General features: G+C 35.6%; 4 protein-coding genes, 1 long non-coding RNA gene and 1 pseudogene across 14 annotated transcripts; 3 read left to right on the top strand and 3 right to left on the bottom strand.

Annotated features, from left to right (window-relative positions):
- The first annotated feature begins 2070 nt into the window (after positions 1-2070).
- Positions 2071-2221, top strand: LOC131839935 (U4 spliceosomal RNA; annotated as a pseudogene).
- An 18347-nt stretch (positions 2222-20568) lies between these two features.
- Positions 20569-22105, bottom strand: LOC131837994 (uncharacterized). The gene is made up of 2 exons (XR_009356400.1): positions 21445-22105; positions 20569-21350 (listed from the first exon to the last, which is right to left on the bottom strand). It is a non-coding gene; the product is annotated as an uncharacterized LOC131837994 (long non-coding RNA).
- A 39954-nt stretch (positions 22106-62059) lies between these two features.
- Positions 62060-123367, bottom strand: TMTC3 (transmembrane O-mannosyltransferase targeting cadherins 3). 2 transcript variants are annotated; one of them, XR_009356873.1, is made up of 15 exons: positions 123173-123367; positions 111179-111395; positions 106920-107138; positions 104844-104943; positions 101357-101472; positions 100749-100921; positions 94830-95082; positions 89697-89845; positions 87776-87896; positions 85332-85443; positions 72006-72109; positions 70249-70418; positions 68181-68407; positions 66028-67012; positions 62060-64333 (listed from the first exon to the last, which is right to left on the bottom strand). XR_009356873.1 is itself a non-coding variant. In XM_059186479.1 (14 exons), the coding sequence occupies exons 2-14, from the start codon at positions 111365-111367 to the stop codon at positions 66195-66197; spliced, it is 2751 nt and encodes a 916-aa protein (XP_059042462.1). In that variant the 5' UTR covers positions 111368-111395; positions 123173-123367; the 3' UTR covers positions 62060-66194. The 2 variants fall into 2 exon arrangements, 1 of the variants encoding a protein (XP_059042462.1); XM_059186479.1 differs by having other exon boundaries at positions 62060-67012.
- A 201-nt stretch (positions 123368-123568) lies between these two features.
- On the top strand, positions 123569-227466 carry CEP290 (centrosomal protein 290). Of its 5 annotated transcripts, none has more exons than XM_059186473.1 (54): positions 123570-123714; positions 124331-124460; positions 124605-124682; positions 125692-125761; positions 126020-126066; positions 129025-129168; positions 133054-133107; positions 133849-134001; positions 134389-134571; positions 135197-135286; positions 137693-137815; positions 138652-138775; positions 143048-143220; positions 145705-145867; positions 148091-148191; positions 148262-148349; positions 149794-149906; positions 151440-151524; positions 152049-152191; positions 155011-155175; positions 155550-155699; positions 157240-157355; positions 158594-158696; positions 158787-159017; positions 162958-163131; positions 173928-174039; positions 175686-175891; positions 176811-176962; positions 180463-180574; positions 181206-181661; positions 182166-182330; positions 183486-183593; positions 183816-183950; positions 184947-185213; positions 186051-186158; positions 186805-187004; positions 190014-190227; positions 195473-195610; positions 197364-197585; positions 197925-198047; positions 204797-204942; positions 205513-205668; positions 207853-207976; positions 208441-209064; positions 212327-212461; positions 213614-213700; positions 215330-215494; positions 216215-216337; positions 217319-217491; positions 221006-221147; positions 222268-222341; positions 222776-222870; positions 225912-225991; positions 227085-227466. In XM_059186473.1, the coding sequence occupies exons 2-54, from the start codon at positions 124359-124361 to the stop codon at positions 227313-227315; spliced, it is 8046 nt and encodes a 2681-aa protein (XP_059042456.1). In that variant the 5' UTR covers positions 123570-123714; positions 124331-124358; the 3' UTR covers positions 227316-227466. The 5 variants fall into 5 exon arrangements, with proteins under 5 accessions (XP_059042461.1, XP_059042456.1, XP_059042459.1 ...); XM_059186476.1 differs by having other exon boundaries at positions 123570-123762; XM_059186474.1 differs by having other exon boundaries at positions 123570-123776.
- Positions 227467-227983: 517 nt separating this feature from the next.
- On the bottom strand, positions 227984-239664 carry RLIG1 (RNA 5'-phosphate and 3'-OH ligase 1). Of its 2 annotated transcripts, XR_009356874.1 has the most exons (8): positions 239401-239664; positions 235817-235934; positions 233165-233260; positions 232112-232228; positions 230618-230815; positions 229445-229614; positions 228310-228442; positions 227984-228193 (listed from the first exon to the last, which is right to left on the bottom strand). XR_009356874.1 is itself a non-coding variant. In XM_059186480.1 (7 exons), the coding sequence occupies exons 1-7, from the start codon at positions 239488-239490 to the stop codon at positions 228002-228004; spliced, it is 981 nt and encodes a 326-aa protein (XP_059042463.1). In that variant the 5' UTR covers positions 239491-239662; the 3' UTR covers positions 227984-228001. The 2 variants fall into 2 exon arrangements, 1 of the variants encoding a protein (XP_059042463.1); XM_059186480.1 differs by lacking the exon at positions 228310-228442 and having other exon boundaries at positions 239401-239662.
- A 3303-nt stretch (positions 239665-242967) lies between these two features.
- Positions 242968-277767, top strand: C8H12orf50 (chromosome 8 C12orf50 homolog). Of its 4 annotated transcripts, none has more exons than XM_059183643.1 (13): positions 242968-243033; positions 245873-245992; positions 246398-246518; positions 264812-264970; positions 265408-265485; positions 265568-265681; positions 267583-267693; positions 268852-268959; positions 270317-270433; positions 271865-271969; positions 272236-272439; positions 274259-274351; positions 277485-277767. In XM_059183643.1, the coding sequence occupies exons 2-13, from the start codon at positions 245981-245983 to the stop codon at positions 277508-277510; spliced, it is 1248 nt and encodes a 415-aa protein (XP_059039626.1). In that variant the 5' UTR covers positions 242968-243033; positions 245873-245980; the 3' UTR covers positions 277511-277767. The 4 variants fall into 4 exon arrangements, with proteins under 4 accessions (XP_059039626.1, XP_059039624.1, XP_059039625.1 ...); XM_059183641.1 differs by lacking the exon at positions 242968-243033 and adding an exon at positions 243046-243291 and having other exon boundaries at positions 272239-272439; XM_059183640.1 differs by lacking the exon at positions 242968-243033 and adding an exon at positions 243047-243291.
- The last annotated feature ends 10591 nt before the right edge of the window (positions 277768-288358 follow it).

The following is a 288358-nucleotide window of genomic DNA, read 5'->3' as shown; positions in this document are numbered from 1 at the left end:
AAAAAAAAAAAAGAAAGAAATAACATGAGCCAAAGTTTTAAATGTGACTGCACAGTTTGCCTTGTACACTTACATTTCTGCCATTTCTATGAAAAGGGGAGTGCCCTAAGGAAACTCATGGCCCTGGAGCGCCTGGGTGGCTCAGTGGGTTAAGCCTTTGCCTTCGGCTCAGGTCATGATCCCAGGGTCCTGGGATCAAGCCCCGCATCAGGCTCTCTGCTCAGCAGGGAGCCTGCCTCCACATCTCTCTCTGCCTGCCTCTCTGCCTACCTGTGATCTCTGTCTGTCAAATAAATAAATAAAATCTTAAAAAAAAAAAAAAAAAAAAAAGAAAGAAACTCATGGCCCAAGAATAAGACATAGGGAGTATATCTGAAATCAAACTGCAGCCTGCAGCCAAGCCCAGCCATCCCAGAGACCCATATCTATATAGATAAATAGATAGATAGATGATAGATAGATAGATAGATAGATAGATAGAAATAGATATATATACACACTGAGATTTGGGGGTTATTTGTTATGTAACACTATTGCAACAATTGCTGATCAGTAAAGCTCCTATTTAGTACCTTCGTATTTTATTAGAGAATAATTGGAGAAAAGTGGAAATAGCATAAATTGGCTTCTGCTTAGTGGTAACTTCACTACAAACTAAAATTTTCCCAGGACCACAGCTATCTATTATTTATTTATTCCTAATTTTTATTTATAGAATGCTAATTAATTTTTTAAATATTTTATTTATTTATTTGAGAGAGAGAGAGCATGAGCAGGGGGGAGAGGGAGTAGCAGGTTCCCCACTGAGCCAGGAGCCTGACATGGGGCTTGATCCCAGGACCCTGGGACCATGACCTGCACTGAAGGCAGGTGCTTAACCAACTGAGCCACCCAGGTGTCCCTAAATAATGTTAATTAATTATCTCATTTTAAAATACCACATTATATAAATATTTCTTTAAATAGTTATTTGATTTTCAAACATTTTAAATTTTTAATGCAATTTTTTTACTACTCCAATGAGCACATTGTTCACATAAGTTTTTAGTTATTCTTAATGCTGTACTCCAACAATTCCTCTCTTATTTTGCTTCTCAACCTGAAAAATGGAAATCATGATTTGCTTGCTACTCTTGAATGGTACTGTCTGACAATCATTTAAAATATATTTATTGTAGGAACTATTTTTTTATAGTACATGTTTCTCACAAATTAGACAATACGAGTAATAATTGACTATAGACTTTACAATTACTTAACCATACCTCTCCCCAAAGGGAGTGGCTTACTAAACTGTATTTATTCTTCTTAATGTAAAGCAGTGTGATAAAAATCTTAACTGGAGATAGTGTCAGAAACACTATGAATTGAAGTTTATAAGTTAAATATATTAAATGAATGTTTGGAAGCCTAGCACACAAGTTAGGAAAAAGACCTATCAATACAGGTTAGGTAATATGAATATAAAACTAGTAAACAAAATTCTCCTCTTCAATAAAACAATAGCAAAACCAGATAACAAAGTAGGAGATGAAAGGCTAGTTGGGACTTGAGACTGGGATGAGATTAACTCTTAAGAACTAAAATTGAGAAATGATGGAGCTTCTCAGTGGCTAAAAGTAAAATCCTCTCCAAGGGAAGAGTGTCATGAGTGTTCAAGGAGAAATTGAAGGAGTGGCCCCAACATGAAATCCCAGCTCCAAAGGCAGAGAAAGCTTGCTTCGGGAAGAGTGCAAGTGACACTCTGGTCTCCCTGGCCCCACCCAGTGGCCTGGCCCCTAGAATCTGGACAAGGTGTGGCAGTGATAATGATGACATTTACATCAATGGGATAAAATGGCAGCTAAAGAGGGTCCATAACAGTCTGCAATGGAATTGGCCGTTACAAGACCACCAGCTAAGAGTTTTGAAGATCAAGATCATCAGGGTCTAGAAGAACGTCTCCACAATCAGCGCTGACGACATAATTGAAGCTCATCGTAAAGTTAGAACAGTGTCTGTGGGGACTAACAATAACCTCTTTTATGTTGTCTGATTATAATGATTAATCTTAATCTAAGTTTGGTAGATAGCTTTGCGCAGTGGCAGTATCGTAGCCAATGAGGTTTATCCGAGGCGCGATTATTGCTAATTGAAAACTAAGTTTGGTAGATAAATCCTGTCAGAAATTTAAATGCCTGGGCTGCCAAGCATTTATTTCATTTAGTTAGCTTAATAAAGCTATAGATAGAGATAGAGGAATCTCTATAATCTCTATAATCTCTACCTCTATAGATAGAGACACAGGAAATTGGTTGGGAAGGCAGGTTGTAAAATAAGACTGACCGGGGTTGAAACCCCATTCTGTCATTCACTGGCTGCTTGATTTTTGTTGCTAAATTTCTCTGTACCATTTCTTTATCTATAAACTTCAAATAATAATGATAACTTCTTCATGGGACCGGTATAATAATTAGCACATATAAAAGACTTAGACCAATTCCTGGTACTCAATAAATACTAAATAAACGCTAGCTATTATTATTAGCTGCTTTACCTCGAAGGAGTTCATGAGGTCTCCTTTGTTTTCTTCTCCTGTCCCTCTAAACCAGGAATACCATAATCAAATACCAAGGAGTGGGAGGCAAGAGCCAGATGTGACTCGGTGGCAAATTCACAATACTTCTGCCTTCGTTTGTGCTTGCTTGAATGTGTTTGGGGGTAAGGAAGATACCTCTCTTCTTTCCTTCTCCTGGCTGCAGCCAAGGAAACCAGTAGACAAGAATGCAAAATCTCACACTGTGGATGAGACAGATGATAGAATTATCTTGGTAATGCCCCAGCTCCTGGATGGATGGTATGTTTGTCTTTCTCTTTATTCTTACTTTGGAGGTTGGCTGCTTTCACGAAACAGTTCAGATTTAATACATTCATTCTGGAATAAACATTACTAAATTTGGAAGGAGAACAGTTTGAAACTAATGGAAAGTGGCCAGAGAAAAATGCTAAACCCAAATTACCAATGTTTGTTGCATAAAGTATGGAATCAATGTTACTTCATAATACAATAGTGTGTGCAATTATTTCTAATTTTAAGAATTATAGTGGGTGAAATGAGTCTTTGTGAAGTATTAAATGGATACAAATAAATAAAAAGTTTATAACAAGGAACTAGACATTACCTGAATGAAATTTCCTAAAAACAAACAAAAAAGAAAAAAACTAAATATGAAGGTTGAGTAAACAAATTATGGCATGAAATGGACTAAATGCAACCATTAAAAGATGCTATAGACCTATACTTTTTGAAATCTAAATATGTCCATGATATATTTTCTGGGATAAAAGCTAATTACAAAGTAGACTTATAGCATTAAATAATTTTACTTATTTAAATTAAAAGGAGTAGGCAAAATCATGGGTGTGCCTTCAGTGTGTGTATGACTATGAGACATTTTGGAAAGATGTATGTAAGAATGTTAAGGGGTGCCTGAGTGGTTTAGTCAGTTAAATATCTGACTCATGATTTCAGCTCAGGTCATGATCTCACAGATCATGAGTCAGTTTCCATGCTCAGTAGGGAGTCTGCTTGAGATTCTCTCCCTCTCCTTCTGCCCCGCCCCTCCCCCAGTCATGTGCTTTCTCTTTCTCTTTCTCTAAAATAAATAAATAAAATGGTTTTAAACAAAATAAAATAAAGTTTGATTGCAAAAAAGTTAAGTTTATTCATAAAATTTTAAATCTGAGTCTGCATTCATGAATCATTTTTGAAAAGCAGTTGAAATAGTGACCTAGATGGCAAAGATTAGAGGAATGTTTATCAGTCATTTTTTCAATGTGCAACCTTGAATCAAATTAGACTTCCAGAGAAGATAATGGTGTATGACTCCACGTCTGCATATTACATTGGCCAAAATAATAAGCACAACAAGAAACAATAAAGGAATCTCTATTTATAAAGATATTAGTAAAGTACCAAGATCTCTTACTGCAGAATCTAAAATATATTTGTCATTTTTAATAATATTTTATTTAAATAAGAGGGAGATGCTCATCTTTGACACATATGTACCATAATTAAGAGTGGGATGCTGTTTGGGGGAAGAAAGTAAGCAATATCCCCAAAAATCCCTTACTTGGAGATTGGACCCTTGCAGTTTGGATGTGTTGCAGAAGTATGGATTTTGGATACCATTTTGGATACCCTAGAGGACAAGCTCTGTGAAGTCAGAAACCGTAATGTTTTTTGTTGTTATTGTTAACAATCTTCAGTTTCTGGCATCTAATAAGGCCTGAATAAATATTTGTTGAATAAATGCCTGAAGTTGTTTCCCTTCCCACATGCCGGCAGCAGTGGAAGGAGAAACAAAATGGCAATGTCATTTTAATTTAACCCAACCAAGTTTCATAGCCAGGAGGACACAGCTGCTCAGCCACAGAAGAGGGTTAACCAAACAGGCATAAATATTCATCCATCAAGTAAAAATTCCTTAGAGTACAACACTGATAGGGAAATCTGCCAGGAAGATCTGACCAAGACTCTTTAAAATGGAGGAACAGCTAAAATCCAGGAGACTTAAGATTTTCAATAATTTGAAATCTCACACTTTTAATCATTGTACTGTACTGGGTCTTTTTCTAAGGAGAATGAGAGTAATCTTTCCAATTACTAAATTGTAATAATAGACTTGTAAGATAACATTAGACTAAAATACTATCTTGCTCTTCCAGATGGCTCTAAATTAATTAGAGTAATAAGAGAACTTCTCCAATGCCGTTTTAATCAGACTTAGTGATTCAGAATACTTCCTGAGAGACTGCATAAAAGCTACATGAAAGTAGCAGTCTTACCAAGATATGGTCTCAAGCTGTGTCTTACATACAAGAGGTCACAAGGTTCCACTGGATTTTAGAATGGACCTGAGATTTTATGGTCTTGCCTTCTAAGGATATTTTCCACATCTTAAATTCAGTATTTGTTTTTAAGATACAAGTTGATCAAAAATCATAACTGCATCTTATTTTGGCTAGACATTTGTTCGTATCACTTTGAAAGTAGCTTTTTAAAAACCTGTGGTAAAAAATATATAACACAAGATCTACTGTCTTAATGTTTAAATGTATAATACAGTATTATCAGCTTTAGACACTGTGGTACACAGCAGATCTCTAGAAATTTTTCCTTTTGCATGACTGAAACTTTATATCCATCAAACAGCAACTTTCCCTTGCCACAGCCTCTTGAAACCTGCAACCACCGTTCTATTTTCTGCTCCTGTGGGTCTGACTATTTAAGATACTTCATAGAAGTAAAATCATGAGATGGATATATATCACTCCATATCTATGATTATGTGTATGCAAAAATGTATTAGAAGTCAAATCAAAATAAATAAGAAAAATAAGTAGGAAGAAAGTAATTGGGACTATAGAAAAACTAACAAAAAGACACCAAGCAGAAATGCCCTAATGATTTATCTGCATATGCCACATATTCTTGTTTTCATTAATCTATAAGAAATTCAAAATTATTTAATTAAAAAAATCGTAACCAACTGAGTTATAAAAACAGTTTATTTGTTTTTTTTTTTTTTAACTCACCTGTGTGGAAAGACTAAATTACAAACTTGTAATGGACCAACGTCTTTAAGCATAAGTTTATTTAGTAGGTATGTAGAATATAAATAAGGTAAGTTAAGGCATAACTATTAAATAACTGAAAATTACTCTGGCTAACTCAAGCAAAAAAGTTAAATTTACTAGATTACTAAGATAGCCCACAGAAGTGAAAAACATATTGAACCACCATCTTGCCTTGACACAGTCTCAAGACAAAGACTGCTCTGGGTCTTCAACATCAGAAATTATTGAATCTTCTCTTGAGTGTTGTTATTAGTTATCTCTGCGCTAGTAACCCTTATTCTTTATGGGGCTCTGTTCAATATTCATGTTTCCAAGAAAAAGAATTGGATTTGTACAACTTAGATTAGGTGTCTCTGTCCTTGATGCATTAGCCAGGCAAGTATTTTAGGGGCAGAGGGTGTTGACGTCAGCACAGTCACAGGGTAAAGACTGAAAACAAAGATGCTGCTCCAATTTGTATCACTGTAATGGGTTATCCTTTAGTCAGAGCAAAGTTCTCTTGAGGTAGAAGTGGATGCTGATGCCTCTCTCAGAAATGTGGCTTGACCACAGCTGAGTTTGCTCTGAGACTAAACCAAGAAGTAGAGTTACAGATCTTAAATTGATTTAAATAGGCAGAATGTAGCATGCCAAATCCTACAGCCCTGGCCTATGATGAGAGTTCAATATCAGAGTTCCTCTCTCTTTCCTTTTCCTCCAGCTTCTGTTAATAAGAGTGGTAGCCCCATTTATTTTGCTTTATCTTTCTCAAGCTTGTGTCCTAAGAAGTGAGAACTGATATCTCACAGACTTAAGCAATTCTGTGTTTAGCTCTTTTGACATGGAGGTCTGCATCTTCTCTGATCATTGCTTGCACTAAGGAATAGACAATATTGCAGTAATATGCTAGAAAACGTAAGATCATATCTATCTCTTTTAACCAAGATTGTATATTCTGAACTTAAACATAGTCCAACATCTTGCAAGTCTTGAATTCCCACCCTTCTTAAGGTAAAATAATTATAAAATTATACTTATAAAACTCCCTTTATGTAAGAATATCAGAAAAGGTATATGGCTGGGTGTTTTAGTTATCTATTTCTTTATAACATATTCTTCCAAAATTTTGCACCTTAAAAAATGAACAGTAATCTCACTATCTCTGTGGGTTAGGAATTTAAGTGTGGCTTACCTTGGTGTCTCTGGCTCAAGGTTTTTTCATGGGTTGTATTTTGGGTGCTGGCTAAGACTGTAATCTCACTTGAAGACCCAACTGGGAGATGATCCACTTTCAACTTCCCTCAACATTGTTATTGTTAGGATTTAGTTCTTCATGGGCTGTTGAACTGATGGCCTCAGTTCTTTGCTGGATGACGTCTAGAGAGAGACTGCCAAGACAGAAGCCATAGTCTTTCTGAAATCTAGTCTTATAACATCTCATCTTCTCTGCTACATTCTACTCACTAGAAAGGAGTTACTAAATCTAATCCACATTTAAGTGGAAAGAATTACTCAGGGCACAACACCCAGAAAGCAAAAATCATTGGGAGCTCTCTTAGAGTCTGCATTTGACATCAAGGAAACCCAGATCTGTGATACCTTTAGTATTGGAAATACAGGTATATTTTGACATTCAGGAAATAGAAGACAGTCATAAAGAATAATAAAGAAACACTAAAACTGAAAAGAGACTTTGGGTAAAAATGAAAAGCATTTATGATTATGGTTCTATAAACCAAGAGAAAAAGTGGTTCAATTGCTAAGGCAGATTTTTATTGGCTAACATTAAGAATTTATACCAAACATTTGTATCAAACATTCAGTAGGCCACAGATTTCTGTACAAATTCAAAAGGTATGCCTAGTTACCCTCTGCAATAAGTAGCTTCCCATTGTTCTTTGTGGTTATCAGTACAAAGAGCTAAGTAAAGATACTGGCAACATAGAGAGACTTATAAAAGAAACTCCTGTCAATACAAGAAAAATGTTTAAAATATGACATAATTTTAACAAAGCATGCTTAAAAGAAAGTTACATAGAAAGAAAAAATTCAATAACTTACATTAATACAAAAACAAAATATTTTGAGACAAAAGGTCTCAACAGCTGTGTGTCTCTTTTAGTTCTACAGGAAATTATACCTCTTCATATGAAAAACAAGGAGAAGAACCAAATTCCTCAATAAAAATATAGAATTACTATATTTAGACAATTTAATGTTCTTAATGAACTATGAATATAGATACAGATACCCAGAAAGAATGCCATATGGGGTGGGTAGAGTAGCTGAGACATAAACATAGAAAAGGAAAATTAACAGACATTGGAAGACCAACTTAAATATCCAATTTGGATATGTTAAAATCAACATAGCATGTTTTACTTAGGAATTGGCAGATGGGTCTACCCTTACTAATCACCCTGAAGATTCATTTCTCAGATAATAGGAAGTTCTCTTGCATGTGTGTGTTCGTTTGTTTTCCCAAGAGAAAGAATGGATAGGTGAAGCTAATAATGATACGTTGGTGCCTTATTTGAGAAGATGGAGAAATAATTTTAAATACACATTTTCAGATTAACTTACCAGAGCATTTATAGGAACATAATGATTGAAAGCTTTAAAAAAGATGTCAACAAACCAGTTTTCCCCAATATTCCTAGAAATTCAGCAAGATTTATTGCACGTCAATACTGTGACGAAAACTGTGCACCAGAGGTAGAAAACCAGTGAACCATAGTTCACAGAATTATGTTTTACGTTATTTTTTCTAATATTTATTATTTGGAAAAAGTCAAAAAGCATAAAGAAAATATAAAATCATATATAAAAGCATAAAGAAAATATTAAAAACATGGTTAATATTTTGATATGTTTCCTATTAGAAATTATGTTTTTACATATAAATATATGTAGGTAAATTTTAAATACTGATATATAATTTTTATAAACTACTGTGCAACTTATTTAACTACCTATGATGCCAGGTTTTTAAAATTTATTATTACTCAATATACTTTTAAAAACATGACTTTCAGAATATGTGCAATATTCCATTGTGGTTATACACAATTCATCAAATCTGCTCATATAATGGATATTAGGTTACTTCCAACCTAAATATTTGTTTTGTGTATTTTTGATATTTGTGTAGTGATAAACATCCTGAAGCAAAAATGTACTGGTCATTTATCTTGCAGCATACATCTGTACTTTCAGAGTTCCTACTCTCATGGAGGGGAAAAGTTATAAATAATTACATTTAAAAAAAAGAGGTATAAACAGTTATTGGCATACGGCAAATTCTAGAAGACAAACAGTGCAAGTCATTGGTCTACATTTCATGTCATTATTTACTCTCTCTGAGGATTTCATTCTTTTCTCCTCTCTCTACCAGAATGGTGGGAACAGAAAGCTTAAGTTCATTTTCAACACTAAATTTACCCACAGAACTTTCTAAAGACACAAATGGGAGGTATGAGAGAATCCAGGGCTACCATGACATGGCAATCTAGGCATTAACTCTCCTAAGGCTGACTTCAAGCAGTTAGCCCAATTAACACAATATTATCATCACTCCTGACACCGTTTTTCAATTGGCTCTGCACTAGGCAAAGAATAAGGGGGACTATGGATGTATCATCTAAAATCCTAATAATTTGTATCTGATACAAATTATGTGGTCTGAGAAGAACTGGTATTTGGTTGGATGTGGGAGATAAGGGACAGAGAACCAGAATAACCCCAGATACTAGAAGAAGATCCCTACAAAAGAAGGGATAGAGTGGGTAAACAGTAGGATTTGGGGTTTTGAGCTTCAGGCACCTGTGGGGGTTCCTAATGGAAAAGTCAAGTAAGAAGTTATAAGAAGAGTTACAGCTTCATTATGTGAGATACCAAAAGTTCATTTCAGAGTATATCATAAATTGATCATAAATCAATACGAAAAGAAAGTCAATTTGTAGATCAGAGGCAATACAACATAATCATAAATAGCAATAGTTCATTACATAAAAAGACTATCACATCCCAGAAGAAAAATTTCAGGAATCGAAAATATTGAAGTAATCTCATTAATTTGAAAATCTGTAAAATATGAGAAATAGCAGCAATATAATAATGCACTGGTATCTTTATTTCTTTAAAATGAAAGAATGACAATCTGTCACATTTCCTTTTTTTCCTCTTCTGTCTTAATCTCAACAGCATTAATGAAACATGATTAACTAGAAAATGTTGGTGGCTTGGAGGCCTAACTTAAATCTTACCAAGATATGCAAAGGAAATGTTCTAGATTAAAATTTAATGTGTAAACTCTCACAGTGGGAACTATACCAGCTTTTAAAGAAAAATTTATGACTCAAAAGCAAGCAGGAAAGTACCTAGCAGATAAGTGAAAGTATTAGCTACTGAGATAAAACACAGCTTCCAAGAGGAGTGTACTTGTCCTGGGTGACAATCTTCCTTATTGTTTTTCTCTTAATAGATATGTGTACATTTATAGCACTTTGTCATTTTGCTAGTTCACTAAAAGTTACACACAATATGCCACATAAACGGACATAATATATGCCACCCCAGGCTTCTGTAAATTTTCAAACCTTAAAGACCAGTTTGCAATTTCACTGTGCTGACAAACTTGTATTCTCTACAAACAGGATAAATAAAACCTGCATGATTTTAAAGGAAAGAGAAATCACATCCGATGGGAGCACGGAAGATTTCAAACAGAAAGTTGAACTTGAGCTAGACCATCATGAATTTTGACAGATGAGGGTGTGGCAGAAAGAAAAGGGTTAGAAACGTAGATGTTTCTCAAAGCATATTAAATATTCTAAAATTTTGTAATAGGATGTTTTAAATATTTTTTTTCTCTCATTGCTACTTTAAGTCAGCCTGACCTCCTGAGAGCCTGAAACCCAAATGAAAATAAACCCTGTTCCATTAACTTGCTCATATTCTCACCTTTTTTTCCTGTCTGGCTCTGACTCAGCCCTGGCTCTAAATTGAAATCATATATTTTACTTTTTGGATTTGGATGTCTATACTCAGTCTCCCTACCTTTGGTTATTAATTCTCCTTAATAATTTTTTGACATATACCCAACCCTATGACACTTTCCACTCTAAACTGTTTCTCACATGATGATTCTTCTTTGTTTTGGCCTTTTGGGACCCACTCCCAGTGCCAGGATTGGTTGGCACCCAGGGCAGCCTAATGTGAATCCACATGAGCAAAGCTTTGGATGTCAATCATGGAAGTTACTTTTGTTTTATTGGCGTAGAGTTGCTCATAGTATGTTCTTATAATAGTTTGTATTTCTTTGGTGTTAGTTGTGATCTCTCCTCTTTCATTCATGATTTTATTTATTTGGGTCCTTTCTCTTTTCTTTTTGATAAGTCGGGCCAGGGGTTTATCAATTTTATTAATTCTTTCAAAGAACCAGCTCCTAGTTTTGTTGATTTGTTCTATTGCTTTTTTGGTTTCTATTTCATTGATTTCTGCTCTGATCTTTATGATTTCTCTTCTCCTGCTGGGCTTAGGGTTTCTTTCTTGTTCTTTCTCCAGCTCCTTTAGGTGTAGGGTTAGGTTGTGTACCTGAGACCTTTCTTGTTTCTTGACAAAGGCTTGTACTGCTATATATTTTCCTCTCAGGACTGCCTTTGTTGTGTCCCACAGATTTTGAACCATTGTATTTTCATTATCATTTGTTTCCATGATTTTTTTCAATTCTTCTTTAATTTCCCGGTTGACCCATTCATTCTTTAGAAGGATGCTGTTTAGTCTCCATGTATTTGGGTTCTTTCCAAACTTCCTCTTGTGGTTGAGTTCTAGCTTTAGAGCATTGTGGTCTGAAAATATGCAGGGAATGATCCCAATCTTTTGATACCGGTTGAGTCCTGATTTAGGACCGAGGATGTGATCTATTCTGGAGAATGTTCCATGTGCACTAGAGAAGAATGTGTATTCTGTTGCTTTCAGATGAAATGTTCTGAATATATCTGTGATGTCCATCTGGTCCAGTGTGTCGTTTAAGGCCTTTTTTTCCTTGCTGATCTTTTGCTTGGATGATCTGTCCATTTCAGTGAGGGGAGTGTTAAAGTCCCCTACTATTATTGTATTATTGTTGATGTGTTTCTTTGATTTTGTTATTAATTGGTTTATATAGTTGGCTGCTCCCACGTTGGAGGCATAGATATTTAAAATTGTTAGATCTTCTTGTTGGACAGACCCTTTGAGTATGATATAGTGTCCCTCCTCATCTCTTATTATACTCTTTGGCTTAAAATCTAATTGATCTGATATAAGGATTGCCACTCCTGCTTTCTTCTGATGTCCATTAGCATGGTAAATTCTTTTCCACCCCCTCACGTTAAATCTGGAGGTGTCTTCAGGCTTAAAATGAGTTTCTTGGAGGCAACATATAGATGGGTTTTGTTTTTTTTTCCATTCTGATACCCTGTGTCTTTTGATTGGGGCATTTAGCCCATTAACATTCAGGGTAACTATTGAGAGATATGAATTTAGTGCCTTTGTATTGCCTGTAAGGTGTATATGGTCTCTGTTCCTTTCTGATCTACTACTTGTAGGCTCTCTCTTGCTTAGAGGACCCCTTTCAATATTTCCTGTAGAGCTGGTTTGGTGTTTGCAAATTCTTTCAGTTTTTGTTTGTCCTGGAAGCTTTTAATCTCTCCTTCTATTTTCAATGATAGCCTAGCTGGATATAGTATTCTTGGCTGCATGTTTTTCTCGTTTAGTGCTCTGAAAATATCATGCCAGCTCTTTCTGGCCTGCCAGGTTTCTGTGGATAAGTCAGCTGCCAATCTAAAATTTTACCATTGTATGTTACATACTTCTTTTCCCAGGCTGCTTTCAGAATTTTCTCTTTGTCACTAAGACTTGTAAATTTTACTATTAGGTGACAGGGTGTGGGCCTATTCTTATTGATTTTGAGAGGCGTTCTCTGAACCTCCTGAATTTTGATGCTCGTTGCCTTTGCCATATTGGGGAAATTCTCCCCAATAATTCTCTCCAGTATACCTTCTGCTCCCCTCTCTTTCTTCTTCTTCTGGAATCCCAATTATTCTAATGTTGTTTCCTCTTATGGTGTCACTTATCTCTCGAATTCTCCCCTCGTGGTCCAGTAGCTGTTTGTCCCTCTTTTGCTCAGCTTCTTTATTCTCTGTCATTTGGTCTTCTATATCGCTAATTCTTTCTTCTGCCTCATTTATCCTAGCAGTGAGAGCCTCCATTTTTGATTGCACCTCATTAATAGCTTTTTTGATTTCAACTTGGTTAGATTTTACTTCTTTTATTTCTCCAGAAAGGGCTTTTACATCTCTCGAAAGGGTTTCTCTCATATCTTCCATGCCTTTTTCGAGCCCGGCTAGGTCCTTGAGAATTGTCATTCTGAACTCTAGATCTGACATATTACCAATGTCTGTACTGATTAGGTCCCTAGCCTTCTGTACTGCCTCTTGTTCTTTTTTTTTGTGGTGAATTTTTCCGCCTTGTCATTTTGTCCAGATAAGAGTATATGAAGGAGCAAGTAAAATACTAAAAGGATGGCAACAACCCCAGGAAAATATGCTTTAACCAAATCAGAAGAGAAGAAAGGAAGAAAGAAAAAAAAAGTAAAAAAAAAGAAAGGAAAAAAATTTTTAAAAAAAGAAAACCAATGAAGAAAAATATAAAAAAGAAAGAATATATATATTAGATAAACTAGTTTAATAACGTTAAAAAAGAAAAGGGTAAAAGTTAAAAAAAAATTTTACCAGAAGGCATGAAAAAAAACAAAAAATGAAAAAGAAAAAAAATTAAATTAACTGCAAGACTAAAAAAAATCACAGGGAGAAAGCCATGAGTTCGTGCTTTGCTTTCTCCTCCTCTGGAATTCTGCTGTACTCCTTGGTATTGAAACCACACTCCTTGGTAGGTGAACTTGGTCTTGGCTGGATTTCTTGTGGATCTTCTGGGGGAGGGGCCTGGTGTAGTGATTCTCAAGTGTCTTTGTTCCAGGCAGAACTTACCGCCCTTACCAGGGACCGGGCTGAGTAATCCGCTCAGGTTTGCTTCAGGAGCTTTTGTTCCCTGAGCGCTTTCCGTAGAGTTCCAGAGGACGGGAATACAAATGGCGGCATCCTGGTCTCCGGCCCAGAGGAGCTGAGAGCCCAGGGCCCCACTCCTCAGTGCGCCCTCAGAGAACAGCACCCAGTTACTCCCGTCTGCCTGACCTCCGGCCGCGCTCTGAGCTCACCAAGCCTGCGACCGTTCAAGGTAACACCGAGCTGTGAGATTACTGTCGGCTCTGTCTCTGTAGCCGGCTTTCCCGTTCCAATACCCGCAAGCTCTGCGACACTCAGAAACCCCCGATCCTTCTGTGACCCTGCGGGACCTGAGGCCACGCTGACCCCGCATGGGTTTGCCCCGGTTTAGCCTCTGGAGCGATGTCCCTCAGCGGAACAGACTTTTAAAAGTCCTGATTTTGTGCTCCATTGCTCCGCCGCTTGCCGGGAGCCGGCCCCTCCCCCCGGAGTCTATCTTCCCGTTGCTTTGGATTCACGTCTCCGCCAGCCCTACCTTTCAGAAAGTGGTTGTTTTTCTGTTTCCAGAATTGCTGTTCTTCTTCTCTTCGATCTGCCGATGGATTTTCAGGTGTTTGCAATCTTTAGATAAGCTATCTAGCTGCTCTCCTGCTAGCTGAAGTAGTCTCAGCCTGCTACTTCTCCGCCATCTTGACTCCTCCCCCCCGTAAATACCTTTTTTGATGGTGAAAAAACATATCCACTTCAGCAGTATGGTGTTCTATAACCTTAAAAGTCCCACTGTGTGGCTCCTATATAGCCACTTCCTCCTTTTTTCCTAATCCCCAGAAACTAATGATCTGTTTTCTATTCCTATAGCTGTCTTTTTCCAGAATGCCATATAAGGGAATCATACAGGTGTAGCCTTTTGGGGGTCTAGTTTCTCTCAGAAAAATGAAGGAAGTATTTTAAATGCACTTTTTCTAAGGCTCAGAGGATATAGAGGTATCACAGAAGTCCCAACAGGAGGTAAAGACAGATACAAAATGAATAGCACTTCGAGTCTTCCACTTTGGCTTGATTAGAATAAATATGCTTTTATCTGCTATCTATAGACTCCCAAATGCCATTTTGTTTTCAAAATTTCTCTACTGGTTTGAGAGAGTGTTTTATAAACCCTGATAATTCTGAATTAAGGTAATATTAAGGCAATATTAGTAATAATAGACAGTTTGGAACAATTGGGAAGAAATTAAAGAAGATGAATAGAAAAAACATGGACTATTGTTTGTGTTGAATAAGTACACTAAGAAAAATCCCAGGTTTTTGGGTTAAAGATTAGATATATGTAGAAATCTCAAAAAAACATATTCAGGAGAAACATCTTCTCTTCTTCAGGAGAAGAAAAGATCTGGAAGAAAAGCTAAATTCTGTTTGAGAATTTTCTAAGTGAAAGGTCTAGACTAATCCTTTGAAGCTCAGCAATTAAATCTGGAATTTATTGATTTGGAAGCTACCAGCTCATAAACATTAATAAAGTGTATAGATATGGATGAGTTATCAGAAAAAGAGTATAAAAAAAGAGAAAATAATAAAAGCACAGGATGTTATGTAAAACACTCATATTTATTAAGTAAAATAGGAAAAGACCTCAAGTAGACAAGAGGTCTATATAGAAGAAAATCCAGGAAAGAATGATATCATAGACTTTGAGAAAATGGGGCCTTTTAAAGATTTGGGTGCTCCACAATGTCGAAGATCAAAAAAGAAGTAGTAAAAGACACCAACAGAAAAAGATAAATGTGCCCTCTACCGTTGGCTCTTAACTGCTGGTGATGACAAAAATTTCAGTGTGTCAAAGCTGAAGTAGATAGCGGTTGGTTAGTAACAAAAGAAAATAAAAGCATATTAGAAAGAGTGGGTATAGTCTATTCTCTCTAAAAGTTTGAGAGAGAAGAGAAAAAGAAAGGAGAGAAAAAATGTGATTTGGGGTATTTATAGGGTTGGTAGGCTGCATTAAAGTTCCACTTTAAAACATTTAGAACAACTTGGGTTTTTTTTTTTTTTTTTTTTTCTGAGTGTTTTAAAAATAATTGCTATCATTTATTTCTCAAAACTTCTCTGTTTGGTAAGTGTTCCTAAATGTGTTTTAGTTAAATTTTAGTTCAGCATTACATAAGAGATAAATAAGAGATAAATAGAATTCCATTACAATTAGTAGCAGATCTCTAGAATTTCTGGAGTCAGATAAGTTAAAAGAAAAAGCATTTAAGAAATGTCAAAAGTTAAGACGAACCATGAGAGATTGTGGACTCTGAGGAACTAACTGAGGGTTTTGGAGGGGGGTGGCAGGGTGGGTGAGCCTGGTGGTAGGTATTGTGGAGGGCATGTATTGCATAGAGCACTGGGTGTGGTGCATAAACAATGTATTCTGGAACACTGAAAATAAATTGAAAAAAAAAGTATATTTTGTAAAATGTCAAAAGTTAGAACTGTTTCACTAGTCCTCCTCAACATCCTGAGTATTAAAGATAAAAAATTATAAGTGTGTTGGATAAGAGTTTCTTGGATGAGCCAGTTGTCATCTCAAAATAAAAATCAACTAAAACCAAAAATAAAGTTCTGAGCTCTGAAACTTTTGGAGTCAGAAAAAAAATAAAACAAGACAAACCAATGATAAAACTAAGTATGATTGACATGATAAATTTAACCATGTTGGATTTAAGGAGAAAAAATATTTATAATTTATTGACAACAAACTAAACAATGGGATAGGAGGGAGAAAAAAATTTGGTTATAAATTATTCTAATTAGAGCTCTGACACCAAATACATGTAGACAATAGAGACATTTAGCTCTACCACTTAGGAACTGGAAATTTAATCTACTGGAGCCTTCACAAGATTGTAATAATGACTGCAACATACCATATGGAATTCTTGTGGGATTAAATGACAGAATAAGATGATGCCATGACATCAAGTTCTGGAACAAAGTAAATCCTCAACAAAATGTTGTTGATGATGATTATATTTCCTCAGTCCAGTTTCCTAATATAAGACAATGGGGAAAAAGCAAACCTAGGAATTCTAGAGCTCCTTTCCAATTTTATATCATTTTCTACCTGGAAGAGTTGTATCAGTGAAATCACTTGCATTGAATTTTCTTACATTTTTAGTATATCTTTAGATCTCAAATGCCACTATTCAAGCATACCACACCTGTTTTATAAAATATAAAATTAATGGTCAGTTATCTCTAGAAAGAAAAAAAAAAATGCTGTGGCAAGAATCTCATTTTCTTCCATAAGTAAGAGAACAAGTATGATTGGAAAACATCTGTAAACTATTTTAAAAAAAAGAAAGAAAGAAAATCAGAAATTACCACTTTTCAAGGGTTTTAACTTTATTTGGCACACTTATTTGGATTCACAAATTTGAGTAATTTACCCATATGGTCAAAGTTAAAATTTGTTTTGACTCTTTTTGACCTATTCTCTGGGGTTTTTAGAGTAATTTTTCCAAAAAATCTGATAGGAAACGATTGTTTTGGAGAATGGCCTTTTGAAATCTTGACTTTAAAAAAAAAAAAAAATCCTGATGAAAACATTATAAATCCCTGAGTTTCAAAACATTACTTCAATGGTATACTTGCTTTCAAAAACACCTGAAAATACTAATTTTAATTATGTATTAAGAAAAAAAAATCAACTGGAAAAATGACCCAGGAAAACCAACAAAATGTGGAAAGTTGTCTCAAACAAACCGAGAACAAAAAAAATTTTAATATAAACCAAACACAGATTCAAAGATGGTAAACAATAAACAGATGATACACCACAGCTTTTGTCTTGAGGATTTTAAACATACCCTTCCTTAACTGGGATATAGCATAAGGTGTATTGACAAAGATTATTTAATTTCTTAGAAAATATTCAAAGAAACATGCAAATTTTTGTGTTTCCTCTTCTAATTTGAAGAACTCTCCAGAGGAAAGCAGTCTGAGAAAGTTACTTTTATTTGGAAAATTTTTAATTATTCTAGTACTATTATTCTTATTTTGAAAGTCAAAAATTAAAAAAAACACAAAAAAGTAAAAAGTCATAATTTTTACCATGAAACAGTTTCCTTTTGTATGATTTATAAAATTATGCTTTATCTTTTTTAAAGAGTTGGGTGAATGTTTCTCCATGGTAGCATTTCTAATTTTCTAATTTTTATGTCAGGGAGAACATATTAATTTATAATTAAAGTTTATTTGTAAGTAACTAAAGTTTATTTGTAAGTAACTGAATAACATAAATATCTCATTAAGCAAGGTATACAAGCATTAGCAAATGTAAAAAAAAATTCACCTTACATGAAAACATTTGTTTAAGTTACACAGAAGATTTTCTCTAATTGAGAAAAGACTGCCACTAGAGTAACTTACTGACATTGGCTAGATTATATAAATCTTTGGAAATATTTATATGTCAAATAAATGGTGATGTGATTTGTATATTCTTCACTTTGTTTATACCCCAACACTTTCAAATAAATATTTATTTATGTAGTTTCTTCTGTTTCTCACTTCATTTAAGTTTTTGCTCAAATATAATCTTCTCAGAAATGTTTTCCCAAATCATTATATTTAAAATAGCCCCATTATCTTACCTTATTTTTGTCTATAGCACTTATTACTAATACTTTAATTATACATATCTTTGTGTGCTTATATTTTTTCCTCTCTTAAATATAAGTTCCATGAGAGTAGGTACTTTATTTTATTTATTAGTGTATCCCAGACTATATTAAAGTGAATGGAATACAAATGTGCCCAATAAAAAAATATGTGACTAAACGAATGAATTATTGTTTGTCTTCCCTAGTAGAGATTGTTGTTGAGGGACAGAATATCTCCCTCTAGCAGAATACTGTGTTTGCATATGGTTGGCTTATAGTAGAGAACTAATGAATTTTATTTTAATTCTATAAAAATCCTTGGAGTGTTCAAGTAGATAATGTGCCATTTGTGGAAAAATTTAGAGTTCTCACTTTCTAAAACATATCACCCACTTAATTTTGGCATGCTGCATAACATAATGTAACACCCAAAATTTTTCCAAGGTTATATACACTGGTTTTCCAAATGATGACTTACTATAAGCAAAACTATACATATTGCTACTTCTTAGAACCTAATTTTCCTCTAAATCCTCCTTGGTGGGATTATCTATATCTCATCCCTACTCACCCCAACACCCCCACCTCAGGAAGGTTGTATAATGTCTCATGACCCAATGTGATTACCAAATTTACTCTCCCCCTTACAGTTTCTGTCTTGCATTATAAATCTGATCGGTTCCTTAGCTTACATTTATCTCTCTCAAAATTGAAAGGTTAACTAGTTAGAGGTTAATAAAGTTCCCTTTCATGTCTTACTCTCTATGATGTATATATTGCTTAGAGATTCTAATTAGCATATCAGAGGGATAATACACTTCTAAATACTTTTACAAAAAACTGTTTCTAAAAATAATTTTAACTTTAAAACAGAAGTAATTCAATCATAAATTAGAACTGTAAATATACCTTGCTAGTAAGAGGCAATGTTTATTGACCTTCTGACACTCTAAACAATTATTTAGTCATCAGAGCAAAGCTAAATTAGAACTGGTGTTTCTTATAACTGGATTCACTCTCCTAATAATTTTTATTTGTCTAAATTATAACATTATACACACACACACACACACACACACATATAGAGAGAGAGTAGTATATAAAATTATATATACTACTCTTAATATCTCTTCCAAACTGAGATCTAATTATTATTATGTGTACTTTATTCCCCATACTATCATATTTATTCTGTCCATTGTTAATTGATAGAGAAAATACTGAAAGTGTTTTCTCTTACATCTAGTATTGCCTGTTAATTGTAAAAAGTATAGAGATTTAGGAAATTAGCTATTCAACTACTGGTAACATTACATTTCCTTCTAGTCATAAAATTATAAAAGGCCAAGATAAATATAAATAAATATATAATATAAATTTATATATACATATAAACATATAACATAATATATTAGTACATTTAATTATATACTATATTATATTAATATATTTTTATGTTTATGTATAGTAAATATATATGTATACATGTATTTCCTTCTAGTTATACAATTATAAAAAACAAAGATGATTATATCATACACATATAACTGAAGTACTAACTATATCATCTGTATTATAAGCTTTTAAACAATATCTATCATACTTTGTTTCTTTTTGCATTTAACATTAAAATCAATATTTTCTCACATCATCAAAGTTTATTTTCTAATAGTTTTTATTTCCTAAGTTTTATTTCTATTTTTATTTCTGACAGTTTTTATTAGTTTTTTTTCAGGCATCTGCTACTGCCTAACAAGAAACTCAAAGCTTATGGCTTAAAATAACTATTTTATTATATCTCATTATTCTGTGGTTGACCAGGCTCATCTAGGCAGTTCTGATTTACTACATCGTGTTGTCTGGGGATGCAGTGATCTGGGGGATCATTTGAGTTGGAATTTGTCCAAATGAGCTCACTCACATGACTGACAGTTGATGTGTAAGTCAGGCACTGTAGCTTCTCCATGGGGCTTGGGTTTCTCTCAGCATGGTGGCTTTGTTCTGACAGAATTTCCCTATAATGATCATTCCAAGAAAGAGGAAACAGAAACTGATATTCCTTTTAACAGCTAGACCTGGAATTAGCACAAGATTGCCTCCATTGCATTCCATGTGATAAACTGTCACAGGACTTTAATTAAGGGGAGGTAAAATAAACTCCACCCCTCAATGGAGAGAATGAGAAATTTGGGTCCATATTTGATTTACGAGAATAGCTGCATAATTTCTATTTGTAGAGACACCATAATTTAGTCAAAGTTAAAAATAATCTGCTAAAAGCAACCAACAAAAGGAGAACTTTTAATATAATTAAGGCTAAGCCACATCTGTAAAACTTTTCTTTGGGTCTAGCCTGTTTGGAATTCACTTGGCTTGTTGAATTTGAAGGTTATGGTTTTTGTTGTTTTGTTTTGTTTTGTTTTGTTTTCCAAATTTGAGACATTTTCAGCCACTACTTCAGATACTTTCCAGCCCCATACTATTTCTGCTCTCCTTCTGGACTCCAATTTTAGATTTTTTATTATAGTCCTTCAGGTTCCTGGGTCTTGTTCTTTTTCAGTCTATTTTTTCACTTTTGTTTGGATTGGATAATTTGTATTGTAGTGTCTTCAAGTTTATGTATTCTTTCCTCTGTCTACTTCTTTCTGATATTGGGCCAATCCATCAAGTTTTTCATTTCAGTTGTTATATTTTCAGTTTTAAAATTTCTACTTGGTATCTTCTATTTTTTTCTTGAGATTTTACAATTTTTCATGTTTCAAGCCTGTTCATAATGCTCACTGAAGTATTTTTATAATGCTGCTTTGAAATCTTTATCAGTTAATCTCCACATAGGTATCTTCTCGGGGTTATCATCTATTATCTTTCCCAATACAAGTTGAGATTTCCTGGTTTTTGCATTGGGAGATGCTTTTCCCTCTTCTAGGCAGAGCAGTGCCCTCAGTGGAGAATGTGAAATACCATTTCTGCTTAGGTGTAACAAGGTTTCCTCCCTTAGGATATCAAATAGGTTGAGCAAGCAGCTGAGCAACCAAGACTCTCATAGCCACATGTCAGAAGAGGTCTGCTAAAACAGAGATTTCAGTAAGGTTTAGAGTTTCCTAACACAATACACAATACACGCAGGATAAAAAAAAAAAAAATCACAAGCTTCTTACATGACTTCCACTGATACTGCAGATAGAGGGCTCCTTATACTAGATCATGGTGAATGTTCTGGCTTCCTGCTTTGTCTCCTCTGACACTGGTGGGGAAAAAGGAAAGTACATACTATGGTTAGATGGCAATAGAAATCCAGGATCCTCATGTTGCTTCCACTGAAACCATGGGGCGTAATGCCTGCTACCAGACAGAAGTGAAAGTCCCAGCTCCCTACTCAACCTTCTCTGCTACCACCCTCGTGAAGAAGTTGAGAGTCTTCATTACACTCAGGTAAGCATAGAGATCTATACCCCACTTCTGGATTTTGCTGACTGGGGTGAAAACAGAGCAGTGTTGTGTTTTATTTTAAAGATTTTATTTATTTATTTGACAGAGAGAGAGAACATAAGCAGGGGGAGTGGGAGAGGGAGAAGCAGGCTTCCCATGGAGCAGGGAGCCCAGTGAGGGGCTCTTTCCCAGGATCCTGAGATCATGACCTCAGCCACAGGCAGATGCTTAATGACTGAGCCACACAGGTGTCCCTGGAGCAGTGTTTTGTTTCATTTTCTGTGGTGTTTGTGTGAAGTAGGGTGGTTAGTGTCTAAAGGTTTTCTGTTTTGCTAGGTTTCCCCTTTCCTGTTCCTTTGGCTAGAGAGAGTAGGAGATTGTTGTACTTAATTGTATTTAGCAAGAGAAATGGAGGCAAGTATGCCTACTTGATCCAGAACTGGGTTTTTAAAATATGATTATTTTCACTTCATATGTCATGAACGTTTTCAAATGTTGTTAAACTCATCTAGAAGTTGTTACACAAACCTCTCAAACATCCCTTCTAACAGCAAAGATCTATACTAACCTATAAGAGAAATATCTCTAGATGGTGAAATTGCATGTGATTTTTATTTTATCTCTTTTTTTTTCTTGTTTTTAATGTCTAGATGCCCTTGTGAACGTATATGGCTTTTGTGGCAGGATATTACTAGGTAATTATTCATAGTAAAGAAGTATTTTTCTAAATAAGGTCACCATTGCATGTACCAGTAAGAATAAAAAGCATACTATTTATAGAAGCAAATCGTAGGAATTCATAGTCCAGAAGACTTGACAGAGAAAAAAAAAAAATAGCAGTGCCATGTTCTTTAAGTAGCACTAGATTTTGTAAAAGTTAAATGCTTAATTCCTATCTTATAATTCAGTAGTACTTAAAGCATATCCCTGTGTGTTCTTTCTCTTCCTCTACCCCCTTCCGCCCACCTAGGTATTGCACAGAAAAACATTTCAGTGTTTTTATTTTTTTCCTTCTTCTCTGTTTTTACATCGAAAGATCAGTTAAGAATATCCTTAATAATCTAGCTGAGAAACAGATGGCTATACAAAAATAACAAAGTTTGCCAAAATGATGGCAAAAGTGCCATATTTCTCTGAACATAGTCACTAAGCAATAGGAATAAAAGTCAAGGTTTTTATGCCCCTTTCATCAGAACTGAAGAGGAAGATAAAATAACACCATCAGAATTAATTGAAAGAATACTTTCCTTGTTTATTTAACTTTGGTTAATTAAACTAAAGCCTTAACTATGAATACTTCAATCTCTAGCTCTATGATAGTCATTGAAAATCTGCAAGGCTGTTTTCTTTTCCTCTGTGCTAGACAAAATAGGACTTCTTAAACTGCTTTATCTTTTGGCTTTCTCATTTGGAAAATAAGGAATTACATCCTTATGTTTTCCAAACTTGAAATTATTTCATCTCCAGAGATGAGAAGTGGCAATGACTGTGCCTTCCTGGGAGGTTTGAGCCTTTGCCCTTCCCTCTGCACATACCCCTCACAATATGCCCCACACAGCGTAACTGGGCATCCTTTGTTGGTTGTTAGTAAGCTGAAGTTTTCTTCCCCCTAAGTAATAAACTAGTTCAGTAAGCATTTGATTGAAGAGAAGGTTTTCAATTTACTAAAATATTATTTTAATACCAGTATTAAGTTTAATAAATCTCCAAAGGAAAACTGGACCCCATTCTTCTGTTTTGCTCAGAATACTTCCAAATATGCAGGTAAGACAGCTAGAGGCATCAAAAAGAGAGATTTTTCAATTTCTAAATCAGATTCGAACTGGCAGGAACTTCTGGAGTCAGGAGAACTGTCTTTTAGTAAATGATTAGGAATTATAAACTTAAATGTTATGTTTTTTAAAAGCACTGTTGTGCCTTTTTGTCCATGTTAATGACTTCCAAATCTCTAAGCTCTCTTCATTCATCCATTCCTACAGTCAGCAGACAATGTATTAAATACTAACATTATATTAACTACTAAAATATGAAAGTAAGACATCCTCATTATGTTCATGAATCTTAAAATTTCTTCATTTATATTGGACTATGTCTTCAGAGAAGATCAATTAGTAACTTAGTTTGTCTATTCCTTAATGAAGACAGCCCTGAAATATGCTAATTGATTTACAAAGCCTTTTTAAACAAGTACTAGTAAAATATAGAGATGAGAGTCATTTAGCTTGTCCTAAGAAGGTATTTCCTACATTTAGAGTATTGTCAATGAATACAAACAATGTATTCATTGTCTATAAAAATGATCTGGGGAGGGTGGAGGTGGAAGAAGAGAGAATCTATGTAGACATGCTGACAAAAGATCATTTCTTTGAGATCCTGTATTACATTTCAGTTCCTCTATTGAACTAATTGCCTTTGTTAATGAAGTTTCTAAGATATTAAAGCTCCATTCCAGCAATGCATCTGTACTCTATTGGATGGCTTGCCACTAAGATGGTTGAGCTATATGACACTAGTTACACTTCATGTATGTACATTATTCCTTGCTAGGGTTCCATTCCCAAATCTCTGCTATAATGAATTTGGCTGGAAAAGTAATAAACATAAAAAATGTTTCTCACTTTTAAATCTATTTCTTAAAGTTAGTACACAGCTAGTCTATCTCCCATTGGTCCCTTTTCCCTTGGTTCTATGTGCGCTCCAAAAGACCATCCAGTGCTGAGGTCCTCTCAGGCTATTTTATACTCCTATAAGAAGTATAGTTCTCAATCACAGAGGCTTCCTCCAAGAAAAAATTGCCAATCCAATCATAACATTCTACTAGGGAAGATAAATCCAGAGGAAAGGAAATTCTGGTTCCCTTTTCTTCCCATAAAAATCTCCATCCCAGTATGGTGCCTTTGTTATGTATCCATGAAGCATACACTTCATATCTTTAGGCACTGTCCAAAGCAAGAGTAATTAGAGTGTGGGAAATAATTTTTACTAAAAAGAATAAGATTACGAGAAATGCAGTGTTTGAGAAAATCTTAGTCATGGCAATGTTGAACCATGCAGAGGAAAAAGAGAGGAAAGACAGAACCTAATTGAAAAATATTGAGAGGCAATAAAAAGTAGCTCTCACTACAGGAAATTTGGGAAGAGTCAAGATGGTGGAGGAGTAGCAGGCTGAGACGACATCAGGTCGCAGGAGTTCAGTTAGATATTTATCAAACCATTCAGAACACCTACAAACCCAACAGGAGATTGAAGAGAAGAAGAGCAGCAATTCTAAAAACAGAAAATTGATCACTTTCTGAAAGGTAAGACCTGTGGAGAAGTGACTCCAAAGCGATGGGAAGATAGACTATGGGGGAAGGGGCCGGCTCTCAGCAAGTGGCAGAGCAATGGAGCACAAAATCAGAACTTTTAAAAGTCTGCTCCACTGAAGGACATCACTCCAGAGGCTAAGCAGGGGTGGAGCCCTGGCTGGGACAGCATGGTCTAATGTCTTGTTGGGTCACAGAAGGATTGGGGGTATCTGAGTGTAGCAGAGCTCACAGGTATTAGAGCGGGGAAGCCGGCTAAAGAGACAGGACCAAGGAGTGAACTCTCAGCTTGGGGGTTACCTTAAACTCTGATCTGTGGCACAATCAGACCACTGCTTTTTGAGCAGGGACCCCACAAGTGGCAGATCCGGGGAGAGCCACCAGAAGACCAGAGTGAAAAGAATCTGCTGGGTTTGGAGACTCCAAACAGGGCTGTGTGCCAGAGACAGGCCAGGTGAACTAGGAGCATAGCAAGAAACCAGGGAGATGGGAGGATTGAGTGCACACTGAGGAGTGGGGCTCTGAGCTCTCAGCTACCCTGGGCTGGAGATTGGGAGGCCACCATTTTCCTTCCCATCCTCCAGAGCTCTATGGAAGGCATTCTGGGAAAAAAAGCTCCCGAGTGAACCTGAGGAGATTACTTAGCACAGTCCCTGGCAAGGGTGGTGCAATTCTGCCAAAGGCAAAGACACTTGAGAATCACTATAACAAGCCCCTCCCCCAGAAGATCAGCAAGAACATCCAGCCAAGACAAGCTCACTGATCAAGGAGAACAGTGGAATTCCAAAGGAGGGGAAAGCAAAGCATGGGATTCATGGCTTTCTCCCCATGATTCATTAGTCTTGCAAAGGTAATTAAGTTTTTTAATTTTATTTTTTTTATTCTAATTTCTTATTCTAATTTTTTTAACTTTTACTCTTTCCTCCTTTAACATTTTTTAACTAGTTTACCTTAACTAGTTTATCTTTTTAACTAGTTTATCTTAACAATACCTTTCTTAAAAAAAATCTTTTTGAAACTTCATTATTATAGTCATATTTTACCCTTCATTGTATCTAATTTTATTTAATATATATATATAGGGTTTTTTGTCATATTTTACCCTTCATTGTATCTAATTTTATTATATATATATATATATATATATATATATATATATATATATAGTTTTTTGTCTAAAAAATTTTGGGATACAACTTCTTCTAATACATTGTAATATAACCTAAATCTAGCACAGGGATTTGTTCTAGTCTCCAGCCTGAGAAAATTCTTTCCACTTTCTTTTTCATTCTTTTCCCAACCAACATATCAACTCCTTTTTCAGAAATTTTTTAAAATTTTCATCTTTACAGTCATATTCCATCCCTTCATCATGTTTACCCTTATTTGTGTGTGTGTGTGTGTGTGTGTGTGTGTGTGTATAATTTTTCTTTAAAATTTTGGGAGGTAGTTTCTTCTAAGAGGACAAAATACACCCAAAGTCAAGTGGGTGGCTCTGTTCTATTACCAGTTTGATATAAATATAAATATAAATATATAATATAAAAAATTTTTTTAAACTTTTTTTATAACCCCCTTTTTCTCCCCACTATTTGGGGTCTCTTCTGATTTGGTTAACGCACATTTTCCTGGGGCATTTGCCACCCTTTTAGTATTTTATTCTCTCATTCATATATTCTTATCTGGATAAAATGACAAGGCAGAAAAACTCACCACAAAAAAAAAGGAACAAGAGGCAGTACCGAAGGCTAGAGACCTAATCAATATGGGCATTGGTAATAAGTCAGATTTAGAGTTCAGAATGATGATTCTCAAGGTGTTATCTGCACTCAAAAAAGGCATGGAAGTTATTAGAGCAACTCTGGAGAAAAAGAAGTTCTTTCTGGATATATTCAGAGCACTAAATGAGAGAAACATGCAGCCAAGAATATTATATCCATCTAGGCTATCACTGAAAATAGAAAGAGAGATAAAAAGCTTCCAGGTCAAACAAAAACTAAAAGAATTTGTAAATACCAAACCAGCTTTACGGGAAATATTGAAAGGGGTCCTCTAAGCAAAGAGAGAGTCTAAAAGTAGTAGACCAGAAAGGAACAGAGAAAATATATAATAACAGTCACCTTACAGGCAATACAATGGCACTAAATTCATATCTCTCAATAGTTACTCTGAATGTAAATGGGATAAATGGCCCAATCAAAAGACACAGGGTATCAGAATGGATAAAAAGCAAAATCCATCAATATGCTGTCTATAAGAAACTCATTTTGACCTAAATCACCTCCAGATTTAAAGTGAGGGGGTGGAAAACAATTTACCCAAAAGAAAGCTGAGGTGGCAATTCTTATATCATATCAATAAGATTTTAAGCCAAAGTCTATAATAAGAGATGATGAGGAGATGATGAAGGACTTATGTTTAAAAAGAGAGAGAGAGAGAGAGATGAGGAAGGACACTATATCATACTCAAAGGTCTGTCCAACAAGAAGATCTAACAATTTTAAATACCTATGCCCCTAACTTGGGAGCAGACAAGTATATAAACCAATTAATAACAAAATCAAAGAAACACATTGACAATAATACAATAATAGTAGGGGACGTTAACACCCCACTCACTGAAATGGACAGATCATCCAAGCAAGAGATTAACAAGGAAATAAAGGCCTTAAATTACACACTGGACCAGAAGGAAATCACAGATATATTCAGAACATTCCATCCCAAAGCAACAGTACACATTTTTCTTTAGTGCACATGGAACATTCTCCAGAATAGATCACATCCTGAGTCACAAATCAGGTCTCAACCACTACCAAAAGATTGGAATAATTCCCTGTGTATTTTCACACCACAATGCTCTGAAGCTAGAACTCAATCACAAGAGGAAATTTGGAGAGAATCCAAATACATGGAGACTAAAGAGCATCCTACTAAAGAATGAATGAGTCAACCAGAAAATTAAAGAAGAACTAAAAAAATTCATGGAAGCAAATGCTAATGAAAACACAATTGTTCAAAATATGTGGGACACAGCAAAGGCAGTCCTGAGAGGAAAATTTATAGCAGTACAAGCCTTTCTCAAGAAAGAAGAAAGGGCTCAAATACACAACCTAACCCTACACCAAAAGGAGCTGGAGAAAGAACAGCAAAGAAAGAATAAATCCAGTGGGAGAAGAGAAATAATAAAGATCAGAGCAAAAATCAATAAAATAGAAACAAAAAAACCCCAATAGAATAAATCAACAAAACTAAGAGCTGTTTCTTTGAAAGAATTAATAATATTGGGGCACCTGGGTGTCTCAGTGGGTTAAAGCCTCTGTGTTTAGCTCAGGTCATGATCCCAGGGCCCTGGAACTGAGCCCCACATCAGGCTCTCTGCTGAGCAGGGAGCCTGCTTCCTCTTCTCTCTGACTGCTTCTCAGCCTACTTGTGAACTCTGTCAAATAAATAAATAAAATCTTTAAAAAAAAAGAATTAATAAGATTGATAAACCCTTGGCCAGACTTATCAAAATGAAAAGAGAAAGGGCCCAAATAAATAAAATCGTGAATAAAAGAGGAGAGATCACAACCAACTCCAAAGAAATACAAACAATTATAAGAACATATTATGAGCAACTATATGCCAGCAAATTTGACAATCTTGAAGAAATGGAAACATTCCTAGAGACATATAAACTACCAACACTGAACGAGGAAGAAACAGAAAACCTGAACAGACCCATAAACAGTAAGGAGATTGAATCACTCATCAAAAATCTCCAATCAAACAAGAGCCCAGGGCCAGACAGGTCCCAGAGGAATTCTACCAAACATTTAAAGAAGAATTAATTCCTATTCTCCTAAAACTATTCCAAAAAATAGAAATAGAAGGAAAACTTCCAAACTCATTTTAGGAGACTGGCATTACCTTGATCCCCAAACCAAAGACCCCATCAAAAAAGAGAATTACAGACCAATATCCTTGATGAACACAGATGTGAAAATTCTCACCAAAATACTAGCCAATAGGATCCAACAGTACATTAAAAGGATTATTCATCACGTCCAAGTGGGATTTATTCCAGGGCTGCAAGGTTGGTTCAACATCCTCAAATCAATGAATGTGATACAATACATAAATAAAAGAAAGAATAAGAACCATATGATACTCTCAATAGATGCTGAAAAAGCATTTGACAAAGTACAGCATCCTTTCTTGATCAAAACTCTGCAAAGTGTAGGGATAGAGGGTACATACTTCAGTATCATCAAAGCCATCTATGAAAAACCCACAGCAAATATCATTCTCAATGGAGGAAAACTGAGAGCTTTTCCACTAAGGTCAGGAACACGGCAAGGATGTGCATTATCACCACTGCTATTCAACATAGTACTAGAAGTCCTAGCCTCAGCAATCAGACAACAAAAAGAAATTAAAGGCATCCAAATCATCAAAGAAGAAGTTAAACTCTCACTCTTTGCAGATTATATGATCCTTTATGTGGAAAGCCCAAAAGATTCCACTCCAAATCTGCTAGAACTTTTATAGGAATTCAGTAGTGTCAGAATATAAAATCAATGCACAGAAATCAGTTGCATATCTATACACTAACAAGACAGAAGAAAGAGAAATTAAGGAGTCAATCTCGTTTACAATTGCACCCAAAACCATAAGATACCTAGGAATAAATCTAACCAAAGAAGCAAAGAATCTATACTCAGAACACTATTAAGTGAGTATTAAGTACTCATGAGTATTAAGTACTCATGAACGAAATTGAGGAAAACACAAAGAAATGGAAAAATGTTCCATGCTCATGGATGGGAAGAACTAATATTGTGAAAATGTCTATGCTACCTAAAGCTATCTACATGTTTAAAGCAATCCCTACCAAAATACCATCCTTTTTTTTTTTCAAAGAAATGGAACAAATAATCCCAAAATTTATATGTAACCAGAAAAGACCTCGAATAGCCAGAGGAATATTGAAAAAGAAAGCCAAAGTTGGTGGCACCACAATTCCAGACTTCAAGCTCTATTACAAAGCTGTAATCATCAAGACAGTATGGTGCTGGCACAGAAACAGACACATAGATCAATGGAACAGGATAGAGAGCCCAGAAATTGACCCTCAACTCTATGGTCAACTAATCTTCAACAAAGCAGGAAAGAATGTCCAATGGAAAAAAGAGTCTCTTCAACAAATGGTGTTGGGAAAATTGGACAGCCACATGCAGAAAAATGAAACTGGACCATTTCTTTACACCACACACAAAAATAGACTCCAGGGGTGCCTGGGTTGCTCAGTGGGTTAAAGCCTCTGCCTTTGGCTCAGGTCATGATCCCAGGGTCCTGGGATCAAGCTCCGCATCGGGCTCTCTGCTCAGCAGGGAGCCTGCTTCCTTTCCTCTGTGTGTTTGTGTGCCTCTCTGCCTACTTATGATCTCTGTCTGTCAAATAAATAAATAAAATCTTTTAAAAAAAAGACTCCAAATGGAAGAAGGACCTCAATGTGAGAAAGGAATCCATCAAAATCCTTGAGGAGAACACAGGCAGCAACCTCTTTGACCTCAGCTGCAGCAACTTCTTCCTAGAAACATCGCCAAAGGTAAGAGAAGCAAGAGCAAAAATGAACTACTGGGACTTTATCAAGATCAAAAGATTTTACACAGCAAAGGAAACAGTCAACAAAACCAAAAGACAACTGACAGAATGGGAGAAGATATTTGCAAATGACATATCAGATAAAGGGCTAGTATCCAAAGTCTATAGAGAACATATTAAACTCAACACCCAAAGAACAAATAATCCAATCAAGAAATGGGAAAGGGACTTGAACAGACATTTCTGCAAAGAAGACATCCAGATGGCCAACAGACACATGAAAAAGTGCTCCACATCATTCGACATCAGGGAAATACAAGTCAAAGCCACAATAAGACACCACCTCACACCAGTCAGAATAGCTAAAATTAATAAGTCAGAGAATGACAGATGTTGGTGAAGAAGCAGGAAAGGGGAACCCTCCTACACTGTTGGAGGGAATGCAAGCTGGTGCAGCCACTCTGTAAAACAGTATGGAGGTTCCTCAAAAATTTGAAAATAGAGCTACCCTATGACCCAGCAATTGCACTACTGGGTATTTTCCCTAAAGATACAGATGTAGTGATCCAAAGGGGCACGTGCACCCGAATGATTATAGCAGCAATGTCCACAATAGTCAAACTATGGAAGGAACCTAGATGTCCATCAACAGATGAATGGATAAAGAAGATGTGGTATATATACACAATGGAATACTGAGCAGCCGTCAAAAGAAATGAAAGCTTGCCTTTTGCAACGATGTGGGTGGAAATAGAATTGAAATAATTCAATCAGAGAAAGACAATTATCATATGATCTCCCTGATATGAAGAATTTGAGAGGCAATGGGGGAGATTGGGCGGTAGGGAAGGAAAAAATGAAACAAGATGGAATCAGGAGGGAAACAAACCATAAGAGACTCTTAATCTCACAAAATAAACTGAGGGCTGCTAGGAGGAGGGGGTAGGGAGACGTGGTTGGGTTATGGACATTGGGGAGTGTATGTGCTATGGTGAGTGCTGTGAAGTGTGTAAACCTGAAGATTCACAGACATGTACCTCTGGGGCTAATAATACATTATATGTTAATAAAAATTAAAAAAAATTAAAGTTGCTCTCAAGATTTTACAGAAGGAAGACAATCTTAAATCCTATTTTCACTTGTATCTCTTGAGATAAATATTACTGAGCAACAAATGATGCTGACTGCCTATTTTCACTAATTGCTGAACAATGCTGGATAGAGATATTCAGATGATTTTAAAGTCTTGGCAATTGATTTTAAAGCCTTGACACACCTCCCAGATACAAGGAAGTGGCTTTTCCAGTTCAGACAAGAATAGACACAGACTCAAGGAGAAATGAATTTAATGATTAAATAAGAAGAGAAATCAAGAGGCAGGAATCTATCAAAATCCTAGAGGAGAACATAGGAAGTAACCTCTTCAACATCAGCCACAGCAACTTCTTTCAAGACATGTGTCCAAAGGCCAAGGAAACAACTGAAAATGAACTTTTGGGACTTCATCAAGATCAAAAGCTTCTGCACAGCAAAGGAAACAGTCAACAAAACAAAGAGGCAACCCTCAGAATGGGAGAAGATATTCACAAATGACACTACAGACAAATGGCTGATACCCAAGATCTATCAAGAACTCCTCAGACTCAACACACACAAAACAGATAATCATGTCAAAAGATGGGCAGAAGACATGAACAGACACTTCTCTAAAGAAGACATATAAATGGCTAACAGACACATGAAAACATGTACATCATCATTAGCCATCAGGGAAATTCAAATCAAAACCTCATTGAGATACCACCTTACACCAGTTAGAGTGGCCAAAATTAACAGAACAGGAAACAACAAGTGTTGGAGAGGATGTGAAGAAAGGGGAACCCCTCTTACACTGTTGGTGGGAATGCAAGTTGGTCCACCCACTTCACAAAACAGTGTGGAGATTCCTTAAGAAATTAAATATAGAGCTACCCTATGACCCTGAAATTGCACTACTAGGTATTTACCCCAAGGATACAGATGTAGTGAAAAGAAGGGGCATCTGTACCCCAATGTTCATAGCAACAATGGCCACAATCCCCAAACTGTAGAAAGAGCCAAGAAGCCCTTCAACAGATGAATGAATAAAGAAGATACGGTCCATATATAAAAAATGGAATATTAAGCCTCCTTCAGAAAAGATGAGTACCCAACTTTCATATCAACGTGGATGCAAATGGAGGAGATTATGCTGAGTGAAATAAGTCAAGCAGAGAACATCAATTATCATAGGGTTTCACTTAATTGTGGAGCATAAGAAATAACATGGAGGACATCAGGAGAAGGTAAAGAAAAGTGAATTGGGGGAAATCAGAGTGGGGGATGACACATGAGAGACTGTGGACCCTTGTGAAACAAACTGAGGGTTTTGGAAGGAGGTGGGTGGGGGGTGGGTGATCCTGGTGGTGGGTATTAAGGAGGGCACGTATTGCCTAGAGTACTGGGTGTTGTACATAAACAATGAATCTTGGAACACTGAAAAAATAAAATTAAATAAAAAAAAAAAAAAAGAAATCAAATAGAGCTGAGCTAGTATCTTTAGAGATATTCCTTAAGCCACATATGCCAAGGGTTTTACCAGAGAATCCAGGTTCCTAAGGACTGCATTCTTTTTTTTTTTTTTTTTAAGATTTTTATTTATTTGACAGAGAGATAGAGAGTACAAATAGAGCAGCAGGCAGAGGGAGAGGGAGAAGCAGGCTCTCCACTAAGCAGGGAGCCTGACACGGAGCTTGATTCCAGGACCCTGGGATCATGATCTGAGCCAAAGGCAGTGACTTAACCAACTGAGCTACCCAGGAACCCCCAAAGGAATGCACTTTTAAAAAAAAAAAAATTCTTTTATTTTTTTTATTAACATATAAGGTATTATTAGCTGCAGGGGTACAGGTCTGTGAATTGCCAGGTTTATACACTTCACATACTCACCATAGCTCATATAAGGACTGCATTATCAAGAGCAGGCTGTATTTATAGTTAGTGTTAAGGTGATTGCATAGTAACACATTATTTTCTTAAATTTTAATATATATTCAGGTATTTTCAAGATAGCCTTACATTATTTTTATAAAGTCCCAAGTAAAGTAACCCTTTAAGCTTTTATTAAAGGCAATTATACAATCCAATAACTACAAAGGAATTGCTAATATTCAGATATCCTGAATGGCTAGGTTAGCACAGCTCTCAGAGAATAGTTCTTCAGTGTAACTGATTCCCACCAAGGTGTGCAAAGAGTTCCTACAACAACCATTTTATAGACCCTGCTACCGGTTGATAGATAGGAGAAAATGCTTTCCAACACTTTGGATTGCCAATGAGCTAAAATGTTTGTGTTCCTCCATTGTCAATGACAGCATTCCTGGTTCCCTAATAAATAACAATAAAAATGGCCAATACTTAGTATAATCCTAAAAGATACAGATTCAGAATACATATTTTAAAAAGCACTTTAATAAAATATTAACAGTGTTGGAACTGAAAATTTAACACATTCTAAAATTTATTCAAGACTTAAGACACACTTTGTTTTCATCCAATTGCAGATTTACTAGGCATGCCTACTCAATTATTTAAGTCCTATTTCAAATACCGTCTCCTTGGTGAAGCTGTCTTTGACCTCTGTCTGCAAATACAGACACTTTCTCCAGCAGTACTCACTGTCCTCCATATGGGCTTTTAGAACACTCTTTACATAACTCTGTGATAATTTATTATTAGAGTGAGTTGCTACATATTCCTTTCCTACTAGCTGTGAAATTATCTGAGGCATGGATGGCATCTTATTAGTATGTTTATCTCCAGTGCTTAATACAGTGGCTAAAACTGAGTGGTCACTTATTAAGTATGGGTTTGATGGAATGGTGCATATGCAGCCAGTGAAAAGTAACCATGAGAGGTGCCTAGGTGGCTCGGTCAGTCATGCGTCTGCCTTCAGCTCTGGGCATGATCTTGGGAGTCCCAGAAGTGAGCCCCACATCGGACTTCCCGCTCAGCAAGGAGTCTGCTTCTCCCTTTGCTCCTCATCCCATCATGTTCTTTCACTCTCTCTCTCTCTCTCAAATAAATAAATAAATAAAATCTTAAGAAAGAGAGAGAGAGAGAGGAAGGAAGGAAGGAAGAAAGAAAAGTAACCATGAGTCATACTAGCAGCTGCCGCAAACATTTTTAGCCAAAATTTTTCTACATTCAGTTTATTTCTCTTTGGTTTCTTAGATCATGCTTCATCTACATTTTCATTTTAAAAAACTCTCTGTGGATTATGTTTAGCCAAAAGGCAAAGTATCTACTGACTTAAAGGCTTCCCTTCTGTTAAAAGCTCTTTAAGCAAATTGCAGAATTTGGTGCCTTTGTACAGCTATGAAAATAAATCGTGAAATGTATTATCTGATAGATCACATGCCTAGATCAAGTTTTTAAACTATATTTTCTTTAAAGCCTATATGATCCATCTGGATACAAGTTAACTATTAAGAAATAAAGAGACTGTGAGCAGCAACTGAAGAACGTTGAGTTTTTCTGGATGCCTGATAAAGGGTTTCAAAAGGCTTCTGATTGAATTGTTAAAGGAGTTCATTTATAACTCTTGAAAGAATAAAATAGTACATTGTGATTAAATAGTATCTGACAACAAGGACTCCTGAATTCTGCTAAAGTGGTTTGACTCTGAAATATCCCAAATGAAGTTGTTTTCAAAAACCCATCTCACTATGGGACAGGACCAATTGTTAGGAACAGATGGTAATCATTAAACAGAAACATGGTTTTCCTTTTTTGTGTTTATGGCCATTTGTTTCTAGCACATTTATTATCATTTCCTTCTTGTAGTGCTTTTACTGGTGTTTGTTTCGATGGAAACAATGAAATTTTGGCTAGGTACAGAAGATAAAGAATTACTTTAAGATTACATTGATCTTTTTGGTCCAGGCCACACACAGAAGACAACACTATCAGTGCCAGCATCATGTCCTCAGCACCAGAAAGGATGACTAAATCAACATAGAAGTCTAATTTAACAAAATCCTGTAATGTTCACTATTTAAATAATAATCCTATTAGGAAAAGTGAAACACTTCTCATCTACCAGCAGGACAACAAAGATAGCATCAGTCCCAATCTCGGTCCCAGCAGGCTTTTTTATGGAAATTGATGAGCTATTTTTTAAAATGTATATGGACATGCAAGAACCCAGAGTAACCCAAATATATGAGAAAGGAGACTAAAGCTGGAAAGTCAAGACTGGATATAAAACTATAATAATCAGTGTGGGTCTGGCATACAAATAAATACACAGATCAATGGAACAGACTAGAGGGCTCAAAATTGACTTACACTTATTTAGTTATTTGGTTTTTGATAAAGAATTCAAAATAATCCTATGAGAAATGAAAGCCATTTCAGCAAATCGTGCTGAAATAAATATATATTCACATGAAAACAAACTCTGACCCCTAATGCATACCATACACAAAATTTAATTTGAGGTGGATCATAGACCTAATCCAAAAGTTAACATTATACAATTTTTAGAATGAATAATCGGAAAATCTTTGTGACCCAGAGGTAGCCAGATTTCTCAGGTAAGAGAAGACAAGAGCTATAAAACAAAAAATAACAGAATTCATTAATAAAAAAAATTTACTTGTTAAAAGACATCATTAATACAACAGGCAAATCACAGAGCATGAACAAATATAAAACTTATATGTACTGCAGGACTGACATCCTTTATTATAGATAAAGATATGGCCATAATCAAGAGTATGGTGATTCTGTTTGCTGTTGATAGGCAGGAATTACTAAGAAACTACTAAGAAACAGTAGCCAGATCAGCCCTGATAAGAGGACATTCAGATTGTTAAGCCCATGTATATAACCTCTATTCCTGTCACCATGGCCACTCTGCCTATGAGCTCATGGAACAAGTACTAGATGGAGAAAGAGGCATCTGACATTTAGAGCATGTGTCCTTTAGTATACCTAACTGTTGAAAACCTTCTCTACAGTAGATGCCATACGGTGAACAATTGCAAGACACAATTATTTTCATACTATATGTCAAGCTTCAGAGATCCATCCACATGCATTTTTTTCCAGACCTTGACACTACACTTTGAGCCCTATTCTTCCTAAGATCATTAAACCAAATGAAAAGCAATTTCCCATCAGTCAGTGTAGATCCATTCTTCTGGTCATGCCTTTGTGTAGACAAGGTAGACAATAGAATGTCCCACTCACTGTTCTGCCTACTAGGATGATTTCCACTCCCCCTTTCCCTCCAGCTCACCCCTGAGACTATAATGTTACAGCAATGCACATACTGTTGGTGCTAGCAAATTGTTGGTAACCATCCAGAAACCTGGCCTTTTTTCCCCCTCCTCAGCTGACTGGTCATAAGGAGCTCTCTATAATCACAGGTATGTGCTGAAAGAGAAGAGACAGTGCAATAAAAGTCCTTATCAAAGGAGCCTGAGCCTATACCACTTGCACTTAATAACAAAATACTGCTGTATATGCCCAAATTCATGGCCTGGTGAATCAGAAACACCCAACTCATGATGGAAAGCTTAGGCCACATGGCTGTTTAATGTCCCATGACTAGGCATTCAGTCTGTACCAGGACCCAGTAGGAAGCTAGGATGTATTTCTCAAAAGAGAAATAATTGTTTACCCCCCAATACTGGAGGTTTGATATTCTCCTCTTGGTGCTTGCAAGTGACTTGACCGTACATCAGTATTTGCCATAGACACTCTGAGTATCACTGGATCGGCTAGGTCATAAGGCCCAATTAGCAGAGCAGCTTATATGAAGACTTAATTTGTTGCACAGTCTTTTCTTTGCTCTGGGTCCCCACTCAACATCAGGACCTTCATGAATTATTCCGTAAATGGTTTCAATTAATACATTCAAATAAGGTATATGTTGTCTCCAAAATCCATAAAGGCCACCAAGCACCAAAGCCCCGTTTAGTGCTAGGTGGTACAAGGTAAAACATGCCTTCCACTTTTGAGGGAATATATTCATAGGTTCCAAACCACTGGGCTCCAGAAACATCACGGAGGTGGCTGACCCCTGAATATTTGTGTGATTTCTCTCCCTTCCTCTGCTTTGCATATATCAGGCCAACTAATGCAATCTATGAGTTGCAGCTTCTCTTTTTTCCACAACACTGAGATACTCTGTGAACTATCCTGAACTATCTCAGTAGGTGCACCTTTACATAATCTCATGACTTTACATAGCAAATACAGTATCTTCTGTATTTGTTTACCACTGCTGCTGTAATGACGGCCACAAATTAGAGGCTTGAAAAAATACACATTTATTGTTTTCCAATTCTGGTGGTAAGAAGTTCAAAATGTATTGATAGGGCTGCCTTCCTTCTGGAGACTCTAGCGGAGAACTGATTACCTTACCTTTTCCGGCTTCTAAAGACTACCAGCATTCCTTGTATCATGTCCTGTATCACTCTGATTCCATCCGTGATCTCTTCACCTTCTCTGACTCTCTTGTCTCCTCCTTATAAGGAATTTTGTGACTACATTAGACCCTCTCAGATAATACAGGATAATCTCTTTATCTCAAAATCCTTGCCTTAACCATATCTGCAAAGTCCCTTTTAACCTGTAAGGTAGCATATTCACAGTTTCTGTGGAGTGGGATGTGGACATATTTGGGTACCATTATTCTGCCTACCACATCCTAAACTGAGGGCTGCCTTGAAAACATTTCATTAAGTATTCCAATCTATTTTTTTTCTTGTGGTTATTGCTCAGAACTTCTAGGAAAATCAAAGGAAATAACTTTCCTTTGGCCAGCTTCTGACCGATCTGAGTGTTGTCTGTTTAATCTTTGCTTTGGGGTCTTAGAGCAGAGTGGAGAATGATGGTGTTTCAGAGAGGGACAGTGTGGGGTCTGAGTCTTGGCACTGATACTCACTATGGTGGGTTTGAGTAAGTCTTCTTACATAGAGAATAAAACGATTTTTAATGTAGAAATCAAATTGCATGATGTAGGTCAAACATATAGCCTGATATTTGACACAGAGAGGGGCACTCCATAGGTGGGGATGGTTATTATTATCACAGCTACAATTACTTATTTAGATGAGATATTCCCAATTCTGAATGTCCATGGGAATCATTAAGAAAACAATAAACCCCGGGAACCGCCCTCAGAGATTATGATTTAATTGCTCTAAAATGGGTTCTGGACATCAGTATTTTTCAAAAAGTTCTCCAAGTAATTCTAGGTGAAAATCAAGGCTGAGAAAACACTGACTTACATGAATTTGGCTAGGATATTAACCAAATGTTTTCTTGTATTTACCACAAAGATCATTGTGGCACATTTTTAAAACTCTCTGTTTTATTTATTTTAAAAGATTTAATGGATAAGGAAGATGTGGTCCATATACACTATGGAGTATTATCCCTCCATCAGAAAGGATGAATACCCAACTTTTGTAGCAACATGGACGGGACTCGAAGAGATTATGCTGAGTGAAATAAGTCAAGCAGAGAGAGTCAATTATCATACGGTTTCTCTTATTTGTGTAGCATAACAAATAGCATGAAGGACATGGGGAGTTAGAGAGGAGAAGGGAGTTGAGGGAAATTGGAAGGGGAGGTGAACCATGAGAGACTATGGACTCTGAAAAACAATCTGAGGGGTTTGAAGTGGTGTGGGGGTGGGAGGTTGGGGGAGCCAGGTGGTGGGTATTATAGAGGGCACGGATTGCATGGAGCACTGGGTGTGGTGAAAAAATAATGAATACTGTTATGCTGAAAATAAATAAATTTAATTTAAAAATAAATAAATAAATAAATCTTTAAAAAAAAATTTTATATTTTCATTTGAGAGAGAGAGAGACAGCAGGAGGAAAGAAGAGACACAGAGGGAGAAGCATACTCCCCACTGAGCAGGGAACCCAATGTGGGGCTCAATCACAGGACCCTGAGATCATGACCTGAACCAAGGGCAAATGCTTAACCATCTAAGCCACCCAGATGCCCCAAAACTCTTTGTTTTAAAGTCATTATTTAAAAATATACTTTAGAGATATAATTTGACTAAAACATACATGTGGTAAAAAGATGTACACTGACTACAAGAGACTTTTTTTTTTCTTTAATGTGTTTGGGCTTGGGAAAACATTCTGATTTTATCTTTTTGGTAAGTAATGATTTTACTTTTTAAAAAGCTGGATATTTCTCTATTGAGAGTCTACAAGAGGTTTTTTATGTAGTTTTTGAAGACAGTGGGAAGTAGTGACTTGTTTTAAAAATTATCATTTGATATTTAATGCCAGTATTTTAACAGAGATCAGAAATTATTGTCCTCAGTATGTTGAGGGTGTGCTCTTGCTAAAAAAATACTCTCGATGATTTTTGTCCTGCGGCTTCAGAATAAGAATTTATCTCATATTGTTGGTTGAAGTAAAGATTCTGATTGTGTCTCTAGAAAATTAACAAGATGACTTAATTAACTTAGAACAAACAACTGGTGAGGGCAAGATAATTTCTGAAGGAAACTACTGAATGAATTGACAGGTCATTTGAATTCATTTACCTTTCTAAGTGTTATCTATAAATTCAAAAATTAAATTATTGGTAATGTGTACAAAGGGGATATATATCATATTCCAAATTGCAGGGGCTTGTGTTACTGTTAGTTTTCCTTTGCAAGCAGTATCTTAAAGATCAGAATTTTTAGAGAATCAAGCCTTTATTTGGATTTTAAGAGACTCTGACTCAGACTCATGTTTAGGTATCTTTGTGGAGAACAAAATGAAATTGTGGATCCATAAAAAATATTTTTGAGGATAAATTAAAAATAATTACCTTTCGTAGCCAACTATTTTTATGTCATAGGGCAAATAACGAGAAACAGAACTATCTTTTAAAACATGTATTTGCGTATCAAGATAACCAAACCAAGCAAAAACTAATGTCTTCCCATTAATGAAAAAAAGATATCTCCCCTCCAAAAGATAACATAGTGTGTTGATTCTCTGGATATTTTTAAGAGAATAAATCTTCTTGCTAAGAGTATCATTCCTGTATCAAAGAAAAATATCTTTTCTTATATTCTTTTCTACCAATTATTTACCATTTGCCTCAAGTATTACATTTCTAGATAAAGGAAGGTATTCCTTTTGTGAAAGGGCTTTTTGTGTTTTTGTTAAAGGAAAGATAACCCTAGGTCCTTCCTGGTCCTTTCTGTTGACAAAATTATGGTAAATCAGTAGTCTGCGAAATGAGATGGTCACATTCCAGCAGTCGTGCAAAGCAATCCACTGGGGAATGGGAAGAAAAAATTCATTTACCTCTACTTATCATGTAGCTTTCATACAGAAAGAAGTAAAATACATTTGTATTTAAAATATGAATTGACAGTAGTGTGTGTATATAATTTATAAATGAATTGCTCTATGTATGAAAAATCACTTTGCTCTTAGTGACTATGACCGAAAGGAGTGTAGAGTCTCACTAGCATTGGTGCCCTTTTCCAACTGCATCTCTGTGGGTTCTGGATACAGCTGTGGAATGCTGGATTCAGGAAAGTCTGAAGAAAACTTCATTGCTCTACAGGACAGAATGAGAAGAAACTGGAATATGATGGAGTGAATGGCACATTCCTACTGGGAGAGATGAGGAGAAAAGGTGAGGAGGAAGAGGAGCCAGGGAAATATTGAAAGTCCAGGTTATCACATGTAGGGAGGAAACATTGAGAAGCTTTATGGGGCGGCAGAGCTGCAAAATTTTTTAAAAACAGGGGCTTCTTTTGCTTAATGTTACATGAGTGTTCATTGATGGCCCTTCTCCCTTGACTCCCAAATCTCCCGTGAAAGTTCTTCCATCTGCCACAGCCCTGAATATATAGCCCCTGGGAAGAAGAGATAAAGGGGGAAGAGGCTATATTCATGTCATTGCCATGGCAACAATAAAGACACCAATTACTTCATCCGCTTCCTCACTCTGAAATCTTGAACATCATATGACATTCAGACTTATCAATCTGACTCTAAAATTCCTCTTTCAGCCTCCATGAACCTTTCCCTGGAACCCTGACCCAACACTACGCTGCCTAATCTGAACTTCACCTTTGTGGGTAATCGTGTTTATGTTTTCTCAGTAACAATCCTTGATACTTAGCTCCTGTCAATATCAGTAAACTATAGTTAGTATACCTGATTAGGTTACCTTCAGAATTTTGAAGTATTTTCAGATAAATGAGCATACTAATAATGGTGAATCTGTGAGTGTTAGCAGAGGAAGAAAAGGCAGTGTTCCCAGTTCACAGGGGGCTTTCTAGTATATAAAAGGAACAGCACTGTGGTGCCGGGGTGGCTTGGTCTGTTAAGCGTCTGCCTTCATCTTAGGTCATGATCCCAGGGTCCTGGGATTGAGGCCTGTGACGACTCCCTACTCATGAGGAAGACAGCTTCTCCCTTTCCCTGTGCCCCTCCATCTGCTTATGCTCTCCCTCTCTCCCTCAAATAAATAAATACCTTAAAAAAAAAAAAAAAAAAAAAGGAATAGCACAGTCTCTGGAGTTTATCCAAGAAAAGAAGACTTAAATTCCATGCCAGAACCTGCACTAACAGTGGAAATCTGAGCTATGATATAACCTCTTCAAGTTATATCAAATGAGTAATTTCCTCATTCAAAAAATGGAGGTAATACCTACTTACCTAGAAATGTTAAAGTAAGGGGCACCTGGGTGGCTCAGTGGTTTAAGCCTCTGCCTTTGGCTTGGGTCACGATTCAGGGTCCTCAGATCTCAGTGTCTGCTCGGCAGGGAGCCTGTTTCCCCTCTTCTTCTGCCTCCCCCTCTGCCTGCCTCTCTGTCTACTTGTGATCTCTCTCGCTCTGTCAAATAAATAAAATCTTAAAAAAAAATTTTAGAGTAAGAAATTAATTATATATGCATATAAAATGTCTAGCACAGAATAGATTCTGAACTAATGGCAACTGTTGTTATTATTATGACATATAATTAAGTCTGGTGGTCTTAACATTTATCAACCTGATACTATAATACAGAATAGCTTGGGCAACGAAACTAACTATGCAACTGAGGTTCCAAAGTGCCTCATTCCTGTCTGACTAAGTCAGAGAATCACCCCCTCACATATACACTGAATTTGTGTTACTTGAGCTGGTATAGATTTCTCCTTATAGGTTACATAAACAAACTAGAAAATAAATATTATTTTTAAAATCCCTCCATATTTCTATTCTTTTTTCACACAACCTTATCTTATCCTTACTTTCTTCCTTAAAATGTTCATGTTGCTGGGAAAAAGAACTTAAACATTTGAAAAATTCAAATTATGCATTTTGTGTGTGTGCTATAATGGAATCTTCAAGAAAAGAATTTATATGAATCAATGACATCAGGTAATAATTTTTAAGTTATTAATATATTTTTTTCTTTTCCTTTCTTTTTCCAAGTTGTTTTGAAATATCTATTTAACAGGAAAGAAATTAGAACTTGTTACTAGAGAAATACAAGAAGTGAAGAGGTCACATTCAGCCACTAACATGCAAAATAGAGCTCCGCAATAACCAAGAAGTAAGGCTACAGACAGAGAGAAAACTGTTCAGACTATTTCATTTCCTCCATTCAAATATCAAGGGTTCGAAGGAAGCATCTCACAGCTGAGATGCTTTTTAACCTATGACAGAAAATTGCCCAAGCTTGCTTCTGCTCAATGGCAGAAGGGAGATATGATGCATGGAAAGAAAAACAAACAAAAAACCCATTTTCTGGTTCCAGGGGAGACTAGGAAGTGACAGAAAGGGGAAAAATAAAAAGCATGAGGTGAGTGTCTGACCACCTTCTCTCCCCCTTCTCACTTTATTTTAAGAGAGAGGAAAAGGTAATTTAGAAAAGTGAAGGTAACGTGGGTAGATAGTGTGACTGTTCTCCAATATCTTATTTAAGATGTAGGAAGAGTTCACCTTCTATGATGCTCTTGTGCTAGACTGGGGCTTGGCCATACTTCCTTGATGTTCTATGAGACAAAAAAGAGGGGCTTTAGTGCTTAACTTTGTCAAGCTGCTTTCAAGACTTCAATGATATGAATGAGTGTTGAGAATAAGAGGGCTTATCGGAAGAAGCACAGTGATCTCTGGCAGAGACTAGGGTTTGAGAATCAGAAAACACGGAAGAGCCTCATGGGTCTATACCCAGCCAGAAATCAAGTTATCTAGGGACTGCTGTCGAAATCTGGCTAGGACAATAGGTATCATTTTCTAAATAACATTACTTACACTATTAAACCAGCACTGGAGGTTGCTTTTAATTGGGACCAGATGGTAGCCTGGCCTCCCCCACAGTGATCTAGAACTCTCTTCCCCACATCATCTGGGAATTCCTTTCACGATTCCTGGGTTGCAACACTATTTTTTGAATCCCATACGCATTATTTTCTGGAGCATAACAATCTCCTGAAAAGGGTTTTGTTGTTGTTTCAGAGGAAAGATCTTGGGTACTTGAAAATGTCTTTATTATACACTCATCCCTCAAGTAACAGTTTTAGTTTATTTCTGAGAACCCTGCTCCTAATTAAAAAGTTGTTTTAAAAAGTTCCATTAATTTTAAAGGGAAAACATTTTGACGCTTTTCTTTATAAATGTAAAATGGCCAAATGATTTTCACAGAAAACGTATAAATTGAGCAAAACTTAGTTTTTATATAACTAAACTATAACAATCTGAAAATAAGTATATATGGTTTGAAATTTAAGGTAATAAACATTCATGATACTCAGCAAGGGGAGAAGAGTCAACTTAACAGTGGGTGGTGATTAGTGGAGGAAGGTACAGGAAGCAATTCTTTGAAGGATAGCAGAGAATGAGACCAATAATCAACTTTCAGGCAGGCATTCAGTCTGAAGCAGGTATGCTTTGAGACTTTGGTAAAATAAATGCTATGCATGACCTCATTTTGAAATACAGGAACATGATATGTATACACTAAAGGGTCATGGAAAACCATGCGTCTTCCTTTTTGGCTCTTCACTCATATTGAAGAATGGGGCACTGAGATGCTGACTGGACACTGCATGTTCAGAGGTGAGATGTTGGATTGGGGGATGAAAATTATCTGGTGAGCGGTTGGGGACACAGATGCTTAATTTAGGACCTCCAAATTATAGAATTTGTAGAATTTTCCTTTTAGACTGTTTTGTTTCTACAGGAAGCACTGCTCCAATGATTTACTAAGGAATGCACTTGATGGACAGCAAAGACTTAGCTCTCGGTACTCTCCCAGCTGAATATGGAAAGAGGATCAGGGTCTCTTGAATACTTTCAATTAATCAAGTCTTCAGTATTTGTCTCTCAGTCTAGTGCCAGTCTGACTCAATTTCTCCAGAGAACAAATTTCTTTTTTACTACCAGGATTTAGGAAGATAGATACAAGCAAAAGGCAAGATAGAATTAAGATGGCTAACGGCCTTTTTCTTTCTTTTTTGAGGGGGTTTGTGGGAGAAGAGGGAGAGGGAGAGAAAGAATCTTAAGTGGGCTCCATGTTCAGCCTGAAGCCCAATGCAGGGCTTGGTCTTAAGACCCTAAGATCATGGTCTGAGCTGAAATCAAGAGTCAGATGCCTAACTGACTGTGCCACCCAGGTGGCCCTGTCTAACTGCTTCTTAAACAGATTTTCAAACAGTCTTTCTGCCTCCCTGGGTACCTATTGCCTCAGAGTCTCGAGATTTTATAGTTCTATGACACTTACCCTCTTGTGTCATTGACATTTCTCTCTACAAAACTTAGATATCTACTTTTTCTTCTTTGCTTAAATCAGTTACCTATTCATCCATCAGTTTTTCCTCTTCAGAAATGTGTTGCCATCTTTTATATACTATCATCTCCCATCCATTTTCCCCCTTATATTTTATACACTGCTATTCATTTACATAGTTTTTTTAAAGGGGGAAGCACGGATTCATCTATACTATTTAACTAAGTTTTCCTCTCTTACTCAGAAAAAAAAAAAAAAAAACCAGAAACCTAGAAGTTTTGCCCACATCAAATGATTTTGAAGTAAAATTTCAGTGTAGACTAAGGAGTAAACTGGAAAGACTACAGTGACAAAGGAAAGTAGAATTAGGAAGTGTTCCAGATGACCTGGAAATGAAACTTGGAAAAATACGGTTATGGAGAGTTTAATTATTAAGTGATACCACACTGATTAATGTGTAAAAGAAAAGATTTGAGTTAAGTAAACATGGATTCAATTTGGGCTCTGCCACCTATTAGCTGTGTGACCTAGAAAAAGTTGTCTTGGCTTCCTCCTTTGTAAAGCAAGGACAACTAGTGCCCAAGAGAGGTTTTTGTGAAGACTGAAGTGGGTAATATTAAGTGCTTAATCTAATACCTCACACAAACATGGTGCTCTTTGGTAGTTTCTAATGTTGGCTACCCATCACAATATTTTGTATTTCCGAAGAGTTCTACGTTTTACAACACCATTGTTTTTATCATTTTTATACAGGATGTGTATAGTATACATAGTAAATATATCCTACAGCATATGAGTGTATTGTATGGTATATAATATGAGTGAGCAATTTGAAGAGGCTCTGGCAGAGGAGGGATGAAGCCAGAAACAGAAAGAAGGACCAGAATCTAAAGTTTCATCTTTGAAGTCACCTACTCCTATTCTACTCTACCTACCTTCCACATTGTAGAGATATTTTCTGCTAGTGGTGGTTGCTCAGAGTTATCCACTGAGCTCCCCTGTGGATATTGAATGGGTTATATCTATGCCAGGAGAAACAAGAGTAAAATTTACAGTTGAGCTAAACATCTGAGCGTCACAAAGTGTTGATGTTATGAACTGACACTTCACCTGGTTTCTTCCAGACTCTATTCTCTCTTTCCTTTTGGTCTTCCTTGGGCTTAGCGTAAGTCTATCTTCAGAACCACAGACAAACTTCTACTAGAGACAATGACCAGGGATCAAATGTATGGTATCATGGATTTGGCATTTGCTTGAGATGCTCAAGGATCTCAAATCCAGCAGAGAAAACCTGGGAACAATGCATGTGCTGGTCTTTCATTAAAATCAAATATGTTTAAGTTCTAAATCTGAAACTTGAACAGTAAAAGGAAAATTATAAATGTTAAAATCTGTTTCAATAATTTTTAAAGCCAAATAGCCTTTAAATCAGCCTCTAATATATATTAACAATCAATGCTATTAATTAATTATTAATTAATTTTATATTATATTTGTCATATTATATGTAATATAATTACATACTATATAATTAAGATATTATTGATTATTAATTATTAGTATATAATAATATATTTATTTCCTTCTCTCTCTCCATCTCTGTCTCTCTGTTTGTCTCTCCATTGATACCATCATGGAGTTACTGAAGTAATTCTCTTGCTTAAAGTTTTTCTTCCCCATCCTAAGTTGAGCATGGTAACAGAAGAGAGGAGCTCTGCATATGCATAAAATTCTTCCTAAATAAATAATACTGCATGCACATACAAATACATTTTATTTTATCCATTTTCCATGTGGTTAAAATAAATAAGAATTCATACATTTTTATTCTTTTAATACCTTCAATTAATAGCCACATTTACACCCTGAAAATTTCCTCTGGGTATAGAGAAACAATCTTGTTTATTCTAAATTTTCCACCTCATTATCTTTAATAATGTACTTTGTCTTCTGTTATTTACAAGGAGAAAATACAAACAAACAAACAAACAAAAAATAAAAAAAAAAAAAAAAAAAAAAAAAGGTAGTTACAGATAAGAGAGCCTTTAAACATTTAAGAAAAGAGATCTGGTTTGAGACTGAATTTACTATCTTCTTGATGTCTGATACAGACTGAAGGCAGAGACATTTTAGTACACTAAGTTATAATCTCAAATTTTTCATATGTGGAAATCATGCTGGTGTCTTTTAGAGTTTGGGGTCTAATCTAATCACACTAGTCCTTCACAGTGGAAAACCTTTCCTGGCTATCATCAGAGAAAGAAATGTAACAGAGAAATGATCAGTGAGATGTACCATAAGAAGGACTTTGCCTATTGCTGGCTTTGGAGAGGAGGGCTAGGAGCATGAGACAAAGAATGTAGGTGACCTCTAAAATATGGAAAAGGCAAAGAAACAAATTCTTCTCTTAATTTCAGAAAGGAACAGAGTCCACACTAATATCTTGATTTTAGCCCAGTGAGATTATGTGTCTGACTTCTGATTCAGAGAACTTTAAGATAATAAATTTCTGTTGTTTTTTGATACTAAGTTGGTGGTGATTTGTTATGGCAGCCATAGAAAACTAATACAAACTTCAATAAATTTTGTAATCTAAGTACTTCTTTAGCATTTCAACTGTGTTAAAATAAAAACTACCTTGATGAAAATGTTTTCTATCATAGAGAGGATAAGTAATTAAATTTTTTCAATATTTCATATGACAACTCTAAGATTCAATAACTACACACCAAGTTTTTACTTACAAGAAGGCAAACAGCTATCTTCATGACAAATAAATTCTAACATTAAAAAAGAAACTTCCAGTTATAAGACAGGCAAATTCTGGGAATGTAATCTACAGCATGTTGACTATAGTTAAAAATACTGTACTGTTTATCTGAAATTGCTAAAATAGTAGATCTTAAAAATTCTCATCACAGGAAAAAAAACTTTGTAACAATATCAAATGATGGATGTTAACTAAACTTACTGTGGTAATCTTTCACAATATATACTTATATCAAATTATCATGTTATATACCCTAAACTAATACAATGCTACATCTCAATGAAATCTCAGTAAAACTGGAAAATATTAAAAATGTTTTATAATACCAAAAAATTAATCTTATGTAAATTTTTTTTTTTTTTTAGATTTTTATTTATTTATTTGTCAGAGAGAGAGAGCGAGCGAGAGCGAGCACAGGCAGACAGAGTGGAAGGCAGAGTCAGAGGGAGAAGCAGGCTCCCTGCGGAGCAAGGAGCCCGATGTGGGACTCGATCCCAGGACGCTGGGATCATGACCTGAGCCGAAGGCAGCTGCTTAACCAACTGAGCCACCCAGGCGTCCCTTATGTAAATTTTAAAAATAATACACAATATCTCTTCCACAAAGGAGCTGCCAAATAATGTTTTCTAGGTTTCAGAATCTATACTAGTTATAGCTAAATCCCAGATGATCAAACATTCTTATCAAGGCTTTAAGAAGTGACTTATAAAGCTGTTTGGGGATGTGTACTAAATATATTTCAATTTTAGGACTTTTGTATATGAATACAACCAAATATAAAGATTCACAAGCAGAAATAGAAAAAAATACTTCGACAACTGGAAATTTACATCGTGAGAGAAATGGGATCATGGAAACAAAGGAATAAATGATTCATTTTCTGGAAATGTTGGTTTCCTGGAAAATAAAGGTAATTTTCCTCTAACATGAGAAATGTTATGATTTAGATATGAAAACAGAATAGATAAAAAACAAAACAACTCACCATGCTCAAAATGTAATCCCTTTAACATAGAATACTCTGGTATTTTCTGAACTAACATGGTATTTGTTAACATATTTAATTAGTACTCCAGAATAAGGCACCACGCATGTTTAGATCTCTACTGCGCAGAGTGCTCCGTTAGCTACTGTGAGGTATTTCAGAAGATCTGGTCTCTGACATTAAGGAGTCTAAATACTCCTTAGTACTCGAGGTAAACGTAAGTGAAACCATGTAGAATTACTACATGACAATTATCAAGGAGCACACAATATTAAAATGACAGAGAAGACTTATGGGATTAAAATGTGATTAGTCAGGGAAGATAAGAGATAGGCAGCCATATCCAGAAATAATTCTGGTTTCCAGGTGGACAATGTAAATGGAGATGGGCTGAGAAAACCACTTTCAGTGGAAAAAATATGTCCCCTACCAGCCCTTCAAGATAACTTAAATTTTCACCATTAATCAGACCTGTCAGCCATTAATCTAACCAGAAAGTATGTATTGAATACCACACACCAAGTTGCCTGCATTCCTGTGTTAAGTATTTTCCTTTTTTCCTCTTTCCTTTTCTTCAGTTTTGGGCCATTTTAAATATGATTGTTCTCTGGAAAAGATAACATAGAAAGCCATTATCACATCCTAACGTGTAATTATGACCTGCATTTTCCGCTCCTCCTTCTTTCCTAACTTCACTGAAGAATTACACTCACCTTTTAGGTTATGTTCCAACCCAATGTCTGCACTATAGCTAGAGCTATCTTCTAAAATCATAATTCTCATTATCTTCTCATATGACTGATGGCTACTCACAATTTACCTGCCAAGTGGCCCAATTCTTCAGGGTCCTAATAGAATAGCTGAAGTGAAAAGAAGAAAAGGTAAGGCAGGCCTGGTGAGTAGTTGAAGAAGTGACCTGAGCTTGATCACTTTTATGAATTCTGGAGGTCCTGGTAAAACACCCACATGAGAGATATGTAGGTAATGATACAATGGAGCACGAGTGCCTGTATATATTTTTGAAAGGTATCATTTTCTGGAAAGAAAGACAGCAGTGTAGCGTTTGCTAGGAGCACAACTGATCTACATACAATCACCAACAGTTTGGGACTTCAGTATTTCTCAATCAATCCATGCAAAATTGGAAATTCATAACATAAGAATGGGCTATGTTCTGAAAGAGATACATGTTAAGGGAAAGGAGCAAAGTACAAAGGATTAATTCCTGGAAATCTCTAAAGGGTGGTAGGAAAAAAAAAGAAATCAGAGAAGGAGCACTAAGGAGAGAAATAATAGGAAAAAAAAATGAACCTTATAAAAATTTGCATTAGGGCTTTTAAAAAAATTCTATTTTATTTGCAGTCAGAGTTTGTGTTCTGTGAAATTCCTCCTGATTCTTCTCTGGGTCAGATAGGTTTTGATACTAAGCAGGCGAAATGGTTCCAATTCTTCTTTTCTTAGAATTAAATAAACCAGAGCTGCTTTTTTGACTGTTTATAAAAGAAGAAAATGAGCTGCCAAGACACAGTTGATAATATTGTGTATTTTTTAATTTGTCATGGAGGAACTTTTAACAAGCCCTAATACGACATCTTAGGGGTTTAGAAACCCCAGCCGAATAACTTCCCAAATTTCTTATTCTTAAAATTGCTCATCAGTATCAGCTAGTAGCCTAACTACAGCAATAGTCAAGAAACATTGCTTATTCAGCCATTAGAACAAACTTGGATCTTAAGTGATTTTATCTACCGGCTCATTAAAATGAACCATAATCCAATCTTATTATTTATGTTGAAACAGCTAACTACTAAAAGGTGTTTTAATTTATCAACATGAGTTTACATAGAACTTGCCGATGAAGAAAAACATCATTTTAGGATGTTATCCAAGAAAATAGACCCTGCAGCAAGACACAGGAATCAAGAAAAGAGAAGGCAAAAAAAGAAAGTTTATATAGTCCCGCAACAATTAAATTCAGAGTGTTTCAGAGGTTGATCTGCCCAGAGATGGCTCACAGTTCCTTTCCCCAATCCACAGCACATCACAAACTCTGCTTCCATTGGTAATGTCCTTTCTATTTCTGACATTCCTGTCTCCCTCTTGTAAGCGCCCTTCTGATTACATTGAATCCACCCAGATAATCTAGGATAAACTTTCAGTTGAAGATCCTTAATTTAATCCATTTGTAAGAGCCCTTTGCCATATAAATGAACATATTTAAAGATTTCCAAGAACATATTTAACGATTTCCACAGGATATGGACATCTTTTGAAGGCCATCATTCAGCCTATCACCATCACTGCACCAGGGGACTCATAACTAGAGAAGTCACTTAGCTGATTCATAAACTACTTATTTCTAACTTGCTATCCACTGTATGGATGCACATTTGGGCAAATGCCAGTTCTCTGCACCCTGTGTCCCTCACCCATAAAATGGAACAAATGCCTACTTCCATAATAGGGATGTCCTGAGGATTAAGTGACATAGTGTATAAAGAGCGGTTCCCACTCCATCATACAAGAGTGCTGTGGGCACCGTGTTAAAAAGTGAGTCTTCATTGCAGAGGGATACATTTAGCACTTACTGTTGCATGTTTGTAGTACACTGGAATTCTATTCTAGTCACACTGAAACTACTTGAATTAAATTGCATGCTTGAGGAAAAAAAGAGAAATAGTGTAAAAATATATGCCTTGCTACCTGTCATTCCATCCAATGGACACGTGAAAGAGTAAAAATGTAATGAATTACTTGAATCTGCTCTTCCTTGGTAAGCCTCAATTTCCTCATGCGACTCAAAGCATGAGCCTGCCGGGATTAACTGTGTAACTATATGTACTCTTTCAGATATTATTACAATTATCATTGACAAATCTGTTTTTACACTATTAAGTAAAGCTGACAAGAACATTATCTTCCCACAATACCAAGCATGTAGTTGGTGCTCAGTATGTGATAGCTATTATTATTAGGCAAATAAATACTTGTTTAAGAAAATGAATGCTCATGAATAAACTGGCAACACTCAATGAAGAACATCCCAGTGTTCCAAGTCAGATTCAAAGAACAGATTCCAAAATCAGATACATCTGAGTTCAAATCCCAAATTTATCATTAAGTGTTTCCTTGGTTATTTTATCTAACTTCTCTAAAAATCAATTTTATCATTTTTAAAATGGAAATTACAATTTTATCCCTTTAGATGTGAGGATCAAATGAGAAGATGTACTTAGGCTCCAAGAATAATTTCTGGCAATAAATGGTAATTATTAGTATGTAAATAAATATTTTCTTAATTTAAATACATTTAGAATATAACTTCCTGAATAAAAAATATGGGATTATAGGTAGAAACAAATGAATTATTTAAATTCCATCTGATCACCCAGGTTTCTGAAGCATATAAACTTAAAGGATCACTAGCCCATTACTAATTGCTTGTTACTGAATACATTCTTTTAAAAGATTTTGTTTATTTATTTGAGAGAAAGAGAGTGAGAGCACGAGCAGGGAGGAAAGGGAGAAGCAGGATCTCCAGAATAGGGAGCCCAACTCAGGGACCTGGGATCATGACCTGAGCCAAAGGTAGATACTTAACTGATTGAGCAACCCAGGTGCCCCTGAATACATTTTCAATACTAGTAATCATCAGGCTCTTTAGGGGCTCACATATGCTTACATGCACAAATGCTCATGTGCCTCCAATGATGGTGTTTACAAAGATACTAGGAAATACTAGTAGTATAGGTTTTTTTTTTTAAGATTTTATTTATTTGAGACAGAAAGAGACAGCACAAGTTGGGGGTTGAAGGTAGAGCAGAGAAGGGAGAAGCAGACTCCCCACTAAGCAGGGAAGCCTAACACAGGACTCGAGCTCAGGACCCTGGGACCAGGACCTGAGCCGAAGGCAGATGCTTAACCAGCTGAACCACCCAGGTGCCCACTAGTAGCACAGTTCTTAATGTTAGCACCAGCACAGTCATTGTGTATTCTACGGCTTCTGTGACCGGAAAATAGACCAGGCTCTGCAGATGAACAACTAAATATTCTTGCACTCAACAAGTGTGGCTTGATTGACTCAACTTCTCTATGCTCACCAAACCTTGAGTTTGGCAAACTTGTCAAGTCCCCCTCAAATTTACCTGAGTTCCTTCTTGTTGAGTTAATTTAAATTTCTCTCGTACTCCTGTACATCTTTGATCCAATTCATACCAGGAGCAGTGGTGATTACAAAAGAAAAAAAAAAATCTATCCTTGTAATGTGTCTGCATGTGAGGGATTACCTCTGTTGCCCATCCCATGTCCTAGCCCTGTACTACGTATGAATTGCCTTTTTCTGCTTGGAGATCGGAACAGAGACTGCCTGCTCCTTTCCTGCCTGCCCCTGCATGGAAATTCAGGCTACATTTCAATGCTTCATTATTCCAACTACACATGAAGGTAACAGGTAAAATGTTGTCTACCTCACAGACTCCGTCCTCTGAGTTACATCTTGGCTACAATCTACTATTCGAGATTTTCAAAGGCCTTCAGAGTTGTGCTTAGATGTGATTCCATATACAAACCATCTACAAAGGAAGGTAACGAAGGGGAAAGAAATAATTATCAAAAGAAAACACATCAAAAGGAAGAGAGCACCACACACAGGAAATAACAAAAGAGCACAATTTTATGGACTTATATCCTTAGGCCACTCCCTGAGATCTCCACAACCTGCCTCAACTACCCTTGTATGTTGCTGACCCTAGGTATATCCATTCTAGGATGGCAGTGCCCTAAACAATGGACTTGAAGACATGGTCTCCATAGTAGTTAATTTAGTTCCTTTTTAAATTTTCAATAATTCTCTCTTAATTATTGATTTACCATTTATTATAAATGTTCTGACCTATAACCAATCACTACTTCCTTCCCAGCTCTTTACCCTTATTTGGGGTTCAATTTTGAGAAGTAATCTAAATGAGTTTACGAACCCATAGGGCTACCTGGAAGAAGCGTGTTCTAGGAAGAGAATGGGATGCATGAAGGCCCTTACGTGGGAGCTCAGCAAGGAGGCTGATTCAAATGGAGTGAAATGGTTGAGGACCAGAGAGGTAGGAGCTAAGCCAGACGCATCATGTTTTTAAAAGCACATTAATTGGGGCGCCTGGGTGGCTCAGTGGGTTAAGCCGCTGCCTTCGGCTCAGGTCATGATCTCAGGGTCCTGGGATCGAGTCCCGCATCGGGCTCTCTGCTCAGCAGGGAGCCTGCTTCCCTCTCTCTCTCTCTGCCTGCCTTTCTGTCTGCTTGTGATCTCTGTCTGTCAAATCAACAAATAAAATCTTAAAAAAAAAAAAGCACATTAATTAGGCTTATTTTATTTCTTGAATATTTTTTTGAAAGAGGATACAAAACCCAGAAAATGTGAAAAAAAAAAATCCCAATATTCCCTCCTGTTGTGCAATTTTATCAGTCCCAATCTGTCTTTCATTAATGTCAGACTGACTTCAGGAAAACAGTATGTTGCTTTAAAAAAGTTTTTCTTGGATTACAAAGCATTGAAAGTTTAAATGCTTAAAAATTACGCGTCATGTTATACGCAAGTAATAAATCATTGAACACTACATCAAAAGCAAATGATGCACTATATGCCGGCTAATTGAACATAGACAAACTATGTGTCAGTGGGTTTTATTTAATTTCATGCGACAGGAAACTAAATCCAAAAAGGTTTAAGAATAAAAGGAAAGTAAGTGCTTCATGTATCTAAAAAAATCAATTATTTGATGGGTAAAGGAGAGTGGGAGGTACTGGTTTCCAGTTAATGGAATGAGTAAGTCACAGGGTTAAAAGGTACAGATGTAGTCAACTGTACTGTAATAGTATTGTGTAGTGATACATGGTGCCTATACTGGTGATGAGCACAGTATAAAGTATAGACTTGTTGAATCACTATGTTGTACACTTGATATTAATGCTGCATTGTGTGTCAACTATACTTCAATAAAAACTTTTAAAAATCCATTCTTTGGCTTCTACTACAATGTCAGTTGGACCTAGATTCTGTTTGATTCTGTTTATCATGCTCCTCTACTGTCAGATTTCATGCCTTCTCTTTGAGGTGGCTGTTCTATCTCCAGACATGAATTATTCCACAAATCCAAAGCGCGGGGGGGGGGGGGGAGATAGATAGATAGATTTGGGGAAGTTCCAGCACTTTACTAATTCTGATTATGTCACATACAAATTCCTGAACTTGGCTACAAATGATGCTGTAAGTCCAAAATATCTGCTCAGTGCACAGTCTTCTCAGTCAGACCTACCGCTAGTTAACTCCTTTTGGCCCAGAGAACTAATGCTAAATAAGTAGTAAGTTTAATAAATACCAAAACACCCAATACACATTTCCTTGCTAACCTGCCATTGTGGAAGAAATACAACATATAGTAGTTGCTAGTATGTAACTCATATCTTGTGTGACAGAGAAGGCAAAGACCTCAATCTAGAAGTGAAATGTTGTTCCTTGGTCAACAAGTCTGGTTGTTCTAACTCCACTCTCCACAAAGATCTTTCTTTCATTGTTGAGAAGAAAATGATTAATGACAAGTTAATAAACCACTCTTTTCCTGGTGGGGATAATGGGGAAAGAATGACTTCTTTCTTCTTGCACATAGGATTCCCTATCTACAAAACAGGGTATTTCTGATCCATCTATTCTTATTATAGGAAAATCTGAGATTTATGGATTTTGCTTATATCTCGTATTTGTTCATATACTTTGAATTATTAGTAAAGTTTGATGTAGGGTAAGGTGCATGGTTTTAGTAGGCCTGCTTTGATAATTCAGCTGACTAAGTAAACATGAGTGTTTTCCATGACCATAACTGAGATGAATAATATAATTCTTTATCAGTATACTTTGTTTAACCTCAAGTTCTGGAGCCTGATGATTATTCTCAGCTTTGAGCCTCTTGTCTGTATAGAATGAGATTTCACAAATAGTAAAATTTATTTAAACTTTTTTTTTTTTAAATTTTATTTATTTATTTGACAGACAGAGATCACAAGTAGGCAGAGAGGCAGGCAGAGAGAGAGAGAGGAGGAAGCAGGCTCCCTGCTGAGTAGAGAGCCCAATGCGGGGCTTGATCCCATGACTCTTGAGATCATGACCTGAGCTGAAGGCAGAGGCTTAAACCACTGAGCCACCCAGGTGCCCCTATTTAAACTTTTGGTATACTTTTAATCTATTTTCATTTGCTCTGCATCATCAGGTAGTAAACAAAGAGAGATATGAAGAATTTGTGTTTAAATCTGAAAATAACCCTTGAATTTCCTGTCTTCTAGAAATTGACTATGGCTACTATTTGGCTTTAATTATGTCCTCATAAAAAATATGTTGAAGTCCTAACTCCCAGTATCTCAGAATGTGACCTTATTTGCAATTAGGCCACTGCAGATATAATTAGTTAAGATGAGGTCATGAGAGAGTAGAGTGGGTCTTAAACCCAGTATTACTGGTCTCCTTATAAGAGGTGAGAAGAGACACACACAGAGAATGCTGTATGAATAAAGGCAGATTAAAATGATACATTTACAAGACAAAGAACATAAAAAGAATTGTTGACAACTGCCAGAAGCTGTAAAGTCATGGAACACATTCTCTTTTGAGTGCTCCCAGAAGGAACCAACACTGTTAATAGCCTGATTTTAGACTTCGAGCCTCCAGAATTATGAGACAATTAATTTGTTTTAAGCCATCCAGGTTTGTGGTACTTTCTTATTACAGTCCTAGGACATAAATACAGATACAGTGCACTGTCAATCACTTTAGTCTCGAGCTGGAATGGTTTTGTCTTTGTTTTTTAGGGTTTGTTTGTTTTTTGTATCTGTGCCCCTGGACTGCATATTCTCAATGGTAGTAATTCATCCCCTTCTCGGACAATGACTACTTAAATGGAAGTATGTGGGAGAGGCCTGAGATACTAGAATCTTTTATCAACATTCTTGCTAAATCTCACACCTCCGATTTTGCTTGAGTCAATGGTGGCCTGGGGTAAAAAACTTGGCTTTTCCAACCCTGTTATTATATTTGTAGCTATCTCAGATTTCAGACTGCAGGTGAAGAACCCTTATACAAAACAATATTCTCTGATTTGTTTTCAGATGGAACATATCCAACTTAAAACCTTTTTGTTCTTATTTGACCTTACTGAAGGCTCTACGAAGCTGAATTTTTCACCACAAATTCCCTTATCTCGTTGCCTTCTTCAGTACAAGACACACAATTTAACCAGTTATTTTGCTTACATTTAATCAAAACTGTTTTCAAGTCAGGGATTGAAAAGACCGACACTGCCCTTGATGAGCTTGGCCAGATTACATAAAAAGTACAGTTCCTTTCAGAAATTGGCACAACCATTCAAATTTGGCTCAAACTGATTCCCCTTTACTTTATTGTCTTTCCAGATGTAGCTTGACCAGGACTTTAATTAGAATAATACCTACTTGCCCTAATTTTTGGCCTCTCTGACCTGCCACTCTGTCCTGGCTCTTTTTTAAACAGGCTCTCTCCTTCTGGTGAGAAAATGGTTGCCACAATGTTAAACTTACATTCTTTCTCATTTAAGTCAATAAAGTGTTAGCAAAATCACAGGTCATTTCATTGGCTTTGATTTGGTTATTCTCATTCCCAAATGAATCACATTAGATGGATTAATACCAAGTGATTAATGGCTGGTCTGAGTCCTATGCTCTGTTCTCCACAATTCCAAAAACAAATGAGCTAATTATGAGGAAAGACTAAATGACCATTAGTAAAAGTGGAGTAAACTGAATATATAGACAGTCAGAAAATGTGCATTACAAATAGAATTAAAACATTTTTATTGATTTGTATTTGAAAAATACACAATGCCTACAGGAGAAAAAAAATCACTGGACCAGATAAAAAATTGCATTTGTATGTCCATCAACCAAACAATGGATAAAGACCATAGTATATACATATAATGTAATACTACTTGGTAACAAACTCTTGATGAATGAAACTAATTATTCTGAGTGTGTCTCAGTTTGGGGTGCTATAACTAAACGCCATAAATGGGTGGCTTAAACAATAGACATTTCTGATAGTTCTGGAGGCTGAGAAATCCAAGAAATGAAATACTGTCTCAGTGAGAACTAACTCTGGCATGCAGATGGCCATTTAATATGGAAGAGAGAGAAATCTCATCTCTCTTCTTCTTCTTACAAAACACTAATCCTGGGAGCCCCACTGTTACAACCTTATCTAAACCTAACCACCTCCAAGGGCTCCATCTCTGAATATCCTATTAAGGGTTAGGACTTCAGCATATGAATGGGGGGTGGGCACAAACATTTAGTCTATTGCAGATTGAAAAGCCAGACAAATAATGTATGATGCCATTATATAAAACTGTAGAAAAGGTAAATGATCTATAGAAGCAGAAAGCACATCGATGGTTTTAGGGACAGGGCTGGAAAGGAGTTGTGGGACTGGAAGGATTACAAAGGGCATGAGGAAACTTTGATAAGTGTATACGTACATTATCATGATTATAGTGATGGTTTCACAGGTATATGTATATATATATATGTCAAAATTTAACAAACTATACACTTTAAATATGAGCAGTTCCTTATGTCAATTATATCTCAATAAAGCTGTTTTAAAAATGTGCTATTGAACATTCTTCAGTTATTCTTTGTATTTGATAGTTGTCACCAAATTGTGATTGTAGAATTCTTTCACCTAATGGCCCAGACTGCATAAATTTTTAGTCTATTTTTTCCATTTCCTTAAATACATCTTCTAATATTATATTTTTGAAGTTTATTATATACATCTGGAAAAAGGCATATATCCTAAATTGTCCAATATTGAAACTATCTGTGCAAATATAACCCAGATAAAGAAAGGGAACAATACCAGAACAAAGATGCCCTCTCTCACATTCCTTTCCAATAAAGGTTGTATTTCCTTTCCTAGGGTAACAACTGTCCTGACTTATAATAGCCCAAATTCAGCCTGCCAGTTTTTGAGCTTCATATTAATAGAATTTTAACAGTTACATCTTTTGCGTTTGGCTTTAGACATTATATTTGTGAGATCCATCCATGTTTCTTCATGTAGTAGGGGCTCATGCATATTCATTATATATTCATAACATTTCATTGTATGACTATAACTATATCAAATATCTGTTTTTCATGAGTATTTTGAAGTTTTTTAAAAAAGATTTTATTTATTTGAAAGAAAGAGAGCATAAGCCAGGGGGGACGGGCAGAGGGAGAAGCAGACTCTCCACTGAGCAGGGAGCCCGATGAGGGGTCAATCCCAGGTCCCTGGGATCATGACCTAAGCCAAAAGCAGAGGCTTAACACCTGGAGTCCCAATTTCATGATTATTTTGATTACTTCAAGGTTTGGACTTAAACAATTAACCCTAAGAACATTCTTCTATCTTTTAGTGCACCTGTAGATGTACTTCTTTTACCAACACACCTCAGAGTGGAATTATTGGGCCATGAATATTTCTATCATCCTAAAAAGTTCCGTTGGTTTCCTTTGTTCCTGCAAAGATATCCATGATAGATTAGTCTGTTCTGGGAGTTCATATAAATGAAATCATATATACTCTTTTGTGTATGGATTCTTTTTGCTCAAAGGTACAATTTTAATTGCTGAACAGTATTTGCTTATTTTTAGGTTTTATCTTTGACATGTGTTTATGGTGGACATCTCCTCTGGGGCACCTGGATGGCTCAGTTGGTAAAGCATCTGCCTTCAGCTTAGGTCATGATCCCAGGATCTTAGGATGGAGCCCCACATTGGGTTCCCTGCTCATGGGGAACCTGTTTCTCTCTCTCCCTCTGCTGCTCCCCTTGCTTACACTGTCAAATAAATAAAATCTTTTAAAAAATGAGGGGCATCTTATTCTATTATTCCTTTTACTAGTATTCATCATTTATTTTCCCTTTGCTTTTGGCATGAATTGTTTTTTCATGTATTAAAATTGCTACCCCAGATTGCTTAAGACTTTTTGAACTTCTTTGACTTTTCTATTATATAAGTGTTTCATAGACTATTTTTTGGACCTTGTATTTATAAATCAAGGTAAATATTTTATAAAACCTAATGTAACTAAAACATAAAAGTAGAACTCTAAGAGCTTTTTTGTTAGGTTTTACTTATTTTACCTTCATTTTAACTACTGCTATATATTAGTCCTTTAATTTTTTAAAGGTTTTATTTACTTGACAGAGAGAGAGATTGAGAGGACAAGTGGGAGGAGGGACAAAAGAGAAGCAGACTCCCCACTGAGGGAGCCCGACGTGGCACTTGTCCCAGGATCAGTACGTTAGATATATTAAATGCGTTTTCAACTTACAGTATTTTCAACTTAAAATAGGTTATTGGTATGTAACCCCATTGTAAATCAACCAACATCTGGATATTCATGGCCCAGGAATTAATTTTACAGATATCACTATTGGGCATAAGTCTAATTCCGCTGACAAGTTTGATTACTCTGATTCCACTCTTCAAAGGCAGTTACCTGGCCTGCCAGTGCCTATCAAAAAACAGGACTCTGGTCAAAAGTGGCCTTGCAGTTACAAAGCCTTTCTCAATTCTTTGCTTAGATAGGCAGAATGATGGAAACTCTACATCTCTCAAATAACTCCCACTATACTGCCTGCAACTTACAAAGAAAGAGGTGCACTTGAATTAACTGTTGGAATGACTAATAAGATCCACTACCTATCATTTCTAGTTTAGTATTAATCAGTTGACTTTCCTAATATCAGAAACTAAAGCAATGGGGAAAGGAAGGAGTAAAGAAGACCGAGTTTTAACCATGAAAATCAGTAAGAAAAGGCAAACTAGAATGGTTTGGTGAGGAGTATTTTGCTTAAGGTAAAAATTGAAGTTATCAGGTTCTTTTTTTTTTTTTTTTTTAAGATTTTATTTATTTATTTGACAGAGAGAAATCACAAGTAGATGGAGAGGCAGGCAGAGAGAGAGGGAAGCAGGCTCCCCGCTGAGCAGAGAGCCCGATGTGGGACTCGATCCCAGGACTCTGGGATCATGACCTGAGCCGAAGGCAGCGGCTTAACCCACTGAGCCACCCAGGCGCCCAGAAGTTATCAGGTTCTTATAGAATAAAAATACTACTCGATGGGAAATATGCTGTCCATCCATATAGTCACAGAAATGTTAATCATGAAGAAAGTAGATTCCAAAGGACATGAATTTACCTGAGATCAAGTCTTCAGAGACTTTTAGGCATTAATATTTTATCTTATGCTATCGCTCTGATGGCAATGAACAGCAAAAGAACAAAGTACTATAATTTTAAGGTTTCTGAATTCTCATTTCTGCATTTAAAAATTTTATTTTATTTAATTTATAAATTTAGTATTTAACAAATAGATTTTATTTATATTATTTTATCTGTATACCAACTGGTTTAGATGGCTAAGGAACAAGCATTAATATTAAATATAATTTGTCTGCTATAAGACCATCACTGACATTATCTCTGCTAACACATATATAAAACCAATCAAATGCAACCCTAAGCCTTATGATTACATTAACGATTAACATCTATTATTTACTACATATCAAAGCCCTATGATTACATTAATAGTTAACAACTATCATTTATAGCAAGAACTATTTTAAGCAATTTAAGCATATTAATATATTTAATATAAATATATGTATTTTCCATTTGGATTTATTTAAACAAATCAATTTAGAAATGTAATAGAGTTAAACAAAACCTCTGACATGTAAACATACTACCATGGTTCTGAAACAGATGTTAACACCTGATAAAAGTTAATAATCACTTGTTAGGAAAGCTGCCCATTAATAAGGTCAGTCTTCAGAAAGATGAAAATAATTTTTTTTTAATGTTTTCCAATCTGACAATGAAATATCACCAAACCACAATCAAATAAAATAAAGACAACACTGAATAGATAGATCAGTACTATGGCTTGGTTATAGCGGCAAATTGTTTCGTTCTTGGTGCCACATGGAAAACAATAAGGCCAATTACATCAAATAAATCATGGCTTTTTGTTTATCACAATTTACTAAGTGATGTTAACTAAGGTTCTTGTCAAACATGTTTGGTAAAGGCTATTTACAATGCACGTGGTTGAGCATGCACTATTTATAGTTACAAAGATACCTGCCAGTTTATACAATAGGACACACACACACACACACATATGTATATATGTATACATATATATATAGAGAGAGTGTGTATGTGTGTGTATATATACAATACACATTATATATACAATATATATAATTTGTGTGTGTGTGTGTATACACAAGGAATTATAGGTTGAACAATTCCCCTAAGTTACACTAGTAAGGGTGGAACCAGGATTTGAATACAGGCAGATCCATAACTTGGACTCCTAATTATTTCACAATACTGACTTCTACTTATGTATGTAAAATTCCACGTTTGAATTTAATCATCTCGTTTTTTTTTTAGTTTCTGTCACTAAGGATTGAAAATGTATCACTGTTGGAACTAATTTAACACATGCCTTTCTCAGATGATTGCTAATAAAACTACACACCAGCTCTTCTGTCTTTAAGGAAGCAGTAATTTCTTGACACATTATTTTACTTTTGATTTGAACACTAAAAGGCAATTCAGGTGAAGGTTTTAAAAAGTATCAATTTTATACCGATTATTTAGAAATATTGTACACACAGAAATGACAATAATAAAAATGCATAAAATTTAAAACTATTTTCTTATAAACTCTTAACATGGATGGCTGACAGCTCCCAACAGACAAAATTTCGAACAAAGATACCAGGTATTTGGGGGGGGGGGGTTATTTTTAAATACCATTTAGTCATGCAAACAATTAGGCTTTTAAAAAAATAAATATGACAAATATATGGATTTCTGAAGTAGAAACTGACATACAAATCTATATATTTTCGTAGAAGTTTTCATTAAAGATCTTCAAATTAGTATTCGGTAACATGAAGTTGAGAGCTCAAAATAGATGTAATGAAAAGGCATGAGGTTTTATTAGAATTGTGTAATTCACATACTAAATATTTACATAAAAGTAAACATAAAATTGCAAACATAATTGTTTTATCCTCTGAGTCATTAGCTTCATGAAATTACTTACTGGGATAATTACAAGATAAAATTCCCAAGTATGAATGTTAATAAGGAAATACATATAGGAGCAACAGGAGAAAAACTTAATTCTTCCTTCTGAGAAGTAGTGAAAAAGTAACATAATTGCCCCTTGGGGATTGTCAAAGCTTTCCCAGAACTCCTAGGGAATAGATTCTTTTGTAAACAGTGAGACCTAAAACTACATCCCTTTACCAGCACACAAACCTGTGATATGCTTTCTTTCCAAACATTCAAATGCTCACAACTCTGAACTGTAGGTAGCAAGCTGGGTTAAAATATCCCTACCATCCATTTCCCCAAAAAGGCAATTCCAAAGATGGGGGAAAATCTATTACCTTTTTTCACTTGAACAGCTTGAATAAAATTCTACTATGAGTTTAAAGAAAATAATCAATCTCACATAAACAAGGTTGATGGTACTTAAGATGAAATAAATACTAGTTATCAGAAGAGCATATTCATTAGAATATCAAAACTTAACTGGGTTATGACACTAATTTAAAAAGTTAGTGCAGGAGAGATAAGAGGATTTCCTTGAACTAATTTAGAGCAGTGATTATTAACCCTGACTATAAATTAGGATCACTCTGAAAACTTCAAGAAAATGGAGGCATAGCTCCCTTCCTAAGAAATTCAGATTAAATTGTTGTTGGTGGGGTCCATATTAAAGAGTCCTCCAGATGATTCTAATATGAAGTGAGGGTTGGAAAAATTACTAATTACTAAATTACTAATCAGGGTGGATTTGATTTAAATAAATTATTTAAAATTCAAATATGAGCACTTCCTACATGATAGGCATTGTTCTAAGCGCAAATAAAGAGGAATTCTTTTTCCTATAAAAATCATTGGGTAACAATATATTTTTAAACTTTTGAATAGTTACATAATTTTATTAAAATATTACTCAAAGCTCTTATTACCATCTTCTGCCACAAAAGATTCCCTTCTGCTTTTCTGACTTATCTTCACTTGATACTGTAACAGAAGAGATCAAACTCAGAAATTTTTTCTCAAGATACATGGACAGAACACAAAATTAACATAGATTTTGTTTTTCAAGTCATAGTAAATATGAGGTATTCTCCATCTTATATCTGGAGTTGCAAAGCCATAATTTAAAAACTGAAACTGGATATTGCTTTAATGCTGAACAGAATCTCTAAATCAAAAATGAACTACGATTGGTGTCAGTGCTTGATATAAACTGCCTAAAAAATAAATTTATGACACAACCTCAGGGAACCTAGTAAGAGTGGGTCTTTAATGTAGACCAAGTTTGCTTGTGACCTATTTATAAAATATTTCTTTATAAAAACTTACAGTAATAGGATTTTTGAAATATATATATTTAGAAATTAGTTTTCTCAGTTTTTGAAATTCTACATAATTAGAAATTAGTTACTACCTCAGGATGATAGCTTGAGCTTTAACAGTTTAAATTAAAGCCAACTTATTAGGTATTATAAAATTCATCTGAAATGTACTTTAACTCAAGAAAAAATCAGATATAAATTAATAAATTTGATTTATGTCTTCAACTTAACAGTTTTCAGATTTAAATTTGCTAAAACCAACTGACTATTAAACCCATACAAGGCTAAGTACTTTTCATAGCTAGATAGCAGGCCAAAATGATGAAATTTTGGTTAAATTGTAATAGATGCATATATAAGAAAATGCAATAGCAATTTGTTTTCCATAGCTGATGGAATTTAAACAGTTTTAAAATTTTTATGAAAGCTCAGTAGTCAAAATAAATATTTAATAAAAATATACACCATAGGAAGATAACAAGAACTTAGTGTTTAAAAATAAACTTTGTCATATTGTTTTTCCTTCAGTTAAATAGAACACAATTTAGTTGCTTAAGGTATCTAAGAATGATTAAGGTGTGTTTTTGGAACAATTAAAATTCAAATAACACTAGAGGGATAAGACCAAGATGAATGAGAAAATATGTTTCAACTCAAAGGTTTAAAGTTACAGTTACTGGGACATTTTCAGTATGACTAAGATCCTAATAAACATGAACAATTTGGGGAGTAAAAACTCAAGGATAGTCATGATTATGTGGTTCATGCTGTGAAACTCTTAGTATGTAAAAAAATACAGAGTATATATGAGCACCATTAGAAATGTGCGGGTATGTATATGTATAAAATTTTACCTGATTAAAAACTGCATTTCAGAGTAAAATTAAGGACAAAGCACACAACTATGAAAATACATTCTTAAGCTAATATGTCACTGGACTTATTTTAAATAAGTTTCATCTGGCATTCCTTCTAAAAATCAACATAAGAATACAACATAAAGGAAGCCAGTATTCTTTTATGGTGTGAAGTCCCTCAGTTAAACAGAAATTACCAAAGAAAAAAGAATGTGTTCAATAAGAGTTTTCAATCCATAATCAGATTCCAACAGAAGGTAATGAAGTCAACTAATAAATGTCAATTCATAGAATAAACCAGCATATGTTAAATTTGCCCACAAGGGACTATCATTCACACTTCAGATTATTTTTAATTGCGAGTAGTCAAGATTACTCTACAGAAGAAATCTTCCTTCCTTCCTTCCATATAAAAGATACAAATCTGCAAACTGTAATTTAGTATTTCTGCCATAGTCACCAAAACTCAGAAAACTGTCACATCTTATACAATACATACCCTGGGGTAAGATAGGTGTTTAATGAAAATCGCATTTTGATTGTATGTAGAGGCAGCTCATGACAGACTGTTACGTGTATACTTGCTATTTTTCAATGCTCCCAGAATAAGCAATCACGTAAGATAGACTGAAGTTCTTTGAGGACATTGTGACACAATAAATAATACTATTCACCATTTAAAATACGTTCAATCTCTTCTAGTCTTTTTAAAGCAGCAACTCTTTTCTTCTCAATTTCTTTGATTTCCTTTGTTGTTTTGTGGGGGGTCTCTTTGTCTGTATTTTTTCCTAATAGTTTGTTGGATTTAGATTGACTTTTATTATCACTCGGTTTTATGATCTGTGTAGATCTAGGTTCACTTTTTACATCTTCTTGTACATTTTCAGTTGGAATTTTGTCTCCTTCTACACCTGAAGTCTTACCAGCTGGGGATATTGGCTGTTCTGCAAAACTAGATGAGGAAATTTTATCCCTGACTATATTCAAATGGCGCTGAATATATTCTTCATGTGGTGCTAATGCCAATGTTTCAACCAGGCATCTTTCAGCTTTTAATAAGTCCTTCTCTTCAAAATAAACAACACAAAGATTGTGTTTTCCTTGCACATTGCTTGGATCCATTTCCAAAATCTTTTCAAAACATTTTTTTGCTCCAAGTATATCTTTCTTTTGATTCATCAGAATGTCTCCCTTTAAAATAAGACCCTTGATATGATCAGGATAGTGTCTGAGTAACTCTTCCAGAATTGGCAAAGCCATTAATTCCTTTGCTGTCTGAGAATACAGGAGAGCCAGATTAAACAAAGCACTTCTGAAATCGGCTTGTAATTTTATGGCTTTCTTCATCCACATTTCGGCTTCACTGTCCTTTTTGTCATCCATGGCAAGCATTCCCAGATTGAAATAACCATTAGCATCTTGTGGCTCTTCATTTATATAGCTTAGAAGTCGTTTTCTAGCTTCTGGTCTGAGTTTAACCTCACCTAAGAATAATTTTTTTAAAAAGAAAAAAACACATATCGTTAACAAATGAATTAAGTCTGAAGAACAAAAAGCCACTTTCAGTATTCATCTAATTAGATTAGAAAAAGACAGCATCAAAACAATTAATTTCTGTACCTAAATCAAAAAGTAGAAAGCAAAAACCCAGTTTTCACAGGAAAGATTGTGTGCTTCAAACACTGAAATGACAGCTCATTTCCTTTCTATAAGACTGGAAGAATGCCTCAAAAACCTGAAGGGGCAAAATATCTCTTTATAGTTTAGAATCAAACTGAGAGTAGCAGAGGAAGATTATGCAATTAAGAGGAAGAGGCATTGGATTTACCAGCAATGACATGCCTTCAATCTGGATTCTGTTAACACTATGACTTTAGGCACAGATCATTTAAGTTCTCTGGGTTAGCCTGCTGAATTTTCTTTTTCTTTTCTTTTCTTTACTTTTTTTTTTTTTCAAAAGATTTTCTTTATTTATTTGCTGAGAGAGACAGAAAAAGAGAGCGCATGTGTGCACACACACAAGCAAGGAGAGCAGCCTGTTAGCAGGGAGCCCAATGCAGGGCTTGATCTCAGGACCCAGGCGCTCCAGCCTGCTGAATTTTCTAAGAATTACATGAAACCTATGCAAAAAAGTTCAGAAAATAGTAATTATTATTGGATAAACAAAATGCTTCAGTCTTACAAAATTAGATTTTTTAATGTATCTCAGACAATAAAACTAGATGATACCAAAAGCACTTGGTCACATGAATCAAGAGAAAATACATTTTTTCCTAAAATATATAATGCTCTTGTCTCCCTAGAAGTAATTATATAAAAAATCTTGCAAGTTCTGATTATTTGGAAATGGTATAATATGTATATGTAAGAGATTATTTCTGTACATAAAATTACAAAATAGATTAAAGGCACTGCTTAATAGACTGCCTGAAAAATAAGTCTTAACATATACCCAAAGAACTAACAATCTTGTTAGAGCATATTACTTGAAAATAGTACTTCAAGTATTTTAAATATTCTTAAAATCATTTATGTACAGTTTTGATATAAACTATCCATTTACAAAACACTTGCCTCAAGTAATATAAGTTCAGATTTTATTATACTTCAAACAGTATATTTTAAATATAGAAACATTTTGAGAAAACATACCTGATTCTTGCATTAATATAGCAGAATTGAATAATGCTAGTTTATGCTTCGGATTTAGTTCTAAAGCACGATTAAAATTTTTTAGGGCCTCGTTTGGTTCTTTAAGTTCAATATGAACAATTGCCAAGTTGTACCAAAGATCTGCATTATTTCTGTCCAGCTCTAGTGCTTTAAGATATGCTTCTTTTGCTTTGAGAGGTTTATTCATTTTTAAAAGCAATTCTCCTCTGTGGAAAAACCAAACGCAAGCTTTATTCACATTATCGTGTTACTTTGTAGACATTATTTTTCACAAGTTTTAAGCTTTTCCACAAAAAGCTTTCTTTTTTCCTTTTAATTAAAGCTTTTAAAGTTTTCTATCAAAAGGAACTATTTGAATATGTCCTCAAACCTGAACTCATTAGTTTAGCAAATTTGATTGTTTTCAACTATTACTAGAAAAGAAACCTTAAAGGGTAAGATATGAGGAGGTATCCAATAAAGGGGAGGCAGAGAAAAAATATTCTTTATGTACATCTTGAAAGAAGGCAGACTAGACTAGACTACATAAAAAAAATGACAGTAAAAAGAATGGGAGATCAATTTTTCAGGAGACCAAGTAATAGCATTTGAAGAATGAATACCAATATGGTGGTGATGGGGAAATTCCAGTATTTAAGTCTATGCTATAAGTCTCATTTATAAAGTGCAGAACATTTAAAAGTTTTGCCTTTTCTTATATAAATTCAGTCTTCTACAATGTATTCTTATAAAATGGCCATTCATTATAACAACACAAAAAACTCCCCAAAAATAACAAAAAGAGAATTTAAAAAGCTGACTGGGTAAGGATTGGAGGGTACATGTGTGACCAGCAGACACCTATGAGGTATATATCTGGAACTAAGGATCATAGTTTGAAAATCATTTTACAAATTTTTCTAATATGGTTCTATTTTCTGTTAGAAAGTTTAAAAAAGTAATATGTGCAAATCGATTCGAGTAGTGACAGGAGAGCTATTTTTATTATGATCCTATTATTTCCTTAACATTAGCATAGGAATGATATCAAATGAACCACTAATATCCTCAATTAAAGCAACTTCTGGAATGAGTATTTGTACAAATTGCTTTTATAAAATGCAGACTACTGAATAATTCTTTATAGATTAACACATGACAGGTTTTATTTACAAATGCAACCCCACTAAACTTAGCTAATTTCAACAACTACTGGATAAGGTTGAGCAAAGACAGCCTCCAAATTATGAACAGATTTTATCTCAAAAACTTATGAAATTCTGAATACATTTTCCCCATAGGAGCAATGTCATAAATTATGATTAGGTTTCTGGGCCAGGCCATAAAATCAAGTTTAACATACAATTTTCCTCAAGTATAATACAGATGATGATCCTTACATGGGAAAATGTATTAAGTTCTAGCATGTGATGCCAAATTTCTTTTTAATGACAACTGAAAAGTTTCTTTTTGGTAAAAGCATCAATAACCAGTCAATTGTCAGAAAGCTCTTTAGAGTTGGATATTAGAAATACTTATAAAATGTAAGTTTCAGGTGTCTGTTTGTTTGTTTTTTTGAAGATTTTATTTACTTATTTGACACAGAGAGAGAGAGATCACAAGTAGGTAGGGAGGCAGGCAGAGAGAGAGGGGGAAGCAGACTCCCCACTGAGAAATGAGCCCGATGCGGGGCTCAACCCCAGGACTTTGAGATCATCACCTGAGCTGAAGGCAGAGGCTTAACCCACTGAGCCACCCAGACACCCCAAGTTTCAGGTGTTTTAAGTAAACATGAATGTGACCATAAGAAGCAAATGAAACTAAAAAGGAGCTTTTCTTTCTTTCGTATAAAACTTGGGTTTGTCACTATATGTTAATAGACTTGTCAATTTCAAATCAAATCAATTAAATTTCATAAGTCTAAACTAGGCTATGTTTTTATATTCTTGGTTGCTAAGTAAGATTACTGAAAAAAAAAAAAAAAAAGCCAATTTAGTTCCGATGGTGAAATGTACGTGCAGATGCAGTTTCAATTTTCTATAATGATAGCGTAAGAGAACTACAATACCTGCTAATGTAAGCCTGCTTGAAGTCGGGTCTCATGCTTATTGCTTGTCGGTATAGCTGATCTGCTTCTTCCAGCCGGGACTCATTTGCTCGGATAAGATTGGCCAGATTAATATAAACATTTAGGTGGTTAGGGGCAATTCTGGCTGCATACTTTTTACCAGGAATAATCTGTCCAAAAGAACATAATCTGATTATTTCAGTACCAAATAAAAATAAAAATAAGTATTCCTAGTGGCTTATTTAAAATATACATGACATATAAAGGTTATGGTACTAGTTTTATTGCCAAATTAAAATAAGTCATAAAAATGTGAAAGCACCTACAGTATTTACAAAATGTAAATGAAATAATTAATATTTTGTGGCTTTAAAAGATATATTTTTCATTCATACTAGCTCAACACAATATTGTTAGCTTTTTATTTATATGCATCATTTTATAAAGTCCTATAAATTTAAACTCTTGAGGCTAAGGTCTGTTAATATATTTGCATCAGACCCATAACAGAAAGAACTCAGGTCTCCTTCCCTTCACTCTAGTGTATTTGTTACACCATGTCAACTTTCATGTTGTCAGCAAAATATTTCTGGTTGTGACAACAGGGTGGTTAATTTTATTCAGAGTTATACTAAAGCCTCATTTGTCTGATAGAGTTAGGAAGTAAAATTCTTATTAACTGATTATTCAGGTTAGGCAAAAGTTATAAAATATACATAGACCCAAATTTTCAGTGAAAATAATAAATTGTGTCTGATAAGAATCTATACTGAACACAATTTAACTTTAGTATCTTAGGACTGAAATAATGCTTAAGACATCATGTGGTCCAGCTCTGTTTCTGAAACATTTTATCAAACTACAACCAATCATTTTAACATTATATTATTAACATAATATTAATATATACTACTATGGAGAAAACTGTAGTATAGGGTAAGCTATCTTTTCTGATGAAACATAGCTGGTCAAGGCCAGAATCTGGCTTTCCAGTTTCCAGGCTATACTGTAATAACCAATGAATCTTGCGCATGTGTCACTGCAACAACTGAACACCAAATAGCAACAGAGATGTTATCCATTCATTTTATTACTTTGTTTACTCATTTTTTTTTGAGAAGAATAATGCTGAATTTAGTGTTTAATGTATATATATAAAATTCTCTTTATTTAAAGTCATTTAATTCAATGTTAACTTCTAATCAAGGATATCTAAAATTTATAACCTTATCAAACCTTTTAAACATACTATATGGAAAAAGTTTTCAATTGAGCTATAAAAGTAAATGTAGCCCTTTATAAAACTTGTAGTATTTTGCTAAGTGAAGTAACTCAGAGAAAGATGAATACCGTATGATCTCACTCATGTGGAATTTAAGAAACAAAACAAACTAGTAAAGGGAAAAAAAGGGAAGGAAAGACAAACCAAGAAACAGACTCAAATATAGAGAACAAACTGATGGCTACCAGAGTGGAGGCTGGGGGGAGAGATGGGTGAAACAGGTATGGGGATTAATAAGTGCACTTGTACTTAAGCGCTAAGTCACTATATTGTATACCTGAAACTAAATATTACAATGTTAACTGGAATTTAAATAAAAACTTTAAAAAAACCTGTAGTAAAAAATGGCTTATTGGATACTTTACTTTAATGTGAACAAATTAAAGAAAAGATACAGATTTTCCACCCAGGTAATTCTATTCAGTGTGGACATATAGTGGATATAACACAACAGAAATGTATCACGACAACTTACTTGGGGCATTAGTGACTTAGCCATCATGTAAGATTCTTCAGCTTCTTTGGTTCTATTTAAATTTTTGTAAGTTCTTCCTACATTCATGTGGGCACCAATATCATCTAAAATTAAAAAAAAATCATTTGATGAATACGAAACAGTCTTCAATGTAAACTACAAGTTTTTAGCAAAAAAACACTAGGCAAAAAATGCAAAAGCAGTCAACAGATCCTGCATTCTCCTTAAAGTTCTTTTAACACAATTTGTTATAATTTATGATCAATGCTACAACAGAAAATTAATAAAGTACTGTAAGGACAGAAAATACACAGATGACATGAAAAAAACTATCTGAATGAATCCTTGAAAGGCTAAGAGATGATAAGAGATACAGAGGTAATAAAGAAATATGTATCATTTCTCTTCACTAGATTTTATTACACTACACTATACTATATTATACTATACTAAGGCTTGCTTCTATTTCCTTGATTGCATAGCTCTGGAATTCACTCAAAAAGTATGGCTCAATTCTAAAAGTGAAAATATCCAGAAGTGAAAAAGATAATCATGATTCTTAGAGCTATTTCCAGTGCTGAAACCAACAAATATGCACCATGGTGGGACACCTGCAAAGAGACTGCAAGAAAAAAACAAAAAACAAAAAACAAAAAACCCCTGTGATTTTGTGATTTTGTTTAAAACTTTTGTGAATGTGGATGGAATGCAAGTATAATACCCGGAATCTCCAGTATTACTTAAGATGCAGCAGCCCATCTCTCTTAAATGATAAACTCCTACATATTTTAACGTTTACATTTTTTTAACTTGTGTTACTATCAGTATGCCAGGAACTTTTGTGTAATTTTTTGATAGGGAGAATCAAATTCTCAGCGAATTTTTTCAGGGACAGAAAAATACGCTATTTAAATAAGAAAGATTTCATATTAGGGTTCACTGCACACTACTTTTAAGACACATTTCCTAGAAACTATTTCAAAGGCTTGGAATAAAAACAGAAAGATGGGAGAAGATCTTAAATCAGTTAAATTGTATTAATGTGAATCTCTAACAGATAAGACAAGATTACTACCAGCCTGTGACACCAGAGATTTTACAATTATGGAATAATTCTCTGTGTGCAAATCCTAGGACACACAAGAGCCAAGAATATATATATTAGGCACTGCCCTATGAGGACAGTAACAGTCCTAACATCCTGCTACAATACATTATGTTACAGGCTGGTAATTGTGTGCACTGAACAGAAAGTGCCACATGCAGTACAGGTTTGGTTAGAGAACTCAGACAAGCTCAGGAAAAAAGGGTTGATTTTTTGTTGCTGTTGATTGTTTGATTTTTTATTTGTTGATTTTTGGTTGACATACTGCTGAGTCTCATGGGGTTTCAGGAGAGGGCAAGGAAAAAAAAAAAGAAAGGAAAAAGATTGCTTAGGCAAAACATTCTTAATTTTAGCTGCAAATCTGGATACTTATGAATTTTAAAAATTCAGGTAACCTTAGCGCCACCTAGCTCTATGAAAATAGAATTTATAGAAATAGGACCTGTAAAAGTTTTTAAAAAGTTTCAAAGGCAGTTCTGATGTAGACCCAAGGCTGAAGTTCACTGTATTACCAAATGTGTAGAAAAAGAGTGGGTAGTCTTTGCTCTTACATAGCTCATTTTTTTTCAACATCAGATAAATCTTACTATTTATTATAAAGATCAGAAAGCTACTTAGGTAAAACTAAGAACCTGAAAAAATTAATTATATGGTAAGAATTTAACCTAAGGGAAGAACAAAGAAATTAGAAGTTTAGATAAATAAAATTACTGGCAAAGTACTTAAAATGTCACTCATATCAGTACCAACAAATCTTAGAAAAAAAAGAAGTTATCTACTTGGATGAAAGACAAGGCAAATTAATATTCACTGGAATCAGGGTCTTAAAATTATGGCAAGGAGATATCATCAATGAAGACTTCAGATACTAGAGTAAGGCAACTCTACTTTTCAAAGAACTAAGATAGCAATTAGATAATCTTATGCATAAAAAGGACTATACAATACAGCTAATAAAGTGAAAGACGTAATTTCTAAGCAATTTCTTCTAAGTTACAAAGTTTTAAGATTCTAGAGAAGGAAGTAACCATTACTAGGATAAGGTAATTTAAATTTAGGGGGGAAAAGAAGGGTAAGAAAACTAGGCAAGATATAAAAACCAGTGACATTTAGAAGTCTAAAAATCTACAAAATTTCAACGATTATTCTTATGAGTGTATTATCCAAGCCAACAGCAGCATGAATCCAGCAGTCTGTCTTTTATTCAATGTAAATGAAGACTGGCAAGTACTAGGCAACCTTGTGCCCAATAACTCTTTATCCAGCACCAATGAAGCATTTTCAGTGTGATGAGCCAGGCACCTACCTATGTTGCTTTCCAGTATTTCCTCTCTACAAAATTATCTGTAAACTCCTAAAAACTCTTTAAAAATCATTTCCATATCGATAGCATCGAAGTTCAACTAGAGGTCCATGAGAAAAATTTTAAAATTTGGACTTAGATAAAAAATGAAATCACTGATTTTAAGGCAAACAAACCTTGCAGAATTCTGGTGTTCCTTAACAAAAATTCACTCTTGTTTTATCATGATGTTTATGGAAACTGGAATTCCATTTGCAAAAATTTTATCTTTGTGAATTGGGATTTTTTTCTCAAACACTTGTAAATCATTAAAAAAAAAATCACTATCCTTTTAGTGTAACATGCATGTCACCTGGTCAGACCACCACATAGTTTATATTCTTATTCTAGCTAAGCAAGAAAAACCTTCAGAATTACTTTTTTTTTTTTTAAAGATTTTATTTATTTATTTGACAGAGAGAGAGATGACAAGCAGGCAGAGAGGCAGGCAGAGAGAGAAGAGGAAGCAGGCTCCCTGCTGAGCAGAGAGCCCGATGCGGGGCTCGATCCCAGGACCCTGAGATCATGACCTGAGCCGAAGGCAGCGGCTTAACCCACTGAGCCACCCAGGCACCCACTTTTTTTTAATTAACTTTAAAATGCTATAAATCCCTACTCAATGTGCTCCTAAACTGTCCTAAGTTTTTAAATACCTAAAATTTGCTACCTCAAATTTTTACTTTTGGTCCTGACCAGTTCCCTTATCTCCAGTCTTATAAATCTGTGTATGCCTAACAGTGACAAAAAAAGGGATTCTTGATGTCCCTCCATACATGTCATTTCATATATCAAATCTAAGAAGAACATGACTAAAAAAACAGAATAAGCCAAGATGCCTCTGAATACCAAATTCAGTGTTTCTAACTTTACAATACTTTTTCCACAATAAATTATAATAAATGGGTTTACTTCTTTTTCTAGTCACTGGCTTATGAGAAAAAGCAATTTTGCGAGAAGTATAGTAGGAAAGTCATACTATATTTCAGGATGTATCTCAAAAACAGCAAAAAGTGATAACTGACAATGAGGGGGAAAAATATTTTAAAACTGAGCGCTCATCATGGCAATAAGCTAGTGATATGCACACTATTTATTAGACAAAACTAAACATGAACATAGATACTCACCTACATCATTTACTCTTTAAAACAATGCAATGAGATAGAAACTACTATTCTCATTTAGAAATGAGAAAAACAAGGAAGAGGCCTACATCTTTTAAGTTTCAAAGTCCCTGTACGGCTGATATCAAAGATGACTCTGCTTCTCTAAAGAATCCTAGATTTTGATGTAGTATTCAATGATTCATTCGATGTATATATGCTGGCTAACTAAACATCATCATAATAAAAAAGACTCCTAGAAATAACTTAAAAGGCTTTAGAAAGTAATAAATTAATATTAGTGAATGTTGGGGTGCCTGTGTGGCTTGCTTGGTTAAGCATCTGACTCTAGATTTTGGCTCAGGTCATGATCTCAGGGTAATAAGGAACCTGCTTAAGATTCTCTCATTTTCTCTCATTCTTCCCCACCCCATCCCACTCATGTCCTTTCTCTCTCTAAAATAAAATAAAATAAAATAAATGAATGTTGACTGTGTATAAAACCATGGTAGATGATTCAGAGGGTATAAAGATAAATCAGATGTTCATGATGTCTCTAGGGAGTTCCTTAGCTTAAATACATATTTTTAATAAATATTCAAACAAATATAGTATTAAACAGTTATAAATACTATAGGAAAGATACAGAAGTTGCAAGAGGTTTTAAAGATTAATAATATTTGCTTCTAATTGGATTGATAGCAAGGTTTATTAAAGAGAAGCCATATAATAGGAGGGGCAAGACGGCAGAGGAGGAGGAGCCCCTATTTCAACTGGTCCCCTCAATTGACCTAAATATGTACCAGAGCACTCTGAACACCCACGAAATCAGCCTGAGATGTAAAATTATACACTTCTGGATCTCTATATGGAGGCAGAGGTCACCAGTGGAAGGTACAGGGGAGTTGGGAGTGCATGGACTGATATCAGAAGATAAACAGAAGGGGGAAGGGAGCCACCAGAAGCGACCCATTAGAAATACCCCAGTGCGAAAGTGCCCTGTGCTTGGCAACCAGCATTAGCTTGGAGACTGATTAACAACAAAGGGACTTAAGGGACAACTGTAGGGATTAGGTGGCCACAGTCCCAGGACAGCCACAGCCGGTGCCTGCCTGTGCTTGAGAAAGCCTCCAGGCGACTGGGGGCTCCAGTCGATGGTCCCTGGGTCCATGGCCACTGCAGCTGCCTTCGTTGCCTCTACACCACCTGACTGAGCGCTCCCAGCATGGGCATGGGCTCCAGACAGCAGTCCTGGGAATGGCAGCCGCAGAGACTGGGCTCACTTGGACCACTATTGTTCACGGTTTGGTAGCATGGTTTTGGTGGCACATGGGCACAGAGACAAGCAGGAACCTCTGGCAACCACTGAGACAGTGGCTGGGGGTGCGCACCACCTGTGGGAGTTTGCAGTGTTCAACGGAGTTTGCAGAGGGGTGAGTCTGTGTGTTCTGGACCATTCAGAGGGGAGCCGACTGTGGCCTCTCTCTGAGGCAGAGGTCTGGGTGCAGAGTTTACTTTGCTCTGACCCTCTTAAAAAGTGCAAAAAGCTGCCAAAGAACAAAAACCTCCAGAGAACAAAGGCCTGAAAAACAGGTTTCCACAGAGCCCAGCCTCTCGACAGGGGGCAGGGCAACTCAGCCCAAAGACTGACTGAAAAATAACCCAGCAGGCCTCTCCCCCAGAAGATAAGCCAAAAGAACAAGAGGACAACCACCACAGGGTCCCCCCAAAACTATAAAACCCCAGTATCAGGAGAAAATAATATATTAAGCTCATGGTACTGGCTCAAAACCTGTATTTTGTAGGTACAACTTTTTTCTCTTACATTTTTTTAATTCATTCTCATGATTCTTGGATTTTTTTTTTTTTTAATCTACTTACAATTTCAATTAGATTTTTTAAAAAAGATTTTATTGATTTGAGAGAGAGAGAATGAGAGAGAGAGAGAGAGAGAGCGCATGAGAATAGAGAGGTCAGTGGAGAGAAGCAGACTCCCTGCTTAATAGGGAGCCTGGTGTGGGACTTGATCCTGGGAGTCCAGGATCATGACCTGAGCCGAAGGCAGTCGCTTAACCAACTGAGCCACCCAGGTGCCTTTCAATTAGATGTTTAATACAACACATTCCATAGTAACTTTTTAACTTGAACTTTTTTTCATAAATATACCTTTTATATATATTAAATATATATATTATCTATATCTGTATCTCTCTCCCTATATATAGAAACATATATATATGTGTGTATGTGTGTGTGTGTGTGTGTGTGTAGTTATATAGTGGTGAGAGGTAGTTGAGGGGATGTATAGCTGAATATATCAACCATTATCCAGGCAAGGTGCACCCTGGAAAGTTTCAGAGCATTTGGAAGTCACCACCAAAAAGAAAGAGAAAAGAAAAAAGAGGGAGAAAAAGGGGGAATAAAAAAATAAAAATAAATAAAATAAATAAAAAAAAGAAAAAACCCAGCCAAAATAACTATAAATATATAGATATATCTATAGAGAGAGAGGTTCAAGGTAGTCCTTTTTCTCTATTCAATACTACCCTATTTATATATACCAGCTTTAATTTCCCTGTATCTCTTCAAAGTTGAGTCCTTTAACAAAGATAAGATACACCCAGGAAGAACTCAAATAACGTTCCTTGCCCACATGGAGGGTTTATAACCACCATCCCATATTATTCTTTTGTCAGTGTTTCTGTGTGTTTGCTTTGTTTTTGTACATTATAAATCTTATTCTTGGGGTTCATTTTGGCTGGGTTTTTCTTTTTTTCTTTTTCTTTTGTCAGTCTATTTGTTCACTTCTGTTTTTGTACTTTATAAATCTTATTCTTGGGGTTCATTTTGGCTGGTTTTTTTCTTTTATTCCCCCCTTTGCTCTCTCCTTTTTCTTTTCTCTTTCTTTTCGGTGGTGACTTCCAAATGCTCTGAAACTTTCCACCTTGCCTGGATAATGGTTGATATATTCAGCTATACATCCTCTCAACTACCTCTCACCAGAATGATGGAGAAGGAACACCCAAAAGAGGAAAAATTCAGATTGTGACCTCTGCCACAGAACTACTGGATATGAACATAATAATATGTCAGAATTCAGGGATATGGTTCTCCAGACAACGGCTAGGTTGGAGAAGACCATTAGTGGCAACATAGAATCTCTAAGAAGTGAGAGCTTATCTGGCAGAACTTAAAAATGCTATCGATGAGATCCAATCTAACCTAAATACTCTTAACACCTAGGGAAAATGAGGCAGAGATCGAATTAGTGATCTGGAAGACAAACTGACAGAAAAGATGGATCAGGTGGAGGCCTGGAACAAACAGCTTTGAAGCCATGAAAACAGAATCAGGAAAATAAATGATGCCATGAAATGTTCCAATGTCAGAATTATGGGGATTCCTGAGGGGGTGGAGAAAGAGAGAGGACTAGAAGATACAGTTGAACAAATCCTGGCTAAGACTAGAAGATATATGTTGAACAAATCCTGGATGAGAATTTCCCTAATCTGGGGAACGGAATAAGTGTTCATGTAGTAGAAGTAGAAAGGACATCCCCCAAGATCAACAGGGGCAGAAAGACATCCAGACATGTAATCGTGAAATTCACAAAACATAAGCTCAGAGAAGGTGTCTTAAGGGCAGCTAGGGGAAGAGATTCCTTCTGTACAGACGGAAAAACATCAGAATAATGTCAGACCTGTCCACAGAAAACTGGGAAATCAGAAAGGGCTGGCAAGACATATTCCAAGCACTAACTGAATAGAACATGCAACCAAGAATACTTTATCCAGCAAGGATATGCAGAATGATTGGAGAGATTAAGAGCTTCTAAGACCAGCAAAGACTAAAAGATTATGTGACCACCAAGCCGGCACTACAAGAAATATTAAGGGGACTCTAAAAGAAGAAAGACCCCAAGAGTGATACAGAACAAAAATTTACAGGGATAATCTATAGAAACAAGGACTTTACAGGCAACATGACAATAAAAACCTATCTTTCAATAACCACTCTCAATCTGAATGGCCTAAATGCTCCCATAAAATGGCACAGGGTTGTGGACTGGAAAAAGAGACAGGACCCGTCCATATGCTGTCTACAAGAGACACATTTTGAACCTAAATATATATCCAGACTGAAAGTGAAGGGATGGAGAACCATCTTTCTGAGCGCACATGGAACTTTCTCCAGAACAGACCACATACTGGGCCAAAATCAGGTCTCAACCAATACCAAAAGACTGAGATTATTCCCTTCATATTCTCAGACCACAATGCTTTGAAACTGGAACTCAACCACAAGAAAAGGTTTGGAAGGAATTCAAACACTTGGAAGCTAAAGACCATCCTGCCAAAAAATGTTCTGATCAACCAGGAAATTAAAAAGAACTTAAACAATTCATGGAAACCAATGAGAATGAAGACACATCAGTCCAAAACCTATGGGATACGGCAAAGGCAATCCTAAGGGGGAAATACGTATCAATTTAAGCCTTACTAAAAAGAAACTGAAAAATCCAAAATACACCAGCTCTCTTTACACCTTAAAGAACTGGAAAATCAACAACAAATTAAGCCAACCCCAAGCACAAGAAGGGATATAATCAAGATTAAAGCAGAGATCAATGAGATAGAAACTAGAGATATGGTAGAACACATCAATGAAACTAGAAGCTGGTTCTTTGAAAGAATCAATAAGACTGATAAACCATTGGCCAAACTAACCTAAAAGAAAACAGAGAAGACCCAAATTAATAAAATTATGGTGAAAGTGGAGAGATCATAACTAACACCAAGGAAATAGAAACGATTATCAGAAATTATTATCAACAGCTACATGCCAATAAGTTAAACAACCTAGAAGAAATGGATGCATTCCTGGAAACCTATAAACTTCCAAAACTGAATCAGGAGGAAACTGATAACCTGAATAGACCAATACCTAGTAATGAGACTGAAGCAGTGATTAAAAACTTCCCCCAAAAAACAAGAGCCCAGGACCTGACAGATTCCCTGAATTCTATCAAACATTCGAAAAAGAAATAATCTTTATTCTCCTGAAGCTGTTTAAAAAAAGAAAAAGAAAAAGAAAAAGAAACAGAAGGAAAAATTCCAGACTCTTTCTATGAAGCCAGCTTTACACCTTGATCCCCAAACCAGGCAAAGACCCCATCAGAAAGGAGACTTTCAGACCAATATCCCTGATGAATATGGGTTCCAAGATTCTCAACAAGATCTTAGCTAATAGGATCCAACAGTACATGAAAAAGATTATCCACCATGACCAGGTGGGATTTATCCATGGGATGCAAAGGTGATTGAACATTCGCAAATCAATTGATGTGATAAATCAGTAAGAGAAGAGAGAAGAACCACATGGTCATCTCAGTTGATAAAGAAAAAGCATTTGACAAAATACAGCATCCTTTCCTGATTAAAACGCTTTGAAGTATAGGGATAGAGGGAACATGCCTCAACTTCATAAAATCCATCTATGAAAAACCCACAGCGAATATCATTCTCAATGGAGAAAAGCTGAGAGCCTTCCCACTGAGATCAGGAACATGACAAGGATGCCCACTCTTCCCACTGTTGTTCAACATAGTAGTACTAGAAGTCCTAGCAACAGCAATCAGACAACAAAAAGAAATAAAATGTATTCAAAATGGCAAAGAAGAAGTCAAACTCTCTCTCTTCGCAGATGATAGGATACTTTATATGGAAAATCCAAAAGACTCTACCCCCAAACTACTAGAACTCATACAGCAATTCAATAATGTGGCAGGATACAAAATTAATGCACAGAAATCCTTGCTTACTCATACACTAACAATGAAACTGTAGAAAGGGCAATTAGAGAATCGATTCCATTTACAATAGCACCAAAAACTGTAAGATACGTTGGAATAAACCAAACCAAAGAAGTAAAGATCTGTACTTAAGGAACTACAGAACACTCATGAAAGAAACTGAAGACGACACAGAAAGACTGAAAAGCATTCCATGCTCATGGATCGGAAGAATAAACATTGTTAAAACGTCTATGCTGCCCAGATCAATCTATACTTTCAATGCCATCCTGATTAAAATACCAGCGACATTTTATGAAGTGCTAAAACAATTTGAAAATTTGTATGGAACCAGAAAAGACCCCGAATTGCTAAGGAAATGTTAAAAAAGAAAAACAAAGCTGGGGACATCACATTGCCTGGTTTCAAGCTTTACTGCAAAGCTGTGATCACTAAGACATCATGGTACTGGCATCAAAACAGACACACAGACCAATGGAACACAGTAGAGAGCCCAGATATGGGCCCTTAACTCTATAGTCAAATAATCTTTGACAAAGCAGGAAAAAATATCCAGTGGAAAAAAGACAGTCTCTTCAATAAACAGTGCTGGGAAAATTGGACAACTATGTATAGAAGAATGAAACTTGACCATTCTCTTACACCACACACAAAGATAAACTCAAAATGGATGAAAGACCTCAACGTGATGCAGGAATCCATCAAAATCCTAGGGGAGAACAGAGGCAGTAACCTCTTCGACATTGACCACAGCAACTTCTTTCAAGACATGTCTCCAAAGGCAAAGGAACCAAAAGTGAAGATGAACTTTTGGGACTTCATCAAGATCAAAAGCTTCTGCACAGCAAAGGAAACAGTCAACCAAACAAAGAGGTAACCCAAGGAATAGGAGAAGAGATTTGCAAATGACACTACAAAGGGCTAATATCCAAGATCTATAAAGAACTCCTCAAACGTAACACCCAAGAAACAGATAATCATGTCAAAGAATGGGCAAAAGACATGAACAGACACTTCTCCAGTGAAGACATACAAATGGCTGACACATGAAAAATGTTCATCATCATTAGCCATCAGGGAAATTCAAATCAAAACTAGTTGAGATACCACCTTCCACCAGTTAGAATGGCAAAGATGAACAAGGCAGGAAACAAGTGTTGAAGAGGATGTGAAGAAAGAGGAACCCTCTTAAACTGTTGGAGGGAATGCAAGTTGGTGCACCCACTTTGGAAAACAGTGTGGAGGTTCCTTAAGAAATCAAAAATAGAGCTTCCTTATGATCCTGCAATTGCATTACTGGGTATTTAACCCAGAGATGCAGATGTAATGAAAAGAAGGGCCATCTGTACCCCATTGTTCATAGCAACAATGTTCACAATAGCCAAACTGTACAAAGAGCTGAGATGCCCTTCAACAGACGAATGGATAAAGAAGATGTGGTCCATAAACACAATGGGATATTACTCAGCCATCAGAAAGGATGAATACCCAACTTTTGTATCAACATGGATGGGACTGGAGAAGATTATGCTGAGTGAAATAAGTCAGGCAGAGAAGGTCAATTATTATATGGTTTCATTTACTTGTGGAACATAAGGAATAATATGGAGGACATCAGAAGAAAGGAAAAGTGAATTGGGGAAATCGGAGGGGAAGATGAACCATGAGAGACTGTGGACTCCAAGAAACAAACTGAGGATTTTAGAGGGCAGAGGGGTTGGGGGAATGGGTGAACCTGGTGGTTGGTATTAAAGAGGGCACATATTGCATGGAGAACTGGGTGTTGTACATAAACAATGAATCTTGAAACACTGCATCAAAAACTAATGATGTATTTTACGGTGACTAATATAACACAATAAAAAAAAAAGAGAGAGAAGAGAAGCCATGCAAGATGGGTTGTAAAAGATGGATAGGATATGATAGAAGGTAAATGGCAAGGGAGAAGGGAGGAATTCTAGGCTCAAGGAATAATATAAACAAAGGCAAAGAGGTGAGGAAACCAGGAATATATACTCAAGAAAAACTATAGAAAGAGTTAGGGAAAATAAAATTGAAAAGCTAGACCATCTGTTTTATTTCTACAGCTTTCTCTTCATCTTTCTCTAAATGAAATTTGGCTTTGCCTCAGGGATGTGGTTTTTTACATGTAGCTTGTCCAAGTAGCGACTGTGTTCTTTTTCTTATTCTTTGCAGCACTGGGTCTGGAGGAAGAGTAGGTGTCTTTGGTGATCTTTAACACTTCCAGACAACTCTTGCTCCTTCTTAAAATCACTTGTCTCTGAATTTCAGGTCATTAAACTCTATTATAATTGACCATCCTTCTTTGTTGCAGTCACTATTCTCTGAGTCAAATCTCCTGGTTGCTTATGGTTCTCATAATTCTTAAGTGATTTCAGAATCTACAAATACAAATTTTCTAATACTTGGGCTTTGATATCCTTTCTTCCAAGATTTTCACCTCCATCTTCCTTTAACTAGTTAGTGCAATGACCACAGTCATATCTAACAAAGAGTGGGTATTGCTTGCCACTCCCCGATTCTCTGAGGATATTTACAAATGTGACCGGGGTGTTGGGGTGTATATGTGTTGAGGGAAGTACCTTTTGGTTATCATTATAAATTGACAGTAATGATGGCATTTGGCAGATGAGGGCCATGTTGGTTTATATCCTGAAATACAGTTTTGTACACTCAAAATACCAATAGTATTCCTCTTGAAAAATACTGATGCTGTAAGCTAGATCCTACTCAGACACCAACAATTCTTCACACCTATAAATCATTGATCCTATCACCCTGCCTCACCTCCCTGCTTAACTTAGATTCTTCATCTATTATAATCATTATCTGTTTCTTGTTTAGTAATAGCACATTTTAAAATGCCCTAATTCTATTTAACAGAGTTCTCCACGCCTGTGCCATTTCAGCTGTAAAGTAGCAAGTGAAAAGCATACACCTACATCAACTAGTATAATTTTAAATAAAGTATTCTAACCTCAAGCAGTTAGAACTGCTTGGCAATTACACATTTTCCTATATCTTGTCTCTAAAAGTGTGATCCATGGGCTAAACATTACCTGGGAACTTAATAGAAGTGCAGAACTTCAGATTCTATTCTAAACCTCTATCCATCAGAACATCCACTATAACATCTCCATGTGATTCAAGGGCACATTTCAGTTTGTGAAGCACTGTCCTAGACAGCTACTTCACACCCACTCTTATTCTTAGATCTCTAGAGATTCAACCCTTCCTGACTCTGATGACTCTGCTTTCTATTTCAATGAGAAAATAGAAGCAAACAAAAGACAATTTCCAGAAACTTCCTCCAGATGATCTATTCGACTGCCTATATCCATTATTTATGTTCTTTGCCTTCCTTATAGTATATTAGCAATTCTATGACTAAATGAAGTCCTTATCCTGTGCACAAAATTCTATTTATTTCTTCTCATTTATTTAAGGACAACTGATCCATAATTTGTTCCCTCCTTTTTGAATTATTACTTTTCCCAGCCTCAGTGGATTAGCTGTACATATGCTTTGTTTCTCCCACCTTAAAACTGAAAACAAAAACTCCTATCATCCTACTTACCTTTTCTTGACTCCATTCCCAGCAATACCACCATTTCCTATTGATACTCTTTAAGAGTTTTCAATACCAGCTGTCTCCAATTATTCTTCCCCCTCTCTCCTAAACACATTCCTATCAGGCTTTTGCATCTAACATTCCACCAAAATTGCTCATCAGTACCACCAACTCTTATAGTAAAGAAAAAAATCCTAAATGTCTAAGTAGATCTAATATATAATCTAATTCAAAATAAGCCAGCATCAAACACTATAGTATTTATATCACCTGGAATGAAGACTGAAAACAAAACTCTACCTTATTATCCCCAAATATAATCAAGTTTTGAATCAATCTATTCAAATTGTTTTATTAATTAATAACGCTTACCTGGCTGAACATGGGTAGCCTGTAAGAAATATTTCAAAGCTCGTTCAAAGTTCTTTTCGTTTTCCAGAGCATGACCCACATTATTCCATAATTTGGCATTATTTTTATTTACCTTCAATACATAAGCATAGATAGAAATAAATTACAATTAAAAAATACAACTCCAAATCACCCCCTTCTCCCAAACCCCCTCCCCCCGGCAACCCTCAAGTGTGTAAACCTGGTGATTCATAGACCTGTACCCCTGGGGATAAAAATATATGTTTTTTAAAAAATAAAAAATTAAAAAAAAAAATTAAAAAATACAACTCCAATTAACACAGATATTTATTACCATTAGGAATACCATTAGGTATGGAGTGTTACCATTAGGAATACCATTAGGAATGGAGTGTTCCACAGAGGTATCCATGAATGGGTGAGGTGCTCAAAGACACCAACTTTCAGTTATAAGACAAATAAGTTCTGTGAATACAATGTTGAGCATGGTTACGATAGTTAACAATACTGTAATGTATATTTGAAAGTTGCTAAGATAGTAGATCTTGGAAATTCTCATCAAAAGAAAAATATTGTACCTATGTAAGGTGACAGAAGTTAACTTATTATAATTATTTTATAATATACACAGATATTATGTTGTACATCTTAAACTAATACATTATATGTCAATTAACCTCAATAAAACTTGAAAAAATAATTCAGGTTTTTCTTTTAGAAAAGAAAAATTTGTATGTATACCTCCAATTAACAAAGATATTTGTTTAGTATATTGTTAGGAATGGAGTGTTCCAAGGAGGTGCCCCTGGAGATGAGAAAGGAGCCAAGTGAAGTATTTCCCCAAATTTACTCTCCTCCTTTTAACATAAACTAAAACCACAGCAGTCTGATTTCATCTATTTGATGTATTAGAATTTTGCTAAAAGTTTTATTTGATCAAAGTATCACAGGGTGCTTGGCTGGCTTAGTCAGTAGAGTATGCAACTTGATCTTGGTGTCATGAGTTTAAGCCCCACACTGGGCATAGAACTTAACTAAAAAAAGAAAAAAATGCATTACGTTGTTTGAAAACTTAAGCTCTACTATCTGTATTCTTTTGGGAGAGAAGGTATTTGAACATGAGAATATATTTAACTTGCACTGATTACTTATTTTTAGGCTTGTTATAAAGTTATTTACGTAGTCCATTATGGTAATGGGAAACCTGGGATTAAAGTTCTAAATTTATCTGTGCTTTATTAATTCACAGATGGGCATGATGTTCCTGTAGGGAGAGGATGGTATCTGGCCGAGGAACTAGCCTCAGTGAGTAGGGCTGTGGTTCTTAGATTGTTCTAGGAATAACGATAAACAAAACTCTTGAAAATTATAGGTTTCCACTGATATTCTATGAGTGTAGCTTAAGAAGAATAGTAATGAGGTCTCTTTCGTTAACAGACTTCTAAGCTAGAGGAGAGAGTGCAGTTACTGAGTGAGACAAAAGGATAGTCACATGACCTTAAGTTGTCACACAGACTATTGGAATGAGGCAATATTCCAGGAAAGCCAAGCAATGGGGAGTACAGAAATAGCCAAAGGAAGTTAAGAATTTATAGTTTTGAAGAGAAGCACCTGAAAAAACCCATTGCTTGTAGCTTACAGAAACCAGTATTTTATGATTTTTTTAAAAAGACCTTATTCCTGGTATGTTGTCCATTCTATAGAAATGTTTTATCACTACTTTCTGCCAGTTTCTATCTTTTCTATAGTATTGTAACCTTAGTTATTTTCCACATAGCAAGGTGCCATTTTTAGTTACGTATTTTACTTCAATAAATCTAGGATGCCATTAATTCTAAGACTCACTATTAATAAAACAAAAAGCCACTAATTAATTGTAAGATGCCTCTCACTGTGAGATCTATTCTAATTTTTAAAACATTAAAAGGTTAAAAAAAAAAGTTCACCTTCAGAACTATGAACTATATATAGTGTTCTTTTTTTAAGATTTTATTTATTTATTTGACAGACAGAGGTAGGCAGAGAGGCAGGCAGAGAGAGGAAGGGAAGCATGCTTGCTGCTGAGCAGAGAGCCTGATGCAGGGCTCGATCCCAGGACCCTGGGATCATGACCTGAGCCGAAAGCAGAGGCTTTAACCCACTGAGCCACCCAGGTGCCCCTATATATAGTATTCTTATTTAATCATTTTATTATCATTTGAACTTCTAACAACAGTATAGCATTTAGGGAATTATTCATATATGCCACAGACATATCAACTAAATATGATTCAAAGCACTGGTTATGGTATATATTATATAAAGAACAAATTATTTTTACTGATCTTTTGGAGTAGTACTTAAAATTGACAGTAACATGTCTAATTAAATATAAAAACATCCTAGACATGACTATAAGAAATCATTAATGACATATTTTCCTGTCATTCTGGATAATACTTTACCTTCAAGGCTGACATAAACAATGTATATTCAGACTCCCAATCCCAATTTCTGTGGAGTGTTTTTAAGGCATGAGTGAATATCACCATAGACAGACAAATCCAGGATAACTTTTTTAATACACTGTTTAAGAGAAAAAAGCAAAACAAAGAAACCATTGTCTACATCACCAGAAGCATTTTATCTTTTAGAATAGAGGTAAGAAATAATGTTAAATATCCCCAAATATCATCTTTGAGTTTATTCTAAGGAATGAGGATCATTCTGGCAATCATCTAACTTCAAAGGTAACACCAAAAAAATTAAATATGCATACTACCTTCTACTTGAGTCTTTAATTATATTAGTATTTCAAAAACTCTGTTTACATATAATGGCAAAAAGCAGACATACCAGTTTTTAACTGCAATTTTTCCTTTTTGGGGCCTTTACTTACAATTTGAATATTCTTGTGTTTATCAAGGGTCAATCTTCACTGGCTATATTTTTTTTTTTTTAAAAATTGGCTTACACAAATTGCATCTATACCACAGATTATCATGACATTCTTTGAATAATTTCATATTTTAAAGCTAGAATTATTTATTACGAGTCATAGTAAAACTAACTCTTTATGAAATAGATACAAATTACTTATACAGCTTTAGGCTAATTATATGGGACTTAATTCCTCATCTATAAAAATGTTATACTTCAATTATCCCTATAGTCTTATTTGGTACTAATATTCTCTAAGTATGTTTCTGTCTTAATAACACAGTTCAACTTCTTTCATTTTGAGAGATCCACTTAAGATAAGACTGCATGGATCAGAAAGAACATGGACCATGGAGAGACAGAGAGAGAGAGGGAGAGAGAGAATGAACAAACATGGACGTTGGAAGTAGTCAAATATAAATCTGAAGAAAAATCCTACTGTTTACCAGCTATGTGATCTTGAGGTAACCTGATTCAAGTAATCTATATGAGCTTTAATTTTCAAATGTGCACGAGAGTTAAGGAATGTTAGATTAAATGAGAAAACAAATCTAAAGGGTCTATCATGGCTCTTGGCACATGGTAAGCATTCCAAAACTGGTATTGATTAAAATTGGATATATGGGTAGAAGTTAAGAGAAAGGGCCTGCTAGATATTAGTGAAAATTGTAGACATGGATGACATCACCCAGGGAGAATATGCAGTGTGAGAAAAATGACTGTGAGTAAAATTGTGGCAAATAAAAAATATTTAAAGAGCAACTACAGCAAGAAGACTCTGAGAAGGGACTGAGCAGCAATGAGATGACATGAAAGAGAATTAGGAGAAAGACTTTCTACAGACACCAGGGAAATAAATTTTAAATACAAGCACTGACTGGAGTTAGCTAGTAGAGGCAATGAGGTAGAGACAAGTAAGAATGCTGAGGGTTGAAGGATGACTGGAAAGTGAGAAAGCAGACATTTCTTGCATACAGTGTGACTCTTCTGTTCCTTAACTGTTAGTTAAGGCAACTAGGACATGATGGTTATGATGCAGATAGTGATGATATCAAGAAATTATAGACTGTTTACTATATGCATTTATATATAAATAAACTCAACATAACTCACTTAAGTAAGAAGACTATGTCATCGCACATCGAGGTGGCAATGGTTATTTATAACTCTATTCTCAACAATATCCTTGTTTTCGCTTGGGTCTGACTCAAAGTTTGTTATGTCACAGGCTGTACAATAAAATTATGTTAATAAGAACATAGGATGAGGTGGGTGCTATGAAGCTTTCCTAACCTGAATTACAGAAAAATGAGGAGACTATCAAGATGAAAAATAAAAACATAAAAGTAGGATTTATATAAATGAACTAAACATTTTAAATACTTAAATGTATCACACTTAATTCTACAGTTAGTAAGCATTAAATGAACTAACATTTTAATTCACCTTTTATTTGATATTTTCTGCCATCCATGGGCTACCAAAATACAGAACCCCATGCTAGGAACATACAATACTCTCTCAGCAACAACAAATCCAACTGGGAAAAAAAGGTTTGATGCAGGAATAAATGGTAACGCCATCAAACAAAGGGCCTACAAAGAAAAATAAGGTATTTTAGTAAGTTCAAAAAAAAATATGGCCATTCAAAAGTTAAAACCAAATACTTTATTTAATTTGAATAATGTATTGGTACCAGTTTTAATAATATTATAAACAATACTAATTTAAACATACAGAAGGCAACTTAGGGTCAGTAACAACAAACATCAGGATGTATATCACCAAGGTGAGATCAAGGTGAGATTATAATTAGGGCTCATCCAATGAAATAAATATTTTTTTTAAATAAATATAAAATAAGACATTAATAATTTTTATACACCCAACTTATGTATGTATGGTAAAAATACATTGACAGAGATGTTAACAGGTTTTACAAAACTGTAATGGCTGACATAAAAGCCATTCATGCAAGTTTTCATATTTTTATTATTGTTAATATTCATATTATATTGGAAATTGAAAAATGATAGAAGGTATCCTTCAGGCAAGACAGTAGACTACTGTGTCTGTACCCCAGCATTCCTTTGCATAATACTCTGATGAGTCCTATATATTTAAGAGGCTTAGTATAAGTATAAAAATAAAACTGCCCCCTTTAAACAGTAGTCTTTTGTTCTATAAAAATTTCTAAAATTCTAACACTACACATTGAAATACATCATAAAAATGCTTAGATTTTGTTATTTTGAAAATGAGAGAGCATATGGTTCCCAGACAATAAATCCATTAAAAAGGTAGTATTCCAACAACTAACACACAAATAACCTATGAAAGGAACCAAGCTGGTTATTAGGACATCTGTTTCTATGAACACGTGCTTCCGTATTTTGTTACCCTGATTTGTTTTATAGTACCTAATTGAATAACTATGCAAGTTATTCTTTCAGCTTCAGAAGTTTGAGAGTCTTTTAACAGTTTGAAAGATTGCTTCCTCTTTATTATACTTTATTAGTAAAATACGGATGAAAAGATGTATACACATTGAAAAAAATACTTTCACCATGTATGATAAATTAAAAACTTGTAATGAGGAAGTAAAGAATCTAAAGAAAAGCATTACTGAACTACTAAGTATCATACTAATACATATATCTGAAATTTTAATGTTTTCTTTTTGATCAAAAAGGTAAAACATTAAGAATACATAATTAATTTTCCATTCCCAAGAGTGCTTGATAAAAACAACCAGCTAGCTGAGAAACAGAGATACTCCCACATATAAGATGTATTTATTTCAGAGAGAGGGAGTTAGGGTAGGGGCAGAGAGAAAGAATCTTCAAGCAGACTTCCCACAGACAGAGAGCCCCACTTGGGGCTTGATCTCATGACCCATGAGATTATGACCTGAGCCAAAACCAAGAGTCAGATGCTTAACTGAATGAGTTACCCAGGCACCCTGTAGTCCTTTTCTAAAAACAAACAGGCAAACATATTTTTTATTAATTCATGGCTGCTCTAAAGCTATTTTATTTGAAATAATTAAAAGTGTTAAATTCATTCAAAGATGTATCATGGACTGATGCACAAGCTATATACACAAAAAGCAACCTCACAAAAAATCTACTCGTTCTTGGATAAAGGAATGTCTCTAATGATTAACTTATTTAAAAGTTCTAATACACTCTCTATTAATATATGCCAACCTAGCTAACTATGGCTACCATAATTTACTTCTTCAGTGATATAAAACTTTTTAAAAGGAAAGGTGGTAGTGCAAGAGTCTGGAACAAATCTGTTTTGTTTCTTACTTCCTAGGTAATATAAAGTAAACTAATCAATCATCTTCCCAATTTGTGTTTCTCTACAAATTGGGGTTAATAACTACTGATGTTATATTGTCAGGATACACAGGACATTTTAATAAGTGCTTAACACGGCATCTGATACTTCATAGGTACTCCTTTGATATACTTATCCCTTTAAAAGATCTTCACAGAACATCACTATATAATATAGCATGTTTAAGACTATCTTAAAGAGGGCGCCTGGGTGGCTCAGTGGGTTAAGCCGCTGCCTTCAGCTCAGGTCATGATCTCAGAGTCCTGGGATCGAGTCCCGCATCGGGCTCTCTGCTCAGCAGAGAGCCTGCTTCCCTCTCTCTCTCTCTGCCTGCCTCTCCATCTACTTGTGATTTCTCTCTGTCAAATAAATAAATAAAATCTTAAAAAAAAAAAAAAAAAAGACTATCTTAAAGAAGTTATACCTAAGATCACAATTGTTCCTTTTTACATACATAAAATAAAATTTATACAAATCTCTGCTTATTTCACTGGTACTACCCTCCCTGTTTTTATTCAGCTTATATTATAGAAATCATTATTTTATATGCCAAAACTTTACATTCATCCACCCTTCCTTACTTTTCCTTCCTTTTAGTAGAACCTCAGCTTTGGATGTATTCTACCATGCAGCTGCTTTGTCTGTATTTACCTGAACAGCAAAGCTCTACTAGAGACAGTCCCAAAGCAAAATATATTAGTATCATCATAAATTAATGATTATCAACTTCAAATTGATCCTTAAAACTCAGAACTTCTAGGTGTCTTTGATAGGATCACTCCCTCTCTCATTTATTTTGTATCTTGATTACTTTTCTTAGGCTTTTGATTCATGTCACTTTCAGCGGGTGACCATACTTCCAAACTTACAGAGAAAACTAAAGCCATAAAACAAGAATTCTTTCAATTCTGTGCTACTAAACCTACCAACATCCACACACTGATGTCATTTCCATCCTTTCTGCGACATAAGAAGTGTGTGTTTCCATCTTTCTCGGGCCAAACCTGAGCTCTACAGTGCCCCTGCTCCTCGCAAATCTCACAATTAACCATTCTTTCATCTACTTGACCACCTTCTAATCAACTGTATTGTTCCTATCCATATTCAAATACGCTCTTGTCTCTTCAACCTTAAATGTCTCCTTTGACAACAAACACATTTTTAAATTGCCTTACCCATTCATTATGTCCCTTAGGTATAAAACAAGGTCCCACATTCTTAGGCAAGCACTTTACAGCCAAGGTAATAAGTAGCTGGTTTTCACCCCACTTAACCAATCGACATTTCAAATCAACATTGCAAGTCAACCTATTAGTGATTTCCTTTCCTTCTAAAAGTCGGCGAACTGAGTTCTCCAATGAAAGTGATTCTCCTACCTCTGAAGGTTCACTAATTCTAGATCTTCATGCTCCCTCCAAGCTCTACATGAGATCAGCAGTCTGTTATGCGTTAAGCTGGCACAGTCTTCTCTTACTTAGCTGATAATAAATTCAAGCTTGTCTCCTCCTTCGAAATATTCAAAGTTAAGGTAACCCTACAGGTTATCTATACTACCATTCTTCATATCCACATCTCCTAATTCAATCTCTCCACAGAAATAAATTTCATTAAGTAACTAATATTCCTAAAATAGGTTAAATATGACTGATCTCACTTTTCTGCCTCAGAGTATCTGTTAGTGATAATCATTCCATCTTTCTTGAAATACTCACCTACCTTTCTGTCCATTTGGTCTATCTCCTATTTAGGTTCATTCTCCTCTACACAGTTATCTTTTACTGTATATAAACTCCTATACCTTCTATAGAAGTTTTTTCAAACCGAGTTGTAGGTTTCTTCTCTTATCACTCTATCTAGCTAGCCCCTTCAACTATTTTCTGAGGGAGAATAAAGACCAAATACTCTTAGACATTCATTATGTGTATGAATTATCTTCTATTCTATGTATTTGGAATGGTAATAGCTAGCTACCATCTTTGAGAAAAGTCACAAAACCCCAGTTGAGAAACGCTGCTCTTTACATAACCTCTCCTTAGACCTTCTTATTCACATCCTGGTTTCAATTACTATCTCTATACCATCTATCAAATTTTTATGTGGCGCTTAGGACTCTCCTCCGAAACTCTAGGCATCAAGTGCTATTCAAAATCACTGCTAGGATCAAACTCAAGAGATTAAAAACTAATAGTAAATATGACCTTTCCCCCAAACTCTGTATTTTTTCAGTCTTCTCTATATCTAAGAGATCAGCTTCAAATTTTTCCAAAATGCCAGTTCCCTGGTAAATGGAGCCTTGTATTTCTTTTTATCATATCCTTAGTGCCTAAAAGGCTGCCTGGTACATAGGCTACAAGAAAACCTTTTTAATGAATGAATAAATGAACCTAGTGGCTGTAGTCAGATATGATGTATTTGTATAGTATTAAAAAACACTTTCTGGCACATAGCAAATGCTCAAGAAAATGTTACAGATTATTACTATCTTCAGTAATTTAAAGAAAACAACAAAACCACTACAAGGGGGTGCCTGGGTGGCTCAGTAGGTTATAGCCTCTGCCTTCGGCTCAGGTCATGATCCCAGGGTCCTGGGATCAAGCCCTACATCGGACTCTGCTCCGCAGAGAGCCTGCTTCCTCCTCTCTCTCTCTCTCTCTGCCTGCCTTTCTGACTACTTGTGATCTCTGTCTGTCAAATAAATAAATAAAATCTTAAAAAAAACACACACTACAAGAGGTGACAGAAGAGTAAGAAAATTACAAAGAAATACACCTCAGAAAAATAACACTGTGTAAACAATCAGAGTTCTCTGAACATAGTAAAAAATAACTTGCGGTGTAATGAAAACCTTGCTAATGAGAACTAAACTAAATATTTCTAGCTGTCTATCTTGCATGACACTCTTCTCTGTGTCAAGAAAACAATGATCTATTTCCTCAAAGTATACAACCTACTTGGGTAAAGAAATAGAAGAAAATGATGCCAATGGCATGCTTCACGGTTTCAGAATTCCTAGCAAATCAAGAAAATTCATAACCAGTTTTTACTTTACATGCTGAATGTCAAATTATGCCTACATATGGAATTCTGATATATAATTTTAGGATAGCCAAAAAAAAGCTAATAATTAAGCTGATGTTGAGCAAGAAAGATGCTGTTTCTAAGAAGATGCTCTGAAAAGGCAGTCTTCAAATCAACTGACTGTTTTACATCTGAAAAATTAAGGGAATTTCTTACCATTAAAACAGTCTTGGAGGAATCACCAGGGTATCTAAGACTGAATATTCCCAAAGCCCCCAAAAAGCAAAAGAAAGTAAATGTGGCAAGATTTCGAATATCTAGAAATGACTCTATAAGTGGTATTGTTCCCATGGTCCAATCACAGCAGAGTTCTGAAGGATTTAATAGAAGCCAAGCATTCAAAGGAAGGAGATAGTTAAAAGTTAGTTGCCTTGTAGGAGTTGGGCTTACGGCAGCTGGGTTATCAAACCTGTATAACGAATGAAAAAAAAAGTTATTTAGACTAAAACACTTTGTAAACACAAAATATATAACATTTAAATACAACACTGAACAATAAAAGCAGTATTTTACATGTAATTTCATTAAAAAGAAAAATATTTTTTACTGATATGTCAGTCCTCACTAGAGTTCAAACTAATCTTTAAGAAACTTCTAGTTGAGACAAATTATGAAGAGCTGTTTAAAGGGGACCTAGATTATCTATTTATAGTTTATTATTAGAATAATTCAGACAAAATCACTACAATATTATGATATTCTACAGAAGTATAACCTTCTGATTAAAAGTAAAAAGAAAAATTTTAAAGGATTGATTGTTGTATGTGATGTATGAGTGTTTCTGAGAACACTAACCAATGTTTTTTTCTGCATGAGATGGCTTCTTTCAGCACTAAACGCTAATAAAAATTATGTTTCCTAGAAAGAATTACTATGTTTTTCTTTTGCTGTGGGCAGAAAAAAGTGCATCACCTATGAGCTTTTTCCTTTTGCTCTGACTTCTAGGAAGGCAAAAACCCATTTTCCAGCACATAATAGTACTGTACAGGCCTATGTAACATTTTATCTGTGTCCTACTTTTTCTCCTAACACATACTAATATAAACATATCCGAAATTATATTTGTGCAGGCCATGACATATTATGTACATGACATTTGTACATAATGTTCATTTCATTAAATTAGTCTGTTTCCTGCAAACTAAGTCAAATCATAGTTGAATCACTTTTTAAAGTATATTTCAAATAAATAGCTTCTGATTTTTATTTTTTTAGGCTATGTTCAAAATTTTATTGGCTATGTTAATATATAAAGATAATTCCTCATTTTAAAATGAGTAAGTTAATGAAAAATCAACCCCTAACATTTGACTTGGTCTTCTTAAAAATTCAAATGGTTGGAAAAAAGCAAATACTATTTGAACAAATAATATCTAAAAAACCTTCATATTTGAACATCTACATGTATGAAAAATAATTAAACTTGAGTCAGGACTTGAATTCTCAAATAACCAAAAGAATGAATACAAACTTTTTTCCTATAATCCACTACTCAAGAGTTCATTTTTATAACTCATGGTTTATTTAGAACAGCTAATTTAATAACTGTACTTTAGAGAAAGAACACATGTCAAAGCAAGTCAAGTAATACTATAGTCAATTCACAGGGTAACGTAATAGAAGAAAATGTATATACAAACATTTTTTAAATGCCCCTATTTGGAAAATATATATTTAGATGTAACATACCCATATAGCCATCCACACATACTTACACAAAACAAATACATTCATATCTATAAACTACATTTTCACACTATAGAACTGGAGATGAAAAAGTCTATGGAAATTCTCTAAAAGGAAAAACAAAAACAGTAACACTGAAACTGAGGGTAAAGAAGGAAATGCAAATTATAGTATATATTTACTATTCAATCTATTTCCCATATTTTACTACTTAAATGAGTTGTTCAGTTTAGCATGGCTAGACTCAGAAGTAAAAATTCATGAAATTAGGAAGTATTCTTTAAAGAAAAAAATGCACCAAAATTACTCAAAATAGTTATACATTAAATGACACAAAGAAAATGTTTAAGGTAAGAGAATTATCTGAATAAAATTTTATTCTAACCAGGGCCAGCATTGCACTCTTCTGGATGACACATGAACAACATTTTGGCCTTTTGTTGTTAAAAAAAAAAAAAAGTTCTTGCATTCAATGATACTTTAATGTAAATGAATAAAGAACTAGTATGAATTTCATTTTAAATTTTAGCTGAGTAAGGTGAAATGGAAAAATGCTATATTTTAAAGCAGGAAAAAAAGAGATGTAGATTGTTAAATTCAGCATAACTTTTGCTTCTAGCTTTAAACAAGCAAAGAACCAGACAAGATATATAAAACTTTTCTTAACACACTAAGCATCAGGGAAAAAAGGACAATGATACCTAAAAGAAGAAAACAAATAAGGAAACCCTATCTGGAAAGTTCAATACCTAGATATAGTTTTTAGTCTGTGGAACAGTAAGGGGGAACCTAGTGGAGCCTAGTAGTATCCTTAGACTGCAAAACTGAACTGGGAGCCCTAGAGGCCCAGGGGACTAGGGTCAGTTGGCAGAATACCAGAGAGAACAAAGCTGCTGAGAAAGAGAACTTCTAAGTGTAGAACATCTCTCTCCAGTTTTTAGTACTGATGAGAACTGTTCAGCATATGTATATGAGGAAATACTCAAGGTCAGTGTAGTGGATTGAACCATGTCTCTCATTCATATCTACCCAGCACCTCAGACTGTAACATTATTTGGAAACCTATTCCTTTGGCAATGTAATTAATTAAGTCAGGATGAGGTCATACTGGATTAGGGTGAGCCCTAAATCTAATGACAGTTATTCTTATACGAAGAGAGAATACAGAGAAATGCACAAGAAAGAAGGAATGCCAACGACTGCTAGCAACCACTAGAAACTAGGAAAGAAGCATGGAATAGATTCTTCCTCAGAGTCTTCAGAAAGAACCAACTGTGCCTGACACCTCGATTTTGGACTTCCAGCACTGGCAGAGAATAAATTGCTACTGCTTTAAGCTACCCAATTTCTGGTAATTTATTGTAGCAGACCTGGGAAAAATAATGCAGTTAGGAAAGGATTAGATAAAAATTCTCAAATACCATATAGTGGCGGGAATAGTTTCTCAGCAGCCAGAATGAAAATCCTCATAAATAACAGTCTATCAGATAGAGTAGTCAGAAGTGTCTTGTGTCAGTAGCAGAAGAAAATTTGACCGATTGTAAATGCTGCTATGGTCTTATATATCAAAGATTAAAAATGTGGCTAGAAGATATCAGGGAAATTCAAATCAAAACCACATTGAGATATCAACTTACACCAGTTAGAATGGCAAAAATCAGTAAGGCAAGAAACAACAAATGTTAAAAAAGTTGTGGAGAAAGAGGAACCCTCTTACAATGTTGGTGGGAATGCAAGTTGGTACAGCTACTTTGGAAAACAAGTGTGGAGGTTCCTCACAAAATTAAAAATAGAGCTACCCTATGATCCAGCCATTGCACTACTGGGTATTTACCCCAAAGGTACAGATGTAATGATAAGAAGGGCCATATATACCCCAATGTTCATAGCAGCAATATCCACAATAGCCAAACTGTGCAAAGAGCTGAGATGCCCTTCAGCAGATGAATGGATAAAGAAGATGTGGTCTTCTTTACACAATGGAATATTACTCAGCCATCAGAAAGGATGAATACCCAACTTTTGCATCAACATGGATGGGACTGGAGGAGATTATGCTAAGTGAAATAAGTCAAGCAGAGAAGGTCAATTATTATACGGTTTCACTTACTTGTGGAACATGAGGAATAACATGGAGGACATTAGGAGAAGGGAAGGAAAATGAAAGGGATGGAGAAATCGGAGGGGGAGATGAACCACGACAGACTGTGGACTCCAAGAAACAAGCTGAGGGTTTTAGGGGGTGAGGGGTTGGGGATGGGTGAACGTGGTGATGGGTATTAAGGAGGGTACAGATTGCATGGAGCACTGGATGTTATACGCAAACAATGAATCATGTAACACAGTACATCAAAAACTAATGATGGTGACTAACATACACACACACACATAAATTTCTCAAATAAATGCATCCCAGAACAAAGCAAACAATGAATCATGTAACACAGTACATCAAAAACTAATGATGGTGACTAACATACACACACACACATAAATTTCTCAAATAAATGCATCCCAGAACAAAGCTCTAAAATATTTATATATGCATATATATGACATCTATTAAAACACTGCATGGCATGTGAAGAAATAGAAACATAATCCATGAGGAGGAAAATTATTCAATCTAAAGTGACTAAGAAATGACACATACAATAACATTAGTAGAAATTAAAGCCCTAGAACATGGAGAGATCAGGAAACATAAAAAGGCTTAAAGAGAATTCCAAAGATGAAGACAACATCTGAAGTGAAAAAGAACTAGAAAAAAATTAAAGGCAGATTAGACATTGCAGAAAAAAGATCACTGAACTTGAATACATTGCATAAGAGACTATCCAAAATGAAAAAAACAAGAAAATAGCTTTTGGAGGGGAATAAAAAGAGCATTAGTCTGACAATTTCAAAAGGCTTAATATACATGTAATTGGGATCCTAGAAAAGGAGAAAATAATGAGAATATATTTTAAGAAGTAATAGAAAATTTCCAAAATTTCCATTAAGTAAAACCTACAGATCCTAAGCTCAATTAACCTAGACACAAGACACATGATGATAAAAAAGAGTGACTGGAAGTTTGCATTATATAACCAACTTCACCCAAATTGTGTTTTAAGATAAATATATCCTAGGGTAGTGATATGCAGCAGGTGACTATAGTTAATGATAGTGTATTGTGTATTTGAAAATTCCAAAGAAAATAGATCTTAAAAGTTCTCATCACAAGAAAAAATTTTTTTGTAATTATGTGTGGTAATGGATGGATATTAACTTATCATGATAATCATTTTTCAATATACATGTATCAAATCATTACACTGTATACCTAAAACTAATACTGTTATATATCAGTTGTGCCTCAATTTTTAAAAAATAGAGAAAAAATGACAAAGAGAAAATAATACAAGCAGGCAGAGTAAAAGACACACTACACGTAGAAGCATAAAAATAAAGATGACAGATTCCCAGTGAAAATAATGCAAGCTAGAAAATAGTAGAGCAACATTACCAGAGTGCTGAATGCATAACAATCAATGCAGAATCCTATACTCAGAATTCAAATTATTTTTCAAAAACAGATGTAAAATAAAGATATTTTTATATGTAAAAGCTAAAACAATTCAGCACCAGCAGACCTACAAATCAAGAAATGTTAAAGAAAGTCCTTTAGTCACAAAGAAAAATGGTACAAAATGAAAATCACATTGAATGTAAACAGTTGAAACAGCTCATTTAAAAAAATATTATTTAAAAATATTACAAGAAAGGAAGATCCAGCTTTATGCAGCTTACAAGAAGTCAACTTTAAATATAATATAAATATAAATATACTGATAGATAAAAAGGCAAAGGATGAAAAAAGATAAACAACATAACACTAAGAAAAAGAAGATAAAGCAAATTTCTGAGTAAAGACCAGGGATAAAGTATCATCAGAGATTAAAAAAACTCATTTAAACACAAGCCTAAATGTTATGCACTTAGTAACAGAGCTTTAACTAACATGAAACAAAAACTGATAAAACTACAAGTAGAAATAGACATAATTATAGTCACAGATTTTAACATCCTCTTCTCAATAATTATTAGAACAGTGGATAAAAATCATTAAGAATATAAAAGACTTGCCACTTAACTGATCAAGTTAAAATCACTGTACCATTAAGTAAAAATCATTGTTTTCATTCTGGTGGTTTCACAAGTACACACATAGGTCAAAAGCTACTAATTTGTACATTATAAATATATACAGGTTTTTAAAAAAATACTACACTTCAACGAAGCTATTAAAAAACCTCAATATAAATCAAAGACTTTCTGAAACACTTTTAATCTTAACATTAAGAGTAAAGGAAAGAAAAAATTAGAAAGAAAAACTGAATTTCATACCTGGTGAATACTGGAAGTTGGGACTGAATAACCTGGACTCTAATTACAACAAGTAATAGTGTACTGAACATCAAAACAATGAGTTTTATTAGTGTCTGCAACATAGAAAATGGAATACTACTCTTTCCACGGAAAAACTGTCCAGCAGTAGTCCATAATAATGGCAAAGTATACTGCAAAAGGAAAAAAGAGTTTTAAATAACAATATACTATAATGTTTTCAATGCAGGATTTTCAAAATGCAAGATTAGTTATAAATTGACTATAATTATAAAATCAATATAGAGCAATTTGTGAAACTGATAATGAATAAAACTGAGCCAAATAATCTTATCTAATACTGAATTATATTGTACAATATTACTGTACACATTCCCAAATTGCCTCCTGATTCCATTATTGAAATTCAAAGAGTTGTCCTTAAAAAACTAAAATGAGTCATAAAATGTTCAGTAATTTTCAATGGATTTGAAGATAAAACATGGTTTCTTGCAATTTTTTTTGGTATACAGATTAATTTACATAATGATGTATTTAGAAAACAAGTTTATTACAAGAGAATTTAGGTATGATAAAGGATAGCAACAAAAAACCATATTTCTCCTTACCCCTTGTGCAATAAATACTTCATATACACAGCAAATTCCCACAACTGTTATTCCTTGCTCTTTACACAATGTTGCAACAGCAACTAAAACCACTGTCAAGGCAATTGGAGTCCATACTGCAATTTAAAAACAGAAAAATATAGAACTACACAAAACAATTTTATAACATCATAAACAGATATTTTAAGTTAGACAACTATTATAATAAACTTTACTTGTGATTCTATATTGAAATTCATGTTATTTCCCACTAAGCTGTACTTTACATTTTAAAATGTATTCAAATGTTTTAAGTGATTTTTCCTTTACATACTGAAAACAAAACATCAAGACATATAACTTATACTAAAATTTTTTGTGGAGAAGAGAAACTCATAGGCTGGAGTGTTGTGACTAATGAAGTAATTAATGAACTATCAGTTTGTAATGAAGACAAATACTTTATTACACAGACATCTGTATGTTTAATTAAAAACCTGAAACTGAAAACTACTGGGCAAAGTAGACTAACATCTACTAAAAAAAAAAAAAAAAGTATAAAAACTGAAACAGGTTCATGGTAAGAATTTTCTATTCTTTTAAAAAATTTGCTATAGAATATTTATAAGTTCTATTTAAACAGAAAACCTACTTCATCAACTTTAGCAAACATCTACTAGTAGAACAGTAATTTGATTACAGAAGAATTAATTGTGAGAGTAATTCTGGATCTACTACTAGCTTGCTTTGTGACCTTGGGCAACTTTTCCGAGATCATTTAGCTACTGGAAAATACAATCTCTAATTCTTTTCCAGTTTAAAGGATATATTATAGTATGATTGTGTGACCTTAGGTTTATTTATTAAGAACATTAATCAAAGTAAAAACTCAATTAATCCCAGGTATAAATAAAAAAACAATCTATGAATCTAATATATTTTCTTTTCTCATTCGGCTTAATACAGAAATTCATTTATTTTTAAAATTGCTTTTAACTTTAAAATACTCTATCGATTAAATTATTGAAAGCTAAACAACTCAAAAAACTTTGAAACTGTATAATAGTATTCCTTTCCTCAAAAACAAAAACAAAAACAAAAAACCCTTATATTCTAGTTAGATCGAAACCAAAACTACGAAAGTAGGAGATTATACCAATGGGATATGAGGGTAGATATAATCATACCCATTTTTAAGGTGAGGAAATAATTTTGGAGGTCTAAAAAAAAGTCATGCACAATAAAGAAATCATGACTTTATCCTGGTTCTTCTGACATTAAATTCAGAGATTCTTACTAGTTTGTAATTACATTCCAGGACAGAGAGAGCAAACAGCTGCCTTATGCAATGTTGGATTCAATCTTAGCAACTAATAGCTCTAGTAAAGGCAAGAGCTTTATTGAAACCAGTCACTTTAGTTCTTCAACTTTTGGTGGCTGTATTACTGTGTGAACAAAAACTTTGATTTTATAAACAGCTCTCTGTGGTTAAAGTTACCATGTATGATTTTGTAAAAAACAAGTCTCCCAGCTAAATACATTAACAATACTTAAAAATAGATACACGTATAAGTATAGATTCAATTTAAATAATTAAAATCCATTCCAACTTCAAAAAATAAGCTTCTAAACTGATTTTACATGTGTAAAGATATAAACCTCCAGCAATCACATATTCAGACCATTATTCCGAGTTAACTGCTACATTTTGTGGGGAGGGATAACAGTCAAAAAAGTGAAGATGTATTTGTCAAATGATATGTGCTATGAAAAAAAATAGAAGGTGAAAGGAAACCGAAGGGAATGGGAAGACGAGTGGTGTACAGATGACATTTGGGCAGAAACCCAAGCTAACAGAAAGGAACAAAGGCCCTCAAGTAGATCATGCTTTAAAAAAAAAGAAGGGAAAGAACCTAGATGTCCATCAACAGATGAATGGATCAAGAAGATGTGGTATATATACACAATGGAATACTATGCAGCCATCAAAAGAAATGAAATCTTGCCATTTGCAACAACATGGATGGAACTAGAGCGTATCATGCTTAGCGAAATAAGTCAAGCAGAGAAAGACAACTATCATATGATCTCCCTGATATGAGGAAGTGGTGATGCAACATGGAGGCTTAAGTGGGTAGAAGAAGAATAAATGAAACAAGATGGGATTGGGAGGGAGACAAACCATAAGTGACTCTTAATCTCACAAAACAAACTGAGGGTTGCCGAGGGGAGGGGGTTTGGGAGAAGGGGTTGGGATTATGGACATTGGGGAGGGCATGTGATTTGGTGAGTGCTGTGAAGTGTGTAAACCTGGTGATTCACAGACCTGTACCCCTGGGAATAAAAATATATGTTTATAAAAAATAAAAAAAGTATTAAAAAAAAAAAAAAAAAAAGAAGGGGGTTATGGATGGGTCATTAATAGCCTAGAATTTAAAGTAATCAAATAATTACAAATTGAAAAAAACCTGCAAAGGACAATATACATTAGAAAACAGTGAATACAAAGATGATAACAAAACTGTTTATTGTCTCAAGTGTAAAATTACATAATGTGGAATATGAAGTATTATGGAAGCTAAGAGGATAGAGAGAGGTTCAAAAGCAGGGTCAGCATCTTTTTAATCAGAATTGTTTAATTGTTCACTTGGTCATTTGCTAAATACATATATAATGAACCCTTACTGTATATAAGGAACCATTCTAGGAAATGGAGACAGAAATGTACCCATATTGCAAATCTTAGAAGACACTATAAGTGTTTGGCTAAATCACTTATTTCTTGAGCCTTAGTTTACATTAATACAAAATTAGGCTCCTTATCATCAGTACTTTGGGTCTATCATGAGAAAATTGTCCAGAAATGTAGGGAAAAAACTCAGAGTTACATTTTAAGATGAATCAAATATAGGTTACCATCACGTAAACTCTTTCATGACCACTGTTCCCACACTTGTAAAAAGCCATTTTTATTGCCTGGAGCTTGTTTTCTGCTAATAGCTGGAAATTTGCAGGATTAATAACCTAATTTGTACAAAGCATTTTTCAGGGTGGGCCACACGGTAGGGACTCAATAAGTAGCTGAACTATGATCAACACATAATAAAAGTTATATTCCAATAAGCTTTCAACTTTACCTAAACAATACAATTCACAGCCTTTACAGGTGTTATTATAGAAGGACAACTTAAGTATTAGTAGTTGTACCATTTATAGATAACAGCACATGGAACTAAGAATGACTCTAAAACTCCTATATTCTAGGGTAACATTTTTAAGTTAAAACATACAGAATCTGTTAGTCATAATGAAGTATAAACTACATGCAAAAAATTTTTAATACTGATAATGTTGCATATCACGTTCATATGTCCATACATGCTGAAGTAGTACAATATATAAAGATAAACCCAAGTGTGGCATACATTTTATAAAAAACAGAGTAAATAAACATTACTTGATCAAGTTTTATAGATATAGAGAAAAAAATTAAATGTTAGACACTCACCTATGGAATTATCTGGTCCTTTTGATCTGGTATATGACAAAAATGCAGCTAGAAAAAAGATAGAGGACAAAAGTTCTGCTCTTCCTACAACACCTGTTACCTAAAATGGAAAAGGGAGGGTAGTTCATATTAATGAAGACTCTCTTGAAAATTTAACTACCATATATAATAACAGCATAAATAAAATAAAAATAAATAAATAAAATAAAAATAAAAATAAAATTGCCGTAATTTTTAAAGCACACATTCCAGTTTCTTAGACATTCTCTGAGTGCCCTCATGTGGTGAATTTGTATAACTTCCATAAAAATAAATTTACCAGTGACTCTACAATAGTTTTTTGATTACTATTTTGAAATAATTATAGACTCACAGGAAGTTACAAAAATAGATACAGAGAAGTCCTGCGTACTATTTACCCAGCTTCCCTCAACAGAAACATCTTAAATATTAGTATAGCATCTAGAATAGTTCTTAATTAAAAAAAAAAAACCCTAAGACCTTACATATTTTCTTAAAATACAAGTATTCTTAAAATATAAAAATACTCATAAATTCAGTAAGTTCTATCTCATAATAAATGTGTAAACTCAAGACAATAAACTTTAAATAAGTTCTTTTTGGGGGTTACTGGGTAGCTCAGCCAGTTAAGAGTCTGACTCCAGTTCAGGTCATGATCTCAGGGTCTTGGGGATCAATACCCACACAGGGCTCCCTGCTCCCTCTCCCTCTGCCCTCCGGCTGCTTGTGTTCTGTTTCTCAAATAAATAAAAGTCCTTTTTTTAATTCTAAAATTTTAAATATAAAACGCTCAAACCCTTTCCTTTATTCTGAACTCACTGTAGAATTTAAAACCACCTATCATGGGACGCCTGGGTGGCTCAGTTGGTTAAGCAGCTGCCTTCGGCTCAGGTCATGATCCCAGCGTCCTGGGATCGAGTCCCACATTGGGCTCCTTGCTCCGCAGGGAGCCTGCTTCTCCCTCTGACTCTGCCTTCCACTCTGTCTGCCTGTGCTTGCTCTCGCTTGCTCTCTCTCTGACAAATAAATAAATAAAATCTTTAAAACAAAAAAAAACCACCTATCATTTTTATAAATGCATGGAAAAATGTTCATTCAACTAGACATAAAAAGTTTCAAGACAGTGAGAGAGATACACAAATCCCTTCCAATACACACAGACCCATTCAAGTACAACAGAAGTTAAACATACTTTTGTTTACAACTGAAAGCCTATAACAAAGCAATAAACAGTCCTTTTTGCTCTGATGAGAGGCAATTTTGGGGTTACAAGGTTATCAAGAAAAAGCTGTAATATGTCTTGGTAGGTAGGGGCTGACAGACATACTGGTACAGCAAAGACAGTTCACAATTTTAAAACGTGTGGCATCAGACAACATGAAAGTACTGATTATTTTCATCAGTTACAATGTTTACATATATTTTGCTGTATATTTACATACATTTTCATTCTTTTACTTAAATTTGTTTTATTATTTTCTGTCCTTTGAAATACACTGCAAAGTTGACAAATATTTTAAATCTATATTCATAAAAAAACAATTAGCAAAGGACTATGTTCATTTCTACTTCACATTATTCATCTTGAGCAATTATATCTTACGTCCTTAAATAACAAATGTTTATGTTTCAAAATTTGTTTTAAATTTAAAAATTTTAGGGGCATCTGGGTGGTTTAGTCAGGTAAGTGCCTGCCTTCAGCTCAGGTCATGATTCCAGGGTCCTGGGATCGAACCCCACATTGGGCTCTCTGCTCAGTGGGAACCTGCTTCCCCCTCTCCCTTTGCCTGTGGGCTCCCCTGCTTGTGTGCTCTCTTTCTAATAAATAAATAAAATCTTAAAAATAAATAAATTAATTAAAAAATTTTATGTAGTAGGAAGTTAGACTCTACACTAGAAAGTTAAGACTTATATCAATTCAAAAATCTTCAAATATTTTAATTAAGGCCATGGTTAAATTTTTTCTTAAAAACGTACCATTATAGTCACTATGTAAGCTTTGTTTAAAAAAAAAAAAAGAAGAAGAAAAGAACACTGATTGACAGTTTTACTTACTGCTTCTGTGTGTATTGGGTGCACTGCAAAAAGTAAAGAAGCAATCATACTACTCTTGTTGTCCAGAAAAAGTTTGCAGACTTTAAGAAATATCACACTAACCACAGCATGAAAAATCATATTTAGGAGATGATATGACATTGGTTTCAGTTCACTAAACAGATAATTTAAGCGAAATGTCAACACTGTTAAGGGACGGTAAGACTTGTGGCTTCTTTCCTAAAAGGAAAAAAAAAAAACAATCATCATTAAAGTAGGATGGTCCTTCACGGCACATAAACTAATCCTTGCATTTACTATTAAAACAATCTACTTTTGGCTGAGATATAGCAATAAAGTAAAGAAATGTCCCAAGGACAACACAAACCTAAAAGATAGTTTTATGTGTTTTCCTATTTCCTTAGTCCCAAAACAAAGGCAATTTCCTCCTTTTGCAAATATCCCATCCCATTAACAGTAGAGGAAGAACATATGACTATTAATTCCTCTTCAATACAAAAAATTTAAACAAAAATAAAGCAAGACAATAGTAGCATTGATCATATTAGAACACAGGATTCTCTCCAAAGCCTCCTTTCCTATCTATTACTAATACAAGCATTTATGTAACTGCTGCCCAGATTCTCAAAAGGAAATAAAAGAACAAAATGTTTACCAGGTCAGTTTTAATAGTGAAGACTCAGAAAAGTACTAATTGTTTAATGAAAAATACCTTCATAGTATGTAAAGCCTGAATATATTAAACCAAAAAAATCCCCAAATACTACACACATAATAACACAAGAACAAAAACTTTCTTAGAATAACAGAATAGATACCTTTGTTATGGTAGTATTCCTGGCAATAAATCAAATTTTAGGTGAAGCTGCTGAATTTCTTTACCGGTTAGAAGTTTCATTTAACCAGAAATATTTTTACCGTAAGATAAAAATCAAACCAGATTTAAGAATAAAATACACAGGACAAAAACACATAAAATAGCCTAGTTATTTTTTTTTTTAAATTTTATGTAAGGGTATTCACACTCACCTTCTTTGCTCTCATACTCCTTACCATATTTTGCTGTAACTCTGATATTACAAGTGTTGACTTAAGCCTGTTCATCCCTACTAGGGAACATTAGGAACCATGAGGAACAAACATTTCTCAATTTGAAGACAGGAACATTTTAGTATCTCTGTATGGACTACAAACACCATGAGTGATGTTAACTAGAATGCTCTTTGCTGTTTAATTTTTGTACATCATTTGATTTAGCTAAGCTATACAAAATTTTTTTTAAGGCATTATACTGAGCTGCCATGATGTGTATATAAAAGTGAAAAAAGGGCTAGAAACCTTTTGAGTGCCTGAAAGGTTACCAAAGTTCCAGTGGGACATATTTGCCAGTCAAAAGGATGAAGTCCAAAAGTGCAGGGAACAGGTTATTTTTAATTGCAATATGCAAAAATGTTTTGTTAAGTAAATTAGAAGTACAATCACAGCTAATGGCCAATTAAAAATTAAATTATTAACATAATTAATTATTCACACAATACATTCGTAATCTAAGCCTCCTTTGTGATAAAAAGTCATCAGTGTAGTATACAACAGTAGACTACTCTGTGAAAATATAGTAAAATAGCTAGTTCTGTTATAAACAAAACAATATAAGTCATTATTAAATTCAGGTATATTAAAGAAAAAACTTAATTACTCATAGTATTAGGTGGCAACAGAAACATAAGCGTAAATATAATGAATAGGCTAATAGTCTCCTATTAATGTGAATCTCCATCTAGTGATGGTAAAACAAAGTGAAATGGGATATTTGCAAAATTTACCTTAACAAAGATAAATCATAAGCCAAATGCTGGAAGAGATGTCTCATTATAGCTAAGTGGTTCTCAACCCTGGCTGCGCCAGAGAATTATTTGGATAAACAGAAAAAGTCTAATCCTTTACTCCTCCCTACCCCTCAAATCCCACAAGAAAAATAAAAAAGCAAACACACACAAAAATAACACTGATGTCCACATCCCATTCTGAGATAACTGTAACAAATGTGAGCAGAGCCTTAGTAATACTTTTTAAGAGCCCCAGGCAGATTCTAATTTGTAGCTAGACTTCTAATCCAATGAACCATTCAAAAACAAGAGTATTACTTATCCAAGAATGGGTTTACTAAAGAGATAATCTAAACACTAAGAGGCCCAGAGGACTCCAAAGATCCCTAATATGCCAGTATTCGTACAGCTCACGAGTATGTCCAAAGTCCAAAAGGTGTCTTTAAGATCTACACTGGTACAAAAATCCTTATGAAGGTTTGGGCACTCAGAGATAGGCTTCCAGGGTATCATTACTTGATGATACCAACCATTAGATCTCTGAATGTGCCAATTCCAGGCTGGTCAAGAAAACCTGTAATACCTAAATACTACTCAGAATAATTCTTCCTTGGGGCATGCCTGGATGGCTCAGTTGTTAAGTTTCTGCCTTTGGGTCTGGTCATGATCCCAGGGAGCCCTGCAATGGGCTCCTTGTTCAGTGGGAAGTCTGCATCTCCTTCTCCCACTCTCCCTCCTTGTGTTCCCTCTTTCTGTCAAATAAATAAATAAAATCTTAAAAAAAAAAAAAAAAAAAAGAGTAATGGCACATTTCCCCACAGAAAGAGAATATGCCCCTCCTAAAAAAGGAGTAAGCAACAATCTCCACCATATACTGTTATTCAAATTTGTTCATTCATTTATTATGAGTATTTTATTATGAGTTTTTATTATGAGTATTTTTCTTGATCTGTCCACTTACAGGTCCTCTGAACAAAATCAAATTTTCAATCTGTAAAGCTGAGGATGTCACAAAACATAGCCACTGACACCATGGTATGATAACTTTCATGAGACCCTTAACCTGGCCAGCTAATCTTTCAGTTAAAATCTCAATGTCATGATTAAAATCACTACAGATACTAGCTTAAGTTGGGGAAATGGACACATTTTTATAAGGCTCACTAGAAAAAAAAATGCAAGGGTAGAAGGAAAGAAACTGCCTAGAACATAATGTATCATATAATACAGAATCGTATTTTTTTCTCATTATCAAATATTCATTTCTTTTAAAGGCTAGAATTGGGTGAGAAGAGGAAGGTTACAAGAAAATAAAGTCTGCTTATTTAACAAGGAAAAATACTTAGGTGCTTGTGACTAGAGGAATGACAGACTTTGTTCCCATTCTTGAGAAGCTTCCATATTTAAAGAATGTGAAAAGGGACCATGAATGACAACTGACAAACTATGAAAGACTGTTGTATGTTACAGTTCAACTATGCACCAGGTACTATAAATTAATTAATTTATTTATCCTCGAGGTATTATTCTTTTATAGATCATATTTTTCATACATCTTGCCATCTAAAAGCTATAGTCTCACCAATTTCATACAACTATTATGTAATATAACAGGAGGATCCAATCTATGGGATCCCAAAATGACAAAAGTTTAATTCCCAAAAGTTTAATAGTGACCTTCAAGATAAAATACTAACAAAATAAATATATCTTCATAAAAAAATGAACTAAACTATTGGATTCTCAATATAAAATTAAAATAACTATTAGGTAACAGATATGACACAAATTTAAAATTTTCTGCAGAAAAAAACTCAATATCTTTACCTTTAAAGTCTAATCTATTTATACTGAAGTCACATATTTCTAGATGGTTAAACATATAATAAGTGGTCATCTCTTTTGCCTGATTGATAAAAAAAAGTTAGCAAGAAATAGATTTGTTTACACTTATTACTATCCTAACACATTTGGTTTTCACACACGTACGTTGTTTTTAAAAAGATTAAACCAAGGTACACAACCAAGGAAAGAATCATGTACTGCTTTAAAGAAGACAATCACACTGGGGCGCCTGGGTGGCTCAGTGGGTTAAAGCCTCTGCCTTTGGCTCAGGTCATGATCCCAGGGTCCTGGGATTGAGCCCCACATCGGGCTCTCTGCTCAGCGGGGAGCCTGCTTCCCCTTCTCTCTGCCTACCACTCTGCCTACTTGTGAACTCTCTGTCAAATAAATAAAAAATAAAATCTTTAAAAAAAAAAAAAAAGAAGAAGAAGAAGAAAATCACATCTTCTACTTCCTATCTAACATATACATTTTAGGGAAACAAATTCATAAATACTATGATAACAATGTTGATAAAAGAAATCAGAAGTAATAAACTTAGAATATTTAAAAATATAAGATGCATATAAGTGATAAATAACTACTTACCTCAGACATAGGAGTTCCCCAGAAGTCATTCTGAAATAAAGTTTTTAAAGGTGTAGATGGATGCAGGTCTTTATTATCCAGTATTGCTGAAACATCATCAAAAACAAAACCACAAAAGAGGCTGTTCCAATAGCAGGCAGTAACCACACCTACTATTAAGGTTATTTCTTTGAGGTTAATATCAGCCATCTTTTCCACAAGCACTTGTGGACAAAATCTGGGGGGGGAAAAATCATGAAGATAAGATGAAATAAGCATCATTGTTTCTTCATCTAAATAAAATTTTCATCAAAAGATAAGTAAAATAGTGAATGTTAATTCTCCCAGAGAATTCTTCAAAGCTCAGCTCAAATTTCATCCACCTCTGAAAAGTATTAGCTAACCACCTCTCCAAATTCCTAACTTAAAACAAAATTGCTCCTTCATGTATTTCATATTTCTATTAGAAACTTTATCACACCATTTAATCTCTGGACTTACCTCTTCAGCTAACAAGACAGTGACTCCTTATCAATTGTCACAGGTCAGGTTACTCAGGGAAACACACACACACACACACACACTTTAAAAACCTAGTATGGGGGGTGCCTGGGTGGCTCAGTGGTTAACCCACTGAGCCAAGAAGCTTTAACAGCTTCTGCCTTCGGTTCAGGTCATGATCCCAGGGTCCTGGGATGGATTACCGAGTTGGGCTCTCTGCTCAGTGGGGAGCCTGCTTCCTCCCCTCTCTCTGCCTACTTCTCTGCCTACTTCTCTGTCAAATAAATAAATAAAATCTTTAAAAAACAAAACAAAACAAAACAAAAAACCGAGTATGGTATACTCCAGTAAATAAATTTTTGTTAGAAAAAAAAAATAAAAGATACTGAACATAGATTTTCTGAAATGTAGATGAAGCTTATATTTTAGTACCTTATATACCTGAAGATCAACTATTAACTAAATTAGGCGTCCAAACTGTGAGTCTGCAGCCCTGTTTAATTTGGTTCGAGCCTTTTAAATATATCTTAAATGTGTTTAAAGGCATTTTAAGCCTAAGCTAACTGTATACTAGCCATTTAACTATAGTCTCCCTATTTTTTCACACTGATTTATTTGATTGATGTATGTTATCTGCTTAACAATAAGCTTAAAACCCAGATCTAAATCAGTGTATTTCTCATTACAACAAATGATTTTAATCTAGAGAACAGGCTTCATATATGACAATTCATAATTAAGTCACTGCTTTAAAAAGAATTTAAGAGAATGGTTTAGAGTAAAAGAAGCTGTGTTAACTGGACAATACTGAAGAATGAGCCGTATAATAAAAATAAGATTGGAGGATACTCTTGGGAAAACCAAGCCAATGATACATTTTTCCAGCTTGAGTAGTGTCATTAGTATCATTTTAGTATTATCTGTGGAAGGCAGAATTGTGGCCCACCAAAACCATTCATAACCAAATCCCCTGAATCTGTGATAATGTTACTTTACATGGCAAAAGAGACATTACAACATGTGATTAAATTGAGGGTTTTGAGGGACACCTGGGTGGCTCAGTTGGTTAAGTAGCTGCCTTTGGCTCAGGTCATGATCCCAGCATCCTCGGATAGAGTACCACAACGGGCTCCTTGATGGGCAGGGAGCCTGCTTCTCCCTCTGCCTCTGCCTGCCACTCTGTCTGCTTGTGCTCACTCTCGCTCCTCTCTCTCTCTGACAAATAAATAAATAAAATCTTTATAAAAAAACTACTAAAAATATAAATTGAGGGTTTTGAGATGAGGGGATTATATCTTTATTATCTGGGTAGGCCAATTCAATGACAAGAGACCTTAGAATTAAAGAGGGAGGCAGGAGAATCAGGAAAGGGGAGACGGGAGTGATGTGATGGCAGGCTGGGACCACAAGGCAGGGAACGATGGTGGCCTCCAAAAGCTGGAAAAACCAAAGGAACACATTCTTCATTAGAGCCTCTAAAGTGACCACAGCCTACTGACTCTCAATTTTAAACATTTTTTTTTTTTTAAAGATTTTATTTATTTATTTGACACAGAGAGAACACAAGTAGGCAGAGAGGCAGGCAGAGAGAGAGAGGAGGAAGCAGGCTCCCTGCTGAGCAGAGAGCCCGATGCGGGACTCGATCCCAGGACCCTGAGATCATGACCTGAGCCGAAGGCAGCGGCTTAACCACTGAGCCACCCAGGCGCCCCCTGACTCTCAATTTTAGTCTAGGGAAACCTATTTTGCACCTACATAATTATAAAATAATAAATTTGTGTTAAGTCACTTTATTTGTGGTAATCTATTACAGCAGCAAGAAGAAACTAATTAAAGAGCCAGAAGATCTAAGACCTGATATGTATCTATAGGAATTCTTGCTAGATGAAAGAAGAATACAGTAGGGAGGGCAGAGAGACTTAAAATCAGGTGAAAGACTTATATAAGGATACAGACACACAAAAGCCTATAAGAAAGTATTAAAGTATGTTTAGAATCAGATAGGAAAACCTTAGAATATAATACTTAAAGAAATGCAAAATCCAATCTTAGAAATTACAAAAGGAAGTAAGCTGTACCTTTTGAAGAAATAGTTTTTAGTAAGAGAAAAATGATCTAAGAGTTTATCTGAATCCAGAACTTTTTTATCATCTCTAAAGAATATGAACCTGCACCTTATCCCAGAAAAAATTAGTGGCAGTTGTTTAAAGATTGGAGATACTGAATAGGCATTTGCCTCACTTCTTCTCAATCACAGACTAAAATGACAATCAAGGAATAAAAAGCAAAAAGCAAAAAAATAATAAAATAAATAAATAAAAATGAAAATAAATAAATTCTCAAGGATAAAGACCATTGGATTTTGGAAGCTCCAAAAACAAAAGTTTAGTGGTGATTCAATAGAGCTCAGGAAAGTGCATCTTAAGCTTAAGGGGTAAAGCTAAAAAGTTTTTTTGCATCACTGCCAGCAACAATCTCAAAACTGGTGACAAGAATCTCAAGAAAAAGGAACAGATGTATTTGTTAAAATTTAGACTCCTTTGTCATTGGGTATAGGCAAGTAACCTTTTCTCCTGTAGCATGGCAGAAGACTAGAGACTTCTTCTCCGAAATGGATGAAACACAGTGTGTCTGATAAAGAAGATACAAGTGAAAACAAAGGTAGCAAACTGAAAATGAAGGTTAACTAAAAGTCTGTATTTTGAGACTCTCCAGTTATCTTCTACCAACTAGGCTCAGAATCTTATAAAATTTTACAACCCTGGAAACAAACAAAAAAGAGGCCTCTAAAAGCTTCCAGAAAAGAAGAAAGCAGGTTTCATAGCAAAGATTAGGAATTCAAACAAATCTCTTTTTTTTCCCATTAACACTGGAAGCTGGGGGTTGGGGTGGTGGGGGGGTGGAGATAGCCAGAAAAAAAGGAGTAATGCTTCAAATTTCTGAGGGATAATAATTTCTAACCTAAAATTTGATATTAATAAACACAAATTTCCAGAACAAAATCTTAAGATATTCAAGTTCTCAAAAACCTTATCTCTGGTGTCTCCTCTTCTCAGGAAACTAACAGAAGACATATTCCAATAAATGAGGGAATATACCAAGAAACAGAAAGGGAGGGAAATCAGGAAACAGGGGATCCAATGCAAGACAGCAACAAAAGAAATACCCAGAATGAGAACCATGCAAGCAGGTCCACTAGCCAGCACTGGAACAGGTCAGAAGGTTCTTGAGCAATACTCTCAGGAAGATATAAACAGAGCACCTAATGTGTAAAAACCATTTCATTCTCCCATTGTGTGTGTGTGTGTGTGACTGTAATTTAGAAAAACAAAACAATTCAGGACATCCACCACTAGGAAGGTGAAAATCAAGTCCTGTGTATGGGTCACAAATCTCTCTCCCACATAAAATCTCAGGACCCTGATCTGGGAACATTTGGGATTCTTACCCTGAACTGCTGTTTGTCAAACTGTTTGCTTAAGTGTTCTTACCACAGGAAAAATTAAAATTAGTAGAAGAAAAAGAGTAAATTAAACCTCTACTACTTCAAAGTTATATTGGGGAACAATATACATATGATCATTACAGTACTAATCATGTTTAAGAGACTCGACATACACCGTAGACTCTTGGTATATGAGCTTCAAAACCATAAAGTACAATTTTATATGATACAATAATATATAACATATATTAAATTATAAACCATGCAATTTGTGGATTTAGACTTTTTAGTTGAAAAGTATAATAATTTAGCCAAGTTTACAAATATTATTGGAATTTTGTAAGGACTTGGGAGTTGCTATAGTTTTAAGCTTAATTTACTAGTTTATACAAATTGTTTTAAGTATTGAGAAAGTTTCGCTTTTTAAGTCAGATATCTGAAGTCCTTGAATACAAATGAATACATTCAAATTGTAAATATAATTTTTAAAAGATTTTATCCCCTATTGAAGAGAAAGAGAGCATGAGCAGGGGGCAGGGAAGGGGACTGGGGGAGAGTAAGAAGCAGAATTCCCACTGAGCAGGGAGCCCAAATGGAACTCAATCCCTGGGACTCCAGAATCATAACCTTGGCTGAAGGTAGATGCTTAAGCGACTGAGCCACTCAGGTGTCCCTATAAATACAATTTTAAATTAAGGGAATTTAAACAAGTTTTTTTTTAAAGACATATTTGTTTATTATAGAGAAAGAGAGCAAGTGTGCATGTGTAGGGGGTGGGGAGGCAGAGGGGTACAGTGGGGAGAGAATCCCAAGCAGACTCCACATCAGGCTTGATCCCATAACCCTGAGATCACAACCTGAGTGGAAACCAAGACTTGGATGCCTAACTGACTGTGCCACCCAGATGCCCTGACCAACTTTGAAACAAACTGACTAAGGCACTTAGTCCTTTCAATTTGAGTTGTTATAGAGAAAAAGGGTAAGTTTATAAAATAAGGGTTTTTTTTAGGTTGAATTTAAAGGTTTAAAAAAACCTAAGGTTATAAAATGCAACTTTAAGAAACTTAGTTCCCAGGATTTCTAAATAGTTAATGAAGTCACATTAAGTTGCAATGCAGTTCATTCAGTAACTGAAACACTCAATTCCAACATAATAATCAAAACTCTCAACTTGATTTAACTTTGGGGATTGTCCTCTGCTCCAAGCTCTGGATCACTGCAAATAAGAAGCCTCCTGTCATAGAATGGGGTTCTACTCTTCCTTCTTTAGATATGAGAGTACCTTACATTCTTGTTAAACATAGTTTTTGAACACTACAACATTAGAGCAAAATGGTGAAAGAAAGGAAAACAAAAATGCTTACTTGACATGTATGGCACAAAACCCCATACTACTGGGAATCATCACCTCAAGTTCCTTTTATTTCTATTTCAACTTCCTTCATTAGAATGAAGACCCTTAGTCCCTCCTCGGAAACATGATATCCAGCTTTGATTCACTGAGATCTATTTGCAATCATGACCCCTACTTCCATCCTCTACTCCCACCGGTGGCTTTGGGGGCAGAATCTCAGATGATTCCACAACTGAGTTCACAAACATGCACTAGAACTAGCTCAGTCCCTTTGTTTCATCATTAAACTCACTTGGGTTATCTTTAAAATTCTACAAACTTGGTATGGGTGAGGGGTTTAAGGAGCATCACGTGGGTTTACCAATGAAATGCTATTCATCAAGTAAATGGCATTATAAAATGCTTACTATTCATGATGAGTACTGTTATGGTTAGTTTTATGTGTCAACTTGGCTAGGCGAGAGTAGTATCAAATACTAATCAAGGTGTTGGTATGAAAGTATTTTGTAGATGTGGTTAACGTTTACAATCCAATGACTTTAAATAAAGATTATATTCCATAATGTGGATGGACCTCATCTAACCAGTTGAATTACCTTCAGAGCAATACTGAAGTTTCCCTAAAAAGAATTTCTACCTCAAGAGTGCAGCATCAGATCTTGCTGGAGAGTTCCCACTTTTCCAGCCTACTCTACATCTACAAACTCTACAAATTCTGAATTTACCAGCCCCATAATTTTTTAAGTCCATTCCTTGATATAAATATCTTTATTTGATATATATACACAAGTATATGTAGGTATATATATACATATAAAAATATGTAACTATACATATATATTACTGTTGCTGGTTGTGCCTGGGATCCCTATTGCTTATAAGTTATTTTGCTTGATTAAAGCAGGAAATCTAAAGTGTAGGGGGTCTCCACTAAAAAGGAGAATTACGGGCCAATATCTCTGATGATCATGGATGCAAAAATTCTCTACAAGATACCAGCAAACTGAACTCAACAGTATGTTAAAAGAATTATTCACAATTGCATGGGATTTATTCCTGAGCTGCAGGAATGGTTCAATATTCACAAATCAATAGAGGTGATACACCACATTAACAAAAGAAAAGATAAATAAAGGGGGATAAAAACCCTTCAAAAAGAATGAAATCTTGCCATTTGCAACCATGTGCATGGAGGTAAAGTGTATTATATGAAGTAAAATAAAATAAGTCAGTCAAAGACAGACAAATACTGCATGATCTCACCCCTACACAGAACTTAAGAAACAAAACAAATGAACATATGAGAAGGGGGAAAAAGAGAGAGAGGGAAAAACCATAAGACTCTTAGATCTGAGAGGTGATGGAGGGAGGTGGTTATTGCATAGACTAGATGGGTTGTGGGTATTAAAGAAGGCTCTTGATACGATGAACACTGGGTATTGTATGTAAATGATGAATCACTGAATTCTACTCCTGAAACCAACATTGCACTGTATGTTAACTAATTAGAATCTAAATAAAAATTGCTAAATTGTAGAGGTCTTAGGTTGGAAAGCTAGTTTCTGCTATGTATGGTCATATCCTCTAGTAGGCTAACCTAAACTTCCTTAAATGGTGAGCTCAGGAGAGAAGGGGCGCAAATCCCAGTGCACAAACTTTTCTCACATCGTTACTTAAGGCATATAAATATATCCGTGTGTGTGTGTGTGTATCTCCCCCCTCCCCCATGAAGCAAGGTTAAACCATAGTCACTGAAGGAGAGGTTAGTATAAGGGCTAAGATCGTAGAATTTTTGAAGAATCTCCAAGGGAGCATATTACGGGAGAAAGGGAATGACAGCTAGTAGTTCTCATGGATGTCATGAGCTCAGCTATGGAGTCATTTTAGGTTCTGCCCAAAAGAACTACTTGTAAGGGTAGAAGTTAAGGGAAAGAGAAAGGTTTACGCAAAGGAATATATAGAGGGAGGCATGATTCACTGGGGGCCACTACTATAACAATGTACCACATCAGTATTAAATGTTAGCTGTGGGAATGGTACAGAGTATATGTTTGTGTACTCCTAAAATTCATGTTAAATCCTAATGTTCAATGTGGTATTTGAAGGTGGGGCTTTTGAAAGGTGATTAGGTCATGAGGATGGGTCTTCACAAATGAGATTAGTGCCCTTACCAAAGAGGCGTGAGAGAGATCTTTTGTCCCTTCTGCCATGTGAGGAAATAGTAAAAACACTATCCATTAACCAGGAAGTGGGCCCTCATGAGACACTGAAAATGCTCATGCCTTGATCTTAGTACTTTCTAGTCTCCAAAACTATGAGAAATAAATTCCTCCTTTTATAAAACACCTAATATAGGGTATTCTGTTAGAGCGCTATGAACACTGCCGTGTGAGGAAACAGTAAAGACACTACCCATGAGCCAGGAAGTGGGCCCTCATCAGACACTGAAAATGCTCATGCCTTGATCTTGGTACTCTGTAGTCTCTAGAACTGTGAGAAATAAATTCCTGTTTTTACAAACCACCTAGTACAGAGTATTCTGTCAAAGCAATATGAGTAGACTAAGGCAAATTCCAGTACTTCTTCTAGCCACATAAACATATTCAACGCAGGCTCATAGTCTGAGTGAATGCGACTGATTTGTGTTTACTTACAACAATGGCATGTCACTACATACACACAAACAAACTAAATGCAATGGAAGACCACTTAAGGGCTACAACATAGAGATACAAAACAATATACTTCCTTCAGCAAAACTGTACCATGAACCCCTTTTCCTAAAAATCCAACAGTATAATTGTGGAAAAAAATAAACCTGTAGGAAACTTTTGTATGAATCTGGGACTATCTACCCTGGAAAGTAAAGTTTTCTCCATAAAATAATTTCATGATGTTATCTTCTTCAGTAAGAATAATCTATATTTCATGACTTTTTTAAAGCACATAAAGTTTGTGAAGGCTGCATTCACGCTTGTTCCTCCTAATCTTTCCAGTCTCCTGTCAAAAGACAAGTATCTGCTTGTTGCACACTGAATCCTCTCCAGGAGAACAAACAAAACAAAACATTTATTACACACAGTGGATACTAAATTTCTCATGGCCATGTTTTATTACAGATGCTGGAAAAATAAGTTACCATTCATTTTCTCTATAAGGCAGCTAAAAAGGGAATGGAAGTAACATTTAAATAAAATAAGTGTCCTGATATAGGGAAAAAGTAGTAATTATAAAAGGGAAGCCTTTCTTGTGAGATGATTTTGGTCATATAAAAGTGCTCATAAAACCAGGAAGAAGAAAAGAAGGCAGGTCCAGACAAGTGTTCCTTTAATAAGTCCACTTATAAAATTATCACATAAATCTCTTCTCTTGGTGAAAACTGACTGATGCAGAAAGTCTGATGAAATGTAATAGCGAGTTTTGGCAACTTTCCTCAAAATTACATAGTGACTGTTTGAACTAGAACTTGGATTAAATTTCTTGATTCACAGTTAGGTACAAACTTACCACAATGCACTAGGATCTAGACCACCTCAAACTTGTGTCCTGTTGTATCCCCCCCATATAGCTGTTGGGGCAGGTCACTGAAAAGACTGCCAGTTGATCTATAAACTGGACCCAGGTGATCTGAGTCTCCTTATCCCCTCCCCTTGGAATGTGGTTCTGTTTGCTTTTCCTGCTCCCCAAGGCTGCTGCAACCACATAGCCTTGAGATAATGATATGGTGTTGAGAACACTGCATGATACACTTGACTAAACCCAGTTAAGGCCTCTTTCTACATAAACTTTTAAGATTTGTGTGGTGGGTACAGGGATCCATTATTCTTCTGGCTGTCAAAGACAAGCCTCTTAGGCAAGACGCCTTTGCTTAGTGAAACTGCCACCTACCAAGCTGGAGTGGCCTTCCCATTTCTTTGGTCTCTCTGCCCTCCACATTCAGTAGCCAGTTTCCGATTTTATCTGGGAAGCTCCCAAGGAGGTTATGAACCAACACTAGCACAGTGTAAAAGGTCAAAAATACTGTTAGAATAAGTAAAAAAGACTGAAATTTAAGTTAGGACTGTAATTGAGATCTGGGTTACAAATGAGATTCATTAATTATTAGGAAATAACTTAGCTTCTCTGAATCTATTTCCACTTCTGAAAAATGAAAATAAAATTCATCATTATACCAGGTACATTGAGTTCTGGGAATATAAATATGAACAACAGGGTGAGGGGAAGTAAGGGCAGTAAAGACCAATACAGACAAGACAAAACTAGTAAATGAATATATAGGATAGTTATAACAAAGGAAAACCAAGAAAAACAAGGTGCTGCAGTAAAAACAGATTCTTATGACAAAAATAAACATGAAGTTTTTAGCATATGACTCATGTGATAGAGAAATTAGATCTCATGTCTTCCTTCCCTTGCTAAATTATGAATTAAAAACTGAACATGAAAAATACGTAATTCAAATTCCTAAATAAACAAAATTTCATCATTAGAATATGATATTTACTATAGACAGCAAGGCTGAAGAACAAGCACTTCACAGATGTTGGTTCTTACCATGCCTGAAGAGGCAGTATGGCATTAAACAGAATGTCCTCCAGCCTGAAAAATCCATTTTCAATCACACCATTTAAGTTTTAGCACAGTACTTAACCTCTCCAAGCCTCAGTTTTACAACTTGGTTGGAAAATAAGGATGATATAGGCACTCACTTCACTGGACTGTTATGAAGATTAAATGATAGAGTGACAAAGTTATAGTAATCATAAGAGAATGGCATTTGCATAAAACGCACAGGTTAATGGAACAAAACAGACCAAATACCAAGAATATACAATGAAGAAAGGAGAGTCTAATAAATGGTGCTAGAAAAACTGGAGAGGCCACATGCTCGCTGAGAATGACTTTCTGGATTTGGAACCAAAAGCAAAGGCAAAAAGCAAACATAAACATAAAGTGGTAGTATGTAAACTAAAAAAGGAAACCCAACAAAGGAAACTGCCCAACAAAGGAAACGATCATCAAAATGAAAAGACAACCTATAGGAGGGAGAAAATACCTACAAATCATATATCTGATAAGGGGATAATATCCAAAATATTTAAGGAACTCATACAACTCAACAGCAAAAAAGGAAATAATTTGATTTAAAAACAGAGAGAGGAACTTCTTCCAAAGACATACAAATGGCCAACAGTTACATGAGAAGGTGCTCAACATCAGTAATCAGGGAAATGTGAATCAGAACCAGGAGGGATCACCACACACCTGTCAGTTAACTGTCATGGAAAAGACAAGAGATAACAAGGGTTAGCGAGGCGGGGGAGAAAAGAGAACTCTTGTGCACTGCTGGTGGGAATGGAAACTAAAGTAGTCACTATGGAAAGCAGTTACAGAAATAACTCAAAATTAAAAACAGAACTATCATATTATCCAGCAATTCTATCTCTGGGTATATATCCGAAGAAAACGAAATCACTATGTGCATGAGATATCTGCACCCCCGCATCCACTGCATAACTATTTACAGTAGCCGAGACATGGAAATAATTTAAGTGGCCATTGACAAATGAGTAAAGAAAATGTGGTACATACAATGGATGATTCAACCATGAAAAGAACGAAATCTTGCCATCTGGGACAACCTGGATGGATCTTGAGAGCATTATGCTAAGTACCAGACAGAAAAACACAAGTACTATATGTATCTCCCAGGCAATCTAAAAAACAAAAAAACCCAGAACACCCCCCAAATTCACCGAAACAAAGAAGAGACTGGTCAAAAGGTACCAACTTAAGATTTACAAGACAAATAAGTTCTGGGGATGTAATGTCAGCATGGTTAAAAAAATAAGGAACGGTATGTGGCATATAATCTCAGTAAAGGATACAACAAAATTATCATCCCTACACATCTGATGAATGTCTTTAAAACGTAGCTCACTAAATCAATACCTTTTATTTTTTGTTTTACCCAAATACGTGGTTTGGAAAGAAACCATATTTTCAGAAGGAAAACTTCTATCAATTATAGGTAAGAAAAAGTCTTTAAAAAAAAAAAAAAAGAGGCGGCACTGGTTTCGCAGTTGAAAATGTCATTTAGATTTCAAGTCGACAGCGTCTTAACAAAGTTGTCTAGTAGTGTATCAAATTCATGAATGTCTAAGCACAGCGGGATGAACAAAACTTGACTGAAAGAATTGAAAACACCTGAGAAACGCTTTCATAGGAGGGCATCCTCGGTAACCAAGGAAGGGACAGCATCTAGGCGGATGAGTACTGAGGCCCCTTGTCTCTCCACCCCAGCATTAGGTTGGGCAAATTCTAACCACTCCTTTCTAGAACCTCCACTGTAGACCAGTCCCTTCGATCTTCAAGTCCTCCAATCCGCGAAGGCTACGGCGCTACAGGTAAGGCGGGCAGAAGAGAATATGTCTTCTTCTCAATTCTTCACTCACCCCGAGACCACGATCTTGGCCGTGCGGCCCCACTCCGCTGTACGGAGTCGATTTAGTTCTTTTAGCGAAGAACTAAAACTTTCTTTTTCTTCTTACAGAGGGCAGCACCCGTGGAACGTGTGCAAACGCCCAAGAAAAGGGGGTCTTCTCCCCTCTTCAGACCTGGACCGAGTCCTCCCGCGCCAACAGCACGAGCTTCATTAAGCCGGGACCGCTCCCCTCAACTCCTCCCCCGTCGCTGACCCACAGCCCGACCTCACCTGGGAGCGGTTCCACCAGCAGATGGCTTAGAGAAATCCCAGGAAAAGCGGCCCAGCTGGTAACGCCACCAAAGGCACAGTCATGGTCTACCTCATTCAGGTCACCGGCGCAGACGCGCCTCAGCCACTGCGCCTCCCGCCTCTGGGTCGTCCCCCCACCACCCGGGTACCGTCGCAGCCTCCCGCATTGCACGCCGGGAACGGCCTACCTCCACTTCTCATAGACTTCAGTTCCCAGCATGCAAAAGACTCCAGACAGAACTGCACTCTGGGATTTGGAGTCCTTATCCCTCGCTTTCTCCCCGTCTTTAACAGAGAGTCCGAGGGACGCTGCAGGAGAATCTAAACGCAAAGCATCACCCAAAGTCGTGAAATGTAGGCTTCCCTCGCATCCGGGGCCTTGTGCCGTCCTTGGCTGGGTGGGGAATGGTGTCGCCTAGCACCCGCGCCGCTCTTGCCTGCACGGGAGCTGTTGGCGGGATCCAGAGTCCCGGCGGAACCGCGGTGGGGAGCGGTCAGGCGTGGCAGCGGGACTGACCTTGGTCCGTGCGGCACATCAGGAGCCTTTGCTGGTTGCCAGGCTCGGTTTGGTGGGTGGATCTTGGTGAGCAGGAGCAGCCAGTTTCTTCCCAAGCCGGTTCTTTAAGCCTCAGGGCCCGAATGTAACAGCCTATTTTCCGCAACCCTCAGTCTTTGGTCCGCATCCGTCTGCCTTCTCCTGTCTTCAGCCCCGGTTTCCCCGGCCTGCCTGCTCTCATTTCAGTCGTCCCCCCCCCCCCCAAACCTTTTCTTTTTACTCCCAGTTCCTGCTTCACCGAATCAGGGTTCATTTTCAGCCTTCCAAGTACCCCCGCGTTTGGCACCTTTAGATGTTCGCGCGCCTCGGTGGTAAGGGGGCGTGGAGAAGGGGGCTCAGAATCTTAGTTCTGACCTAGATGAGTTGTATGAGAGAATCCGTCATCGTTTATTCAGCTGGTTCAGTATTTGTTGTTTTGTGCCAGCTGCTGTAATTTTGATCAAGGCTATTTTGCCCACTTACCTGTTACACAAAGAGCCTTAACTCTTTGCTAACAACAGAGAGAGTTATAATGATGTAATCTATAAAAATAGTAACGCTGCTTACCTTGAAAATGCTAATACCCACCTGTTTTGTTACAGAAAGTAAAGCACAGTGAAAGATTTCAAGATGCCACCTAATATAAACTGGAAAGAAATAATAAAAGTTGACCCAGATGACCTGCCTCGTCAAGAAGAATTGGCAGATAATTTATTGATTTCCTTATCCAAGGTGCTTAATTGATACGCACACATATATATACACACAAGTATTATTAATCTAAGTTGTTCCTGAAGTCAATGAATGTTACAAATGGAAGAGTTTTTATATTTTGCCCAAGGATTATAAAACATAGTTGCTTTTCTTTTTACTTAGGTGGAAATAAGTGAGCTAAAAACTGAAAGTCAAGAAAATGTGATACACCTTTTCAGAATTACTCAATCACTAATGAAGGTTTGTATACAGTAGGTTTTAATAATGGTTTTGACTATTAGAGGACGTTTAAGGAACTGTTCTTAAATAGGTTAATCTTTAGGAAAATACTTTGTAATATCAAAATCACTCAAAAATGAGATCTCTTCCAGTGTGGATTGAAAATTTTAGTGTGCAAAAGAATGTTTAAGAGAAACAGAATGGGTATTTTTTAAAATAACATAGTGAGGTCTTTTGTAATTATGTTAACATAATCCTGAAGTCAGAATGAAAAATGTGAACAAGTTGTATAGGGATTTATTGGTAGGGGAAAAGGTTTAGGTGAGAGAAGGGCCAAAGACTGATGAGTAATTTTAGGTAAATGAAAACCAGTGGTAAATTTTAGAAAGCTTCTAAAGCTGGAAATCGCCTTAAATAAAACTTGGAGGAGAAAATATGCTTATTCATTACAGTTGAGGAGACAGGTGCAGAAAATTGTTAATAGATTATGGAGGAAACAAATATTGGGTATAGCTTGCAGTGGGCTGTCAAGGGTATTACAGGGGTATTTTATGCTATCAGCAATGAGGATCCATTAGAGGTTTTTGAGCCGCAATTGGTAAATACAAAAGTATGGCTAAACTAGGCTAAACTATGGCTCAACAAGGCTAAAATAGATATGTTAATAAACAAACTGAAAGAAATTGAAGCTATTTAGACATAACATTATGAAGAAGGTTAGATATAAAATTATGGACTAAAATAAAGGCGAATGTAATAGAAAAAAATAGTAGAAATAGTAGAAAACAATACAAAGGGAAAAGTTACACTACTGGATATAAAACAGAAGGAAAAAGGAATCAAAGATTCCTTTTATATAATTATATCCTTAAGTAAGAATATCATCTATTCATTCAATAAATACTTAAGAAAGTCTCCATATCCCAGGGATTGAATGCACTGAATACTGGGAAAGCAAATGAAAAAAAAAATCCTCATTTTCAATGCTTATGTAAAGGCATATTGAAATAATGTTTCTTTTTATGTTTAGATGAAAGCTCAAGAAGTAGAGCTAGCTTTGGAGGAAGTTGAAAAAGCTGGAGAAGAACAAGCAAAATTTGGTAAAGGCCCTAGAAAAGTTTATCATGATGTTAAATAGGGGAGTCTGTTTAGTATGCTCCATAATATTTATATACTCACTTTATTTTGAAAGACATTTCTAGAACCCTTGTTTGATGGATAAGGTGTAAAAGTTATTTTTTCTTACGTTACCTTATTATAATCATGATTGAATCTTTAAAAATAACAATTTTAGTACTTTGAAGTTTATTTAAAAGTTTGTTTTGAGGTAAATCTAACTGAAACTTTTTTTTTAATAGAAAACCAATTAAAAACTAAAGTAATGAAACTGGAAAATGAACTGGAGGTATGTCCTTTTGTATTACTAGGGTGCACTTGTTAATTTTATTATGTTGAATTACTGTTTTCAAATCTTTTTATTATTGCTTGGAAAAATCACAAGAATGATATTGTGTTCCTAATTAGTTGTTTGTTCAACATATATTTTACACGTTATATAAATTCTTAGGATTGAGCATCCAATTGTGAACAAAATAAAAACATTCAGGAGGGGTACCTAGGTGGCTCAGTAGGTTAAACTGCTGCCTTTGGCTCAGGGACCGAGCCCCACATCAGGCTTACTGCTCAGCCGGGAGCCTACTTCTTCCTTCCCCTCCTCATGCTGCTCCCCCTGCTGGTGTTCTCTCTTTGTCTCTCTGTCAAAGAGAGAGAGCTGGAGTGGAGGCACATGGGAATTTGAGGAATAGTGATGGAAAGATATTGTAGAAGAAGTAGCTTTTGAGAAAGCTACGACCCAAAATATGAATACATTGTTAAGGAACTGAATACATTGACATTCCGGAGAATGTGGGAAGGAAAGTGATACAAATGAATTAGCCTTTAAGAGGAGAAAAGACCTTCTTCCTTTGTAAAAGGAAATACGGATGTGTGCAGAAGCTTTTATGTAGAACCTGGAAGTTGAAAGTTTAGAGGGAAGGCCCATTTGCCAAAAATAAGAGTGGAAGATGTGTAGTCAAAGTTGAAGGAAGTTGAACAAAGCTTAAGCTTGAAATATAGTGGGGAATGAGCTGGAGATTAAGGGATCTAGACTCAGACAATTTGAATAAATCCTGATTCTTTCACTTACTAACTCTATGAACTAGGATAAGTTATTTTTTATTCTGTACTGTATATCTATCTTCTAGAAAAATACCAACCATTCTCAATATATACTTACTAAATGAATTATGAAGTTGGATTGATTCTGTTAGTGTTTATCCAGGCAGCTACTGTAGAAGAGAAGGACAGGGCAGTGGGAGATATTGGTAAGAAAGTGGTTGAAGTGATAAGTGATTATTATGAAATCTCAGCTGAATGGTTAAATCAAGACTTGAATGATAGGAGAGGGGCGAGTCAAGGAATCAGAGGGTCCTATGAGGTCAGAGGGCAGGTATACTAAGGAATAATGAGAAAATGTTTCTGCTGGGACAATGTTCTGATGTGGGCATTGAGAGTGGGAGGTTATAGTGAATTCAAGAAGCATGTAAAAAGAGACTAGAATGAAAGTTCTATGGATGTGGAAACTGCTTAGGGGGCTTTTGGTGGAACACTATGGGCCATGTGCCAAGAATTCTCAGTTGAGAGGAAGTTAGTAGTTTGCTGCTACCATGAGTAGGTAGGAATTGGATAGCTGGATGTCATGTGGAATTCATAGCAGCTGGAGTTTTCACAAGGTGGTAGAGGAATGATAGCCTAGAAGTTGCAGGTTGAAGTAAATCAGCACCTTCTCTTGCCCATGAGTTCTTGGGATGTGAAAGAATGAGCATCTCCCAATTAAAAGAGTTCTAAAGGATTTAGTATACTAAGGAAACCAATTTGCAGCTAAGGAGGGGAGATGGAGACCATGATGCAGTAAAAGAGCTAGGAGTGTAAAATATTAATTTATCTCGAAAGATTTTTAAGAGCACAAAGGAAAGTTTTCTGAAGGAGGAAAAGAGTAAGAAAAATCTACTTAGGGCGCCTGGGTGGCTCAGTGGGTTAGGCCGCTGCCTTCGGCTCGGGTCATGATCTCAGGGTCCTGGGATCGAGTCCCGCATCGGGCTCTCTGCTCGGCAGGGAGCCTGCTTCCTTCTCTCTCTCTCTCTGTCTGACTCTCAGTGTACTTGTAATTTCTCTCTGTCAAATAAATAAATAAAATCTTTAAAAAAAAAAAAAAAAAAAAAAAAAAAAAAAAAAAAAAAAAAAAGAAAAATCTACTTAATATGTAGAAGTAACAGCTGTATGGTAAAGACATGAATAGGAGATAGGTAGATAATAAAGGACTTATTTTGGACCATGACCCCAAATAACAGGAATATGAAGTGAAATGGATTTAATCTGCCAGAAGATTTTTTTTTTTTTTTTAATTAAAGTCTACCCTCAACATGAGACTCAAACTCATGACCCTGAGATCAAGAGTTGAATGCTCTACCTATTGAACCTGCCAGGTCCCCCAGTCTGGCACAAGATTATCAAAGTAATCTTAGCCTGAGCCATCCAGTACAGTAGCAATAATCACTTGTGGTTTATTTACACTTAAATTCCTTACAAAAAAATTAAAAATTCAGTTCTCTATTTGCAGTAGCCACATTTCAAGTGCTCAAAACTACTTGTAGATAGTGGCTACAGTATTCAGACGTGCAGGAACATTTCCATTATCCTAGAAAGTCCTGTTGGACATCACTGATTTAAATAGAGTATGAGGAAAGAAGCAGGTAAAGAGACCAGAGGTCAGGTTGCCTGGGTGGCTCAGTCAGTTGAATGTCCAACTTTTGGTTTTGGCTCAGGTCATAATCTTGTGGCTGTGGGATCAAGCCTTGTGTTGGGCTCTGTGCTGAGTGCAGAGTCTGTTTTAGGTTCTCTCTCCTCTCTCTCTCACTCATGCTCTCTCTCAAATAAATAAGTAAAAATGTTAAAAAAAAAGGCACCAACAGTCAATGACTGGGTGGAATCCCTGCTAGTTTGTAGCCCGGTTTCAGAGTTCTGACGCTGAAGACAAGGCTTAGTAGTTCATTGCCTGTGTTCTCTGCCTGTGCAGTTTAGTCTGGTGTCTGTGGCTTGTGCTGAGCGATCGACATTCAATTCCTAGATGTGGGTGGCTCAGAAAAAGCTTAAGGGCATGTCAGTCTGCAGACTAAAGCTTAAGTAAACAATTTTAAAAATAGGTTCTTAGGCTAACATGATTTTAAATAACTGGTGCTGATTGTAATACAAATATAAAGTCAACTTGTTGTTGATTCTCTGATTATAATGGGATTGATTTATACTTTTGGTTTATTACTTTAAGATGGCCCAGCAGTCTGCAGGTGGACGTGACACTCGGTTTTTACGTGATGAAATTCGCCAACTTGAAAAACAGTTGGAACAAAAAGATAGAGAATTGGAGGACATGGAAAAGGAATTAGAGAAAGAGAAGAAGGTTAATGAACAAGTAAGGCACACTTTCCTCAATGAATTTTAACTGATGGAGTTACCTAAAAACACCTGATTATACTTTTTATAGTGCTAACTATCAATTTATATGTTTTATATGAGAATTGATATATACTTAACGCTAAGGCTTTATATCACTATTCATGTTGTCATCACATCTTTAAATCAAATTTCTTGTTTTCAGAAGTATGTTGCTTTGTGCAATAAATACATGTAAAAAAGTATAGTATCTTAAGAAGTTGTGTTAATGCCAGCATTTTATAAATCAATGTATATTTTAAAGTATGACATTTCATCTTTTATACAAATATAGTTAGTACTTTTTATGTATATAATAAAATTATATGTATAAAATAATTCATGCAGTAGTCACTTAAGTTTAGTTTGAGGAAAAAAAAATTTTCGCAGATGGTTTTGTTAATTCCTGTCAGAAAACAATGTTTCTTATTTTGCCTCACCTGTCAGTAAACTTATACAAATCTGCTGCCTAAGTGTTGTAACTGTCCCATCCCTGATTCCCAGAAGATTTTTCTACCTTTGTGTCCTCTAGGTCAATGTCTTATTATATCCTAAGAATTTTATTTTGTCCATTGTTCTTTTAGAAATAGGAGGTGGTGAATTTTAAGTAGATGTCAATGGTTATAAGGTGTTGTTGCTGTTTTAAAGAATTTGTAATAAATTGATTTGTAAGGAAAAACATGTCTTTTCTTGATATATCTTTTTTTTTTAATATAATTTAGAAGACTCTTGTAAAAGTGATTTATCCATACAATTTTTGTGGTGAAAAAGTATGGATTGATGGCACCTAAAAGTTAGAAATAAGTTCTTAGAGGATTGTCTGTTTAGTTGACCCAATAAAACCCAATAAAGCAGACTTATGGATTTCTTAATAATCACTGTGATATGCAGTAATAGAATTGCTTGTTAGGGATTTTCTGAACTGTTGATTTTCTGAACTGTTCTTCTGTGTAGCCCATACATTAATCAACTTTTTCTCATTCATACCATGTAACCTTAGCTAATCAGAACTACCTTGTCTATTCTTAGACTGCTATCTTTCTTCATAGGTACAAATGCAGAAAACTTGGATATATGGTTCCTGTACTATTCCAGTTGCTAGATTCCTTGAGATGGAATATGAGTTGTTGGCAATTTCTTCTTTGCCCTTAACCAGTCATTCACTTTACTGAGAATTTATAGCTTGCCAGAAACTGTTAGGTTCTAGGAATACAGAAGTCAATGATACCCTGCTTTTTTTATATTCATTGTCCATAATAAATGTAATACAGAGGATATTCTGCGGAGGGATACCTAAATCAGTCTTGAGGTAATTTATAAACTGAGACCTGTAATAGGAGTTAGTCTGGCAAAGGGATGGGGTATACATTCATGGTGGTTAAAGACAGGGCATTCTGGCCTGAAAACAAAGCGTTTGCTAAGATCTGGAGGGATGAGATGGCATGGTGAGTTCAGGGAACTGCAGTTACTCATTTTGGCTGAAATATAGGTAAAAATAGCTAGTGTAGAATACTTACTATGTGCCAGATATTTTATATGAACTAATTCATTATTCTTCATTTCATACTTATCATATGAGATAGATAACATTTCCCCATGCTACAGATGAGGAAACTGAGACACAGGAGGGATAAGTAATTGTCCATGGTTACAGAGACAGTAAGTGATAAAACCAGGATTTGAATCCAAATTTTTTCAGTGAGTTTATGCTCTAAACCACTGTACTATCCTGCCCTTCTTATTTAAACATTTGTGATCCTCTGGAGAGGTAAGCAGAGGTTGGTTGCTGAGGTATTGGGTCTTTTTCCTAAAAGGAGCCAATGAAAATTTTGAATAAAGAATATCATGATCAGATCTATACTTAGGAAGTTTATTCAGCTTTACAGGGAATGGATTGAAGAGGACTGAGAAGAGTAAGGGGACATCTGTGCTAACTCAGGCAGGAGCTGATGATGGACTAATTAAAGGCATGACTCAAGGGATTAAGAGATATAAACACTTTAGAGATGTAGGTGTAATTGGATGTGTGATTGACTGGTTGTCAGAGGAGAGGGAGGAATGGAGAGTTTTCTGCATTGGGCCGCTGGATAAGGAGATAGTGTCATTCGTTAAGTAGAGACGCCAGAGGAGTTAGAAGGTGTGTGATTATTACTTCAGTTTTCACTTTTGTACATGTTGAGTTTGAGGTCACAGTGGGCATATTGAAAAAGGATAATTGGATTTGGAATTCATGAAAGACGCTGGGTGGATGATGAAGATTTGTGAATTAAGAACATGGCTAAGAAGCCATAGAAATGACTGTAAGGGAGATCTCTGAGAAATGTCTAAAGAAATAGGAAGAAGTACTTCAAGGAACAGCACAAGAAAATACAAGAATCAAGAATGTGATGTTTGAAAAACTAAGGGAAAAGAGCATCAATAGTGCTAAATGCTTCAGTGTTAAGTTCTTGACATTTCTTGTCTTGTTAAAATTTTCCAATTCAAAACCCAATGGGACTATTTCTTAATTCTCAGGTGACCATGTTGATGATGATAGTAGTAATAGGTGAAATCTCTCTTGAGATTTGTATAGTATTTTGCATTTTATTAATAAACTTTCTTTAAACTTCTTATTTTGAAAACTATCAAACCTTCATAAATATTGTAAGATAAGGAATAAATATTCATATGCTCTTCATATAGATGCACCAGTTGTCAAAACTTTGTCACATTTACTTTCTCTCTCCATCAGTATCTTTGTACACACATATTTCTCTTCTCTTTGCTGAGCCATTTGAGAGTTAACTGCAGATACCATGATACTGCACACTAAAATATTTAAGCATGTCTCTCTGAAAAAGAGGAGTATTCCCTAACATAACTGCTATATAACTACCATATGCAGGAAATTTAATATTTATTCAGTACCCTTATATCTAGTCTGTAATTGCATTTTTTTTTTCTGTTGGCCTTATACTGCCTTTCATAGTCCCTCCGCCCAATATCCAAGGTTCCGTCAAGGATCACATACTGCATTTGCTTATTTATTATAGACATTTAACTATATTTTAATTGCAAGCCACTGAGAATTTTACTTTCTCCTTGAATAAGGGAAAAAAATGAAAGGCCATGTGAAGGATGGGGTTTGGACAATGGATGAAAAAAAAATGTGATGATAGGTATAGTATTTGCCTGTTTTGAGAAACAAAAGAGTCACAAAGAAATCAAATCATTTATGTGAGGAGAAGAAAGCACTCCATAAATTTTTGTTACTTCATGCACTGAACGTTGTGCTAAGGACTTCATATACATCATACTTAATTTTTACATCAACATATGAGATGGGAAAGTTGGATTTAAGAGATGGTAAATCACTTTTTCATATTCCACCAGAAACTGGTAGACAAAGAATATAAACTTGGGCCAGTTTGATTTCAGATTGCTTCCTTTTAACCATTATGTTGTGCTGCCTTATATTTCTAAGTAATTTAAATGCTCACTAGAGCCAAGAGTATTCTAGCTCTGATATAGAAGAACTGCAAAATGTTAAAGGTCTTTGACAGAAAATTACTCATTAGGTTTTGGGTGTGAGGGAATAATGTGTGTGTTGTTTTGTTTCTGTATCCTTTGGTTAGAGTTTTGGTTTTAGTTTTTTAGGTTTTGTTATTTTTTAAATTTTTTACTCAACCTGTTTTGTTTTCATAATCCTTAGATTTCACAAATTTTGGTTTGTTATTCATGTTTGATCAACATGATCAACTAAATCCTTAGTAGTTAATCATTCTCTGCTTCACTGGAGAGAATTTAGAATTTAAATTGATCAGCTGAAAACCTAATTTTATATTGAATTACTGCTGAACCTTATTTTTTTTTTTTTCTGTTTTAGTTGGCTCTTCGAAATGAGGAAGCGGAAAATGAAAACAGCAAATTAAGAAGAGAGGTTGGTAAAAAATTTTAGTAGTTGTGGTAGTTCAACAAAGTTACCTATTAAAAAATTTTCATAAATTTATACTCTAACCAGAACTGGAATCTTCTAAGTAACTGGTGCTTTTAAGCTGCCTAATTTTGTGATATGAATTTGTCTCAGGGAAATAGAAAATAAATTGAAAGTTGAGGCCATTAAGTACTACATTCCTCTATTACTTTATGTGGGTAAATTTTGCTTTGTTTCATTAGCCATTCTTTGTTATTTTGCTAATTGGCTGAAAAACTGGATTTCTGTCTTCTCTTATTTTACCCAGTATTCTTTTAAATGTTTTGTTTCTCATGAAATCTTATAAATTCTTTATTATTTGGTTCTTCTGAGCCAAATAATGTTTGTACATTGTTTATCCTTCTAGAAGTTCTTATCTTTTTAACATAACCAAAGTAGTCTTTGTTTTGGTTGATAATTAATATTCTTGCTTTCATTGATTATCCAAATAATATCTCCTTCTAAAATTTCTCTTTTTTATTTTAATTTCTAATTCTTAATTTTAATTATGGATTGCCTTTCTCATTTCTAATTATCTTTTTCCTGTTCTTTTCTGGAGAACAAACGCCTAAAGAAAAAGGTGAGACTTTAGGGGTGGAGAGACCTTGGGAATTTAAGGATATGTTTTGAGCTCAACTAGTTAGATGATGAAATTTTGTTTCTCTGGATAGTTTCTTGATAGTGAATATTGTATTTGCTCTCCTTCAGAATGAGCAACTTCGTCAGGATATTATTGACTATCAGAAACAAATAGATTCGCAAAAAGAAACACTTTTATCAAGAAGAGGAGAAGACAGTGACTACCGATCACAATTGTCTAAAAAAAACTATGAACTTGTCCAGTATCTGGATGAAATTCAGGTAAAATAGAAGTCGGTTCAAGGCAATGATTCTTATAAAACTTCAATTTTATTATAATGTAAACCTAGTATCTGGTCCTACAGTTAACTTCTGTAGTAGAAATCTGCAACTATGCATTTGGAAACATGAAATAAATTGCATCTTTAAAGTTAATAAATCTTGCAAATTCATTGATTTCATATGTCTGTCTTGGGCATTGAGAAGAACTAAGCTTTTTAGATACAATTTTGTTGATAGTTAATTTGATTTCATTGGCCAAGAGCAATCGATACCACAGATCTCTAAAGAATTCTCTATTCTCCAGCAGGCACTTATGACTCTATTTAATTTTAATTTAGTTTAAATTACAGTTTCTTAGGTTAACTATAGTGTCTTTAACTTCATTAGACTTTAACAGAAGCTAATGAAAAAATTGAAGTTCAGAATCAAGAAATGAGAAAAAATCTAGAAGAGTCCATACAGGAGATGGAAAAGATGACTGATGAGTATAATAGGATGAAAGCTGTCGTCCATCAAACAGATAACATAATGGACCAATTAAAAAAGGAAAATGATCATTACCGGCTTCAAGTAAGAATTGCTATTAGATTAACTCATTCATGCAGACTTCATATCGTATCATTACTATTTATGTGAAACTAAAAAGTACTTTAACTTTCGAGGATATGAATTTTTGTCTTATGCTATAATATACCCTTTACTGTAACATGTTGCCATGCTGATATGTTTGTCCATATGTGTTTCTCTAATGCCCTTACGCATACCTTGTAGTTGATACCTGAATTAATGTGTAGATACCAGTCCTAGAAAACTAATAAATATGGGGATTTTCCTACTAAAAATGCCTAGAAGTCCTGTGGACCTGAAGTTAAGTTTTTTACTATAAATTAAATACACTATAAATTTCAGAAAACCAATACATTGTTCATGTTTTACATGGTATTAAATTAATGTAAAAAATAGAATAATACTCAAAAATATAATTCTCTAGTAATGACAGTTATACATCTGTAATGATACAGAAACCACTAAATATCACCTCTAAATATAGAATTGCTCCAATAATGAATATGCATTGGTACTGTATATATACATATGTATATGAGTATGTATACCGCATATGTGTAATGTGTGTGTAAATATGCATATATTGCACTATTTTGCAATGATTCTTGAAATAATTGTTGCCTTTTAGGTGCAGGAGCTTACAGATCTTCTGAAAGCAAAAAATGAAGAAGATGATCCAGTCATGGCTGCTGTCAATGCAAAAGTAGAAGAGTGGAAGGTGCTTTTTTCAGTTGATCTAATGGTTTTTTTTTTTTTTTAAGATTTTATTTATTTGACAGACAGAGATCACAAATAGGCAGAGAGGCAGGCAGAGAGAGAGAGGAGGAAGCAGGCTCCCCGCTGAGCAGAGAGCCCGATGTGGGGCTCGATCCCAGGACCTTGGGATCATGACCTGAGCCAAAGGCAGAGGTGTTAACCCACTGAGCCACCCAGGCACCCCTCTAATGGGTTTTTCATTTGTATTTTTTATTTCAAAGTCAGAGTTTTCTTTAAAGGCCTTATGGTAGTTAGTGACGTTTTTATCAGGCTATTTTAAAGTGCATTAAATGTCCTAGTTAGAAAAGCACTAAGCTCTCTCTCCTGTGTAGTCCTTTAGCCTATTTGTAGTATAAGTCTAAAACTTATTTGTCATCTAAAATAAATAATTCTAAGTAAAATATATTCACATAACTCATGGCTGCCATGTATTGTGTATTTATAGTTCCTGGTTCAATTCCTTCAGACCAATACAACGATTGGTTTTCAATGGGAATGGGAATAAAGAAAGGGACCTTTAGAATCATCTGAGAAGTTTTTCATAATATACCTTTCTTGCTCCTCTCCACTCTCCAACCCCAACCAAATTCTCTGACCTTACTGTGTCAGAAGCTAACATTATGACGACTGTATATTTTGGAAAAAGTCTAAAACAATTCTGAATAAATCTAATTTTAAAAGCTATCACTTCTGTAGTCATTGTTTCTAACAGAGCTCATAAATCTTGTTGGCTCTTTGGATTTGTTTATCTGGGAAGTTCAGGTAACCTGTATTTTAAACAAAAGCAGTAGCAGTGGCAATGATGCACTATCGAATCAATCAGGGGTCAGTACATTTTGTATAAGAAGTGCAGAGAGTAAATATTTTAGACCATCTTGTCTCTGGTGTAATTAAACTCTCTTATATAACATGAAGGCAGACATACACCATACATAAAAGAATGAGCAAGGCTGTTTTGCAATGTAACTTGACAAAAACAAGCAGCAGACCAAATTTTACTGTTGATTGAGTCTACTGACCCCTGGGAAAAAAAAAAGGTTTTACATCCTATTTAATTTTGGGGGGAGAGATGGTAGTATATGTGTTCTTCTGTACTTCATTGTCACTTAATATTTTTAAACATTATTTATATCAGTATATACAGTATTGCTTTGGTTTTTTTAGTGGCTTTGTAATATTTATTTAATAGATATTTATTTAATAGATATTTGTAGATATTTATTTAATAGATATTTATTTAATAGATATTTGTAGATATTTATTTAATAGATATCATGTGGTGTGATATTTAACAGGTTACTGATGTTTGCTATTAGAAACAACATTATAATGAATATCTTCATGTATTTGTTATTTTGCAAAGATGTAGATTAAATTGCTACAAGTTTTCATATATATCCAAATACATATGTCCAGTCTGACACTTGTCTTTGACTCTATGGTATTTTTTGCCATGAAGTTTTTGTTTTTGTTTTTGTTTTGTATTATGTAGTTTATTATTTTGTGTGACTTTTGAACTTTGTGTCATAATTAGTGTTCTGAGTATAAAGTTGTTTTCTCTATTTTCTTTTAGTACCTCCTAGTTTCATCTTTTACATTTAAGTTTTTGAAGCATATGTAATAAGTTTTAGCATGGAGAGTGAGGTATGGTTTCAGCAGACCTAGTCTGTTGTCCAAACATTATTTATTGAACATTTTATCTTTTTCCTACTGAAATACGGTTTCATTTTTATTACATTTGACATGCTTGTTGGATTTGAATTTATTTTTAGACTCTCTGCTTTATATTGATCAATCTTTTTTCTAAACATGGGTCCTTGTTATAGTTATTGTTATGTTTAAATATTTGAGAAAACCATTTTTCAGTTTTTAGACACTTGTGAACATGTTTTTTCAATATGAATTTTAGAAATAGTTCTTAAAAATCTTATTTTATTGGCTCTGTGGTAAATTTATAAATTATAAGTTGGTTCTTCTAGCAGAGAACACAAGACACCTTCATTCAGTGACATTTTAAGGTTTTCTCCATAAAAATTAATTGTACAAAACTTCCTGGTAGTTTCACGAAGGTATTTATAATTCTTATTTAGGAATGGGTTTTGAAAGCTTGAGCTTGTTTAAAGATTGAATTTCTAAAACAGCGAAAATTATACTGTATATTTTTAAATCATTTCTTCTTTGAACTTAAGATTGTACAACCAAAAAGAACAATGGTTATGCAAATAGTTGCTGCTACTTACTCACTTCAATATGAATTTTATTTCCTGTATTTTCTTGCTAATGATATATATTAGAGTATTTGTCATAAGTGAAAAATGATTTATTAATTTTCCTCTTATGTAACAGATCCTATGTTGTTTATATCTAGTTAATTTTGTCTTCTAAAGATGATGAAATTATTGAATATCAGCAAATGCTACATAACCTGAGGGAGAAATTGAAAAATGCCCAACTTGATGCTGATAAAAGTAATGTTATGGCTCTACAACAGGTAAAACCTTTCAAAATTTGGTTTATTGAAGTAGACAATGTGTCTAACCTAGTGGCTTATACTATGGGGGATATAAAAAGTCGTTTGAAGTCCAGTCACAAGAAACAATTAGAATTAAGTTTAGAGTCAGGAATAGAATTATTTTGTGTATTTTTCTATGTTGTTTTAGATAATAGACACATTGTTTTGATTGGGAATTATTTAATAAGAAAGTTAAAAACTTTTAGAAACTTAAGTATATCTTCATACCCTGTTGTTAACATTTATTATATTATATGTTGGTGCTGAAATATCCTGTGTAATGTGAAAAAAGCTAAAAGCATCGTTATAATTTGTATTACATTAAATTTTATTTTTAGTACAAATATACTCATGTAGAAGTTATACTTCCGTTATCTGCTCTATAGTCATAGTCTGGAAGAAAGGAGAACATTTGGAAAGTATTTGGAGGATAAGAACAATTGCAAAAGACAGTATTTTGAAAGAAGTACCACAGGGCAGAAGATAGAAATGGGTGGGTCATGAGGAAGGGTAACATGAAAGGAGTCAGAAGATGCCATAAATATTAGAGAGTTCTGGAATTCCCTTTGCCAGGATGTTAGTTAGCTCTTATATCTATCTGTAAGTTTTAGAGTGACATCAGTGTGTCTAATGTTCAGTTGAGGTATACAAAGTAGTACAGGACATAGTTTTGACCCCAAAAATATGTATTATGTATATAATATATGTATATTATATATATATATAAACATAAGATTTACTTTTTTTCCTTACTTTTAAAATGTATGTTAATATCCATGAAGAAATAATACGTAATGTTCAAAAATATTTTATAGGGTGTACAAGAACGAGATAGTCAAATTAAGATGCTCACTGAGCAAGTAGAACAATATACAAAAGAAATGGAAAAAAATACTTTCATTATTGAAGATTTGAAAAATGAGCTTCAAAGAAACAAAGGTAATTCAGTGTTTAATAAGCATAGAAAGTTAAACAAGATAGAGGACCATAGGGGAAGGGAGGGGAAAAATGAAACAAGATGAAACCAGAGAGGGAGACAAACCTTAAGAAACTCTTGGTCTCAGGAAACAAACTGAGGGTTGCTGGAGGGGAGGAGCATGAGAGGGATGGGGTGGCTGGGTGATGGGCATTGGGGAGGGTACGTGCTATGGTGAGTGCTTTGAATTGTGTAAGACTAATGAATCACAGACCTGTACCCCTGAAACAAATAGTACATTTTATGTTAATGAAAAAATAAGCATACAAAGCTATTTTATTTACCAATTTTTAAGTATTTTATTTTTATTAAATTATCTCAATAGATATATATTGATTTTTCTTTTTGGATTTTATCATTTTAAAAAATGACTTTATGTGTATTAACTGTATATTATAAACTGCATATATTATTAGTGTTTAAATTTATTAGTGATGGAGATATTTCTGTAATTTTTCTGCAATGGAAATTACATTAACCTTTATTACCATATTAGTTATATGAAAGAAATGAAAAGTGATGTAATTGAGTATAGTTATTTATCCCCTTTTTAAATAATTAACAAAGAATAGAATGAAATTTTGATCAATGTGGCAGCATTGTAGATAGTTTTCAGATGTCATTTGACTTGTCAGCATTTGAATGAACTGTACCCAACTTAATGTCTCATCTTATTCTCCCTACCCTGGGACATACTACCTTTCCTAATACATCTGAACATAAGCCCCTAAAACAGCACTGGTCTTATATTTCTACAGCGCTCCATACTGTAGTTATAGCAGGACACATTAAGGCTAACTATTCATGACAAGTTCATGACGTATTGAACGTAACTCTCACAAAAGAAAATAGCTAGTGTGTGTGTGTGTGTGTGTGTAAGTGAAATAATGGTAGTGGTCGTTGGAAATGTGGTTGTAATTTAGTGAAGCAAAAGCCTCATTGAGGAGATACTCCAACACTTTTAGGAAGTGAGGTATTAAGCCAAGCAGATGTTCTTAAATAGTGGGAATAAGTATAAAGGCATATATAGTGTGTATATATATATGAAGACATATATAGTATAAAGTAGGAATATACTGAGTGTGTTGAAGAACAAAAAGAAGCCTTTGTGGCTGGAACAGTGGGCAGGTGGGGCAGTAGTAGGTGATGAGATAGATCAGAGAGGTAACCGGAGCCATGTCATATAGTGACTTAACAATTCACTGTGAGGACTTTGGCTTTTATTTTGATTGAGAAGAAGCACCAAAGAAAGTTTCTGAAGACAGGAGTGAAATAATTTGACTTAGACTGTGTCTGCAGTAGATCACAGGAGTAGCAAGGACAGAAGCAGGCAAACCTATTATGAGACTGTTGGAGTAATCTGAAGAGGTGCTGGTAGCTTAGAGCATGTGGGTAGCAGTAGGGTTGTTGCAGTCAGTTCAGGATGTATTATGAAGGTGATGGAAACGCAGTTTGCTAGCAGATCAGATGTAGGGTGTGAGAGAGTTATCAGAACTTCCGTTCTGAACACTGGGAAGGACTGTTTCCAGCAAGTTTAGAAATGATCAGGTACTTAGTTAAACAGGTCATCTTAAGTTCGAGATGCTCACTACACATCTGAATGGAAGTATTGAATAGGCACTTGTATATATAGAAGTCTGAGGTTTAGGATAACAGTCCAGTCTCAAGATTTATATCTCAAGATTTATATATTTATATATATTTATTTACATATCTCAAGATTTATATCTCAAGACATAAATTTGGGAACCATATACCTAAAAATGGTAGCTGAAGTCCTGAAGCTGGAGATCATCAAAGGAACAAATGTTAAGAAGAAAAATGCAAAGATTGAGCCCAGGGATGCTTTTACTTTAGAGGCTGAGGGGATGAAAAGGAGCAACCAAAGGAGGCTAGATGGGAGGAAAATCAGGAATGTGTGGAGTCCTGAAAAACGACATGAGGAATGTCAGCAAGGAAGAGAATAAGCAATCATGTTCAGAGCTGTATTCAGTGCTGCTGATAAATCAAGATGAGCATTGAAAGTTAACCAGTGGATTTAGCATTGGTCACTTCTGGTTTAAGAGAAAATGGATAGTGATGACGTAGAACAATCTAGAGACTCCTTTGAGGAGGACTGTATGAAGGGAAGGAGAAAAATGGGGTAGTGACTTGAAGGGAAAGGGGCATGACAAAAACTATTTCTCTCCTTAAAATGGAAGAGATAATCATGCTTCTGGGTGAAAAGAAAGATCCATTAAAGAAGAAAATTGACGCATCGATGAAGCAGGAGAGAGAGAGAGAACTGCTAGAGCAATATCCTTGAGAAGGCCTTGGGATGGCCTAGTGTTCCAGTGGGGTAGTGGGCCTTAGGAACACAAAGAATTCATCCGTAGTGACAGCAAGGGAGGTGGAGTGCATAGATACAGATGCAGGTGACTGGAGATGACCTGATGGTGAGAGCAGGTGCGAGCTTCTGTACTGATTGCTTCTCTTTGCTCAGGAAACAAGAAAGTAAGGTTCTTAACTGAAAGGATAGGGGAAGATGTGTTAGAAGTGTGAGGAGAGAGAAGAAGAAAAGAGAAAGTTATAAAATCATCATCTGAAAAAGTGAACAGACTAGAAAAATGTAATATGATTGCTGAGCTAATGAGGCCCACTTGTTATACTTATTTCTATAAGTGTGTATTATGTATTTATTAGAATTATACTTTGACATGGTTTAAACTGTTTAAAAGGGTGACCAATACCGTGGGTTTTGCGTATTCCAGCCACCAGGAGAAAAAGTGACCGTTGATCTCTTCTATCAGATAAGAAAGAGGTCTTGTCTAATGACATTTCTGTCTGTCCCTAGTCATAGATCCCTAAAGTCCACAGAAGGTATGGCTACTAGAAAATACTCTATACTTGAAATTAACTTGTAAATATGACAGCTAATGGTGTTTCTTTCCATTGGTTAGGATTATATTTAGCTATCAGAACTAGAGATCTGAAAAATGGTGGCAAAATCAAGAGAGAAGCTTATTTTTCTCAAATCTCTTAAAATTAAAAAAAAAAAAGTTTATTTTTCTCACTTGTGTGATAGTGTAGAATTAGGCAATCCAGGGTGTTGACCTCATCTGTCTCATCCAAAGTGGAGTTACCCTCACATCTACATCCCAAACAGCAAGATGGAGGAGGCAGGAAGAGACAAATGGCTCACACTAAAGGATAGGCAAATGTGCTGTGGCAGGCCACATGGAAGAAATGAGAGTAGGGGGACACTGGGGACACCTCAGCCTCTCACATGCTCCATCTAGGCTTTTCACTCCAGAAAACAAAACAGGGCCCATTTCTTATAAATGTGCATGCTTTCCCACACTAGCCCAATGCCTATACATAAGTACATGCTCTATAAATCACTGAACACTTTTGGTGGATAAGAATGATTTGTGTTGATAATGGGAATGCTATATTTTGGTCTAGCAGCAGTTTGGTAAGAAAATATAAGTAGAGATTTTTTTAGCTATTAAGACTAAGTTTAGCTGCAGGCAACAGAAAAAATCAAATATAGCAGCGTTTTAGACAAGATAGAAATGTATTTTTCCACGATATAAATAAAGTTGAGGTGACTAGTTTGGGGTTGGTGTGATAACCTGCCCAAATATGGGATAGCAGGCATCCTGTATCTTGCTGCCCTTCCTATCTCAGCATGTGGTATCCAGCTCATGTTCTCCGTGTTTGAGTTCCAGACTTAATATCTGTATTCCATCTAGCAGGAAGGAGGAAAGAGAACAGATTCACTCCTCTCCTTTAAAAGCATTTCCTGAAATACATGGCTTGTCTGCTTGTATCCCATTGGTCACATGACCACACCTAGCTGCTGGGGTGACTGGAAATTTAGTCTTTATTTCATGTGGCCATGTGTCCAAAATTGCATTCTTCTGTTACAGTGGACAAAGTTTGAACAGTGGGAACAGATAGCTAGTGGTTTTTGCCACAATGATCATTCTTTGTAAAGCATTGTGTTTTGCAATCTTATATAATCTGTAGCCATTCAGCTAAGATTTTATTGAACTTTTTAAGCTTGTCCTGTCAATAAGATGAAAACAAATTTTATTTTTCAAATATAAAAAAATAATAATAAAGAGACTTTTTAAGTGACATATAACTTTTCCTGCTTCTCATATAGGAATCAGGGATTTAAAGGAATAAGTAATCAATTCTAGTAATTCATGCGGTTTTGTTTTTGTTTTTGTTTTTGTTTTGCTCTACAGGTGCTTCAACTCTTTCCCAGCAGACTCATTATATGAAAATTCAGTCTAAGGTTCAGATGTTAGAAGAGAAAACTAAAGAGGCCGAGAGAACAGCTGAACTGGCTGAGGCTGATGCTAGGGAAAAGGATAAAGAACTAGTTGAGACACTAAAGCGATTAAAAGATTATGAATCGGTATGTATTTTTATCTTGTCAGTCAAGGAGCTTAGATTATTCTTGCCACTCACAGTTACACTGTTCTGTGCCATTACCGTTTACCTTCAGAAACGTTCCAGAAGTGTTTTATGATAAAGGTTATCTGGGTTGGTTTGTACTCCCCTATTCAAACGTCAGAGCAGCATTTACTTCTCAGCCGGAGAATTGTTTTCTGGCCATTTGATCAAAACATTTTGCCCAGATCATCAGCTTTGTTGAGACAGCAAGTTTAGTTTCTTTATAAGTGGTGTCATTGTGCCAGCATTATAGATGTGACACCACTGGTTTATTTGCCAGAAGTTATTTCAGGGACAGTTTTGCTGCCTACTGTGTCAACACACAGTACTTACTTTGTACTTTTTGTATTTTTAAATCTCATTACTACTAAGGCAACTAATGACTCGTATATTCTAATGCTATTACTGATTCACTCTTATTATTCCTTTCCTATATTTTGTTAAGTGTTTTTAGTTTGTTTATTTAGGGGATGAGTAAGAATCTCCCTGGAGATGGCATGAACATTTGCTTTATCTTCATAAGCCCGGAATTACCTAGCATGATCTTATACACAGTCAATATTCACTAATTTTTTTTTTTTTTAATTTCTTTTCAGCGTAACAGTATTCATTGTTTTTGCACCACACCCAGTGCTTCATGCAGTCCGTGCCCTCCATAATACCCACCACCGGGCTCCCCCAACCTCCCACCCCCCACCCCTTCAAAACCCTCAGGTTGTTTTTCAGAGTTCATAGTCTCTCATGGTTCACCTCCCCTTCCAATTTCCCTCAACATTCACTAATTTTATATTTATTTATTTATTTGTCTGTTTATCTTTTTATTTATTTTGAGAATGAGAGGGAGAAAGAGAGAGCAGGGTGGTGGTGGAGAAGAGGGAGAGAGAGAATCTTAAGCAGACTCCACGCCCAGTGTGGAACTCACTTTGGGCTTGATCTTACAACCTTTGGATCAGACCTGAGCCGAAACCAAGAGTCAGGTGCTTAACCCACTGAACCCAGGCACCCCTCGTTAAATGTTTTCTGTGTCATTCTCTGAGTCACTTTGTCATTAGGATGCTATACTTGGAAGTTCCAGCTGTTCCATTTTCCATCATATTAATGGATTTGGGTTTTTTTTTCATCTTTCCACATTTTTTTAAATTTTTTATTTTTTATAAACATATATTTTTATCCCCAGGGGTACAGGTCTGTGAATCACCAGGTTTACACACTTCACAGCACTCACCAAAGCACATACCCTCCCCAATGTCCATAATCCCACCCCCTTCTCCCAACCCCCCTCCCCCCAGCAACCCTCAGTTTGTTTTGTGAGATTAAGAGTCACTTATGGTTTGTCTCCCTCCCAATTCCATCTTGTTTTATTGATTCTTCTTCTACCCACTTAAGCCCCCATGTTGCATCACCACTTCCTCATATCAGGGAGATCATATGATAGTTGTCTTTCTCCACTTGACTTACTTCGCTAAGCACGATATGCTCTAGTTCCATCCATGTTGTCGCAAATGGCAAGATTTCATTTCTTTTGATGGCTGCATAGTATTCCATTGTGTATATATACCACATCTTCTTGATCCATTCATCTGTTGATGGACATCTAGGTTCTTTCCATAGTTTGGCTATTGTGGACCTTGCTGCTATAAACATTCGGGTGCATGTGTCCCTTTGGATCACTACATTTGTATCTTTAGGGTAAATATCCAGTAGTGCAATCGCTGGGTCATAGGGCAGTTCTATTTTCAACATTTTGAGGAACCTCCATGCTGTTTTCCAGAGTGGCTGCACCAGCTCGCATTCCCACCAACAGTGTAGGAGGGTTCCCCTTTCTCCGCATCCTCGCCAGCATCTGTCATTTCCTGACTTGTTGATTTTAGCCATTCTGACTGGTGTGAGGTGATACCTCATTGTTGTTTTGATTTGTATTTCCCTGATGCCCAGTGATATGGAGCAGTTTTTCATGTGTCTGTTGGCCATCTGGATGTCTTCTTTGCAGAAATGTCTGTTCATGTCCTCTGCCCATTTCTTGATTGGATTATTTGTTCTTTGGGTGTTGAGTTTGCTAAGTTCTTTATAGATTCTGGACACTAGTCCTTTATCTGATATGTCGTTTGCAAATATCTTCTCCCATTCTGTCAGTTGTCTTTTGATTTTATTAACTGTTTCCTTTGCTGTGCAAAAGCTTTTGATCTTGATGAAATCCCAATAGTTCATTTTTGCCCTTGCTTCCCTTGCCTTTGGCGATGTTCCTAGGAAGATGTTGCTGCGGCTGAGGTCAAAGAGGTTGCTGCCTGTGTTCTTAATGGATTTGTTTTTTAAAAGCACAATAAAAAGCACAGTTTCATGACACAAATCTTACCTTTATGTGTACTTCCGCTCATACTTAATAAGAAAATAAATTTGATAATTTATTCAAATAAACTACATTATACTTGGACTGGATATTTTTCAGGGAATATATGGTTTAGAAGAAGCTGTGATTGAAATAAAAAATTGTAAAAACCAAATTAAAATAAGAGATCGAGAGATTGAAGTATTGACAAAGGAAATCAATAAACTTGAGTTGAAGATCAATGATTTCCTTGATGAAAATGAGGCTCTTAGGGAGCGTGTGGGTAAGTCATCCTTTACGATCCATAGTTTGATCAATCCTAATTGTCAAGTCATTTTTTATTTTTCTTTTTGTTTATGTATTATTATTTTTAAATAGCTGAATGTACTTTTTTCCCCCCAAATTAACCCTTCTGTAAGTATATTTAAAACAAAAGTGGAGCTGCTCTGATTGAAGTGGGACTAGGGATTTAATGGGTTTGGGATGTGGGTGGGCTGGCCTGGAGCATTGCTTTATTCAGTCTGGCATCTTTTCAAGTAATTGCTTGTTTAAAAACTGCTTAAAAACAATTCCTTGTTTAAAAACTGAAAGTCTACTAAACTAATACTACATATTAGAAGTTAACTTCCCCCCTTCCTTTTCCTCAACAAAGTTAGGGTCTGTATGACCCATTTGGTTTGCAAAATACTCTCACTCAGATGAATTCATGAGGACATTTGGAAGTACTGGTTAAGTACTTTTATGATATATGCTGCTTAAATTTAACTTTGGTTGAGTATTTTAAGGTTACTATTGATTCGAAGAAGTAATTAGTAAATATAGCTTGAGAGTTTATTGATTTCAATAAATAGTTCATTTAGTGTAACTCATTTGCATATTGAATTATGACAGTCCTGCCGCCTCCTGACAGCACATGGAAGAAGAATGAGGCACAAACAAGTCAGCTGCAAGAGAATGGTAGCAAGGGACGACAGTAGAAAAGACTGTCGCCCCGAACAACTCCTCAGTCTCCTATTTATTAGAAAGTGGGTAACAACCAACAAAGCTGGAGTAGATTACACATTGACCATGAGTCTTGTAAATATGTAAGAAGAAAGGCAAAGTATGTCTGGTTACGTAGTACATGACCTATAGTGAGCTAAGCCCAAACGAAAGGATTCTCTGACTAATTGCTGATGTTCCGGGGAAGGGGAGATAACAGAAAAATGAAGCAGGCAGCGTTCACCCTGAGCAAGCCAGGCATCCCCAGCTGCTGGGCTTCAAGGACGTATGGTCCAGTCCCCCAGAGGCCTATTGTCAGTTCATGTTTTTCTTAAGACTTTATCTAAGCATGCTTGGTAACTAGTATAATTTCTCATAGGTTATATTTTAAGCAGTATGTAGTTCTGAGGGATGGTTACACAGTCCAATCTAAATTGCTACTTTGAAGTGAAAATAAAAATCTGAATATTGATTTCATTATACTTGGTAATACCAATTAATGCTTTCTTAGAATTAAGTGATCATTTGTGAAAACTATGTTCTATAGGAAGGAAAAATAAAATTTTTATGAAGGTGATTTATTTATGAAAACATATCTCAGTAGGATGCAGAATCATGCCAGTACCCCAAGTTAACCTTCTGATCAACTTTACCTACTGGGACACAGCTGACTTCAAACTGGAAGTTGCTGAAGCTGACTGAACGAATTAGATAGCTCTCACAAACACCAGATTTCCTATATTTTATTTTAAAAGATTTTATTTGAGAGAAAGAGAGAGAGAGAGCACACACACCAGCAGTGAGAAGGACAGAGGGAGAAGCAGTCGAGCCACGAGTCCAATGTGGGCTCCATCCCAGGACCGTGAGATCATGACTTGAACTGAAGTTAGGTGCTTAACTGACTGAGCCACCCAGATGTCCCTTTTGTATTTTAAAGCTTCCACATCTTGTCTTATACTTGTTTAAGACAATCTTCATATCTACTTAGTAATAGTAAGTTAAGAGAGAGGAACGATGGGGGCATCAGACTCATGTGGTAATATAGTTGATCCTGATGTTAATAATGACTACTATGTCCCAGGCATTGGACTAAGTACCTTATATGGATTAATTTTTTAACACCTTGACAACAAGCCAAAGAAAGAAAGAAAGAAAAAGAAATGCAGTATTATTCCTACAACTTCGTTAATAATTGAAAGTGGGAATTGAGCACAAGTCTTTTATTCCATAACTTCTGTTTTGACTTAATACATTCTAGTACTTTTGTGGCAATCTAACATGGAGAAGAAGACAGATCCTGATGTATTTTTTCAGGACTTCTATTAATAATTGTGATAAAATTATGTTGACTTATAAGGTTATAGTTCAAATATCTGGAAATTCTTGCACAAATAGTACCTCATTCTTGAGTGATGTGAGCTGAATAAATTGTAACCATTTGGTTGATGATAACCAATTGCTTTGTGAATTTTTATAGCTCATTTGAATGTTGGTAAGTTTTTAATTATATTGCTTTTTATTTTAGGCCTCGAACCGAAGACAATGATTGATTTAACTGAATTTAGAAATAGTAAAAGCCTAAAACAGCAGCAGTACAGAGCTGAAAACCAGATTCTTTTGAAAGAGGCAAGTGTGATAGTCAATTAGTTATTTTCTGGTTGAACCAAAAGAAATATTAATAATTTGTAATTTATAGATTGAAAGTCTAGAGGAAGAACGACTGGATCTGAAAAAAAAAATTCGCCAGATGGCTCAAGAAAGAGGAAAAAGAGCTGCAGCTTCAGGTATGTGCGGTTATTCCAAATTCTTGAAAGAATCATTGGAAAATGAATTGTCTGGAGCTGAAATTTTTTGTATCTTATATATATTATAATGATTCTGCTGCAAGCTTAATAAATGAAATAATGGCCTGATGAAGAGTATTTAATTATCATTGATTTCTGTCCTTAGTCTGAAACAGGCAAAAACAGAAAAAACACAATGAAATAATTGAACAAAACTTCAGAATCATCGACTTTTGAAAACTTTACAGTATAGTCTTTTAACTCCCACACAATCCTAATATGCTATGATCAGTAATGATGATATTTAGTAATTTCTATATTGGTATCTGTTGCTGTTAATATCTTCCTTAAAAGCAGTACATTGAAAACTTTCTTTGTACGTTATTCTTTAAGTGAAAGCAATGTTTTATTGAATAAAAATTAACATTTTTATCTTATTTGATATCAAGGGAACAGTTGGTTAAGTTTTGTAATAGCAATTGTAGTGCCTTTTTCAAAGAAGACCATAGAGAAGGAATTTTTTTTTTTTAAGGAATCATTTCTTTTCTTTTCTTTTTTTTTTTTTTAAGATTTTATTTATTTATTTGACAGAGCAAGATCCCAAGTAGGCAGAGAGGCAGGCAGAGAGAGAGAGGAGGAAGCAGACTCCCTGCCAAGCAGAGAGCCCAATGTGGGACTCCATCCCAGGACCCTGAGATCATGACCTGAGCCGAAGGCAGAGGCTTAACCCACTGAGCCACCCACGCACCCGAGAAGGAATTTTTTTTAGCTTCACCCAAGTCCACAAGTATTTGAATAATGAAGGGCTTTTTGTTTGTTGCTTTGTTCTTTTTTTTGGTTTGCTTATTTTGATTTTTTTTAAATCATCACAGTCTCTATAATATATCAAAAAATTTCTAGGATGGCAAAACTTCCTAAATTATTAATGTATTAACCAGTTTACTCATTCATGATTCTTACCTATTTTATATGTCTCTAAACTACTTCAGTACTTACTATATTAAAGTATAGAATGTGTAAAGAATTAAAGAGAAGATAAAAGTCATATTAATTTCTCATATTATTAATATTAAAAGTGAGCTAAATCAGGAGGTTGTATAGGCTACATGTGGATCAAGGATTTTGGAAATATTCTACCTTTTGTTTGAGTTAAAACTTGATTTTCCTGGGATGCTTGGGTGGCTCAGCCGGTTGGGTGTCTGCCTTCAGCTTGGGTCATGATCCCAGGGTCCTGGGATCGAGTCCTGCATTGGGCTCCTTGCTCATCAGGGAGTCTGCTTCACCCTCTGCCTGCTGCTCCCGCTGCTTCTGTGCTCACTCACTTTCTCTCTTTGACAAATATATGAATAAAATATTTTTTAAAAGCTCTTGATTTTACTTTCTAAGAATTAGAATAATGAGAGAGTTATTTTATCTTTCTAATTATTAACTCTTTTATATATAGGATTAACTGTTGAGGACCTGAACCTAACTGAAAACTTTTCTCAAGAAAATAGAATAGGAGAAAGGAAATTGGACTTTGCAAGCCTCAAAACAATGAGTGAAGCTCAATCAAAGGTAAACAGTATTGTTATGGCAAAGAGAAGAAAAATGTTACTATAAGTGCTTTCATTTCTTCCCCAGTTACTTGATTTTGGACATTGCTTCTTTTTATAGTTGTTAAATAACTTTTTTTTTTAAGTTTAAATAACCTGTTGATCCAAAGATTGATTAATGAGACTTTATTTACTCTAAATACAGATTAAGAGTTCAGATAAAATAGAGCTGCCACATAGGAGACCATCATTTGGTTTTCCACAGTCATATCAGAATGAACCAGAGGAGAATGTCACCATAGGATCATTATCAAGAATGTTATCTGAATTTCAACATAGTGTAGAAAGTGAAGTGGATCCTTTTGTCTCTCTAACTAAACCTTCTTCATCTGTACAAGTAAAAGATAATAATTCACCTCCAGAAACCATTACAATAAAGGAGATTTTTAAAGCACCATGTCTACAATCTCTAAGAAATCTAGAATCATTAGTCAATAGCTTTAATAGGGAGAGGCATGAAGAAATAGATGACTACTTATACTCTCTTTCTGACTACTCTATGAAGAAAGTGTCAAGAAGCTGTCAGGCACTTGAGAAGACTAGTTTCACACAGAAAAGCAGTTCATCTTTACAGGCCTTATCAACAGCTTCAGACTTAATCCAGAAGTTATCACTTAGGCAGAAATCTGCAATATTTTGTGAACAAATTCGTGATAATAGAGCTGACATGGATGAATCACAAGTAGCAACATCAGAAGATGAACAGGTTCATAACCAGATAAAATATGCTGATACCAGTTTGAAAGAAGATCTAAGAAAGAGTGAAGTGCCTTTACAGACAGAGATTTTGAAAAGTAAACTTGATGTTAATCTTCTGGACCATGTGCCTATTACTACACAATCAAAATCATCTCAGGTAGATCCACTTGAAAATCTTATAGAACAGCTACGGAGAGAACTAGTATTTCTTAGATCTCAGGTGAGCTTTCCTCCAGATTCTGTTACTGAGATCACCTTTTTTATTAACTCTTTTTTTTTTTTCTAACAAAGTTCTCTAAGCAATAATTGTAATAAAAATTTTCTTATGCTTGCACATAACATAAATTTATACACATTTTTTAAAAATTTAAAAATGCAGTGAGTTTGACATGAAATCATTGACTTGCCTAATTTATTAATTATTCCTTTAGAATGAAGTCATAGCACAGGATTTATTGGTCAAGGAAGCACAGAATAGAAGTGCAGAAATAGAGCTGGAACGTCATAGAACCCAGGCAGAACAGGTAGTATAAAGGCAGACTATTAAAAGAGATGATTGTGGTACTAAAGACAAAAACTTTAATTATATTTCTTTGCCTTTTGCTGTGGGAGTGGGTAAAGGGAGAAAGTGGGAGCAAGACCACCAGCTGTTCTACCTTTTGGGTTTTATTGTTATTACTACTGTAATAGCTTATCTCTGGTGTATTATACCTCAATTAGTCAAAATTTTTTAACTTGAAAACTATAGTGATATTTTGTTTAAAAAAATCAATTTTATTCTTTGTGTTCTGTACAGAATGAATTTCTTTCAAGAGAACTAATTGAAAAGGAAAGAGATTTAGAAAGAGGTAGAACAATAATAACCAAATTTCAGAATAAATGTAAGTTATTATTGTTTCTTATTTTTCTGTACTTATTTATCGTATACCAAAAATTATGGATCTAAAAGGACTTTAAAACATTCTTGTTTTCTAGTCTGTTTTAACTTTAATTACCTCCATAATATATTAGCTTCAGTGTCTCTCATGTATTTGGTTTGCCTTGATATATTCATTGTCAAAGTTATAATGGAGATTTTTTGTGGTGATAAATGAGTCAGTTTTTCTTATTTGTTTAATGAACTTGGGAGTTAAAAAATGATTTTAAAAGATGTTTAATGAAGTGAAGACAAAGTATGTTTATGATTTCTTTCAACAGTGAAACATATATGCACATGATTTAAATAGGTGTATCATTGAATTCAACTATTCACACATTGGATTTATAGGTGATTATTTTGTACATTTATTTACTTTGGCCTTTCCAAATGGGTATTTTTTCTATATGTGATATATTTGTTATTTGTATAGAGTAGTGTAAGTTGTGAAGAAGGTACTTACTGAATGAGAAAAATATGTCATTTTAGTAAAAGAATTAGCTGAAGAAAATAAGCAGCTGGAAGAAGGTATGAAAGAAATATTGCAAGCTATTAAGGAAATGCAAAAAGATCCTGATGTTAAAGGAGGAGAAACATCTCTAATCATCCCTAGTCTTGAAAGACTAGTTAATGTAAGTTTTTTCGACATAGGTTTTATTTGGTTGTTTCCTGCTTTAAAGATGTTGTTCAGCTGTTCTCTGGCCTTCATTGTTTCTGATGAGACTTTTATAGTTATTTGAGTCACTGTTCACTGTTCCCCTGTTTGTTACATGTCGATTTCTCAGGCTTTCAGAACTTCCTCTGTTACTTGGTTTTCACCGGTTTCACTATAGTGTGCATTGGTGTGTGTGTAGGTATGTGTGTGCACGCATATATTTGTATGCGTGTATGTTGTTTGGGGTTTGCTGAGTTTCTTCAGTCTGTTTACTTGTGCTATTCACTACAGTTGAAAAGTTTCCTCTTTTTTAGTTCTTCAGTTATTTTTTTTGTCCCATTGTCTCTGGGACTCCAGTGACAAATGTTAGATCTTTTGATAGTGTCCACAGGTTTTTGAGGCTTTTTTCATTTTCCCCCTAATTTTTTTTATATTTTCTCCTCCTGATTGGATAATTGCTATTTATCTTTTTTAAGATCACTGATACTTTCCTCTAACTTCTCAAGTCTTCCATTTAAAAGGTCAGCCTGGTAGAGTTTTTATCAGAATTTGGAGTTCCTTTTTGCTGGTTATTTTTTTTCTGGAATTCCTGTCTTACTTTCCAGACTTTGGGCTCTGTCTCTGGTTTTCTTGGCCAGAAAGATGACAGGTCACTGCAACTGTAGCCTGTCCCTTCCCCATAGCACTACCCTCCCCCCTGCAAAATGCACTCATCAGTGGTTCTGTCTTCCAAGTTTTAAGTCCTCTCCAAAATCTACTTTCTTTTGTTTATTTTCTAGAACCTTGTTAAGTGTAGGAAGGTAGTCTGGTAGGACCTTATGCCAGAAACCTAGAAGTGTAACAGGATGTAGTAGGAATATTGTAAATTCCTTAAGCATTGCTTAAGGAATGCTTAAGCATTGCTACAGGAAAAATATTAGCCATCAAATAATAGTCTATTTACATCTACTATATAGAGATTTGAGCATTCTACACTATTGAGTATTACATAAACTTGAATAATATATGCATTTTAAATTATTAATATTTAAATAAATTGTTTACATAATCTGAACATACTTAACATATATTATTGCTTCCCAAGTTTGTGCTTCCCAAGAAAATGTTATTTGTTGAATTGCTTTTTTTATGGTGAATTAGTCAGTAGTTGAACACTTGTTCTTAGCAGCACTGTATTGTAGCAGAGAAGAAGAGTGATACTGGTATGTTCAAAACTTCTGAAGCAGGAAGATCATTTTGACAAATTTATAAGAACCATTTAATTCTCTTTATATGTTACTCATTTTTATGTTCCTTCTCCTGTTGGTGACTTTGTTTGCCTCTGTTATTTTGAGTGTCTAAAATGATTCTTCATGCTTTTTCTGTGAACATCTTTCATCTATGATGCTACTCACTATTGATAGTGTGTCTAACTCAAACTATTTTCCAAGGGAAACTCCACTTAGTGACCAAATACAAACAGAACAGATAGAGCAGGAAATTCTAACTTCTTCTGTTTCAGTTGACAGTTTCTGGTCTTGCCAGGACCACTGTTTGCAGAGATTTCATCTGCTTCTATCCTGGGTTGTCGTTCTTTTCTGATTGATATGCCCTGTCTGTAACTCACAAATGACCTAACAATTCCTGCTGTAAGAAATCTTCAGAATCAGTGACACTTTAGTTGAGATATTTCTTGATTATGTACTTCATTTCACTTTCTGTCGCCACAGGTTATTTTTCAGTACCTCTAATCACCCTTTAATCTCATTTTAAGAAAAGGGCACATAGACAACATGGTGCTTGTTCTCAGCAAGACAGCTGACGAGGCTACCTTGATGTCTGTCACAGTACCTCCTTCTACTTACTTCTGTCTTCCTGGTATCCCCTTTGAATTAGTGTAACTTCTTATTCCATATGATCCCTGCCTCAGTCTCCTGAGGGTTAAAGCTTACTTCCATAAAACTTCTGCCTCAAGTTGACTGGATCACTAACCTTCTTTGTCTTTGCCTTGTTTTCTGAAGCTTTCTTTACTTTGCAGTTAGCAGCTTTATTATATATAATTTCTTTAAAATGCATATATATTTATATGTATGTACTCTGTCGGTGTGTACTGGGGTGTATGTATATTTATGTATGCCATTATTGGCAAATTAGGATGAATGAAGCATTTTTGATAATATTTTAATATTTGACATACTATTTTTGCTTATCCAGCCGTTTTGGATAATACTTTGTTACCATATGTTGCCTTTTTGTCATATATGCTTCAACTGTGTGGAGAGGAAGCAATGAAGAATTAATTAAATGTAGTAACTATTTCAGTCCTCTGATCGTGCTTTAAATATGGGTGCTGCATAGTTTCAAAGTATCTGCATATAAATTATCTCATTTTGACTGTATAAAAACTTTCTAAAGTGGGCAGATGTGACATTATTTCCTCTTCTGTAGAGATAAGGAAACTAAGGTTTAAAGAATTTAAGTCACTTGCTGAGCTAGTAAGAGATTGGTTAAGATTTGAACCCTAATCCTCTTACTGCCTTCCAGTTGTTTTTCTAGTCCAGCAGTCTACTAAAATTAGCTAAATGTTAAATGTTATAGCGAGGTAATTACTATGCTTGGAATACTGATGTAAATTAATCTAGAGTTTTATGAATTTAGATTCACAAATAAGAAATAGTTTTGGCATATTTTGTAATTATGCCTGTCAGTGAAGAGTAAAATGCCTAAATGTGAATTTTATTTAAAAGGTAGTTTTTTTTCTTATTATGATTTTAGTATTTTGCTTTACACTTTTTCAATATAATCTAAATTTATTAGGCTATAGAATCGAAGAATGCAGAAGGAATCTTTGATGCTAATCTGCATTTGAAAGCCCAAGTTGACCAACTTACTGGAAGAAATGAAGAATTAAGGCAGGAGCTCAGGGAATCTCGGAAGGAGGCGATCAGTTATTCTCAGCAGTTGGCAAAAGCAAATTTAAAGGTGAGAATATAAATAAATAATAGAAAATGCTAAACATTCTGAACATAGTCTTAATATGAAACTTTTAATTTTTTTTAAAAGACTGAGAAAATTCTTCTTGAATTAATTCAACATTAAGAAAACTCCTTTTTGGATTTTTCCTAAATAAGTGGGAAATAAGTACCTTTTATAATATAAAAGAATACAAAAATTCTAAGTCTATACATAGGTAGTTCTAAATAAAATTTAAAGTATAGTTTAATTGATGTCTGGTGGTAGGGCATTCATACATTTACTTTTTGAAAATACTCAGTAGGAAGAAAAAGTTACTAGCTCTTAAATTTGGCTTTGGTTTTGAGAGATGTGACTCTCATTTTTGAACTGTTTGTTTCCAGGTAGATCATCTTGAAAAAGAGATCATTCTTTTACGGCAATCAGAAGGATCAAATGTTGTTTTTAAAGGAGTGGACTTACCTGATGGGATAGCACCATCTAGTGCCAATATTATTAATTCTCAAAATGAATATTTAATACATATCTTACAGGTAGTAAAAATTTTGCATCTCAATAAGAAAAGCTATTGATAGTATGTTTCTTCATATATTCCTTTGAGTGTTCTTAGAATATTATCATTGAGATATTTTTATTGGATTTTTTTAAAGATTTTTAAATTTATCAGAGAGAGAGGGGAGAGAGAGCGAGCACAGGCAGACAGAATGGCAGTTGGATTTTGATATTAAATGGAATATTATGAATGAAAGCAGTTTGTTCCATTCATCTGTATTAAGAAGCATGCTGACATATTTTGTGGACATACATGTCATGAAATATATGATTAACAGGTAGAATGATGTAGCTAAGGTGGTAATGTATAAATAGAGGAGCCCTTTTATTTAGTGCTGGTTGGAAAAGCAATTCAAGTGAATAAAGTCTGCTACAATTTTTAGTGAAATGATTAAATTGTTCCTTTTTTATTTTAACTACAAGAGAAAGTTTTTAAATCAAATTGTCTTTAATGTTTTTCTTCCCTTTCAACTTGTGTTGGTTAATTCATTAGTAAATTAGAAAGGGTAGTGCTTGCCCTGGGTGTGTCAGTTTTGCTGCCTATGTTGTGGTCATTATGAATGGCCTAATGAGAGATACTTTTCATTATTTCATTTGAAGTGTGAATGCCCGTAACATCACATTCATTTGAAATATAATTACGAAAATGTGTTTGGAATGAAGAAAATATGTTTTTGATTATTAGCGCTACTGTTTCCATCTCCTAGATGATCCCTTTGTGAATATACCTGAGTGATGATTACTAAATAATACTTGTTTTTGTATTTGAAAAATGTTTTTGTATTTGTATATTATATTTGATAAACATTACTTTTTTTCACCTTTATATAAAAAAAAATGAAAGGCATTTTGGTAGATTAGAGAGCACCAATTGGGAATCTGAAAACCTGTTCATAGCAAAACATGTACTAAAAAACAAAACAAAACAAAACATGTACTTGGACTTCCAATCCCTTAAGAGTGATAGATGTAGCCAAGGCCTTTGGAGCCATGCAAGACTAACTTTTTAAGTGTTGGATTTGCATGTGTATAAGGCACCTGACACCAGGATTGCCATATGTGCTCAGCAGTGGTTACCAAGTGTAGTTTTATGAGCTTTTTAAAGTTGAGTTAATCTTTCTAAGTCCCTTTCTTTGTCTATGAAATGAAGTAATTGCAAAGAGTTGTTTGAATGGAGGCACGAACGGGTATGTTCACAAAAGTGTATGTGAGGCTGAGTGACTAGAAGAAGTTCATAACCACTGGATCTGATCATGTATGTGGATACTGAAATTATAAAATATGGTACAAATAATTTTACCAGTTTTATACTACTTCTCTTTATACATATTGCCTCCTTTAATATGCCTTAAACTAAGATGTTCCATATATTATAGAAATTACCTGTGCTGCTAATGAAGTGGATAACTATATTCTCTTTTATATATTTTTCTATAATCTTGTCAAAGTATGAATTTATACTTTCCAGTTTAAAATATATTCTGATTCTTTTTGCATTCTTATTTCTCAACCAATTTTTAGGAACTAGAATGTAAAGAAAATAAATTAAAGACCTTAGAAGATTCTCTTGAAGACTATAACAGAAAATTTGCAGTAATTCGTCATCAGCAAAGCTTATTATATAAAGAATATCTAAGGTATAAGTGTTAGCAAAACTTTTGTAATGTAATTGCAGCATATTCTTAGTAATAATGAAAGAAATGTAAAAAAGTACTTTGTTTTATCCTTCCCTCGTGCCTCTTCCCTTCTATTTTATGTCTTAGTTTCCTTATCTATGAATTTCTGAGATAGTAATGCCTTTTTTATAGGGTTATTACAAAATCTAATTGAATTGTTACATGAAAATGCTCAGATATGAATATTTTGCAAATGTCCTGGCACATGAACATTTTGTAAATGTCAGCTGCTATAATCATTCTTCATCATTACTGTCATCATTATTGATATATTTTCATTGGTAACTAGTATGTTTCTCTTTATCTCTGCTATTTCATCTATATCAATCAAATAATTTTCTTAGAAGTCGTTAGAATACCAGATCAATGGTGATTTAAATACGAAGTGTAATTGTTATGTGATTTAACAAGAAACCCAAAGCTAATTATAGGGTAGGGCACATTTAAGGGTTGTCATTATCTTCTATTACAGTTTATAAAATAGATGTAGGAGTTCAAGGAAGAGGAAACCATGCCCACTGGAGAAGAGACATATTTTTTTTTCCCACACAACTTTCTATTTTTAGTTTAAAAAATTTTCCAGAACCTTCTAACATAGCAGACTTTGACTCCGATCACATTAGCCAGAATTGGGCTAATGAGCTGTCCAAGTCATACGTTCAAGTCTCAACCATTCAGTGGCAAAGAGAGTGGTGGCTCTGTAATTTGTTTATGCCAGCCAGATTGCAGGTGACTATAGAATGTCTCTCAGGTAAGCAACAGTGTCTTACACACTTTCCTTTAAATCAAATGATTACTACTGTTGTTTATATTCTAAGTATTTTGCAACTGGTTAACCCTCAAGTTTTAAGAGTAGGGTCAGAATATTGAGAACTGATTTCCAGAATTAGTTTGGAGTGTTGATTATTTTCCTGTTTGTTTTCTGTTTTTAATAAAATGTTGTAAGATTCACCTTCATTTGTTATATTTTAACAGTTGTAGAGTTGTGACTCATGGAATAATGAAAGTAACTTGATAGATAAAATAATATCTATACATTGCATTTATTTAATAAGAATAGAACTTACAGGCTAAATCCTTGTCAAATGGAATTTTGAGATACTCTCTTACCAGGTACCAGGAGCTGTGATGCCTCTTGTTTTCCTGTAGTAAATATTTTATTAGGTTTTATTATATTGTCATTTTTATTTTTTTGGAAGTGAAAAGGAGGCCTGGAAGATAGAATCTGAAACAGTAAAAGAGGAAAAGAAAAAACTAGAGGATCAAATCCAACAAGATGCTATAAAAGTAAAAGAATATAATGTAAGTAAAACTCTTTTAAAATCAGTGTACAATATTGTACCAACTAAGATAGCTACATTCAACAAGTAATATAAATGTGTCTTTGTGCAGAATTTGCTCAGTGCTCTTCAGATGGATTCAGATGAAATGAAAAAAACACTTTCAGAAAATAGTAGAAAAATCACAGTCCTGCAAGTGAATGAAAAGTCACTCATAAGACAGTATACTACTTTAGTAGAAATGGAGCGACAGCTTAGGAAAGAAAATGGGAAACAGAAGAATGAATTGATAGCAATGGAAGCTGAAGTTGGTGAAAAAATTGGACGTTTGCAACGATTTAAGGTACATCTGATTTTTTTTTTTGGCTCTATAATAACTTTGAAGTATGAGAGAATAATATAATGAACAGCCATCTCCTGGATTAATACGTAACATTTATTAACATTGTGCATTATTGCTTCATCTGTTCCTTATAGGAATAAATTGCAGACATTTCTTCCCTTAGTATTTTAGTGTGCATTTCTAAAAATGCCTTTTTTTGTTTACATATCACTAACTTTATCACATTTAACAAAAGGGACAATAATTGCCTTACATTATCTAATGTCCAGGCCATATTCACATTTCCTCAGTTGTTCCAGGATCCAGTCAAGGACTCTGCATTATATTTATATGTTATATGTCATTAAGTCTTTAATATTTACAGAAGCTCCTGGGTTTTTTTTCCTCTGTGAAAATGTTGAAGATTTACTTTCTTTTTTTTTTTTTTTTTTTTTTTTGTAATTTTGCTTATTCCTCTATTCATTTTATTTACTAAAAGCTTTAAAGCCTTGGGTATGTCAGATTAAACTTTTTTTTTTTTTTTAAGATTTTTTATTTATTTATTTGACAGAGAGAAATCACAAGTAGATGGAGAGGCAGGCAGAGAGAGAGAGAGAGAGGGAAGCAGGCTCCCTGCCGAGCAGAGAGCCCGATGCGGGACTTGATCCCAGGACCCTGAGATCACGACCTGAGCCGAAGGCAGCGGCTTAACACACTGAGCCACCCAGGCGCCCAGATTAAACATTTTTGATAAGAATACTCCATCCAAAGTTGAGAGGCAACATGGGGGATTTGGGGGGTAGGAAAGGAATGAATGAAACAAGATGAGATCAGGAGGGAGACAAACCCTTAATCTCACAAAACAAATGGAGGATTGCCGGGGGGAGGGGGATAGGGAGAGGGTGGTTGTGCTATGGACATTAGGGAAGGTATTTGCTATGGTGAGTGCTGTGAAGTGTAAACCCTGGTGATTCACAGACCTGTACCCCTGGGGCTAATAATACATTTTAGGTTAATTAAAAAATTAAAAAAAAATAAAAAGAATACTCCATCCATAATCCATTGTACTTTAATACCCTATGTTGCATCACTTTAAGAGGTAGAATGTTTGATAGTCCCATGTTTCATGCACGATTATTATCTTAAGGGGCAAACAGTCATATATCTCTATTAATAAGTGACTTAGTTAACTGGTGATATTTTGGTACCATGCAAATAACCAGTTGTTTGCCAGGCTTTAGGATCCACTGATGATTGTTGTTATCTGACTCAGTTATTTCATTAGGAGTTGCAAAAATTATTTTCTAATTATGTTGTTTTCTACATGTATTGTCCAATAGTCTTTTGTAAAATAAAGCGCTTTTCCACATTAGTCCAGGCTATTTATTCAGTTATCTTAAAGTATAGTCCTACTAGAAAGCTTCATTCTTTCTTTCGAATGATAGTCTTCAGAAATCAGAGATGGTGTACTCTGCTTCAACTTTTGCCAGACTTACCCAGCTTTCTGTTCTTTCAGTATCATTACAGACTCACATACTTAGTTGTTGTTTGTTAGTCTTCATTGTGGCCAGTGGGAGCTCTTTGTAAAGCCAGCTCTCATTTCCTTTTGACAAGAATCCAGTAGTCTTTGAGCCAAGCTTCAAATGTTGGTTTGTTTTCTGGCACAAGATATTCAGGATTTAACTTATATGCTTTTATCCAGATTTGAAATCAACCATTATGCTAAAGAACCCTGGTTCTTTTTAGTGGGAAAGGCATTTAGATACCAAAAACTGGTCACTAGATATTACGGTTCTTGAAGTTTCATTGCTACTTGGTCCCCTTCAGTGGACAAATTAGTAAAACGTGTATATTTAAACCATGAGTTCATATTGTTATCTCCAATTCAGATTTAATAGAATAGGGTTAGGAAGTGGTATGGAGTTGTTACTAACTTTGATTTAGTACTCGTATTTTCTTTTTCTTACATGGAAATCTGTTATTAACATTAAAATAATTGCTCTATCCTATAATATTCACACATTAATTTGAAGATAATCTTGCATTGGTATTAACAACAGCAGCAGCAGTGCTACCAAATTTAGTTTAAAATTTCTATATAGTTCTTATATTCTTTAGAATATCTTTCAATAGGATGTATAGTCAAGGTAATCTATTCTACAGTAACTTGAAATAATTTTCTTTGTGTGGTTATGCTATAAATTTGCTATATAAGTTAGGCTCATTTGTTTTGCATTTGTCTTCAAACTCAGATGTTACTTTTGTTTTCTTTTTTTAATTGATTTGAATATATAAAACATTTGCATGTTTCAAACATATAGTCAGAGAAATCTTACTTCTCTATACCTTTGACTCCATTCTGCCCTCCCTGCTCTATGTAACTGATTATCCTTTTAATGATTGCATACGCTGTATACTCTTTTACACCTGCGTTACATCTTGTTTAGCCTATTTTAAGCATGTACATTTTGAGTTTACATGTCCAAATTTACATAGGATCATGTAAACAAAAAAGAATTCAAAATAGAATTAAAATGAAGCTGAGTTCCTTACTATTCACTTTTAAAAATAGTAATAGGTGAAATTGTAATGCTAACAAACATTTTCCATGTGATCTTAAAGCTGACCCCTGATGCAGAAAGGAACTTACTGAATAATGAAAGCTATTTTTATTTGGACATGTAATAAGGAAACTTTGAGTCTTCAAAAGTGTTCTTGTTTTCATTTTTGTGTTTTTCTTGGAGTATTGCACATATAGCTAGTGCATGGGGTAGAAGGGAAAAAAGAACTAGAATGCTCTTCTCCTTAACCTGATTGTTCAACCTGTGTTTGGGGCCTGGTACATGACCACTGGAAAGCCAAAAATTGGGTATTTTTAGGGAATTAGAAATAGGAATCTTCTCCCCATCCAAATAAATTGTGAAGCCAAACTCCTAGGGTATGGTAGAATAATGTGTACTTACGTAGGTGGAAAAGAAAAGCTGTAAAAATGAGATGTGAAGCGCAATTAATGAATATTTTTCGCTCATTATTGTACTTCAGAAGAAATTTTAACAGTAAATTCTTTTTTTTTTTTTTAAGATTTTATTTATTTGTGAGAGAGAGAAAGAGAGACAGAGTGAGAGAGCATGAGGGGGAGGTCAGAGGGAGAAGCAGAGTCCCCATGGAGCTGGGAGCCTGATGTGGGACTCGATCCCAGGACTCCAGGATCATGACCTGAGCCGAAGGCAGTTGCTTAACCAACTGAGCCACCCAGGCGCCCCAACAGTAAATTCTTTATCTTCGTCACTTATAAATTTGGTTATTCCTTACACTATTTCATCAACTTACTTTAGAGAGAAATAAAAGTTCAGATTACTTCTTCTTAGTGTTAATATAGTGTCTTGGTGTTGTGTCTTTTTATAGTTGTATAGCTGAGCAGAACATGAAACAAGTAACTGAAAGTCTTTCATATTATTTATTAGAGATAGCTATGATAGAGAGAATTTTTTTGTCCTCAGGTATTGTTTGCTTCATGTGAACAAAAGGTTTTCTTTTATTACAAAGCTACTTTGTGTAACTGTAATAAGGAGAAATAGCTATCGTAATGTGGTGATGCTAATTTTGCCACTCAGCTAACTAAAGGCAAGTTTTTTTTAATCTTACAAAATATAGAAAAGCCATCCAGGGATATATTCTGAGTGATATATTTTCTTGCTCCTTTGTATGGTGTTTTTCTGGAATTAATTTAATTTTGTTTTATTGTGATAGTTATGAAAGAATTCCCTTTATTTTTATTATTTAAAATCTCTAAATAATATTATTTCTTATAGGAAACAAAATAATTATTATAATTTTTTAATACATGAGAAATCTTTAAAAAAAAAAGATTTTAAAATCTGTATTCCTTTTAGCTGTATTGTCTTATGCTTCACCAGAAAAAAATACACTAACTTAACTCAGTGTATCCTTATTTACACAGGAGATGGCCATTTTCAAGATTGCAGCTCTCCAAAAAGTTATAGATAATAGTGTTTCTTTGTCTGAACTAGAATTGGCCAATAAACAATACAATGAGTTGACTGCAAAGTACAGAGATATCTTACAAAAAGATAATATGCTGGTTCAAAGAACAAATAAATTGGAACATTTAGAGGTAAGTTTACGTGGTCCTTAAACCTTGTACTATTAGCTGTTTTTCTTGGGTGGTGGTACTGGTACGTGCAGAATGACTTCCAGATGACTTCATCCTGTCATCCTTCCTTAGTCCACTTGCATAATTTTATTTAATCAAGCCTCTTTCCCCCCGGCACTTAAAAAAGAAAAAGACAAGCATGAACCAAATAGGAAAATTATAACTAAAAGAGAGAGAATCATTCAGTACCCATCCCTTTCTCTTCCCAGTGCAAATTATTTTCTCATAATCCTTGGCTTATTATGTTCCTTGGGATGATGTAGCTGAGAATGGCTCTTCCTGGACCATGGATGAGCTCTGGAAGTTCCCATCCTTTCTTATTGTACAGATAAGAAAAATAGGACAAGGTATCCTAAGTTTCTTTCAAATAATATGTGAATCTGGCCCAGAATCCTTTGTAGTTCTCTTCTAGCCACTTGACTTCCATACCTTTAACAGTAGGCAAAACCAGCTCCTGATTTGTTCATCTTCTTCTTCAAAAATAAGAACTTATGTGCTTGCTTCGGCAGCACATAATACTAAAAAAAATAATAATAATAAGAGCTTATGTCTTTTGACTTACTATCTTTTGTGATCCTCTCCTAGGACAGGAATGAGGTCTAATTTTGAAGTTTTTTAGATTGTACTTGTGTAGAGAGACATAATCAAAGAACACCCAAATGTCATTAACAGCTTTGAATGACTTCTATAAAATTATCTGAGTTTTTTTTTTCCTTTTTTTTATTTTTTTACAGATTTTATTTATTTATTTGACAGAAATCAGAAGTAGGCAGAGAGGCAGGCAGAGAGAGAGAGAGAGGAGGAAGCAGGCTCCCTGTTGAGGAGAGAGCCCCATGTGGGGCTTGATCTCAGGACCCTGGGATCATGACCTGAGCCAAAGGCAGAGGCTTAACCCACTGAGCCACCCAGGCACCCCGCTCTTAGTTATTTATTAATACTAACTATAAGTAATCATGATCAGTTTACTTTTTACTGTTTTTACTAATGAGAGATGATTATGTTAATTTTTATAGAAAATTTGAATATTTAGCTGTGGTAATAATTTATTTTACTTTTTCCCCATCTTTCATGTCCTTTGCCCTCTTCCTCTGAAGCATTTGAAAATCCAGTATAGCAGTGTGTTAGGTAGGTTAACATAGAAATAAGTAATTTTTAACTTTTATTTATTTTTGCAAAGAATATTTTTGTCTTCCTTTAAAATTAAAAAAAAATTACATTTGAATTATATCTCTTCCTCTCCTTCCTGCATCTTGATTATAATTATGAATATATATTTATTCCTATTGACAGTGTTTTCATTTTATTCTTTATTATGTGTATTGTGTGTAGCCATTACTCCTGTCCCTATCCCCCATATTACCTCCTCCTTACTACCACTGTAGTGATTATTCTATACATGAACCTGACCATGTGACACCCTGCTTCAAACCTATCAACAGCTGCTAGTCACTTAAAGAGTAAAAGTCAAATTTCTTTCATGATTAGGCCCCACTTACCTCATGTCATCTCCTGTGATGCTCTAAGTACTTTTACAAGTTATGTTTTTGACACCGAACTACTAGTTTTCTGGAACACAGTGTTTTTCCCTATATATGTTCTTTCATAACCATTGTTTCCTTGTCTAGGAGCTCTCCCCTCTCTCTCAGCTTATGTGCTCAGTGAATTTCTGTTCATGCTTAAAACTTTGTTCACACATTATCTTTTTTTCAGAAGCATCTTTCTTTATTGAACAAAGATTCTCTGTTTCTATTAGTTCCCTGTCTTATACATAGTTCGGCTCTTTATTTCACACCATATTGTGAGTGTTGATCATCTGCATCCCCAACTGGAATATTAGCTTCTTAATGTCAGGAACTCTACTTATTTCATTTTTGTGTGTTTAGTGCCTCCTGTTTGGCACACAGTTAAACCTAATAAGTGTAGACCTTGAGAGAGTTATTAATGGTGTAGAGCCATAGTGCAAAGGCCATCAGATGTGGTGATTAGGAAATCATTGATGCCTGTCAAGAGTGAAGTTCTTGAGATTAAAGGTGATGAAATTTTAGAATATAGAGTGGGTGATAAGGAAATGCAAAAAATGAATGACTGATAAGGCAATAGAAAAACTAGAAATTAGATGACAGAAGAAAAGAGAAATAGATACGGGCCAAGGTAGAATCAAGATAAAGACTTGTTTTATCAACTTCTTTTTCTTTTAAATAAAGGAGACCAATGAAGTTTGAGGGGAGAGGGAAAGAAAATTTAAAGCAAATAGGGAGAGAACAATTAAAGATTGGAGAGGAGGGTGGTAAAAGCGTGCCTTTGCTGCCAAGGCAGGGGAGTGAGAATAGGATCTGGAACAAAACTGAAGTTCTCCAAGAAAGTCAGGAAGTGGGGGCACAGGGAGACGAGAACGGGAATTCTGGATACACCTTGCCTGGATCGTGGTTGATATATTCAGCTGGATCGTGGTTGATATATTCAGCTATATATCCCCCTCAACCACATCTCACCAGAATGACTAGGAGGAGGAACACCCAACAGAGGAAAAATTCAGAGACCATGCCCTCTGCCACAGAATTATTGGATATGGATGTAAACAGTATATACATAGGGACTTATGAAAGTGAATTCAGGGTAATAATTACCCAGGCAATGGCTAGGTTGGAGAAAACCATTAGTGGCAATATAGAATCTCTACGGGTGGAAGTGAGAGCCAATCTGGCAGAAGTTAAAAATGCTATCAATGAGATCCAATATAATCTAAATACTCTTAACAGCTAGGGTAACCAAGGCAGAAGATAGAATTAGTGATCTAGAAAACAGACTGATACAAAAGAAGGATCAGGAGGACCTGGAACAAACAGCTTAGAAGCCATGAAAACAGAATTAGGGAAATAAATGATGCCATGAAACGTTCCAACGTCGAATTACTGCGACCCCCCAGGGGGTGGAGAAAGAAGACTAGAAGATTATAGTTGAATAAATTCTGGATGAAGATTTCCCCAATCTGAGGAATGAAACAAGTGTTCATGTCCTACAGGCAGAAAGGACACCCTGCAAGATCAATGAATCTCGAAAGATCTCCAGACACTTAATTGTGGAAATTCACAAATCATAATTTTAGACAAGAGGTCCTAAGGACACCTTAAGGGAAAGAGATTCCTTATATACAGAGGAAGGTCCATCAGAATGATGCCAGACCTGTCCACAGAAACCTGGCAAGCTAGAAAGGGCTGGCAAGACATAATCAGGGCACTAAATGAGAAGAACATGCAGCCAAGAATACTTTATCCAGCAAGGCTCACATTCAGAATGATTGGAGAGATTAAGGGCTTCCAGAACTGGCAAGGTTTAAAAGAGTATGTGACCACCAAGCAAGCCGGCACTACAAGAAATATTAAGGGGGGTTCTATAAAAGAAGAAAGAACCCAAGAGTGACATAGAATAGAAATTCACAGAGACAATCTATAGAAACAAGGACTTCACAGACAGCATGATGTCAATAAAATCTTATCTTTGAATAATCACTCTCAAAATGAATGGCCTATATGCTCCCATAAAAGGGCACAGGATTGCAGACTGGATAAAACGACAGGACCCATCCATAGGCTGTCTACAAGAGATACATTTTGAACCTAAAGATACATCCAGACTGAAAGTGAAGGAATGGAGATCCATCTTTCATGCCAACGGGCCTCAGAAGAAAGCTGGGTAGTGATTCTCATATCAGATAAATTAGATTTTAAGCCAAAGACTGTAGTCAGAGATACAGAAGGACACTACATCATTCTTAAAGGGTCTATCCACCAAGAAGATCTAACAATTGTAAATATCTATGCCCCCAATATGGGAGTAGCCAACTACATAAGCCAACTGTTAATCAAAAATAAAGAGTTATATTGATGGGGCACCTGAGTGGCTCAGTTGGTTAAGCCTCTGCCTTTGGCTCAGGTCATGATCCCAGGGTCTTGGGATCGAGCCCTGCATGGTGGGGGGGGGGGGGGTCTCTGCTCAGCAGGGAGCCTGCTTCCTCCTCTCTCTCTCTGCCCACTTGTGATCTCCGTCTGACAAATAAATAAATAAAATTTTTTAAAAAGAGTTATATTGATATGAATACATTAATTGTGAGGGATCTTAACGTGCCACTCTCAATAACAGACAGATCATCTGAGCAGAAGAGTCAATAAAGAAACAAGAGCTTTGAATAACACATTGGACCAGATGGACCTCATAGATATATACAAAACATTCCACCCTAAAACAACAGAATACTCATTCTTCTCGAGTGCACATGGAACTTTCTCCAGAATAGAATACATTCCAGGTCACAAATCAGGTCTCAACTGATACCAAAAGATTGAGATTCTTCCCTGCATATTCTCAGACCACGATGCTTTGAAACTGGAACTCAACCACAAGAAGAAGTTTGGAAGGAATTCAAACACTTGGAAGCTAAAGACCATCCTGCCAAAAAATGTTTTGATCAACCAGGAAACTAAAAAGAACTCAAACAATTCATGGAAACCAATGAGAATGAAGACACATGGGTCCAAAACCTATGGGATATGGCAAAGGCGGTCCTAAGGGGGAAATACATGTCAATCTAAGCCTCACTCAAAAAAAACCTGAAAAATCCCAAATACACCAGCTCTCTTTACACCTTAAAGAACTGGAAAATCAACAACAAATTAAGCCAACCCCACACACAAGAAGGGAAATAATCAAGGTTACAGTAGAGATCAATGAGATAGAAACTAGAGATACAGTAGAATACATCAACGAAACTAGAAGCTGATTCTTTGAAAGAATCCATAAGAGTGATAAACCATTGGCCAAAGTAATCCAAAAGAAAACAGAGAGGACCCAAATTAATAAACTTATGAATGAAAAGGGAGAGATCATAACTAACACCAAGGAAATAGAAACAATCATCAGAAATTATTATCAACAGTTATATGCCAATAAGTTAAGCACATTAGATGAAATGGATGCATTCCTGGAAACCTATAAACTTCCAAAACTGAAACAGGAAGAAATTGACAACCTGATAGACCAATACCTAGTAACGAGATTAAAGCAGTGATCCAAAACTTCCCAAAAAATCAAGAACCCAGGACCTGATGGATTCCCTGGAGAATTCTACCAAACAATCAAAAAAGAAATAATCCTTATTCTCCTGAAGCTGTTAAAGAAAGAAAGAAAGAAAGAAAGAAAGAAAGAAAGAAAGAGAAGGAAAACTTCCAGACTCTTTCTATGAAGCCAGCATTACACCCTTATCCCCAAACCAGGCAAAGACCCCATCAGAAAGGAGACTTTCAGACCAATATCCCTGATGAATATGGGTTCCAAGATTCTCAACAAGATCTTAGCTAATAGGATCCAACAGTACATGAAAAAGATTATCCACCATGACCAGGTGGGATTTATCCATGGGATGCAAAGGTGATTGAACATTCGCAAATCAATTGATGTGATAAATCAGTAAGAGAAGAGAGAAGAACCACATGGTCATCTCAGTTGATAAAGAAAAAGCATTTGACAAAATACAGCATCCTTTCCTGATTAAAACGCTTCAAAGTATAGGGATAGAGGGAACTTGCCTCAACTTCATAAAATCCATCTATGAAAAACCCACAGCAAATATCATTCTCTCTTTTTTTTTTTTTTTTTTTTTTAAAGACTTTATTTATTTATTTGACAGAGAGAAATCACAAGTAGGTAGAGAGGCAGGCAGAGAGAGAGAGAGGAGGAAGCAGGCTCCCTGCTGAGCAGAGAGCCCGATGCGGGACTCGATCCCAGGACCCTGAGATCATGACCTGAGCCGAAGGCAGCGGCTTAACCACTGAGCCACCCAGGCGCCCGCAAATATCATTCTCAATGGGGAAAGCTGAGATCCTTCCCTTTGAGAACATGACAAGGATGTCTCTTTTCACCACTGTTGTTCAACGTAGTACTAGAAGTCCTAGCAACAGCAGTCAGACAACAAAAAGAAAAAGCATTCACATTGGCAAAAAGATGTCAAAGTCTCTTTCTTTGCAGATGACATGATACTTTATATGGAAAACCCAAAAAACTCCACACAGAAACTACTAGAACTCATACAGCAATTTAATAATGTGGCAGGTAACAAAATCAATGCACAAAAATCATTTGCTTTCTCATACACTAACAATGAAACTGTAGAAAGGGAAATTAGAGAATCGATTCTATTTACTATAGCACCAAGAAGCATAAGATACCTGGGAATAAACCTAACCAAAGAGGTAAAAGATCTGTACTCAAGGAACTATATAACACTCATGAAAAAATTGAAGAAGACACAGAAAGATTGAAAAGCATTCCATGCTCATGGATCGAAAGAATAAACATTGTTAAAATGTCTATACTGCCTAGAGCAATCTATGCTTTCAGTGCCATCCTGATCAAAATTCCACAGGCATTTTTCTTTTTTTTTTTTTAAGATCTTATTTATTTATTTATTTATTTATTTATGTAACAGACAGAGATCACAAGTAGGCAGAGAGGCAGGCAGACAGAGGAGGAAGTAGGCTCCCTGCTGAGCAGAGAGCCCGATGTGGGGCTCGATCCCAGGACCCTGAGGTCATGACCTGAGCCGAAGGCCAAGGCTTTAACCCACTGAGCCACCCAGGCGCCCCTCCACAGGCATTTTTCAAAGTGCTAGAACAAACAGTCCTAAAATTTGTATGGAACCGGAAAAGACCCCAAATTAAGGAAATGTTGAAAAAGAAAAACAAAACTGGGGATGTCATGCTGTCTGATTTCAAGCTTTACTATAAGCTGTGATCACCAGGAGAGTGTGGTACTGGCACAAAAACGGACACATAGGCTAATGGAACAGAGTAGAGAGTCCCGATATGGACTGCAACTCTATAGTCAAATTATCTTCGACAGGGGCACCTGGGTGGCTCAGTGGGTTAAAGCCTCTGCGTTTGGCTCAGGTCATGATCCCAGTGTCCCAGGGGATCAAGCCCCGCATCGGGCTCTCTGCTCAGCAGGGAGCCTGCATCCTCCTCTCTCTCTCTGCCTGCCTCTCTGCCTGCTTGTGATCTCTGTCAAATAAATAAATAAATATCCAGTGGAAAAAAGGCAGTCTCTTCAATAAATGGTGCTGGGAAAATTGAACAGCTATGTGTAGAAGAGTGAAACTTGACTGTTCTCTTACACCATACACAAAGATAAACTGGAAATGGATAAAAGACCTCAATGTAAGGCAGGAATCTATTAAAATCCTGGAGGAGAACATAGGCAGTAACCTCTTTGACATCAGCCACAGCAACTTCTTTCAAGACATGTGCCTCCAAAGGCAAAGGAAACAGAATTGAAAATGAACTTTTGGGACTTCATCAAGATCAAAAGCTTCTGCACAGCAAATGAAACAGTCAACAAAACAAAGAGGCAACCCATGGAATGGGATAAGATATTCGAAAATGACACTACAGACAAAGGGCTGATATCCAAGGTCTATCAAGAACTCCTCAAACTCAACACTCAAAAAACAGATAATCATGTCAAAAAAATGGGCAGAAGGCATGAACAGACACTTCTCCAAAGAAGACGTACAAATGGCTAACAGACACATGAAAAGATGTTCATCATCATTAGCCATCATGGAGATTCAAATCAAAACCAATTGAGATATCACCTTCCACCAGTTAGAATGGCCAAAATCAACAAAACAGTAAACAGCAAGTGTTGGAGAGGATGTGGAGAAAAGGGAACCCTCTTACATTGTTGGTGGGAATGCAAGTTGGTGCATCCACTTTGGAAAACAGTGTGGAGATTCCTTAAGAAATTAAAAATAGAGCTACCCTCTGACCCTGTAATTGCACTACTGGGTATTTATTCCAAAGATACAGATATAGTGAAAAGAAGGACCATCTGTACCCCAATATTCATAGCAGCAATGGCCACAATCACCAAACTGTGGGAAGAGCAGGATGCCCTTCAACAGACAAATGGATAAAGAAGATATGGTCCATATGTACAATGGATATTATGCGTCCATGAGGAAAGATGAATACCCAGCTTTTGTATCGACATGGACGGAACTGGAAGAGATTATGCTGAGTGAACTAAGTCAAGCAGAGAGAGTCATTTATCATGTGGTTTCACTTACTTGTGGAGCATAAGGAATAATATGGAGAACATTAGGATAAGGAAAGGAAAAGTGAATTTGGGGAAATCGGAGGGGGAGATGAAGCATGAGAGACTGTGGGCTCTTAGAAACTGAGGGTTTTAGAGGGGAAGGATGTAGGTGGATAGGTGAGCCTGGTGGTGAGTATTAAGGAGGACACGTATTGCCTGGAGCACTGGGTGTGATAAAGAAACAATGAATCTTGGAACACTGAAAAAATAAATAAAAATTTTTTAAAAAGCAAAAAAAAAAGTAAGGAAGTAAGAGAAAAGGGGTAGAAAGATGTTGTAAAACACTAATCCCGGGGCGCCTGGGTGGCTCAGTGGATTAAGCCGCTGCCTTCGGCTCAGGTCATGATCTCAGGGTCCTGGGATCGAGTCCCGCATCGGGCTCTCTGCTCAGTGGGGAGCCTGCTTCCTCCTCTCTCTGTCTGCCTCTCTGCCTACTTGTGATCTCTCTCTGTCAAATAAATAAATAAAATCTTTAAAAAAAAAAAAAAACACTAATCCCTCTTTTATTATTTTCCTATGTATTTATAGGACCTAGACCAGGTTAATTATACCTGTTACCAGAAAGTCATGTTCAATTCCCTTATTTTGCCTTTCTTCTTATTATAACATCTCCTTTAAAGAAAACCTCATAATCCTATTTTATTATTCTTCATAACACATATTACCTGACATTATATTATATATTGGCTTCCTTACCAACTACGCACCCCCCACCCCCAAACACAAGTTCTAGGATAGCATTTGTTTATTATTAAAGTCCAGGCCTTAGAATACCTGACATACAGTAAACGTTTTGTTTGTTATAACAAAAAATGAGCAAATTAAATTTGTATGCCAACTCCTACATTTATGTGTCCAGCCTGACTTCTCAGTGCTGTAATGGAATTACCTACTTTACAACTCCTGTTTCAAGGGAATCTTAAATTTAACATATCCCAAATAATCTCCTGATGTCTATCTTTCTCCCAGTCTTTTCTGTTTCCGTAGGCACTACTATTACCTACTCAGGGAAGATACCTTAGTTACTTTCTAGTCATTTCTCTCCCCTGTCATTTTTATATCTCAAATAAAATTCATTCATATCTGTCCTTTTTTCTCCCATCTTCACTGCTGGGACCCTATTCATCAGAACTTTGCGATATCTTCCTAATTTCTGATTTCCCTGTGTACTACTTTATTTATTCTTTACATTGCCTTCAGAATGATTGTTTAAAACTTCCTTAAAATCTTTAGATGGTTTCCTATTATATATTAAGTTAAATTCCAGTTCCTTAACTTGATATACCATGCCTGGCCCTGTTATCTCTCCCTTTTTACCTCATAGCACTCTTCACTTTTGCTGACTTTTGCTGACACCCCAGACTCAGTCCTGCATCAGAGCATCTGGATTTATTTGTGCATCAGCTCTTTCCCTGGCTGGTTTCTTTTTGAGACTGGCTCCTTCTAAATACCTTAGCTTTCTGCTTAAATACCATCTCTTCAGGACTTAATACCTTCTTCAACTGCTTTATTTTGATTTGGCTGCTTTTTCTCTGGGTTCATACTCTGCATCTTTCTAGATATTTACTTTTTTCTTTTTTCCAAGATTTTATTTATTCATTTGACAGAGAGAGGGACACAGTGAGAGAGGGAACACAAGCAGGGGGAGTGTGAGAGACAGGCTTTCCACCGAGCAGGGAGCCAAATGAGGGGCTCTATCCCAGGACCCTGGGATCATGAGCTGAGCCCACGGCAGCCGCCCAACTGACTGAGCCACCCAGGCACCCCTAGATCTTGGCATTTTTAAAAATTTAATTTTCTTTTTTTTTTTTTTAGTATTCCAGAATTCATTGTTTATGCAGCACATCCAGTGCTCCATGCAACGTGTGCCCTCCGTAATACCCACCACCAGACTCGACCACCCCCCTCACCCCTCCCCTCTGAAACCCTCTGTTTGTTTCTCCGATCTTTACTTTTTTTTTTTTTTTAAGATTTTATATATTTATTTGACAGACAGAGATCACAAGTAGGCAGAGAGGCAGGATCATGACCTGAGCTGAAGGCAGAGGCTTTAACCCACTGAGCCACCCAGGTGCCCCCCGATCTTTACATTTTTAATGATTGTTTTCTTTGCTTACCTGTTCACCGCTGCCTTCCACACCCTCCCCAGCTCCTGCCACACACACATACTCACAGACACCAAATGGTGAGGCCTATGAGGGTCAGAATTTTATGTTTCTTTTTACCGTGGACATGCAGCACCTCATTGCTAGCATGCTAGGGATGCTCAGTAACTATTTGTGTGAGACAGGGACGTGAGCAACCTTCATTGTGAAGGTTGTGAAATTCTAAGTATTCCAGCTGGGCAAAATGCACACAGCAGAAACTAATGCTCAGAGGCCACAGATCAGATACACAAGAGATTTTGATGATTATTTTAAAATTATATTTTCTATATGTATATCTGTGTGTGTGTGTTTGTATGTATATATTACATATATGGGAGCTCCTAATTTTGTTAAAAAAATTAGATTGTGAGTTTAAGGAGATATTATATAAAGCAATATCAGTGCTGTGGTATTAGTCTGAATTACAATGTAGTTTCTCAGTGATGTTTCTGTTTTATTCAGTGTGAAAATGCATCCCTAAAAGAACAAATGGAGTCTATAAATAAAGAACTGGAGATTACCAAGGAAAAGCTTTACACTATCGAACAAGCCTGGGAGCAAGAAACTAAACTAGGTAAGTATGAGGACTCTTATAATATAAAGTGATGAAGACCTAATAGTGAATATTTTTCTTTTATAGTTCCTTTTCTATATCAGGTGAAAAGGAAATATTTTGATAAAAATTAACTATGCTTTAACAGTGTAATTTAGCAGGCAGTTGATGAGTAATATCTTATACTAATCTCTACCAAAATTTGGTTTTTAGTTATTTAATTAGATTTGAAATCATATATGCTTCCCTTCCTCTCTCTCTTCCTGCCTCTTTGCCTACTTGTGATCTCTGTCTGTCAAATAAATAAATAAAATCTTTAAAAAAAAAAATTTGAAAAAAGAAAAAATTATGTCTAAGCATTAGCTATTTTGAACCATTTAACAAATCAAGATTGGTGATAATTTTTAAATACCTATATCTTGGTGGTAGTGTGTGGAATTTTCCACTGTGTGTAAAGTACTATTGGGAATGCATCATTTGATAGACTTAAGGTAAAAAGTCACCATAAAACATCAAAAAATTTTTGCAAAGAATTTATATAGCCCTAGTTTGACTATTATTATTTTTTAGATCACTTTATACATGTTTATGTGAGCACTGGGTATTGTGTGGAAGTGTTGAATCACTATATTGTACCCCTGAAACTGATATTACACTGTGTGTTAACTAACTGGAATTTAAATAAAAACTTAAATAAAGTGTAAGTTTGATTCTAATGGAAAAAATATATATACTTTAACTGTATTTAACATTGTATAGTATATTCACTTAGTAGATGTCAAAATATTAGTTTTACTCGTCATCTTATACATACAAATATTCATGCAGTATCTTACTGTTTCAGTGATTAAATCACTAGGTCTTATTTTTTTTCTATTGCTTATGGTACTTCAGTGAACATATTCACGTATATTGAACATAGATATTACTGTCTCACAAGATCTTAAAATCTTTGTGGCTTCTGCTAGGGTTTTCCATATTAGTTTTTCAAATAGTTATCCTAGTTCATGGCGTTTAAATAGTTTTTTTTTTTTTTTTTTCTTACTAGCATTGTGCTTTATTTTCACATAAATTTGCTCCTTTGGATAAAGTGTTTTTATATGTTTTCTAATGCACTTAGAGCTCTAATGCTGTTCAAGGTTTCTATGAAATAGAGCTGGGTTTTTTTTTTTTTAATTGGCAATTGGGACATGTACTTTAGTGAAGGCTAACATTGGGCCTAATATTATCTAAAATAAGCTACTTTTAGAAATGCAGTTTTTAATTCGTTAAGAGATTGTAAGGGAATTGACTTTCCTGTAGCTTCCACATGAAAGAAGGTATCTTCTATCCTAAGATATAAAAAAAGGTATTACATACAATTGTGGTAAGTTCTCTGTACCTTTTACCTTATCCCTCTTTAATAAGTGTTGGATTTCCTATAGAAATTCCTAAATTTCTATGAGGAATAGTTTTTACGATCACTTGACTGATGAAGAATATAAGTTCCAGAGAGATGAAATGGGATAGATGGTATCCAGACATGAGTAGAGCTAAGGCTGGAATTCATAAGGCTCTTGTGTTTCCACGGAACCGTGTTATTACTGCATCCTTGTCTATAATGGCTAAAATATTTGGGATATGATTTTGATAATAGCTTGAGATTGACTTAGTATTGTTGCATATAGGAAATGAATCGAACATGGACAAGGCAAAGAAATCAATAACCAACAGTGAAATTCTTTCTATTTCCAAAAAAATCACTATGCTGGAGATGAAGGAATTAAATGAAAGACAGCGGGCTGAACACTCTCAAAAAATGTATGAACATGTCAGGACTTCATTAAAGCAAATGGAAGAACGTAATTTTGAATTGGAAACCAAATTTGCTGAGGTTTGACACGATTTTTATCATGTTATAATAAGAGTAAGAATTAGTCATGTTAGACATATGTCTATGTTAGACATTGTATTTTGTGGGAGATTAGTTTGTACTTCTGAAGTAACAATATAATGTTTGTGTTTCATGTAATGTGTAAATAAAAGATGTATTTTTAAATCTGAAATGTTTAATAAGAAAGCACGTATTTCTTTGAATGAGTTCTTTTTTCTCAGCAGCCATTACATTAGAGTTAATGCAAAAAGGTATTATTTGCTTAATAACAGTGTTGCCTTCCACTGCCATCAGTTCATTTAACAAGTATCTATTGAATGCCTATCACATGCTAGATAGGGTATGGGGGCTAGTGTTAGGGCAGGAAACAGAATAGACAGTAATCTCTACTCTCAGGACTTTGCATTTTAATAGACTTTTTTGATATGGTCAGAAATATTAAATTGGCTGGCAATAAATATAGTTTGCAAATATTCAACAATTAATGATGAAAAAGAACTCGTGTAATGTTTACTTTGAGAAATAGTATGTATTTTAACCTGTCATTTGTTTATTTTAACCGAGTCACTAAATATATATTAAGAAGATTTTACTAACTCATATTTATAGATAATATAATCAAAGTAAGGTATAATATGTATACCACATTTCAAAGAAATTTAAGAAAATCAGGGATTCAAGTATTATATTTTGAGTTGTCTAATATAAATGACTTTTGGTGGGTTGGTATACAACCAGAGTTGCTATAATCTGTTCCTCACTCTTTTTCTTTACCCTCTTTAATCTATTCTTAGTATTTCATCACACCTCGACTAATGCCAAGTAAGGAAAACAGCAGTATGGATGGCAAATCTAAATTGAAAGGGAAAACCTCACCCAAAACTAATAAACCTGAACATTTTTTGTTACTTTTTCTTAGCTTACTAAAATCAATTTGGAAGCACAGAAGGTGGAACAGATGTTAAGAGATGAATTAGCTGATAGTGTGAGCAAGACAGTAAGTGATGCTGATAGGCAACGGATTCTAGAATTAGAGAAGAGTGAAATGGAACTAAAAGTTGAAGTGTCAAAGTAAGTTCATGTAAACTTTTCAGTTATTAGATGTGTCTACTTTAATTTGTCTTTAAGAAACCTAGTTACAGTAGTTTGGGATAATACTCTTCTTTTGATACTGATTGTTCTTATTTTTCTTTTTTTGTAAGAACAAGATTACATAAGATTAACAAGATTAATTTTTAACAGGCATAAATAATAATATTGAAGAGGAAATAATATCCCAAGATTCATATTTCTTACAGTCCAGGAATAGTAGTATTGCAGGAAGAACTGAATTTGGAATTCAAACCCTATGCTACCTAATTCTTCCACATAGTGATATTTTTTTGAAGGAAAGTGTGATGGTCATTTAATTTATTTAAACTTAAGTTTCTTATATCTGATAAAGAGTTATCCAAAATATATAAAGAAATTATACAACTTAACACCCAAAAAACAAATAATCTAATTAAAAATGGGCAGAAGTAATTAACAGGCATTTCTCTAAAGAAGGCATCCAGATGGCCTGTAGACACATGAAAAGATGCTCAGCATCACTCATCATCCAGGAAATGCAAATCAAAACTACAGTGAGATATCACTTAATACCTCTTAGAATGCTAAAAACAAAACCACAAAAAACAAGTATTGGTGAGGATGTGGAAAAAAAGGAACCCCCTTGCATTGTTGGTGGGAATGCAAACTGGTAGAAAGCAGTATGGAGGTTCTTCAAAAAGTTAAAAGTAGAACTACCCTATAATTCAGTGATAGCACTACTAGGTATTTACTCCAGAAATACAAAAACACTATTTCAGAGGAATACATGCACCTCCATGCTTATAACAACATTATTTACAATAGCCAAATTATAGAAGCAGCCCATTTATTATTCATTGATAAATGAATGGAGAAAGAAGTGGTATGTGCAATTGTATTCCAATATTCCAATCATTGAAATATTATTCAGCCATAAAAAATTGCCATCTTGCCATTTGCAACAACAAGGACAAAGCTAGAGAGTATAATGCTTAGCAAGATAAGTCAGTCACGGGAAGACAAATACCATATGATTTCAGTCATTTGTGGGACTTAAGAAACAAAACAAATGAGCAAAAGAAGAAAAAAGAGAAAGACAAACCCAGAAACAGACTCTTAGAGAGCAACTGATGGTTGTCAGAGGGGAGTTGGGGGGTGGGGGGGTAAATAAGTGATGAGGATTAAAGAGAGCTTGTGATGAGCACTGGGTGTTGTATGAAGTGTTGAATCACTGTTTGTACACCTGAAACTAGGATAATCACTGTACACCTGAAACTAGGATAACACTGTATGTTAACTATAGTGGAATAAAACACAATAACATAAATATAAACAAAATAAAAGCAAAATTAATATATTAAGAAATTGCCACAGCTGCAGTGACTTTAAACAACCACTATCCAGATCAATCAGCAGCCATCAACACTAATGGAAAACCCTCCACCAACAAAAATATTATGGCTCGCTGAGAGCTCAGATGATGTTAGCATTTTTTAGCAGTAAAATATATTTTTAAATTTTATTTAATAAAATATTTAATTTTATTTAATTTTTAATTTTAAATTAATTATCTAATATTTTATTTAATTTTATTTAATATTTATTTTATTTAATAAAATATTTCTTTAGAGAGCGTATGAGCGGAGCAGGGCCAGATAGAGAGGGACAGAGATCTCAGGGGACCCCGCACTAAGCGTGGAGCCCAATGTGGGGCTCAATCTTATGACCCTAAGATCATGATCTGAGCTGAAATTAAGAGTCAAAGATTTAACCAGTGAGCTTCCCAGGCACCCCTGCAATAAAATATTTTTTAGTTATAAGAAATAGAATAGATTTTAGTCTACTTTTTTATAAAAGATTGCTATAAAGTTATGAAAAATTCAGATTTTTGCATTTATTGAGTAGTATGTTTGCATACTACTTCAGTTTGCATTTATTGAGTAGTATGTATTGTGCTAGGTATTAAACATATATTAACTCATATAATTACTCATGTAATTATGCTTAATAATCCTAAAGTAATATTGTGATTTTTATTTTACATGTGGAAATCGTTTATTCATTGGAACACAAAAATATAGATAAGGAATAAATACTGTGTTAGGGTGCCTGGGTGGCTCAGTGGGTTAAAGCCACTGCCTTCAGCTCAGGTCATGATCCCAGGGTCGTGGGATCAAGCGCCGCATCAGGCTCTCTGCTCGACAGGGAGCCTGCTTCCTCCTCTCTCTCTGCCTGCCTCTCTGTGTGCTTGTGATCTCTGTCAAATAAATAAAATCTTTAAAAAAAAAAAAAAAAGGAATAAATACTATGTGCCAAGTAGATGCTGTGTACTCCTGGGTAATTTTTGTCAATTCAGTAGAAAGGTAATAGGAGTCATAAGTTGATCTGTCAAGTATAAATAATTATTTATAAAAAGGGTTTTATAGCTTGCCCATGATAAAGTTATGTTTTGGAGCCTTGATAGCCCTTTGGGAATATCTGTTATTCTCAGCCCCTTTCACTATGAAAAATTCCATTCTGTGTTCTTCCTCTTACCTCATCAACCTCTCCTTTTGAAATAAACTAACATAATTATTCATTTTATTATATTTTAATTTTTAACACTTATGTAACTGTCAGTGAGACTTTCTAATCAATGTGAGGAAACCTGACTTATCTTTCACAGTGAACTAAAATTATTCTTTCCCAGAGTAAAATGCATTTTACTTTACCTCTGTGCTCTTATAATAGTAGTCTTACAGGAAATTTATTATTTACTATCACATTTCCCCCATTTTTTAAATTGTAGTAACCATATAATCTCTCTTTTACACCTTTCTTTCTTTCTTTCTTTCTTTCTTTCTTTCTTTCTTTCTTTCTTTCTTTTTTTTTTTTAAGATTGTATTTGTAAGAGAAAGAGCACAAACAGTAGGAAGGGACAGAGAGAGAAGCAGACAGTCCCTGCTAACCAGGGGTGGGGAATGGGGGGGGGGGCAAGACCCCAAGACCTGAGCCGAAAGCAGACATGTAACCGACTGAGCCACCCAAGTATGCCCCTCTTTTTCACATTTCTGATAGCTTGTAAATTAAAACATATATTAATCTATCTAGGGAACCCAGGAATTTTAAATTCTATATTCTTAACTGTACAATTCTGTCAAATAAAGCTACTCAATATCTCACTCTAACTCTGCCAAACTAGGATAATAAGTGCTGTATATGTATGTATATGTATAGTTTGAGATAATTTACTTTAAAAATTCTCAGGACATTTCATACAATACTATATATTATGAATTTTCAGGGGGGAGGGCTGTTGGGAATGGAGTTATATTTTAACAGAGCTTGTGTTAACCTCTCCTGGAATTGTATTTCATGAAATAGTTGAGGAAATTTTGCTTTAGTTTTGATATTAAAATGCTGGAAATTAGTGGCTTTTCCAAGAGTCTCGAAATATAAAATACTGGTATTTACTTAGAAAATGTATCGAATTGTTCCTAAAGTATCTTTTCACGTCCTAGACTGAGAGAGATTTCTGATATTGCCAAAAGACAAGTTGAAATTCTGAATGCACAGCAACAGTCCAGGGAAAAGGAAGTAGAGTCTGTCAGAATGCAACTGTTAGACTATCAGGTAGGTACAGTATTGGCTCTTCTAAACAGACTTTTTCTTTTTCCTGAATTCGCATTAGATATTGGCTGATTTTACAGTGTTAATCAGAGAATTTATCAGATGGAAGCTCCTATGCTTGTTAATTTTAACCTGATTAGAAAAACTCTTTAATTTAAAATGTCATTCATGATACAGAAAAGCATTTAAATACCTACAAATACATTGTGCTGGTTGCTAATCAAAGTTGAGACCTGAGAAATAGGTAAGTCTTTGATAACAGTGTTTTCTCTTGTATTAATATGTAGCTTTTCACACATATTCTCCCATTATAAATTTTTTAGGATAAAAAAATTTTTCCACATTAGTGTTATACCAATATTGTTATTTACATATGGGAGTTGAAAAAAATCAGTAAAATGCCAACTGTTATTTAAAGTTAGAAGCCATTTGGATTTAAAATATGCTTGATTCTGTGGTTTTTTAAACAAGCTTTGATAATTAAAATTTAATTAAAGCTAGGCTAGATTTTTATATGATCTCATGTACCACACTTCTTAAAATTTTATTTAGTAAGCTGTGTTTTTAAATCCATGAAAAGTGTCATTAGAAAAACTTGAAACTGACTCTATAAATATATACTTTTTTATGTTAGGCACAATCTGATGAAAAGGCACTGATTGCCAAGTTGCATCAACATATCGTCTCCCTTCAAATTAGTGAGGCTACTGCTCTTGGTAAGTTGGAGTCAGTTACATCTAAACTGCAGAAGACAGAGGCCTGTAATTTGCGCTTAGAGCAGAAACTTGATGAAAAAGAACAGGCTCTCTATTACGCCCGTTCGGAAGGGAGAAACCGGGCAAAACATCTGCGCCAAACAATTCAATCTCTACGACGACAGTTTAGTGGAGCTTTACCCTTGGCACAACAGGAAAAATTTTCTAAAACAATGATTCAATTACAAAATGACAAACTGAAGATAATGCAAGAGATGAAAAATTCTCAACAAGAGCAGAGAAATATGGAGAACAAAACAATGGAAATGGAGTTAAAGTTGAAGGGCCTGGAAGAGTTAATAAGCACTCTAAAGGATGCCAGGGGAGCCCAAAAGGTAAAACATGGACTTTCAGTTCAGTGTTTCCAAAAGAGTTACGTAATAATTTTAAGTTTTTAATGTGTAGCTATCTGAAAAATGCTTACTAAATGGCGAAAATTCCAATTATAAGTTATTAATGTCGATTTTGTAAGTTAAAAGTTTTGGCTTTTTAAATGTCTATTTGTAAGAATAAATAGACTCTTCCCAATAATAGTTTTGGTAGAAAGGCTTAGATTGTATACTATCAAAGAACTTTAAACACTCTAGAAAATTTGATATGTATTAATTAAGTAGTAATTTTAGTTATTTGCAAACATATAGAAACATTTGAAGAATGTTATATTAAGATCACACATATTTTTTAGAAGAGTATGAAAATTCTAAATGAATTTTACTTGTGCCTCAACAAAGGATAATTTTTATCTTATTATAGAATATATATTAATTTTAGTTAAAATTATTAGGATCAATGGAGGAATATTTAAATAGATCATGTACCTATTATTTGTAAATGTTTAGGTAATCAATTGGCACATGAAAATAGAAGAACTTCGTCTTCAAGAGCTTAAACTAAATCGAGAATTAGTCAAGGATAAAGAAGAAATAAAATATTTGAATAATATAATTTCTGAATATGAGAATACCATCAGCAGTCTGGAGGAGGAAATTGTGCAGCAAAACAAGGTTTCATTTTATATATATTTTGCTCTTCCATTGCTAAGATATTAAACCTAAGAATATTGCTTGAGCAATTGCATTATTTTTTTAATTGAATGTAGCTCCCATTTTTATTCTTATAAAATACTGTTTATTTTCTAAGCCATTCAAAAAACCGATATTTACTTATGTTGTAATGGTAGTTTTATTTTTTTTATTTTTATTTTTTCAAGATTTTATTTATTTATTTATTTGAGAGAAAGCGAGAGCATGAGCATAGGGTTTGGGGTGGGGAGGGAGAAGGAGGCTCCCTGCTAAGCAAGGAGCCTGACTCAGGGCTCTATGCCAGGACCTTGGGATCATGACCTGAGCTAAAGGCAAACACTTAACCAACTGAGCCACCCAGGCACCCCATAATGGTAGTTTTAAACCTAAAAGGAACAATACATAAATTTAGTTGGTAAGTTAATTATTGTTTTAATATTAGTTATTTGACTTTTCACAGGAGTTTCAACTGCTTCTCACTGACGGAGTGTAGAAGGCAGCTTGGTGTAGAATAAAGCACATATACTTTAGAGACAGACAAATTCACCAAGCTCATGCTTGCTTGCCTTAGAAATTATGTTGTTCCTTCCACCTGGAGTGTTCTTAGCTCAGATACTTGTATTATTTATGCTTTCATTGCTTCCAAGTCTTTACTCAAATATCTTACCTTATCAGTGAGGCCTTCACTAGCCACCCAGTATACAATTGTAAATACTATTACCATCAAGAATCCCTAAGTAGGGATTCCTTTTTCTCCAGCACTACCATCCTCTAACACATTTATTTATTGACTGTCTCTCCCTCACTAGTATATGTTTCATGCTGAAATGGAGAAAGGGACTTAATTTTGTTCACTATTACGTTCACATAACCTCGAAGTGCTTAGCACATAATACATGTCATTAAATGTAATGGATGGATGGGTGCTTGGAGAGATTGAAATCCTGACTTCTCATCTTCTATCTCTGTGACCTTAGGCAACTTACTTACTTAAATCTCTCTGACTGTGCTTTCTTTTTCTATAAAATGAGAACATAGTGACCCCAAAAGGTTGTTGTGAGGATTAAATAAAATGTATATAAACGCTTCTGTTATATGCTTGGTGAGTGTCTCTGTGTGTGTGTCTGTCTGGTACAGTTTCATGAAGAAAGGCAGATGGCCTGGGACCAAAGAGAAGTTGAGCTGGAACGTCAACTGGACATTTTTGACCATCAACAAAATGAAATACTAAAAGCAGCACAAAAGGTATGAATGATTAATTCTGTTTGCTGCTCTGTAGCCTGACCTACAATGTTAACCAATGAAATGCTTTCCGAAGTTAGATAGAATTTTAATTGATATTATCTTCTTATATTTCAAATATAAGTGGGATTTAACCATGTCCTTGTCATACAGTTGTAACAGTATTGTTCTTAATGATGTGACTGCTTTTTTTTTTTTTTTCCAAAAAACGCTATTTCTTAATAGTTTGAAGAAGCTACAGGCTCAATGCCAGACCCTAGTTTGCCCCTTCCAAATCAACTTGAGATTGCTTTAAGAAAAATTAAGGAGAATGTTCGAATAATCCTAGAAACACGGGCAACTTGTAAATCACTAGAAGAGGTAATTAGAAGAATTTGAATTTTTATTTGTATATTATTGGATATGCTTGTGGAATTTTCTCAATACTTGCTAACAGAGGTAAAGCATAGAATTATGAATCTGTTGCTAATTCCAATCTCCTATACTGTACTATAATATTTTTAATAGCCAGTAAAGAATCGCAGATATGGCTAATTTGAATTTACTGCCTATTTAATCACTGCTTGTCGCTTTTGGGCACACTGATCAGTAGTAGTAAGCATTATACTTACATTATAGTTACAGAAAATAATATAAACTGAAGATGATTTTCATCTAAGACTTTCATCTATGATTTTCATCTGAAGATGGTTTACATGTAAACAAAGTAATTATAAATGCATTTTAAAAAATTTTGTAAGTGAAATTGTCCATTTTTAATCTGTTGAAGAAACCCAAGATTTCTTTCAATAATTGTAAAATTTGACATTTACGTGAACTGCCACTGAGTTACTTAATTTAAAATATCTGTCTTAATCCTATTGAAGAGTAATAATTTTTCCTGTTTTATTTTAATAAGCTACATATTTTATAATGGTGATTTATTGACTTAGCCCACTGAAGTTCCAATTTTTATATTCAGCTGACTTTTATGGACTACTCTTCTAGGGCCAAAATAAAAGGAATGATTTATTACATTTCCTTTCTAAATCTAGTACCACCACACATTTCTAGTTCTAAAGCTCTAAGAGCCAAATAAAGTACCTTAATTAAATTTTATTTTCATCATAACAGTGATGTTTATAACACATGTGATAATCTTCTAAATAAATGTAGGTGCAAATAACTGCTATCCCATGGATATATAAGAAATATAACCTTATTAATATCAATATAGTATCATCAGTATAAGTACAATGTGGAAAATAAAGTGAAACTCCTTTTTTGGTTATAATTACTCTTACCGAAATTCAGACAGAAGTATTTTTAAAAGAAAAAATATAACTTAATAATTTTATCATGATTTGATCATTGCAGAAACTAAAAGAAAAAGAATCTGCTCTACGGTTAGCAGAGCAAAATATTTTGTCAAGAGACCAAGTAATCAATGAGCTGAGACTTCGATTGCCTGCCACTGCAGAACGTGAAAAGCTGATAGCTGAACTAGGCAGAAGAGAGATAGAGCCAAAATCACATCACACACTGAAAATTGCTCAGCAGACCATTGCAAATATGCAAGCAAGGTTAAATCAAAAGGAAGAAGTGTTAAAGAAGTATCAACATCTCCTGGAAAAAGCCAGAGAGGTATGTTATTATATTATGTTGTGCTATTTTATTTATTACCATGTTTTTTAGTCAAATGCCAAATACTATTCTGCTCTGAAGTGGTAGTTCCTTTCTTGCTTTCAGATGATTCTATTCAGAATTTTTCCTTTCACATGATTGGATTACAGATCTGTCAGTAAAACTGGCAGTTTGTATATATCTATCTTACTCTCATGGACCAGGAATAGCTGTCTTGGTGCAACCATTCTGATTTTGAAAAAAATTAGTTGAGTTTATAGGTAAAGATTGAGGCAGTAAGTTAGAATGAAATCCATCACACCAGTAATCAGTGGCAATCAGTTTGCTAGAATGTTGATTGGAAAATCTAATATTTAAAAAACTTCCTAGAAACAAGTTAAAAGGTGATGGATACATATTATTCTAGTATTAAGAATAAATTGTGGGGCGTCTGGGTGGCTCAGTGGTTTAAGCCTCTGTCTTCGGCTCAGGTCATGATCTCAGGGTCTTGGGATCGAGCCCCACATCGGGCTCTCCGCTCAGCGGAGAGCCTGCTTCCCCCTCTCTCTCTCTGCCTGCCTCTCTGCCTACTTGTGATCTCTCTCTATCAAATAAATAAATAAAAATCTTTAAAAAAAAAAAAGAATAAATTGTGATTTAAGGCTAGATTTATCAACTTGAACATGTACTAGGGGAATGCATACTGGTGTGTGTGTGTGTGTGTGTGTGTGTGTGTGTGCAGATATTGTTCCTTATAAGGATTTTGAAAGAGTAAAGGTAATAAAATATGTAAGATCTTTAGAATGTATATTTATTTAAGTCATAATTTAAAAGCAGTTTTGATTTGATATAAAACAGGAGCAAAGAGAAATTGTTAAGAAACATGAGGAAGACCTTCATATTCTTCATCATAAATTAGAACTACAGTCTGAGAGTTCACTCAGTAAATTCAAACAAACAGCTTGGGTAAGATTCTTTGTTCCACTCTTTATTGATTTTTGAGACTGTATAATTGAAAATTTCGCTTTCATGTTTTTGTTTTTGGAATAGAAGCCATTCTGCCTTTCTTGTTGGAATAATCTTCTAAAAACACAGCTCTGATCATTTTTCTCCTGACATCCACATCTTTAGTAGCTCACTGCTGCCTACAAAATCGTGTTTATATTCCTTAGCCATGTACTCAAAACCTTGCATAAGGTGACATCAGTCTTTCTTTTCCAAGTTGTGTTCATTGTAAGTTTACCAATATCCAACTGCTTTTCATGTTCTGAATTCAGTTCATACTTGTTTCCTTTGGTCTTTGTCTTCTGTATGTGTGAAAAGGCCCATCTTTCACCTCCTAACATGCAAATCTTGGCATTCCTGAGTCTTAACTCATGAACCCAATCAACATTTATTGATCCTTCACTTCATGGAGGTGCTTTGCTCCATGGGAGTACTAAGAATAAGATCTCTCTTTCCTGTCTTCTTTAAGTCTTCATTGGCTCTTAAATATCATTAAATTTTAGGTTAGATGCTATATTTGGATCATCTGAGGAAGCAAATTAAAATTATGGAATAAGTATGGTATTGAGTTGTATATGCTCATGGCTACTTTATTCATTTTTCTTAGGATTTAATAAAACAATCCCCTACTCCAGTTCCGACCAGCAAACATTTTATTCGTCTGGCTGAGATGGAACAGACAGTAGCAGAACAAGATGATTCTCTCTCCTCACTTTTGATCAAACTAAAAAAAGTATCTCAAGATTTAGAGAGACAAAAAGAAATCACTGAGTTAAAAATCAAAGAATTTGAAAATATCAAGTTACGGTAAGTTTTAGGAACATATTATAAAAATAGGCAAATGGTAATAATGATATAGTGAGGAGAAATGCAAGCATTTGCTGTGTCGTGCACTGTTCTAAAAACTTCATGCATATGACCTCATTTTTATCCTCAGGACTATGACATAGGCTTTTCTTCCCATTTTTCATATAGGAAGTAGGCCACAGGAATGCTCAGTAACATACCTTAGGAGGAGATGGAAAAGCCATGTTTTAAATCTAGTCAGTATGACCCAAAAGCCAACTCAAGAGTCTTGTTCTAGAATCTGATTTTTTTAAAAAAAGATTTTATTTATTTATTTGACAGAGAGAAACTTCACAAGCAGGCAGAGAGGTAGGCAGAGAGAGAGGAGGAAGCAGGCTCCCTGCTGAGCAGAGAGTCTGATGAGGGGCTCGATCCCAGGACCCTGAGATCATGACCTGAGCCGAAGACAGCAGCTTAACCCACTGAGCCACCCAGGCGCCCCTAGAATCTGATTTTTAACCTTTTTAATTAAAGCATACATTTCATCATCTATAAAATGGAAATGACAGTACTTACCCTGGCTCCTTTATGGAGGCCAAATAATACTGTGTGTGAGAGTATTTGAAAATTGTAAAGTAATATAAAAACTTTTGTTTACACACCTATAACAGTTTCTGACATATAATAGAGGTTCAGTAAATATTTCTTGAATGAAAAATTATTTTATTAATTAATTATAGTGACAGAAGATTCATTCTCTGTATTATTCTAAATATTCCTCAACCAATTTATCAGAATATAGATTTTAAACCTAAAATAGGTTTATAATTTACGTATTTTGTAATCACTATAGAACTGTTAGGAATGAGAGAGTGTCTGCATTGTTTGAGTGGAGGTCTCCATCCTGGGATTCCCCAGGAGAAGATTTGCATGGGGATCAGTAGTAGAATAAAGACCTCCAGAAGGAAGGTAGCAAGCACAAAGCAGTCTATTAAAGTGAAAGTGGGAGTGTGGGCAGGTTCCCCTAGGCTGTTTTGAAATTGGATATTATTGGGTTTCTCTGGGCTTGGAGGTGCTGGGACATAAGTGAGGCGGTCTGTAATGGAGGCTGCTTCCAGTCATTTGAGAAAATCCTCCCGCAGGTTGGGAGGGGGAGTTTTTGACCCTGTGAGGTTTGTACCAGAACCATCTTGGCAGCCCTTCTCAAGGGCGTGTAGGAGGGGAAGCTGTGCCCATAATACAAATACATGATAGTGAGTCTAGGGGTTACCTGGGACAGAGGTAGGAGAAGAGAGCACAGGTTCTGCACCTGTGACTCATGATTCGCTCGTGATTTGGAAGCCACAAAATCAGGATTTGAGCTCCCAGGCTTGTAATGTATAGACTTTTTTGTTTTGTTTTGTTTATTTTTATTACCATCCTTGTCCCAGCTCATGTCTCAGTCATTCCCCTTCAGGGACTGGGGACTCTGCCTGAGGACATTCCTTCCACGTCTGGCTTCTCCCTAACAGAGCCTGGTGATGGGCATTAAAGAGGGCACGGATTGCATGGAGCACTGGGTTTTATATGCAAACAATGAATCATGGAACACTGCATCAAAAACTAATAATGTGCTGTATGGTGACTAACATAACACAATAAAACAAATTATTTAAAAATTTTTAAAAATTAAAAAAAAAACAAAAAACAGAAACAGAGCTGTCTGTCTGGACCTCAGTTTCTTATCTGAAAAAAATGGGAAAGTTGATCTACTTGACTTTGTAATTCCATTCTAGCTCTGAAGTTCCGCAGTAGAACTTTTTATTCTTAACCTACTTATCCAATATGTCTCTGATAAAACTAACACTACTTTTGCTTTATTAAGAAGTTGCCACTTTTAAGAAATTGTTGCCTAAAAGAAGAGAAATCAGTGGGGTGCCTGGATGGTCCAGTGGGTTAAAGCCTCTGCCTTTGGCTCATGTCATGATCTCGGGGTCCTGGGATAGAGCCCCGCTACGGGCCCTCTGCTCAGTGGGAAGCCTGCCTCCCTTCCTCTCTCTCTGCCTGCCTCTCTGCCTACTTGTGATCTGTCTGTCAAATGAATAAATTTTTAAAATCTTAAAAAAAAAAAAAAGAAAGAAAAGAGAATCAGCAATAGTATTTTGTTCTTTTCTTGTACTATTATTTAATTCGGAGATAGAGTGAGAGAGAGAGAGCATGCGCCTGCATCCGAGCCAGGACAGGGTAAGAGGGTGTGGTAGAGGGGGAGAGAGGAAGTTAAGCAGGCTCCACGCCAGCACAGATCCTGATATGGGCCTTGATCTCATGACCCTGAGATCATGACCTGACCTGAAATCGAGAGTCAGAGGTTGACTGAGCCACCCAGACACCTATTTTGTATCTTTTCACTCTAATTTTCCCCATTATATTAAATTTTATACATGAAATGTTATTTTTGGTATAGTAAGTTTCTGTCATGTTTTGGTATATGAAATTGCTTGTACTTTTGAATATAATTCCTGGATGCAGAAAGTAATCTTCCTTTGAAATGACCTTATATATATGAATTTTTGCCATGTGAAGTACTTGAGTCGTTTTCTACCTTACCATGTCATGTTAACTAAAATTATTCTTTTATTCTCAGTGTGTATATTGACATGTGTATTTTAATGTGTCTTAGGAAATTGTAGATCTGTGTATTTTCTTGAGTAAAACCTTCTATTTTCACAGTTTGATTATGTGAGTTAACTTCAGTTTTTGGTACGTCTTGTAGGACACAGTATTTAAAGTGCAATTTTGTTCATTATCTAGACCAGAAAATTACTTTATGCAGTCGTTGCCAACAAGAGTAGACAAACTAAAAGGAAAAGTTTATTTTATGTTAAGTTCAAGAGTTAGTTAAATGAAACAAAGAATTGTTCTTGTTTTGATTTGAGTCAAGACTTAGGTCATAAGTATACTTAGGACCAAACATTTGTTCTTTATAAAATTTTTATCTAAGTGTTAATTGCAGCAACCACTCCCTTAAATACATATGTTTGCTTATGTTAGGCTCCAAGAAGACCATGCAGATGAAGTGAAAAAAGTGAAGGCAGAAGTAGAGGATTTAAGGTGTCTTCTGGCCCACTCGCAAAAGGAGTCACAGAGTTTAAAATCTGAACTTCAGGCTCAAAAAGAAGCAAATTCAAGAGCTCCAACAACTACAATGAGAAATCTAGTAGAACGGCTAAAGAGCCAGTTAGCTTTGAAAGAGAAGCAACAAAAAGTAAGTAACAAAAGAGTATTACCAGTATTTAGGAAATACATGTACTGATAGATTGTTTTAGAGAAGACTAGTAAAAGATGATACCATGTATCTCTCTGTTGTAATAAGAAGTATGAGCTTTGTCTTAGGCTGTTAAGCAGAATTTTTCAAGGTATTTCTTTTTAATAGCCATTTGGTGGTGTTTTTAAGTACAGAAATAGTCACTTTTTTGTTATCAGTTTGATTTGTGAGTTATCGATAGGAAATAAGGGGAAATCATAATCCCATTATTTTCTCTCCTTTTCTAACTGGATTTTATGCTACTAAGCTATTTTGAACAGTTTGAATAATTGAATAATTTCAAACAATTCTGGGGAGTGGGGGGGAGATATGACAGTGAGGAGGAAAGTTTAAAGAAGGAGGTCAGAAGAGATAGTTTTTTGAGAAGCATTTGATCAGTGGATTATCTGATGTATTAGTTGTTTTTTTTTGTTTTTTTTCTTTCAATATAATTTTTTATTTTATAAACATATATTTTTATCCCCAGGGGTACAGGTCTGTGAATCACCAGGTTTACACACTTCACAGCACTCACCAAAACACATACCCTCCCCAATGTCCATAATACCACCCCCTTCTCCCAAACCCCCTCCCCCCAGCAACCCTCAGTTTGTTTTGTGAGATTAAGAGTCACTTATGGTTTATCTCCCTCCCAATCCCATCTTCTTTCATTTATTCTTCTCGTACCCACTTAAGCCCCCATGTTGCATCACCACTTCCTCATATCAGGGAGATCATATGATAGTTGTCTTTCTCTGCTTGACTTATTTCGCTAAGCATGATACGCTCTAGTTCCATCCATGTTGTCGCAAATGGCAAGATTTCATTTCTTTTGATGGCTGCATAGTATTCCATTGTGTATATATACCACATCTTCTTGATCCATTCATCTGTTGATGGACATCTAGGTTCTTTCCATAGTCTGGCTATTGTGGACATTGCTGCAATAAACATTCGAGTACACGTGCCCCTTTGGATCACTACGTTTGTATCTTTAGGGTAAATGCCCAATAGTGCAATTGCTGGGTCATAGGGCAGTTCTATTTTCAACATTTTGAGGAACCTCCATGCTGTTTTCCAGAGAGGTTGCACCAGCTTGCATTCCCACCAACAGTGTAGGAGGGTTCCCCTTTCTCCGCATCCTCGCCAGCATCTGTCATTTCCTGACTTGTTGATTTTAGCCATTCTGACTGGTGTGAGGTGATATCGCATTGTGGTTTTGATTTGTATTTCCCTGATGCCGAGTGATATGGAGCAGTTTTTCATGTGTCTGTTCGTCTGGATGTCTTCTTTGCAGAAATGTCTGCTCATGTCCTCTGCCCATTTCTTGATTGGATTATTTGTTCTTTGGGTGTTGAGTTTGCTAAGTTCTTTATAGATTCTGGACACTAGTCCTTTATCTGATATGTTGTTTGCAAATATCTTCTCCCATTCTGTCAGTTGTCTTTTGATTTTGTTAACTGTTTCCTTTGCTGTGCAAAAGCTTTTGATCTTGATGAAATCCCAATAGTTCATTCTTTCCCTTGCTTCCCTTGCCTTTGGCGTTGTTCCTAGGAAGATGTTGCTGCGGCTGAGGTCGAAGAGGTTGCTGCCTGTGTTCTCCTCAAGGATTTTGATGGATTCCTTTTTCACATTGAGGTCCTTCACCCATTTTGAGTCTATTTTTGTGTGTAGTGTAAGGAAATGGTCCAATTTCATTTTTCTGCATGTGGCTGTCCAATTTTCCCAGCACCATTTATTGAAGAGGCTGTCTTTTTTCCATTGGACATTCTTTCCTGCTTTGTCGAAGATGAGTTGACCATAGAGTTGAGGGTCTATTTCTGGGCTCTCTATTCTGTTCCATTGATCTATGGGTCTGTTTTTGTGCCAGTACCATGCTGTCTTGATGATGACAGCTTTGTAATAGAGCTTGAAGTCCGGGATTGTGATGCCACCAACGTTGGCTTTCTTTTTCAATATCCCTTTAGCTATTCGAGGTCTTTTCTGGTTCCATATAAATTTTAGAATTATTTGTTCCATTTCTTTGAAAAAGATGGATGGTACTTTGATAGGAATTGCATTAAATGTGTAGATTGCTTTAGGTAGCATAGACATTTTCACAATATTTATTCTTCCAATCCAGGAGCATGGAACATTTTTCCATTTCTTTGTGTCTTCCTCAATTTCTTTCATGAGTACTTTATAGTTTTCTGAGTATAGATTCTGTGTCTCTTTGGTTAGGTTTATTCCTAGGTATCTTATGGTTTTGGGTGCAATTGTAAATGGGATTGACTCCTTAATTTCCCTTTCTTCTGTCTTGCTGTTGGTGTAGAGAAATGCAACTGATTTCTGTGCATTGATTTTATATCCTGACACTTTACTGAATTCCTGTATAAGTTCTAGCAGTTTTGGAGTGGAGTCTTTTGGGTTTTCCACATATAGTATCATATCATCTGCGAAGAGTGATAATTTGACTTCTTCTTTGCCGATTTGGATGCCTTTAATTTCCTTTTGTTGTCTGATTGCTGAGGCTAGGACCTCTAGTACGATGTTGAATAGCAGTGGTGATAATGGACATCCCTGCCGTGTTCCTGACCTTAGCGGAAAAGCTTTCAGTTTTTCTCCATTGAGAATGATATTTGCGGTGGGTTTTTCACAGATGGCTTTGATGATATTGAGGTATGTGCCCTCTATCCCTACACTTTGAAGAGTTTTGATCAGGAAGGGATGCTGTACTTTGTCAAATGCTTTTTCAGCATCTATTGAGAGTATCATCTGGTTCTTGTTCTTACTTTTATTGATGTGTTGTATCACATTGACTGATTTGCGGATGTTGAACCAACCTTGCAGCCCTGGAATAAATCCCACTTGGTCGTGGTGAATAATCCTTTTAATGTACTGTTGAATCCTATTGGCTAGTATTTTGTTGAGTATTTTCGCATCTGTGTTCATCAAGGATATTGGTCTATAGCTCTCTTTTTTGGTGGGATCCTTGTCTGGTTTGGGGATCAAGGTGATGCTGGCCTCATAAAATGAGTTTGGAAGTTTTCCTTCCATTTCTATTTTTTGGAACAGTTTTAGGAGAATAGGAATTAGTTCTTCTTTAAATGTTTGGTAGAATTCCCCCGGGAAGCCGTCTGGCCCTGGGCTTTTGTTTGTTTGGAGATTTTTAATGACTGTTTCAATCTCCTTACTGGTTATGGGTCTGTTCAGGCTTTCTATTTCTTCCTGGTTCAGTTGTGGTAGTTTATATGTTTCTAGGAATGCATCCATTTCTTCCAGATTGTCAAATTTGTTGGCGTAGAGTTGCTCATAGTATGTTCTTATAATAGTTTGTATTTCTTTGGTGTTAGTTGTGATCTCTCCTCTTTCATTCATGATTTTATTTATTTGGGTCCTTTCTCTTTTCTTTTTGATAAGTCTGGCCAGGGGTTTATCAATTTTATTAATTCTTTCAAAGAACCAGCTCCTACTTTCGTTGATTTGTTCTATTGTTTTTTTGGTTTCTATTTCATTGATTTCTGCTCTGATCTTTATGATTTCTTTTTTTTTTTTTTTTTTTAAAGATTTTATTTATTTATTTGACAGAGAGAGATTACAAGTAGGCAGAGAGGCAGGCAGAGAGAGAGAGAGGAGAAAGCAGGCTCCCTGCCGAGCAGAGAGCCCAATGCGGGACTCGATCCCAGGACCCTGAGATCATGACCTGAGCCGAAGGCAGCGGCTTAACCCACTGAGCCACCCAGGCGCCCTGATCTTTATGATTTCTCTTCTCCTGCTAGGCTTAGGGTTTCTTTCTTGTTCTTTCTCCAGCTCCTTTAGGTGTAGGGTTAGATTGTGTACCTGAGACCTTTCTTGTTTCTTGAGAAAGGCTTGTACTGCTATATATTTTCCTCTCAGGACTGCCTTTGTTGTGTCCCACAGATTTTGAACCGTTGTATTTTCATTATCATTTGTTTCCATGATTTTTTTCAATTCTTCTTTAATTTCCCGGTTGACCCATTCATTCTTTAGAAGGATACTGTTTAGTCTCCATGTATTTTGGTTCTTTTCAAACTTCCTTTTGTGGTTGAGTTCTAACTTTAGAGCATTGTGGTCTGAAAATATGCAGGGAATGATCCCAATCTTTTGATACCGGTTGAGTCCTGATTTAGGACCCAGGATGTGATCTATTCTGGAGAATGTTCCATGTGCACTAGAGAAGAATGTGTATTCTGTTGCTTTGGGATGAAATGTTCTGAATATATCTGTAATGTCCATCTGGTCCAGTGTGTCGTTTAAGGCCTTTATTTCCTTGCTGATCTTTTGCTTGGATGATCTGTCCATTTCAGTGAGGGGAGTGTTAAAGTCCCCTACTATTATTGTATTATTGTTGATGTGTTTCTTTGATTTTGTTATTAATTGTTTTATATAGTTGGCTGCTCCCACGTTGGGGGCATAGATATTTAAGATTGTTAAATCTTCTTGTTGGACAGACCCTTTGAGTATGATATAGTGTCCTTCCTCATCTCTTATTATAGTATTTGGCTTAAAATCTAATTGATCTGTATTAGTTTTTAAAATTGATCTCAGATTTGATACACTCAGTTGATTTAGAAGATGCTATTTTTCTGTGCTAGCTTATGAAATTTATTGACAAATTTTAAGTCTTTTCTAATCCTATAATTTTCCTTGTCTCTATAGAAGAGATAGTTTTTTTGAGAAGCATTTGATCAGTGGATTATCTGATGTATTAGTTTTTAAAATTGATCTCAGATTTGATACACTCAGTTGATTTAGAAGATGCTATTTTTCTGTGTTAGCTTTTGAAATTTATTGACAAATTTTAAGTCTTTTCTAATCCTATAATTTTCCTTGTCTGTATAAATTTGGTTAATTTCACGCAGTAGTATGTACTAAGTGAATAATTCAGATAAATACCTAAACTTGGATAGTGAAACAAAACATTGGTTTTTGTAATATAAATTTCTTGATTTAATGCTGTGTTCTCAAAATTATTATTGTCAGGATTTTGAAGTTTCTCCCTGTCAATTTGGGATGAACTGAATGCAGTTACTAAAGGACATTCATTTGGAAACATTAGGACAGTTAGATTGTGAGTTATGTTTGCTTAAACACATGGTATTTTAGGAAAATTTTTAAAGGTGATGAAGCATATTAAATTTTTTTATTACATATTGAACATATAAAATATTAATTTTTTAAAAACCATATATGTTATAATTTTCAGGCACTTAGTCGAGCGCTTTTGGAACTCCGGGCAGAAATGACAGCAGCAGCAGAAGAACGTATTATTTCTGCAACTTCTCAGAAAGAAGCAAATCTCAATGTTCAACAAATTATTGATCGACATACTAAAGAGCTAAAGGTGAACATAATACATGCATCAATAATAACAAAATACTTTATAATTGCTATTGGAAGAAGAGCCTCTTTGATATATAGTAGTTTTGATAATGAATTGGGAATTTATTCTAATAAATTATTTGTGGACATATATATATATCCATTTTTTTAACAATAGAATCTTTATAATATTCATACACTGATTATCGTCTTAGAGATGAGCAAAGGATAGGCCATTATTTATTAATTACTTCTTCCTAATAGAATTAAGAAACATTTTACTTAGGATTTTTGTTTCTATGTTGATAAGTGAAGTCGGTATGTGGATTTCTTTGTTTTATTTCTTTTGCTTTGTCAGAATTTTCTAATTTTTGCTAGTTCATAATGTGAGTTAGTTAGCTTTCCTTTTTTTCTCCCTGCCGTAGTTTAGGGAGATTATATAGTCCTTGACATGGAATCCATAGAGCTGCCTGACTCTGAAGCCTTTTGTGAAGTTATTTATTTATTTTTTGACAATGTACTTTACTGTTTTCATTACCGAGCAATCATTAGTTTTGGTAATTTAAAAATTGTTTTATAAAACATATGTGTTTCATAGTGAGTTTTGTATTTCTTTACATAGTTTTACATAGTACATTCTGCATAAATGAAAATTCCACTTTTTATATGTTTTGTTTGTAATTTACTGAATTTATTTGTTTCTCCTTCACTACCATTGAACTGTGTAGGGACTGGATTTTACTTAGGGTTTTTTTTTGTTTTTTGGTTATTTTTTCATTTATTGTTCAGTTAATAATCTCTACACCCATCATGTGCTCCAACTCTCGATTCTGAGATCAAGAGTCACATGCTCTTTCAACTGAGCCAGCCAGGTGTCTCTACTTAGCCTTTTTAAATCTCTCACTGTACCTATCAAGTTTATGAGCATAGTTGGTACCAAAAATCCATTAAGTAAATAAATATATAAACAGGAATTACCCTTTATTGGTATCTTCTTCATTACCTTTCTTTTTGCCTGAAACATCATCTCTAAATTCTTAACAGTCTTGAAGTCCTTTTTCTCAAATCCTTTTCTGACTACCCCTGGACAGCTTATGTGTTTCTTCTAATTGCATTATAGTAGTACTAATTTCTTGTTAGTATTATTAGTAATACTTTTGACCTGTAGTCATTTATGCAACAAAACAACCAAGTACCAGTATTTCCATCACAGACTATATGGAACAGCTAGACACTCCTATATAGTGGCTTTAAATATACTGTCAAATACAGTGAGTTACCCTTTTATGTCTTGTCTCTACAAAAAGGGTTAAAAACTACTACAAGTTAGAGATTTTGTTTTATATTACTTTTAGGCTTCATAGCATTTCAAACATCACCATGTACATTCATATGTACTTGTTCCTTTAATAAATTAGTTCAGCCATAATAAAACATTTGCTTATTTGATAAAATTTTGTTTCTGGATGTTTGTGGAAGATGAGTTGCTGTAGATTATTTTGTCACATTTTGTTTTTCTCAAAGTAGACTTGGTTCATTTGAAATGAAGTTAGAAAAATAGATGTAGTTGGTGGGTTTTTCTACCCGCTGTGAACTTTCAAAATTTAGATTGGAACTTTATTTTTAATTTAATTTAATAAGCATTAAACCTTTTTCATAAGTATTATTAATAATTTAATAAATACTTAGATTGAAACCTTTTAATTAAGTAATGGATATATTCTGTTTTATTGTTGGTACTTGATGAAGATTTATGAATTAAACCTTTCTTACAGACACAAATTGAGGATTTAAATGAAAATCTTTTAAAATTGAGAGAAGCTCTTAAAACAAGTAAAAACAAAGAAAACTCACTAACTGATAATTTGAATGACTTAACCAGTGAACTGCAAAAGAAACAAAAAGCCTATAATAAAATACTTAGAGAGAAAGATGCAATTGATCAAGAGAATGATGAGCTGAAAAGGCAAATTAAAAGACTAACCAGTGGATTGCAGGTGATTTTATATTTAATTGTGATGATGTCTTTGATTTAAAACATATAGGTAGTGGTTTATTTCTACCTTTTTAATTTTATTTATGATATTTGCTAAAACTAGCTTTCCAGATCACTTAGATTATATAGCTGATTCCTTCAGTGACTCTCTGTCATATCTGTTATTTTAGAGTAGCCTATCTTTAAAATGCAGAGGTAACTACTATGATCTGTATGTGTCAGTAGTACATTTAGAAGAGATTGCTGTAGCCTCAGAAAATTTCTGTAATTGGAATATTTATTGTGTATTTTGTTGATAGCTTTTTACTTGTAAAATGTAAAAATACATCTTATATTTCAGGGGAAACATCTAATAGATAATAAACAAAGTTTAATTGAAGAACTCCAAAAGAAAATTAAAAAGCTAGAAAGCCAACTGGAAAGAAAGGTGGATGAGGCAGAAATAAAGCCTGTGAAAGAAAAGGTATGTAAAGAAACATACTGATCAATATGTTTAAAGTAATGATAGACTAAGTTCGAGTATATAGCTAATGAACAGAGGATCAACTATATTAATTTGAATACCTAGTACATACTATAAATTTATCAAATAGTGTAGAGCAGTCTAAAACAAGTTTCTACCTTTAAGAATTTAGAGGAGACTCCAGGGGTTCCTGGGTGGCTCAGTGGGTTAAGCCTCTGTCTTCAGTCGGGTCATGATCTCAGGGTCCTGGGATAGAGCCCCACATGGGGCTCTCTGCTCAGCAGGGAGCCTGCTTCCCCCACCCCCTCTGCCTGCCTCTCTGCTTACTTGTTATGTCTCTCTCTCTCTCTTTGTTATCAAATAAATAAATAAAGTATTTTTTTAAAAGGAATTTATAGGAGACTCCTAAAATGTAACTCTTACTCAGAAGTTACTAGAATGTTTCCATGTCCTCTTCCTAACATTATAGTACCTCTAAAATCCCCTCAAACTTTACCTATCCAACTTCTCCCCAACCTAATCTTTTATATAAATTGGTGATTTTTATTTTGGGAAAGAAAGTTGGGCATTTTTAGTCTGCTACCCAGACCTAAATGTGCCCTTTTTATCCTTCAATGGTTTAGGGTAAACAAAATAATTTGGAATAAAATTTTTTTCAATTTCAATATTTGTAGTAATCAGTAACCAAACTACTCATAAATTGACTCTGAAATGTGAGAAAAGTTACTTAAAATTATCTAACAGGTTAACTAGTAAACTATTTTGTAATAAAAATTACTAACAAGAATTTTTGGTTGCTAAAATGCATATAATTTATTACAAATAAGCTGAAGATTTATATTGGTAATATTGGAAATATTGTGAGAGACCTGGGAAATATTGGTGTTAGTAGTAATGTTTGCCTCTGTAGAAAATCACAACAAAGGAGCTAAGATTAGGGAAATTTTTATTGTAAAATTTACCCCAAAAATATCAATATCTATAAAATATTTTCAGTAACATGAACATAGAAAAGAAAAGTGTCTTTAATGCCACTGACTAGAAATTAGTAATGGAATTAAAATATCTTAACGTAATATATTCCAAAATTCATTTCACCTATGAAAATTCACCAATGTTATTATAATTTTTATTAAAATGTTTGTGTTTGTATATTGAACCACACAGTACTGGCTGTCAGAAGCTTTGCTGGTAAAAATCACAAGGTAAAAAATGTCCTTACTCTACCAGATTGCTTTCTTTGCTGCCTCCCCACTTGGGCATAGGTCTAATCCTTGGATGCCATTTCCTAAAGAATATCTCAGTATTCTGTGGCTTTGCCTGGATTCCTCATCTGTGTTTCAGTTTATTTCTCCTGAAAATTTGGAATGATACATCTTGCATTGCCAGTTTCCCAAGATTATTTTGACAGTCCAATGGAACAATATGTGGGCACCTGGGAGGCTCAGTGGGTTAAGCCTCTGCTTTTGGCTCAGGTCGTGGTCTCGGAGTCCTGGGATCAAGTCCCACAAGGGGCTCTCTATTCAGCAGGGAGTCCGCTTCCTCCTCTCTCTCTCTCTCTCTCTCTGCCTACTTGTGATCTCTGTCTGTCAAATAAATAAATTAAATCTTAAAAAAACAAAACAAAACAAAAACAAATGGAACAATATGTGTAAGTCCTTTGTAAGCCATCCAGTCCATAGCACTGTATAGTATTATTACTTACTATGAAAAAAGAACACAAAGAGCAACCCTAATCAAATTTGTATCCAGGAATCCAGTAAGAGCATTATTTCAAATTCTGCTGTATGGGGTATTTCGAATTCATGAATGCTTTTATATTCAAAAAATGCTTTTATATTGGAATTTCTACACCCTTTTCTCTGTCAATTTCTTATAGCCTATCTATATGAGGTTCCAAACTCACTCCCAAGCCTTGCATTCCTGTTTCTTTTGTTGCTATACTTTTCTCCATAGCATTTATTATTATCTGACATACTAGAGATGTACTTATCTATGTGTTCATCTTTTGGACTATAAGCTTTAATGGCAGGAATTATGCCTGTTCTGTTTATTGTTGTATCCCCACCACCTACAGCACTACTTGGCATGTATTAGATGCTTGGTATTTGTTAAACGAAAGAAAAATTTAAAATGCAATTACATTATTCTGAAATCCATGCCTGAGTGGCTATTGGTACAGAAAATATAAAAAGAGAAGTTCTCTCTGTATCTTCTCTTCTCCCCGCATCTGGAACAGATCCTTGGTGACATTTGTCTTTGTTATTTTATTGTTGTTGTGGTTCATTTTTAAGTTATTTTAGCCTTGTTTTGCTCAGTCTTAATTCAGAGGGTAATGTCAGATAGGATAGAATTGCCCAGTCCCTACAAAGCATGACAATGCTGCAGAATTATTTACTTATATACCATTACGCCCAAACACATTTCTGGAAGTCACAAATTTCCTTGTATATATTTCAGGAAAAAAGAAATTAATAATGACCAAACACTGAAGTTTTTGCATTTTTTAAAAGAATACTTCTTAACTGGACTAAATAAATAAGGCAAAAAATTGGCCAGTGTCAAAGAAGACAGTTTTGATAGGGCAACTTATCTTAGTTGGGCATTTGACTTTAAACTATGTCTTTTAACTCTTTCAGTCCTGGCATTGCCTTTTATAATAAATACAGTGTTTCATGACATCCTCTGTACTATTCCACATGAATTTATAGTTAATAGAATCTACTTACATGTATAATTTCAAAATAATCATTATAAATGAAATATAAAGGAGAAACAAAAAATAATTTATAAAAATAATAGATATTTCTATATTTCTCATATTTCAACATGAAAATGCTCTTACATGCTACATTAGAAAATATAATGAAGTAGTGTAGCATTAGTAGAAATTAGTGCAAATGCAGACTGATACAAGTGTATCCTATTGGAAGTTTATATGTCCCAATGGCATTGTTAATGCCACTAGCTAGTTCTCTTCAGTGCTCTCTTTTTTTAAGCACTTATCACCAGCTAACGTAATACAAAATATTTTTTTCTTTTTGTCTATATTTTGTTCCCTTTCTCTAATCTACCCAACCATCATAAACTAGACTATAATTCTTTTTCTCTGATTATTCATTATTTCTATTTCTAGTACCTAGAGTAATATTTGGCAGATGAGTAGCACTATATAAACATATATTCAATAAGAGAATTCATGTGGATTGAAGATTTGAAGGTACTGTGATGCTAGAAGATTGCTGTTTTGGTTAAAATTGGGTTGATCCTTTGTACATATGCATTCTTTGTTAGAAGCTTTCTTTGGTCATGATCATCTTTATTAGAATCTTAAAGACTTCTTTGCCAATTTGAATACCTTTTATTTCTTTTTGTTGTCTGATTGCTGTTGCTAGGACTTCTAGTGCTATCTTGAACAACAGTGGCAAGAGTGGACTCCTTGTCGCTTTCCGGATCTCAAAGTGAAGGCTGTCACCTTTCCCCATTGAGAATGATATTCGCAGTGGGTTTTTCATAGATAGATTTTATGAAGTTGAGGCAAGTTCCCTCTATCCCTATACTTTGAAGATTTTTGATCAGGAAGGGATGCTGTATTTTGTCAAATGCTTTTTCTGTATCTATTGAGAGGACCATGTGGTTCTTCCCTCTTCGCTTACTGATTTATTCTATCACATCGATTGATTTGTGAATGTTGAACCACCCTTGCATCCCATGGATAAATCCCACCTGGTCATGGTGGGTAATCTTTTTAATATACTGTTGGATCCTGTTAACTAGGATCTTGTTGATGATATTGGCACCCATATTCATCAGGGATATTGGTCTAAAATTCTCCTTTTTGGTGGGGTCTTTGCCTAGGTTGGGGATCAGGGTAATGCTGGCTGCATAGAAAGAGTCTGGAAGTTTTCTTTCTGTTTCTGTTTTTTGAAACAGCTTCAGGAGAATAGGGATTATTTCTTCTTTGAATGTTTAGTAGAATTCTCCAAGGAATTCATCAGGTCCTGGACTCTTGTTTTTTTTGGGAGGTTTTTGATCACTGTTTCAATCTTGTTACTAGATATTGGTCTATTTAGGTTGTCAGTTTCCTCCTGATTCAGTTTTGGAAGTTTATAGGTTTCCAGGAATGCATCCATTTCATCTAGTTTGCTTAACTTATTGGCATATAACTGTTGATGATAATTTCTGGTGATTGTTTCTTTTTCCTTGGTGTTAGTCATGATCTCTCCCTTTTCATTCATAATTTTATTAATTTGGGTCCTCTCTATTTTCTTTTGGATTAGTTTGGCCAATGGTTTAATCAATCTTATTGATTCTTTCAAAGAATAAGCTTCTAGTTTCATTGATGTGTTCTACTGTATCTCTAGTTTCTATCTCATTGATCTCTCCTGTAATCTTGATTATTTCCCTTCTTGTGTGTGGGGTTGGCTTAATTTGTTGTTGATTCTCCGGTTCTTTAAGGTGTAAAGAGAGATGATGTATTCTGGATTTTTCAATTTTTTTAAGGGAGGCTTGGATGGTTATGTATTTCCCCCTTAGGACTGCCTTTGCTGTATCCCATAGGTTGTGGACTGAAGTGTCTTCGTTGTCATTGGTTTCCATGAATTGTTTAAGTTCTTCTTTGATTTCCTGGTTGGTCCAATCATTCTTTTTTTTTTTTTTTTTAAGATTTTATTTATTTATTTGACAGACAGAGATCACAAGCAGGCAGAGAGGCAGGCAGAGAGAGAGGGGAGGAAGCAGGCTCTCCGCGGAGCAGAGAGCCCGATGCGGGGCTCGATCCCAGGACCCTGGGATCATGACCTGAGCCGAAGGCAGAGGCTTTAACCCACTGAGTCACCCAGGCGTCCCGGTCCAATCATTCTTAAGCAGGCCATCCTATCAAAATCTCACCGGCATTTTTCAGAGAGCTGGAACAAACAATCCTAAAATTTATATGGAACCAAAAGAGACCCTGAATTGCTAAGGAAATGTTGAAAAAGAAAAACAAAACTGAGGGCATCATATGGCCTGATTTTAAGCTTTACTACAAAGCTGTGATCACCAAGACAGCATGGTACTGGCACAAAAACAGACACATAGACCAGTGGAACAGAGCAGAGAGTCCAGATATGGACCCTCAACTCTGTGGTCAAATAATCTTCGACAAAGCAGGAAAAAATACCCAGTGGAAAAAAAAGACATTCTCTTCAATAAATGGTGCTGAGAAAATTGGACAGCTACGTGTAGAAGAATGAAACTCAACCATTCTCTTACACCATACACAAAGATAAACTGGAAATGGATAGAAGACCTCAACGTGAGGCAGGAATCTATTAAAATCCTGGAGGAGAACATGGGCAATAACCTCTTTGACATCGGCCACAGCAACTTCGTTCAAGGCATGTGCCTCCAAGCAAAGGAAACAAAAGCGAAAATGAACTTTTGGGACTTCATCAAGATGAAAAGCTTCTGTAAGCAAATGAAACAGTCAACAAAACAAAGAGGCAACCCTCGGAATGGGAGAAGATATTCGCAAATGACACTACAGTCAAAGGGCTGATATCCAAAGTCTATCACGAACTCCTCAAACTCAACACTCAAAAAACAGATAATCACGTCAAAAAATGGGCAGAAGGCATGAATAGACACTTCTCTAAAGAAGACATACAAATGGTTAACAGACACATGAAAAAATGTTCATCATCATTAGCCATCATGGAGATTCAAATCAAAACCAATTGAGATACCACCTTCCACCAGTTAGAATGGCCAAAATCAACAAAACAGTAAACAGCAAGTGTTGGAGAGGATGTGGAGAAAAGGGAACCCTCTTACATTGTTGGTGGGAATGCAAGTTGGTGCATCCACTTTGGAAAACAGTGTGGAGATTCCTTAAGAAATTAAAAATAGAGCTGCCCTCTGACCCTGTAATTGCACTACTGGGTATTTATTCCAAAGATACAGATGTATTGAAAAGAAGGGGCATCTGTACCTCAGTGTTCATAGCAGCAATGGCCATAGTCGCCAAACTGTGGAAAGAACCAAGATGTCCTGGGCTCAGGGCAGATGAATGGATAAAGAAGATATGGTCCATATATTACAAGGGAGTATTATGACTCCATTAGAAAGGATGAATACCCAACTTTTGTATCAACATGGATGGGACTGAAAGAGATTATGCTGAGGAAATAAGTCAAGCCGAGAGAGTCAATTATATGGTTTCAGTTACTTGTGGGGCATAAGTAATAACACAGAGGATATTGGGAGATAGAGAGGAGAAGTGAGTTGGGGGAAATTGGAGGGGGAGACAAACCATGAGAGACTGTGGACTCTGAGAAACAAACTGAGGGCTTTGGAGGGGAGTAGGGTTGGTGGTTGGGTGAGCCTGGTGGTGGGTATTATGGAGGGCAAATATTGCATGGAGCACTGGGTGTGGTGCATAAACAATAATTTTGGAATACTGAAAAATAAAATAAGTAAGTAAGCAAATAAATAAATAAATAATCTTAAAGACTCCTAAGTCTGTTGGCCTTAGTCCAGACTGTTCCCTAGAATATCATCTGTCAAGTAATAAAATACAGAACCCTTATACTGAAGAGGATTTTTGTTAATAGCTTGGCATGTCTAAAGAGTCTAGAAGTTACATAGCAAAATGAATGTATTTATATAATCTCTAAGAAATATTGGTTTATCATTGTTCTAGTAAATTGTAATTGATACATCTTGAAATTAAAAACAGTGTTGGTAATTTTCTCCATTGTTATTCACAGAGTGCTAAAGAAGAATTAATTAGGTGGGAAGAAGGTAAAAAATGGCAAACCAAAATAGAGGGAATTAGAAACAAGTTGAAGGAAAAAGAGGGAGAAGTCTATATTCTAACAAAGCAGTTGACTACTTTGAAAGATCTTTTTGCCAAGTGAGTTTAAAGATAAGTCTAATTAATTTTGTGTGAAATCTTGATTTGGAAGTTACATTGTTCTATCATATTTGATAGTACATACTTGATATCAAACTTGAAAATTTTCCTACTTTTAATTATCATTTATTGTTTATGGTTCACTTTTTATTTTCTTTAAAATGTGTTTATAAGTATTTTAACAACTTGGGTGACCTAGGTGGCTCACTTTGTTAAGCATCTGCCTTCAGCTCAGGTCATGATCCCAGGGTTCTGAGGTCTAGTGCCACGTCCGGCTCCCTGCTTGGCTTGAAGTTGGCCTCTCTCTCCCTCTGCCTCTCCCTCCCTCTGCCTCTCCCTCATGCTTGTATGCACTCTCTCTCTCTCTCTCTTTAATAAATAAAATCTTTTTTAAAAAGTATTTTAAAAGTTTATAAATGGGCTTACTATAATTTTGAAATAAGTTAGCTCATAGCAAATACAGAGAGATCTAATTTTTTTATGTTGGTCTTGTATTTGAGTAAGCTGTGGTTTAATAAATTGAATGCAAAACAGTGAAATATTTTCATGATGCTACATTAAATCCCACAGAGCTGACAAAGAGAAACTTACCTTGCAGAGGAAACTAAAAACAACTGGCATTACTGTTGATCAAGTTATGGGAGTGCGAGCTTTGGAGTCAGAAAAGGAGTTGGAAGAATTGAAAAAAAGAAATCTTGACTTAGAAAATGACATTTCATATATGAGGTAGGCTGTTTCATGCAAATGTGGTACCCATTATAAGGACGAAAACTGATCCACAATAACTGATATAATGAATGTGTATTACTTTAGGCTTGGGTTCTGTTGTCTTTTCCCATCGAGTTAAGATATTTCTGGCTTCTTGGTATGCTGCCTCATTTTGGATTGTATTCTTGAATCTTCTGAATATTATGTGGTGAAACTTTGGATCTTGGTTAAATTCTATGGAAAATGTGGATATTCTTGTTTTAGCAGGCAGCCAGTCTGGATAGGTTCAGGCCCCACGTTCCAAACTGCTTTCTGTAGGGTGAGTCTTTGCTACCCTAAGATCAGATCCATGTACACACCACTCTCTGGTGAGCCCAGAAGTTCATAAATGACTGTATAAGATCCCTTTTTTTAGTTCCTCCCTTTCTTTGATCTCCCTAATACTTTCCATTTCCCTAGGGCTCCTCTTTTTGGTACTTTGAGGGAAATCTGGGGCTTTCTCCCTCAGTACTAACATACATCTTCAGATTTCAAACAGTATCGTATTCAGGCCAAGAAACACTAGAGGAAAAGGAAAAGTAAATTACTGCCTGTTTGCTGATACCTCAAATTCTAGTATGCTGTTCCAATCTGTAAAATACTAACTTTTCAGAATTCTCAAATAGCTGTTCCATGCATTTGAGAGAGGCAAGATTGGATATGTTTACTCCCCTGTACCTAGAACTAGTTCTCCCTCTCCCCGCCATGTCATTTCTTTAGCAGAGTCTTTGAGATTTTTTAGTTTTGTCCTCTCTTTCCATGCTGATGTAATCATAGTCATACAAAACCAAATAAAATCATTTTCTAACAGCTGAAACTGTAATAATCTGTTTCATTTATTCTTAGATGAACTTCAGTTAGTTTTACATAATGTGTCACTTCTCTACTAAGTACTTACAAGATGTTCAGAATCATCTTTTTTTTTTTTTTTTTTAAATTTTTTATTTTTTATAAACATATATCTTTATCCCCAGGGGTGTTCAGAATCATCTTAATGATCATTTTTAAGGTCTGGTACCTACTTATCATATTTGTATATGAGGATACTTGCTGTTCCTAAATTTATCATACTTTTTTTCCTTTCTATTAATCTTCAAAAATTACCATTACTGCTTCTTTATTAATGCCTGTGATTGCATCAGTGTTAATGTAATGTGAACTCCTTTAAGGGAACACTCCTGAGCATCTACATTTCCTTTCTTTTTTTCCTAAGTCATTGTTTCTTAAATCCCTCAGAATTTTTCATTATGGAGAAGAAAAAAGCGATTGAAGAATTCTTTCTTTTGACACCTCTTGTACAGATACTGTTTGATCTCAGCCTTCCCTTCTTTGTTTGTCTTGATTTAAGCATACGTTCAAAACAACATTAATCCCTTTTTTCTCCTTTGCAGTTTTCACAAGGATCAAAATATTTTACTTTTGAAACCTAATGCTTTTAGAGGTTTTGTTTTGTTTTCCTAATAATGTGAATCTGTGTGGCCGAAGTAACTGGAGAAGATCTGATAGAAGAGATGGAACTTACTTTCTCAGCTCAACTTGAATTTCTAAGTTGAATGAATCAATCTAGATATTAAAGGGAGGAGGGGCATTCCAAGAGAGCAGAACCCTAGCAGAGACATAGTGGCAGGAGTAAAGCTTTCATGTGTGGTTATGGGTAGACTTTTTTGCCTTAGTAAAGGTAGACTTCTGGACAATCAGGTTGACTAGGTGTAGTGGGGCCAGGTTATGGAGGGCCTTGGAAGCTCATGAGACCTGGAGTAATAGATTATCTGGCACCACTAAGAGCCTTTTGTGAATCCTTGAGCTTTTCAAGAAGCACACAGATGTTATGAAATTGTTATATAATGTTTTAAAAATAGTGGCTATTTTGATTTGTTCCATATAAGTAGATGCATGGCCTTTAAAGATAAAATGTGTTTCCGTAAATCAAAATATACTTGTTAACTCATAATTCAAAAGAGTCCTGCAACGAATCCTCTGTGGAGGATCACTTTATACTGTAGAGTCATGTCTTGATTTTTGCAAAGCTTACAAGTTTTGTGGAATTTCAAGTAAATACTGTATTAATAAATACATATTTTCTTTCTTTTCTATGTGTTGGTAGAGTAAAGCTGTGGAGAGTTGAAGTTTGAATAGTAAAGAGTCTGTTGTTGTTTCTTATAGGACACGCCAAGCTCTCCCTAGAGATTCTGTCATTGAAGATTTACGTTTACAAAATAGATACCTCCAAGAAAAACTTCATGTTTTAGAAAAACAGTTTTCAAAGGAGGCATATTCTAGAACTTCAGTAAGTATACACCTTTTTGTTTTTCTGTTTTTAAAGTTTAAAAGTGATATCAACTTCTACCTTTATCTGAGCCAGAATATTAGATTCCTCTTATAATATTAATGCAATAAATCCAACTTTTATTTTTACCTGGTAGTGATGTATGTGAACTTCTTTAATCCTTCATACATAAGTAAACTTAAGATTCTTAGGCTTTATATGAAACTTTATTACAAATGTGGTTTTAAATGAAGTTATCATTTTGAGTTTTGCTCTGGCAAGAACATACAATTGGGTAAATTAGAAAAATATGTCTATTTAGTATTGTTTCCATTCAGACATGTTATATATTTCTAGATTTCTTTATAAAAATTCACTATACAGAATTGTTTGTTGTGTCTTACTTTAAAACAATCGGTGTGTATGTTTTTGTTATTTCTTTCTTCTTCTTTTCATGTTTCTTCTCTTTCTTCTGCTTCAAGCAGAATCTGTTATGTGACACAACTACGCTTTCTACCCTTGCTACCAGTGTTAATAAATACAGGCACAATACTTTTTACAAAAAGAACACTTTACATAGGAACAAAAAAAAACCCATAACAGTTTTCAGAATTAAAAATGGGAAGGGAATAGAAGCCAGTGACAACTTAAATGATCAGGTACCTAAAGATATTCTACGGGATCCCAGTAATGAAGAAAAACACACAGCAGAAGATATTGTAGAGCCTCCAGAGTTAAATAAATCTGAGACAAGACCAAAACATAAGTCAAGTCCATTTAAGTCAACTAATGGTACCTTGGCAGATGCTAAGTCCAATTTTGAAAATGAACCAGATCCCGAAATGGAGAAAATTAATCAAGACAGTTGTGAAAATAATAAACAGGAACATAAAAACGAGGAAGAGAATGAGCTAGGCAAGAATGACAAAGGAGAGGGACATGTAGCTGAAGCTGTGGGTCACAACAACCACTGGGATCCAGAAGAATCCGCCAGAGAGGACCCTGATTATGCCACGGTTGCGGCTGCACTGAATCAGTGTGCTGAGGAGGGCGCACAGGCAAACTCTGACTCCGACGGACCAGTCCGGCCAAGAAAAGAAGGAAAAGAAGTGTCCCAGGTTTGAGTCCATGGCGGTCCTGTGTGTGTGTGTTAGCAGAATCTTCCTGTAGCAAGTGGTATACACATGTGGAACAAATGGAAATACATTGTATAGGATTCGTAAAGAATATTAACTATATTGTTAATGATATATATATAATATGTAATATATTAAGAAATGTGTCTTTAGCTCTAATATTTGACTGGTTCCTTCAAAAATTAATGGTTGTGCATTTCCTAATTCATTTTAGTACTCACTGTTTTACCACTAGTACTCACTTAAAAAGAATTAGATTACATTATGGGGTGACAAAAATCTGGTCCTATAGAGAGGTGTTCATGTTGCCTTAGAAGTTTCTAATTCAGGTTGCTCTGAAGTCTCATCACAGATTTTTACTACAGTGAATACAATCAGTAAAAGTATGTTATGATACTGTATGACATTCTTTGGTCATCTTTTTGCCACATAGTTTATGACATATACTTTTTTATAATGAAAGAAGGGAGTTTGCCTGTGTTGCAGTGTTGTGCCTAGGTTTAATTTTCAAAGCGCTTTGCAGAGTATTATTTCTGTTTTACATGGGAAGCTTGGAGCATAAGTAATATCTCTAGTGATCCAGAACCAGGATCTAAACACAGGTCTGACTCTGTAGTTCATGATCTCTCTTGACACACTACTTTTCAGTCCGTTCACAGTGCAGTACAGACTAAAACATGTTTGCCCCTGGTTGAAATCAAATAGCATTTATATATTTTTTTTTCTTTATCCTTTCCGCCTATATATTCCAATCACCCAAGTCCTAAAAACATCAATAAAAACAGACATTTAAATGTGAGGAGAAAATGGATGAAAGTGCCTTAATTCTTGTTTCATTTCTTTATCCAGGTTCATAAAACTTTTTCTTTTACTTGATAATAAATAATTAAAAGTTTGAGACATCCACTGTGTGTTTCTTTAACCCCCACCCACTAAGAATTTGGTTTCTAGCAGTGTATCCCCCATCCGTTTTTGTTTTTAAGATTTATTTATTTTAGAGAGAGAGAGAGAGCATGTGGTGGGGTGGGGCAGAGGCAAAGAGAATCTTAGACTCCGCACTGAGCACAGAGCAAAGCAGGTCTCAGTCTCAACAACCCTGAGATCATGACCTGAGCTGAAACCAAGAGTCTGACACTTTGCCGACAGTGCCACCCACGTGCCCCTAGCAGTGTATCCCTTTTATCAGGATTCCTCTTCTGTACAAGAACTGGAAATCTTATAAAATTCAATATGTAAGAGTTTTATTCATATTATTTTTAAAGAATAGAGTTTCATTAGAATTTATTTTCCAGACATATGGACAGTTTCAACAAATACCTTTAATTCTGTTTTTTGAGAAATGGGAAGAATGATCCATATGTACTTAAATAATTGCTGCCATGTTTCAGTGAGGAGAGAATCGCATTCAACACAAAACAAAAACAAAAAACAAAAAAACCCTGATGTGAGATGATAAGGTAGAAGTACTCTCTTCTGTGAGTGATACTTAGTATTGTTTATGTCTGTCTATCAGCGGTGCTGATAGGTGTTTATCAGTTGTTAAAACAACTACCACAGACAGAAGAGATGAAGTGAGGGGGACAAAAAAGCTCAGGGACAGGGCATTACAGATTTCTGTGTCTGAAGAGGCCTAAAAAATGACCCCATCTTATGCCTTCATTTATAAGATGGAAGAACCGAGGACCTTGCAGGTGGCATGATTTGCCTGGTGTTAACCTAACCGCCGCAGAATAGAATGTATACTGGCGTGATTTGACAGAGAATAAGCGCAGACATGTTCCTATGGTACAGGCACCAGCAAACACATCTGTCTTCTTTTTCTTGCTGCTCTTTATGTGCATATACACGTATATGCATGTTGCTTTGAACAAATAGACAAAGGGGGACGTGTGTGGTGTTCTGTGCCCTCAGGTCAGAACCCAACAGCCTAGAGTTTCTTTACTCTTCTGTATCCTGTTTTTTAGTGTCTTTAATTTATTTTACTTTTGTTTTTATTACTCAAGCGGAAGTGTATCAGAATGTGAAGTATTCAACCTACTGCTAATTTAAAAAGATGGTACAGAGCCGTGTATAATGGATGTATTTTTCTAATACTGTATTTTTTAAACTATAATGTCTGTGGAGGTATGGACTTGCTCGTCCACCAAACCAGTAGAGAGAGAAAGGGATGAGGGGAGGCCACACTAAAGCTATGCTGAGTGCTTGCACAGAATTATTTCATATGATGCTCGTAATAATCGTGTGAGGTTGGTGATATTCTACCCACTGTATAGAAAAAAGTAATCAAGCACTTATTTCCCTTTCGAATGACTTGTTGCTTAGAACGAGAAGTAAAAATGAACATAAATAATAACCCAAGGTGAATTTGTGCCAAGAGAAAGGCAGACATAGTGTAATTCGGTTTCAGAGGAGGGAGTAATTGCTTTTGCTCAAGGAATGAAGAGCTTTCTGAAGAAGGAGGGAGAAATTATGGCATTTCTTTTTATAGGTTTGTGTATTAGTTTGCTAGGGCTCTTTTAACAAAACACCACAAATTACGTGGCCTAACAGAAATTTTATTCTCACAGTTCTGGAAGCCTGAAGTCCAAAAAAAAAAGGTCTTGGCAGTGTTGATGACTTCTTTAACCTGTGAAGGAAGAATCTATGCCAGGCCCTTCTCCTTGGCTTGTAAATGGCCATTTTCTCCCTGTCTCTTCACATTGTCTCTATGCATACCTATGTATCCACATTTCCCTTCTTTATAAGGATACCACTCCTACTGGGTCAGGGTCCACCCTAATGACTCTAACTTGAGTACCTCTGAAAAGGCCCTGTATCCAAATAAGGTCACATTCTGAGGTACTGGGGTTGGGACTTCAACATATGAATTTGAGGGTGGGGTAGGGTTTAGGACATAATATAATCCATAACAAATAATAACCACACTTTTGGACTGGGAAAACTAGCACAAACTAGTTTAGTCATTATGAGAGTATACATGGAGACATTATGTGTGTGGATGTTAAGACATACTTGACTTTGCTTTCTATATTAATTAAAATCCATTACCTTTGCTCCTGCCATTTTTATATTCTAACTTACTAATTTGGGGCAGTTTTTTTCTAGAGCTCTCCAACTTTCCATATTTTTCCTCAAAAAAATGTTCCCTTTTAGCTAGTATTTTCTTATCCTGTTGTGTCTCATGCCACTTTATTATTAAAACTTAAAAATATTTCTAACTTTACTTTCCCTGAAGACTTCTGAGGTAGAGTCAGATGATCATCGTCAAAGAGAACAAGAGCTTCAGAAGGAAAACCTGAAGTTGTCATCTGAAAATATTGAACTAAAATTTCAGCTTGAACAAGCAAATAAAGATTTGCCAAGATTAAAGGTAAATTTAATGTTCTTTACTCTAGTTAGGAAACCTAATGCCTGAAAGCCTTTTTGTCCCTCTTCATATTAGTTTATGAAGATGTCAGAAACTCACATTCATAAAATATTATGGTAGTGTTACACTTTCTACATTCGTTCATGCAACAATTATTTGTTGAAAGCCTACTTAATTGTGAGGCACTTTTCTAAGTGCTAGGAAACAGCAATCAAAAAACTTCTTGCAGTCGTAGAACTTACATTCTAGTGGGGAAGTAGATAATAAGTAAAAAGTCAATATACAGAGTGTCAGCTGATGTTAAGTGGTAAGGAGAAAAAGCATAGTTGGTATGAAAGATTGTGTGTGTGTGTGTGTGTGTGTGTGTGTATCTGGGAGTGTATGCAATAGCTATTTAAATAGGGTATGGGGAAGGCTTTCTTAATAAAATGATATTTTAGCAGAGAGCTAGGGGACAGATGAGGAAGTGGGTCATATAGATACTGGAAAAAGAGTTCTAGACAACAGAAATAACAAGTTCAAAGCCCTGAGGCAAGAGGATGGATGTATTTCAGTAACATAATCAATCTTTAAAATACTAGGATATTTTAAAAAAATGAAGTCTTTACATTTAAAACAATTAAGATAATTATCTCTTTTAGGAATTTTATTTTGGTGTTTATAATAAGTTTATCTTTGGTTTTCCAAATCTCATCCTATTTATGGGAATCTTTTTTCTTCTGGCTGGCTAATTCTTTCAGTTCTATTTTCTAACCTAGAATAGTAACAATCTGTTAATTTCACTGGTAATGATATAATTATGTCCTGCTTCTAGAGCATTCTGAGTTTTATATTGTTAGAACCAATACTGTTTCTCTCTACCATCTGTCTAAGGATCTACAAATGTAATTTATGGGATGGTTAAAATCAGAATTCTAAACTCTGTATTAAGGCAGTAATGTGAAAAATATTTCTTGAAATCCATATGTAAAATATCCTTGTATTAAATTTTAATTTAACATATATCTTAATTTAAAATCCTTATTGCTGTGGAGACCATCTTGTTCAGTTTGGCTATATAGTTGAAGAGATTGATAGCTCATGTGAAATATTTGCCTTTCCTTTTCAGAGACTATAGCTGTGTTAAACTGTTACACATTTGCTTTAATTTTTCAGAGTCAAGTAAGGGATTTGAAGGAAATGTGTGAATTTCTTAAGAAAGAAAAATCAGAAGTTGAGCGGAAACTTGGTCGTGTTAGAGGGGTGAGTGTGTGAGAACATACCACATATTTGTTTGGGTTTCAGAAGTGCAAAGTTGGTAATAAAAAAACAAGTTTGTATATGTCCTAAGAGTAGTGATATGCTTTTACTACTAGGCCCTGTAGTCTTGGTTTTTATTCTGCTGTGTCTACAATGTAAAACATCTTAAAGCTTTTCTTTGTGTTTCAAGTCAGTGTATTTTATCATCTGTTACACCTTACATGCATTTTATTTCAATTGGGATATGACATCATCTTTCTTCATTGTATATCCCTTCACCCCTTGAAAACATTTAAGTTCTAGGAATCCTTCTGTTCATGAAGGTAACTACTAGCTGCTCTTAGTCCAATTCTAACATTTTATATCTATTTTTTATTATTTTCCTTGGAGCTTCTTAGTATAACACTCTGTACATATGTCTCCCAAGTTTTTTTTTTTTTTTTTTTTTTTTTAAAAGATTTTATTTATTTATCTGACATAGAGAGAGATCACAAGTAGGCAGAGAGGCAGGCAGAGAGAGAGGGAGAAGCAGGCTCCCTGCTGAGCAGAGAGCCCGATGCGGGACTCGATCCCAGGACCCTGAGATCATGACCTGAGCCGAAGGCAGAGGCTTAACCACTGAGCCACCCAGGCGCCCTCCCAAGTTTTTTTTTTTAATCCTTGTATTTTTCTTCCCATGTTATTTTGTACTCACTTTTTACAGTGAATAAATGCTGCTTATGAGGCCCTGACCAAAGATTTAAGCCGCTAATGATTTCATTAGCAAGTGGCACAATGAAAGCCATTGAAAATAAAAACTTACTCAAGTAATAATAAATATATGACAGATTTGTTGAAAACAGAGTTATTATTAAAAAAGTGTTCAGAACAAACTCTCAACTGACAGCAACATTAATTTCCTAATTAAAAATGTTAATTCGACCTTTTCCAGGTTAATTATGAAAGTACATATTATGTACTGTAGGGTTATTCATTGCATAGTGTGAATACTGACTAAAATGCAAAAAAAAAAGTAAGCAGATTCTTTTGCTCAACTGTTGAAAACCTCATGAAAAGCATGAGGCAGTTAAAGTTATCAATTGGTGACCCATCTCTATTGATAACTACACTAGGTTTTTTCATTTCAGATGTCTCTTGTATTTATATTGGACAGAAACTGAATTTCTAATCAATGGCTATTAGAGGAAATCACTTCTATTATGCTGCAATTCAAATTTGGTAACTCATGAACTCTTCAATGACACAACTTTTGTGGATTTTTTTCATATAAAGGAAATTCTGCTATATAGGAAAGAACATTAGCTAAAAAGAATATTTAGGTTCTAAGGTTTATTCATTTGGAACAGACGTCAAGGCTGGAGTATTTGAGCTGTTACTTATTAGCTGCATGAGTAGGAGTATAATAATAATAGGAGTATAATAATTCTCTGTGTCTTGATTTGCTTGTATTTAAAGTAAGAATTATAATTCCTATTGCATAGGGTTATTGTAGTGATGAATTGAATACAGGTTTTGGCTTCAAATGTTAGGAATCAACACTGAGTGCAATACTGTGCCTGTTATGTTGTTGGTGTTTACATTATATACTCTAAGATATTTGATTAGATAAAAAGTTAATATATTCTTTTGTAGTCTGGTAGAAGTGGAAAGACAATCCCAGAACTAGAAAAAACCATTGGTTTAATGAAAAAAGTAGTTGAAAAAGTCCAAAGGGAAAATGAACAGTTGAAGAAAGCATCAGGAATACTGACCAGTGAAAAAATGGCTAATATTGAACTGGAAAATGAAAAGTTGAAGGTAATTTTTAAAGGTGATCATTTGCGTGGAATGTTTTTACTGTTTTTATTTTTTAAGGAAGATTTTAAATATACTCCTACTATATAATGGCTTTAATGGATGCAGTGGCCGTTTTATACATGTGGAAGAACTTGTTGGAGACAAGGCTAAGAATAATTAGAGTAGCTCCACTGGTCTTTTTATTATTTCAAGACCAACAGTTCTCACTCTGGCAGCATAAATACTTACCTGTGTCTGTTTTCAAATATACAGACATAAGCCCCCAGTTCTAGGGTGGGGTCTTTTGGGGTGGGTCCTACCATAGATATTGTGATTTTTTTCTTTTAAGATTTATTTATTTATTTATTTGACAGAGAGAGAGAGAGAGAGAGAGAGAGATCACAAGTAGGCAGAGAGGCAGGCAGAGAGAGAGGGGGGAAGCAGGCTCCCTGCTGAGCAGACAGCCCAATGCAGGGCTTGATCCCAGGACCCTGCAATCATGACTTGAGCTGAAGGCAGAGGTTTAACCCACTGAGCCACGCAGGCACCCCAAATATTGTGATTTTTAAGTCATCAGCTCATTCTACTGTGTAGGCAAGGTTGGGTGATGACCAGTGTGAAAGGGAAGGCTTTCATTCTATGAAAAATGGCCTCTAAAATTGCTTTGAATTAAGTTTTATGAGTTTATAGGGTCATCTTTTATTTCCTTTTTTGAAAAGGCTTTTTTTTTTTTTTAACTAGGCTGAATTAGAAAAACTTAAAGTTCATCTTGGACGTCAGTTAAGCATGCACTATGAATCGAAGACCAAAGGCACAGAGAAGATTGTTGCTGAAAATGAAAGGCTCCGTAAAGAACTTAAGAAAGTATGACTTTCATTACTGATTAATAATTACTTTTTATGTTAACTAATATATCTTCAAAAAACTGAATGAAAAAGTTGAAGAGTGTGTCTTTTTAGAGTAGATGTTAAGAGATGTAGGAATTCTATTTTTATGGCTGCCATCCTTTCGCCATGAGGTACATTGAAAATAAAAAACAAGAGGCAATATAGTATAGAAGTTACACATCTAGGATTCAGATCCTAGCTCTGTTACTTAATGGCTGTGGAAATAAGAGCAAGCTACTGACCCCTCTCTATCCCTCAATTTCCTTATCAATTTGGGAGTAATAAATACATCTCTTTCACAGAGCTGCTGCAGGAGTTGAGTGAGTTAGTATTTGTGCACATGGCTCAGAACAATGACTGATATAAAGGAAGGAATATGTGAAATTGTTTTGTTAAACAATAAAATTCCTTTCTATTTAACTTGCAAAATATATTCCTTGCCCCACAAATAGGTGTTGTTACTTATATGGATGATCCAGTGAATAAACTGAAATTGAGATTTTTAAACTAGTTACAATAGTATCAGAATATACCCGTGAGTTCAGAGTATAGTGTGCTTTGAATGGATGTTTAATAGTGGAAATAGTTCGTGGTACTTACACATAGTTGATGCTCCTAGCTAGATCTCTCAAGTATTGGGCAAAGCAAAACATCTTCAAAGTGTATTAAGACATAAACTATCCCATTATTTGTAAATACTACAAAGATGACAAATGTAAAGTAACCACTAGTGTCAAATACTTGCAATGTATTCTTCTAACCTTGCTTACATGACCTGTTGTTCTAATTATTATGATCATATTGCTATTTTAAAGAAAATATTAGATTTGTATTGGAATTTTAATCAGCCTTTACAGTACCAGGTTACTTTTGTTTCTAATTTGTAGTGGTAATTTTGAATATATTGCATCTATGAGAACAGTATTGTTATCCTGTACTAATTAGTCTTTAATGGTAGGAGACTGAAGCTGCAGAAAAATTACGGATCGCTAAGAATAATTTAGAGATATTAAATGAGAAGATGACAGTTCAACTAGAAGAGACTGGTAAGAGATTACAGTTGGCAGAGAGTAGAGGCCCACAGCTTGAAGGTGCTGACAGCAAGAGCTGGAAGTCAATCGTTGTCACAAGGTAAGAATAGTTTAAAACTTGCACAAAGTTTAATCAGTTCTAATGTTGTCATTGTTTTAAAAGAATATGACACTACTCTGATAAACTTAGTTCTTTCCTTGATGAACTGTTTGATTGTTTGCTTTAATATGATACTTTTTGCTGATGCTAAGACAGGAAATGGGTTGTTGTTTTTGTTTTTGTTTTTGTTTTTTCCTTCATGTATTTAGTTTGGGTGGCAGTGCATAGGACAAAGCAGAGCTGGGGCTGGGCTCAGGGTGTCGCAGCTGGGTGGACATCAGGAAGCAGCTGGCATCGACGAGCCGGGCGCAATGGGGCCAGCTTCTCCTGGGTGCTGCTTTTCTCCAGCTGTGATTCAACTTCTGTATTACATTCATTTTCTACCTCAAGCATAAGCCAGGAACAGTTTACCTGTCTTGTCACAACCTGTGGCATACTGTATCTGGGCTCTACAGCAATTTCAGAGGTTTATATATTTTTTAAGATTATTTGTTTTAGAGAGAGCAAGCACACATGAGCGGGAAGAGGGGCAGAGGAAGAGAGAACGCCAAGCAGACTCCCCGCTGAGCGGAGTCCGCCTTGCCTTGATGCCGGCCTTGATCTCAACCCCGAGATCATGACCCAAGCCAAAAAACAAGAGTCAGTTGCCCAACTGACCGAGCCACCCAGGCACCGATTTTGGAGTTCTCTTGTACACAGCTTGTTCTTCAGACAGCCCTGACGGATGAATTTAATGGTAGCTTCAGTGTGTCACTGGCGTCTGCTTTCTGGCACTAGACTTTCTCCTGTCCTGTGAACCTTTCCTACAGGTGCAATTCCCACCTGTCACGTAAACTTTGTAGCTGTCAAAGTGCGTTAGAAACTCACTAGTAAACATTCCTCTGTTTATCGCCACTATCGTCATGGGTGGCTCATAATGACTCCTGAGTCATTTAAAGGCTTTGGTGCCATTCTCATTTCCAGTCCTAAGCAGCTGCTTCAAGGAGTACAGAAGCCAGAAACTATGAAGATCCTATCCATGTCTTCCCATTAAAATCATCCTGTATGAAACTGGGTTCTTTACATCTGCTGGCCTCATTTCTAAAGGCAAACTCATCTTTATCTTAGCATATTCACAGAGTTCTTTATGTCTGTGCATCTCCAGTCTCCCCTTCGATGTCTACCTGTTTTTTAGAATGGGCTCGTTGAGTGGTGGATCAGTAGTCACCATCACTACCACCACTAGGATGCAAGCCTTAGCATCATGAGGCTGTAGCAAGTTGCACATGGGTCTCCTGCCCTGGACGTGTTCGAGGAGGAAGGCTATGCAGGCAGATTAGAAGGTGGCCTAGGGGGCCAGGCTGTCCTAGAGAAGGGTCCTTGGTCCCTTTCCTAACACCATCCTGAGAGTACTCAGAGTCCACTGCTCCCCTCTCTAGCTCTCTCTTAACTCTGCAGGACAGCTAGTGTGAGGCTTAAATGAAATGATATGTGCTAATACCAGGGAAAAGGGGTCTCTCTTGTCTGCTTGGACCCCAGCAGAGGCTCTCAACCAGCAACTCTCAGTGGACTGCTTGATTGGTCTTTTATTTCCTTCTACAGTCACATGTAGGTTCAGAAGGGATTTTGAGTTACTTCAGATTTACTCTGCAGATAATTTACTCAGTTCATGCTACATGCCAGATTCTCTGCTTCATGTTAGATGTACCTCTGAATGGCCTACTTAGCCTCATTCCCGTGGAGCCAGCTGGTTTCCATGGCTTTAGAAATACTGAAGTCTCACTGTGACCTTCAGTAAATTACATCTCTTCTGTGAGCTCAAGTGTTTTTTGTTTTGTTTTGTTTTTTCATCTGTGGAGGTGATCATCCCTATTCTTCTTTCTTGGCCTCAAGGCTCTCTAAATCTAAAAACAAAACAAAAAACTTGCTAAGATCTGCCACTGGTATTATATACCCATCTCATCAAAGTGGTTTAGAAATCTCTTTGGGACCCATGACACATTAGGTCTTCCTCATGCTGAAATCTTGACAGCTGCTCTGTTATTTACTCAACAAACTAAGGACATCTGTTTTTATCAGGCCAGATACAGACTGTTAAGACAGGCTGGGGATGCTGGAGCTATTTTATATAGGGTGATTGGAGAAGGCCCCTCTGATTGGGTGGGGCATTTGAGCAGAGAATTGGAAGGAGTAAGCTTCTGATATGTCACCCCTTTGGTGGACAGTCTGTCAGATTAAGAACAATGCTTTCTAATCATAGCTTCCAAGATTTATCAAAAACTGAATGTATTGAAATACTAATTTCCTTCCTGGTACTGTCCTTACCTAGTTTTGTTGCCAAAGCATTCTTTTTCTTTTCTCTGGGAAGTTTGCATATTATTTTTTTTTATTTTTATTTTTTTTAAAGATTTTATTTATTTATCAGAGAGAGAGGGGGAGAGAGCGAGCACAGGCAGACAGAATGGCAGGCAGAGGCAGAGGGAGAAATGAAATGATATGTGCTAATACCAGGGAAAAGGGGTCTCTCTTGTCTGCTTGGAACTTTGATGTCTACCTGAGCAAGGAGCCTGATGTGGGACTCGATCCCAGGATGCTGGGATCATGACCTGAGCCAAAGGCAGCTGCTTAACCAACTGAGCCACCCAGGCATCCCAAGTTTGCATATTATAAGCATTGTCTCCCTTTAAGGTGGAATGATTTGCTTATAAAATTTTGACCATGTTTTAAAAATTTCTTTTCTAGTCTGGGGTTTTGGGGTTTTTTTTTCAACTATTGGTCATTTCTTTAAAGGTTACAAATCTCTTCAGATTTTTATGCCATATGCGATGTTTTTTACCCGTGCTTTCGCACATTTTTTTAAAAGATTTTATTTATTTATTTGACAGAGAGAAAGCGAGATCACAAGTAGGCAGAGAGGCAGAGAGAGAGAGAGGGGAAGCAGGCTCCCCACTGAGCAGAGAGCCCGATCTGGGGCTCAATCCCAGGACCCTGGGATCATGACCTGAGCCAGAGGCAGAGGCTTTAACCCACTGAGCCACACAGGTGCCCCCACATTTTTTTCTTCTCCCAATAGTGTCCTTTTTTTGTTATGCTTCTGTGTGTGTATACATGATGTATATATGAAATACTTTAATTTGTGATCTTTAAATACATAAGAGTACCCAATAATACAGAATTTTATATTCTCATGGATGAATCACACTGTTTTTTGTTTTGTTTTGTGACTGAAAAAAGATATTAAATTTAAGCTTTTTGACAGTGGCAAATTCAGGCTCCATCCTTCTTTATAACCTTGGTAACACCTAAATCTTCTATTTTAATTAGCCTGTTAATTAGGGATACTTACCCCTTGTCACCTAATGCTACTTAAATATGTAGAAATGGACTAGATTTGATTAGAATTTGACTAGAGTTGACTAGAAGAAACAGTGTAAGATAGTCTGTTATTTTTAGTGCAATAATTTGAATTGGCTTTTAAATCAATGAGAGAAATTACTTTCCATGTTTATACTATTTTTTTTCCCTTCACTTTTAGAATGTATGAAACCAAGTTGAAAGAACTGGAGACTGATATTGCCAAAAAAACCCAAAGCCTTACTGATCTTAAACAGCTTGTAAGACAAGCAACAGAGAGGGAACAGAAAGCTAAGAAATACACGGAAGACCTTGAGCAACAGGCAAGTAATTTCAAGCCACCCTTGGCATTGTCTTATGTAAATAAAAGTGAACACTTGGTAATTCCTCCCCTAAACGGCCCATCAAAGTGAATGGTACCACCATTCAACCATTTGTTTAAGCCCAAACCTTTAGATTATCAATTCTTTTATCTTTCTTACCCTATTGTCTTTATTAAATCACTTCAGATCTATATTTCCAATATATATCCCAAATATGATGATGTTTCAGCACCGCCCACACCATCTCAGCCTAGTCTAAGCTATTCTCTCACACCTGAACTGTTGCAGTGATTTCCTAACTGGTCTCCCTGCTTCCACGCTTGCCTTATTTTACCTTCTTCCTATCCCTGAATGTATTCTCCACATAGCTGCTGAGTCACCCTTCTAAGCATTTAAAAAAAAAAAAAGAAAGAAATAGCACAGCAGCATCAGTGTTCCAGTGGTTCCTCATTACCCCAGAATAAAATTCTAAAGTACTTTTCATAACCTGTGAGGACCTACATGGTCTGGCATCTGGTTTCCTTTCTAGCCTCATCCTTAGACTTTCCCCTCATTCACAGTGTTCTAATCACATCAGTGTTCTTTCAGTCCTTTGAATAGGCCAAACTCATTCAAGCTTTAAGATCTTGGACTTATTTCCCTTGTCTAGAATACTTTCCACACAAATATTCTCATAGCTCATTGCCTCACTGTGTCTCTGCTTAAACAGAGACTCCTCAGACCTTCCTTAACCCATACTACCTTCCATGACTCTCCAGCCTCTTAGCCTGAGTTATTTTTCTTGATAGCCCTTCCTTTCATCTGGCACTGTTATTCCATCACAAGCTTACTATTGGTCTTTGTCTTCCCTCACCTGCACCCCTCCTCCAAATACATAAGGACCGTAGGAGCATGCCGGGAGGGATTTTGCCATCACTATATTCCCTGTGCCTAGGACAATGCCTGCATGCGGCACTCAGTAATTACAGAATGAATAGTGAATAGAACATGACAGATATGTACTCATATTTTACATGCTTTTGAAAACCCAACTTTTAATATGCTTTACTAAAAATATGCATCTTTATAAAACATATTTCCATGTCTGACTTTATCTTCTAACTTTTCATTGTGCCCAAAGATTGAGATTCTCAAACATGTTCCTGAAGGTGCTGAGACAGAGCAAAGCCTTCAGCGGGAGCTTCAAGTTCTAAGGTACATTGTCTGTTTATAAGGCTATCTTTAAAAAAAAAAAGAATTTAATATAACCAAGTTTGCTACATCTAGAGATTAGGATTTTTTAATCTTGTGGCCTAACAAGCTTATCAGTCTTATTTCATCCTTTTAATCCCAATTACTCTCTTACATAGCAGATAATGAAAAATGGGTAAACAAGATCCTAATATAAGCCTCAAGCTTTTAACTTAAAACTTTCTGGTCAGGCTTTTAAGAAGCATGAAGAATTTTCATTCTCTGATCTCAGTTTGAGAATGGTAGCATTGTAACAGTGGGAGTAAATGAATAAATGTTTACCTTTATAGATTATCAGCAAGTTCTAAGACATTTACAAAGTTCATAAGATATAACCATATATTTTGTGAAGCAATGTCTGTTTTTTGTTGTTTTAACACATAATCATTGTGTTCTAGATTAGCTAATAGTCAGCTGGAAAAAGAAAAAGCAGAATTAATCCATCAGTTAGAAGTTAACAAAGACCAAAGTGGAGCTGAAAGCACTGTATCTGGTAAAGTATTTTATTCTTCTAGCATGTTAGCTAACCTGTTTTTGAATTAGGGTTTGCCTTTTTTATTTATTCAGATGTCTGATGATTGTCTTCCTATATACTCAGATCCTTGATAGCATGTTTCCAGAGCTCTTTCCTTCATAAAACAGAGTTGTTTATAATACTCAAGTATTTTTCTTTTTATGTTCATATGGGTGTTACATTTAATCATGATACAGGGCTAAGCAAAGAAAACTAGGTCTGTGGTTTCCAGTTTCTAAGTATAGGCCCTTTTAAGACCTCTGGACATTATCTTTTCAGATTTTATTTTATTTGAGAGACAGAGAAAGAGAGCATGAGCAGGAGAAAGGGCAGAGAGAGAGAGTCTCCCTGCTGAGTGGGGAGCCTGTTGCAGGGGCACGATCCTAGGAATCTGGGATCATGACCTGAGCTAAAAAGTCAGATGCTTAGCCGACTGAGCCATCCGGGTACCCCCATCCTCTTATTATTAACTTAAAAACTACATATAGTAAACTCGCCTACTCTCTTTTTCCCTTTTACAAAGTAAAACAGTCTAATCCTCTCCCTTTCATTCAGAAGTGATTAATCACTCTATTGCTATGTGCATATGTATGCATATGTATACATATACATGAATTACATACACACTTAATTAACAGCTGATGCTCATTATTTTCAGTCTGTATTTGTGAATTCAACCACTCACTAAAATTTACCTAAAACCCCAAAACCAGTACTCCTGGTGCTTTTGCAGATACAACAGCAGTGAAAATTTTAAGTTCTGATTCACCTTTTTCCAGATGAGATCCAAAAAAGTGAGGCTTTCAGCCTCTCATACAGATGACCGGAGGATGTAAACAGGACGGGGCAGTGCAGCACAGGGCAAGAAGCTCTGGTTCTGAGGCCAGTTGGACTGGGTTTAAATCCCAACTTTGACATTTATGAGCGGGTCCTCGGGCGAGTCACTTGACACTACTGAACTTTGTTTTCTCTTTCATCAAAGGATAGAATCTACCAGGATGAGTTGTTGCCAGGATTTAAAATTACACTGTGTGTGGAGATATGAGTATGTGTATAGGTACATGTTTTCCCAATGAATGGTTCAGTATTCACAAATCCATTGTTCGTGTCGACTTTTGAGAACATCACTGTTAGCAAGAATCATTTGTTATATATATCTGATAGTGTGATGGATATAACAAATTCTATTCCAAAGGACTGTATCAACTCATACTTGAACAATCTTTGATTATTTCATATACCTTTCTCAGTATCCTAGGATGTATTCTCGTTGCTACTTTGTATTAAAGCTATCATGTATGAGTTGTACCAGACACTGTGCTAAATGCTTTACAAGCATTTTATGGTATTCCCCCAACCACCACCCCAGCATTTTGTAATTAACCATTAAAACACTGGTGGGTACTACTGTCTCCATTTTACCTATGATCTTCACCTTAAAGAGATTAAGTAACTCGGTCACAACAGCTAGAAAGTGAGAGAGGCAGGATGAAACCTCAGTCTCTGGAACTCCAAAGCCCCTCCCTGGTCCCTGCTTTTGACCACGGAAACTGCCTTACCTACCTCCTGGTGACTAAAACAGTCATGTAAATCTCTCAACAGTATCTCTTACAGCAGCCAGCTCAGGGTACCAGACTAGCACATTCCCAAAGACCTGTTGATGCTGTTGATATTCGGCAAGTACTTTCTTCCTAAGTCTCAGTTTTCTGAGAGGGAATTTCAGAACCCTGTATTCCTCATCTATTTCAAGGAGACTAAGGATACCTATCAAAGACTGTTAAGGTTCAAAATCAAACCAGACTGTCTTGGCAATTCTAAAGCACTATTTAAATAAAGTACCAACAAGACTGGCAGAATATTGAAAAAGCTGTATGAAATAGTCAAAGGTTGTTCAGTAGAATTGAATTGGTAGAAAGATTGGTAGAATCTTTTGAAACAGAATTCGCCATTTTGATCATGCAATCAGATACCATTAAGCTAACTTTCAGAAAGTGCAATACATAATAATCACTTTTACTGCACTATTTTGTTACTAATCTGTGTAACATATAGCATCCCTTTGATTAAGACAATCAACTCAACATAGCATTAGTGGTTAAGAACCGAATTTATAAAAAATCATTAGCACTTTCTACAAAGGTGAGGGGAAGTTTTGAAAAATATGATTTTGCTCTGCTTTCCAAAGAAAGATAGGTTCTGGTGACTATTCTAAAGGAAAAGGATGAGGAAAATATTTCTTGTCTCCAACTTCTAATTAGGGAACCATATCAAGGGAACCTTAATAGAATAGAAACCTTCCTGTCTCACTCATCAAAATGTGTCTTGCTGCCTATTATTTTCTCAAACTTTAGCATTATTTCTAACTTTTACCTTTCAGTGGCTACAAAATATGACAGGACACATTATATGTTGCTTAATTTAAAGAAAATGTTTCTAGCAAAGATGACAATTAAATTAAAAAATCTCATTTATTCATTGATTCTTATAAAATTAGAGAGATGTTAACTCCAAAGGGGGGTTAGTTAAGGATCCAGTAAATTAAAGCCTTTGTGCTGTGTGTAACTCAGGGTTGCCTGACCATAGTATTAGGGTTTATTCATCTTTGTTTTATCCACCCTGTCTGGCATTTATTTCAGGTAGTAATTACACAGTAAAGGTGTACTGACCTACATGAACAGCCAGTACTGCTGGGGACCAGGAACACTTAGCCAGCTATGGTTGTAGCCACTTACCTAACAGTCTACTTATTCTTTTGTTGTCCTTTTATTTTTCTCTGAAAATAATTTCTTCCATGTAAAAAATTAACCCGATTCTATACTTCTGATACGCAGTACATGCCTTTTCTCTTGGTCTGCTATGGAATTACAATACGGGATAGAGATTTCAGATAGAGGTAGTCTTTCAGCTATAAAATACGTATTTTCTAGGCTCAGTTTCTTAGTTTTCTACTTACTCTCTAAAATAAACCCTTTGTCAGAGTGGGGGAAAGCAGAATCTGATTTTTGTAACTTTTTTGGCAGATCCTGACCAACTCAAGGAAAAGGTAAAGGATTTAGAGACACAGCTCAAAACTTCAGATTTAGAAAAGCAGCATCTGAAGGTAATTTTATCTAATTATCATATTATAAATGCTTTGTGTTAAAGGCAACTTCTATGAACACCACCCTTGAGTTTTAAGTATGTATCCTAAAAATTCCTGGGTATACATTTGACCTTGATACTATAGAATTCATTATATACATCTGTGTTAAAAATATTAAACAAGAGCTACAAAAATACTGAGACCAAACAAATAGGATTAAAGAGACGTTTATTTTTTGATTCTCAACAAATATGGCTCATTATTTTAATATAAGTTTTGGGTCATACTGGGAAAAGTTATCTTTTATTTCCTTTTTTTTATTTTTAAGATTTTATTTATTTATTTGACAGAGATCACAAGTAGACAGAGAGAGGAGGAAGCAGGCTCCCTGCTGAGCAGAGAGCCCGATGTGGGCTCGATCCCACAACCCTGGGATCATGACCTGAGCCAAAGGCAGAGGCTTTAGCCCACTGAGCCACCCAGGCACCCCCTTTTATTTCCTTTTGAAATTCTTTTCAGGAATAGCTCCCTTTATTAAAGAGAGATATCTGCCATGCTTTTATCTCTTAAGGAATCTATAAACAGAATAAAAGAGCATAAGCTGAAGAATTAACTAGAATTAACTATTCTAAAGTCCAAATTGTCTCTTCACCAGATGTCTCTTCGCCAGGTATAACTCCTAGAGTTTCTCCCTAATTCTAAATATAAAAAATAAGTGTGTGTGAAGAAAACAAATGAACCCTAAACCAAAGAATCTTAACCAAAATAACCTATGTTGTGATTGGCCAAGTCTTTTTGATTGCCTCAATGAAAATATCTGATATACTTTTGGAGAAAGATTAAATGCCATCTCCATTTAAGAACTGATAAATTTTAGGACATAACTTACGGGATAACCTAATTTGTTAGTGAACAAGTTAGTTATTTATGCTGTACAAGGAAACCTTATTTGCAAAATTCTAAAAACATACTTCTGCCTATATAGTATATAAGTATATTAGATTATTCAGGTTACTTTGGATTTTGTGTTTGTAATTGAGTCTCTTTATTTCAAATCTAAAGAATATATTATATTCCTACATACCTTTCAAAGATATTATGTTTCTATTAGGAGGAAATAAAAAAGCTGAAAAAAGAACTGGAAAACTTTGATCCTTCATTTTTTGAGGAAATTGAAGATCTCAAGTATAATTATAAAGAAGAAGTGAAGAAAAATATTCTGTTAGAAGAGAAGTTAAAAAAACTTTCTGAACAATGTGGAGTTGAGTTAACTAGTCCTATTGCTGATTCTGAACAGTTTGAAGATGAAGAGGAAAGTCCTGCTGATCTTCCCATTTATTAAACTACCCATACCTGTAATTTTATTTAACTATTTATAAGTCAAAACTCCATCTGGAAATCACACAGATCTCTGACCTACATGATTTCCTTCTTCATACCCTGTACCTTTATTAAATTGAAGTTTTAGTAAATAAAGTTATATGAAATTTTAAGTATATTTTTGATGACTTTTAGCGTAAGGTAGGACTAGGTAGAATAAGCTATGATGAATTTCTGTATACATAATATTTAAGTTTTTTAAAGAGTATAGGGGTGAACTTCAATAACTTTAACATTTAAAGTTGGGGTTTATAAATATACTTATTTATATATGTGTTAAGACTCTAGTTTTATATATGTGTACATGTATATAAACAGGTATGAGGTTATAGCCATAAGTTTTGTTAAGTGTCAGAATAAATTCATCTTGAACTATTTAAAGTTGATGATCCAGAATTGTTGGTTTAATTGCTGCATTTAAGGTAAGGAGCTTATTACTACATTTTTAATGCAGTAGTGGCTTAAATTCATTTGCTGGTTCTAAATAAAATTTTGAATAGACCTTTGAAACTGAGAAATTCGTTTCTTCAAATGCTAGAAGATACACTCTCTATTAGACATGGAACCTTGAGATTTTTTTTACCTTCCTTATATGGCTGAATTTTCAAGATTTAAAGATAACAATAAAGCTGGTTCTTAACTGCATTTCTAGTTTATATCAAGTATTATATCTTTCAGTCTACCAAATTTCTGATTATCTATTTTTGAAAAAAGACTAAACAAACACTTGGTATCAAAGCCATGGTCATACTTGTTCAGGTTCATGTTGATAATAACTGGTTTTGAATTCATGTAAGTCTCTGGAATTGGCCAGCATAAACCAAGATGATGGCGGTGAACCTGAAGAGAGAAAAAAGGTATCAGCTTTAGACTTTTTGACCTTCATTCACTTATAAATATGTATTTTGAATGCCTACCATCTGCCAAGCATTATTTAAGGCTCCACTTTATCTTACCCTTTTTCTTGTTTTCATAGCTGTTCTCCTCCTGACATATTACATATTTACTTGTTATTGTCTATCTTCCCCATTAGAATGTGAGCTTCATGAAGGCAGAGACATTGTTTTGTTGACTCTGTATTTCCAGCACCTGGAAACATGCCAGGAACATATTCAGGGGCTCCATAAAAATTTAATGAATAGAGTCTGTTGCTGAGTACAGAAGCTAGCCAATTAAAAAATATGAGTGGGAGGCATTCTAAATATCACGTTGACAGAATGGTGCTTTTTGATGGTTAGAACATATACAGTGTGGGTATATTTGGCAGATAGGGGTATATAGCCATTCTAGAAAGTGAAGCAAGGGTCAGATCATGAATATTCTTAAAGTCACTAAGCACTTTTATGCAACAAAGTAACATTTTAACTTACTATGAAGAATGGACAGAATAAGGATAACACTGAAAGAGAACATTTAGGAGGGCGATAAACAGGTCAAGCATGAATCTTGGCTACAATTAAAATGAAAATTAACTGCCAGCTGGTTTGGAAGAAGTATAGATTCAACAGATCAGAATCCTTAAATAATTTTATCTATGAAGTAAAGGAGAGAGGGGTTAAAAATGGCATCTCCGTTTTTGAACTGCTGGGAGTCAGGGAGTTGATATGACTTAAGGTCCAGTTCTGAACATCACTAATTTCAGAAACCTGTGAGAAATCAAATAGTCCAAGTGACAGGGCACAAAGTCTAAAAATTCATTTGGTAAATATTAACTGCTACCTTGGCACTTTTAACTTAAATTCTATAGTCAGGTAAGTTTGGGGAATGCTGGGTTAAAATAAGCTGGTACAGATTATCTCAGAGGGCATTCATTTGCAACATTAATTTCCAAGAAGGGAGTATGTAATATACAGAGCTTTCCAAACATTTTCATCAGTTTAATTCTGAAGTACATTTGGAAAATCAGTGCCCCAGAGAATGAATACACATTGGGAAACACTATTATATCAAGAATGGTGGCCTTCAAGATGAGGAAATTAAATTTCTTCACGACACATCAGAATTTCTGCAATCTAGAGAGAATATTCTGGTGCCACCTCTACCTCCTTTTAGGAAGACAATATGATACCACAAGCTATTTTCTGTCATTACCTTGATTAAACAGCCATCGTTGCAATGCCACACTATTCCTTCAATTTTACCCTCTCTGCAACCTTCAAACCAGGATAATAGGTCATTGTGCTTCAAGGAAGGTAGATTTCTGATCTGAAATGCCCCATGTGGTATAAGAAGATGTAATGGATGCTTCTTGCTTCCTAACCCTAAATGTTAAAAATTTCCATTAGCCATACAAAAGTTCCAAAAACCGAGAAAATTTACTTAAAAAAAAAAAAAAAAAAAAGCCTTTGAAGACATTTACCAATTAACTTACCAAAAAACTTAGCTGGTTTCCTAAGTGGTGATGTCATTCAAAACTGCCACCTTAACCCATTAAATATAAATTTCACCTTCATATAATGTGTACCAAGGGTCAGCAAACTAGAACCTGTGGGCTAAATCCAACCAGATGCCTGTTTTTGTAGTTTCAATGGAACACAGCTATACCCATTCTTTTAAGTACTGTTTACAGCCTACAAAACCTAAATATTTACTTCTGGACTTGTACAGTGAAAGTCTGCCAACCCCTGATCTATACCACTAGCCCAGTTCAACTATCATTCACAGTATTTGCCAAACAGCCATTCTGTACCTCTGATAACTTGTATAATTACTGTCTTCTTTCCAACTGCCAGTCTGCTTCTGATCCCTATATAGGACTTTGCTACTGCAGCTTTAATGTCCTTGGGTCTGTCACCATTTCTTATCAACAGTGTTTTCCACAGTGCCCTCTGGACTTGCACTCTGTTCACTGTAGTACAGATTTTGATACTCGATTCATGGTCAATTCTCTACTTAATTTACTCTTAGCTGTTAATGCTAAACTAAATACCTAGCCATGAAAAAAACAGGATTTTCATTCAACTCATTTCACCTAAATTTTAATAAGCAACAAAAAGTTACACTTGAATATTTCCCTTTCATACACAGTTTTATAGTGTTATTATGTGAAAGAATGAGAGGCTAAAATCAACTTTTTGGGTTAATAAAATGGTTTGAGTCCTGCATAAATTTCTCCATGGACATAAATAGCAATGGCTATAATTCTAGGAAGCTGTTTAACTCAAATTAGTCATTTCTTTAGTGTATGTGTTTTAAGTTAAGCCTAGGAAGTTCTCTTTATAAATGACAGTTACTATAACTGAGCAGGAAAAAGGCTTCACTCACCATACGGGTTTCCATTAATATTTGTTCCTATAAGCTCTAGTGTTTGTTCCAGGAGATCTGAGAGTGGCACTGCACTAATTTCCAGAAGCCCAGGATCATCAGGATGATGCTTCAGTACCAGGGCAACTTCGAATTCATAATTAACTACAGAGGAATGCCAGCAATACTGCTTGTTGTTTTTCTCCACTGGTACCCAACCTACATGTAAAGGAAAAAGTGTCAGGACACTGCTTTTCTTTGGATTGAGACTTGAAGCAATTTTAATTTTGCTATAGATTTTCCATGTTTTCTGGATGTTAATCACACAAATAACTTTTTTAATCAGTGGAAGTATTAGCAGTTTTACTTTTTTAATCCTAATCATTCTTTTAATCATAAGGTTATTTTTACTTTTTACTCTATTGAGGAATCATTCACTACAGAATATTCAGTATTCCTTTCTAGAAAATTTTCAGTAAGAACCAAATGCCATTCTAAAACACAGCACTAAGATTTTTTTTTTCTTTTCTTTTTCTTTTTTCTTTAAAGGTTTCTCTCTACCATCTCTCCAGTTTCAGGGACAATAGACCTATGCAGTAAGTGTTCTACAATTTATTGTACTGTTGCAATATTTGCTGAACAATGTATTAATTCCACATGTACTGAAGGTTATTGCTATTCCTCCCCTAACTTATGTTACCAGAAAGGCTCCCTCATGTGAACAATTCTTTATCAACAAACAAAAACTAGGACACATGCCATTGTGACCATCTTTGGTCACATCTTTGACCTTCAGTACTCACTCAGGTAACTGTAAGAACCTTCTTTCTAGTCCATTAGTCTCCAGGGAAACCCACCACACTTTTATCATAATCTTGCTTCAAAATTTTAAATTTAATTCTGCTGTACCCCTGTTTAATAATCATCTTCAGGATGAACTTAAAACTCCTCTAAATGGAATATAAACTCCTTCAAGATCTGAGCCCATTCCACCTCTCCAGCATCAAGTTTTATTAATGTCCTCCAATGTCATACACCCTAAACTTTCCAGCCACGGAGAAATGTCACATAAAATTCCCACAACTCCATTTTGCTCCTCTTCAGGCAAGTTTGCCTAAGCTGACCTTCCCTCTTCCTTGCCAGCTAACTTCCTGGCTCTTATGCTTCGGTACAGATGTCCTCTCTGCTTAGAAGCTTCTTCTAACTACCACAGGCTGACAAGAATTCTTCCTCTTTTCTCTGACTATACCCTTTGTATACTTTCCTTTTAGTTCTTAAATCATACCAATATTGATGGATTTCCCCTAGTGTCTAAAAGATCATGGGGGATAAGATTCTAATCTTCATTTTGTATTACTAGAACCTAAGACTACTCTGCATATTATAGGTACTCAAGATATACACCTGCTGAACTGAACCTTATTTTGGGGTATCTTTCTACTCAGCACACTTTTGCAAAAATCTCCCCATTCCCAGAACAACTACTTATGCATTTTAGAAAAGTTTTCATGATACCAGGAATGTGTCCATTTTCATCAGGCATCGGATTCCCGTTTAATTGTTCTATTTCTTTCGCTGGTATCCAGCACTCTGGAACAGGTTTGAAGTCCTCCTCAACATTCCAAAAAAATTCTAAAAGAGTTAAGTAATTTTAAATGTGGTGATACTTTAAAAAATAGAGAAGTTGAACAAATTCAAAGTGGGAAGAGCTAATAAACCCCATAATTATCAGGTCTTATATAATCATTCTGCATTATCACCATGATGTAACTGCACTTCTCAGGGTTAGGTCACTAGCACTTTAAATTTTTCAATTTGGGGGAGCCTAGGTGGTTCCTTCAGTTAAGCACCTCCCTTTGGCTCAGGTCGTGATCACAGGGTCCTAGGATTGAACTCCACATCAGGTGCTCTGCTCAGTGAGGAGCCTGCTTCTCATTTTCCCTGTGCATGCTGCCCCCCTGCTTGTGCTCAACACTTTCTCTGTCCAATAAATAAATAAATCTTTAAAAACTATTTTTCAACTCTGAATCCACCACTCTGTAGTGGATAAAAGTCTAAGGTAGCCAATGTTCTAATATGTGTAGATTTATGATGAATTTTTAATGCACTATAAACATAAACCTATAAATACATATATGAATGAGTGGATACAGTGATTAATGTATATATCTGATTATATTAGAAGAATTTTAATGTTTAATTAAACATACTGATAATCCTTTGACATTTTTGTGCCTGATTTATAAAATTACATATTTGTCTCTTAGGCAACAAAACCAAAATGTGTTGCTCAATACAGTATATATGTAGTGATTTGTACGTTTTAATAAAATCAACATACTCTAATGAGTTACAAAAATGTTAGGAAAATGATTCAAAATCTTTTTCAAGAATATTCTTTTACATACAAAGATACTCAATTATAATTTTCTTCCTTCCCCTAAGTACTTAAATTTTAAGAAGGATATAACGTATAAAAATACTACCAGAGCAAGAAATAAGCCAAAAATTGCAGGTTATTTAAATCATAAAAAGCTAAAAAGAAAAAAAAAAAAAAAGCCCACTAACCTTTTGAGTTTTGTTTTGAATGTAGAAAATTTTTAAATCTCTTCTCAGCTAATTTGTTAGGTTTTCTATCTAGCCGAGCCCAAAGGTATGGCTGACCTAAAATAATATTAATAATAATAGGGAAAAGAAAAGTTTAAGAGGCAAACAATAAAACTTATCTTGAAAGACATTTCAGTATAAAGTTTTTTCAATAAATAACAGGGTCATCTTCCCCAAAAACACCAACCCTATAAGACACATTCTAACAGATGCATCTTGCCCAGCCATACCTGATACTCTAAGAAGACCCAAGTCTTTGGTTCGATAATGCTGAGGATGAGATGAAAAATTAATATTTGACCCTTTCATAAGGACATTCCACAGCCAGATTTTATCAGCAACAAGCATCTGTGAGAAACTGAAACCTCTATACTAAATGGAAACGTATGCAGAAAATTGTAGTCACACTTTTCCGAAAACATGATGGTGTGCTGTAAGGGTTAGTTCCCAAAAATGTGGAATTAGACTGAGCTATTTTGCATGGCTCTGATCCCCGGTCAAGTATTATTAGTGATGATCTGTAATCGTGGATCTGCGAAGTCTCAGGGCAGTGTGTCCACATTCTTTATTGATGACACTAAGACTAATGAGTCTTATACCTGGTCTCAGTGAGACTCTCGGCGGACTCTGCTGTTGGGACTGGTTAGTTAGCAGGAAGAGATCTCCATGACCCGCAGAATATAAAAATTCCCAGTTGACACTCCATTTTGGATTCTGTTTCCAAGGTGTTCCCTGCATACACCAGTGGTTCTTGATTTGACAAAGTATGTCCTGCCAGAACCTTGGGGGCTGGGAGGAGTGGAGAGGGGTAAGGCGGGTAACAACAGGCGCTTTCACCTGGACTCCCAGACCCTTCGCTGCAATGTACACCCTTACATTTAATGCCCTTGCTAATACTGTGTATCCTTTACCTGTAATAAACTGCGGATTCGCAAGCACTGCCATTCTGAACCCTATAAAATTTTCTTCAGCAATCTAGTCATGTTTATCTGCCACCATTATACATGATCACATAATGATGCACATTTAAGCTGCTTAATATAAACATGAAAGCCTGAAAAATCTTTTAGTTTCTTCAAATATATTAATTTTTAAATTACTGGTTATAGTTTGGTTCAGACATTCTGTATTACTTATTAGCTATCCCAATAAATATTATGAAGAACCAGATTAAAATTATATTCCATTATTTCTGGTTGAATGGACCTTTTGTTCTTTTTACTAGTAAGTACAAAAATTCATTTCACTTATACCCATTAAAATGGCTACTATCAAACAGAATTACAAGTGTTGGTGAGGGTGTGGAAAAACTGGAACCCTTGTGCACTGTTGGGAATGTAAATCGTGCAGCTGCTGTGGAAAAACAGTATGACAGTTCCTCAAAAAATTAAAAATAAAATTACGCTATGATCCAACAATATAGATCTTCTGGATATAGACCCAAAAGAACTGAAAGCAGGGCCTCAAGAAGGTATTTGTTCATCATGCTCATAGCAGCATTGTTTACAACAGCCAAAAGGTAGAAGTTGTCCAAGTACACACTGATGGATGAATGGTTTGGACAAAAAACTATGTGATATGGACATAAAATTATGTGGTGTATACAACAAACAAAATGAGTCTATACACACAATGAACTGTTACTCATGAAAAGGAAGGGAACTGTGTAGGTACTCCAACAAGAACACTGAGGACACTATACTAAATGAAATAAGCTTGCCATAAAAAGACAAACACTGTTTGACTCCACATATATGAGGTATCTAGAATAGCCGAAACTGTCACAGAGACAAAGTAGAATATGGTTGTCAAGGGCTGTCAAGGGAATGGTGAATTATTTAATGGGTACTGAGTTCCAATTTCGCAAGACGAAGTGGTGATAGGAGACGGACGGTGGTGACTGGAGCACAACAATAAACACTTAAAAATGGTTACGATGGTAAATTATGTTAAGTGTATGTTAAACACAATTCATACTGAAAAAAATGCATTTCAGAAGAGATTTCGTGGTACCAGGAATATGTCTAATTTGCATTTATTTAACTGTTCTGTTTCTCTTGCTGGAATTAAGAGGTAAAAGGAAATCATAAAGATTATTTCTCTCTTTTTGATGCATTTGTTTTCCTTAACTGACAATTTCTGTTTTAGTTTCTAACTCTTAAAGTGCATTAGATTGAAATAAACTAGAGATGCTGCCAACAGTAATATAAACTATGGAGTCAGCACCAGAATCAGTGAAATCAGAGCAAATTTTAGGATCAAACATAGGTTCTATTACCAGGTTAGTCATTCATTAATTCGCTGGTCTTGAACAAATTAAGTGCTCTGAGGCTCTATCTCTGCAATAGAGAGGCTTACTGTGCAAATTAGAGAGGACGTGTATAAAACATTTATCCTATCACCTGCCTTTAATGAGTATTAAGTAAATGTTAATTATCTTCCCTTCCTCCCCCCACCAGAGAGATACACTGATGTAATAAATAAGTATAACAACTGGGACTTTATCATTTTGCTCTTATATTTAGACTGCCTAGGGCTTATGAGGATAAAGGCCCTACTTCAGATATATATAGTTTGTAAAGTGATCAAATAATATTTGTAGTACAGTTTTACCTTTGTAAGTAGTAATATAACAACATGTTCCATCCACTTTTTCTGTTGGAATTGCATTGTATATATCTGCATCTAATGCCTTGTGACTTAGAGTTTCAGTTGCCAAAACTTTAAATGACTTAAAAAAGAGAGAAAGAAAATCGGTTTCAGATAAACAGCCTCTATGCCTTCACCCATACTCTCACCTGGAATGTTCTCAATTTCACTATTTCTAAAGTACAATTTCCCGCTTACCCTTCACAATTAAAAAATATATCTTCCATCAAGTTCTCATGAGTTACCCCCCTCCCTTCTATGCTATAACAGCAACACCTGTTCTCCCACATTAATTTTTATTCTGTTTCTTTATCCACCATGAGCTGACAACAGGAACCATGTCCTATGCAGCCCTGTCTCCGTAGCACAGTGTGTTCAAGCATTTACTTGATAATCACTTGCTAAATGCCTTCCATGGGTTAATTCTCATCTCTGACCCTAGAAAATATAGAGATTAACAAAAAAGTACCTGTCTTTGGTGGAACTTTCATTTTAATGAGCAAGACAACAGGAGCAAAATAATACATACATACAATGTTAAATGTAATAAATGTTAAGGAGAAAAACAAATGGGGAGTCTCTGAGCTTTCACAGTAGTAAACTCGTGACTTAACGGTTCTTCTGCTGTTAGGAAGAGAAGCCAAGACCATCAAGAATGGAGAAGAGTTTCTACAATTCCTACCAATGTTTTATCCGTAATTTATTTTTATTTCTGAGGAAGACTTATGCCACCATTTTATAGTGTGAATTATCTGAAGTAACACTCATCCCAAATAATGTGAAAAACACTGCACAATACCGGTGTGTACAGGTTTTAAAATTAATACATGGAAGTACTGTTTCTGTTTCTGAGTCAGGGAGACTTGGGAAATTAGCACCATTCTGTTACTGATTCGGTACTTTTTCTTTTCTTTCTTTCTTTTTTTTTTTTTTTAAGATTTTCTTTATTTATTTGACAGAGAGAGATCACAAGTAGGCAGAGAGGCAGGCAGAGGGGGGGGGAAGCAGGCTCCTTGCTGAGCAGACACCCTCGATGTGGGGCTCGATCCCAGTACCCTGGGATCATGACCCAGGCCAAAGGCAGAAGCTTTGACCCACTGAGCTACCCTGGTGCCCCTGATTCAGTACTTTGAAGATAAAATAATGACGGGGATTCATCACTAACTTCGGCAATTAGTATTAGAGGATATCAGTTTAACCCATGGTGGTACAGCAACAAAGTCTTGGCCTAGTATCAGTGCTGCTGTGGATTCGAATTTACCAGAAATCCTAGGGAGACTCCTCTGCCCATGGAGGGTTTTTTGTTTTTTTAGTTTTGTGTTTATTTGAGAGAGAGATAGAGAGCATGAGAGTGGGGTGAGGGGCATAAGGAGAAACATACACCCCACATAGCAGGGAGCCAGATAGCTTGATCCCAGGACTCTGGGATGATCTGAATGGAAGACAGACACTTAAGCAACTGAGCCACCCTAGACACTCCCCAGCCCCACCACCCACTGCCCGATAGAGCTCTTGATGAGCTCCAAATATTCCCTCTATAAGAATTAACTTTCTACCAATGTACCACGCTCTGCTATCAACATGTTTAAAAGACACTGTAAGAGATCAAGGGGTACACAAAGTTCTCCTAATTAAAGACTACGACTGGAAAAACGAGGCATGTGTGTTTAAAATAACAGTGAATATCAACGGAACGGTCCTCCAATTTCCGGGCAGAGATCATCACTGGGATAACTAAGATCATCAAAGTTTCATAGCGAAAGTCTGATTTGAAAAAATTAAAAATTGTGGAAGTAATCCAAGCACAGTTGGAAAGCCTAAGCAAAAATAAAGACAGGGCCATGCCTAGTATGTTCGCAGGATGAAACAGATTTCGCTTTGAGCAGGCAACTCTTGTCACACACATAGCATTTTCTGCTGCACTGAGCCCAGCCCTCCATGGTGGGTCCAACAGGCACTTCAAGAATAGACTGGGCCTGGTTAATGGGAAGCCTTGACTTAGTTAAGGATTTGAATACTGTGGTATAAATAATAGTGTAAGCAAATCTTCACTGCAGAGCAACCTGAGCAGGGGCTTATTTTTCCTGGTGGGAGGTACTTTTACAAACTATCCACTCTCACCAACATACAAAGTTGAGAATCACAACTAAAATGATCCACTATTTGGGGTATCGGTATTTCTTATTAGGTTTCTTACAGCTAAAAAAAAAAAAAAAAAAAAAACTAAAGAAACAAAAAAACCCCAAAAACAAAACAAAACAAAACAAAAAACCACTACGTGGCAACTACTGCTATAGACACGTAGTAGTAACTGTGGGGTTTAGACCAGGAAAGAACATGATGATGATCATTCTGGGAGGCAGGAAAGAACAATCAGGCAGTGCAGTAAGCAGCACATAAATACTGAGAACTGTAACTGCGTGGTACTAGAAATGTTATGTTATAAAGTAAAAAGTGTCAAGGTGAGGAGCGCCTGGGTGGCTCAGTCCACTGATCCACTCTAGGTTTCAGCTCAGGTCATGATCTCATGGGTGCTGGTTTCTAGCCCAAAGACGGGCTCCAGCTCAGTGAGGAGTCTGCTTGAAGATTTTCTCCCTCTGCCCCTGCCCCTGCCTGTGCGCTCTAAAATACATAAATAAATAAATAAATAAACAAACAAACATTTTTAAAGAAGTAAATAAAGTAAAAAGGGCCAAGGTAAATGGAAAATTGGCATGAAAGTACTGCACGGTTCATTCTTTCATTCAACAAATAATAACCAGAACCTACTTGCACATCAGGTCCTAGAAACTGGGACTAGATGTAACAGGGGAGTCTCCACCTTAGAGGTCTTCTAGTCTAGAAAACAAGGCCGCCTCCAACGCGAATGACGGAAGGAGGGTGGGGGGCCTATGCCAGACGCACAGGAGGAATTTTGTATGATGGGTTGGAAGCACCGAGTACCTGGGGATTCTGCTCTCAAGGACTCTGCTACACCTGAGAGAATTACCCTGACACAGGTTACTAATCATTCACCAGTACTCACCAAAGTCCCTCTATGACTAAACCCCGGTGCCGAAACAAACACCAGAGGTGGGGACACCAAAGTCAGTACCGAACAGGTAACTACTGGCAACAATCCAGGAGGTGAGATCTCCAGCGACCTAACCGGTGCCCTGCTGAGAACTGTTAAAAGCCAAGTTTTTCTAAAATCTGCACTTTGGTCGCACACTCCTGAAAAGCAGTAAAGTCTGCATTGCGCTGATTATGTGAATACTTAAGGGGGGGGGGGGTCTTCCCCCCAAAAACGTGGTAGCAAAAGGACTAATACTTAAGATGTGGGTTTTCATTTCCGTGCGACGGCAAGTTTGAATCGCCTTATCAGAAAAATTCTCTCAACGATTCCTCCCTTGCAACTAAAGACGTACAAGAACCTGGAGCTCAGTGAGCAAGCGTCCCCTGCCCCAGACCTCCCCAGCGAAACCTGCAAAAAGCTCCCGGCCTGCAGGGCGCTCTGACGACCCCGAAGTCCTGCGTGGCTGCTCCCCGGACCCCGCACTCCTCGGTACCTGATGCTCCCTTTTGGTGGAGGGCTCCTCTTTCACCTCCGTCACAAACACACACGGCATTTTCCGCTGCACCGAACCTAGGCGCCTCATGGTGGGCCCAACAAGCAGTGCGAACGCAGAGTACGCTTCCTAAACAGCGTCGGGCCAGGAAAGCGTCCCCAACAGTCACACTCTCGCTCAAACCACGAACACTGCCGGCTTAAGAAAGGCGGCCCCGCGCACACGGCCCCCACACCGAGCGTGGGGCGGGGGCGCATGCGTAGAAGCGGCCTCGTGCCGCGGCGCCTTCTGGGAGTTGTAGTTTGCGCGCCGAGGAGGCGCCGTTTACACTCCTGCGAGCGTTAGTCCGGGGTGTGATGACTGTGAAACGAGAGATTCGTTTTTGGGTTGTGTGTGTTTAACCATCCTTAGTTACCGATGATATTTATGAAAATTAAAGAATAGCAAGTTATAAGTAATGAATTATTTCAGGTGGCGACTTAACACCTCCCTGGTGAAAAGGAACTGCCTGTTCTCGTTAATAAATTCCTGTAGAAGTTTAGAAATATTCAGAGACCTCTCAAAACCTGACGGAAACGGATTTCCCAGGAAGAGCGCTAGAAAACGCTACCATTAAAACACCTGGGACACCCCTCCCTCCCACACGCACACACACAATAGTAATGCCGTCTGGACTGCACCTCATTGCGCCGCATAACATAGTCGAAACTGGTTCTAATGTCCTTTCCTAAGTGCAAAATTTATCCTTAGACTAATCCAAAATCGGATTTCGATCTTAATTTTTTTCACAGGAATCTCATTTATCCTAAATATGAGCTCCAGCAGAGTCCAAATGGTTTGAGTAGTTGGGAGTCAACTACAGAGCTAGTCAATCAACAGTTTTGACTTATTGCTTAAAAGAATATTGGAGGGGAAGTAATGAGATGGTCAATGATCGAATAAAATATTAAATATTTAGTAATAGTGACTTTCTATCTTATTGAAGCTAGTAGTCTTCAGCAGGGGAGTTCTGACAATCGCCAGATGCTTAGACAAGGCCCAGCTCTCGTTTCTAAAACTGTGTTACCTACAAGCACCACAAAGTCCAGCGTTTTCCTGACTTACCCATAAAAGGGTTTCTAAAGAATAAATGTCCCTTAAAAAAAAAAAAAAAATGCACTGTTTTTTGATTGCCAGATTCAGAGAGGAGAAAGATTTTGCCACTTCATTTTTCTGTTCTGCTATCTTCTAGAAAACACAAAAAGGCGAAAACCAAAACAAACCAAACTTTTTTTTTTTTTTTTTTTTAAAGAATATCTGATGCTGATACTGGTTGTCAGCAATGGGGACCAGACACTTAATATTTTATAATCAAGCACCAGTGATTTTCTGTTCCTCCAGAGAAATCCCAGCAAGCAGCTTGTTTCATGGGTCTCAAGGGAACAACAAATAACCCTCACAACTATCAACTGCCATTTCCCAAACTGCCATAGAATCTTCTAGGTCCAACATTCTGTCATTTCTGAGAAGAGATCATCTTCTAACACATTCTACTTGCTGTTTGAATAGTAATAGCAAGGCTAACCATTCCTCAGGAAGCACTCTATTGTGCTTTGATTTCATCAGTTGGCTGAGACAAAGGAGTCCAAGTCAGGGGAGAGCCAGAGGTCCAATGCACAGCTGCAAACGGGGTAGCAGCCAGCAGCCAGCAGCTTTGCTTGATTTTCATAAACCTGAAGAGCCAGCAATGAGTTACTACCAGCCCCTGTACTTAAAGTTGTATAATCAGATTACAAAGTGGAAGAAATACTTTCTTCTCTGACCAATGTGCTAGTATTCTAGCACGCCTCAAAGATGAAAGACACTCAGTGTGAGTCTACTCAGCCAACCCAAAATACTTACTAAAATTCTCAGGTCTACTCCCAGCTGTGGAGGCAAATTTCCTACTGCTCTTCATTACAGGGAATAAAAATCCTCATGAAAATGGTCATAGCTTTTCCTGAAAGACTAGAATGAATTTCACGACAGGAAAGAAGTGAATATGAAAAGGAGGGGAGGAAGGAGAAAAATAAAGGAAAACAGAGTTTTGTTTTTAAGAAGAAATTAAGGCTCCATGCAGACTAAAGACTACCAAAACATACAAAACTGCACTTTGCAAAGACCAAAAAAAAAAAAAAAAAAAAAAAAAAAAATTCGCATTTTGGTTTGACCTTTTTTTTGCTGTCTCAAATGGAATGTAATTATTCCCAACATACCCCAAAAGGTAAAAACATATTTTTCAGCCTCTCCCCTATGTAAAACAGGGATTCCCAAAATGGCTTTAATCATGATGTTACATGTAATCATGCAATAATGGTGTTTGGTAACAGTATTTGGAAATAATCCCTGTAGCCAAAAGCTCACAGGGAGAGAGGGAGTTTATATGGAGGCAAAAACCACTTAAAGATATTTCTTAGAGGTGTTTTTCTACATAACCTATGTGCTTAAAATGAGTACTTTATTGTTCTAGAGTTAGAAGTTAGGGCAAAACAGAAGGCAAGATATTAAGGTTTTTTAATTTATATATATCTATATCTATACATATAGATATATCTTTGCCAATATTTTCAAGGGTTTAGCCAAATTTTCTCTACTTCTTCACTTACTTTTAATACTATTTCTTTTTATTTTTTCTCTTATTTACAGTTACAGGCAAACAACTCTTCTAAATTTTAGCTCCTTATTTTATTTCCTAGATTTTTACCTTAAAGTATTCAGAAAGTTCTTACCAATTGGCCTGTTTTACTTAACTAAAGTGAGAATACATATGCCTTTATCTTGTTAATTTCCAATTCAAAGTACGTTGCATTTTAAAAATACATTTTGATCTACTATAATCTGTCATCTCTATGGCATCTCCTGAGTCACCTCTTATGAGCAATTTTATTAATTTCTGCCAGGTTTTAGTTCTTTTAGTAAAGATATTAAGACGAAGAAAAACCTCAGTAACTGCTGATTGAAATGTCTCATTCTGGGAATCAGAGTACTTCACTTTGTCTTCAACAAATTCTCAAAATTTATAGACACTCTGGACCTTTCTGCTATAGGAAGAAGCTATTCCTCCTTTTATGATGGATGAAAAATGAGTGGAATATAGCTACAAGATGAATAAATAGTCCAATTATTTTCAGGTACCTATTAAAATAACACAAACTGAATGATTTTTTTCCCAATTCAATGGATAGCAGTGAGAACATATTTAAATAATTTTATTTATTATCTTGGAGTACAGATAGTATATTTACCGATTAGAAAATTTTAGTTTGTTTCCAAACCATATATAGAAATGAGCTTTAGAAAACAGCAATTTACTTGTGAAATACTTAATACTTTTTAATTATGAAATTATTAACTAGCTTATATCCCAAAGTCAATCAGAGCATTAAAAGATAAAATATTTTATTTTTACTAGCCTATTTGATTAATATACTAGGATTGAGGAAGAGAAATACTACACAGAATTCACTAAGGTAGGCCAGCCTACAGTTACAGTTACGTGTGAGGTCATTTATGATGAGCAAACAATGGATTAGGTAACAATCAGGAAAATTCTGGAAGTTTGAGTTTGTGTGCTTACTAGCAACCACTTTCAACATTTCTGCAAAGCTAGAGAAGGTATCTTCTAATTTAAGTTTCTTTAAGAATTATCTATTGTGTAATATACTGTCGACAGGAGGTCAGTTTTAAAAGAATACTACTGATAGCCTGAAAGACTGGAAAAGAAATTCTTTTTCCCCCTTACACACTGATAGTTCTTATATTTGCATTCCTGCAATTCTTATATTAAAAAACATTGGATTAGCAGCAAGAGAGTTGAAAATGGCAGAAGTTGGGAATGACTGCTATTTCTTTTTTAATTCCACATGCATAAAGGTAAATATTATACAATTTACGGTACTTCACATACTTAAGCTTTTTAGTAGAATGAAGGAGGATATGGCAATAATTTGTATTGCTGAGTCAAATTTACTCTTTTACTGAAAAATACTTTACATATTTAAAATCTGAAGTAAAAGCTTATCATGTATTTTTGACATACTGACTTTGTCTGAGGAAATTAAAATTGTTATAGTTTCAAACATATTGAAACATTATATGATACATCATACTGTTACAGTTAATATGATTCCAATCATGTTAATTCAAAAAGTTAAATTCAGCTATCAAACTTAGTTTAATAAATCGAATTGATTCCCTATTTGAAATTCATTAACCCAGTTGCTGAATTTTTCCCGTTAACAGTCTAACAGCAAATATTTGATAATATGGAAAAAGGAAAAGAAATTTTATAAACAAATTAGCCAAATATGAATTCAGGTTTATAAATCTAAATGAGAAAAAGATATTAAAGAGATTAGGGGGGGTGCCTGAGTGGTTCAGTGGGTTAAAGCCTCTGCCTTCCGCTCAGGTCATGATCTCAGGGTCCTGGGATTGAGCCCCGCATCAGGCTCTCTACTCAGCGGGGGCTTGCCTCCCTTCCTCTCTCTCTCTACCTGCCTCTCTGCCTACTTGTGATCTCTGTCAAATAAATAAAATCTTTAAAAAAAAGAGAGAGAGATTAGGATTAATGGATCTCAACGAAACCAAATAAATGTAGAAATTTGGAGCTTCATGTTCATGCCTAAATGAAAGACACATTGTGTCTGATTTAAAGTATTTTATCTCTGCTAGGAAGCCTGAATGGAATCAATCTCTTTGACCATTTGAATTTGATTCACTTTTTTTTTTTTTATTTCAGTTAGCCACCTTACAGTACACATTAGTTTCAGATGTAGTGTTCAATAATTTATATATGTTTCCTATAACACACAGTGCTCACTTATTTGCCTGTCCTATTACAATTAAACCCAGAGATGTAAATAATAATGGAATTTATATTCTATGTATGCAGAGAGTTTTGTCTGTTTTACTGCTGTATCCCCAAGTACCCAGCACCATGATCGATAGGTGGTAAATTCTCAATAAATAAATGAATACATAACAATAATAACAGCAACCACAATACCTTCTTCATATAATTTTTATAATCTGTGAGGGAGGCATTTATTCCCTTTTTACAGATGAGGACACTGAAGCACACACAGGGTAAGGAATGTGTTAACTTTTGTTAATTATGGACAAATAATGGAACCGGGAATTCAAATACAGGTTTATCTAGCCTTGTCCAGTATCTTTTTTTTTTTTTTAAGATTTTATTTATTTATTTGACAGAGAGTGATCACAAGTAGGCAGAGAGACAGGCAAGGTGTAGGGGGAAGCAGGTTCCCCGCTGAGCAGAGCGACCAATGCGGGGCTCGATCCCAGGACCCTGGGATCATGACCTGAGCCGAAGGCAGAAGCCACTGAGCCACCCAGGAGTCCCCCTTGTCCAGTATTTTGTATTATGAGATCCACTTTTAAAAGGGGGAAATTGTGAAGACAGGAGTAAGAGGGTGAGAAAAAAATAAGAAAAAAACATGGAACATATATCAAAAGACAGAACTTCCTGGAATATTTTTATTGTATGTCATGCATCTCTCTGTCAGAAAGACAGCAGCCTGCAGCTTTTCCAAGTGTGGGCCTATGTGTAAAAGACATAGAATTAAAAAAAAAATGTAATAGCAGCCCATGAAAATAATGAACATCTGCTTTTGTTGGTATATGTACATATATTGGCACAACTGTTTATTTTATAGACCAAGGGTATAAAGGATATACATTTAATGTAGCATAATGTACTAATTACTTAAAATTCCACAGTAATATAAAGTTTAAGCTCCATTCACTTTCCCTGTAAAAACACACTTAACAGTATCTCCAATAAACGAAGAAAACATTATCTAATAAAGATTGATTACTAGAGATCATCTCCACCATTTGAAAATGGCTTGTGATTTTTAAAACAAAAAACTGGCCTTTTCCAGAAAAAGAAATGAAATTGCTCTGTCGCTGGATTGTGATCAAGAATATCAGTGGTGGGGTGCCTGGGTGGCTCAGAGGGTTGAGCCTCTGCCTTCGGCTCAGGTCATGGTCCCAGGGTTCTGGGATCGAGTCCCACATCGGGCTCTCTGCTCGGCGGGAGCCTGCTTCTTTCTCTTCCTCTGCCTGTCATTTCCTCTGTGCTCTCCCTCTCTCTGGCAAATACATAAAATCTTTAAAAATAAGTAAATAAAGTTTAAAAAAAAAAAAAGAATATCAGTGGTGTCATATATTTATTCTGAATCATATGGATTAACTGATAACAAAAAATAGCATTTTATCAGTGACTTGTTGCATGTTCTGCTATATTATATTCTGTCTCTGACTAAAATTAAACAAATTTGTTAAAATTTAGACTCATGACCTTATTTTGTAAAGTATTTTTTTGTGATTCTAATTTGATGTTATATTTTTCCTAATTAATTAGCAACTTACTGTTGTTGAAGATTAACACTACTACATTGAGTTTTCTATACTGTTTACTTTTTCCTTGCAGGGTTCCCAGTGCCGATTCCGACACTGCGAAGAAGCCCTTGGCAGTGACACTGTGTGCTCATTATGGAGAGAGGGGAAATGTTTAGATCCACTTTGCAGATTTAGACACATGGAAATGCAGGTAGAATTACTCACCATCATCGTATTTCTTAAAAGCATCTTCCTTCAATAAGACTGAGCTATGTACTCTTACAACACAATAGAGAAAAAAAAATGATTCTTTCTTCCACTACTTAACTTTTAGGCATTTTGCATGCTGCTCAACTTAAATGCTTATAAAAAATGGTAGAGTGTATTTTAGAAAATATCTACTGTATCTTATACATAGCAGAGTTTAGAAATACTGAATCTCGGGAAACGCACATGATCCTAAGTCAGTAATTGGGATAGTTTTGTCACATTGTGACAATGTGACAATGATATCACAACTATCACATTGTGATAGTTTTGTACTGTGTTGTAGCACATTGTGTTTGTTTTGAATGTGGTATCTGATCATTACATTTCCCCCACCTCTTTTGTCTAGCAAAACTGCAGCATTTCATGCTTCTGGGAAACTCAGCCTCTTGGTTGTGTGAAGATCAGTTGTATCTTTTATCACAGCAAACCTCGCAATATCAATGGATTATTTTTGCCACCAAGTAGCAGTGAGTATATTTTTTAAATAACATGCACATGACATATAATGTAGTTTTGGAATAGCAGCATAGAACGATACACTAAAGTATGGCAAAACGAGTGTGGTTTAATAGCCAGTGGATGGTTTGAGATGATTTTACCAAGAAATATAAGTTAAAGCTTAGAATGAGCCATCAAGTAGCCACAAGATGAAGTGAAGAAAGTAAGTTACATTTTCTCTATGCATATCTAAAGTGGACTTTACTCATCTGAACATGAAACGGCTACTGACCTCACTAGGCAGAGGGAAACTGTGTCTCTGCAAAGCGTCATACAGCTGGAGTCAAGCTTAGAGGTCACACCTCGCTGTTGCTCCCTGGGGATGTGCAGAAACCTGTCTTACAGGTAGGGAGAGCAAGGGTATGCTCTGAGCTGCACACTTCAGCTTCTAGAAGAACCGCTATATATGTGGCTCTTTCTAAGCTTCAGCTGCGGAGAAAATGCAGTCCCATTGCTGCCAAAGCTCTGGCACAATTCAGTCTTCCTAGGTGGTACTGAGACTCTATTTTTTGGTGATCCTCGGCCTAGATTCTGGGAAAGGGCTACAAAAGACACCATTCCCTCAACCAGTCAGTGGCAAGAAGCCTGCTTAAAAAGTTGGAACTTGTCAGGTTTCCCTGGTGCTATAGCTATATAGCACTCTTCTGCTGTGGTCCTCATATTTTTCAAGATGGAATCCTTCCAGAAACAAGCTTACAAGATATCAGTCCTTTGGGATCTGAAAAATTGGCTTCAGGTGATCCTTTGGCAAATGGTAAACATTAGGTCCCCTTATTATGTTCTTTTGGAAGACTCTGACCTCATGGTGTTCATCATATATACAATACCTTAGTCAGTGATTCTCTTCCTCATTAGACTGTAAACATAATGAGGATGGAACTTATAACTAGTTTCCTTAGCAATCCTCTCCACAGTGTCTAGAGCACAGATGTTTAGTAAAACTGGATGAAGTCATAGATGGATGGGGATGGTTAGATGACTACTGAAACTACTGGGGACCCACTGCAGGGAAAGTGATTGCACCTACTAACTGATTAACTTGGCTTCATTGGTCTTCACAGTGTAATTTCATTTTACCAGGAATGTTGTATTAAATTCCTTCTACTCCATCAATAGTTTGCTTCTTAATGGTCTATGATAAAATTAGCTATCTTTGGAACTAGTTCTTTCAGGACTAGAGGAAAACAGCCTGCATCTCTGGGCAAAAGAAGGGTAGAATGTCTGTCCAACTGACAATGGCTTGGCTCCTCATTGTTAGAGCACCCTGGGCTAAGCTCTGTAGGGATGTATTTTATTATTCTAATTTTTAGACATGGACTCTGGTGCCCAAACATTACTTCTGGCTTTTCTGGAAGTCTTTTTTTTTTTTTTTTTTTTTTTTTTTTAAGATTTTACTTATTTATTTGACAGAGAGAGAGAGATCAATCGATCACAAGCAGGTAGAGAGACAGGCAGAGAGAGAGGGAGAAGCAGGCCCCCCGCTGAGCAGAGAACCGATGTGGGACTTAATCCCAGGACCCTGAGATCATGACCCAGCCGAAGGCAGAGGCCCAACCCACTGAGCCACCCAGGTGCCCCTTTTCTGGAAGTCTTAATTTCTTCAACAGGTATCAAGGCTGAGCCTGATTCTTAGAATAAGCTTTCCTCTCTCTCATAGGGTCAAGACTAGATCCAAGCCCTGGGACCAAACCCTACGCACTGTACTTCCATTGTAAGAGGGGTCGAGGGGGCTACTCAAACTTCTAACTGGCTACTAATTGGAGGTTCCCATGATCTCCCTCCTCAGATTCTATCATTTGCTAGAATAGCTCATCGAACTTGGGGAAACAGTTAGTTACATTTATCAGTTTATTATATAACACAGGATATCATAAAAGATGCAGATTAACAGCCAGATGAAGAGGTACATAAAACAAGATCTAGAAGGATCCAGAGCACAGGAGCTCTGTTGTGGAGCTGGGTATGTGGATGTATGTGTTCACCAATTTGGAAGCTCTCCTAATCTCATACTTTTGGAATCTTTACGGAGACATAATTGATTATTAACTCAATATCCAGCCCTCTCCCCTTCCTGGAGCAAGGGAGAAAGGTGCTGAAATTTCCAAGCTTCTAATCATGGCTTGATTTTTCTGCAGACCATTACCGAGAGCCCACCCAGAGTCACCTCATTAGAACAAAGGACACTCCAATCACCCAGGAAATTCTGAGATCTGAGTTCTAGGTCAGGAACGAAGGTTAAAAACAAATATTAGAACAAAAGTTGCCCTGGTACTCTTTTTATTTAGGAAATTACAAGGCTTTTAGGAGCTCTGTGCCAGGAACTGGAGGCAGAGACCCTATATGTGTATTTTCTAGAATTTCACATCAGTGAATACCAGAAACCCCATCTCTCAAATGACTCACTCCTATCCTTATTTGGTTCCCTTTCATCTCACCCCTCCCCTACCTTCCATTATCAGCAGGGTTCTTTTTCAAATTCCTCAATGAACATTCCCTTCATATCCACAGCTAATGGAAGCGCAATTTCCTTCTAAGGATCCTACTTCTCCTGCAACACTCTCCAAATGGTGGCTGTTTTTACTTCCAGTTCCCAAGTAGCATTTGACCTGGAGGGGAGGTAGAAGGTTCCCTTGATCCTCATGGCCTTTTTCATGTTCTTTCTCTTCTCCCTAAAACCATTTAGCCTGCATCTAATGCCAAAATATTATATATAAAAAAAAAAATATATATATATATATATATATATATATCATCATCACCCCTCAGTGTTGCTGGGTTTGTTTTTTGTTTGTTTGTTTGTTTTGGGGTGGTTTTTTGTTTGTTTGTTTGCCTCTGTTTACTTCCATCTGGGTCCCTTCTGGTTTTTCAGAAGTCTGAACTCCTGGCTCATTGCCCTCTAACAGTACTCCTGTGTCAATTCTTGGTGATTTCAGTATATAAATATATGACATGCCCATCACGTTAGCCTCAGTTACTTGAACGCAATTCCTTCACTGATCTTATCTTCACCATCTCAGTCACTCCTTCTTAGTCATATCAAAGTGCTAATTATCATCCCCACCCCAGGATCTCAATTACATGCATTTCATCTTATGACCTATTTTTCTATTTCAATCTTTCCAGAATCCTGACGTAAACAAAGCTTCAAATCCATTGGGATCTCCAATTCATTAATTGTACCATCTTTTCACAATTCCTCACCCCCTGGACCTAAGTTCTAGGACACCATACTTTTTTTTTTTTTTTTTTTTTTTTTTTGACTGGCGCTCTATTTTCTCTCTTCCTTGTTTTTTACTCAACTTCCTACATGTGGAATGTTCTAGGAGTTAGTCTTTGGTTCTCTTTTCCTCTCTATCTACTCCCTTGGTAATCTCATATCTCATATCCAATCTTTATTTTGTTCACTGATGAATCCCAAACAGCTAGAGTAGTAACATAATATTATCTTTCACTAGTAGCCAATTCCACCCTGAGAAGTCCTGAGCAGTATGGAATAAAAACAAGTAACTTTTTTCCTTCTGTCCAGACACATTTCTGTGCTCTAGGAAAAAGGATTCAGCTTCCAGACGGCAGGGAACTAATGAGCTTGTTCAAATTATGTATTGAACTGCCGTATCATCTGTTCATTTCGAAAATTATCTCAACACCTCAGAAAGTATAATTTGATCTTTTGTAGACCTGATCTTTCCTACAGTATTTCCAGGAGTACCTATCTACCAAGATTCACATTAACCCAAACTAGGACCCATATATCTTCTCCCCTTAAATGAAGATTGCATTATAAGGTTGTACCTTTATTAAAATCAACCTTTTTATGTTTCAGTAAGTGCATGGAATTGATAAAGTCAAAGTGGAGTTATGACAGCTTTTTGATAGCAAAATAGAAGTACCAATTCACATATAGCACTGTGGAATTCATATATAATTTTGTCCCTTAGGTTAAAATAAAATAAAATTGAGACATTTAAATATACAACCTGTAAGAATTTCTAGGGCTTCTGCTCGAGGAATTGAGACCCATCGTGAATTGGAGCCATGGCAATGCTATCTAAGTCACCAGCTGTGCTCTCCCAGAATGAGGTGCTTGCCAAAAGCAATTTTTCAATAGTCGATTTGCCATTGTGTATCTTCTTTAAGCACTAAGTGCAATTATCAAGAGTTCTACATTTTTTGTCTGAGAATATAAAACTGCCAGTTAGTCTTCCTGCAATTTAAACTTTAATCTGCTTGCAAATTAAAAGAGGTTTTGGACTCTTTTGAAAGAGACTTCATTTAAATATTGCTAAACCAGTCATTTAAAAAAGAAGCTTAATCCCTCTGGTTACCATGCTCAAGTTTAAAAGTAAATAACTGCAAAACCAAAAGATAACACTAAGAAAACATAATTCAGTTTATATTTGGTGGACATCTCTGAGTACATTTTATATTTTCTTTGCAAGCATGGTAGGTATGTATTCATTCTTTCATGGAATATGTGAGAGGTTAGTGTATTCAGACAAACTCTTGTTTGTGGTGAAACGTCTGAAGTTTTGTTAATGACTTTATTCAAAACACAGTTGCTCAAACACTGAAGCACATTCTCACCTTCTTGCCTAATTACCATGTTATTCTATAATGAAAAACTGAACAGAATAATTTGATTCTTATTTTTTTTCTAAGTCAGTGTCTTAAGGTACCTTGGATAGCTGACTATCCGGCCAGTTGAAATGAACTTTAGATCAGCTCACTTTAGAAAATCTAGCCTGAATAGATATATGTACATGATCTTTTTATTCTAAGTCTTGGCAAACCACTGCTTACTAGATGGTTCCTAAGTAGTTTAATAAACACTTCGTCTGAATATTTGAGTTGGTAAAATAGACTAATTTTTTTTGTGGAGGGGGGGTGGTGGAAAATAATTGTTAATGGTTATAAGAGGGAGGAAAAACCTGTTCAGCTCAATTCTTTCCTTTTTTGGGGAGAGGGGGGTGAGTAGAGAAAATGCCATAAGCCACACAGTGGTGACGTTGGGATGTTTATCCTGACTAGACACTGTATCTGTTTGCATCTTTGGTCCAAAGTGCTTCTAACAGTACAACAAAATAGAGGCAAGTACTGAAATGTCAGTTCTCTACACCTAACATTTGTTAGTTTCATTTTTGTCTGAGACCTCCACAGACTTGAGGATTGTATAAACTAAAATTTTATGATTTAATAAAAAATGAAGTAAGGTTACAAGAAACAAGAAAAATCTCATATTCAGTACTTTCAAATAATTTCTTATATTTCCTTGTGGCAGCACTATGTTGGGCACTTTGCATGCCTCCCCACAAAAACCTGCCAAATAGATATTATTAGCATCCCCATTACAGATGGGAAAATTGAGGCCTAGAGAAGCTAAGTATCTGAGGCACTGTACTTGAATTCAAACACAATTCTGTCTGACTCCAAGACTCTCTATGGCATTTCAGGAATATGTCATTTCTTTTGGCCATTTTAATGGACTCAACCATAAGACCTCCTCATCTGGCTTCTTCCTTTTGAGAGGCTAATTATATTACCCTACCCTGCAGCCTTCTTTTTAAAGCTATTAAAATCCTTTGCATTTAATAGAAAACCCCTTTTTTTCCTCCTTTAATTTGTAGTAAACAGTGGACTTCTAGCATTTCTGAGTTATGTGTATTTCCATAAATAAGGTTTCCTCTTTCTCTTCTTTTCTCCACTAATTTGTGGCCACACAGTGGAACCTCTTCTTTTTAGTCATCTGAAGCCCAGAAGCTGAGGTACCATCATCTGGTGTTCACCTTATCTGGAGGTCCTCAGCTCTGACTTCCAATTATAATTACTGTGGGAGCTTAAAAAAACAGTAACAACCAAAAATTAACAATAAAAACAACCAAAAAAAGTTCTCAGTCACCACCCAGACCACCAATTAAACCAATCAGTGTTAAGCCAGCCTTCAGTGTACTTTTTTTACTGCAACATTTTATTTCAAAAAATTTTAAAAGAAAAGTTGCAAGAATAGTTCAAAGAACACCCATCCCTGTGCTCTTAACCAGATGCACAAATAAAAATTTTGTCAAATTACTTTCTCTTTTCCCTCTATTGTTGTTACATATATGTAAGTATTGTATTACGTACATGCATATACTGTACCAATACATGCTTATCCCCCTTTTTTGGAACCATTCAAGTGTTAGGTGCAACTATTAGACATTTCATCCCTGAATACTTCTGTATATATCTTCCAAAATTATCTCCTGCATAAATACTCTATATACAACTATCATATATAGGAGGAAATCTAACAATAATATGATACTAGTGTCTGATAGTCAATCTACAGTTTGTACTTTTCCAAAAATGTTTATTATAGTAGGGCTTCTCAAAATTTAATATTCACAGAAATTACTCAGAGATCCAGTGAAACTGCAGTTTGATTCAGTATGTCCAGGCTGGGGCTTAAGTTTCTACATTTCTAACAAGCTGTCACGACAATGTGTTCTCAGAACTACGGGTTGAAGAGCATAGCCTTATAACTATTTGTTTTGTTTTTTTCAATCCAGGATCCAATTAAGCATCATTTATTGCTTAGTTGTCATATCTCTTTAATATCTACATTTCTTTGTTTTTTTTTCTTTCATATTTTTGACATTTTAAAGAGTTTGGTCTAGTTGCTTTGCAGAATACCCTTTAAATTGAAATTAATGTTCATTTGTTTTCTGTTAATCAGTTTTAGATTAAACGTTTTTGGCAAGAACACTACAATATATTGTAAAATGTATGCAGGTGTTCTTAATGTCCTAATCAAACTATTGCATGAGGGTGTTCCCAAAGAATTAGTGAAAAGTGAAGAAAAAGAATTGGTGAGGAGCCTTTGCTCTGTGAATCATACAAAAATAATCACCAGTTTTACTCTTTCAAGCAAAGGGAAGAATAGTACCCGATTCCCAAAGAACGTGAATAAAAACAACTTATTTGGTTAAAAATAGCTAAATTATTCAATCAGAAGATTCTTATAACCTCTATGTTTTGCCTGTGCATTTGTGTTTTAGTTAGGAAGGGATTTATAGCAGGGAGTAGTGCATTATGGTGATGACATGCATGTCACCTAAGTGAAAAGAACTGGATTTTTTTTTTTGGAAAATTGACTAAGCAAAGACTATAGTGTTTATTCTAGAAATGTCTGGACATACCAAGGCAGTATATCATATGGAATAAACAAGACTCTCTTGGTTGAAAAGTAATGATGTCCTGTTAACAGTTAAGAAACTTGTTCCCCTCCCTGTCCCCACCTCACCAAATCAAAAACAAAAACAAAACAAAAAGCAGGATTTTCCAACTTCCAGAGAGCAAACATTCCTACCATGAATGATTTTGAGTTACCAATGTAACATCAATAGGCTTGCAAAATAGCAACTGGTTCTCATTTGCTGATCTGAGCCCACTCCAGCACACCTCTGATTTTAAGAAGACAGACCCACCTCAATTGGATTTAAGGGAAAACTGGAAATTATTAGCTCATGTAACTGAAGACATAAGCCCAGAGCTGACCTCAACCCCCGCTGGATCCAGGGCTTCCTTCACCAACTCTTGGCTCTGCACTTCTTGCCATTCATACGTGGGAGTTGCCCCAGAAGCTCACATCTGGATCTTGGAGGCAGAATAAGCAAGGATGGAGAACCCTGAGTCAGACTGGGTTAAAATCTCAGTTTGCCAATAACTTCCCAATAACCTTAGGCAATGTAATACCTCTGTGGCCCAGTTTTTTCATCTGTATAATAGAGACAGTAATAACTATGTCATGAGGTTGTTTTGGAAATTTGATGTATTAATATCGAATAGTTTAGATATTGGCCAGAATACCTTTTGAAGAGTAAGCACTCAGTAGTCTCATCATCATCATCATCATCATCATCATCATCATCATTTTAAATTAACCTCTAAAGAAAGAAATCTTTTTCAAGCTAAAGCCTTAACACTGAACCTCATCTAATGACGCGGGAAACATATTCATATCCTAGGAGTGGTTCAGGCCAAGGGAATAGCTAATCCTGAGGTCTAGGATGTCATCATCACTCAAATTAAATGGACGGAAGATGTGGAAAATTTTCCCAAAGGAAAACTAATGTTCTTTCCTCAGGGAAAGAAATGACTATGCAGCAAACAAAGACACTGATGTTACTACATAATATTAAAAAAAATCTTTTTCCAAAGTGTTAGATGAAATATATCTGATCACACCAAAATTGGTCTTAATGGCATGGAACTATGCTTTGGGTAGAAAAATCAAGGTGACCAAAATGATCTATTTCTATAAATTCATAGAAAATACATTACAGTACTTCCTTGAAATGCAAATCCCATGGGAAAGTTATAGTAAAACAGCAAAGGTATAGCTATAAGTATCAAAACTCTTAGCACACCATTGTTTTAACCATATTAGAGAAGGTGAATTTAACTGTCTAAATGAAGTTTTTTGGTTTTTTTTTTTTTGCATTGCTTGATTACCAAGAAATTCACCTGAATTATTTGTTCCATATTTTAACTGGATAGTTTCTGATCACTAAATATGCTGTTTTCCTATACTGTAACTTTCTTCTTCTGAGGTATATTTTAATACCCTCAATGGAAAGGTATAATGAACTTTGATCTTTATTTTTGATGAACTATTCCTTAAAACACATTTTTTAAAAAATTATTTATTTATTTATTTGACAGACAGAGATCAAAGGTAGGCAGAGAGGCAGGCAGAGAGATAGGAGGAAGCAGGCTCCCTGCTGAGCAGAGAGCCCGATGCAGGGCTCAATCCCAGGACCCTGAGATCACGACCTGAGCCGGAGGCAGAGGCTTAACCCACTGAACCGCCCAGGCGCCCCTCCTTAAAACACTTTTGATTAGACTCATCATAAATTTAAATAGTTGCAAAAGTTCCAACATTTTATCAATACTGACACCTCGCAATTAAAATTTAATTGCCATATGATTTGATACTCATCATATGTTTTTTAAAATTTAAAAATGATCTCAATCCAAATTCATATGGGTCTTAAAATTTATGTAGAAATTCGAAGAACCAAGAACAGTCAAGTCTGCTTGAAGAACAAGAAAATGATAGCACTTGTTTAACCAGATATCAGGGCCTACAGAGTGGTAGAGATTAGAAGAGTGTCCTATTCACCAAGGGCTAGCCAAATTAACAAATGGAATAGAGTGAGAAGCTGGAGATCCCTGCAGAGATGGATACCTGATTTATAACAGCTCAGATCAATAGGTAAAGGATGATCTTTTCAGTTAATGAGGGGAGAATGAATTCCTCTGACACCAAAGATAAAAATCAATTCTAGGTAAATTATAAGCCAAAATATAAAAGGTCAATCTTTAAAGGTTTCAGAAGGCAATAAGGACGCAAAAAGTATTAACTATTAAAGAAATGGTGTATAAATTTGGATACATTAAAATAAAAATTTGTATTCACCAAAAACACCACTGAAGAATGAAAAGCCATAGAAGGGAAGGAAATATCTGCAGCATCTGTTGTTACATGACTGCAACAAAGACTTGAATTCAATATTTGAAGAAAAATCAAAAGACAGAGAATCTGGAGAACCTAATGAAACCGGTTTCTCTGTTTAGGCATTATTGGCATTCAGGCTGGATAGTTCTTTGCGGTGGTGGCGGTGAGGTGGTGTTAGGAGCGTCGATGGGGACTATCCTACGCGTTATAGGAGGTTCAGAAGCATTTTTGGCTCTAACCCTTGAGACGGCAACAGCATCTTCCTAATTGTGACAACAAAAAATACACCCAGCCATTGCCAAATGTTTCCTAGGGGAAAGGAGTAAAATCATCTCTGGTTGAGAGCCACTGTGCTAGGACATGTCGAGAAAGCGTAAACAAGATTTTGAAAAATAAGAAATCCAAATGTCACCCACCAAATGAAAATGTGATCAATTTATTAGTAATCAAGGAAATGCAAAAGGAAGTCACTTTGAGATACCAAGCACACCCATTATCTTGGCAAAAAGTTTAAATCTACCCACTGTTGGTAAAACAAAGGGTATTAGGAATTTCTTGGGCACTGCAGGTAGTTTAAACTGAAACAGGCACTTGGAAAAACAGTCTAGTGTGATCTCATCAAGAAAAAGACATAATTTAGGCCAACCAACTCCGTTTTTTTAAGCATATATCCTAGAAAAATTCATTCCCATGTGTACCTGGAAACATGTAAAGGAATGTTCACGGCACCTTTTTTTGGTAATGTCCAAAGGCTTGAAATAACCTATATGTTCAATAATAGCGTGATATATAAATAAATTGTGGCACATTCATTCAATGGATACTATAAAGTAATGAAAATAAATGAATAAAAAATACACAAGCAAGGATGCATCTCAGAATTAACATGTTGCAAGATGGAAGACAGAAAAAAGAACACATACTCCTGATTCCATTTATAAAATGTTCAAAAATAAGCCAAATTAGGGGCACCTGGGTGGCTCAGTGGGTTAAGTCTCTGCCTTCAGCTCAGGTCTTGATCTCAGGGTCCCGGGATTGAGTCCCACATCAGGCTCTCCACTCAGCGGGGAGCCTGCTTCCCCCGCCCCCGCCTGTCTTTCTGCCTACCTGTTATCTCTCTCTCTCTCTCTGTCAAAAAAAATTAATTAAATAAATAAATCTTTAAAAAATAAGCAAAATTAAGCTTTAGTTTTAGAGATGCAGCCCTAGTAGTGAAACTCTAAGAAAAATGACAAAGTGATTATTAGAAATCAGGATGAAGATACTTATTGTGGGCAATGGAGAAGGAAAGTGATATAAAGTGCTGAAGACAGGGACTATTTACTTCTTGACATAAGTATTGATTTTGTGATGTTTATTACATTGCATATTTTATGATTTGTGCACACTTCTGTACATGTGTTATATTTGACAGTTTTCAAAGGGTAATAAATACTTTAAACATTTCTTTAAAAATTAAAAGAAAACTTTCCTTTTCTTAAAACTACTATTTTCATTTTCTTCCTTCACAATTTTTTTAAGACTTCGTCCATTCCTTTGAGAGAGGGAACACAAGTGCATGAGTGGCGGATGGGGCAGAGGGAGAAGGAGAAGCAGACTCTCCTCTGACTGGGGAGCCTGACATGGGGGTACGTGCCATCACCCAAGATCATGAGCTGAGCCAAAGTCTGATGCTTTGGCAACTGAGCCACCCAGGCACCCCTACTCTTGCACAAGCTTATCCTAAAATAAGCTTGAGTTTATTGATCCACCTATCACATTTAAGTATAATAAAAATGTACATATAAGTTGAAATCTAAATTTTTGTTTTATTTTCTATGACAGAGGCTCCACACTATGAAATCTCATAGTCACTAACACATTTTAAAACATATTTCCTTAGGATTGTTATTATTACAGTTATTATTAATACATAATTTATTAAAACAACATAATTATGCCACTGATAAATAATTACTGCACATAAGAGTAGACTTTTATTGGAAAGGTATCTATTAATGAGCTAATGATCAAAATTATTCCCATCTGTTTATGAAACAGAAAGGCATATAGCTAAAAGTAATATCGAGAACTAGCATATTATCCTAACTTTTCTAAGAGAGTGAGGAGATAGTTAATATTTTATAAGCTGAAATAAAGTAAGGCCTGATTTTAATAACATTTCACAACATTATTTGATAAAATGGGTTTTAACTACCTGATGGAATAACACTCAATTGGAAGAAAATAATTTCAAAACATTTTTTATGCATGGGTTTTATCTAAGATAGCATGAATAATTTGGCAGTCCTGTAAATAATTACACCTGAATTTAAAAAATTGTGATTGTAGGTTGATGTTCAAAAATGTATCATAAGGAGTTTCACAGATATACTCCTCAGTTAAACAATAATAGTTGATGCAAGTTATATATTAAACAAAAAGTAAAGTGTCTGGAAATTGTCCTAAGGGCACAAAGCAAGAATTTATTTAAAAAAAATCTATTCAGGGCACCGGGGTGGCTTATTCAGTTAAGCATCCAACTGTTGATTTTGTCTCAGGTCATGATCTCAGGGTCATGAAACTGAGTCCCACATCAGGCACCATATATAGCGCCGACAGTGTGGAGCCTACTTAAGATTTTCTCTCTCCCTCTCCTCTGCCCCACCCCCTGGACTTGAGCGTGGTTTCTCTCTCTCACACACTAAGAAATAAAAAGAGAAAGAAAGGAAAGAAAGAGAGAAAGAAAGGAAAATCTGTTAAAAATCAGTTAGAACAACAAATCTTGGGATGCCTAGGTGGCTAAGTTAGTTAAGTGTCTGCCTTTAGTTTAAGGCATAATCCTGGAATCTTGGGATTGAGTCTCACATTGAGCTCCCTGCTCAGTGGGGATCCTGCTTCTCCTCCTGCTGGTTGCTCCCTCTACTTGTGCTCTCACAAAAATCTTATTTTAAAAAACAAAAAAAGAACAGCCCGTCTGTGGTATTCGAGTCACCACCCCCGGTACAGTGTGAAAGAAGTTCTACTCTATGTGGGTTGAGCCAAGAACACAGGGTGCACTCTACCTCCACCTCCCTACTGGGGACTATGGTATCTTCCTGGGAGGAGTGGGCAGCTAGCACTTACAGCTTCATGTTGAAGAACTGTATTTTTCAGGCAAGAGAGGCTAAGAGTTCTGGGTCTTCTATCCAGGGCTACTCATAGAGCAGAAGTTCCATTACAGAGGTAGCAGGCAGAGAATAACAAGCCCAACTGCCAGAAAGGGGCAAACCATAAATATCAGAGGTTACCAACCCTGCCCAGTGCCTGCTTATAAAGCAGAGGTATCACTCCAAGAGAAGTGAGTGACTGTCCCTGTTCCCAATAATGGCACTGAGGTTTTGCTTGAGCAAGAGAGATAAGCTGTAGGGGCAGAGAACTCTGAAGCTCTCCAAAAGTGATCTGAATTTATCTGGAACAGAACAGAGTATGGGGAAGTTTATCATGGCATTCTAGAAAACAGTGGAGAGTTTGGGGGTAAGCAATGATGAAGAGACTGGTAGCTCCATGAGAGCAACAAGCTAAACGATAGACCAGATAAGAGTTGACCAAATACAACCAAGGGAAGAGTTAAGAAGAGCTGTCCTGAGATTGGAACATACTTGAAAGATTGGCCTCAAAGACTACCTCTGCAAAGTGATCAGAACTGAACTGAATCAAATGGTGAAGCAGTTTATGCCCCAGTGGACTGATGGAAACAACAGAGGAATCAACCCGCAAGTAATGGAGTCTGACAGCTGGGAGTGAAACCAACAGAGGTAGATAGCTTAACAGAGAAACCAGGGAATGAGACAAAGAGAGTACTGGTGGAACCATTGTCATCCATGGATTTATCCAGCCTGCATCCTCTGAGGAGTGACATCAGGTGCTGCAAACTGTGGGAGGAAAAGAGATTTTTTAAAAATAGTTCAACCAAGTCATTAAAATATTAAAAATCAAACAACAAAAATCCTGAGGCTAGGGGTAAGAAATCAAGATCCAGAGTTGCTACAATACATTGTCCAAACTGTCCAGTTAAAAAAAAATGAACAGGAATTTATGAAACATACAAAGAAGCAAGAAAGTGTAACCCATACACAAGAAATAAATGTAGGTAACAAAATGCCTTGGGATGGCTTGGGTGCTAGAGCTAGCAAACATAATTTAAGCAGTTATAGTATGTTTGAAGACATACAGAAAACCATGCTTGGTGTTAAGGTAGGTATAATGACCATGTCTCAATAAATAGAGAATATTAATAAGTAGATACAAACTGAACAGTATAATAACTGAAAAAAATATTAGAGGGCTCAACAGGTTTGGGATGACAAAAGAATAAGCAAACTTTAAAAATAGAATAGATATTATACAGTCTGAAAAAGAGAGAAAACAGAAATAATGGTTGAAAATTCCCTAAATTCGATGAGAAATATTATCTACATGTTCAAGAAACAACAAATTCTAAGTAGGATAAGTCCAAGGATATCTGCATCCAGACACATCATAGTTAAAGGGTTAAATGCCCAAAACAAAAGCAAGTTTTGGAAAAGAACAAAATAAACATGATTAGTCACATATAAAGGAACCTCAGCAAGATTAACAGCTGATTTCTCAGACATGTTGTAATCCAGAAGGCAGTAGGAGGACATATTCAAAGTACTGAAAGGAAAAAAAAAAACATATATACTTGTATTTGTATATAATTGTATTTTTGAGTCTGTAACATTTATGCTCTTATTGCCAAATATATTACATTTCTAAATTTTAGAAAGGAGGCATCTAAAGGAGGCATCTGAGAGCAAACTTATATTATGGTATGGACATGATACCAGGTGGTGACTCAAATCCAAAGGAATAAATGAATAGAATCAAGAATGATAAATAAGAAGGTTAATATAACAAACCCTATAGATACATATTTTCTCTTCCTTCTCTCAACTCCTTTAGAAAACACAAAATTAAAGTAATATAACAATGTATTTTTGGGTTTGTAACACACATAGATAGAACAGCAGCAGCACAAATTGGGAGGGGTGGAAGAAGGAATAGAGCTAGATAGGAATAACCTTATTATCTCTAGCAGGAATTAGATAATATAAATCTGAAGTATATTTTGCAAAGTTAGGAACTACATGGTAAGTCCTAGAGCAACTCCCCAGAAGATATCTTTAAAAATGTGGAAAAATCATAAAAATAATTAAAATGTTACACTAAAAAATATAGAGGAACAAAAAAGAATACAGCAAGTAAAATGACCGATAAAAATCCAACTATATCAATAATAACATTGAATGTGATTTGATTAAAATACAATAAAAAGGCAGACATTACCAGATTAAAAACAAGGATTCAACTATATGTTATCTATAGAAGATACACTTTAGATTTAAATAAACAAATAAGTTGAAAGCGAAGAATGAAAAAAGTACCCTATGCAAACAATTACAAACTATAAGGAAACAGAAGACTTGAGCAACTATAAAATAACACAACCAAACAGACTTCTATATATTATTCCTTGCAACAATAACAGAATACACTTATTTCTCAAGTGCAAATGGAACAGTATCCAGGATAAACTATATATTAGGCCATAAAATAAGCTTTAATAAATTTGGAATTATAAAAATCATACAATGCATGTTCTCCAAACCTAATGGAAATAGAAATCACTAAGAGAAAAAAATAATGGGAAATCCACAAATATGTAGAAATTAAACAATATATCTATAACCAACCAAGAAATTATAAGGAAGATTAGCCAATGCTTTGAGATGAATGAAAATGAAGGAACAGTGTACTAAAACTCATGGGATTCAAGTAAAACCGTATCGAGAAGAAATTTTATAATTATAATACCTATTTTTAAAAATATGGTCTCAAGTTAATCTAACTTTATACTTTAAGACACTGGAAAAAGACCAAAGTAAACCTAAAACACACAGAAGGAAGAAAATAATAAATATTAAAGCAGAAATTAATGAGATAGAGAGTAGAAACTTGTATCCATCCTCTGATGAGTGGATAAAATATTGTGGTATATCTGGACAATGGATTATTGTTTGGATTAAAAAAAGGAATAAAGTATTGTTATAGGTGACAGCATGGATAAACCTTGAAAACCCTATGGTAAGTGGAAGATGACAAGTACAAAAGACCAAACACATATTGTATGATTCCACTTATAGCAAATCCATAGAGACAAAGTATATCAGTGATTGTGTAAGATTAGGGATATTTGGAAGACTGCTAATGGGAATGGGGCTCTTCTTCGGAGTGATCAAATGTCCTAAAATTGATTATGGCAATGGTTGCATAACTGTGAAAATACTAAAAACTACTGAATTGTATTATATTCATGTGGTAAATACATGGCATACGAATTATACCTCAAGGAAACTTCTAAAAATGTGACTCTAAAATTTACTCTTGAATGTTCAGCTTATTTTTGCAACTAATGACAAGTCTTGAGAATATATACCGAGAATGGCTAAAAAGCTTTATTTAAAGGCATGTTTTTCCTTTTGAGTTTTTAGTAGCACGCTCCTTCCATTGATGGCAAGAGACTTCCCCCTTGAGATTTATATATTCTTTACCAATAGTTCAGAAGTGGAAGAAGCAAAAATTTTCAACCAAATTTCTTCAGTACTACATACTCTACTATGCATTTGAATTTAGAATGTTCCAACATGGACCCCAATAGCACTTTTTCTAATACCTTTTGTATTCATTTTCTGTTACTGCGATAACAAATTACCAGTGACCAAGTGGCTTTAACAACTCATTTGTTATTTCATAGCTGTAGTTTAGAAATTTCAAGCAGACGTCTCTGGGTTAAAATTAAGCTGTCTCCAAGGCAGCATTTCTTCTGAAGACTCTGGGAGAGAATCCTTTCCCTTGCCTTTTCCAGTTGCTCGAGGCTTTCCGTATTCCGTGGTTCATATCCTCCCTCCTCCATCTTCAAAATCCTGACACTGCATCACTTGACAGAGCTTCCACGGTCACACCACTTTCCTGGCTCTCTTCCTCTGCATCTCTCTTCCATTAGTAAAGACCCTTTTGATTACCTTGGGCCCACCTGGATAATTGAGAACAAACAATCTGCCATTTTTAAGGTCAGCTGATTATGTCTTAATTCCACCTGCAGCCTTAATTCCTCTTTCCCATATAACATATACATAGGTTCTGGGGATTTAGGACATGGGCATCCTTAGGGGGGCATTATTCTGCCTACCACATCATGATTTTCTCCTGGTAGAAATGTGTACAAATTAAGGTGAAGGAGAAAGCCCTACAGGTTTGAGGTAGTTTGGTTCATCGATAAAGGAGGATTTGTCTTTTGGGCAGTGTATTCTAGTATATTCTCGCATGAATGAAGGGCCTTTATTATACAAAGTGGAGAGAAGGCTATTGCGAACTCAAGCCTGTTCTTAGGCTAACCAGCTTTAGGGGAAAAATAAATGTGGAAATTAAGTTTCTGGAATAGGATTCATTGGTTTCAAATTATTGGAATGGCACACCTAAAGATTTCCTATAACCCAGGGCCCTAGTTAGATGATCATTCATTTGGGGTAGTGGTTTCCAAATGGGGCTGATTTCATAATTACCTGAGACTTTTAAAAAATGCAATTAGGGCGCCTGGGTGGTTCAGTGGGTTGAGCCTCTGCCTTCAGCTTGGGTCATGGCCTCAGGGTGCTGGGATCAAGACCCGCATCGGGCTCTCTGCTCGGCAGGGAGCCTGCTTCCTCCTCTCTCTCTCTCTCTCTGCCTACTTGTGATCTCTTGTCTGATAAAGAGTTAAAATTTTTTTTTTTTTAAATTAAAAAATGTAATTAGATTTTCAGGCTTTAATCCAGACCTGCTAAATCTAAGTACAGAAAGCAGAGACCCAAAAGATGTTTTAAATTTCTTTTTTTGAAGATTTTATTTATTTATCTGAGAAAGAGTGAGATCACGATGGGAGGATAAGGGCAGAGAAAGAGGGAGAAGCAAGCTCCCCGCTCACCAGGGAGCCCGATGTAGGGCTTGATCACAGGACTCTGGGATCACGACCTGGTCCAGTGGCAGATGCTGAACTTACTGACCCACCCGGGTGCCCCTGTCTTGAATAATTTCTTTAGTTGATTCTGATAATTAGCCAAATTTGGTAACTACTCATTTAGAAAACAAAGGGGATCGAATTAGTGATAATAGAAGATTCATGTGTTCGCTAAATTTTTCTATTAATTGCTTTCTAGTTTTAAAGTTACAGGACATTTAAATATGACCCAGAGCTTTGGACAGTTTAACCAATGTGCAGCCAACAGAGAAATCTGAAAGTATCGTTCTTTCTCACTTCCAAGTAATCATGCAGCCTGACAAAACTAGAACCATTGGATGTTTTCCTCTTTTGGGCATATATACTTTGCCATTATAAGCTATGCCTTATTTGAATTTGTTTTTGTTAATTTGTAATGTGATTAATTAACTCTCATTCCATAGGTACAATCAATGTAAGAATACAGTAATACTTATGGTCACTTCGCATTTATACCAAAATTGTGATATGTCAAGTCATGGTTATAATTCCTATCTAAAAATCTATGAATTAGTACATTTTCTGCACCTTCCAGGCAGAATGTTGATATTTATTAGATTAATAACCTTTCCAGAAATAAGATGAGACACCTTTTAATAAAATGTGCAGTAAATTAGGAGGACACTGTTGATCACTGAACATGCACATAAAACGTATCTTAAAAAGACTGAAATTTTGCATTTCCTCTGTAGGTATCACACCACAGAAAGAGAGTCAGGAAGGAATTCCACCCCTGACCCAGAGTCAGGAACCCCTGAAACCTCAGGAGAATATATCACGACCCATTCACCATCCTCTAGTTTTAAAAACTAACTTTGAGGACGAAGAGGAGGAAGGAGATGAACAAAATGGTTAGTAAGGTTTTTCTCAGATTTACAATGCACACTCAAAAGTCCTACTTTTTTTTTTTTTAACTGTGAGAGGTTCATAACACAATATGTTAGGTAGATTTTGGTAAGAAAATAGATTGAATATTATTAATTATATTCAATTCATTATGTTCTAATTTGTTCTATGTCTACACATGCTTATGATCATTTGGATTAGAGGGTTTTTGTTGGATGATGGCTGGGAGATACATTTCATTTAAATTTGTACAGTTACTTAAACTGATTTTTCTAATACATGAAATATAGTAACTCGAGACATTTACCAGTATGCAAATTATTGATTTTAAAAATTAAAAAAAAATCCATGTGAACAATGTCTGGGGTTTTTCATTCTGATTTATATATTTTCATATTATTTGTCTTTGGACAACTTACTTAAAAAAATATATATCCTATAGATGCTTCCAGTTTATGGACAAAGACTCCTGAAGAGATTGAAGAAAAAAGAGCAATAAAGGAGATGTGTTACAAATCTGGTAAGAAATCAAACATTTGTGGGTTTTTAAATGCTTGATATGACAAACACACTAACCTCCTACTTTTCTAATGGGAGATTAGGTGAATACTACAGATTCCATACTCCTCCAGATATTTCATCATCAAAAAGCATAGCCTCTACAGCAGACAAAGAAATAGAAAAGCCTTTGGAAAATGGCAGTGAATTGCAAGAAGGTAAGGAGTGAAAAGACAGCACTTCAAGGTGCTGTGTTAAGAGATAGTTGGTATGATAGGCTGTGAATTATTTAGTAAGATGTAACTAGAGTTAAATGATAAATAATACATCAGAATTGAGAATGAGGAGGAAGTACTTTCATCAGATGACCTATATTTAATAAGAAAAGCTGCAGTTAATGTAATTAAGCTTTCCTCATGGAGCTAAAGAACAAATAAGCTTCATAGGCGCATGGTGGCACTTCTCCCCCGACCCCGCCCTGACCACGCAAGTCATTCTGTAAATAACTTGCTTCTACCATTATTTTTCTTTGCAAATAAATCTCCCTGTGAAATAGGTGCATATTTTTCTCTGTGAATAGAAAGGACAACCTAGCCCTGGAAGGACAAAAGGGAGATCAGAGAATGATGTTAGTGGCAGAACAAGGATACATTTGTTCATTAAATGAGTACCTTTTGTATACCAGGCAATTTCTGAAGCAATGCAGGTGGATGATTCCAAGGCTGGGCCTTTCACGAGTCTTGTGTTTTGGTGAATCTTATTTTAATGTTGGTAAACAATCTGCCCTTGAAGTCAGGATAAATACACTATTTTCTGGATATAAAACCAGAAACTCAGTGAAAATCCATGGATGCCACAAGTTTATACAGCTGTCTTGCCACTAGGATGAGCTGAAAAGTTTTGCTGCAGGAGGAGATTTGAATCCTTTTCTCTCCCTAAAAATAATAATAATAAAAAAAGATAGTTGGGGGAATCTCCCAACATCAAGATGAGGGTATAATGAAGTAGAGGATCAAGAGTAAAATGCCTGCCCTTCAAGTACATATGTGGCAAACTATTTAAAGATATGGCGGTAGGTGGCAGCAACAGACCATGAGATGTTGGAATGACTGGCAAGACAGCTGAGAGGTGGGCACCCTAGCTAGAGAAGGGCACACTGCCCACATTAACTAGACAAGGACAAAAGAAAACAAAACAAGTTAGCAAGAAATATAAAAAGGGTAGATTAGAAAGATAATTACACGTACTTTCACTTTATATTTTGGTTTTAAAAGTCTTTTGTTTTTAAATAATTTCAGTTAATTCATGATAGCCTTCACCAGCTTTCCCCAAATGTTAGTATTTTACACATTCAATTTTTCACTCTTTCTTTCTCTAAATATACACACTATGTTTTTTTCTAAACACTTTGTGCAAGAGTAAGTTGCAGATATGATGCCCCTACATAACTCTCATATTGGTATAAATATCAGAATCAGGAAATTACCACTATACCATATTATTTACAGGATTTTTTGAAATAAATTTCACCAGCAGTACCATCAGTGTCCTTCACGGCGAAATGAACTTTTTCCTGATTTAGAATTCAATATAGTATCATATGGTACATTAGATTATCATCTCTCTCTTATTCTGCTTTTAATAGTTTATTTTAGAAGAAAATTATCTAGAGATGTATAGGAAAAACACTAAGAATTATTTAATTCTGACAGTATAATTATCATTTGTCAGTGGTAGACTCATACTTATCACTCAATTTGATCATGATAGATACAATCAAAAGAAATATAAAATTCATTATATGAAGAACACATGAAATAAGTTAAATATATTATACATACATAATAATGTTAGATTATTTAAATTTTTAAATTGCCATTTAATAAATAATCCACATAGGTAAGTAAACTTGCTTGTTTGTTATTTTCTTGATAATTACAAAATTTATTTAAAATTCCTATAAGTTTACAGTTCATCATATAACTATGCAAATAATACTTATATTAATTTTTGACTTTATACTATCATCATGAATTCTACTTTAGACTTATATAAGTGCCTATGGCTCCTGGGTAATTTTCTTTTCTTTTTCTTTTGCTAATTTAAAAAAAAAATTTAGGGGATGGTCTTACAGTTCCAACAAAATTTAGCCTATTTGAAAGGCAAGGTGAGATAAAAGCATCATTGGATAGGAAACCAAGGACTGACATTGCCGCTTTTGAAAATGGAGGTGAGTTGTTATTCCTGGTTGATTCTGAACGTATCGCCATATAATAAATGAGTCTGAATTTCCTCTCATAACTAATTTCATTTTTTCAAAATATTTTGGACATTTTTATTGTTGGTTTTGGGTAAGGAACTTGAGGCCTGGAATTGTAGGTAATCGGTTGCTGTAGATGAATCACTATAGGAGAATGTCAGACATGTTATGTGCACTCTGTGAATATTTGTAGAATAAATGATTTTATGTTTAAACAATCAAATGAGTGGATGAATGGAGACATTTTTATAGAATTTATAGATGACTGGACATTAATATGCTGGATGAAAGAGCCAAATTTTAACAAGGGAAACTCAAACTGTGATACACATAAAATCTTGCATTTAAGTTCAAGACATTAATGGTAGAGTTTCTTCAAGTTGGGAAAGGCTTGACATGATACAGATTGTGAAGAGAAAAATAAGTGTTTTTTGTTGGCCACATGGTTTAAAAATGATTCAGTACTGGGTGTCAGTTACCAAGAACTCAGGTAAACTCACACTGAATTATCAGGAGTAGTATAGGAAGATAATTAAATGTGGTAAGTCATTTAAAGTTCTCAGTAGTGTCTGACATACAGAAAATGCTCTATAAATGTTAACTATTATTATACTAGTTCTACTGATTTCTGTAATGGTAGTCCACATGAGTGTGTCATTTTAAAAGGTTACTTGAAACATATTTTATGTTAGGGTAACTTGTATGATGAGGAATCTGGAAATTACATATACAAGTAGTATAAAAAGCAATTGTGGATATTTATCTTGGAAAAGAGAAGAACTTTTAGGAGCATAAAAATTGCTCTCCTATATCTGAAGATGTTATACTGAAGACTAAACTATACTAACTCTGAGTAACTCTGAAGGATGGTAAAGGATAGAAGTAAAGATTTATATATGTTAAAGGAAAATTGTGTCGACTATGTGAATTTCTTTGGAGTTATCTCTATGTAAGCATACATACTCTAAGTACATGTGATATGTGTGGTGATGTGTGTGGTTATCACTGAGAAGTATTTAAATAAAACCAGGAAAAAGGTGTACTGTAGAAAAGGATAATCTTGTGTTGGATGATAGTTCTGTAGAACTTTCTGCCACCATGGCCACTGACCATAAGGTATTGTCATAGGAGGTGACTGTTATGTTCCACAGAGGATCATATTTCTTGGAGTGGATGAAAATGAAGCTTTAACAGAAGAGAAGGAAATCACCATATCAAAATGTTCAAATAATAAAGGTAATGAATCATCCTATAATTTTAATCCATTCATAATTTGGATAGGTATGTTAAATACAAAACTGGACACTTGTAGAAACCAATAGAAGAGGTGAGATAATAAATAAAAATATGCATTGAATACAGTGAACAGGAGTCAAAAACTCTAAGGTTTTAGTCCTGGTATGTCCCTTATTGTTTGACCCTGAGACCATCTCTTAGTTTCAGTTTCCTTATCTAAAATACTGGCCTGTTGAACTCCGTAATTTCTAGGAGTCTTGCTATCTCTACTGTTACTGGTTCTGTTAAACAGTAAAACCAAGTCCTCTTTAGTTTGTTTTTCCAACCAAATTCTCAGTGTGATTGAATTTTCTTAGGGAGATTTGTTTGTGAAGACTGTGAAGAGTATTAATCTCATGATGTCTATGACCTCCCCATTTTATAATTATTACAAGTCTGTGAATAATCAAGAGATATGATAACAAAATCCATCCTTTACAGTTTTAGATTCCCCTTACACCATTCTTAGAATCCCTTGGTTGGTACCTCTCTGCTAGGCAGTTCTCTCAGACTAACTGTATAGCTGTCCTGTAATTAGAGGGCTTTACATATTCTCCATCCAAATACTAACTAATTTCAGCTACCATTTTCCCCACCGTTAAATAAATGTTCTTGAGAATAGGTTAAGGCATTTATGATCAATGGGAAATGACATGTAAGTCTCTTTTCCTTGCTCTCAGAGATGGAATAACTTTGCCCAATCTATCAAAAAAACAAAAACCAAAAAACCAACAAAAGTCTTATTACACTAGTAACAGTTACTACAATTCTCATTTGGCTGTTTAAATTTAAACTAAGATGAAATAAAACTAAAAAAAATCAGCTCTTCAGTTGCATTAGCCATGTTTCAAGTGTTCAATATCCACATGAGACTAGCGGCTATCATTTTGTACAGTACAAACTGAGATAATTTCCATCATTGTATAACACTCTGCTGGGCTGTCCTGCACCAAAGCATAGAACACATGAAAGTTACATCTGAATTATTTCTGGAACCTTAATTTAAATAAGCACATTTGATTTAAAATTAATAAACTTCTGATTCTTTTATATGAAGGTATTAAAATATTGCCACAAATACATAATTTATATGTTGAAGATAATGTCTGTAGCTTGGATTTTTAATATTTTGTTAGTGACAAATTTGGAGGACTCATGGTAGGGATTAGGGAATTTCAGTGATGAACTGTAAAAATTAATATACATATATATTTTTTTAAAGAGGTATGCCCATCATATAATGTTTGAAAAGTGAAATGCCAACTGAAAGCTTCTTTTACTAATATTGACATTTTATTTTCTTAATTTGCTTTAAAAGATAACACGGACAGTCCTCATCCAAAGCGTTCCCTAACTACCCGACTAGTACCTACAACGCATGTATTAAATGCTACTGAGAATATCAGTATGAAGTGCAGAGAGGACCTCTCTTCAAGTGAGACATTAGCTCTATCACTTTTTGGCCTTAGATATATTTGTCTTATCATGGATTTGTTTTGCTTATTTGAAATAGAATTTTTAAAAAGAAAGAAAAAATGATGGTTTGAAAATTATTCAGGATTAAGAATTAAAAACAATCATTCTTCTACTAACTCTGACAATGAATTGTGATGTAGGTCCTAGTAAATTATACACACTCCCACTAGTTTAATTTAGGTATTAAAATTAATGATATACTACCTTCTCGGAAGATTCATTAGTACTTAGTATAGCATTTTTAATTTAATGCAACATGGGAAACACTGACATTTTTTATTATGTTTTGGATTATTTTTCATGATTTGGCTTCTCCATGCCATTCAGTATTCTAAGCTGCTTCTCTTGATACAATTGAGACTCATGAATCTTCCTTTCTGTTTCCTTCCTTCCTTCTTTCCTTTATTTCATTTCCTGAGTCCCAGTAATGTTCTTGGATCCCAACCAGGCCCTGAAAGAAACCATGATGGTTTACTCCTAAGAACCTCAGTTTGGTGACATTTGTTAAAAATATGGTTTCCAAATCCTAGAAGTGGGGGCTTGAGAGTAAAGGTGGAACACAATATTTGGAGAGGAGGTGGTGAATCAGAATTCAAATTTAACGCTGAAACTGATCTTGAGAGCTAAGGCAAAGACAGATTTATTAGTCCACTAGAGACAGCTAATGTTTCTACATAGTGAACTTGTTCATTTTCTCTGTGCAATAGTTACTTATTCATGTTCAGGATCTCCACACAGAGAAGTCATGAGTGCCCCTGTCTACTAGATGGCTTTAAGATTCTCTGCAGAAATGTCCTTTATAAATTCCTAGAAAACTGGGTTTGTATATAAACCTTTCAATGTAAAAACATGCCAGTAAAAAAGTGATTAATTTAGTGATCTTAGCACTTACAAATTCTGACTACTTAGTCTTATTTCTCCAAAACTAACAAAACACTCAAATTCTTAAAATTAAAAGAATAAAGTAATATTCACTAAATGTATTTTACACTAATCCAATTTCTTAAGAAGTAGATTTATGTTCAAAATAACAATTCTAAAACTACTTAAAAAATAACACAATGAGATAAATTATATTTGGAATGTAATTTTATAGTCTTTTAAACAATCTACACATTCCTTTGGGAAAGAGCGTTTTATCCCTGAGGAATGCTACATATTGAAAGTTTTCTCATCAGTCAATTTCCAGGACAGATTTTTTTGGGGGGAGGGGGCACTGCTTTAAGAAGTAAGTCACCCTTTGTTCTAGAAAGTAAAGTATTAGAGGAGTGCATTTATTTTTTTCTCTGGCTTGACATGTTGAATGCACAGATATGTAATTATCACCTACAGTAATGTTCAGATGAAAGCATCTCTTTTAAAAACTGTAAAAATTTGTATCTTCTTCAAGTGAATGATGTCCAGCCAGTGAGGAAGCCTCACTTTAAAGGTGTGAAAAAAAGAAAATGGATTTATGATGAACCAAAGAATTTTCCTGGCCCAGGAATGCGGAGAGGTAAAGTATCTATATATCTGATAGTTCTAAACTATAATTCGAAATGAATTTAAGAAATTAAATATAAATTAATATTTCCTACCTGAAAAACAAATTACTGTTGTGCAACATGCTGTTTTAGATGTCAACCCAACTTCTCTCAATTTAGTTCGTTTAGCACACATTGCTTTCCATAGTGCTGTCAAACATTTAACCTGCAGTATGTTATTTATGGGTATGATACCAGTTTGTTTTGGCCCTCACTCCCTTCCCCCTCTCCTTTACAGCAGTACAGGCCCCAAATCCCAAAAATAAAATGAGTTACCATCGCAATAATAAAAACAGAAATGCTGAGAACGCATCCTATATCCACGTTCAGAGAGATGCTATCAGGACTGTCTCACTGAGTGCACCCCCCCGCAGCAGGCCCACAAGCGGGTCCTACAGTAAAGTCGATGTTAACAAGGAACCCAAATTCAACCTTTGTCCAGGTAAAGCTCTTTCTTTATGTCGTTTGCTCATGGCCGTGGTTTGCATCCCCAGGGAATTACGTGATGGTCCAATTAATCTTCATCGCTACCCATTCCCCTCTTCTGTTGCCAGGCCATCACCACACCAGGACGTCTTAGAAAACTGGGGAGAGGATTTCTTCCATGAGCAGGAGTGCACATGGTTTAAAGGATATGTTAGAAAACGTGTTGGGTACAGACAACGAGACACTGAACCTCCCTAGAGTTTTGTCTCACAGCACTGCCCTTTGTTTCCCCTGGATAGCTTTATTTCACTCTTAAGGATTGTTTTCAAATGGTTGACATTTTCTCGTTCCACTAACTGTGTTGTTCAACCATCACTCTCAGGCTAGTGCCCTGGCTTATCCTTAAGCCTTCATGATTACTTTCTGGAAAGGTTAGTTTGGGGGTTAACTGCAGTATTTTTTGACAACCTCTCATCTCTCCCACCATGCACAGTTTGCTTCTAAATCATTTCATCATGTAATAGGCTAAGTCATAGTATATGTCATTAAGTACAAGGCTACTAGGGAGGAGGGAACTACATCTTTTCTTCCTGTTCAGATGAATTTTGCTCTTTTGAAGTTGGGTTTCAATTCTCTCAACTTAACATGAGCAACTTAATTCCCTCTAATTTCATGCTTCTATTTTCCTGTGTTCACAGTCTAGTTTGTGGAGTTCTGAATGCTCTGTGCTTTCTGAAACATAAGTAAAAATTCAATGTCTCTCTTAGGTCCTTTCTTTTATATTTTAAATAGAAGTTAGCTTTATTTAAATTGTATTTCTTCTATTAGTTTTAGAATAAAATGGTATATGGGTTTATATACAAAAATAAGCATATTTTTGGATGAAATATTCTTATGTATTACTACTATTATTTTATTATTATTTTACTGGCAGTGAATGGCTGTCTGGATTTGTGTTAAGATGTCTGGATTTAAATTATGCTCACTATTGCTTTTGCACTATTAGTGCAAATGTTAACACAGGAAAAAAAGCAGATAAATTCTTAGTATTATTATGAACCATGCTTTGAGAATTGTAGCTGCATAGCAATACTTAAAAACACAAATTCAACATTGTTAGACAATAGTTCAAATATACAGTTATCAGAGGAAAGTAGATATTAAAGAACCAAGTAGTATATCAAGGCTTTGGTTTCCTGGGACAGCACATTGACTATGGTAGAATATTCCCTGCCATCATGGGAGTTCATGGAAGGGAAAAGGAATTGGTGGAAACTTCCAGGTCTTTTTTTCTTTCTCTTCTTTCTTCTATAAGCATTAGCAGAATTATATGGTAAAGCAAGACAATGAAATATTTTGGTCACATCTAGATACCATACTCTCACGTATAGCTTAGACTCTTGGGAGAGAGCCTTATTTGAAGAATTGGACAGCCAATAAAGAGGTACAGAAACATCCATGTTCATTGATAACATAAATGGTCTTTTTTTTTTTTTAAATTTATTTGATAGAGAGCACGAGGAGGGTTGGGGGTAAATGGATAGAGGGAGACAAGCAGATCCCCACTGCAGGAAGCTTGATATAGAGCTCATCCAGGACCCTGAGATCATGACCTTAGCTCAAGGCAGAGGCTTAACCAGCTGAGCCACCCAGGTGCCCCATCATAAAATGGTCTTAATAAACTCACTTGGGTCCCTGATGCTTTAGTTTTGAAATGCTAAAGTAAGTTACTTAGAGAACAGCTTCACCTCTGAGATATTTATAACTTTGAGATACTCTTGGAATACGATTTTGAAGTTATAAAATATTTAATTCCTGTCTTCCTTTTTTCTCAGATAAATATACGTCAACATCATATAATGGTTCAGCCTGGCGAAAAAGAATTCCTTTTTCAAAAACATATTCAAAAACTGAAAAGATATATACAGGTAAATATTTACTAGTAATTTTAATGTAGCATTCTAAAAAATGAATGACAAGCTTTTAAGTCGTAAGATCAGGAAACATATTTTAGAAAAATTTAGGAAATTTTCATGATATTTACAAATACAATTATTTGGAGTTTAGCAGATATCTTGTATACTAGCAATTTAATTTTACTTTCTTTTATTGTGGTCTCCTTTGCCTATTTTTATGTTATCAGAAATCTTTTTGATATACTTCTCTCCTTAGATTAAAGCTTAACAGTTGCAGCAATTATATGTTAAAATTCATTTTTTTGTTGAACTACAAAGCAAATATATAAAACTATAAATGGACACAAAATATTAAAGCCTTACTATATCCACCATGGACAAATACTGGCTGGTGTAGACCAACAGGGCACCTAAGATGAAGTTTCCAGGCCAAGAGGTTCTGAGTGACTATGGTGTCCCCCTTGTTGTGCTCTGTTCTCTGGGAGAATATGGGAATCCTGGGAACCTCCCCAGGGTAGAAGTTTGAAGCAGATCTGACATCAGGTGGTTCTTTTGCTAAAAACCTTAATGTCTTCTCCAAGTTTACCCTAGGGTTGGCACAGTAGGTTTGGAAAACTATACAGGATAAAATGGTTTCAATTACTCCACTAAAAGGAACCTTTCAAAAAAAAGTTCTAAATAGAGAGTTCCTACTTACATCTTTAGCCTAGAACTTCCAGAATCATCTGAAATCCATAAACTTTTATACAAGAGCTTCCCAGAATGAACCCAAGGATATCCAGATTAGAAACTGTCCACTTTCCAAAAACAAAAACAGCTGAGATCTTTAGTATTTCTCAAAACTCATACTTTGACTGTGAAGTCAGTTGCTTTTCTTTTCGTTTCCCATTTCTTTCCAAATCATATTGTACTCTTTAAGAGAACGCTGCTGCCATGCTATTTCACTGACTATATTTTCTCTTAGCTTTCTATGGGTTTTCACATGTGATTGCACTTAATTTTGGGGGAAATGAAAATTGGTAGAAATCCTGGATAAAACTACAAATTCCTGAGCTGCATCTTTTCCTCCCATGCTTTCCTTGTGAGTGTGACATTATTTGGAGTATTTAAGGATTCACCCCTCACCCCTGCTCCTCTCCCGGTGACTGCTTTTGTATCCCAACAGCCTCCTCCTCTCTCATCCCAGGGAGTTGAACATGAATTACAGAAGGATTTGGGGGAAGAAGGGGGTCACTTCAGGGCATGAAACATGTACCATCCATGTATGGCCCAGGAAAGGGAATGTGACAGGGGATGTGAGCTTATAAAAGCACTTCTTTGGTCCAATGTGTAGAGCGAGAGGAGGGCACGGAGAGGCAGCAAGTGACCAGCTACAGTGTGGGGTCACTTATTCCAGACAAGTCCCCTTCTGCTCTTCTATCACCTCTAGTTGTGCCAGGGCCCAGGGGAAGAAAGTCAGGGATGGATTTCCCTTCGAAGTTTATGATACTCTGAGCATAAGGAGGATCTGCATTGCATGTCCCAGATGCAGACAGGGGAAAGAAGCTTTGGAGAGAATTTATCAATGCCATGTGTTTGTGGGAGTGGGGGGAGCAAGTCATGTCTAACATGAGAGAGGGCTGGAGACAGCCTCTTGGGATTCCCAAGCCTGAGGTTTGCTTGGGAAGGCATCACATATCCTTGTGAGTTTCAAGTGAGAGTCAGTTCCTGGGAGAGGGCCAGCTGGTCTACCCAAAGTCTCTTAGCTGGGGCTGAAAGCACAGCACTAGAAAGATGGCCTTTGTGGTTGGGTCCTATCAGTGGGGAGAACTAAATCAGAATCTCAAAAGACTGCTCTGCTGGGGAGCTGATTATAACCCAAATCATCCACTTGTCACTTGTGACTTAAAGTATTGTCTGACAGGAACCAGCAAGGATATCACCTGGGAGTTTGTTAGAAATGTGGAATCTCCATAGCAGACCTACTGAATTAAAATCTGCATATTAACAAGTTCTCCAGATGATCAAGATGCACATTAAAGTTTGAGAAACCTTAGGTTATATTATCTGGGCCACCATTCATCAGCACCAGACCCAAGCCATGTTAAAGACCCAACCCATGACTGTTGAGATAATATTCTTTTTCTGGCCATCACAAAGCAGCAACCATTCTCCCCTGTTCCAACCCCAGAAATCTACATATGCAGAGGGAGATGGGAGAGGGAGGAAAAGAAATCCTGAGAAAGAATTTCAAATCTGAATGTGGTTGAAATATAAATGTGAAATAACTAAGAAATCACTGAATTGGACTAAGTTTATGTGCAAAGGACCAGATAAGCTTTCTACATCAGGCAGAATAGGGACTTAGGTTCAAGAAATTGAAAAGAATTACAAAGATCATTTTCTTATTTACCGTGAGCTTTTGACTGGGAAATCTGTAACCCCTAAACTCCTATCCTTTCCAATTGTTCTTGTCATCATCAGACTAGAGAAAGATTAGCTTGTGTTTCCTCCCCCTACACTTCCTGCTAGGGCGCAGAGGAGCGATTTCATCATTTCCCATTTCCCAGTGGACAGATGGACTGCTGGAGAGAGGAGGCAGAAAGCACAAGCTGCCACTAGTCTTTTCCACTAAGGAATATCTCAGAGCGAAGGCCATAGAAGTGTAAATGGGCGAGAAGAGCCTTTTGGGAAAATGTCTGATGCTATGAGGATAATGCAGCAGGAGAGGAAAATGTGTGGGGACCAATGAAAGGAGCTGAAGGTGATTAGAGATCTCAGCCTTCCCTTGGGGCCACGTGTCCTTTCCGATAAGGATATAGCTGGTGTGACTGGAGGTGCCTGTCTGTAGGATGCAACATTGATTCTGTTCATTCTGAGTACACTAAGGTACAGCCTTATATGGACTCTCCTTTCCATCCTTTGTCATCCCTCCATCCAAATTCAAAACACAATAAGCGTTGGAAAGAAATGGAATTAGTTTGAATAGCATTTTGAATTCGTTTGAATAGCATTTTGAAAATATATGAATTAAAACAATGTGGGTTTTGTTTTGCCTTTAGATGTACGGTAAGCAATTAGCTTACCGTACATCTAAAGATGTACAGTATCTTGAAGAATGCCCCAAAAGAAAATAATTTAAGTATTTTGTGTGCTTTATTATTAGAGCCAAGAAGAAATGGGAGCAAGTAAATCTGGAGGTTGAGAGAAGAGAAAAATGAGAAAAGAAAAAAGTGCCAGATATCATCTGATTTACAATCAAAAATGAAAATTCAAAGAATGAGATATTCAAGTACTCCATACTATATACTGGGTAGCCAAAGATGATAAAATGCAAATTCTGAAAATAAGATGCAGGAAGTACATTGTGCTCTTTCAAAACTGATAAAAATGCAAATTACAAACAGCTGCCTGTGTATTTATATAGGTCTGGAATTCATTCGATGCATTGCCGCAAACATTTAATAAAATTTAAAAGTTTGACAATTAAAATCATTCTCTAATTGTAAACTGAGTTAGACTGCACAGATTGAGAAGTGAAACTGTGTCTTTGATCTCTGTTTTGCAATATTCTTTACAGAAGAAACCTCACATTTTCTTTCTTAACCTAGATTTTTAAGCTAGATCCTTGGTGATAATAACAGATAAAGTGAACAAATTCAATGAAGTCTCAGGGTTATAGTTTGGTGATGAGAATGTTATAGGAATTCCAATAGAAATACACTTCAATGTGTTGTAAAAAGGAAAAAAAATATTGGTTTATTATGCAGAGGAGTGCTGAACAATGTCTTTTAATTGGCAACTACAAAACCTATCTGCTGAGACGTGTGAGATTCAAAACGGAAAAATAAACATTTTCTTACCAAGAACAGAAAAATTATCTGTTCGTATTAAGGAAAAGGATTTGTAAAAGGAAAAAAGTGAGTTAATAATGTGATGTCTCAAAAGTACTAGATTTTAAGGCTTTAAGTAACTCTAGAAGTATTAATGCTTATAACTGAGAGATATCATTTGAAAACTTATTTCCATGTCTTTTGCATTTGTTTAGAATAATACATTTTTAATGAGTTCTAAAAAATTCATCTGCAGAGTGACTGAAACAAGAACTTAAAATTGAGAATTTATTCTTCAAACTCAAAGACCAGTATGACGGCAATATATGTGATTAACCTTTCAAATGCTGTTTTTGTAAGTCTGTAGCATTTATACTTCTGAGTTTACTAAAGCTCAGAATTTCACTAACACTGTGGGACACCTTGTCTATGTTTACATGCATCTTGTGGTTATTAGTCACCTCTTGGTCGATATTATGGGGGGGGGTTCACCAGAGTGTAAGTTTAGAAATATTTTATTTTTAAAACATTTTATAGATTTGATTCCAGCTTGTGGAGTAGTAAGTCCTAGTTTCCAGCTTCTAATGGTGCTCTGTCTACCCACTTTGAGGAACATGGGGATAGAGTCCTTTTGTTTTCACAAATAGAGTGGTCAGCAATGGAAACCGTGCCAGCAAAATATCTTGGTGAGATAGATCTGAGCAGGATGGGAGAAAAGAGCTGAGTTGAAAAGCTCTCTCGAGGGAGGCTGATAGGAAACATCCATAATTCCACTTAACACAGACCTCTGTCCTTCCGAAAGTTCATCTAGGGGTGAAGAAGGAATGGTTCTAAGAAGGCAAATCAAGGTATCTTTCTCAAAGTACAGATTCTCAGTGTGTATCTTTATTACTCAATGAGGAATGAGAAGAATCTGAAAGATTTGAATGTCATTCTTCTGAATGTGTACACGTATCATCCCTGATCAAATGAACATTTTTATTATGATAAACTTTTGTCTAAGAGGATCAAGTGGATGGTAGCATTGACCAACTCGGTTTTCATATTTGTGAGGTAGGGAAAAGGTATGGTTTAAATGTGGTAAAATAGTAACCCAGACAGAAGAAGATAACAAATAAGAAAGGATAGAGGATGACAAAGATAAAGACAACCAAAAATGTGGTAAGCCAGCCAGAAGTTATGCCTGCTGACTCCTGAACATAAAAGTAAGGCATTTAAGCCTAAGTTTATGAGGCCAGCTTTTGGAGCTGATGGAAAAAGCAACTGCCTTTTCCATCACTTCCAAAAGCTTTCAATGAATTTGATGGGTGTACTATGATTCCACTCTTTTCACAATGCAGGAGTAGTAAAAATGTTAACAAAAACAGCATGTATTCAATGTTTAGTATATTAGTTTGCTAGGGTTGTCATAAAATACCACAAACTGGATGGCTCAAACAACAGAAATTTATTGTCTCATAGTTCTGGGGGCTGTAAGTCTGAAATCAAGATGTTGGCAGCACTGGTTCCTTCTGAGGACTGTTCTTGGCCTATCTCTTTGGCTTTGTAGATTTGACTTCTTGTGTTTCTTCTCTTCACTTTCCCTATGTGTGTGTGTATTCAAACTTCCTCTTTTACAAAGACATCAATCAGATTAGTAACCACCCTAATGACCTCATGTTAACTTGATTACCGCTATAAGGATCCACTTTCCATATAAGGTCAACTTCTGAGGTAATGGGGGTAAGCACTGCAGTGTATGAATTGGCAGGGTGGGTGGAGGCTGTAAAGATGTCTCCTGGACCTTCCCAGGGTAGACAGGTCTTAAATAACAAATCCACTCTAACATTTTCATCTCCCTAAGCTTTTGAATTACTTTCTTGACAGGAAACCAAGGCAAGTTTGGTATTTCTAGCTCACTCACTCTGGGCCACCTTTTAGTCCATATTTAAGCCATCCATCCAATCAACCAACCAACCAACCAGCCAACCAACCAAACTGTTGGAGCCCTTTATAATTCCCTGAGCTGTGACATTAAAAGTAGAACCTCTGCTTAGTGGACCCATAACAAATTCACAGTGATCTAATTTTATGTTTTTTTCACTATTATTCCACATCTTTAATATTCACTCCCACACACAGTCCCAGGGTTTTTGTTTGTATAAATTAGCAAACTCAAGTACCTCTTTTGGAAAGCAATGTACTTCCTCCTGGAAGTACGCTTCATACCATCCCTTTAGTAGCCTGCTGGGTTAGTACCAAAAGCAGTGGTAGGGGTCAGTCCTGAGGGAAATCAGCATTGTCTTGCATGGCAACTGCCTCGGTTAATCTGATGAGGGTGGTAGGGCTACTGGGAGTGGAGAGACTAATTCTACTGGCAAAGACTCATCGGAACGTAGAGGCTCAAATGGTCCCAGCTTCATGAGGGTCTTCTCACATCTCTCCATTCCAGCTTTCAGGATGATGCTTCTCCCTAGTCAATGTCCTCACTTCAACAGTAAATAACCTGGGAGCCTGAGATTTCAATTTGTGTTGGAATTCAGTGGCTCACAGGATGATACTATATGTTTTTCAGATATCTCAGCCCTGTGCCTAGGAGAGAGAAAGGTCTTTGTTCAGGGCAGCTTTCAGATCATTTATGTGATATGTGAGCTACGAATTCAAGATCCTTGCCTCTCAAGTGTTTGTGAGTATACAGTGGTGATATTTTGTGTATTTCTTGTGCCATATCACACCATGAATGATCAGTGCTCTCTTTACTACTAAAAATAGAGTCATTAGAGTCTCTAAATTTAATCAGATTAGAGAGCAAATTCCAGAAATCCCAGAGCCAATTTGGAAAACTCATCTTTAAGATTCTGTTCCTATAGAGTCTCTCTTAGTACCAAAATCCATACTGGGATTCTGTAATGAATATATAATATAATATATTTTGTATAAATGCATATATTTTTATATAGAGATTTATTTTAAAGAGTTGACTTACACAATTGTTGAGGCTTGGCAAGTCTCAAATCTGATGGAGGAGGCTAGCAAGCTGGAAATTCAGTGGAGTCTGAAGGCAGTCTGATGGAGAATTCCTTTTCACTTGAGAAGGTCAACCTTTTATGCTATTTAGGATGAGGCCCAACCATATTATGGAGAGCAATCTGTTTTACTTAAAATCTGCCAATTTAAGTGTAAATCCCAACAAAAATTTTCCTTACAGAAACATTTAGAATACTGTATGACTAAATATCAGGGCAATGTGGCCTAGCCAAAGTAAATAATTAATTAATCTCCCTGCATAGCCTCAGATAGTCTCCCTACTTTAAGGTCAGGTGAGTAGCAACCTTAATTCCCCTTTGCCATATACTCTAATGTAGTTACAGACTCCAGGGATCAGGGGTTGGGCTTCTTGGGGAACCACTTTTCTGCCTATCACAACTACCTTTCCTTATGCACCTTGTGTAGAGTTGTTCGTACATAGCAGGCACTATACTACACGAAATAACTCACTGAAACATCAGTAACCCAACCCACAAAAAACAGAGTTAGGAGTTATTAACTGCCCCCATTAATGAGAAATGTAGGCACTGAGTAGTCATATAATTTGTAAGTGACAAAGGCAGGATGGTACCACCTGTGTCTGTGACTCTAGATTATTCTCTTCACTCTACTAGACTCGTTAAATATCTGATTATACTTTTTTCCTCAGGCCCAACTTACTCTAAAGCCACACTGGACCACTCTGGACCAATAATAACTTCAGAGCCATGACAGTAAAACTCATAGTCAAGGTTTCTTTCCCATTTCTGTCTTTTTGCCCTCCCTTGAGAGTGGTGTAGCTATGTCATATGTTGTATCATATCCATGTCTTTTCCTCATAAAATAAGGAAAAAATGAATATTGAAATATGTATATTTTATTACAGTTGAGTTTTCTGATAACCAAGGCAAGAAAGAAAACATAGTTACATCAGAAAATTATACTAGTGTTCCCAGGACAATTTTTTTAAATAGCACTACATTCTAAAAATAATTTATTTTATGTAAACATAACTGTAATTGTGTTAGTCCATTTGGGCTGCTATGACAAAATACCATAGACTAGGAGGTATTAAATAACAAACATTTATTTGTCATAATTCTGGAAGCTGAGAAGTCCAAGATCAAGACACTGCAGATTTGGTGTCTGGTAAGCGTCCCCTTTCTGATTCACAGATGACTTCTTGCTATGTCCTCACATGATGGAAAGGGAAGAGGGAACTCTCTGAGGTCCCTCTTTTAGGGACACTAATCCCATTTATGAAGGCTCCACCCTCACAACCTACTCCCCAGAGACACCGCATGGTGGGGGGGCTTTAGGATCTCAACATATGAATGTGGGGGAAACACATACTCAGTCTATAGCAGCAGTTCACTGAACACTTGTTGAAAGAACACCCACTGACATCAAGCCATCTGCTAGAGGCTATGGACACAAAGATAAACGAAGTCTTTCCCTCTACATGTTTCTCATGTAATGCAAATAGTGATTAAAGCACTTATATAATATGAGGTGTGCCACAGAAGAGGTATAGGATAGGTGCCTTGGGAATATAGAAAAGGCATGCTTCACAGATAATTCAAATGCAAATCTAGTTCGGAATTGACTGGTCACAAGTTCTCTCAAATATTTCCTTGCTGCTAGTGTTCCTTTTTATGAGCAGGAGTGCCAATTTATAGCACTGATGTGGTACTGACCTATACCTCATACTGGCATCACTGCAGGATAAAGGATGAACTTTCAGGAGCAATTACTTTCTGCTTTAGGTTGGAGAGAAACTCTTTGTGCTCTCCAGAGAGGTGTCATTGAGAATACCAGTTCTGCAGTGAACTTTACTTGGACACAAAACTATATCCCATTATGCAATTATACTATATTATGCAGAGTGATTAGCTTATTTCTTCTATTAGGTGATGAATGTTCAAGGAAAAAACAGTCTCTTTCTTTCTTTATATCCCTTCCATTGGCATATAATAGTGAATGAATAGTCACTATTAAATATTAATATTTAATAGTCACTTAATAATGCCTATCTCTGAGATTCCTTTTCCTTACCTCAACCATTACAGACCTTAACAAAGAAGTGAGGACCTTTGCTTAGGTCCTTATGTTTTGGAAAGACTTACACTAGGCAAGGACTCCACAGGGCCATGGAGACATGCTTTTCCTTCTAGAGAAGGTTCTGGTATTACAGATGCCAGATTTCACTGTTCAAATCATCTTGAGCCCATTTCTTGGGCTATATGGATCTCTTCCCTAAGACAGAACTCCAAAGGATCCTTGCTATCAAAGGGTTGGAGAAGAGGAAGCTATTTTCAGGGTGTTGATGGAAGTGGAGAGTGTGAGTTGTCCTGTCCATACATGTGCACAGGGTCTTTTGAGCATTAGGACATATCAGGGAATGGAAAGAAAAGAGGGATGCATCTCCCAGGATAGGGAGGCTCTTCCTGTTTCTAGTTTCTAGTGCGGAACTCTGAATTGGCCCAGAATTCTAAACACAAACCTGGTCTTCTAGTTATTATGTGGAGTTAATTGTTAGCTTGATTTATAACTTGCAAATTCTTAAATATATGACATGTGGATCTTCTTGCTCTAGGCTCTGCAAATATTAGGAATAGATTTAGCCCACTTAGCACACACAAGAGCAACAGTAACAAGTGGGATCTTAACACTAATTGTTTCTTTTTTTATGCAAACAGTGGACAGAACAAAAAAAAAATCATACAAGCTGTGACAGAAATCTGGCCTTTTGCCAGAGATTTGTCATTGCAGTGAAGAAGCTGGGTTAGCAGAAGGATCAGTGTTAATCACATTTTTACATATATTGCAGATGGAGAGTGTACTGGACAAATACGGGATCCCTAAATAATTTCTAATTCCTTCATTCTACACTGCCTAGGTAATTCAGGGGCTTACTGTGGTGCAGAACTATTGTGGATATTAAGGAAGCCTTGGGCAAAACCAGAAGCTCTGTGCCCTATTCTGTGAAGAGTAATGCATACAACTGTTCTTTGCTATTAACCAAATAACAACTTGGGAAAGTTAATCAATCTTTTTTAGTTTATCTTCTAACTTTTAATATTAAGAATCCGAAGCAAAGTAAGCCTAAGATCTAGAATAGTGTTATAAAGGCAGCACTAGCATCTCTTAAGTGGTCATATTTTCTCAAGTATTTTCATGCTATATTGTTCCAGTATTTCATTATTAATTGTTGTAAAAATAAGGTGATAGAATTTAGTATAGTGCCTAAAAGCAGTGACTACCCAGTAAATTGTAGCTTCTATGAAAACCTAATTTATTGTAAAGAATGAAAATACACATCTTCAGTTTCTAGCAGTATGGTAAAATGTTCATTCAGAGAATAGCCTTTCTGTAAGAACACACCTAAATATGCCACATTGGGAAACAACACAATGTAAAACAAAAACATCCCTTTCAATGTATGTCTGAGCAAGAAGGAAAGAAAAAGATTTTCTCAGAAGCCAGAATGACAAAGGGGGAATCCAGAAGAATAAAGAAGCGTAAAAGCTGGCATCTGCCTTGGGGTATCTGCAGATTCCTCGTGCCATAGAATTTGGGCTTCAGGGGTCCACAAACTGGACAATAAGAAACAATGTCTAAGGCATGAACAGAGCTGGGGACAGGATGAAAAATGTCACAAAAAGCCAGGACACATTGAAGATGATATGCTCAGAGAGGAAACTAGAAAAAGAACACTTAGCTTATGTAGACAGACAACGGGAATAGATACCTCTTCTGTTAAAATTTTATTTTATTTTTTATTTATTTATTTTTTATTTGTCATAGAGAGAGAAGCGAGAGCAAGCACAGGCAGATAGAGTGGCAGGCAGATGCAGAGGGAGAAGCAGGCTCCCTGCCAAGCAAGGAGCCCGATGTGGGACTCGATCCCAGGACGCTGGGATCATGACCTGAGCCGAAGGCAGCTGCTTAACCAACTGAGCCACCCAGGCGTCCCTGTTAAAATTTTAAAAGACCTAACTTTTTTTCAGGTGAATTGGGGGTTTGAATTCACATTATCAAACTGTTCTAACAAACTTCCAGTGAAAAATGTAGTATAACGTGTTCTCAAATTGGTAGTACCCCAGGCACGTGGATGAAGTAAAAGTAAATCATTTCTGGTATCTGGTCTTTAAATTCAGATATTAAGAAATTGCCAAAGATAAAATTCCAAATGATGCAAATTTGTGATTAAAAAAATTAAACAGATGCAAACAACCATTAGTCAACAGTAACAACGATATATGGAATAAGACTTGCAAAAATATTGGAAGTGTTTTTAATAATTAAAAAATATAATGCATTGAAAATATGAAGAATTGACCAAAATCTATCAGTACTGGCCAAAAATATTTGAAAGGGAACCATATAGAAAACTTAAAAGTGAAAATAAGATAGTTAAAAGTGGAAAAACACCACCATCAGATTCAGGAAGCCCACTGGATCAAAAAAGAATGAACAAAGAGAAACTCATAGCTGTATCTTCTACCTTGGACTGGTGTATGTAAAAAACAACATCTTAAAGCAAATAGAGGGGCGCCTGGGTGGCTCAGTGGGTTAAAGCCTCTGCCTTCGGCTCAGGTCATGATCTCAGAGTCCTAGGATCGAGCCCCACATTGGGCTCTCTGCACAGCGGGGAGCCTGCTTCCTCCTCTCTCTCTCTGCCTGCCTCTCTATCTACTTGTGATCTCTCTGTCAAATAAATAAATAAAATCTTTAAAAAAAAAGCAAATAGAAAAAAAAGATAATTTATGAACAAAAGAAGAAATATTATATTCATATTGGAATTCTACATAGCAGCAGATTCAGACAACAATGAAATAATCACGGGAAGAAAATATTTATCACTCTAGACAAGAATGCCCAGTCACTTTTCAGGAATGTGAGATAAATAAAAATCTTTGAAACAAATCAAAACAAATATTTGCCAAGTTACTAAATTTACTTCCAAAGGAAATTATTCATGAAGAAGGAAAATGATTTTTAAAAATAATCTGATGGGCGAAAAGAACATTCAGCAAAGAACATGAATGTATGGCTTAATCTAAGGAAACAATGTATAAACCGATGACAATGTTTTCTAATTTGTAAGTTCAAAAAAATTGTGATAAAACTAAAATCTTATACAACAATTATACATAGGTTATAAGAATGGGTAGCCAGAGTTAAGGAAAATTGTTTCTAGTTTTGTTAAACATGTAAGATTATGTACAACACGCTGTGTACATTCAAGGGGCATCATTCAAATCATAATCCAAGTGCAAGTCCACTACCTGTATAGCTGCACTCAGCATAAAGGAATAAGATGTGGTATAATCTTAGACATTACTTAATTATGCATGTTAAAGTTTCTAGGATAACTGCAAGGAAAGAGAAAATATATTCTTACCAAAGTGGTAAAGGGAATAAAATGGAATAGGGAAAATTTTTAAAAGTAAAACAGAGAGAGAAAGAGAGAGAAAAGTGCTACAAAAACAAAAAAATAAAGCACCAAAAATAAATTTCAAAGACATCCTCTTAAAATTTCAGAGTACAGGGGGAAGATGATAGAGTTAGTGGATTCTAAGCTGACCTTATCCACGGATAGAAGTAGCAATGCTCACATCAGTGTAACCCAGAAAATGACCCAAAGACTGGCAGAACAGACTCTCCACAACTAAATGTAGAGAAGAGGCCACACTGGAAGAGGGTAGGTGGGGTGAAAATGCAGTCTGAAGCGAAATGGACCTGCGGTACTATCCAAGGGAGGGAGTGAGGCCACAGGCATGAAGCAGGGAAAGAAACAGAGAGCACACCAGGAACCCCAGGCATGGGGAACTCTCAGGGGTAAGACAAATCCCCATAAAAGTTGGTATTGAAAACCAAGGGGCATGATTTTGAGAGTTCTTATAATCAGTGGGGATTAACTCCTTGACCTTTAAAACTCAGCAGGCTCAGTTCTGGGATAGCCAGCAGGATGAGAGGCAACCATCAGGGATAACACAATGAACAGTCCAATGGAGATACAGAATAGAGGTTGCAGTTTGAAGAATAGCTAGGGTGTAAGAGAAGAAGAATATACAATAAATGTCAAAGGGGACTCTTGGAGTGGAAAGGAAAGAATGTAAGTAGGAGAAAGAAAAAGTAGGAAGCACAAAAGCTATAAAAATAAGTATATCTATAAAAATCACTCAAGGAATTCACAAAATATAAGGATGTAAAATATGACATCATATACCTAAAGTATGGGGTCAGGATGGGGTGAATTAAAGAATGGGTTCAAACTTAAGTGACCATCAGCTTAATATAGAATGCTATATGCATAAGACATTATGTACAAATCTAATGATAACCACAAGTCAAAAACCAGTAATAGGTATGTAAACAATAAAGAGAAAGGAATCAAAGTGTATCACTAAAGAAAGCCAGAAGACCATGAGAGAAAAAATAGATAGCTACACTAACTATACTAACTATAACTAACTACACTAATTATATATTAATTATATACTAACTATAATTAACTACACTAACTATAAAATAAGTAACAAAACGGTAACAAGTACATCCCTATCAAGAATTACTTTGAATGTAAGTGGACTAAAACCTCCAATCAAAAAACACAGGGTGATGGAATGGATGAAATAGCAAAACCCATCTATATGCTGCCTACAAGGAACTCATTTCAGACCTAAAAACACATGCAGATTTAAAGTAAAGGGATGGAGAAGCAATTACCATGTAAATGGAAGTGAAAAGAAAGCCAGGGTAGCAATACTTACATCAGACAAAATAGACTATAAAACAAAGACTGCTACAAGAGGCAAAGAAGGACACCAAATAATAATAAAGGGGACAATCAAAAAATATATATATATATATATATATATATATATATATATATATATATAATAATTGTAAATATTTATGCACTCAACACTGGAGTGTCCAAATACACAAAGCAGCTATTATGACCATAAATGAAGTAGTTGATGGTAATATAAAAATAGTAAAGGACTTTAACACCCTACTTATATCAATGGATAAAGTGTCCAAACAGAAAATTAACAAGGAAGCAGTGGGTTTGAATGACACATTGGACCAGATGGATCTAACAGATACATTCAGAACATTCCATCCTAAACCAGCAGAATCCACATTCTTTTCAAGTGCACATGGAACATTCTCCAAATAGATCACATAT

This window comes from Mustela lutreola, chromosome 8 (genome assembly GCF_030435805.1).
Source record: "Mustela lutreola isolate mMusLut2 chromosome 8, mMusLut2.pri, whole genome shotgun sequence".
NCBI classification, from domain to species: domain Eukaryota; kingdom Metazoa; phylum Chordata; class Mammalia; order Carnivora; family Mustelidae; genus Mustela; species Mustela lutreola.
Note: the sequence above shows the minus strand (reverse complement) of the source record. Positions and strands in the feature narration are given on the sequence as shown.

Bases quoted from the DNA above. Each gene is read 5' to 3' on its own strand.
- TMTC3 (XM_059186479.1), bottom strand. From the start codon at position 111,367: ATGGCTGATATTAACCTCAAAGAAATAACCTTAATAGTAGGTGTGGTT. The intron at 95,083-100,748 runs GTATGAAATTCA...TTCGTTATACAG, and splicing joins CAACTTCCAGTATTCACCAG to GTTTGATAACCCAGCTGCCG. The intron at 89,846-94,829 runs GTAAGAAATTCC...TTTTCTTTGTAG, and splicing joins CCTCCAAGACTGTTTTAATG to GCCCTTTGTTTGATGGCGTT.
- RLIG1 (XM_059186480.1), bottom strand. From the start codon at position 239,490: ATGAGGCGCCTAGGTTCGGTGCAGCGGAAAATGCCGTGTGTGTTTGTG. The intron at 235,935-239,400 runs GTACCGAGGAGT...CTCTTTTTTAAG, and splicing joins CCACCAAAAGGGAGCATCAG to TCATTTAAAGTTTTGGCAAC. The intron at 233,261-235,816 runs GTAAAACTGTAC...ATATTATTTTAG, and splicing joins TTATATTACTACTTACAAAG to GTCAGCCATACCTTTGGGCT.
- C8H12orf50 (XM_059183640.1), top strand. From the start codon at position 243,238: ATGGCAGAAGTTGGGAATGACTGCTATTTCTTTTTTAATTCCACATGC. The intron at 267,694-268,851 runs GTGAGTTGTTAT...GTATTGTCATAG, and splicing joins TGCCGCTTTTGAAAATGGAG to GAGGTGACTGTTATGTTCCA. The intron at 272,440-274,258 runs GTAAAGCTCTTT...CTTTTTTCTCAG, and splicing joins CAAATTCAACCTTTGTCCAG to ATAAATATACGTCAACATCA.
- CEP290 (XM_059186473.1), top strand. From the start codon at position 124,359: ATGCCACCTAATATAAACTGGAAAGAAATAATAAAAGTTGACCCAGAT. The intron at 186,159-186,804 runs GTAAGATTCTTT...CATTTTTCTTAG, and splicing joins AATTCAAACAAACAGCTTGG to GATTTAATAAAACAATCCCC. The intron at 197,586-197,924 runs GTGATTTTATAT...CTTATATTTCAG, and splicing joins GACTAACCAGTGGATTGCAG to GGGAAACATCTAATAGATAA.